The 275,140-nt window shown below is 43.2% G+C and overlaps 1 protein-coding gene across 2 annotated transcripts; it reads left to right on the forward strand.

Moving 5' to 3' along the window:
• Window positions 1-71,889: 71,889 nt before the first annotated feature.
• On the forward strand, window positions 71,890-240,539 carry OLFM3 (olfactomedin 3). 2 transcript variants are annotated; one of them, XM_053391598.1, is made up of 6 exons: window positions 71,890-72,487; window positions 196,167-196,313; window positions 206,225-206,380; window positions 220,683-220,902; window positions 235,724-235,830; window positions 239,127-240,539. In XM_053391598.1, the coding sequence occupies exons 1-6, from the start codon at window positions 72,419-72,421 to the stop codon at window positions 239,802-239,804; spliced, it is 1,377 nt and encodes a 458-aa protein (XP_053247573.1). In that variant the 5' UTR covers window positions 71,890-72,418; the 3' UTR covers window positions 239,805-240,539. The 2 variants fall into 2 exon arrangements, with proteins under 2 accessions (XP_053247573.1, XP_053247572.1); XM_053391597.1 differs by lacking the exon at window positions 71,890-72,487 and adding an exon at window positions 179,577-179,881.
• The last annotated feature ends 34,601 nt before the right edge of the window (window positions 240,540-275,140 follow it).

Below are 275,140 nucleotides of genomic sequence, written 5' to 3' on the forward strand. Positions count from 1 at the left end.
GAGCTTGAAGTCTTACTAATGAGCTCTTGACCTATGAGCTACATTCCCATTTGAGAAGACCTATCCCACATGTTGATTTTATATGTAATGCCTTAGTTACAACGGATGACCCAAACTTTTTTTAATATATATTGGGAGTTGTAGCCAAATAAATTAAAGGGACCTACTGAAATGAATGGACCTAAGTTAGTCATAGGGACACGAGTGGTGCTGTGGTCTAAACCGCAGAGCCTAGGGCTTGCCGATCAGAAGGTCACAGTTCAAATCCCCGCAACGGGGTGAGCTCCCATTGTTTGGTCCCAGCTCCTGCCCACCTAGCAGTTCAACAGCACGTCAAGTGCAAGTAGATAAATAGGTACCACTCCGGCAGGAAAATAAACAGCATTTCCGTTCACTGCTCTGGTTCACCAGAGGCGGCTTAGTCATGCTGGCCACGTGACCCGGAAGCTGTCTGTGGACAAACGCCAGCTCCCTCGGCCACTAAAGCAAGATGAGCGCCGCAACCCCAGAGTTGTCCGCGACTGGACCTAACAGTCAGGGGTACCTTTACCAAGTTAGTCATGTTGGTTAATCTGAGAGAGTGTATTTTGGTTAAAACTAACACTGGATGCATACAGCCCTACTTTTATACCCCACCTTTCTTCCAAGGAGCTCAAGGTGGCATGCATGGTTCTACCCCTCTCCATTATATACACACAACAACCCTGTGAGGTAGGTTAGGCTGAGAGAGAGAGCATGCTGGCCCAAAGTCACCCATCAAGCTTCAAAGCTGATTGGGGATTTCAACCCCGGTTTCCCAGGACCTGGTCCAACACTTTAACCTCTACACCACTGTGGCTTCCATGTTTGTGAACCCCTTTCTGTTAGATGGAGCCATCTTACTCAGATTGTGTACCTCATCAGGTGTGCTTGCTGCCTGTCCAGCATTCCATGAAGGTATTGTTTTATGGAAAGGCATTTTTGCATGGTTGATGCTCCCAGTTAATACACACCAGGGTCCTCCTCAAAATGCCAGCTAAACACCTGGTTGGTTGGTTTGTTCATTCTTTATTGGCTGCATTTTTGCACCACATCATGAGAAAAGTTCACCCATATCTAATGTGGAGCGGGTGGTGCTCTAAGCCACTGAGCCTTTGGGGCTTGCTGATCAGAAGGTCAGCAGTTTGAATCCCTGTGATGGAGTGAGCTCCCGTTGCTCTATCCCAGCTCCTGCCATCCTAGCAGTTCAAAAGCACACCAGTGCAAGTAGATAAATAGGTACTGCTGCAGCGGGAAGGTAAATGGTGTTTTCGTGCACTCTGGCTTTATCATGGTGTCCTGTTGCACCAGAAGTGGTTTAGTCATGCTGGCACCTGTTCACACCTGGAAAGCTGTCTGTGGACAAACGCCGGCTCCCTCAGTCTGAAAGCGAGATGAGTGCCGCAACCCCATAGTCACCTTTGACTAGACTTAACTGTCCAGGGGTCCTTTACCTTTTTTTTCTTTTCTTTTTTAACCTTACTCACTCATGAGATTGGCCAGGAGCGGGGGAAATGTTGCATGTCATGACCTCACAATATGACATTCATTATTTAGGACACTGTAAACCCATTTGAGGTATAATGTCTAGTTTGATAGACACAGCTATTGAGAAATATAAAAACATTGTTACATTGAAACGAGAGTTTGGCTGGGGGTCCTGAGAGATCAACATTCAGAAACTTCCTCAGGCAAAAATTGGGTATCCCTGTGAAAATTGCTGTTGGCAAAGTGCAGCCTTATCTCACAGGATGGTTGTTGCACACACAATGTAAAGCGCCCTGTGGTCTTGTAGGTACGGAAGGGGCTGGTTTTGAATCTGAGGGAAAATAAAGAATATGTGATGGGCACCGCAACATAACAGAACCCATCAAATAGTGCGCTGTATGGCTCTTCTGATTATGTGTTTCCATAAAAACTATAACAGCAACAAAAGTTTGAGGTGTTGAATCACCGAAGCCAATACATATTATCTGGGATTGTGTGACAAGATTAAATATTTCTGGGAAGAGAAAACTGAAGGAATCCACTTAGTGCTAGGATTTACTCCTCTTCATGACCCGGCACCATTTATCCAAGCAAGTCACTCTCAACACAAAGCTATCTGAACACGGATGATGAAAGATGGATGATGAGATGTTACTGAGGTGGCCAAGAAGCTAATTTTACACAAATGAAAATCCTTGCAGCCATAAAACAGACATAAAACATAAGTGTGTTGGCTTCTGTGGGAAGCTTCTCTCTTCACCTAAATGATTATCATAGGGATACGTGGTTTGCTTTCATGGGCATCCCTGATTAACAATTTCTAGTCTCAAAAACATACGCTTGGGCAGTATGTTTCCTTCAGGAGTGGGAAGCCCTTTTCAGCCGAAGGGCAACATTTCTTCATGGGGAACCTTCCAGGGGCCACAAACCAGTGGCCATTGGGGGCCCAGGCAAATATGGTCAGCCAAAATCAATGTGACTCTTGCCTCAGTACATAAGGCAACATCACATCCACACAAAGGCAGGAATTCAACACTGTGATCCTTGCTGTTGTGGCCTGACTGGATGCTGAGGAGGGGTGGGAGGCACTGGGGAAGAAGGGAAGAAGGCTCACAGGCTGCAGACTGGTGGTTGAATGATGATGAGTGGTCAGCAAAAGAAGACTGGGCGGAGGAGGTGTTATAAGCTGAAGAGGCAACCGGGTTTAGTGAGCAGGAAGAGTCTGTGGCAGAGAGCAGTTCAGAATCTGAGGCAGAAGTGGAGGCTGGAGAGGGGCCAAGAAACAGTGATGAGGTAGGCTGCTGAGGAAGCCAGGGTGTCTCCCCATCCTGCTGTGACCAGCTCCCCTGATATCTCAGAACCAGAAGACGAATGAAGAGAGAAGAGCAAAGACAGGCATGGTGCCGAAGTCTCAGATTGCTTGGGAAGGACCATGGGGAGGAGGAGACTTATACAACCTTGGAAAGGCTGGGGACCTTCAGTCCCCACAACTGCTTCACATGGGCAAGATCTACTGGGACCAGTTGCTGTGCTCACCAGGCCTGGCCTCCTGAGTTGGCCTTGTTTCCTTGAAGAAAGAGTTAACTTCACTGACCCCATGTGAGTCTTTGCTGACCTGTACCTGACACCTTCTCCTGACATTGTTCTGTCATTGCAAGCGTTTCTGCTTGCCAGATGGAACAACCTCCTTCTCCTCCCTTGTGTACTTTTGTGGCGGTCTACCATGTGCTCCCTGCAAGATATTGTGCTTTTTTAAAAGCAAAACTTTCAAAACCTATTTTCAAATGTATCTCCATAAGCATGGGAACTAGAAATATTCTTTTTTTAAAAAAACCTCCCACTAACAACACAATTCTGTGCATGTCTACTCAGAAGTAAGGCCCACTGAGTTACAGGAGACTTGCTGCCAAGCAGCCTGAAGCTCTCAAGAGCTGCATTCTTTAAATGCCTTTAGAACCGACATGGATCTCTGAGCCGGCGAACAAAACATTAAAATCAAATACTTATTAACGTGAAGCATAAACCGCAAAAGTGCAAACAACCGAGAAATCAATTAAACAGCTGAAAAAAAGAAATTGTCAGAGAACAAATAGTCAGCATCCAAGAAAGAAGCAGAACCAATTAAGGGGCTCTCCGTCGCCCTCTGAAACAGCAAAGCCTTTGGCCAACACCAAAGGGTGATTTGGGGGATGGAGGGGATGGAGAACTGATTCTCTGACGAGTTTCAAACATTTGGAGCCATCTTCTTCTTAGGCTCCAGCATGAACAATGTGCTATTCCACATGCAGTGCTGTGTACAGAGAGCCTTGCTGCATCTCCATTTCCCACACATCGGTGTCATTTTTGAGCTTTGCAGAATTCTCTTGGCTTCATTATTCCCCACATGATTGACTAGATAATAAGATGTCATGCATTCTCCTCTAGAGTGACACAAGCAAAAATGAACCTTCATTAAAAGAAAGAGAGAGGGAGAAAGGGAGTTAGAGAGTTCACGCTATGTTTCATGTGGGTATAATACTCTCTTATTTACAAATTATTAACTTTCTTTTCTTTCTTTTTTAGTTACACATCAGCCCCTGACTCATGAACCATGCGTTCGTTCCATTAGCACAACAATGGGATTTTTTAAAAGGCTGTCACTCTGAAAAACCTCCATTGTACCCGGTGGTTACTGACAACAGTAATTGTGTCATATTTAGGTTGACATGAGTCAGCAATTTGAAAGTCAATTCATGCAGAGGTTGTTGAAGGGAAAGAAAATGGGATTTTGCTATTATACCTCTACAAAGCGATGGTGATGATATAGGAAGCTAAGTTATACCAAATCATGCCATTGTTGGCACATCCCCATGGAGGATAAGGCTTTCAGGGGCAACTAGTCATTACGGTTATATATTGCCTTCAGTGTAAAAGGCAGTGTGCCTACTGTGCTCCTGTCCTACTTATGGACAACCCATAGCCCAGGGGCAGATTCACTATGAAACTAATGATACTTAAGCTTCAGGGCCTGTAATCCTGGAGGGTTATGTGCTGCTTGGAGAAGTGCTTTCTTTTGTCTATCCTCTCTCTCTCTCTCTCTCTCTCTCTCTGTGTGTGTGTGTGTGTGTGTGTGTGTGTGTGTGCAATGCATAATTTTATAAACATGTATCTCAAACCCTTAGCCACAGTGATCCATGCGACTGTCACTTCCAGGCTTGACTACTGTAATCCGCTCTACTCGGGGCTGCCCTTGAAGCTGTCCCAAAAACTCCAGTGGGTGCAGAATGCAGCAGTGAGGCTCCTCACGGGGTCTCTGCCATGGGAGCATATTCACCCAGTGCTTTTCAAGCTGCACTGGCTCCCGGTAGAGTACAGGGTCAGATTTAAGGTGCTGCTTTTGACCTTTAAAGCCCTTCACGGCCTAGGACCCTCGCACCTACGGGGCCGCCTCTCCCGGTGTGCCCCATGGAGAGCCTCAAGGTCCATAAATAGCAACACCCTAGTGGTCCCGGGCCCTAAGGAAGTTAGATTAGCTTCAACCAGAGCCAGAACCTTTTCAACACTGGTGGAACGCTCTGCCTCATGAGACCAGGGCCCTGCAGGATCTGATTTCTTTCCGCAGGGCCTGTAAGACAGAGTTGTTCCGCCTGGCCTTTGGCTTGAAGCCAATTTGATTCCCTCCCCTCATTCTTTTTTCTTTTTTCTTTTTCCTTTCTCCTCCTGTGATGAGGCTGCATTTTAATATTCTAATGTTTCAATATTTTAATTGTTGTATTTTAATCTTGTTTCTAAGTTGTATTCATTTAACGTGTTTTTATTATTGCTTGTTAGCTGCCCTGAGCCCGGCCTTGGCTGGGGAGGGCGGGGTATAAATTATTATTATTATTATTATTATTATTATTATTATTATTATTATTACTATTACAGAAGATGAAGGACTAGGCCGAAGACCTTCATTGAACATCCTGTTTCTTTATTTGCCACATTTATATTCCACCTTTCTACCCAGTGGTGCTCAATGCACCTAACATCCATGTAAAAGCCCTCTTTAGTTGTCCAAGTGTGTAGGAGGCATGGGTCAAGGCATGCTGGTAAGTTGTGAATGGGGCTTGTAGGTTGGAAAACAGTTTGTCTCGTGTGCTTATGAGCCTCCCTATGATCAAGAACCCAGCATGATTGGAGAAATTCAGTGAAATTGTCCCGTCCTCCCCACCATTTTATCTGCCCACAACTAGGGCTGGGCCATATATCAATATAGCATCCAAAACAGGTTTGAAGTCCACATTGTGATATCAGTTTCATAGCTTTTGACCTGGGAATATATCAGAAATCATGATGTGTGTTAGGGCTGGGTGGTATATCGTCCAAAACTGGTTTCAAGTCCAAATCATGACTTTGGCTTCATAATTTTTGACCTTGCAATATACGTGGTGTTTTTGTTTGTGTGCGCGCTGTGCAAAAATCACAATGCAGGGGAAAACCATGAAGCCAGCCAATGCTTTTGCATAGCTCCATCCTTATTTCAGACATTGTGACAAGTTGAATGATACCACCTTGAAACTGCATGTAAACAAAGGCTCTGGGTTGCCTAAGGCCACCTGGTGACCTTCATGGCTCAGCAGGGATTTGAACCTTGAGCTTATTTGCCACACAAGTTCTACTCCTATAAAATTCACCCATATTTTAATGGATACAAAGCACTATAAGAAATTGATGCTGAAGCCCTTTGGTGCATTATTTCCAGATAGTGCATCTAAACCCTAGTTGATGGTTATATTTTCAGGGCAATGCAAAAACTGTACAGTTCCAGGAGGAACGCTCAAGAGTGTGACAAGGACAAAGCAGACAATGCGGCAGTCACCGAGGTCAAACTGCCAAGTGCATATCGTAAGGCATACATCATCTGTAGCGAACGAAAGCACACAGAATATTGGAAAAGTTCACCAAGAGCATTGACCTTCTAAACATGCCCCTTCTTTCATAATAAGTAATGAAATGCAGCCACTTTTCTGTCATATGGATCATTTTTAAGGCTGGTAATTTCCCCCCCTGTACCCAAGGTAATTAAATAAAACATCATTGCCACCATAAAAAGCATAACCCACATATTTAAAGACACTACAGGTAGACACTAATGTGAGGTCTAAAGCCAAAATGCATTCAGCATGGGCACACACACAAGTCACACATTATTATACAGGCCAATTGCATAGCTCGGGCACATCTAGAGATGCCTGCCTCGGTGTGATTAAATTCAGGCCAAATACAGCAGAGGGAATCCCTGCTCAGGATTTGGCCAGGCATTTCCAGAATTGACCAGACGAGATTTTCATTTGCCCCAGGCTAATGGACCCTCGTACCTACGGGACCGCCTCTCCCGGTATGCCCCACGGAGAGCCTCAAGGTCCATAAATAGCAACACCCTAGTGGTCCCGGGCCCTAAGGAAGTTAGATTAGCTTCAACCAGAGCCAGGGCCTTTTCAACACTGGCTCCGGCCTGGTGGAACGCTCTGTCTCATGAGACCAGGACCCTGCAGGATCTGATTTCTTTCTGCAGGGCCTGTAAGGCAGAGTTGTTCCGCCTGGCCTTTGGCTTGGAGCCAATTTGATTCCCTCCCCCTCTTTCTTTTTTCTTTTTTCTTTTTCCTTTCTCCTCCTGTGATGAGGCTGCATTTTAATATTTTAATGTTTCAATATTTTAATTGTTGTATTTGAATCTTGTTTTTAAGTTGTATTCATTCAATGTTTTTTTATTATTGCTTGTTAGCTGCCCTGAGCCCGGCCTTGGCTGGGGAGGGCGGGGTATAAATAAAAATTATTATTATTATTATTATTAATCTGGAAACTTTCTAGTCTCCCCAGAAAACACATGTCCAAAGAATGTTAATATTGCTCTGTTTTGTTTGGGAAGTAGAAATTAGGGGCATATCTTCTCACTGACATTGACAGTCATGGTGGGATCTCTGGACCCACCCTATATATAGTAAGCCTACAACCTACACAGGGGTTACATTCCAGGGATCACACTAAAGCCAAAATCATGTATAGTCAAAACATATTGTGTTCAATTGTGCATGGAATTGCCAGCATCTCTTTTTCTCTGACACCCCCTTTCCGCCCTAATTTTAATTTTTAAAAAATGTTTTGCCAAGCACATAAAACTGAATGCACACAAGTTAAATGTGCACAAGTTGCTGGCTTACTGTATACATTGGGTTGGTCAAATCTGTCATTTCTTTCTTTTTTAAATTTTAATTAGTTCTTACATTATTACAATACTTCACTCAAAAGAAAAAACATATATTAACGTTTTGCAAAGCTTTCTATATACATGTATCATATCATTGTTCATTTTCACCCTTTTGTGTCCCTGTGACCTCCCTCCACCCGTGTTTGGCATCATTAAATTATTTACATTATCCTTTACTCTGTGATTAATCAATATTCTTTGCATGTTAACCAAAAAACAAAAAAATATTGAGCCTCTTTTACTGTAACTTTTTGGATTTCAGTCTAAACATATCAATAAATTACTTTCGGAAGCTTGTTTTACCATATATTCATCTACGAATTCCCATTAAAAATCAAATCTGTCACTTTCAGTTTCTCTCAGTTTCTCATTTTTCCAATCTGAACTTCTTCTTCACATTTACACACCAGTTATTCTTTTAAGTCCTCATGAAAACTTGTCAGCGTTTTAGTGCTAATTTCTCTGAATGTTCGTGTGCAATTTTTCCTACAATGAACATTTTTGCCTCTATATGCACAATTAACCCTAGCACGTGCATTTTTGTATACAGTGGTACCTCGAGTTATACGCTTCAGGTTATAGACACTTCGGGTTACAGACTTCACTAACCCAGAAATAATACCTCGGGTTAAGAACTTTGCTTCAGGATGAGAACAGAAATTGTGCTCTGGCGGCGCGGCGGCAGTGGGAGGCCCCATTAGCTAAAGTGGTGCTTCAAGTTAAGAACAGTTTCAGGTTAAGAACAGACTTCTGGAATGAATTAAGTACTTAACCCGAGGTACCACTGTACATTACATTACATTGCAAAATTCAGAGTAGTGCAAATATGAAAGGATGGCTGTGTTTCAGTTCTCAAATTGTATCAAAACAGGTGAATTAAGTAGGTTCACCTTTAAAGATGATCTGGCTCTCATTTCTTCCCCATCTCTAACGTACTTGGAGGCACTCCAATTGTTTAGACTGGTTTTCATTTGGAAGCTTTACAATCCAACCCCCCCCCCCATTTTTGCTTTGGGGACCTCTGCACTCCATTCCTGATGTAGCTTACTAACTTCAGCATGCAATCTACCTCTACGACTTCAAGGATCGTAATCCAAAAAGGGGGCTTCAAAAAGTCCAGCAGTGAATGGCTCAGTATGGCACAAGCAAGAACTTCTTGTAGCCTGCCCTAAGATTTACCCCATTGATCAAGATGCAAACCTATTCCAAGATTACTTAGACGGTGACATTGATTTGTAGTTCACTGGCTTCACAAAATTGCTGACCGCTTAAGTACCTGTGCCCGCACCTATAAAATTGGAAACCGCCATTCAAAATATGGTCCTCTCCTACATCTTCTTCTGTCTTCGCAATTCATGGCATGGCATGTGTATGAGACACAACTGATGGGATCTGTCATAATCCTATCTTAATAAGTAGGAATAAGTTCAAAACAGAACAGCTGATGTATGGCATAGTCACTGCCAGTTCTCTAAGGGGCATTTGATCTTTCCCCCTTGATATTAAATATATGCCAAAGGTTTGCGATTTTGAGAATAATATATGTGATGCATAATCATGGATATAAGGAATGAACTTCTCCAGTAGCATATTTGAGTACAAAATGGCCATAAATCAAGATTTCTGTTTTCCTGTTTGTCATAATTTTGCTGATATATGCCTGTTAGAATTACAGCCTCCTGCATTTTCAATGCAAAGTAGAGAACAGTCAAGAGAGCTTGAAAATCTGCAATGGCCTCAGCTTCCGTTGAAGACCTAGAATTTTGAGATCCCCAGCACTTATAATCAGCTATGCAAGCTGTCCATTTTGAACCACATTTGCTCATTTAAATCTTATGCCTTTGTCTCATGTTCAGTCTGGCTACTGCAATTGAACTCAAGTAGTCTTCTGGCTTAAGTCATTTCAGTCTTGTGGACTGGGGATTTGTCATAAAATTTGACTACAGGGGAGATTTCCTGCCCCACTCTTGTTGACATACAGTAGGTCAGTGGAGTTCAAGGGGACAGCCAATCACAGTAGTAGCAGATTAAGGCATTGTAGAACGGAGAGGTTTGCAAGTGAGATTGTTTGTATGGAAAAACCTCACCTCAAAAAGTAAATTGCAGAGCTTGAAGATGCTTCAGAAAAGGGTAGCTAAAACGATCAGCCCACAGACTGTCTTGCCAGAGTGGTGCATGCTCTAGTTATCTCCTGCTTGGACTACTGCAATGTGCTCTATGTGGGGCTACTTTTGAAGGTGACCCGGAAACTACAACTAATCCAGAATGTGGCAGCTAGACTGGTGACCGGGATTGGCCACCGAGACCATATAACACTAGTCCTGAAAGACCTACATTGGCTTCTGGGACATTTCCAAGCACAATTCAAAGTATTGGTGCTGACCTTTAAAGCCCTAAACGGCCTCAGCCCAGTATACCTGAAGGAGCATCTCCACCCCCATTGTTTAGCCCGGACACTGAGGTCCAGCTCCGAGGGCCTTCTGGTGGTTTCCTCCCTGCGAGAAGTGAGGTTACAGGGAACTGGGCAGAGGGCCTTCTCAGTAGTGGCGCCCGCCCTGTGGAATGCCCTCACATCAGATGTCAAGGAAATAAACAACTATCTGACTTTTAGAAGACATCTGAAGGCAACCCTGTTTAGGGTTTTTTAAAAAAATTCTTAATGTTTTACCATTTTTAATGTGCTGTAAGCCACCCAGCCAGATGGGCAGGGTATAAATAATAAAATAATAATAATTGTTGTTATTGTTGTTGTTGTTTTATCAAGGAACTAGAATAAATCCCTTATGGGGTAAAGTCGCAACGTTTTGCGCTTCTTAGTTTAGCAGTAAATGAATGTAAGGGGGGGACATGATAGAAGCAGAGGTCCGATGGCCAACTGTCATGGATGCTTTAGCTGAAATTCTTGCATTGAACTAAATGAACCTTGGGTCCCTTCCAACTCTAAGATTCTATGATTTTATGATTATGTATGGTGTGGAGAACGTGGATGTCTTTTCCCCCCATCTCTCATAATACTAGAACATGAAGTCATCCAGTGGAGCAGAACAACCGAAGAGTCAAGAAAGACAAAAGGGAGTAATTCTTCACACAGTGCATGTTAGAGACAAGCTGGATGAGGAGGAGCCGCGAGCCCATGAGCCCCCCAGAGAGGGCTCGGAAGATGACAACTTAGAGTCTGGATCCTGGTAGTGGGACACTGAGAAGCAGTCAGCAGAAGAGATGAGCTTGAAGCTGATAGAAACAGGAGACTGGAGTGATCAAGGGGATGTTCAGGAGACAGAGGGCGTTCCAGGACAGAATTAGAAGCTGAGAGTCACAGCATGTGCACAGACAGTATCAGTCCTGCTGACTCTCCTCCCCCTCTGACTCTGATCCTGCACATTGCTGAGCAATGGACCAGACATGCCCAGAGAAGGAGACCACCCACCCCCACCCTAATGCAACCTTTGTCTGCTTGGGAAGGATCCAGAGTGAGAGGTTAGAAGGGGAAGGGCATGCCCAGAGCTCAGTTTCTGCAATGCCTTCGTTGAGTTAAGATGGACCAGTGGCATTGCTATATTGTTGTTTTTCTGCTTATAAAAAGCTAATTGCCTTCTGTGTGTGTGCCTGCCCTGTGGATGACCTGGCTCATTGACAGCTCCTTGGCAGTACACCGTTAAATTATGGAACACACTCCGATAGGGGGCTGTGATGGGTATCAATCAGCCTGGATGGCTTTGAAATGGGATTAGCCAAATTCATGGAGGAGAAGGCTATCAATGACTACTAGCCTCTGAATACCAATTGATGGGGATCACAAGTGGCTTGAATACTGCTCCACTCAGGTCCTACGTATGGGCTTCCAATACACATTTGGCTGACCACTGTGGGAACAGAATGCTGAACTAGTTGGGCTTTGGCTTGATCTAGCAAGGCTCTTTTTGTGTTCTTATGAAAGGAGTACATTTGGATGACTTTTTTTATCATCTCTGACATATTCAGGATATAACGATTGTTGAAGAGGCTGAAGCTATCACTTCACTACTATGAGAACTGCAGGTGAAAAGTTCAAGCTTCTGATGAACGCTCCAGTCAATTGGTCATTGTTCAGGTTCCCTGAAAAGGAAAGGAAGAGAGTTCAACCCTAAATGGACTTTGGACTGATGCCAGGGCCAGAAGCTCTTCGGCAACAGGCCTATCGAACCCCTGCCACTTTCTACAGAGGTTCTAGGCTGTTCTGAGATAGGATCGAATGGTGCCCAGGCTGTCCCTCAGCCACAACATACTCATTCCCTATACCCAGATGTCTCTGGCCCAGTGAGAACGTGATGTTAACTCTTCCATTTTCTGGTGCTTTGTCATATGCTTCCATTTCTCAACAACAGTAACAAAATGAAAACGGAGCTAAATAAATTATTTTTACTCCGTTCTGAAGCACCTTTTATTAAAGCCAGCCAAGTTAAAAAACGTTGGTGACATTTCCACACTTGTGCAAACACAGTAAAACTATACAGTTTCCTGCTATTTGTTTGTTTTTCTGACTTTTCCTTCTGAGTCAGAAAAGGGTCTGTAGCTCAATGATAGAGCCCATGTTCTGCAAGAAGAATGTCCAGATTTTCAATCTCCAGATTTTCCAGGTAGGGCTATGAATATCCCCTGGGGAGCTTCTGCTGGTCAGTGTCTACAGTTCTGAATGAGATAGACCCATGGTCTGCCTTGATAAAAGGCAGTTTCCTATATTTCTTTTAAAAAACCAGCTTCACCTTCTGTCACTTCGGATTCAAATTAAAATAAGACCACATACAAGGGATAAATTGGAAGACCTGGGAATTATGCCAACCCCAATCAATTTTACCAAAGAGTTTCTGCATCAGTAATAACTTTCACAGCCTCCAGAGTACCCTCCCTTCATCCCAGGCTTCAAAGTGCTTTACCAGGCAATCCTAAACTTTAATTACATCGGGTGGGGGAAGGGGTAAGCAGAGCTATGCCACCACTGCAACACAGAAACAGCTGCTGAGGTGCTCATCTGAGAGGAAAGGGGTAAGCACACTACTTATGGGGGGGGGATCCAAAAATGATGCAACAATGGCAGCTACACCCTCACTTCCATGGAAACACAGGCAAAACCCACCAATCAGGGCTTGGCCAGCAATGAAACCCATGTGCTGCCTGCATATGGAGGAAGCCAATGAAATGAAGTCAAATGGGGATATCCCTCCACAGTCCATCTCCCTGCCATCAACACACAAGCAACAGACAAAATGAAAATGTCAATGTACCTCCTGCTCAATGAGCTACAGTGGCAAAGCCAGCAACAGCTCCACCACCTCCGGTCCTCAGGGATCCCTGCAGAGAAGGGTTCAAATTTCCACATGCAGCCCTCAAGTACTATTTTTGATCACAGAATGGAAAGGGAAGGAAGAAGGGCCCTGACAGGGGACAGAAAACAGGTACAAATGAAATGATCTTCCAAACCATGATTTGGAGAACTGGGGACAAGCTATGGGCTATATATATACCCTAACTTTTTTTTTTAACTATCCAACTTAAAACTAAATCAATTTGCCACATGCTGTATTTGAAGATCTCTTCTCCTTTAGTTCTTGTTCAGCTTCGTTAGTAGGCATATTAGGGAGCAAGACAACTATATAACTTTCCTAGTGCCGAGCAGAGGATAAACAGCAGTGGCAAGACTATTTTATATAAGCTGGTGCTCACAACAATTTCTAGGAACAGCAATTAACTGACCTTCACTTTTTTAAAAGCTGCAATCCACAGTTCATTTACTCTGTAGAGAAGTCCCATTAAAATCAGTGGTACAGCTTCGATTAGGTGGATTTTGAATTAGAGCCAAAGACATTTCCCATGTACATCTCTGTAGCTAACATTTTTTAAAATAATTGCCATCATAAAAACACAAAATTGGTACAAAGACCCCGTGGTTTTCAACAGTTTCTTTCAGAACAGCACTTTGAGGAGTTGTGTAACAGAACTGATGTTTGAAAACAAAGGTTCCTGAATAGTATTTGTATATCTTAAATCTTTGATGGGTCAAGGTTCGTTTTCAGCTGCCTGAAAACATGTTAGTTTTCTTCATTACCTGTTTTGTTAAAATCTAATTTTCTGTATTCACCAGATTTGTATCTCACTGTATGTATAAGCCCTAAAATGCATTTTAACTGAGGAATAATATAAAAGCGATCTAAAGAAATAATGTTAGCAATGTAGAAAGGCTGCAGGGTGAGTCCAAGGCTGAATCCATAGTTAGTTGGGAGCGGCGTAAGGAAATTTCATGTGGGTTCTTCTCATGGGCCCAGGGGCACTCTGGGAAAAGAAGATGGCAGGCATGAACCTTGAAAGCTTTACTCCACAGTAGTGTGCGCACTCTGTAAACAGGCAAACAGTTTAAGAAGAAAGATATGGCAACAGCTTTGAAGACCACCTGGTAACTGGAGGGAGAAGACTGAAGACCAAAGACTGACCTGTCAGAGCAAAGAGTTTTCTTTCATCAAAATATTTAACAGAGGTTAGGGGAAAGGGAATAAACAGAACCCTTTTCCCTTCCCCTGCCTGGTAACACAGGGGGAGGGGAGCAAGTGATGAGGCTGAGTGGCTGTAATGGCAGGTTCCTTCAAATCTGGCAGTGCTACTGTTGTTGTCCTAAATTTTTTGCAGTATCTGGCAGGCAGTATGAACAATATTTGAGGGGTTTTCGTGTGTGTGTGTCTGTGTGTTTTGAGCCTCCATTCCACATGGAGTCCATAATAGATCACATGACTCATGGACCACATTCAGCTTGGCAGATTACAAGTTGTACATGGCTATTCCAGATGTTGCACCACTGTCTTCTGTCCTGTTCACCTTTCGCCTCATTATGCAGCAGATAACAATAAGGTCCCGAGAAGCTTTTAACTATAAAGTTAAGAGCCAATTCAAATATGGAGTTTTGGGGGTGGTACTGTCCTTCCATGTGACTGCACCATTTCTGATGTTACAGAATATCAATATAGTACAGGGGTCAGCAAACTTTTTCAGCAGGGGGCCGGTCCACTGTGCCTCAGTGTAAACTATATGCTGATCTCCACCAGCAATTTGTAGATCAACTCTGTACCCCAAATGGAAACCAGAGTCAGAGGTCATATATTTTCTATTACTGGGGTATGATCAGGAGCTCACCAAGTTAGTGGCTAAATATTTCTATTTGGTTTTTTGTCGTCAAAATACACTGCAGACGTCTGGTCTCCCTGGAGACCAAGAGATGTGATGATAGAATGCTCTGCCTCCTTTCTTTTAGCAAATGTTTTTTATGCCACGGGGGAAGTGGTAATTCTGTATTGATTTGTTTTGGATGTTGTGTGTGATGCCAATAAAAGGTTTACTACTACTACTACTACTACTACTACTACTACTACTGTCCCTCAGACCTTGTGGGGGGCTGGACTATATTTTTGGGGGGGGGATGAACAAATTCCTATGTCCCACAAATAACCCAGAAATGCATTTTAAATAAAAGGGCACATTCTACTCATATAAAAACACTCTGATTCCCAGACGGTCCACGGGCCAGATTTAGAAGGCAATTGGGCCGGATCCGGCCCCCAGGCCTTAGTTTGCCTACCCATGAAATAGTAGTCAAAAAGAGAAGAAACAGCAAAGTGGTAAATAGTGGGAGGGACATTCTGATAGTGATAGCAAAGGACATTTTCATTTAACTTTTTGTGATTTCCAGCTATAGGCTAAAATTAAAAAAAAATCTGACTTTTTTAAAAAAGTCTTCAGATTTTGCAGTTCACTGCCCTGATAAATGGAAGAAGTCCCTTTGAAGCAGTATTAAAAGGGAGGCCTGGTGCAGTGTGATCACTGCTAAAAGAAATCAAAACTGTGATATTGTCAGTAGAAATATTGGAACTGCAGGAGATGGACTAATTTGAAGTTGTTTCATTAGCCATAAAGCCTAAGGTTATAGTGTTACATCTCTGCAACAGAAGAATGCCATTTTAGTTGTTTCTGAATGAGTTCAAAGGGGTACTGAATATCCAGAGCCTATGGCAGCAATTTGTGCATCTTTGATAGGCTATTATGTGCCACTCACTTTGCAGAAGATGTGGCATGAAACCGCTGTAACTGATATGTGCTCAGGTTGAATATCTGGCCACTATGACGGAACTCTGCATTACAAGGAACATGGGGCCTGACACTAAAATTAACACCCCTGTGTCAAGTTCTCCCCTTCTAGTAAAGCTTGTCCTGTGTCTTCGTGTTGTCATCACGTCAGTGATTTCTCCACCCTTGCCAATCCTTGCTACAATTTCAGGGTCTCCCTACCATTAGGCAGAACAGAGGGCAGTCATCCCAGGCAGTAGATGCTGCGAAGATGAGGGTAGTAGTGAGATGTTGGTTGGCAGGTAAATTTAAATGAGGATTAGACACATTCATGCATACCCTCCAACATTTCTCCGATGAAAATGGGGACGTTCTATTCCATCCCCTCCAACATTTCTCCCATGAAAATAGGGACGTCCTGTTCCATTCCCTCCAACATTTCCCCCATTAAAATAGGGATGTCCTCTTTATGGAAGACGGCTGCTAACACCAATGGCTATGTTCTAACTCCACCATTGGAGGCAATGTACTTCTGAATACCAGTGGCTGTAAACTGCAGGAAGTGGGAGTGCTGTTGTGCCCATTTCCTGCATATGGACTTCCCACAGGCATCCACTTGGCCACTGCAAGAGCAGGATGCTGGCCTGGGTGAGCCAGGGGCCTGGTGCAGCAGGCTTTTCTTATGTTCTGACATAGGCCTGTGTCCACTACACATCTGTAAGCCTACCTGCTGCTCTTGGGTGTGGGGGAAAGCATTGCCCTGTTGCTTGTGATAAAGCAAGATTGAATTGCGTGTTTAGACACCGCAACCATCCCTTCGTTGGAAAATAAAACACACTCGGACATAGATATTAGGTTAATTGTTATTGGGCAAATTTTGGCCACAACTTTATTGATTACAGAATGTGAGCGGTATTGGCTTAGGCATTGAATGGACCTGACTATATCTGACTCCTGCCCATTGAGCAGGGAGTCCGGTAAGGGTAAACCACCAGAAGGGGGAGCCCCGTTGATGCAGACCAACTCAAGCTCCCCCAGAGGAAGCCCTCCGGCTCGCGCCACAGATTTAAATGTTCCTGGCCATGCTCCCCACCAGCCAGCAGATTGGCTAGCTGGTGGCTGATGCAGCCAGGATCCCCCAGGCAACGCAGGACTTTGTCCCCGCCCCTGGAGGGATGTGGGTGGCCACGCGGTCCACTGCAACGCCTCCCCATGGTGAAGTGGAGCGGATTTGCAAGCCCAGTCAGCTTTGAATGTGAAATGTGGACTGAGGGGGGCACCATCTTATCTTTCCCCACAGGCAGCAAAATGACTTGGGCTGGCTGTGTGCACTTTGAATTTAAAACAGATTACCACACTGTGGGGGTTTTTGTGTGTGGTGTTTTTTTAAAAAGCAAATATTGTTCCTATTAGTGTTCCAACCATATTGAATGTTCTACTTATGAAGTCTCTTAAATTCAATAAATAATGCCCAGAATGTAAATGCTAGAGAGCAAGAGAGGAGGTTTTAGCTGCAATGTATGTGTAGCAGTCCTGCTATTATCAAAGATTCTTCTTTTTTTCTTTCTGGTAGCCTCGCTCCCTATGAATTTTAATCAGAATGCATCCCCTCTAGAGCATGTCGTCCTGGAGGGTTCCCGCCTCCCCCCACAAACAGTGTTAACTATGAATTATACTTAAAGTTTACTTTCTGAATCCAATATTTGGTTTCTAGGCCAAAGCAATCTTTAATAGACATAACTGTTTGATTATTTCATTAATAAACGGGAGTGTTGCCAGTTCGTAAAGGCACAGGCCTCCCAAGACCAATCCATCTCGTAGTCATACTTACAAGTGCTTATTCACGTGAAACCTGTCTAAAGTCAATTAAATGGCACCAGATTTGTAATACCCTTTGTAGAGATATATTTAGAGTCAGAGTTACAACTCTGTCTGCAAGGCAGTAGAATATATATATATATATACCCTATGTGCGTTTGTGTGTGTGTGTAGACTCATAGGGCTAAATTCCTCCTGTGAAATATGCTACAATTTGGAATTCTTAGTAAGTTTTCAACTTTATGTGAGAATATCATAATATCCCTATATTTATAAATAAAACAATTTTTTTTTTAAAGTTACTGCCCTCCTAACACCGATAATATCCCGCTCCTCGGGATTCTGAATGAAGCTACACAAATTTGCATTTTGCGTTTAATTTCCATTTCCATTCAGTTCTGTTGTCTTCTTCATTCTTTATGCTGGTATGTTATTGAAGTACATGTTCTTGCTTAAATAAATAAGAAATATTTCAGAATTGTTTAAAAGGATTAGTGACTGCTTAACCGTCAATGCTATGAAAGGGAAAAGGTGGTCAGTTTTCCAAGTTCCTTTACACAGAAAGTTGCCCGCAGAAATAACATTTTAAGATGTTAATGACTATTTTGATCTTCTCACCTCTAGTTGTAGACTAACTCAGGTTTCCCTACGCTAGAGGGCAAGACGGCAAACGATGTTTCTGCACAGCAAAATTCAGCCAAACACCAGCAGGAAGTCCCCTCACAATCTGTATTCTCTCTGCACTGGGCCACAGCTTTGCATTTCATACATTATTCACCACCCACTGCAGTCATTCAGCAAGGTCACTACATATATATGCCTAACAGATACGAGAGAGAGAGAGAGAGAGAGAGAGAGAGAGAGAGAGAGAGAGGTGGAATAAAGCAACACAACATCCATTACTTCCCCATTTGGCTTGCGGCACTCCAAAATCTGGTTGTCCCACAGCCTCTTCTCTTATACACTGTGAATGTCATGTGTGTAGAATTATCATTTGTATGCCTTCCTAGATCCAGGCAGTTCACTAATAAGAGTGTTACGGTGGGAGCCACGATTCAGCTTTAAAGTCATTATCTTCATCAAAAGCAATAACATATGGGAGCATGTTAGGTTACTTTAAGGCACAATTTGTCTTAATATGATTCTCTGGTTTCCATTCACTCGTTTTGTTCACCTAAGTGCCATAAATTTCTTCCAAAGGAAGAGTTTGCACTTTATACCATCTATGTGACCGTTGTAGCTGAGGGCTGATTATGAGGATAGGTAGGCAACTGCTAAAATTCCCTACAAGGAAATTTGCTCCTTCTTGAGCAGCCCGACGTGCAGAAAATAAACATTGGGCCCTTTATTTAGATTCTAGGAAACCGTTCACTGTTTAAGATTCTGTTTGGCAGCCACTGTTAAAAGCACAGGGAAAAGGCCAGAAAAAAAATGTGGCAAACTTGTTGTGTTATTGTCAGGGAACTGCGATCGGAACTAGAGGAGGAGGCGAGGCTCCACAGCGATGCTGGAGAGGGGCCAAGCAGGGAGAGAGGCAGGTCTCCGGCTGGGGAAGAAAATCAGCGCAACACCAGGGATAGAGGGGGCCGATGGGGGAAGCAGAGAGGAGGCTCCAGGACTCTTCGCAGGAGACCAGCGAGGAGAGCACAGGTCCTCCGCTGCCCACACCCACCCTGCGCAGAAGACTTCCGCACAGGGAAAGTAGGCGGCGACTTGGCGTCAAAGAACTTCTTTGCTGGAAGAGGTTCAAGAAACGCCCACTGACGGATTCTGCTAGCGACTGAACAGCCACGGAGTGGATGGCTGTCCAGACAGAAACGGTTTAACCAGGCAACCTAGCCCAGAGCGGTGGTAACTTACGCACAAGCCATTACAGTTATTATCATGGGCCTTACATTATCTCTTATGTCATGCAAGTTGCCAAATGCAGATGAAAGAAGCGTTGTGTGGCAGGAAGTATTGCAGGTATTGATATTGTGCAGTTTGAAGTGACTAGATGCATGAGAACTGACTCCTTTTGGAAGAAAACATTGTCCAGACCTATAAAAATATTATTCAAAGTTTACTTGCAGAACTTTCTCTGCAACAAAACAGAAACATCAAATGATACATCCCAAACATCTATACAATGTCTTGAGATGTCCAGCACAGGCTCCACATCTTAGAAATAAAAGATAACTCCAAAATTCAAGGCTTCTTGGAGAGCCATCACCACATCCTTTTGTTCTCTGTGGCATCCAGAGAAAGACTTACAGCCACCACCCTTTCAAGATGGCGAATTTGCAACTCAATAGCCTCATCACATGATCAAAGGTTACATTCCATTTAGAGTAACAGAAAACAATCAACAATTAACCAACTTAGGAGCTTAGAGACCCTTGGAAAACTACTGTGGGGAAAAACCCATGTTAGGAATACATATTTAGCCATTTTTTCCCCATTTTAAATTTTTTTTTTTTAAGAATATTTATTAAATTTTCCAATTTTTTAAACAAACAAACAAACAAACAAAACAAACAGAAACATTAAACATTAAACACAGACATAAAATTCATAAACCATACTTTTAAATAACAAATTTCTCAGACCTCCTCATACTTCTCCTTCTTGTATCCCAATTAAGATTATTTGTTCAGCAAATCCTTCATTTAAAGCATTACAGCTTATAACATTACCTTATTTTTCAAACCCTTTCTTTTCCCCATCTATGTTCTTATATATTATTGCAGCTAGAAACCTCTCAGTTTCAATCCAACACCATCTAACTTTCTTAAATTTTACAATGTTTCTGTAAATAGTCCTTAAATTTTTTCCAATCTTCTTCAGCCGACTCTTCTCCCTGGTCACGGATTCTGCTCGTCAATTCTGCCAGTCCCATACAGTCGATCATTTTCATCTGCCATTCTTCCAGAGTGGGTAGATCTTGCGTCTTCCAATACTTTGCGATGAGTATCATCGATACTCATCCCATTTTAAACCTTCATTCATATGCAGGCATTTTCCCATTTCTGGATGAATCAAACTAACTATACTTAACAGGAAATCTAGCTGGTGTTAGCTTTCACCAAGACAGATAGATGATGGACCATAGCTCACTGAATGAGCATCTGATCTGCATATGTATGAGAAACCTTTGAAAGCCACCGACAGTACCAAGTTAGATGGACCAATGGCCTGACTCAATATTGTTAAGTATAATTGATTTAATTCACACAGAAATGAAAAATGTATATGTATTATGAAGGTTTAAAATGTAAAGTGGCTAAATGCTAACATTGGGGTTTTTACGTAGTCGTTTTCTAAGAGTCTCTGAGCTCTTACTGAGTTAATGATTATCTCTTTGTTGCTCTCTGGTAGCTAACATGTGAGTGTTGTAACCAGTGATATTTTTCTGGGGGGAAAGGTGCTGTAACTCACCATGAGCGCCTCCCTTGTTCTGTTATAATGGCAATGGCGCCCACCTGAGGAGTTCCAGCTGAAAAAGAGCCCTGGTTGTAATCTTAGATCTTGTGATGAAGGTATTGAGTTGCAAACCTCCATTTTGAAATGGAGCTGCCTTTAGTCTTTTGTTTCCCAAACTCCATGAAGTAAAGATGTAAATGAAGCTCTCCTCAAGGGAGACTAAACAGCCTAAGGCCAATGGAAAAAAGACTGTGGAAAGAGACAGACCTCTGCTTCTAAGTCTCTTTGGATTATTTCATATTTTGTAAGATGCTGAGCCTGTGCTGGACAGCACAAGACATTATAAGGATATTTTTGAATGTACAGTGGTACCTCAGGTTACATATGCTTCAAGTTATATATGCTTCAGGTTACAGACTCCGCTAACCCAGAAATATTACCTCGGGTTAAGAACTTTGCTTCAGGATAAGAACAGAAATCGTGCTCCTGCAGCGCAGCAGCAGGAGGAGGCCCCATTAGGTAAAGTGGTGCTTCAGGTTAAGAACAGTTTCAGGTTAAGAACAGACCTCCAGAACAAATTAAGTTCTTAACCCGAGGTACCACTGTATCATTTGATGTTTCTGTTTTATTTTGAAGCATTCTGTCAGTTAAACTTTGAATAATACTTTTATGGGCCCGGACAATTCTTCCAAAAGGAGTCTGTTCCTATGCTTCCAGTTGCTTCAAACTGCACAGTATTAATATCTGCAACAAATATAAGGCAGATTTCTCCACTCCTATGGCTGTGTGTCTGCATGTTCATATTTTAAAACAAACACATACACACAGTTGCTGACTCAATTTCTCTTCATCAGCCTTTTCTACCTTCGCCTGAAACTTCCACTGCAACTGCAGTGTCTCCTTGCTGCGACCACCCAGCCCTGTGAAACGGCTAGCTTCAGAGGCTTCTTAACTCATTTTCCTGTGTGAAAAATTATTTTGAAGTATTTTTAATATAAAGGACGCTGGTAGTACCTCATTAATTTTAATGTCGGTTGCAAAGTTGCGATCAACATTTTTTTAAAAAAATGGTTTTTGTCTTTGTGATTCAGTTCTCTGTGGATTTTAATCCTCATTGTTATCCAAACTCCTACACATACAGGTCTTGAAATAACTTTTATAAAAGAGTACTGTACAGCCCTTCAGAGATGTAGTTTGCTGCACATTTTGACCATTTTAAATTTAGACTTAGCTGAATGTGAATTGCCTGAGGGTATATATGGACACACACGCATATATATATACATATTTGTATGTGGCGTGTGTATGCACGCGTGCATGCACCCAGGAGGGTGTAGAGAGAGGGAGGGAGAGAGAGAAAGAGGCACACACATACACAAACACACACATATTGTACATATGGAACAAAGAATTACCGTATTTTTTGCTCTATAAGACTTACTTTTTCCCTCCTAAAAATGTGTGTGCGTCTTATGGAGCGAATGCAGGCTGCACAGTTATCCCAGAAGCCAGAACAGCAAGAGGGATTGCTGCTTTCACAGCGCAGCGATCCCTCTTGCTGTTCTGGCTTCTAAGATTCAGAATATTTTTTTTCTTGTTTTCCTCCTCCAAAAACTAGGTGCGTCTTGTGGTCTGGTGCGTCTTATAGAGCGAAAAATACGGTACTTAATGCCACAAAGACTAGTGACACACACACAATGTGTGTGTTTGGTGTATGCGGCCAGTCCTTGAGACATTATGTAATTCTTCCATTTGCTCAGAGTCTCTTCTGAGGTACATCATTTTTACATTGTGGGTAAAGTGACTGAGTGGAATACCATTCACAGTGGACTTACATCTGTGCAAATAAGAACAGAAGGCCCGTCCCCCTTTGATACCTGCATGTTGCTCCTGGATGATGAATGCAAGATTCCGATTTAATGATACCTCTGAACTTTGATTAATGAAGCTTTTATTACCTAATTCTCTTGCATATTTACCAAGTGACAGCAATTTGGCAAGGCCTGGTAGATAATGTTGCTATTAATGTTTCCACTTTCCCCCACTCTCCGGAGAGGAATAAAGCAATTTTCTTGAGGCGACGATTGTTCATTACCTGTGTCTTGCTTTTGTATACTAGAGCATCTGGTGCTGTGCATTATGATGCTACAGCTTTGCAGATTTTGCACCAGGAGATAAAAGACCCCATTTGGAACGAGGCAGGCTGAGTAGAAACTGTTCTCCTGCTTTTCCAGACTGATCCTTCCCAAATATTCACCAACCAGTCTCGGTTGCTTCTACTTGCAAGTATAATGATCAGGTCCCTGTGAACATTCATGCTTTAACTGCAACAAAATCTGGGCTGGAAGACTTATGCATATTTATTTAGTTCCCAGGGCCAAGGAAACATGAACAGGATTGATCTATAAATCTGTTGAAACTTGTTTATTTAACTCTACTTGCCATCAGTACAAAAACAAAATGTGTGCTTCAGTATGATGGTCTTTAGTTGTATCAATCCTGTGTGTGTGTGTGTGTGTGTGTGTGTGTGTGTGTGTGTGTGTGTGTGAGTATACTTTTGAGTGACAAACTCTGTACAGTGGAACCTCTAGTTACGAACTTAATTTGTTCTGGAGGTCTGTTCTTAACCTGAAACTGTTCTTAACTAAAAAGGTAAAGGGTAAAGGGACCCCTGACCATTAGGTCCAGGCGTGGCTCATCTCGCTTTACTGGCTGAGGGAGCCGGTGTACGGCTTCCGGGTCATGTGGCCAGCATGACTGACTAAGCTGCTTCTGGCGAACCAGAGCAGCGCACGGAAATGCCATTTACCTTCTTGCCAGAGCGGTACCTATTTATCTACTCGAACTTTGACGTGCTTTTGAACTGCTAGGTTGGCAGGAGCAGGGACCAAGCAACAGGAGCTCACCCCATTGCGGGGATTCGAACTGCCGACCTTCTGATCAGCAAGTCCTAGGCTCTGTGGTTTAACCCACAGGGCCCCCCACGTCCCTTGTTCTTAACTAGAGGCATGCTTTTGCTAATGGAGCCTCTTGCTGCCGCTATACCGCCGGCACATGATTTCCGTTCTCATCCTGAGGCAAAGTTCTCAACTCAAGGTAACTCTTCCAGGTTAGCGGAGTTTGTAACCTGAAGTGTTTGTAACCTGAGGCGTTTGTAACTCGATGTACCACTATATTAGCAGAAAAGAAGACTGGGAGCCAAAGGACTGGGAGCTGTAATTGTAGAGTGAACAGCTATGATCTCAGTCAGGCTTGTCATTTCCCCACATGTTGGCCACTGTGAGAACAGGATGCTGGACTAGATAGGCCATTGGCCTCATCCAGCAGGCTCTTATTATGTTCTTAAGTCCAGTACCTATCACAGCAGTTTTATATTAAACTTTTTAAAAAAAGTTTACAAGCTCATTGAGGTTCCTCCAGCTAAGGAGCAATCTTGGCCCTCTGATGCAAACACATACATACCTAAAGGGTTAAACACTGGGTTTGATGCAGAATTAGACATGTAGATCCATTGAAATTATTTGGACTTAAGTTCGTTGTCTCACACACACACACACATACACATTTGTGTGCGGGTGGCTCTGTCGGCAGAGGGGCTATTAGGCGATTGTCCTAAAAAAGCTCAACAACTTTTTGTGTCTGGATTTTACCTCTTGAAATATGGCAGCCCTACTTTAAACCATCATGGTTTTCCCCAAATGAATCCTGGGAAACTGCTGGGGGGGTTTTAAGGATGTTGAGAACTCTTAAAAGACCTCTTTTTTCCTCACAGAGCTACAGTTCTCAGCGCATCCAACCTATCGTTTACATAATGTAGTCAACCATGCAGTGGCGTAGCATGGGGGGTGCAAGGGGGCCGGCCGCACCGGGCGCAACATCTGGGGGTTAGGGTTAGGGGGCGCAAATCCACGGGTTAGGGGGCGCAAATTACTTGCCTTGCCCCGGGTGCTGACAACCCACGCTACGCCACTGCAACCATGTTAAAATAACAGTACAGTATGCATCAATGTGCTTCCTATAAAAGCTTCCCTTCTAATGCAAGGCCATTTAATCCTGTGACAACATTCTCTTCTAATTATTTGATCCCTGCTAGACAAAGTTGGGGGTGTGAGTCTAACAGACGTTTAGGGGCAGGAAAATGACAGCTCCTCACAGTTCCATTTTGTGCTCTGAGTAGCCTGGAGAACGCAGAGTCCTATTATGTGATTCAGGCTTTGAAGATGTCTATTCAAATACAGCTTTCAGAAGTCACTTGCATGTCTCCCCTGCCCCCCCATCTTTGTCTGAATACTATTTTAATACGACATCACTGAACAGTGAAAAATGATCCACTACTTGATAGCTTGTGTGGTCTAGACCGAACTAAAATATGCAGTACAATCTATAGTGTGGTACCTGTGCTTTAATTTGTGTTTTAATTTGTTGGAAGCTGTCCAGAGTGGCTGGGGGAACCCAGTCAGATGGGTGGCATATAAATATATTATTATTATTATTATTATTATTATTATTATTATTATTATTATTATTATTATTTCCATCTGACTGAGTTGCCCCAGCCACTCTGGGCAGCTTCCAACATATATAAAAATATAATAAAACATTAAACATTAAAAAACTTCCCTATACACAGCTACCTTCAGATGTCTTCTAAAGATTATATAATTACTTATCTCCTTGGCTTGGGGGTCGCAAAAGTCCATACCCTCCAACATTTCTCCAGTGAAAATAGGGATGTCCTGAGGAAAAGTTGGGCATTCTGGGATCAAATCAGAAACCAGGACAGCTTCTGTAATCCTGAATTGTCCCAGAAAATAGGGACACTTGGAGGGTCTGGCAGTGTAAGGAGTATTCACTAGCCTAGAGGTTGAGAAGATGCCTATTCAAAGTGTCAAAAAGGAGATTTGTGGTGAAATCCAAGCACACAGTGTTCATAGCACATGAACACTGGGATGATCTGTCCCTTCAGCCTGAAGAAATGGGCATTCCTGTCTCAGAGGGAGAATATACTTTTAACATGCAGATGCATATTTACTTTTTCATTTCCTATTGCACCCTGTAGCAACATGGCCGCCTCCAAATGTTTTGGACAACAACTTCCATCACCCTGTCTAACACAGCATTGACTGATGGGAGTTGTAGTAAAGAATATCTGGAGGGCAATGGCTGTTCTATTATGTTAACAAAAGAACCTTAAATTAAGTTATCACTCAAGCAATGGAAATGGGACTCTGCTGATTAATTGACTCAAGATTTAGTTAACCTACCAATTAAAACTCACATCCCTGTCATGCAGTTCGGGACAGGTAGCTTAAATATGTTCCTCAAATAAAGGTAATATCTGCTACTGATGAACAATGTGGTGTGATTTCTCCCCCTCTTAATTGCTAATGCAATAGATATATGCAGTAAACACACTACAGTAAACACACTACAGTAGTGTCCATTAATTAAACCGCATTTGTCAGATTACCCATAGTATACCCCATACAGCCCTTTAATTCTATGGAAACTGCCCTTTAGTTCATCAGGGCTTGGGATTGTTCTGCCAATTTCAATCTCTTCCCTAAATGAAGCCGTTACTGTAATATGCATACTTTTCAGAGAGCCTGGAATTCGATCTAGGTTTTGCTCAATTAAGCAGGGAAAGCTCCATTCTGAATAATGGAACTATGACTCTTGCCCAGAATATGCCGCCCGTAAATGTCAGTTGGGTTCCAGAGAACTTCTAAAGGCCTTCTTGCAAACAGCAGGTCCATGATACACTATATGCCTTTTGAACTTCTCAACCTCAAGGCTTGGATTCAAAGAAATCAATTTCTTAGGGGCCCATGCATCCTGCAAGTGCAAGGAGAGGGATCATGTGGCCCTCGCAATGTTGTTAGACTGCAGTTCCCATCAGCCCTAGTCAGCACAGCCAGGGAGTTGCAGGGATGACAGGAATTGTAGTCCAACCACATCTTGACTGCCACAGGTTACCATCCTGTGTTTTAATTTGTTGGAAGCTGCCCAGAGTAGCTGGGGAAAACCAGTCAGATGGGTGGCATATAAATATATTATTCTTATTCTTATCCCAGCTGTAGTGGATCAGCATATTTGTTGATGAGTCAGCATCAGTAGTCCTGGCTCAGTGAATAGGCCACACACAGAGCTTTTAATATATGTGCAGGTATGTGTGCATAGACCATAGTAGCCCTCTCCAGTTTGATCCCTTCCACATGTTTTGGACCACAACCAGGGTTTGCTTTGGTTTTCTGCCAGAATTCGCCAGAACTCAGTTACAGAACCTCTCAGGTGGCCTTCACAAGGCAGATGTTATTGGTGAGTTCCAGCATCTATTTTTCTAGGAAAATAGCACTGACTACAACCAACAGCCCACAGCCAGCGTGGGCAATGCTCATGAATGATTTCAAGACTCACATCTGGGCTGAGTACCAAATTAGCTAACCCTGGATCAGTGTGTTATTTAACAGCTTAACATTTTAATAATATTGGTGTGTTATTTTTAAGAAAGCTTTTTGTCAGGAAATTATTTCTGGCAAGGCATTTGAGGCACTGTCACGCACCATGCCTAATAAGATCTATCTGTTTACCTACTGGGTTTTAGTGGTGTTTTTGTTGTATTATGCAAGAAGTGATGCATGATAAAAGCTAGTCCTGTAAATTAGCCACTTTAATTGCATACATTCAAATGATGCAAAGTGTGGGATCCTGGTTATGATAGTCTGTGTTGTACTGAATTATATTTTATGAGGCACTTCACTTTCCGCAAGTAACGTTTCTTCTAGCTGCTACAGGATAGGAGACAACCAATGGCTTGTTACTCTTGAACAAGCTGGTCAGGGCCAGCCCTGTATTGAGGCATGGTGCAAAACATGCCTCAGGTGGTGGATCACAAGTGGTGGCGGCTGGCCACAGGTCTATCTGCCACTGTAGCCAGCAGCTAGCCCATCATCCACCCACCCACTGCAGCTGCTGTTATTATGGCTGCTGGGATGGCAGCTTCCACCACAGGCCATGGATTGCTTCTCTGACTGCTGAAGGAAAGAAACTGCAGTCCAAGAGAGTTGTTCAGGCCACCACTGCTCACTCTGAAGTAGGGGTTCTCCCTCAGTGCAAGGCATTGTGTTTGAGGTGACCACAAAGGGTTCCTTGCACCACTACCACTTTGCTGCAGTCGTGGCAAAAACCCTTGACAGTGTAACAATCTGTAACTCATTCATTTTCAAAATCTACATTTGCTACCCAGACCATCTTGTGAGATGATGATAACAAACATTTAGTTCAGCTCAGAGGACATCACACGTTAGTTTGGTTGTTTCCTTAATTTCAACCTATCTGCGGGGGGGGACCCACACCATTTCCTAGCCAGGTATATAGTACAGTGCTTCAATTTTCAGGGAAAAGATAGGTAACCCTTAAAGAAATGTGCAATCCCCATCCTCTGACTTCCTCCAATTTTAACCAACCCCCCCCCATAGATTTATAAAAGCAGAAGCTAAGAAGGCTGTCACAAAAAGTCAGGATTCTAGATCCATTCTCTCTCTCTCTCTCTTCCTCTGCTGCAATAATTTGAGTTCTGCTGATGTGTAGTACAACCTCTTCAGGATGGAATGCACTAATAATTAAACCAAGGTAAAATCTAAACATAAACTCACCAGAGAGCAATACATTAAAATAAAATTAATATCAGTAATAAGCATAAAATGGGCAATAAATATAAATAGTCCAGTTAGGGGAAGCTTGGGAGATGTCAGAAACTAACTAGAAGTGCCAAGAAAACTGGGGGAGATAAAAACCAAGGCGATGTATGATGCCTAAGACTGGGAGCATTATAAAATTTTCAAACTAAGCCCTCATGCAATTTGATGCTCGTTTCACAGTCTGTTATTTAGGGGTGTGCAGTGGCCCTGTCTGTCAGGTAATGAGATAAATTGGGATGATTTGAGGTGCTCTCCTCAGAAAGGAAAGCACTCCAAACCATCCCACTTTGTCTCATAATTTCGCCAATACATAAAGCTGCTGTACATCCCCAGCAAATACTAGTAATGAAAATGAGGCAAAGTGCCTTGTCAACTCCCCAAATCAGATCAAGGCCTCCACAATGCCTTGTGTTGCTCTCTTGCTTCTGTGCCTTAAAGCTAAATGTGTTGCTTATACAGGGGCATCTGTCCCGTTCCACCCCGTTCCATCCCTGCCCCACCCCTTTTTGGCTCTGAAAACAGTGTGCATTTCAGTGGCCGCATGTGTGCTGATCAGACAGTAGTGGGGAGCCGCCAGTATTTTTTTGCTTCTCTAGGTCCATGGGTTCTACAAAAACAGGGGCTGCCTAAAATATTGTCTATAGAACATTGAAGAGTGTTGGGTTTTTTTTTGTTAATGCACAGTGGCGGAGAAATGCTTTTCTTTCTTAAGCTTCATTTTTTTCAAAGTTCAGATTAATACTTTTGTATTGTCCAATATGAAGCTGCAAAGTTTTGCAAAGAAAGAAAGTCCAGTGTGAAGCTGCAAAATTTTTTAAAAATGTATAAGCAAAAACCGTGTCATGTACAACAACATCTGGAATGACCTGTGTGCAATTTGGATGGCTTAATTCACTCTGCATGGGCTCCCGTGCCTGCAAATTTCATCCACTTTGGCCAAAGGTTATAGCCATTTTTAGATTCCTCATTATAGTAAATGGGGAGCGCAGAGATTCATTTCGTACAGAGTGGCTTGAAACTCAAATCATGGACTGATGTAGAGAGAGCACCGTGTGACTCAGAAACAGATCAAACTTTTAAAAATGTACAGATACAAAGTGAATATTGAGGCCAGTATGCACCATGAGTGGTTGTTAAAACTTCATAAGGAATACTCTTGGGTTTGGGCATACCTAGTGACATGTGTTTCTCTCTTTTTCTTTGAGCAGGAGACTCGTGTCAAAAGAACAACAGCTTTTGAAAGTCTTCTTAGTTTCAAATGTAGGTTACTGTTCGGCATGGAGGAGGTGTTCAAAGAGTTTGAGTCCGAAGCTCTCTTGGAATTAATCTAATTGTGCAGGCTTTTTTGGATTTCTGCCACAGCCCTGCCACAGTAAAGATGAACTCCCTAAATGTGTGCTGGGCTTAATTGGAGCCAGAATCCATGGAGATTTGGTCCAATAACCTATTTTGACTGTGCCCCAATCTACAAACCCAGCTGAACAAGTTGTAGAATCCTTAAATGCTACCGTGGGCAGTACTAGTTTGGATGGCAGGTGAGGCACACTCACCTGCCATGTGTGCAACTCATTGTATATCTTTAGTCTGAGACAGCATCATCTATTCTTCCCCATCCCAGAATTTAATCACGATTTCTAACTCACTCTGCTGCACATGTAAATCCAACCTGTAACTACTTAGCTGCAGCATATGTAAATTTCAAATACTGTAAGCAGTGACAAAGGTAATGCCACAAATAATCTTTATCATTTGACCATTACCGCCAGGGCCCACAGGAGGGGGGTGCAGGGGATACATTGCACAGGGTCAAAAGGGGGGCCTGGGAGCCAGAAATTTTGTGGGAGCTCAGAAAACATTTGCATATATTGTGTGAAGACTAGCATTTACATCTTGTGCAAGCCTACTTAAAATGCCATGGCAGAATGTTTAGGGAAGCTTTTAATGTTTGATGCATTACTGTATTTTAATATTTTGTTGGAAGCCACCCAGAGTGACTGGGGAAGCCCAGCCAGATGGGCGGGGTATAAATAATAAATTATTATTATTATTATTATTATTATTATTATTATTATTATTATGACAAGAAGGAGCCCCAAAGAAGCTTTGTAGTCCCTGATAAAATTCATCTCGGAGGCCCTGATTCCAGAGAGCTACATATCCAAAGTTAGGAGCAGAGTCTTCATATCCAAGGCTGTGGGTCTCAGTTGCATTTTAACCCCCACCCCCCTCAAACATTTCTTTGAAAACTTACCACAGGGAATTCATCACATTAGAGGAGTTAAAATAACAAGAACGCCTTACAAAATGTCCCTGATGCGCATGGCAGTTTGGATGGGGAGGAATAAATTGCCACAAAACTTCTGCCTCAGCCAAGATTACATTGAAGGCAAAACCATTTCATCTCTTTCTATATGGATCTCACCGCATGGAGACCACAGAAATGCCCCGTGTGAATAGTTTTCTCTATCTCCACTTTTTTAGCTGGAGAATTTTACGGGGTAATTACTTCACAACTTCTTGTTCAGGAAATTGCTACTTGTCTTTAAGACAGACAATACCTGTCAGGAGAAAGCTTGGCTTCAGAATTCCGAGGATAAAAGGGCCAGAATAATACAGAACCGGCCATTTCCAATTCAGCATTATACTGTTGTCTTCACAAAGAAAAAGAAGGGGGACAAATGGACCCTGGCTCATCGGAGCTGAACTATGCAAATCATGTCATTTATGGACCCCACTTCTTATTTAAACAGAGCATTGGTAATGAAGAATGAAAGATTTATATTAAATTAGTGAGGGAAGTCCATGGAATGGAAGAAGGCAGAAGGGGGTTATTGCCTAGATAATAGTATGTTAATTAATTGTAAAAGGTTAAGCCTGTAGGGTAATCTCAGCTCCCCTACAAGAATTTGCTTTCTTATGGAATTGCTAATAAATGTCTCCTGTCTTTTTAAAAAAGAGAGAGAGATAGGAGCTCTGAAATGGGAGCTCCCTTTGTACTTTCTTCAGAGGATACTTCAAACACATTTCAATTTGCTTGCAGTGGAAGGTTGTGGTGATACAACTACATCCTGAAGGAGTGGCCTCAGGATTGCTGCAATGGGGGAGGGAAAACTGTAAACTTCCAGTGCAGGATCTTTGCCGTTGTTGACACAATCCAATGGTAAGTTTGAACCTTATATAGCCAATCACTGTTAACAAATTTTAGAAGCCAATTCCATACAGTTAGGTGGAACCACAACCAAACCACCTTGGTCCCCAAGACAGAAGGAGAATGAGATATAAATGTAACACAATAAACAAGTCTCCCTAGAATTGACATGTAAACAGCAGCAGACCTTGAAATAACTACCTCTGCAATGGCCGTCAGTGATGCCAACCTCTGACACCAGCCCTGAGCCGTTGTTACACTGACATAAGAAGAAGAGGAGTTTGGATTTGATATTCCACTTTCTCACTACCCTAAGGAGTCTCAAAGCGGCTAACAATCTCCTTTCCCTTCCTCCCCCACAACAAACACTCTGTGAGGTGTGTGGGGCTGAGAGACTTTAGAGAAGTGTGACTAGCCCAAGGTCACCCAGCAGCTGCATGTGGAGGAGCGGAGAAGCGAACCCGGTTCACCAGATTACGAGTCTACCACTCTTAACCACTACACCACACTGGCTCTCAATGAACACATAATGTTCATTCATCTAAGGTAGTGCTGGGAGCCAAGCCAGTATCACAGCCATGTTTTGTGGAGTGAGTGGGGGTTATTGGGTTGTTTTTGTTTTTGTTTTTATTATGCAATTTGTGTTTTTATGTTGTGGTTTTATGTTGTGAACTGCCCTGAGACCTGCTGGGGTCTAGGGCAGTATACAAATTTAATAAATAATAAAAATAATAATGTTTTCTGATATTCCAGCCATTTTGTTTTCTGCTGCTTTATGGCGAACAGCTACTGTATTCTGAAAAGCTCTGATAAAGTGAACAGAGGTCTGGAGGACAGAATCATAACATCACAACATATGCAAGTATAAAACTAATTAGAGTGTTCTCAAACCAGAGAGCCACTGTAGCTGCATTGTGTGTTTCCTTCATAAATACAATTCCATTTGGAGCAATTTGGGTCTGCTCATTTTTTATTTTAACCATCAAATATTAGAGCATGCAATATTTCTCTTTTATATTTCTGTTACTTCTCTTAAATGGCTATTCCCCAATCCCATTGCATTTAAACAGCTTTGCGTTGAGCTGGAAAAGCTTTAAATTGCCTGGAATCAACGTTTACCAGTACCTTTGTTGCTATTTATTTTTCTTTGAATTTCCAGGCCACACCATTCCAAACATTTGTGCAGTATTCAGTTCAGGTTTATTGGCTTCAAACCACAGGCTGTCGCAAATTTTACAGTACAATTTAGCCAGTGCCTATAGCTCAAAGAGCGATTCTCAACCGCAACAAGTACACACACTGGAGCTTCATTTCGATACACAAAATGCAAGACTTATACAATGCTACTCACCAAGCCCCCATCCATGATGAGGAGCCCTTGTCTTAGTAGGGTCCCCTAATGAGGAGAATGTTTCTCAGCATCTTCAATCAAATGCACCTAAAGCTCTCTAACAGGCCTTCACACTAATTGTGCAAATGTCAAAAGGGCAACTTGGCATATATGTGGATGCAGGACTCGTGGTTGCACTCCTGCCCCCACCCCCAATCTACAATACAGTACAGTGGTACCTTGGTTCTCAAATGCCTTGGTACTCAAACAACTTGGAACCCAAACACTGCAAGCCCGGAAATCAGTGTTCTGGTTTGCAAACTTTTTTTGGAAGCCTAACGTGCTCCATTTTGAGTGTTATGCTGAGGTCTGTCTGTTTTTGCTATTTCTTTTGCGTTTTTGTGGCTCTTTTTGTTTTGTTTTTGTGACAGTGTGCAACCCAGTTCAGCTACTGATTGATTGATTGATTGATTGTGTGACTGCAGTACATTGTTTATTGCTTTCATTTTATGAATCAATGGTCTTGTTGGATAGTAAAATTCATGTTAAATTGCTGTTTTAGGGGTTGTTTTTAAAAGTCTGGAATGGATTGATCCATTTTGCATTACTTTCTAAGGGAAAGCATGCCTTGGTTTTGGAACGCTTTGGTTTTGGAACGGACTTCCGGAGCAGATTAAGTATGAGAACCACTGTACAACTCAAAATGGTAACCGAAATCAAAATGTCATTTCCAGTGTGCTCCTAGCAGAATTGCCAACTTTCCCACTGAATTATCCAAAGTACACAAGGCCAAAAAAAATTGCAGGGCGTACTTGCTGACCTCTATTTACTTTAATCAGCAGGTGGGACTCTTGCCAGTTTTCCATAATAGTATGCAAATGCCTTCAGCCTTGCCTGGCCTTCAAACTTAATGAAGCCATCCAAGGCACACCCTGATTTGACCTGATTAGAGTCCTTTCAGGGGCACCAGTAAATGCAACATGGGTACTTGAATTGCATCCATCTGGTTGAGGAATCTCCACCCAAATTGTGCACATGGGGCCCCTCTTTCACCCCACAGTTTTTGCACTCAGCTGCTTAGTACTTTAGGCCCTTCCGCTCCTTTTTCTCTATCCACCCCCACTTTTGTCTCCTTCAGGGAACCAAAGCTAAAAGAATCGTTGAATCCAATTCTCAGCTTTGAGAAGTGCTAAGGACAGCCGCTCGATTTCAGTTCAAAACATCATAGTTTTCCAGGGCTTTTTTTCCAGCCAGAACTCACTGGAACTCAATTCCAGCACCTCTCTGGTGGGCGCCATTGCCATTGTAAGAGAATGAAGGAGGTGTTTGTGGTGAGTTCCGGCACCTCTTTTTCTAGAAAAATAGCACTGGTTTTTGAATTGTGCTTGTAGAACTCAGAAGGGAGGAGGAGGAGAAGGACAACAAAAATAGAGTTATTTGACTCTGCCAATCCTTGCTCTACCTACTGTCTGCCATACCAGGCAGCACAGTGGCAGAAAAGTGAAAAAGGTATTGGTGGTGGATATCTGCAGTAAAGCTCAATAGACGGCTCTTTAGATGTATGTACGGTTGTTAGTAAACCTGTGCATTTCAAATGCATTGATTATGCCTTCCTTCTTAAGCCTCACAATAAAGGAATGACTTCTTTGGAATAACAGTGAATGGCAGGGATGGATTTAGGGCTGTGTGAGTGGTATGGAGACACTCAGTGAAGAGCCATGGGGACGCCATCTCAAATCCCAGTAGGCAAAGTGCTGGGTTTAGGGAAGGAGGCGGGAGGCTGTGACAGAGTCCTAGAGTCCTCCTGCCTCGTTCCCAAAGCCTGGTTAGTGCCTTCCCAGCTTTGGGAAGGAGGTGGGAGCCCTGTTCAGGGAAGTTTTTAATGTGTGACATTTTAATGTATTTTTAATCTTTGTTGGAAGCCGCCCAGAATGGCTGGGGAAACCCAGCCAGATGGGCGGGGTACACCTCCTTCCCAAAGCCTGGCGCCTTGCACCTCCTTCCCACCTTTGCGAAGGCAGTGTGAGATAGGGCTGGGAATAGCCCCTATTTGAAACCGGTCAGTGGGGGCCATACTGAGCTACTGAAACCAGCGTTCGAATTCAGTCTAGGGAGGCAGCTACCTATGTTCCCATTGCCAGAAGAAAAACCCAAATGCTTCGGTATGAGCTGACATAGGGAAGGCAGCTCACCTTCCTCTCCCAAAACAGCACTCCTGGTGCATGCTGGGTAGAACTGATGAGCCAGCTCAGGTGTCTCCTGATAGGCTTACAGACCCTCCAAGTGTCCCTATTTTCCAGGGACAGTCCCGGATTTACAGAAGCCATCCCAGTTTCTGATTTGATCCTGGAATGTCCCACTTTTCCTTAGGACTCCCTAAGGATTTTCATGGGAGAAATGTTGGCGGGTTTGGAGTTATCTGACTCTCAAACCATCTGAAGGCAGTCCTGTATACGGAAGTTTTAAAATGTTTAATGTTTTATTATGTTTTTATATGTGTTGGAGGCCACCCAGAGTGGCTGGGGCAACCCAGTAAAATTATTATTATGGAAAAGGAAAAGGACATCCCAATTTTCATCGGAGAAATGTTGGAGGGCATGGGACTATAGTGGGAGGAAAGGAATAAGCCATGCTTAGCATAGAAAATACCTTTAGCAAATACAACTCATGTAGGCTAACTACTGCCAAAAAAGTTGCAGGGATGGGGAGAGAGAGCACTGTGAGATTATCATACTATTTTTAGAGGTGAAAAAATGTATAGCATATGACATGCTGGTGTTGGCATTACTAGCACTGCGGAGGACCATTTTCAGTAACATTTGCCCCCCTTTGGCGATGACGAGTTCAGCAAAAGTTAACAAAATGGTCACTTTGTATTTTATTTTTAAAAATAACACCACAACCGGACAAGTGAAAATTATTTTTTTAAGTGTGGGGGGGGAGGGATAAAGATATTTCAAGCAACTTGACACGTTTCCATGTGGAGAAAGACCACCTTTGTATGCAACGATTGCCTAAGGACATAATAACCGAGCTGAATGCTCCAGAGGTCCCAACGGAAGACCTGAAATTACTCCGCTGGCCAGATTCCAGAGGATGCGATGCAAGCTGCAAAATGAGCCTTCTTCACAGAAGATGCTGCCACTGGGTTAGGCACAATTATGCGCTCGGTCAGCTTCAGAGTGAGACTTGCACCACTTGAACAAATAAAAATATTTTTGGAAACAGATAAAATAAAGGTAGTTGTGTTGACCCATAACTGGGGGTGGGGAACCAAAATCCACATTAGGGAAATATTTTCGCTGCATCATCATCATCAAAAATATCACAAAACCTACGGCTGCCATAGTCTGAAGAGCAAAAAAAGAGGACACATTTGCAGACTTCTACTTCTAACTACGCCTGCTTCTTGGGAGAAAAGCAATGACAAACCTAGACAGTATCTTAAAAAGCAGAGACATCAACTTGCCAACAAAGGTCCGTATAGTTAAAGCTATGGTTTTCCCAGTAGTGATGTATGGAAGTGAGAGCTGGACCGTAAAGAAGGCTGATCGCCGAAGAATTGATGCTTTTGAATTATGGTGCTGGAGGAGACTCTTGAGAGTCCCATGGACTGCAAGAAGATCAAACCTCTCCATTCTTAAGGAAATCAGCCCTGAGTGCTCACTGGAAGGACAGATCCTGAAGCTGAGACTCAAATACTTTGGCCACTTCATGAGAAGAGAAGACTCCCTGGAAAAGACCCTGATGTTGGGAAAGATTGGGGGCACAAGGAGAAGGGGACGACAGAGGACGAGATGGTTGGACAAAGCTTCCAGCATGAGTTTGACCAAACTGTGGGAGGCAGTGGAAGACAGGAGTGCCTGGCGTGCTCTGGTCCATGGGGTCACGAAGAGTCGGACACGACTAAACGACTAAACAACAAGAACTTCTAACTACGGATCGCTATGATGACTCTCAGTTTAAATATCCCTACTATATGTAGACTATAGAAGCTGTGATATATTGCTAGGAGCAATTTTCTTAACTTTCAACAACAAAAGAATAATACATATTGCTCCCTCGCTTGCCAAATGAAAGTATTTGAGCTCATGTTCACAATTTCGTGAACCTAAGTGTGCACAGAACAGTTTATTAAACTTTATAAATTTACAAAAGGTTTAAATCAATTAAACCTTAAGGTCAGGGGGATGTTAACTCTTGCCCTTCCAGACTCCTTCTCCAAGATCTTGTAGCTGACCAGCGTTCTTTTAATTCTGTCACAAGAAAACTATAATTCCCATCATCCCTGACCATTGATTATACCAGATGGGGCTGATGGGAGCTAGAGTTCAGCCACATCTGGAGGGCATACAGGTTCTCCACCCTTGGCCTCCATCATCTAGATTTTATTCTTTGTTAATAATAATAATAATAATAATAATAATAATAATAATAATAATAATTTATTATTTGTATGCCGCCCACTCTGGGCGGCTTCCACAGAGACCAAAAATACACTAAAATGTCACACATTAAAAACTTCCCTGAACAGGGCTGCCGTAAGATGTCTTCTGAATGTCAGGTAGTTGTTTATAGCTTTGACATCTGATGGGAGGGCGTTCCACAGGGCGGGTGCCACTACCGAGAAGGCCCTCTGCCTGGTTCCCTGTAGCTTTGCTTCTCGCAATGAAGGAACCGCCAGAAGGCCCTCAGCACTGGACCTCAGCGTCTGGGCAGAATGATGGGGGTGGAGACGCTCCTTCAGGTATACTGAATGCCACCAGGCTGAAGCATCTGCCACAGCTGAAGTCTGGACAGATTGGAAAAGTAGACATCAAAGGTCAGTGATACATTGCCAGTTTATCCCACTTCAATGTAGTGTGTTCCAGACTTGCCATGAGTCAAAACCAGACCAAAAAACCACAACCCTATACTAACGGAAAATAAAAGCAGCTTCTAAAGAAATAGACACTCACACTAGATATATCCCCCCCACACACACACACACTTTTAAGATCCTTTAAAAGGACACTTTTCTCAGACAAGTGCATTCATATTGTCTCACTGTGGAGCAGATGTAATATTTACTGTTATTGCATCCAGCACTTGCAAAAATTTTCATAGCATCTAATAACACAGGAGTCCACGGCTTCCCATGCAATCCCATAAAGTCTAACAAGGAAGCTGGGGTAGTTTCTGTCTTCTTTTATGAGCGCACAAATACATGATTTACCAGCCATTGGTGGTGCTTGTGAAAAGAACTTTATTAGTTGACCTTTCCAGTACAGCACATGAAAGGTAAATTTCCTGCCACGTCCGCACTCAGGTAATTATTCCAAAGGTAGGTTTCAGCCCAGTGCAGTTCAGTGGGGCTTACTCTCAGGTTAGTGTGTGTAGGGTTGAAACTCAAGCAAATCTATTTAAACAGTGTGATCTTTTACTAATACAATATTCCTAATAAAATACTAATAAAATATTTTTCTTCCGAGCAGACTTGCCATGACTTTGCCGACACTGGGTCTTTCCCCTCTTACAAAAAACTGTTTTCCTTCGTTTGTGGGCTTGTGGCGGGGGGATGATTCAAAATTGAGCACATTTCTCAGGAAAGAAAAAGACTAATGAGACAGTTTATTGCAGCCCCTAGCACAACACGACTCTTCTGCTAGATAGGGAATAACTCTTTTATATTGTTAATGTGTGAAACGTGAGTTATTACTCGCTTATTTACTTGTGACTTTAAGTACACCTTCCCATGGGTAAGAAAATAAGAAAGTAACATGCTGCCTGGTCCTTCTGGATTTATCAGCTGAACGCCACAGATTACTGAAATATCAGCTGCTTCACACTGGGATCTAGATAAAGGCCAGAATAACCTTAGCATTAATTGTGTGAAAGCAATTGATGCTCGTGTTTTGGTTTTGGGCTTTTTGATAACATAAATCATCACCATAGGAGGGGTGTGCACATTCAGTATTTAGTTGATGGAGAGAAGTTAACCCTTTCCTTAGCACACACCATGATCTCAATGAAATCCCACCCCCAGCTTCAATAACCCTTTTCTGGTTAAGAGGAGGTGAGGATGGGAGCAGGAGATAATTTTCATTGGGATCGTGGTGTGGAGGGGAAATGGTTAACCTCCCTCCCTGCCCCCTGTAGTCTTTATCCTGCTTCCTCCATCTTCCATTTCCCCTTCAATCCCATCCACTGCATTGTGCCATTGCCAAACGAAACATCAGCCACACCTTTGCAAACAAGCCCTCAGTAGCTATATTAATAAATGCTCCCTTCGAAATGTCTACGCCCTCAAAACTGGCACACACACATACCTACCTGGAACAAGAAAGAGGGCAGGCAGTTCCCTCTCCCTCTTCTTTTTTCTTTTCTCGTTTATTTATTTATAATTTTCAAGTTTATACATTTCAATAGTTTTATACATTTCACTAATTTTACATTCATTTTGACATTTCAAAACTTGACTTCCACCCCCCTCTTCCTGTGGTTCCTTAAATTTGTTTTTAATATCTTCTGCATATCCAAATTAACTTAATTTGCTCATTTATTCATCTTCTTTAAATATATACTCTTATGAAAATGCACGTTGTTACAATAATCCTGACAATGTTTTTACCTGTTTATAATTTATCTATAAATATTCAATAAATCATTTCCATTCTTTTATTTTGAGAAATGGTAATCTTGATTTCTTATTCTTCTGGGAATTTTCGCCATTTCTTCATATTCCATAAGTTTTTGTATCCATTCTTCCTTTACTGGGACTTCTGTTTCTTTCCATTTTGGGGCAAGTAACATTCTTGCCGCTGTAGTAGCATACATAAATAAATTTCCGTACATTTTATGTAGTTCTGTCCCTATAATTCCCAAAAGTAAAGCTTCTGGTTTGTTTGTTTGTTTTTTACAAATGTTAATTTAAACAACCTTTTCATTTCATTATATATCATTGCCCACTTCCCTCTCCCTCTTTTGGTGCAAGGCTCCCTATAATTTATAAGTCAAGGTTTTGAGAGTTCCAAAGTTTGTTCCCAGCTGTTTATGCAACATTGGGCCCTGTGGTTGGTAGCCTGTATGAAGCCTCTGGATTTGTTAGGTCTGGCTTAAAATTTAAAAGCTCTGAATATCGGCCCTTTGAGTTACTGGAATAGATCCAGGCTCTAGCTTTGACCCTACCCTCAAGTGCCAGCAATGAACCTCAGGGCCCCAGAGTTGGACAGTACAGACTTCTAGTCTTCATAGCCTCAGGCTGGTTCTGAGAAGAACCAACAAAATCTTCAGTCGCGTGGCTTGTCTTGAAACCTCAACTTGGCTGACCACTTTTTAGGTAAAGGTAAAGGTAAAGGGATCCCTGACCATTAGGTCCAGTTGTGGACGACTTTGGGGTTGCGGCGCTCATCTCGCTTTATTGGCCGAGGGAGCTGGCATGCAGCTTCTGGGCCATCTGGCCAGCATGACTAAGCCGCTTCTGGCAAACCAGAGCAGCGCATGGAAATGCCGTTTACCTTCCCGCTGGAGTGGTACCTATTTATCTACTTGCACTTCGACAGGCTTTCGAACTGCTAGGTTGGCAGGAGCAGGGACCGAGCAATGTGAGTTCACTCCGTCTCGGGGATTCGAACCGCCGACCTTCTGATCGGCAAGTCCCAGGCTCTGTGGTTCAACCCACAGTGCCACCCGCATCCCCGTACACTTTTTAATCAAGTATAAAACAGGCAGGAAGGAGCTGCTTGCAGAGCTTGTCTCTGAAAGTATACGAACGGTGTTGTTGACATGTAATTGCTTTGCCACATGTTCAAGGGCCACTTTGCATACATCAATTCCCATCACTTAGTAGGTGGATATGAGATGTGCAAACTGACTCACTTGAAAAGGGACTGTGTTGGAGGTCAGGTGGTGTTTGATCCATGATGGCTTATTCACACATGCAAACCATTGCTCAAGGTGACTGGCATCGTAATGAACATGCCCTTGTAAGCCAACCCTACATCCAAATTCTGACGCCAGCTAATTTTTTTGTCCTTTTACTAGCAACAAGAGTTGGCCAATAGTCACAGCAAAGAAGCAGTCCACATTGACAGACCCACCAAGTGCCCCTATTTTCCAGTGACAGTCTCAAAATCCATTCTGGTTTCTGATTTGATCCCGGAATGTCCCTTTCCCTTAGGACATCCCTTTTATCATCAGAGAAATGTTGGAGGGTATGGAGTTATGCAACTCCCAAGCCAAGGATATATGTAACTACACAACCTTTAGAAGACATCTGAAAGCAGCCCTGTATAGGGAAGCTTTTTAATGTTAAATGTTTTATTATGCTTTTATATATGATGGCAGCCGCCCAAAGTGGCTGGGGCAACCCAGTCAGATGGGTGGGGTATAAGTAAACTATTATTATTATTATTATTATTATTATTATTATTATTATTATTATTGAATAGGACGTCCCAGTTTTCATCGGAGAAATTCTGGAGGATTTAAGAGCACAGTGAAGTTACATTATCCCAAACATGCCACATTTATTCATCGTTATTCCTCCATATTTCAGCCCACTTGCAGAGCTGTATGAATCAGCAATTAATCTGCTCAAAATAAGCTGTGACTTCTCCCTGTAACGGCATACGCCAAAAGTGTTTTTCCTTTCCGGGAGAGCCAGCTAGTATAGTGGTTGTGAGATCTAAATCTCTGAAACAGGCACAGGCTATGGCAAGCGGTGACTTGAAATATCTTGTATATCATCAGGCAAAGGGAAAAGCCACAAATTATATTGTCACGGTGATAGCTGCCACCTGATTGGCAAGCTGGAGAGAGAAGAGGGGCAGCTGTATCTCACAGCACCAGTTTGAGCTAAACAGCCAACTAGGCTCCCCAGCTTGCTGTAGCCAGCCAATTTGTATGCTACGGACAAGACACAAAGAGGACACTTAGCATCCCAACCTCATATTGGATTGCACTACATTTGACACAGTGCTAAAAGCAATGTGTAATTTTCAGACTAAAAGATATAAAGCTTAATTTCCTCCCCCCCCCCCAGGAAGGAAACACAAAGGCTGCCTCAATCCAATTCAAAATGGCTTTCAATCACAGGCTCTTGTGGCAAAGCAGTAGGACGCCATTTTAAAATGGCAAAATTGAAATACGCAGCATTGACACTTCCCAGATTGCCTTGGAAATAGCTCAGCCACCCATGGAGCTACTCCATGGAGGGAAGCCTACAAAGCAAAAGTGACTGGATGTTAGAAGCTCCTTTATGCCAGGTCAGAAAATTTGTCCACCCAGTCCATTATCGTAGACTCTCATGTGTAGTGGATAGCCGTGTCCTAGGCAGATAGTTTTTCACATCACCTGCTACCTGATACAGTGGTACCTTGGTTCTCAAACTTAATCTGTTCTGGAAGTCCGTTCCAAAACCAAAGCGTTTCAAAACCAAGGCACACTTTCTCATAGAAAGTAATGCAAAATGCATCAATCCGTTCCAGACTTTTAAAACAACCCCTTAAACAGCAATTTAACATGAATTTTACTATCTAACGAGACCATTGTTCCATAAAATGAAAGGAATAATCAATGTACTGTACTATGAAATAAATAAGACAGTATTGTAGATGATAAAAATTAAAATTATTGTTTACAGTGGTACCTCAGGTTAAGTACTTAATTCATTCCGGAGGTCCGCTCTTAACCTGAAACTGTTCTTAACCTGAAGCACCGCTTTAGCTAATGGGGCCTGCTGCTGCTGCTGTGCCGCTGGAGCAAGATTTCTGTTCTCACCCTGAAGCAAAGTTCTTAACCCGAGGTACTATTTCTGCGTTAGCGGAGTCTGTAACCTGAAGCGTATGTAACCTGAAGCGTATGTAACCTGAGGTACCACTGTATTTTCTTACCTACACTGATGATAGTCATTGTTTGGAAGGGGGGCTTTTATCCATTTCTGCAGTCACACAATCAATCAATAGCTGAACTGGGTTCCACACAGTCACAAAAACAAATTAATCGAAAATGCCTCAGAAACAAAAACGCAAAATAAATAGCAAAAACAAAAGCATCAAAGTTAATCCATTCAGGAAGTCCGTTTGACTTCTGAAATGTTCAAACACCAAGGCACAGATTCTGATTGGTGCAGGAGCCCTGGAAACAACAGCCAACAGCCACTTCGGACATTCAGCTTCCAAAAAACGTTCAATAACTGGAACACTTCCTTCTGGGTTTTCGGTGTTTGGGAACCAAGGCGTTTGAGAACCGAGGCATTTGAGAATCATGGTACCACTGTACTTAAAAAAAACCACACCTGGATCTACCAGGGATTGAATCAAAGACCTTCTGTATGAAAAACATATGCTATATTACTGTGCCATGGACCCTCCTTTAGTTATTTCCAGGACATTCTCAGGCTGCAACATTACACATGTCACAGGCATGCTGCCAAAATGTCATCTCATCCCCCCCCCACTGCATGACATCATCCTATGATAAGCTTCCCCTGCTACTGAGCCACATGTCAGGCTGTCATGGGTGAAAAACCTCACACCTTTATTACATCACAGTCCGTTTTCAGGGACATTTCCATGTCGCATGCTCTGTGTGACTTTCACCTCTCTGAAGTTGGATTGCTTGTTCCCATCAAGTCTATTTTTTCAGTTTTACAGTGTAATTTAATTACATTTTCAGTGATTCCATTCACTTGGAAGCAAAAAAAACCCAAATTGTCTTATTCCTCCCAGATATTCCTCTTACTCCTCTGAGATCGCTACAATTACTCTCTAAGACAGTGGATTACAAATGTCTTTAATCAAATGAGGAAAATGCTTAGCCTTCCTATATTACCAACCCGCCATAGTTTCCACTTCTCACTTGAGTGTGATAGAATTCCTTTTTTCTGCTAAATGGAGGGGCAAGGATAGCCTGTGACAATGAAGTGAAAAGTGTATTTCTGCACATCCTTTCAGGGTCATCAAAGGGTAGCAGGGGCACATGAACCAGATCCTTGTAAGGAATAAGGAATAAGGATTTGATTTGATTTATTTTAACATTTACAGTATATCTCACCTTTCTTCCAAGTAACCAGAGCAACAGTACTCCAACCACCACTTTATCTTCACAAGAACCCTGTAAAGTAGGTTTGACTGAGAGATAGAGATTGACCCAAGGATGGACGAGGGTTTGAACTTGGGTCTCTCTAGGACTTGTCTGACACCCAATCCATCACACCACACAGGTAATAAAGTTTCCTACGCAATATTTTTAGGCAACAATTTCTCCTTTAACCTTCACTGGTGTTTCTGCAAAGCCTTTGAAGCAATCTTCTCAAAAAAAACATTAAAATTTCAACTTTGTGCCCTGAAGTCTCACATCTTAGAAATTAAGTACTGACTATAACCACTAGTGGGATGCAGGTGGTGCTGTGGTCTAAACCACAGAGCCTAGGGCTTGCCGATCAGAAGGTCGGCGGTTCGAATCCCCGCCACGGGGTGAGCTCCCGTTGCTCGGTTCCTGCTCCTGCCAACCTAGCAGTTTGAAAGCACGTCAAAGTGCAAGTAGATAAATAGGTACCGCTCCAGCAGGAAGGTAAACGGCGTTTCCGTGTGCTGCTCTGGTTCGCCAGAAGCAGCTTAGTCATGCTGGCCACATGACCCGGAAGCTGTATGCCAGCTCCCTCAGCCAGTAAAGTGAATGAGCGCCGCAACCCCAGAGTTGTCTGCGACTGGACCTAACAGTCAGGGGTCCCTTTACCTTTATAAACCACTAGCATCCAATGCATACAACCTCACCATGTGCATTCAGAGAAACAAACACATCTGGTTGACCACTGTGAGAACACAATGCTGGACTAGATGGGTGATTGCCTGATCAACTGGGTTCTTCTTAGGTTCTTAAGAAAGTCCCATGGACTTCAGAAGGACTTGCTCCCAAACAGCTGAGCATAGAACATGGGTAACCAGCTTGATGCCTTCCAGAAATTGTGAGACTACAACTCCCATCATCGTAAGTCAGCCAAGGATGATGGGAATTGTAGTCCAGCAACATTTTTAAAGCACCATGTTGGCTACCCGGTTGTAGAACAGAGATACTGCCTTATACCAAATCAGATCATTTTTTCATTCCAGCTCCAAATTGTTGACATGGAATAGCAGTGACTCCTCAGGGTTTCTGTCCAACTGAAGATGCCAGGGGTTGCACCTGGGAGATTTTGCATATTAGGAAGAGGCTCTCAAACAGAGCCATGTACTCAAAACTGGGGTTTTGAAAGAGTAAAACAGTTAAAATCATGAAAATGCGAGAGAAAGAAAGCAAGGCTCTAGCCAACTAATTCCTACTCAGAGTAGGCTGATTGAGAGCCATGGATTTTAGTTAGTCATTAGTAACCCATTGATTTCAATGAGTCTACTCGGAGTATGGGTACCTTTTCCCTAGCCTTTAACATTTGGACATATATTTTTACAACCCACCCTATTCTCTTGACAGTAATTTGTTTTGAAGAGCTTTTTTTAAAAAAAAAAACTATTTAAATTGCTGTAAACCATCCTGGGATCTTTTGGTGTAGGATGAGTAAGAAATTGAAATAATAGTAGCAGCAGCAGCTTAGTGGGATGCAATGCACAGCAACAGCAAATTTCAAGATATTATGTATTGATTTCGAGATAAACAAATGTTGAAATGTTTCTTTCCCTCTTAAAACACACGTTGAAATGCGCATTTTGATACATTTAAACTGTGTCACAACATTTGGATCAGCACAAAATTGAGTGGGTAGGTAAGTTTTGATCTGCACGTGACTCCGGGAGGTCATTTTTGTACAGGGATTCTCTAAGATCAAATTCCTCAAGCATCCCTACTGGGTGGCTGCCAGGAAATTCATCAGCACCGACCGAATGCACACACCAGACGTCCCCCAAACCTGGCTTACTTATCTTAAGCTTGCATAGATCTTCTACATGATTAAAGCTATTCCTTGAAGTCATTAATTGCAAGCACTGAGGGTTCCTCGGCATCTGTCACAACTGTCAAGTCCACCATGCAATTTAAACAGAACCACTCGGAGAGCCAATATTCAAAGAGACATGAGCATATATCTTGGACAAAGTTGATTTGGCTTGGTACCTGACGTTTAAATTGTCCCTGTTTTGACTCGTACCGCAACCTGTCCCGAGGACTCAGAACAAGAAATAGTATAATGTGACTGTCAAATGCAGTTTTTTTGGCCCTAAATGAACCATGTGGTACACTTTGTGAATGAGTCATTCTGCATACCACCTCGATTCCAGGGTTCCCTGTAAATTTGTGAGAGTCATATTTTCTTTTAACCATGTGCAGAACCCCCAAGTGACCCCATTTTCCAGGGACAGTCCGCGATTTAGAGAAACTATCCCTGTTTCTGGTTTGATCCCAGAACGTCCCACTTTTCCTTAAAGGTAAAGGGTAAAGGGACCCCTGACCATTAGGTCCAGTCATGACTGACTCTGGGGTTGCGGCGCTCATCTCGCTTTATTGGCCGAGGCCAGCCGGCATACAGCTGTGGCCAGCATGACTAAGCCGCTTCTGGCGAACCAGAGCAGCACACAGAAACGCCGTTTACCTTCCCGCCGGAGTGGTATCTATTTATCTACTTGCACTTTGAGGTGCTTTCGAACTGCTAGGTTGGCAGGAGCTGGGACTGAGTAACGGGAGCTCACCCCGTTGTGGGGATTTGAACCGCCGACCTTCTGATCGGCAAGTCCTAGGCTCTGTGGTTTAACTCACAGCGCCACCCGTGTCCCTTTCACTTTTCCTTAGGATGTCCTTATTTTCATCAAATATTGGAGCGTGTGGTAGGATGTCCCTATTTTTATCGGAGAAATGTTGGAGGGCACGGAGTTATCCAACACCTGGTCCATCTGAAGGCAGCCCTGTATAAGGAAGGGTTTTTTTTAATGTTTAATGTTTTATTATGTTTTTATATATGTTGGAAGCTGCCCAGATTGGCTGGGGCAACCCAGTCAGATGGGTGGGGTATAAATTGTAAACTATTCTTATGGAATGGGAAATCTCTATTTTCATCAGAGAAATGTTGGAAGGTATGCATGTCTACCTTGCACTGTGACCTACAGTCATTTGTGACTGTATAGTCCCCTAGTCTGTAAGAGATGGGGGAGGGATGCGTATGATTCTCAGGCCCTATAAGAAATACTGGGGGGAGGGGTACATGAAGCATGCAAGTGAGCACTTACTATTTTATGGCATATGAAATTACTCTAATCCAAGGAAGGATTGTACAAATAAATATAAGTGAACTCATCCATACAGGATACAAATCTGGGATGGGGTTTTTTTAATATTTATATTTTATTAAGGTTTTTTCAGTTAAAAGAAATAAAGTGATAACAGAAAAAAGAAGGAAAAGTGAGAGGGTGAAAAACAACAACAAAGATACATATAAAAACAAAAATATACAAAAGAAAAGTGATATACAGTATTTCCATACATTCATGTATAAATTGGTATAGTGTTATTGTCCTAGTGCTTATGTAAATGCTAATGACCTACCAAATTTTCTATAAACTCATTCCAAATGTTATCATCTCTTTCCATGCAGAATCTGTGCCTGTAAGTAGTCAATTTATAAATTGTCAATGATGTCATATCATCAGAAGGGTACCATATCTTTATTTTTTCAATAAAATCTTTATTTTTCCAACCTGGGGTATGTGTTATATGTCAGGGTGTGGCTCTGGAACCTGTGAAATGAAAGACACATTTCAATTTGGCTGTGTGTGTGATGAATTCACCCCCAAACCAAGTAACCGTGGCATGGAAATGCATGTAAACCCATCCAGGTTTAGGGAGATAGAGCTTCCAGGTGAAGGGAATGTTATCTCTAGAAGGCCTAAGTCTTTTATTCTTTTAAATAGAATAGTGTTTCCCAAACTTGGGTCTCCAACTGATTTTGGACTACAACTCCCATCATCCCTAGCTAGCAGGACCAGTGGGCAGGGATCGTGGGAACTGTAGTCCAAAAACAACTGGAGACTCAAATTTGGGAAAGACTGCTCTTGATCAGGGATGGTGGCCCTCCAGATGTAGCTGTAACACAACTTCCATCCTTCCTGATTTAGCTATGCTGGCTAGAGCTGATGGGAGTTGTAGTCCAACACTCCTGCAAGCCCTCAGGTTCCCCATTCCTGCTCTAGTTAAGTTTTTATTTCTGAACCAGCAGTAAGCGAAAAATGTCCATTCCTTGTGTATGGCGATGATGGTGATCTAATTAAACCCAGCGCCTGTTTCCAGGTCTGTTTCTGATTAAGGTGAGGTTCAATACCTTTGCTCATTATAACCTTTGCATTTTTCATATAGGATAGTATTACAAAAGTTTAATCTCTCTTCAGTAATGAGTTGTGTGCTGGATGCAAATCCATTCATTTGGGGACAAGATTAATAAGATTTTCAAAATAATGCTTCTTGTGATCCAATCTCATTCCCCGAGCTTTTCACAAAGAACAATATTTGGTAGAGGGTAACGGGAGAGAGACGAGTTTTGTTGCATTATAGTTTGGTGAACACTATTGTTATGTGTGATTTTGAACAGGACAAGGGATGTGACCAAAACCCAATAACTAATGAAATAACAAAAATTAAGGTTATAAATTATATATATATATATATATATATATATATATATATATTAAATGTTCATAACTGCATATATAAACCACATGTCTGAAACCCCACAGAAAAAGTCCTGAAACCATTTTGTCCGTCCCAAATTGACCTCAAATATTTCTCTGCAAGGTAGAAGGAAAATGGAAAAGCCTCCCCATTGTCTTTTCGTTCACAAATCCTGTCTTAAGGGTATGTCTGTGTATGAATAGGGTGGGCCTGTAACCTGGCTCAGGAACTAAGTATTTGTCATTACAAAAGACTGGCCAGGCTCCCCAGGGTATCCAATCAAGTGACCATTAACAGGTAAACTGCCAGACAGGAGATAAACAACGCACTCAGATTTCTGTTGTAGACCACCTTTTCTGTGATGTAGGTATGATGTATCTGGGGGATGGCCTTGAGCTACACCCCTTCTGTGATGTATGTATACTGTTTCTGGGGGTGGTCTTGGACTCCAGGGCGGGCAATTTAAAATGTCTATATAAGGGTGGTCACACCTTTGTTCGGGGTCCTCCTCCTTTCCTGCATGTGAGGGGGGCACCCTGTTGCAACAGTTCAATAAAAATCAGGCTTACGAGCTGCTTTGCTTCTCAATATTCTCTGGTTGGCCTCTGTTATTTTCTCCGACCGATGGAGAACCTACAAAGGACTCTATAAGGGCTCTTGTGTTCCCCATAAGGGAATAAGGGCAGATTTTTGTTTATTACACTAAATCACAGTATTATTATTCCTTTAGAAAAGGAAGTTTTGGAGTCTAGTCCCAACTGGCCTTCCACACCTCATGTCAATGGCTGGTGTTGAGGATGGTGCACAGATTAAAGAATCGTAAAATCAGATAATCGCAGAGTTGGAAGGGACCTTGAGGGTCATCTAGTCCAACCACCTGCAATGCAGGAATCTCAACTAAAGCATCCATGACACAAGGCCATCCAATCTCTGCTTTTAAACCCCCCCCCCCTTGGAGGCAGGAGAAGAGGGGGGGAGTTGTGGACTGAGTATGCCTGCAGGAGAGAGCGAAGAGAGCTAAAATACCGCCGCTCTGACTCTGGAAACGGGCTGCTAGCAGGACTGACGTCTTTTGGAATGTTCATTGACAGTGTTTAGAACGTTCATTGACAGCTAGCTAATAAGAGAAATACATTGTTTCTACTGTCTCCGGCTGCTTTTAAAAAGGAGTAAAAAAGTAACTGAAAACTGAAACTAACTTTGGATTGTTTGAACTGTGTTTAGAAGAGGACATTACTGACTAATATAAATAGAAACTGTTTCCCCCTAGTGGAAGCCTTTGAAACTGGTTGCTTTACAAGAGCTGGGCTAGGGGAATTTCCAGCTGCAAGATAAAAAACTGTGAGACTCTGGGACTGACCTTGAATCTTTTAAGTGCTATGACAAATGGAAAGGAAAAAACAGACCAGTCAACTGCTGAAAAAACATTAAGGTCTGGGAGGACTTGGCAGCAATCCAGGAGAGGCTCAACATCAGGCCTCCCTGCTTCTTCTGCTGCTGCTTCTGCACCAGTACACTCAAAACCAAGAGGAATGTCGACAGAAGAGGCTTTAGCGGTTGCATTAAATAAGATAAATGATTCACTGGAACAGCTTAACAAGAAAGCAGACGCGACAAATGCGAAAGTCGATGCTGCAACTATTAAAATTGATTTAAATACAGAAAGTATAAAAAATCTGGGACAAAAGGTGAATACCAATACAGAAACCATCCAGAAATTGATACAGGAATCTACTTTGATACGGCAGACTGCGGAGGAAGCTAGGGAGAAAGCTGTTGCTGCGGAATGTAAAGTAACACAACTGGAGAGAGAGAGAGTCCCAGCCTTACAGAGGCAACTTGAGGACCATAAGTTGACACTTTCTATGATTGAACTTAAAGAAAAACAGACGAATCTGAGGATCAGAGCCCTACCTGAATTGGAGAAGGAAAGCTTGATAGATTTTCTCATACAGGAACTTGCTGACTTTTGGGACTTGGACTTGGGTCAAGAAGAGTTTAGAATTGTGAGGGCCTTCAGACTTGGAAGAGGAGGGAAAAAAGAGAAGAATAGAATAAGAGACTGCTTGATCACCCTTCGAACTAAAGAAGAGAGAGACAGAATATTGGGTTGGCACTATCAGAAGAACCTAGAAGTACAACAGTCAAGAGTGGAAATTTTTAAAGACATCCCAAAATATCTTTTGGATCTTAGGCCTAACTACAGAGATTTGGTTGCCCAGCTGAGAAGGAATAAAATCATCTTTAGGTGGGAGTTTCCCCAAGGTCTATCCTTCAGTTTCAAAGGAAGGAAAATAAAAATAAGATCAGTAGAAGATAAAGTAAAGTTTTTGTACAAATACGAAGAAGATCTGCAGAAGGGACTTGGAAAAGAGCCAAGAGCATCAGATAGAAGATCACCAGATAGAGGACTAGAGCAAAGAGCATCGGATAGAAGATCACCAAACAGGGGAATATTGGATATATCAGCATTATCCTTTGGATTGGATCTCCCAGTGAACGTTTCACCACCACCACCAACAGAAGAAGAGCAAGCATTGGGTGCTGTTGGAGGAACATCAGCGTAATTACACAATGGCATTGCAGGTTTCGAGCTGGAATGTTAATGGACTAAATTCTCCAGAAAAAAAGCGGAGAGTCTTTCATTTATTGAAAAAAGAACATTTGGACTTGATTTGTTTGCAAGAAACACATGTGATAAGGCTACACAGGAAGATATTGAGTAATAAAAGACTGGGCCAAGAATTTATCTCATCAGATAAAGTTAAAAAAAGAGGAGTGGTCCTTTATTCAAAGGAGAGCCTATCACCGAAATTCATATTCAAAGATGACCAAGGAAGATTTGTTGCAATTGAAATTCAATCACAAGGAGAGAAATTCTTGATTGTAGGTATTTATGCACCAAATGAAGGAAAATCGGAGTTTTTCAAGAAGCTACACGAGACTCTGATGGATTACATGCACTATAATATGATCTTGATGGGAGATATGAACGGAGTGGTGTCTACAAATATGGACAAGGCACAGAGACAGGTAGTCACCAAAGATGGTAGACTACCAAAAACCTTTTTTGACATGACTGAAAATATGGACTTAGTTGACATTTGGAGAATGAAGAACCCTCTGGGAAGAGCGGGAACTTTCTTCTCTGAGGCTAAAATGACATGGACAAGAATTGATCAAATCTGGGTAACCAGGGGATTGGCTCCGAAGATCAGCAAAGTGGAGATTTGCCCCAAAACTTGTTCTGACCATAATGCTGTGAAGATGGAAATGAAATTGATGCCAATTGGCTCCTTTAGATGGAGGATGAACGATACTTTGTTCAGAGGTGACCAGGAAGGCCCAAAAAACTCTAAGAGACTATTTTGAGATAAATATGAATACTACAGTGGAAAAAAGAGTAATTTGGGATGCAAGTAAAGTGGTTATGAGAGGATTCTTAATACAACAGAATGCAATTAAGAAGAGAACTCAGAATGAAAAGAAGGATAAAATCCTGGGGAAAATAAAGGAAGGAGAGAAGAAACTGAGAGCAAAACCAAAGTCACAGGAGATCCTGAAAGAGATAAAGTTATACCAAGTACAATATACGAAGCTGATGAATCAGGAAATAGAATGGAAGATTAAACAGATGAGGCAAAAGTCATTTGAATTGGAAAATAAGTGTGGAAAATTGTTGGCCTGGCAAATGAAAAAAAGACAGAAACTCAATAATATTACGAATTTGGAAGTGGAAGGAAAGAATATACAGAACCCAGTGGAGATTAGGAAGTGTTTTCAGAGGTATTTTAAACAACTTTATACACAGGAGAAGCAGAAAGAAATGGACATTGATCGATTTTTGAAAATAAATGGACTACACAAAATCTCTCAGGAAAAACAGCTAATGTTGAATTATAAAATAATGGATCAGGAGGTGGAAGGGGCCATCCAGAGTATGCAATTAGGTAAATCTCCAGGACCAGATGGTTTGACTTCAAGATATTACAGATCTTTGAAAGAATGGATAATACAACCATTGAAGGAAGTCTGTAATGAAATATTGGAAGGGAGAAGGGCACCAGAGTCGTGGAAGGAAGCTTACATTACACTTATACCAAAAACAGAGACTGAAAAGACACAGCTCAAAAATTACCGCCCCATATCGCTGCTTAATATGGATTACAAAATTTTTGCAGATATTTTGGCTAAAAGATTAAAAAAGGTGTTAGCAGAAGAAATTCATAAAGACCAAGCGGGCTTTCTCCCGGGCAGACATTTGTCTGACAACATGAGGAATATAATTAATATTCTAGAAAAACTACAAGTGAATATCAATACTAAGGCAGTTTTGATATTTGTGGATGCAGAGAAAGCCTTTGACAACATTTCTTGGAGTTTTATGAAGAAGAATCTACAGGGGATGGGGGTAGGTCAGGGTTTTGAAAATGGTATAGGTGCAATTTATTCAGAACAGAAGGCAAAATTAATTGTGAACAATGTAGTGACAGAAGAGTTTAAGATTGAGAAAGGGACACGACAAGGCTGCCCAATTTCTCCATTGCTCTTTATATCGGTCCTTGAGGTTTTGTTAAATATGATTAGAAAGGACCAAGAGGTTAAAGGTATACAAGTGGGAGCTAAACAGTACAAACTGAAAGCATTTGCTGATGACTTAGTATTGACTTTACAGGAGCCAGAATTTAGTACTAAAAGGGTATTGGAATTGATTCAAGAATTCGGACAGGTAGCAGGTTTTAAGTTGAACAAGATGAAAACTAAAGTTTTAGAGAAAAACTTAACTGTGAATGAGAGAGAGAAGTTTCAGGAGGAGACAGGACTAACATTGGTTAAGAAAGTGAAATATTTAGGGGTTAACATGACTGCCAAAAATGTGAATCTATTTAAGGATAATTATGAAAAATGTTGGATCGAAGTGAAAAAGGATTTAGAAATATGGACAAATTTGAAGTTATCATTGTTAGGCCGAATTGCTGTGATAAAAATGAATGTGTTGCCAAGGATGTTGTTTTTGTTTCAAACATTGCAAATTTTGGATAAGATGGACTGTTTCAAGAAGTGGCAGAAAGATATTTCCAGATTTGTTTGGCAGGGCAAGAAGCCTCAAATAAAATTTAAGATATTAACTGATGCTAAAGAAAGAGGTGGATTTGCCCTACCAGACCTTAAACTTTATTATGAATCAGCTGCTTTTTGCTGGCTGAGAGAATGGTTGCTTCTTGAAAACACTGATGTGTTAGATTTAGAAGGTTTCAATAATGCATTTGGATGGCACGCATATCTGTGGTATGATAAGGTAAAAGCACATAAAGCGTTCAAAAATCATATTGTTAGAAAAGCATTGTTTAATGTTTGGATAAGATATAAGGATTCGTTAGAAAAGAAAACCCCAAGATGGTTGTCACCAATGGAAGCGAAGGCACAGAAAAAACTCAATATGGAGGCCAAATATTGGGAAATTCTGGAACAAGATAGAGACAGAATAAAACTGCAGAGCTTTGAAAAATTGAAAAATAAAGTGCGAGATTGGCTCCATTATTACCAAATAATGGAGGCATACAATTTGGACAAAAAAGTTGGCTTCCAGGTGGAAAAATCAAAATTGGAAACAGAATTGTTAGATTCAAAAATCAAGAATTTGTCAAGAATGTATAACTTGGTGTTGAAATGGAACACTCAGGATGAAATGGAAAAATCAGCTATGATTAAATGGGCACAAGACGTTGGACATAACATAATGATGGCTGACTGGGAACAGTTATGGACCACAGGTATGAAATTCACGGCATGCAATGCCCTAAGAGAAAATTTAATGAAAATGATTTATAGGTGGTACATGACACCAGTCAAGCTTGCAAAAATTTACCATTTGCCCAATAATAAATGTTGGAAATGTAATGAGACTGAAGGTACATTCTTTCACCTTTGGTGGACATACCCAAGGATTAAGACATTCTGGGAGATGATTTATAACGAAATGAAAAATGTATTCAAATATACCTTCCTGAAGAAACCAGAGGCCTTTCTCCTGGGCATGGTCGGCCAATTGGTGCCAAAGAAGGATAGAATTTTTTTTATGTATGCAACAACAGCAGCAAGAATACTTATTGTGAAGTATTGGAAGACACAAGATTTACCCACCCAGGAAGAATGGCAGATGAAGTTGATGGACTATATGGAACTGGCGGAAATGACTGGCAGAATCCGAGACCAGGGAGAAGAGGCGGTGGAAGAAGACTGGAAAAAGTTTAAAGACTATTTACAGAAATACTGTAAAATTAATGAATGTTAGAAAAATGTGGGAATGAAGTTATATGCCTTTAGTAGAAATGTTATAAGGAATTAAGTATAAATAGATTATTAGAGTATTAAAGGAAAAATAAGGTTAGAATATGTTAAGATAATTATAGGATAGAAAACAGAGGAAGATGGAAAGGAATTGCTGAAACAATTAACAGAAGTGGAATACAAAAAGGGAGGTGTGAAGAGGTCGTTGAAATAAGGGAATGAAAAAGAACTTGTTGAATTAACAATTTGAATTGGAATATAAGAAGGGGAGGTGTGGGGAAGTCAGGGAAATATGTTATTGAAAATAAGGATTGTAAACCTTATGTGTTTTTAACTTTTTTGTTTTTCTTTTTGAATTTTTAATGTATAAAGGTGGAAAAACTCAATAAATATCTTTAAAAAAAGAAATAAGGGAATGAAAGATAAGATATTGAAATTGTTTGATGTGTTTTAAACTGTTTTTATTTTGTTTTTTAGTTTAATGTGTTAGTTTTATGTAGTGTCTTTGTATTGTATTGTATTGTTCAGTTTGTTTTGTAGTGTTTAAATTGTTGGAAAAGTAATAAATATTATTTTTTTAAAAACAACAAAACAATCTCTGCTTTAAAACCTTCAAGGAAGGAGAGTCCACCACCTCCTGAGGGAGTCTGTTCCACTGCAGATCGATCAGCTCTTATGGTCAGAAGGTTCTTTAAAAAAAAAAAATATTTATTAAGGTTTTGAAAGATTACAAAATTAAAGAAAAGAAAAAAAAGAACAAAAACACAGAGAAATAAAAACAATTAAGAAGAAAAAAAACAAAAAACAAATCAATCCTTCCATAACTTATCTTTCATTTGCTTGTTTCCTTGACCTCCTCACACCTCCCTTTTTTGTGTTCTAGTTCAATTAGCTATTTCAGCAAATCCTTTCCATCTTTGTTTTTATCCTAATAATTTATCTTAATATAATATAACTTTACATTCTCACCAATTAACAATCTATTTTTTCTTAATCTTTTATAACATTTCTGCTAAAACCACGTAACTTCATTCCAACATCCTTCTAACATTCCTTAATTTTACAATGTTTCTGTAAATAAACTTTAAAAATGTATCTCTCTTACTGAGCTAGCTGTCAGAGGGTGATCTATTCACAAACAGTGCGCATTTCAAAGTACGGCAATCTTATTGTCTATTGGCAGCCCGTTCCCAGGTTTTGAATGGTGGATTTTAGCTTCCTTCCCTCTCTCTTGCAGGTACATATAGTCCAAGGCTTCCCCCCCTCTTCTCCTGCATCCAAGGGGGAGATTCACTTATTTTTTGTGTTGGAAATTTAGTCCTTTCCGATCGGCTTTCCAAGACTTTAGCTTGCAGCCTCTTTGCTTTGATCTGTTTACAAAAGCGGAAGGCGGACTTCCTGTTTGAGCCTCCCCGCTTCGGTGCCAAATTAAATCTTTTTTTCTCCTTTTTTCTGATTTATCCTACTCACGGGTAGTTGCTTTTGAAGTCGAATTGTCACAGGAAAAAGTCAGCGCTCTCCAGTAATGGCTGTGTGGCTTCGCTCCGTGGGGGAAGCAGTCGATTCACAGCACCACGCCACTCACCCCGCTTCGCTCCAGAGCCTGTAGTTGGGTTTCCCCGCAAATTGGGGGGACGCAAAGGGTGCCCGTCGAATCCCACACTCACAGGATTCACCCGCCTGTGATTTTTGAAGGGTCTCCGCCTTCGCCGTGGTGGTCAGACCTGGTTCCCACAGAGCAGATCCCTCCTAGTCAGAGGAATTCCGCCGTTACCAATGGCGCTAACCCGGAAGTCCCCTATGGTCAGAAGGTTCTTCCTGATGTTTACTCAGAATATTTTTTTCTTGTAACCTGAAGCCATTGGTTCAGGGCCTACCCTCCAGAGCAGCAGAAAACAAGCTTGCTCCATCTTCCATGTGACAGCCCTTTACATATCAGAAGATGGCTCTTGTATCTCCTCTCAGCCTCCTCTTCTCAGCCTAAACATAAAAGTAAAGGTAAAGGGGCCCCTGACTATTAGGTCCAATCGTGACTGACTCTGAGGTTGCGGCGCTCATCTCGCTTTATTGGCCGAGGGAGCCGGCGTACAGCTTCCAGGTCATGTTGCCAGCATGACTAAGCCGCTTCTGGCGAACCAGAGCAGCGCACGGAAACGCCGTTTACCTTCCCGCCGGAGCGGTACCTATTTATCTACTTGCACTTGGACGTGCTTTCGAACTGCTAGGTTGGCAGGAGCTGAGACCGAGCAACGGGAGCTCACCCTGTGGCGGGGATTCGAACCGCCGACCTTCTGATCGGCAAGTCCTAGGCTCTGTGGTTTAACCCACAGCGCCACCCGCGTCCCGACTAAACATACCCAGCTCCTTTAACCATGGCTGGATCTAGACACATCAAAGAAGCGTTTCAGTATAAAAGCACTGTAAATTTAAACAGGGAAAACAGGTAGAGGAAAAACGGGACTCCATGTCGCCATCTGGTGGCACAATGCTATATCACACATACAACGCATATACAGTCGGACCTTGGTTCTCGAACGGAATCCATTCTGGAAGTCCATTCAACTTCCGAAAACGTTCGAAAACCAAGGCGCAGCTTCTGATTGGCTGCAGGAGCTTCCTGCACTCAGTTGGAAGCCAAGGAAGCCGGGTCAGACGTTCGGCTTCCAAAAAAAAGTCCGCAAACTGGAACACTTACTTCTGGGTTTGTGGCGTTCGGGAGCCAAAATGTTCGAGTCACAAGGCATTCGAGAACTAAGGTGCGACTGTAAATCGCTTTTTCTTTACCAGTCTAGCTGAGTCCCATTCCTCCTGAAGCTTGGTTTCCAGGCCCACGATCACCTTGATCACCCTTCTTTGCACACGTTCCAGTTTGTCAATATCCTTCTTCAATTGTGGCACCCAGAGCTGGGCGCAGTATTCCAGGTGTGGTCTGACCAAGGCCAGGTGGGGATGGAGTGCTTTTCCCTAGCTTGTGGCGGGGACTTGTGCGCCAGGCAGGGACAGCACACGAAGGGTGTTCCTGATTGTCCACCCTCACCAAGCCCCCGCCATCAGAGCCAGGCAGGGCGTGGGGATCTCTGTGGGGGCAGTTCTCTTTTATATACAGTGGTACCTCAGGTTAAGCACTTAATTCGTTCCGGAGATCCGTTCTTAACCTGAAACTGTTCTTAACCTGAAGCACCACTTTAGCTAATGGCGCCTCCTGCTGCCGCCGCACCGCCAGAGCACGATTTCTATTCTCATCCTGAAGCAAAGTTCTTAACCTGAGGTAATATTTCTGGGTTAGCGGAGTCTGTAACCTGAAGTGTATGTAACCTGAAGCGTATGTAACCTGAGGTACCACTCTGTGTGTGTGTGTGTGTGTGTGTGTGTGTGTGCGTGCGTGTGTGTGTGTGTGCGTGAGTGCATATATATATATATATATATATATATATATATATATATATATTGATTTTTTGATTTACCAAAATAAAAACAACAACAATACAAAAACAAAATAAAACAAATTGACTTCCCTCTAATCCCTTCCTTGGTTCTATTATTTACCAACATACTGCATGTTTATTGTTAAATTTTTAACGTATTTAAATCCCTACTATCCATTCATAACAAAATTACAAGTAATCTTAAAAACCCTGCTACTGTATTAACCTGTGTACATGGCTTCGGTATGTATGCAATAAACATCTGCCATTCTTCTTTAAAAAGTCATGTTCGGTTCTCAGAGGTGGGTGCATAGGGGCCTTACGATGTTACCAATTTTAAATCACCATAACTGGAATTAAAATCAAACAGATCTGTGCTCAACGTTCCTCAGAGCTCTTACTGTAACCTCTCTGCACCAGGAAGGAAATTTTTCTGAAAATAATTGAACATGCCTAATTAAATAGTGGGCAAGATAAACCTTTTTTTGAAAATAAATGAGCAGATTAGTCAATTATCTCGTGGCATTTGTGTGCTCAAGGCTGTTGGCCCATAATCATTTTTCTGGGAGTAAGTCCCAGTGAACTCATTTGGGCTTACTTCTAAGTGTATACATATAGGAATGCACTGTTAGTCAACCCTTACACTTCATCACGGTGGTATGCAGTAATTTAGTATTTTATGTGACAGTACTCCATTTTGTTGATTTCTCACACCATTCTCATCATGTGTCAAATATGAAATGCCGTATGGGATTTTAAAAATAAAGTAATGAATGGTTGAATCAATAATGATGTGAACAAATATTGAATTGCCAATTAAGAAACAGCCAGCAACATCGAGGAAGCTTATTGCTTTTTCAGCTTGGATGAAGGATTCATTCTGAATCTGGCTGCTTAAATATATATGACTACTTTATACAAATGGAAATGTGCCTCAGAATATTTGTCTGCCTGTAGTAATTTCTGCAGCACTTTTTTTTTAAGGACACAGAGGAAGAACATCATGAATTTATGAAGAAAAGAGAGCAATGTATTCAGAAGGAAAGGGAAGCAGTGGTTTATTCATTACTTGGTTCAAAATACAACATGGCTACTCTGTCCATTATTAACTTTCAAAATGAACTGAAATATTTATTCCAGGAGCAGCAGAAAATATGTTGACCATTGCGAAAAACAGAGATGGGGACCCTTTTCCAGCTAGCTAGAAAGACAAATTCTGGACAGCCTTTTGGGGGCCACAGGCAAATAGTGAGTGGAGTCAGAAACAGAAGTGAGAAGAGCAATGGATGTTAATTTTACCTTTGTACAACAAGCCTGTTTCTACACACACACACACAATCCTGTTTCCTCTCCCCAGGTAAGCAAGAGGCATTATCAGAGTTCAAAGACACATTCCAGTCAGGCACAAACACTCAAGATACAAAACAGGACCAGGGAGGGCTGTGGCCTAGGGAAGGCCAGATAGAGGGGCGTTGTCAGGGACTGGGCAAAGGAGGAATGGTGGAGACCGCCTCCCCATCCTGACCCTTCCAGGAAGATGGAAAAGGAAGACAGTATAGATTTACAACAGGGGTTTGAGGGAGGTAGCAGCTCAGAGGCAGATGAGGGGGGAAGCTGGGAAATCATGGGAGAGCCAGAGCAACACCCGGCCAACACGTCATTAGAAAGCATTCCAGGCCCTCCATTTCCCAGAACCTGGCGAGCCTTAAAAGTAGGAGAGCAAAGGGCTCAAAGACAGAGGGCAGAACCTGTAGAGGAGACAATGAGAATGATGAATGAGATGGGGAGGTGGAGATTCACTCGGGACAACACCATTATCCAAGAGGCTGTGTTCTACAGCCTTTCTCTGTAAAGCTTGAAATGAAAAAGGATGATAAGAAACTTTTCCTTGTCTTTATACTTTCCTGGGCAACCAGCCAGGAGCTGTTAACAGCATCCTGACAGGCACTGAGGGCTGCATTTGGCCCCCAGACCTGAGGTTCCCCACCACTGATTGGCCGCTGTGAGAACAGGATGGTGGATGAGTCTTTTTCCTGAACCAGCAGGTCTCGCCTTATGCTCTCACATTGTGTTCTTACATTATGCTCTGGCCATTTGTGCTCATTCTCACTTTACACAAGGAGATTTAAACCACACTGGCAAGTAAGTAAGTTTGTTTAATTTTGTATTCCATCCTATACCCATAGATCTCAGGGTGGTTCAACAGCACTAAATCACATTAGAAAAAAAACAGGATACACAACAAAAACAAAGACAACACAACAATCCCTCCTTCCACAGCAACCAAAGGCCTGGTTGAAGAGGATTGTTTTTGCCGGGCGCTTAAAGGTGTATAATGAAGGCGCCAGGTGGACCTCCCAGGAGTGGATATTCCACAAATTGGGAGCCTCCACAGAAAAGGCCCGTTCTTGTGTTGCTACCCTCCAGACTTTTCATGGAGGAGGCACATGAAGAAGGGCCTCTGAAGATGATTGCTGGGTCCGGGTAGGTTCACATGGAAAGAGGCAGTCCCTGAGATACTGCAGTCTCAATTAAGGAGTGATCTGCTGGGCTTTCACAAACAAGCCAAATGATTAATAAAACAATTGCAGAAACAAAGGTTCTTAAACAGTTTTTGTTTAAAGATAGGGTTACTTGCTGAAACCTTACAGGAGTAAGACAATTGAAACTACTGTAGAAAAATGGCACCCTCAGTGTTTGATGGGTTCAATTGGCAGATTCAGCAAGTGAGATTAAAATATTGGGGTCTACCAGCAGATTTCCCTGGGTGTGAGAAGAAGCCTGTTGGTATGTAAATGTGCTCAGAATTTGAGGGATCTTCTAGTGCACAGTAACTTAAGAAAAACTAAGGTTGTAACAACCCATTTGGCTGTGCTCAAGAAAGCCAAAGGTAATTTTCCGTGTAATCAATGTAATGTGTGTATGAATTGCGCGAAGCTTAAGGACTTAGTCAGTCAGGTTGGTAAAAAGGAAGTATGTCCTGGAAAATGTTTATAACAGCAATACCAAAGGAGGAATATACGTGGCACATTGCCCAAGTAATCTCATGCGTGTTGGCATGACTACTAGAAAAATTAAAGAACAGAATATGCAAACATAAAAAGAAACAAGAGACTTCCTGCCCCTGTAGTGAAACACTGTGAATTCTGGGCATACATAAAAGGATTTAAAATTGTGGGGTGTTGAGGAAATAATGGGATCTGGAAAACAACCGGAAGCAAAGTTGAGAAGAGGACTCTTCTAGATCCCCTCCCCCCCCCGAAGACTTTGGTGCCTCGTGGACTAAATGAGGAATTAAATTAGACTTCTGGATTATACAGGGGAAGGCAGATCCAGAAAGGAAATTCCCCCCCCCCTCCAGTGGGAGAGACCCTTTACAGAATTTGCACTGCCCTCGCAGGGGGCGGCAGTGGATCATTTCACCTCAGGTGCTGAAGTGCCTCAGGTCACCCTTGCTATGTGGGGCTGCCCTTGAAGATGACTTGAAAATGTCAATGGATCCAAAATGAAACTGGGTTTCCATTGAGATGTCATATAACACTTATTTCTGTGATTGCACGTTGTTTTTAATATTGTGTTTTAATTGTATAACCCACCCTGGGACATTGGGATGAACGGTGGGTAATTATTAATTATAATACTCAAGTCTTTTTAAAATTATTATTTTTTGTGATGATATAATCTAGAATGAGAAGTTCAGAGTTCTGTAAGAGATTGGGGCATGTAAAGGAAGGTACAGTGGTACCTCGGGTGACAGACGCTTCAGGTTACAGACTCCACTAACCCAGAAATAGTACCTCAGGTTAATAACTTTGCTTCAGGATGAGAACAGAAATCGAGTGGTGACGGCGTGGTGGCAACAGGAGGCCCTATTAGCTAAAGTGGTGCTTCAGGTTAAGAACAGTTACAGGATAAGAACGGACCTCCAGAACGATTTAAGTTCTTAATCCGAGGTACCACTGTAAATCCTTGCACACATTTCCTGAAAAAGTTCTACATTTCTATTTTTGCTTTTTTGTGTTTTGTGGAGGATTCAAACAAATATCCTGTTCATTGACAAAGTTCCTCCTCATTCTAGAAATAAAGCTTCTTCTTCTTTCTTTCTTTTTTAAAAAATCAGAGCCTCGGGGTGTAGGGATATCGCGGAGTGGACAGTGGGGTCCGGAAGGAGCACACTTTCCACCAGCAGGCAGTCACAGCCTGCCTGCACACGTGACCCTGGGGTGCAGGAAAAACTCCCCCTCAGACAAGTCATAGCTGTCTGGAACATTGTCCCCTATGTCTGACCTTTTGCGGTCTCAGCAGTCAGCGGTGTCCTGTCTGTAACCTTTTCCCCTGAGACCTTTTGTCTCCTTCGTCATACACTGTGCAAGGGGAAAATGACGCTGTGGAACAGGTGCCAAAATAGCTTTGTACCACCCCACGATCTTGGGACGGAAGATGTGTAAAGGTCACAGCACAAAATGTATCTGCCTAGCTTGCATATCTGTCTCAATAAAAGGAGGCTCCACAGGAATGGCAGCAGCTCGCTTCAGACCACCTGTGCGCAGCTCACATGATGATCAACACCTGTCCTGGGCCTTCACTTCATCGGGGTGAGTGGCAAAATAATAACTTAACCACAATATAGCTATGTATACTTTTGATACACTAACATAATGATATGAGTTTATTTTAATTATTTTTCAGTATTATCTGGTCATAATTGTGTTTGTTTGAACTCCTATGGATCTTTGGAATGAAGCCTCTAAGTTGGTGGTTTTTAAAATGACTCTATGCTTCATTTTGTCAGCCTTCTTGGTTTTGCCACTATTACAGTTATTTTTTGCCTTACTATAATAGAGCATGTGCTGTTTGAAAAAACTGCCTACTGCTTCTGCCCCTGTCTTAGACTATATTTATTTCAGTTGCCTTAATAGCACACCGTCATGTTTATTTTAAAGCTGATGGGAATATTTAGATTTCAGGCACATTCAAAATTTCTTAAATTATAATCTCTCTCTCTCTCTCTCTCTCTCTCTCTCTCTCTCTCTCTCTCATGTTTAAACAGGAAGAAAAGTGTTAAGTTGTGGGTGAACATATCAGACAATGCAGCGATTCTTCAAACAGCTCTTGTTTATTCACAGGCCAGAACAGAACTGAACTGAAGGGTTCAGTCAGCCTGCTTATATAGAGCTCCAGTACAACGTAACTGTAACAATTTTCTAAAACTATCCAATCACTGAACGTCACTTTTGATCCCTTATTTGCATAACTATCTACAGTATCCCCCTGCTGGCCCAGGGTGAGAACTTCAGTACATAACAAAAAGTATAATCCAGGGGTCAGCAAACTTTTTCAGGCATGGGCCAGTCCACCGTCCCTCAGACCATGTGGTGGGCTGGACTATACTTTTTTTTGGGGGGGGGGAATGAACAAATTCCTGTGCCCCACAGATAACCCAGAGATGCATTTTAAATAAAAGCACACATTCTACTCTTGTAAAACCACCAGGCAGGCCCCACAAATAACCCAGAGATGCAATTTAAATAAAAGCACACATTCTACTCATGTAAAAACATGCTGATTCCCAGACTGTCCATGGGCTGGATTGAGAAGGCGATTGGACGCATCCAGCCCCCGGGCCTTAGGTTGCCTAGCCCGGTATAATCCCTCCTTCCTGTCATTTGTGCAGACTTCATTAAATAGGATGCAGCAGGATGTCAACTTTTTCACCTCTCCTTTGCTCATCTGTTTCTAACAGGAGCTTGATCTTCAGACATTAGGAGATGATGTTTACCTCTATGCTGTGCAAAGTCTCACAGAGAGAAGCTGCTACTCTGTAGCAAAGCATAGGCTTTAAATATTGATATCAGGTTCGGTCCCTGACATTTCTGCCTAAAAGGGTCACAAGGAGACATGCTGGGAAAATCTCCCTGCCTGAACCCTTGGACAGTCACTGTCAGTCATAGTGGGAAGGAAATCTTGTGCCTCATAGACCAGTGATCTGACTTAATGTAACATTGCTTCATATACCGCAGATTCCTGCCAATCAAGCTGTGGTTAAAAAGCACCAAAAGAGGATGACCCTGATTTTTTTTCTGGTCAATTGGCAGAGCTAGAATAAAGCCACACGTTACTGCATTGTTTCCTCAATTAAATGAGTCTGGTGTGAAACACAAATCACAGAGAAATCCACTTTCCCAGTCAATGTATCCTCGTTTTCTTTTTATGATGTCATAGTAAAAGGCAATGCCTAACATCCATAAACATGCATCGATTACCCCTGCTCAACAATGTATTGGCAATTTGAGCAAGATGTGTTGTCTCAGATGATGAATATTCCATTTATTGTGTTTCCTTTTTGGCATTATTGAAGAACTTTTCTCTTTGTCTGCCGACCAGCTTACAAGAAGCTGCAGTGTGGCAGCAGCCCTGGGATTTGACATGCAGCTGGATCTTATGCCTGGGAAATGGACCCATTTCACAGAATCATAGAATTGGAAGGGGCGCCAGGGGTCATCTACTCCAAGCCCCTGCAATGCAGGAATCTCAGCTGAAGCATTTGTGACAGATGGCCTTCGGCAGAATCACTGATCTGGATCTTGTGTAGAAATAAAAGAGTTTCATACCAGAAGAATGAGTTTCAAAGCTTTACTGCAGAACAGTCTTAAATGCTGGTTAGAAAAAATAAACGTTACGAAGAAACAAAGTAACACATTGCGCTCAAGTAGCAGGCAATGCAGTTCAGTCCTTAAAATGCACTATGCAGTTGAACAAACTTTCTTCTTTCTGGTCCCAGAAAGAGATCCTAAGCTTGTTCATCATGGTAGAGCTTAGCTTCATCTGCTGCTGCTGCTGCTACTACTAGCCAATTGCTGACTTCTCAAGTTTCCTCTCCTGGATTGGAGCCCATAGCTTCTTTTTCTTCAAAATAATGGTCTACACTGTTTAAGTGCAGGGTGGTTTTTTTAAAAAAAACACACAGCTTGCTAATTGTGACATGTAATTTGACCTTTGGTGTTTCTCAGCAATCTGGCGCACAACTTCACAGGCTGTCACATGCTAGCCAATCTTTAATGGCTGGTTCACACAACTCCCCAATCCTACTCTGCCAGCAGCTGGCTTTAGTCAGGCTGGTGTGCTTCAGATTTACTGATCAAAACTTGATTCTTTCCCACCTCATCCCACCGCCATATCTTTATTCTCACCAGTTGGCGAAAATAGCACCTACTGTCCTGTCTTCTTCACTTCTGCAATGAGAGAGCAAAGGGGTTAGTTCAGTTGGTTAGATAACTTCAAGGTTGCAGGTTCGATGCCCATAAGGGAGAGCTGCATATTCCTGCATTGTGGGGGGGGGGGTGGACTAGTTAATCCTAAGGGTCCCTTCCAACTCTTTGATTCTATGATTTGAGAGTAATTCTTTTTTTTAAGCAGTATTGTGATTTAAGTAATCCAAACACTTGATACAGATCCTTCCTTAGGGCACAAGTTCCACACTGGTAGGGTTTTGCAGAATGATTCCATCTGCAATCTGTCCGTTCATGGTGGCAGAAGGTTTCAGGGTGATTGGGCCCAATCCCTGCACTAGCCTGGATTGGGCCTGATGCTGCCACCCAATGGCAACAAGTTTGGCTGAAGATCCAGCAGATCCCAGGCCAGCTCAGCCCTACCTAACCCTTGGAAGGCTGCATTTTGGAGCTTTCTGCTGACCTCCGCAGAAAGCTCCAAATGTTCAGCAGCTGGTCAGTAGAGCTGAGCAGAGGGACACTGTTGCTCAATCCAAACACTCTAACTATGCAATAAACACACACACACCACCCTTCATCCATAGATCTCAAGTCGATTTACAAGATAAAAACACAAAATACATAGGAGTGGAAACTCTTTGTAGAATACTTAAAGAGGGAGTAGAATCTGATCTGTGAGCAGCAGTCATTAACAATTAGGAAAGTGAAAGGCAATGACAAACCTAGACAGCATCTTAAAAAGCAGAGAAATCACCTTGCCAACAAAGGTCCGTATAGTTAAAGCTATGGTTTTCCCAGTGGTGATGTATGGAAGTGAAAGCTGGACCATAAAGAAGGCTGATCGCCAAATAATTTATGCTTGTGAATTATGGTGCTGGAGGAGACTCTTGAGAGTCCCATGGATTGCAAGAAGATCAAACCTATCCATTCTGAAGGAAATCAGCCCTGAGTGCTCACTGGAAGGACAGATCCTGAAGCTGAGGCTCCAATACTTTGGCCACCTCATGAGAAGAGAAGACTCCCTGGAAAAGACCCTGATGTTGGGAAAGATGGAGGGCACGAGGAGAAGGGGACAACAGAGGACAAGATGGTTGGACAGTGTTCTCAAAGCTACCAGCATGAGTTTGACCAAACTGCGGGAGGCAGTGGAAGGCAGGAGTGCCTGGCATGCTCTGGTCCATGGGGTCACAAAGAGTCGGACACGACTAAACGACTAAACAACAAATAGAGTGAAAGTGAGTGGTTTAAGAGGATACGCAGCACAACAAGGAAGAAACGGGAAGCCATGGAGGGATGGAATGGGAAGTCTAGAGGCATTAGACTAAGGTTACCAGATATATTTTTTTTCAATGAATCCGGGGACACACTTCAATTGATTTTGTATGTGGACTTATTTGTCAATCCGGGGACTGTCCCCGGGAAATGGGGACGTCTAGTAACCTTACATTAGACAGACAAAGGTATTTAAATTTGTATGCATTAAAATTTTGGAAAGTTCTTAAATAAAAATAAATGCATAATACACAATATACAATAAAACAAGAACAAAACAATAACCCTCTCCCGCCACCCCCTCTGATGGCTTTCATTAATGAGCAAGGGGATTGTGACTTCCTTGTAGATTAGGGTAGCAGTGATCCTCTGACAAAGGAAAACAGAAGCATATATGAAAGCTATCACTTTTAAAGCTGCTTGCCAGGATATGGGAGGGGTGTGTGTTCAGCATCCAATCAAAAGGAAAGGATGTGTGAAAATTTGCAGGTATGCTGAAGCCCCGGGGGATGGTCTCTAATTGCTTCACCTCTATAGGACATTTACTGGACCAAGTCCTACATGCTTTTTCCCTTCTCTTTGATGGAGATGGGAGGGTGTTTGAGGAGGGATGCCTTCAGAGCAGGTGTGGACAACCTCTGGCCCTCCAAATGTTGCTGAACACCCATGAGCCCCAGCAAAGGGAGTTGTAATTCAGCAGCTTCTGGGGGGCCACAGATTTCTCACACCTGCTGAAAGGGATAGGAGAGGGGGAAAGCTGCCCCCTACCCATTACTGCAAGCATGGAGAACTCAGGTGTTTGGCTCCAGCTTCAACCAACATGAGATGATTGGACTTGTCACTAGAAGCAGCTGCAGAGACATGAGGTTCTCCATGCAGGATTTTACTTGTGGAACGCTTACTACAGCTAATATGTCCATTAGGTTGAGTTATCTGCTGGTGTTCTCCAGAAATGGTTCCCTGCTTACAGAACAAAGGTTCCTTCTCATGTCCCCTTGCTTACATTGATTTTAGAAAGTATACTTTCATATGAGCCTTGACAGCTGTAATCTCACATCATCATTCAGAATTCCACACAATGCACCCATCTATCAAGGGGGCAAAAGAATAAGCATCTGCCATGCCAATTTTTTCTCTCCAGATTAGCTATTTACTGACACGGAAATGCTAATAATGTCTCAGATACATTATCATCACAATAGTTTAGTTTATCTCTAGGAGTATATACTCCAGCTGTAAAATATCAACCATTATGGCTTAAACAGCGTGCTTTATGCAATGCTAACCAATTTGAGAACTGAAAGAATTGATTTATGTGCTGTTTCAAAGGAGTTATTCCCGTTTACTAGGGTTGCCATCTCCTGGCCTGTAGGGAAGTTTGCTTTCTTCCCTCTTCTTAATAACTGCAGCTCAACTATCAAATGAAGCTTTGCCCATCACAGCACTGCATTGTTGTGGGGAAAATAACCACTCCTGCGTATGATTGTAATAATTGTGCAGAATCTAATAGGTGCCTCTGCACTCATGAAAGGGCTTCTGAGCTGACAGAAGAGGAGTGGAGTGGAGTTTTGCCTATTCCTCCTTTCTACTGCATACCCCCAGGCCACCTTCCACCCTTTTCTGGATTATTTCCCAAACTCTCATGAGCTGAGTTTTGGAGGGCACTGGTTGCCGCAGGGAGGAATAGAAAATCAGCGAAAGTTGCTTCCCCACTCTTCCATTACCAGAGGAATCTGCTGGATCAAATGTCATTCTGCAGTCACTAAGTGGATTCCATGCATGGTGCGACTGAGTAAAGATTTGGGTTCGTTTAGTTCAGCTTTGTACTTCCAGCAGTGGCAAATCACATGCCTCTGAGTCAGGTGCAGTCAGGGTGGTGACCTCAAGATGTTCTTGGACTCTTGTCTTGACCCCATCTGTATAAACCCATCCAGGTAATCTGCAGTGATGTCAGGAGAACAGCTCCACAGCTCCATCCTGCTACATGGGCTGCTAGTGGTATTTTTTCCTGCAAGAAAATATGGCTACCTCTCTGGAAAGTCTTCCTTTTGTGCCCCTTGCCCATTATTTCCCCATTCCTTCAGAAGAACTTCTTTGTTCACAGCCTATCTTGTTGGGAATAGCAGTTACTCTCCACTTTAAGATTCCAAAGGCACACTGGATCTCCCACTTCTATTTTATAATACATCTTGACCCCTGTTCCTTTGTCAGTTTTATTATTTTTCCAGGGATTGATCATTATGGCCCTATTTGACTAGGAAGGTAAAAACGTGAGTTCATGAAACAAATCACAAGATTTTGCTGCCTAAATAATATTCTCATTTTAAAGAATCATTTCATATTTAATAATAATAAACAATGTTTGTATTATTTATATGTTGTCCATCGGACTTGGTTTCCCCAGCCACTCTGGGCTGCTCCCAGCAAAATAATAAATGCATAATAAAACCTCAAACATTAAAAAAAACTTCCCTGTATTTAACTCACTGTATTTCTTTTACTTAATATGCCCATGCAATTTAAACAAGTTGGTTTCTTCAATGGTAGATATTTGGGCACATATCCCAAACACTAACAGAGTTTTGAAGCTTTAAAATCAAATTTTGAAAACTAGCCATGAGTTGATAATTTGTTTTCTGTGTTCAGTCTGATGCCCAGGGCTAAACATTTTACTTGTCCTGCTGACAGCACCTTAAAATTGGCCAGGAGATGTTGTCATCTCCAATTTTTTTGAAAAGTGCCATTTCTGAACAATAGAACAAAACCAATATTCCAACTAGATCAATTTTTTTCACATTTGTTGGGCGGCAGTGGGGGGGAAAGGTCCTCAATGAAATTATTGGGGATTGAGAGGACACACAGTGACAGACTAGCATTCAAGAGAAACAGTTTTTCCACACCAATTGAATAGCCCCAAAAAGGCAGAGAGTCAGCAAATAGTTGTGTGCGCTTAGGAAACAACAGTGAGTTTTGGACCATTGGCCATGGAGATGATAGCAGTTGTAGTCCAAAACATCTGGAGGGCAGCAGGTTGGGCAAGAGAACTGAGTGTTGTGCCCTAAAACACTGCCCAGAATCCTTTGCAACTTGCTGGCAAGCAGAGGCTCATCAGTCAGCAACCCCATGTGAAAATCCACCCAGGACAGCACTTTGTAGGGCACAGTGCTTTTGCTGAAATCACAAGTGGGAAGAGATTTTTTTCTTCATACAGCAATAATACACATGATTCTTCTGCATGGTGCAACCTCACCAGGAGGGTCAACACTAGGATGGATCCCAAAAAAACTTTTGTACCCATTGAAATTTCACCACTTGGCAGAATGTTATGGATAACCATTTTATCTAAGCAATTCTTTGCATGGCAAATTGTGGACACCAGTGATCTCTCTCTTGTGGCTCCATCTTACATTCAATGAATTCATTTCAGGACACAGAAGACAACATAAATAACCTTACCCCACACTTCTCACTGATAATATACCTTCGTTCCATCTCTTCCTTTTCACCAGGTTCAGCTTGTACCTAAGGGCCTAGTTCTCACTGAGGTGGAAGATATGTTTCTTGACTGTACAATTTCAGAGCATAGCTGAATGACTGAATGCTCCTCAAGAAAGAATGAATCTTCCCACAAAGAAAATGTGGGTGCCTCACCCCAAACCTTCCAGATATTTGTTTGGAGATATTTGTTTCCTCTCCCTGTGGAACTGCATTCAGCCAAGAAAGCACATGTGGTCTGAAATGTTACACCTGAGACTAAAGTTGACCACCTCAGGGCCAAACAAGGCTAGATAGTACATAGCAATGTAGCATGAATACCTCAGATTTTGTTCTTGTTACAGTTGTGGAGTGAGAAATCCATATGGAAAACATAGTGCATGAGGAAACTTTTCTCTCAGGGGGCAGCACTTTGTGAGGCCCAGCACTTTTGCTGAAATCACAAGTCTGATTGAAACTGACCCCTCTCCCTGCACATGATGAGCAGATCCTACACGTGTCCCCATTTTCCAGGGACCGTCCCAGATCTACAGAAGCCGTCCAGTTTTCTGACTTGATCCTGAAATGACCCACTTTTCCTTAGAATGTCCCTATTTTCATCAGAGAAATGTTGGAGGGTATAGCAGGATGTCCCTGTGTTCATTGGAGAAATAGTGGGGGGTATGGAGTTATGTGACCCCTCAGCCAAGGAGAGAGGTAACTATACAAACTTTACAATACATTTGAAGGCAGCCCTGTATAGGGAATTTTTTTCCCAATGTTTAATGCTTTGTTGTGTTTTTATATATGTTGGAAGCTGCCTGGAGTGGCTGGGGCAACCCAGTCGAATGGGTGGGGTAAGAATAAAACAGCAGCAGCAGCAGCATAGGACGTCCCTATTTTCATGGGAGAAATCTTGGAGGATATGGAATAGGACATCCCTATTTTCGTGGGAGAAATGTTGGAGGGTATGGAATAGAACGTCCCTATTTTCATGGGATAAATATTGGAGGGAATGGAATGGAACGTCCCTATTTTCATCCGGGAGATGTTGGAGGGTATGGACCCTCCAAGTGTCCCTATTTTCTAGGGAGTTCTGGATCCGCAGCAGCCATCCCGTTTTCTGACTTGATCCCAGAACGTCCCACTTTTCCTTAGGACATCCCTATTTGCATGGGAGAAATGTTGGGAGGCACCTCGAGGTCTCCAGAGGGGTTGTGGGTGGGCTAAGAAGTCAGGGCTGACCCCTCACCGCCCACCCCACACCGTCCCTCTGCGCCCCCCCCCCCACTAACCACGGCCTCTGGCGCTGACCGGCTGCCTCCCTGACCCCCACCCCCGCCCCCAGGGCTCGGTGATGTCACATCCGCCGGTCAGCCCTGCGCAGCGCCCGCCAGGCTCCGCGCTCTTCGGAGTCAGGAGGGGACCGGCAAACTTTTCTTCTCCCGCCTTTCCCCCCCTGGCAGGGTGGGCTGGCTGCTGTGACGGCGGAGGGAGGAGGCGGCGGAGAGGCGGCTGTGGCGGGGCGTGCGCGACGCGGCCCGCCCGCTTCCCCCTGCCCTCTCGCCGGCTGGCTCTCTCCATCTCTCTCCCTCCGCCTGGACTGGGCGCCCCCTCCCGCCGCCGCGCTCCCTCCTCGCTCCGAGAAGGATGCCTGCGGAATGAATGAGCGTCCCCCGGGCTGCTGCTGCTGCTGCTGCCGCCGCCTCCCGCTGCCGCCTTCTCCTGGCTGTGGCAGGCGGGCGTGCAGAAAGTGGCACTGACGAGAGGGGTCCCTGCAGTGACTGATGAAGGAGAGGCTGAGCAGGGAGGAGGAGGAGAAGAAGAAGAAGAGGAAGAAGAGGAAGAGCAGCAGCAGCAGCCCAGCAGCCCCGGGAGCAGCATGCAGCCCTCCGCCAGCATCCTCAACCTCTTGCTCGTGGCTCTCTTGGCCGGCTTGGACCCTTCCAAGGTAGGAGATGCAGGAGGAAGGACCCTCCGCAAACATTGCCCGTTCTCTTTCTCGCCTCTGGAACTACTAGTTGACCCCCTTCCTGCGATATTTCCTTAAGTTCTTAAAATCATAATCACCATACCCCACTGTTTTAATGGGGCAGGCAATGAGGGATTTGGGGGAGGAAGGGGATTGTATATACTGTATATATTCCTGCTTCTTTGCTTCGCAGCGCATCCTTTTTGTCTTCCTAGCCATGGGTGCGCTGTAGTTTTTGCCAGAAGGGGAGGGGAATGGATGGAGTGGGGCTTTCCGCAAACAGCCTGGGCTGCTTTTCCCCGTCTTGTTTGAAAAGGCAGTGTGTGTGTGTGTGTGTGTACGCGCGCGTTCACCTTGCAATGTTGGAAAGTGGTCAATAAGGCAAACAGCAGAGGGGCACTGCAGGCTGCCTTCCCCCAAACAGTTGAAAGGATGAGGATGCGCTCTCTCTCTCTCTCTCTCTCTCTCTCACATACACACACAGACAAACATCCTATCCAGTCTAATAACAAAGCAGACACTGGGTTGTACCCAGCTAAATCCTGCTCAGAGGAGACCCCTTGAAGTAAGCCCCTTGAATTCAGGGGGTCTCCTGCGAATACGGCCAATGTTGGCTTGCACCCTTTCTTCCTGGATGACTTGCTCTGCTTGTGTTGTTGGGTATCCCTCCCTCTCCCTCCCCCTCCCCCAAATCTTACTATACAAGTTTTGTTGACGATCACCCACATGGAAAGGAGACGGGTGATGGATATAGGTTAGAACACCAGGAATGCTGCGATTGGCTTTGCCCATGGACAGTGTCTTATCTGTTGAACTCTGGAAGCTGTCCCAGCCTTAGCTGGAAATGACACCAGAACAGCCTAGCCGTGGACAAGGGATGGATTTATTCATAGAGATCAGGGGGTGCATAAAATCTGTAGCCCTTTGGAATCACGGGGAGAAGCATCCCTCCAGAGGAAGAATAAAGGCACGTGCCTTTATATTGCAGAAGAGGAAGGGGGAGGAAGGTTGGGCTTCTCCCTTCCACTAGTCATGTGCAATTGCAATTGCCCTCAGGTTGCAGAGAAGCAGCAGCATCACCATTATTTTCCCCCAGTTACATTTCTGAGAGCAAATAAGCTTTGCTCTGCAGCTGAATGACAGCCCCTTAAAAACACACACAAAAACGATGCTGCCTGGCTTGGGCTGGGAATTTGAAAAACCATTCCATCAGACCTTGAAAATGAGACTTGTCGAAAGCCATTAGTAAGAGATGAGTGAAGTCCAGTAGGCCGGGCGACTGTATGTGCTGTTCAGCACAAACCTGAAGCCTTGGAGTGGAAGATTTGCATTGTGTGCCACCTCTGGATGACTTGATGTCTATCTGCTGGTATAAAATACCCATTGTGGGCCCCTCCGTGGTGTGTGTGGTCTCCACACTGCATGCCGGTGAATGCTTTACGGAGGCACTGAAGTGCCAAACAAGGAGTGTGGACTATTTTCGGGGCTTGTAAACAGCATTTTGTGTTTTGATGGATGTCAGAATTGCTCACATCAAAAGCATGTAATCTAGGGTGTTCAGCTTAAATATAGAAACAATCTTCAAACTGGCGATTGAGCTGAAACTTCAGATTGGTTTACTGGAGGAAGCACAATTTAGGTATGGGGGCATGGGAAAAGCCATGAATTGTAAATACTGCACAAACATTTCTTGTAGAAAATGTGTGTTTGCAGTAGTGCTGATTTTATGAAAGCATGGAGTCCTTTTGCAGACCAGCAATTTGTAGAAACAGTTTTGATAAAAGTGACTATTGATGCATTCTATGTTTAAGGTTAAAAAGGAGAGCAACTCAGGATTGTCTTGATCGTACTCTCTCTAGTTGTACTTTTAGGATCTCTTCATGTGTGTTGAGTCTTGGTATATGGAAAAAGAGTTTAGAGATTTCAGCCTGGTGAGCATTTTATCAATAGCCTTAGCCGCTGGGTGAATGGACAGAAATTGTGCTATTGTGCTCACAGCTTCTCAGATGCCTGTGTTGAGTTACATCTCTGTAAGATATATATATATATATATATATGGAAGAAAGCCATCCTATTTTCCTTCCAATCAATGTGTTCCTTTAAAAGAAGAGTTAGAGGCAAAACTGGACTGGAAACACACACACCCCTTTTAGACGATTAGTCGTTGGGCCACAAACATAAACTTCCTTTCTTTGGAGAAGTTCCACAGTGAGCTGCTGTGTTTGTCTTGTCTTGTTTTTAAAGTTATCTTTAGGTTTTTTTTCCTGAAGTGTTTGAAAAACTTTTTTTATTTTTGCTGTTGATAGCGACATACATAAAAGGTGAAATGCTAATGATCCCAATGATGATATTAATAATGTCAAGTGTGTTTCTGATCAGGGGCCCCTCCCGCTCAAAAAAAAGGAAAGGAAAGGAGGGGAAGAGCTTAAATGCCCAGTACAACTGGTTGTCCTCACTTTCCTCACCTGTAAAATGCATAGCTGTCAACTTTTCCCTTTTTAAAAGGGAAATTCCCTTATTCCGAATAGGATTCCTCGCAAGAAAAGGGAAAAGTTGACAGCTATGGTAAAATGGCACTTAATGTTCTCTATTTCACACAGTTCTTCAGGCGGCAAATCAATATTTTCTAAAAGTGTTGTGAATAAGAATAACAACTAAGTACAGGATTGCTCCAGAATAAGAGGTTTGAGAGCTAGGGTAGAACCAAATGTTCCAAAGTTACCTCTAGAAACTGTGCTAAGTCTGTTTTAGTAAACAACAACAAAACTCCAACCTAAAGAATTCTGTGGCACCTTGAAATTGATACAGTTATTTTAGCATGAGCTTTCAGGAGCTGCAGCCCATTTCATCAAACAAATTAAGTGGCCAGAAAGTCTTTTGCTTCCCGTTCCCCACCCCCAAAATATGGGAGAGGAGAGGGAGGGAGAGGAGGCCGAAAAACAAAGGAACTGCAACAAGTTAGGAACAGGCGTGACCTGATCTGTGCAGAACACCAGTGGATTCAAGATGCAGTCAGGTCAGGTTTGTTTGTTTGTTTCAGCAAAACTCAAGTTCAGTATCGACATGCATGGAACAGTCTCCTAATGTTTCATTTCTAACTGAAAACCAGTTACTATTGCAGGTTTCAAGCTTATGCAGAGGAATGGTGGAGGGAGAGACTGCTTCACTGCGTGTTTTTTTTGGGGGGGTTTACTAAAAATTGCCTCCTCTCTGCTACTTTTGCACCCACAGGGGAAAAGAGACTGGAATGCAGCTCTGCCCCCTCCCCACAAGTGAAAAACCAGCTTTTGCCATTTTGAGCAGAAAAGCCGGAGGATAAGTGCTAGATCCTTTCCACCTGCCACATCTGCATCCCAAGGGCAGCCTCCTGCAGCTGCGTGTATTTGTTTATTTAACATTTCTCTTACAATGTCTAGTGTGGCCATTGGCAAAAAGTCTCCACGCCTATGTTAGTAAGCCACCTGTTTCAATGAGCCAAAATGAGACTGGAAGTGGGAGGTCAGGACAAACTTTTCAGACTGTTTCAAACCTTTGTGGTAGCGTTTTCTTGCTACCCAGAGGTGATGGCAGTGACTTTCCATTCTGTTCCCCCGGGGCTTTAAGGGGGTATCCAAAGAAGAAGAAGAAGAAGAAGAAGAAGAAGAAGAAGAAGAAGAAGACGACGACGACTTAGGTGAAAACTATTTTTACATGGCAGCAGGGGAATACCAGTCTGAACATCGTGCCTTGAGGATCCTTCTGGATGCAAATGGTGAAATGGAATTCTAATACAAAAATAAGATTCTCTAAGACTAAAGTTTTCACTTTAACATAGCTCTCCTGGAAAATACATAGAATCATAGAAGTGTAGATTGGAAGGGACCCTGAGGATCATCTAGTCCACCCCCTGCAATGCAGGAAACCTAGATATATATGTAATTTGCAAGCTTCTTGAAGCAAAATGCCTTTCTCAAGTTTCTTACTGAATTCATGAATGCAAGTTTTCCAGTGAGTTTCCAAGAGAGACATCTCAGACGTCAAATGGATAGAGTTGAGAAAGAGTTTGCTTTTCTTCTTTCTTTCTTTCTTTCTTTCTTTCTTTAAGTCAGCAACGCTTATCAAATCACTTTCTTTTCCTGGGTGCAAATCTTCTCCCTTTAGAATTATTATACTGTTGCATGCCGCCCCAATCTCTGAGCAGTGCGAGATTGCAGGTGCTAAACCAGAGTTTGTATTTCCTTTTGCAATGAGACACAGCGGAGACTGTGGTGTCCTTATGATACATGGTTTATTTACACATATGTACAATGGGATTCAAACAGAAATCAAACCGGCCTCAGATGTTGCTCTGACTCTCTCACATCACTGCGAACTCTCAACTCTCAACTCAGACTTTGTCCTTCTAACTCTCTCTGAGTTGAGGGAGGGGCCACACCCATTTCCCATCTCGCACAGAGCCCCCTTTGCTTTGTTCTCTTAATTGCCCTTCATTTCAGCATAGGGGTATAGCCTGGCTTCAGTGCAACCAAGTGAAGATACCTGGGAGCCAGAATGGCCCCTGACATCTCCACCATTTCAAGGTGCATGCCTGGAGATTGTTGGATCTGGACCGTTTTTGTACACTAACACCCCATCCTGTGTAATTCTATCAATTGTATTTTATCTGGAAAACTGGAATGGATTTCTGGAACCAAAATGCTTTCTTTCTGTGCAGTCTGAGCAGGAAAAGTCACCATTAAGAAAAAGAGGTTGGAATGGGCCAATATTCCAACTACCCCTGGATCAAGAGACTTTTCTCCTTTAAGTCCTCAAAGCTCTCAACCTAGCTCAAGGTTGTAATCTGAACTAACCATATGTTGAACTGAGAATCAATCACAGTCAGCCCATCATTTGAAAAATAAGACTTTAGAGCCATTTTGTCTCAAAATGGCAGCTAGACATTCCATTTTGGTGACTGTAACCTGGGTTTAAGGAGCCCTTTGGCTCCTTAAATTATATATCTGAGTTTCTAACACTGTCTGGTTTACATTTTGACACTTAAGGTTAGAAGGATCTCACATACAGCTTCTCTCAAGCCCCCCCCCACCTCCTATATTCATAACAATACTTTACAGCACCGTGGGAGATAAGGGAAAGTAGTGACAGTGATACACAAATCCCCCAAAGACAGTGTCAGATCATCAGATAAACTTGCACTTATCTGCAAATAGTATCTATGCCTAACTCACTGCCTGACATAATCCACTTGCAGCCTTACCCAGATGCGTGTCACATCAGAGAATGTTGGATGGCATTGCTCTTTGAAGGTGCATCAAGAAGGTATGCAGAATCATCACTCTGAATCCATCGTTGTTCTTCATCAAGAGCCATCGGCTGGATTCTTAGAATCCTGCAATAATTTCCAAGAAGTCAGCAGAATAAGGTGTCTAAATGCTTCAGTGCTGGCAAAGTTTTAGGTCCTTTAAGGTTAAACAGTAGGAAAGTGTTTGTGTATCGCCACCTCATGGTGATCTATGTTACTGGGGTGGGGGTGGGGGTGGGGACCCTAATTAAGGTCTTTGCACACTGGCTCCATTTTTATTGAGTTAACTTATTTTCTAGAGAGGTGTGATTTCAGGGCTAGGTTAAATCACCTATTTCAGCACAGCAAACTATTGACTGCACTTAGACATTAATGAAAAAGAAGCACTAATTAATTCTGCAGGTTTTTTTAATGCTGATGAATGCGCACCAGTTTTATTTCGATACTCCGGCTGAAATGCAGTGTGTATTAATTAGCCACTGATTAGAATTTCCATTTTTAGAATAATATATATGGAAGTATATATATATTTCTCATTTGATGATGCACTTCAGGGACTCTTTCCCCTCCTCTACATGCTGTTGAGATACTGGAAGGGGTGGGATACTGAGATTGGAGGTGCGGATGCTAGTCTTTTACACAATGATTTGATATATATTGAAGGAAGGAAATGTTCAAGATCTGGAAATTCCTAAGTGTCACTGCTAGATGGCATCTCTGTGCTATTTTTTGGAAAGCAGAATGCTGCTTCTGACCTTGGTAGGCTTGAGCTACGGAGATCACTCAAGGCAAGCCATCATTCAATCATAACCAATTCGTCACTCTGGGCAAACAGAAGGAAACGTTTCTAAGTTGAGTAGCACCAAGCTGCGAAGGGAAATATTGCCATGTAGAAGGGTTATTACAGTCTTCCCAGCCCTTGCAAGTGAGGTGTTTTCCAGTGCTTACATGGAATTCTTCTGCCTGCAAGAGGTTTTCCATGCATTTCAGTCGAAGGGTTGTTGCATGTACACAAGTGGATGTGTGTGTACAGAGACACTGCTTCCTTTGAAGCGAATAAACAAGGCCTGCACCTCTTCAGTATGCAACGCTGTAACACCACCAAAGTTCCTGGACTAGGTGGTAGCCTTCTTTGCAAAATATTAATCTGGGCACTAATAGCTAGGGACTTCTGAGGCACATGGCAAAACTCTGTCCTGGAAACCGGACCAGCTCCAGGTTTTAGAGGGAGCCCTGCAAGAGAGCCTTAGTGGGCAGGCACCTCTCCCCATCTTTACAGTCACTCTCATTTTTCTCTGGGTTCAGTCCACACCTTTTCTCAGAGAGAAGGGGGAAACAAATGAGCGTGCAGCGGCCCCTTCCATTCCATAGTGGTATTTGCATGGGCATGTGAAATCTACTCCATGTCTTCAGTTTTTATGAGTAGTGCCACTTCAAGTTTTATTTATGGCTCAATGAATGTACAGGTAGACCCACCTGGTATCATGGGCCTCAACCAAGAGAAGAAGAATAGGAGGAGGAGGAGTTTGGACTTGATATCTCACCTTTCACTCTTCTTAAGGAGTCTCAAAGCTGCTAACAATCTCCCTTCCCTTCCTCCCCCACAACAAACACTCTGTGAGGTGAGTGAGGCTGAGAGACTTCAGAGAAGTGTGACTGGCCCAAGGTCACCCAGCAGCTGCATGTGGAGGAGCGGGGAAGCGAACCCGGTTCGTCAGATTATGAGTCCACCGCTCTTAACCACTACACCACGTTGGCTCCACTTGGAAACCCTTTGGAGGTGGAGCCCCCAAAGCTACTGCTTTCCAAGGAAAAGTTCAACTCACTCTCCAGTCTTTCCTGAATAGGGAAGCTCACCCTAGATTCTACACCCTGCCCACTGAATCTCAGGGAAGTACTGCTACCCCTCAGACTCTTAAGGAACATGCTTTAGACTTCTCCAAGGAATGGGAAAACCCTGAGGAACGTTCCTTAATAAAGTCACCACAACTCCAAACTTTACCCTTTTTCTAAAATGTTACTGGCCCCATAAGATGGGCAGATGCAGAACTTGAATTAATGGAGTTTTGAGACTGACTCTCCAGGCCAGACTATAAACCCTGGCAGTTGCTCCAGGCCAGTGTTGACATATCTTGTATGTATTCCCGCATTAACTGCTAGGTGCAGTTAAGAACCCAAGTGCATAGTATCTGGATTAGCATGGCCCAATGTCCTAAATCAGAGCTAGCCACCAGCTTTGCCTCTTTCAATCTCACCTGACCCATCAGCTTCCCATGTTGGTGGAATGCATGAGAAAGACTCACAGTTGAAGACCCTGAAAGGTTTAATTGTACATTTCTGTTTTTATCACAGCTGGCTTTCTAAATCTGCTTTGATTGCCTACATCCTCCTCAGCTCATCAATATTGAGTGAGGAGAGGCCAGGACCCTCAGCAAGTTTCAAAACAGTCGAGATTACATTGCAAAAAGCCTTTGAGTGACTTGGATATGGTCTTAGATATGGACAGGATTGCATTAGGAAGAGCTTTGGATCACCTTGGATCCAGACTAAGTCAGTTGAACTGGGATCCCACTAAAAGTCAATGGGATATGAGTCATACCAAGCATGTCCCAATGGAACCTAAATTTAATTGACCTAGTCTGAAACCAACCCCATGCATTTAAGATACTTTGCTGTGGTTGTTTGTAGGCTTCATAAGGATCTGATGTTAGGTTCTTCTGAGGAATAATCACACTATGGTCTGAAACACAGTGAATGGGAACTTACCTCTCTCTTCTCCCTAAATGGTGCCACTATGGGACTTCCCTTACTTACATTAGTAAGACTGGCAACCATTTGTACACACAGAAATAAATAGGAGCTATGCAAGAGTTCTACTAGTTATCTGAGTTAACTGAACTTGCATAAGCCTCAATAGGCTTGTTTAACATGAGCAAGTCAACTCAGAAAACTAGAAGATCTCGAATAGCTCCTATTTATTTCAGTGTGCAAACTTCTTGCTTAAATCTTTGACCACATCTAGTACTGTTCCTTTAAAACAAGGGTGGGAAACTTTGACTCCCCAGATGTTATTGGGCTGCATCTTCCATCATCCCTGACCATCGGCCATGTTCTTTCAGACTAATGGAAGTTGTAGTCCAACAACAACAACAACAACAACAACAACAACATGCAAATAGAATGTTTCAGGGGTATGTGCATCATTAGCTTCTTTGAGTAAGGGAAAATGAGGAGCAGCCTTGTGCTGAGTCAGACTATTGGTCTATCTAGCTCAGTATTGTCTACGCTGACTGGCAGAGGCTCTCCAGAGCTTCAAACCAAGAGTTTTAATCCTAGCTGGACATGCCAGGTGTCAGGGACCGTGGTGAGGAGGGCTGCACTGAGGAGGAATAGTGGGAGACACCCACTCCCCCTGATCCTGAATCTTCCCAGGAACAGGAAGACAGTGTAGATTTGGGACAGTGGTTTGCAGAGGGGCATAGTTCAGAAGGCAGAAGCTGGGGTATACCGGATGGGGAACAGCTAGAAGAAACAACACTGGGAGAGAGAGGGTTAACAGATTCACAGTCATTGGACAGCATTCCTCAACCGCTCTCCCCAAGGTTGAGAAGAGCTCAGAAAGTCTCAGAACAAAGCGCAGACGGTACAAGCTCAGATGACAAGACGTAGGAGTGACAAAGTTTAATGGGGGGGTAAGTCTTAATTGGGACGTGGGTGGCACTGTGTAGCCTAGGACTTGTCGATCAGAAGGTCAGTGGTTTGAATCCCCGTGACACGGTGAGCTTCCGTTGCTCGGTCCCTGCTGCTGCCAACCTAGCTGCTCTGGTTTGCCAGAAGTGGCTTAGTCATGCTGGCCACGTGACCCGGAAGCTGTACACCGGCTCCCTTAGCCAATAAAGCAAGATGTGCACCGCATCCTCAGAGTGGGCCACAACTGGACCTAATGGTCATGGGTCCCTTTACCTTTACCTTTAAGCCTTAATTGGGAGCACCATCATTCTGTGTAGATGCTTTCTTTTGTCTCTCGCTGTGTTTATTAAAGAAACTAACTGATAAGACTTTCCTTTTGTTTGATCTGTTTATCTACTGCCATGGGGGGGGGGGAGAGAAGCTGATTCCCCGAAGCCTGACACCAGAGATTGTACCTGGGACCCTCTGAACTACAGCTTTTCCCTTAGCAGTGTACAAGAACACTAAATCAATAAAAGGCTTTTGGACAGCATTTGGCCTGGTGAGTCATAAAGTGTACAGGTCTGGAATAAACCATGACATGCAGGGCAATCCTGTGCACTTTTATGCAGACCTACTCTGCACAGTGAATCATTCTCTCAGTTGCCCATTTACCTGGAATAAAACCCACTGCATTTCATAGAACTTGCTTCTGAGTACAGGACTGCACTGTGTATAGGACTGCACTGTTAGTGTACTAAGTACAATCAAATATAGCAGATCTATGAGCAAACTGATATAAAATGTGTGACAATGTGATTTGGGGGTTTTAAGGCCAGAAAATAACAAAGTAAGATTTGTCTTTGGGGAAATAAAAGTCTCATTTCCCCTAAACCAAGCAATGATGGTGTGTGACACTAGATTGTTCCAGCTTCCTATTGTAGTGATTAAGTGAGGCTGTTATCTTGCAGTTTGTTTGTAGGGATGAATATTAATGCTGAGGAATGGTGCACATGCTTTTTTTTCTTTACTCAGAACTACTTAGCAGGCTCCCTGCTCAGATCTTGAGTAGCAGAACTTGAATGTTGGGACCTATAGGTAAACATGTGGGTAGATGCTTGACAAAGCCTGTGCCCATTTAACACCATGGAGTGGGCTTCAACATTGCGTAATAATAATAATAATAATAATAATAATAATAATAATAATAATTTATTATTTATACCCCGCCCATCTGGCTGAGTTTCCCCAGCCCCTCTGGGCGGCTTCCAATCGAGTGTTAAAAACAATACAACATTAAATATTAAAAACTTCCCTAAACAGGGCTGACTTCAGATGTCTTTAAAAATAGGATAGCTGCTTATTTCCTTGACATCTGATGGGAGGGCGTTCCACAGGGCAGGCGCCACTACCGAGAAGGCCCTCTGCCTGGTTTCCTGTAACTTGGCTTCTCGAAGTGAGGAAACTGCCAGAAGGCCCTCAGTGCTGGACCTCAGTGTCCGGGCTGAACGATGGTGGTGGAGATGCTCCTTCAGGTATACAGGACTGAGGCTGTTTAGGGCTTTAACAGTCAGTACCAACACTTTGAATTGTGCTCGGAAACAAACACGGAGCGGTGTTATGTGGTCCCGGTGGCCACTCCCAGTCACCAGTCTAGCTGCCGCATTCTGGATTAATTGCAGTTTCCGGGTCACCTTCAAAGGTAGCCCCACGTAGAGCACATTTCAGTAGTCCAAGCAGGAGATAACTAGAGCAAACAGTAACCCAAAATATCCAAAACAGTCAAACATCCATAATAAAAAATTCCCTATATAGGGCTGCCAGTATTAAAGCTCATACAGGTACTTAAAGGTATGAAGTCACACCAGTGTCATCAACTACTCTAAATGGCAGGCTTGTGTCCTAGTCTCATGCAAGAACCTTTCATTCATTCATTTTAATTGTATGCCGCTTCCCCTCCCCCCCCCCCGGCAAAAAAAAAAAATCCTGCTCAAAACGGCTTACAACAAAGAAACAGGGATGTGTTTGAAACAAACACGACAAAAGCAATTCCATAATAGCATGGCAACACAGTAACCTAGTGACAATTTCATAATAACTTGGCAAAACGATAGTCACTTAGTAACAGTGTCAGTATAACTTAGCAAAACAATAGTAACGTAGTAGACAATTTCATAGCAGCGTGGCAAAACAGTAAAATTGTAACATTTCATGATAACATGGCAAAACAAAACTATAATAACATACCAAAAAACCCCCCCACACACTTCAATATTATAAATATACAGTAACTAGTTTAAACATGTAAAGGTAAAGGTAAAGGGACCCTTGACCATTAGGTCCAGTCGTGGCCGACTCTGGGGTTGTGGCGCTCATCTCGCTTTATTGGCCGAGGGAGCCGGCGTACAGCTTCCGGGTCATGTGGCCAGCACGACTAAGCCGCTTCTTGTGAACCAGAGCAGCGCACGGAAACGCCGTTTACCTTCCCGCTGGAGCGGTACCTATTTATCTACTTGCACTTTGAGGTGCTTTCGAATTGCTAGGTTGGCAGGAGCAGGGACTGAGCAACGGGAGCTCACCCCATGGCGGGGATTCGAACTGCCAACCTTCTGATCAGCAAGTCCTAGGCTCTGTGGCTTAACCCACAGCGCCACCCGCGTCCCTAGTTTAAACATGTAGCAATAGCAAAAATAACAAGAGAGCTTCACAGTTTCACCCTAGTCTTAGAAACAGCCTTTCCCTGTTGCTGAGCTTTCCCATCCTTCCGTCTAGGGATTGTAGCACGGAGACCTGAGACTTTCTGCTTTCAAAGCACATACTCTAAAACCATTTCAGCTTTGTGCCTCAGCTTGAACCTAGTATAAGAAAAGTGATGGGGTGCCAGAGATTACTAATGCCTTTTTCCTTTTCTTGGGCCAGATGTTTTGTTTAACTTGCATCCAGCCCTCCCCTATGATGGCTGTGAAACAATTACCTTTGTTAAGCAAAGTTGAACTGAAAACTGATGTGGTGTCTAAGAGCCTGAACTATTGACTGGGAAGTTGCTGATTTGAATCTGCCATCAGCAGGTACTTCTCTCTCAGCCTCAGCCCTTCCACCTGCAGAATGGGCAACAATGATGGCAACTTTGCTTACCAGGTTGTTGCTAGGGATTATTTGTTTTATTTTATTGATTAAACTTCACCTGAAGATCTCAGGGTAGTTAACAGCATATAAATACAAAATAAAAATACACAATAAGAACAATAACAGAAACAAAACACCCATAACCCCTCACTTTTACATCTCTTGAAACCCCTCATTTTTACATCTCTTAAAAATGCACGTGAAGCTCTTTGAACACTTGGAAAATGCTGCATAAAGCATTACTACTGGTATTATTAGAAACATGGCCGCCACACACCCAAATTGGCACTTGGGTTATTTTTACCTACCATATTTTTCTCTCTATAAGACGCACCAGACCACAAGATGCACCTAGCTTTTGGAGGAGGAAAACAAGAAAATAAATATTCTGAATCTCAGAAGCCAGAACAGCAAGAGAATCTCCGAAGCCAGAACTGCGCAGTGAAAGCAGCAATCCCTCTTGCTGTTCTGGCTCCTGGGATAGCTGCGCAGCCTGCATTCGCTCCATAAGACGCACACACATTTCCCCTTACTTTTTAGGAGGGAAAAAGTGAGTCTTATAAAGCAAAAAACACAGTATTTCTCACTGCTTACATGGAGGCATTGAGTCTAGATGCCTAAAAGTAGTAAGACTGGAGGATGTATTTTAATTTGGCTCACTTGCCTTACATTCCCAATGGGGTGCGAGGGAGGCCACAGCGCTGCTAGCTACTGAACATTTTGTGCAGTGCTGCAGGAGCGTGTGTGTTGAGCGATATGAGATAATGTCTGGTCAGGTTGTCAATGCATAACGTATGAGACCATTCTATTTGAGAGTCAGGTGGCTCCTTGCTAAGATAGGCTTACAGAGTTGCACTGGACGGTTTTTCAAAATAGGTGTCTTCAATTCATCTTGTCAGAATATTGTGCCCCCATCAGCCACTGAATAACTTAACTATGACAAACAGACACAACAGTACAAGCATCTTTTAATACAGGAGCCCAAGAAACATCTCCTCCACCCCAATAAGTTTGAAATGTTACCTTTTTATTCTTTTTTAAAAAAATGGATGTCGCCTATGCAGTGGATGTGTGTGGCTATGTTTATCATCCAGCATTTGCAACTGTCACACATTACCTTGATGATTAAAAAAAACTCATAATTCAGCTATTACAACATATGCTTGGGGGTAATTCTGTAATTGCAATGCAAACAATAGATAAATCTACCAGTTGCATTAATTCTCCTTCCCTGCCCCCACCCTGTGCCTTCTTCCTAAGAGTAGCAGTTGAAGACAATTGGGGATCACATTGTGTGTGTGTGTGTGTGTGTGTGTGTGTGTGTGTGTGTGTGTGTGATAAATTCAGGATACCATGTAACCAATCAGATCTGGCTATAGTGACCACAATGTAATGCCAGTTCAGAGTGAGGGCAACGCTTTTTGCAACATGGTGCCCTTACTATGAGTGAAAGTCAGGCTGTTTGAACATTACCAACAACAACAACAACAACAACAACAACAACAACAATTTATTTATACCCCACCCATCTGGCTGGGTTTCCCCAGCCACTCTGGGCCGCTTCCAACAGAACACTAAAATACAATAACCTATTAAACATTAAAAGCTTCCCTAAACAGGGCTGCCTTCAGATGTCTTCTAAAAGTCTGGTAGTTGTTCTCTTTGACATCTGGTGGGAGGGCATTCCACAGGGTGGGTGCCACTACCGAGAAGGCCCTCTGCCTAGTTCCCTGTAACTTGGCTTCTCGCAGCGAGGGAACTGCCAGAAGGCTCTCGGCGCTGAACCTCAGTGTCCGGGCAGAATGATGGGGATGGAGATACTCCTTCAGGTATACTGGGCCGAGGCTGTTTAGGGCTTTAAAGGTCAGCACCAACACTTTGAATTGTGCTCGGAAACGTACTGTGAGCCAGTGTAAGTCTTTCAAGACCGGTGTTATATGGTCCCAGTCACCAGTCTAGCTGCCGCATTCTGGATTAGTTGTAGTTTCCGAGTCACCTTCAAAGGTAGCCCCACACAGAGTGCATTGCAGTAGTCCAAGTAAGAGATAACTAGAGCATGCACCAATTTAGCGAGACAGTCTGCAGGCAGGTAGGGTCTCAGACTGTGTACCAGGTGGAGCTGGTAGACAGCTGCCTTGGACACAGAATTGACCTGTGCCTCCATGGACAGCTGTGAGTCCAGAATGACTTCCAGGCTGCCCACCTGGTTCTTCAGGGGCACAGTTACCCCATTCAGGAAAAGCGAGTCCTCCACACCCGCCCACCTCCTGTCCCCCAAAAACAGTACTTCTGTCTTGTCAGGATTTAACCTCAATCTGTTAGCCGCCATCCATCCTCCAACCACCTCTCCATGCCCCATCTGTGTTTCAGATTGTATATGTGGCCGTGTTTCCAAACAGCCTGCTTTCCACACTAGTGGGTGGAAAGGGTGTGTGCATGTCTTCATATGGTTTTATGTTTTCAAATCAGATTGGGGGAAAGCACCTCAAAACACAGCATTTCTCAATGTGGATTAAGACTAAAGTTGTGTGTACACAGCACCACAAACCAGTTCCGGGAGCAGCTTGGGTGCAAAGGAAACAGGAGTGTGTACACCACCTTAGCGTAGAGGGGAGTGTGGCTTACTGCTGCACTATGGACAAATTTTGTCCCCTTTCAAGTCCCCCATCACTAGCAAGGTGTGGTTTTCACAGCCAAAGGGCCCTAAGGAAGTCAGATTAGCCTTAACCAGAGCCAGGGCTTTTTCAACACTGGCTCCAGCCTGGTGGAACGCTCTGTCTCATGAGACCAGGGCCGTGCAGGATCTGATTTCTTTCTGCAGGGCCTGTAAGACAGAGTTGTTCCGCCTGGCCTTTGGCTTGGAATCAACTTGATCCCCTCCCCCTCCCCCTCTTTCCTTTTTCCTTTTTCCTTTCTCCTTCTGTGATGGAACTCCTATTTGGGACTTCCCTGGCTTTTTCTGGCCCACGTAGGACCAGTCTGGATAGTTGGCCTTGGTGAAGATTTGACATTTTCATCCCCAAAAAGTTTTTGATTTGAGTTTCTACTGAAATGAGGCTGCATTTTAATGTTGTATTTTAAACTTGTTTTTAAGTTGTATTTTAATCAATTGTTTTTATACCTGGTGTTAGCTGCCCTGAGCCCGGTCTTGGCTGGGGAGGGCAGAGTATAAATAAAATGTATTATTATTAGAGTGGTACCTCGGGTTACATACACTTCAGGTTATATACGCTTCAGGTTACAGACTCCACATGACCTGGAAGCTGTACGCCGGCGAGATGAGCGCCACAACCCCAGAGTCGGCCATGACTGGACCTAATGGTTAGGGGTCCCTTTACCTTTACCTTAAGTAAGTAAAGATCTTATGCCATGACCAAAGAGGAAAGCAGTGCTTACTCTGAGCCCCTGAGGGACAGTCTCTAGCAGTGCAGCTGAACAAGAAGACGGGGGGGGGCTGTGAAGTTAAGGAATTCAAGGACAGAGCACATGTTTGTCATGCAGGAAGGGTCCCAGGTTCAGTCCCTGAAATCTACAGGGGAAAGGATCTCAGGTAGCACAACTGCCTGTCAGAAAATACTATTCTGGGATAAATATAGGGATGGGTGGATCAGCCTAATTCCGTTCTATTGCTGTGTTGTTGTTTTCAGCACATATTCAATCACAGGTCTGTTCCATCCCAATCTCTGTTAATTTTTCCTTCCCCTAAAATATGCATGTTTCTTGGTTTTTCATTGCATTCCCCCCCCAAAAAAAACATCCCTTTAAAATATGCATTTTTGTGTGCATTTTTAGAACTGGAGCTTCAAAATTTGGAGATGTGTGTAATCTGATTTATAACTGTGTTCTGATCCATGTATAAGTCCAGGATCCATAAAATAGGCCAGTTTCCTCTAAAATGCAGACTGAATAAATTTATCCTCCATCGCTATCTAGATGAAGTCGTTCTAAGGCTGCTGTGTATGCTTGTGGTTGTCTCACGCAGATATGGAGGGCCATGAAAAGTTTAACACAGAGAAGCGCTAGCTGACAGGCAGTGGCATGGAACCAGGTTACCATTATTTAAAACATTGGCTAGGCTTCAGTCTGCTTTGCTGAAGGAACCCTGGGCATCAGAGCAGTTGCTTCATTGGTGACTATTTACTTATATGTCACCCATCTGACTGGGTTGCCCCAGCCACTCTGGGCAGTATCCATGCCCAAAGCTGTAAAATGTTTTAAAGGTTAAGACCAGCTCTTTGAATTGTGTGCTGAGATGAACAAGAAAGAAGTGAAGCTGTTTCAAAACTAACGACATGTCCTCCCACAGAAACCTGTAGCATCCTTTGACTTAAGGTGTTCTGTTTAAGCTGTATCTCTACCTTAGATTTAGTTCCATGACAGCTCCGGAGTCACAGGATGTGAATTCTCATGATCTTTCCTGTTAACTATGCACTGCTGTGCTTCTGTTAGAGAAGCCAGGCTGATCTGTTGTTGTTGTTTAGTCATTTAGTCGTGTCCGACTCTTCGTGACCCCATGGACCAAAGCACGCCAGGCACTTCTGTCTTCCACTGCCTCCCGCAGTTTGGTCAAACTCATGCTGGTAGCTTCGAGAACACTGCCCAACCATCTCGTCCTCTGTCGTCCCCTTCTCCTTGTGCCCTCCATCTTTCCCAACATCAGGGTCTTTTCCAGGGAGTCTTCTCTTCTTATGAGGTGGCCAAAGTATTGGAGCCTCAGCTTCAGGATCTGTCCTTCCAGTGAGCACTCAGGGCTGATTTCCTTAAGAATGGAGAGGTTTGATCTTCTTGCAGTCCATGGGACTCTCAAGAGTCTCCTCCAGCACCATAATTCAAAAGCATCAATTCTTCGGCGATCAGCCTTCTTTATGGTTCAGCTCTCACTTCCATACATCACTACTGGGAAAACCAGATCAGTAGCTGATCTGTAGAAGGACTAAATAGGAATGGGCCAAAGCTCAGTAGTGGAGTGTATGGAGTGGCAGAAGGCTGTTGCTAGTTGACTTGGCATAGGGAAGTGTCCCTAATACTGATGTAACAAGCAGCCACGTCATTGGCCACACACACACACACACACACACACACACACACACACTTAAAATTCATCCATTACTAGATGGTGGTAGGCAAATACCATAAAATGACTATCACCAATGTGTTGCAACACATGAGAGTTATACGTGAGAGTGTTTTATTCATGGGTAAGCAAACTAAGGCCCAGGGGCCGGATCCGGCCCAATCGCCTTCTAAATCCGGCCCACAGACAGTCCAGGAATCAGCGTGTTTTTACATGAGTAGAATGTGTCCTTTTATTTAAAATGCATCTCTGGGTTATTTGTGGGACATAGGAATTGGTTCATTTTTCTTCTTCTTCAAAATATAGTCCAACCCCCCCCCCCCACAAGGGACAGTGGACTGGCCCCCTGCTGAAAAAAGTTTGCTGACCCCTGGTTTTAGAAGAAGAAGAGAAGAAGAGTTTGGATTTGATATCCCGCCTTTCACTCCCCTTCAGGAGTCTCAAAGCGGCTAACAATCTCCTTTCCCTTCCTCCCCCACAACAAACACTCTGTGAGGTGAGTGGGGCTGAGAGACTTCACAGAAGTGTGACTGGCCCAAGGTCACCCAGCAGCTGCATGTGGAGGAGCGGAGACGCGAACCCGGTTCCCCAGATTACGTGACTACCGCTCTTAACCACTACACCACACTGGCGTAGTGTGTGTACTTCATGCACAGTAGTAAAATAGTGAGAGAAAGTGTATTCTAGGCTTCTCCATATCACATGGCTGACTTTGAGAGGTCACTGGAAGACATGAGAAAATAATTCACTGTCTGTGTCTATTCAGTCTCTGCCAGGACAGCCAACCAAGGTGTCAGAAAAGATGACAGATTTTGTGACACTGATGCATGTCTGGAGATGCATCTACGCTCATTTCATGAAAAGGGGGTTTTGAGCACCATGTGATTCCTTCCTGTCACTGGCAAAACAAGGATCAGACTATAGACTTCTGAACTTATTATGCACTTGTTGGTGTTGACTTTCTTTTGAATTGTTTCCATAAGTTCCAAAAGAGCTAACGCAGAGCACATCTCATGAATTATACTTGGTTTCATATAGTGGTACCTCAGGTTAAGTACTTAACTCGTTCCGGAGGTCCGTACTTAACCTGAAACTGTTCTTAACCTGAAGCACCACTTTAGCTAATGGGGCCTCCTGCTGTTGCTGCGCCGCCAGAGCATGATTTCTGTTCTCATCCTGAAGCCCAAAGTGGCTGGGACAACCCTGTCAGATGGGTGGGGTATAAATAAACAAATACAGTGGTACCTCGGGTTAAGTACTTAATTCGTTCTGGAGGTCCGTTCTTAACCTGAAACTGTTCTTAACCTGAAGCACCACTTTAGCTAATGGGGCCTCCTGCTGCCACCGCGCCGCCGGAGCCCAATTTCTGTTCTTATCCTGAAGCAAAGTTCTTAACCTGAAGCACTATTTCTGGGTTAGCGGAGTCTGTAACCTGAAGCGTATGTAACCTGAACCGTATGTAACCTGAGGTACCACTGTATTTGGATAGGTACAGTTTTCAAGCAGGAATGAAGTATCTTGTTCTATGTTCATTTTAATTTTGCCATATTTCTAACTGGCACCATCCTGAAGGTTTGGGGAGAGTGACAGCACTAAAACGACATTTATATGTTCAGTGAGGAGAAACAGAAACTGAATTCACATGACAGGATGGATGGTCAGCAGATCTGGCCATTTGAGGATACAGTGGTACCTCGGGTTACAGATGCTTCAGGTTACGGACGCTTCAGGTTACAGACTCTACTAACCCAGAAATAGTACATCGGGTTAAGAACTTTGCTTCAGGATGAGAACAGAAATCGCGCAGCGGTGGCGGCAGTGGGAGGCCCCATTAGCTAAAGTGGTACCTCAGGATAAGAACAGTTTCAGGTTAAGAACTGGCCTCCGGAACAAATTAAGTTCTTAACCAGAGGTACCACTGTAGTGGGGTTGCTTGTTTGGAATGGGATCGCATTGTCCTTGAAGGATAAATTTGCACCTTGGGCGTGTACTTTTTGTACAGAAATCCTTGCTGATCTACTTCAAATAACCCAGAGGTTTGTCAATAGGAAGCTGCCTTATATTGAGTCAGACCTTTAGTCCATCCAGCACCATATTGTCTACAGTGACCATCAGCAGCCCTCCAGAGTTTCAGACAGAAATCCCAAGCTAACTTCTGCTCACCCTTGCCTTAGATCTTTGGTATCTTCTGCTGCCTGTGGGACTGATGTGGTGAAGAAGGTCAGAAACCTGGAGCTGCAATATTTTCTGAGCAGAAAATCTGTGCAAATCCTGGCAGCAAGGTTGCCCCAGGAGTTCCTTGCTGAGATGGCTCACATCCACACTATGTATCAAGCTCTCCTAGCCTCCTCCCAAAGAATCCTGGGAATTGTAGTTCATTAAGGTTGCTGGGAATTATAGATCTGTGAGGGGTCAGTTCCCATGATTATTTGAGGGACGCTGTGGCTGTTAAAGTGGTGTAAGAGTGTTTTCAATGTATGGTGTGGAAGTGAGTGTCTTGCAGCCTCATTACTCCAGGACTCTAAAGGTAAAGGGACCCCTGACTATTAGGTCCAGTCGTGGCCGACTCTGGGGTTGCGGCGCTCATCTCGCTTTATTGCCCGAGGGATCCAGCGTACAGCTTCCAGGTCATGTGGCCAGCATGACTAAGCCGCTTCTGGCGAACCAGAGCAGCGCACGGAAACGCCGTTTACCTTCCCACCAGAGCGGTACCTATTTATCTACTTGCACTTGATGTGCTTTCGAACTGCTAGGAGCTGGGACCAAGCAACAGGAGCTCACCCCATTGTGGGGCTTTGAACTGCCAACCTTCTGATCGGCAAGCCCTAGGCTCTGTGGTTTAACCCACAGCGCCACCCGCGTCTCCTACTCCGGGACTTTACTGATGTATAAATGTCCAGATCTGGGGCCATGATGGTAGAAAAATGACTAATACATTTTGCAGATAAATAAAAGCATCTCCACATAAAAATTCATGAGGATGCTTTTTAAAAGCACTTGAAAGGGAGGCCCTTTGCATTTAGGTCCACAGCAATCGAGGACAGCTCTTCAGATATATACTTGCTCTTGGCATCTCTTCAAGTGCTGTCCTTGGTAATGACTTTTTCTTGAATCATGGCTGGCTAGGCTCATTCAGGGGCATTTAGCGTCGTAATTTTACAACCAATGTTTTAATTTCAAAAGGCTTTTATGGTGCATTTGGGAATTCTTTTTAATAAAAAAAGTGTCCCCCCCCCTTGGCATAAATAATAAAAAAGATTTAATAGCAAATTATTATTTAATATTGCATCAACGGCTGTGGGGCATTTGTTTTAGTTTCTGTCAACTCTCTGGAAACAGTTCTTTATAGTTTGCTCATATTACAGTTACTTACACCAATGCTTGCTCATTCATGTAGTATCATGTGATTCTCTTAAGGAGAATTCCTCTGTATCTTCAGACTACTATATGACACTTTTTCATGTGTGATGATTTACTAGCCAGGTGTCCATCAAATGGCAGGGATGTGTATGGAAATGTGGCCGTAGCAATGATTGAAGCTAACTGGCTGACTCTCTCAGCTTTCCTGTTTTGCTCCTCCCCTCTTCCCAAATTACAGTGGTACCTCTGGTTGCGGACATGATCTGTTCCGGAGGTCCGGTCAGATCCCGAGGTTTCCACAACCTGAGGACCGCTTCTGTGCATGCGGAGGTTCGACTGTGTATCCATTCATGAGATATGAGCAAAAGTCTGTAATAAGATGCAAGTTGGTTTAATAAGATGTAAGGTATCAGCAATTCTGTTCAAAATAGTGGTTTTAATTAATTTATTTATGGGGGGGGTGCTCTGTGATTTTCTGGATGCAAAGTTAACCATGCAACCAGTTCCCCATGCCAATGACATCTTAGAAGTTGTGTTGTTTTGAACAGCAGCCTTTCCATGCTTCAGAACAATCTACGTTTGAAACTTTGGGGCATTTCAGAAGCAAGGAGTGATGTAGCTTAAGGGAGAGAAAGATGCTATGGGCTGGCGTGTGCTTGTCAGAATTTGGCTTGAGCTTGCCAGGAACGACACTAACACAGAGTCAACATACTTTTTTTTCCTCACTCAGAAATGTATTGAAGCTTTTGTTTCAGTATCAATAACAATACATAATAATATTAGAAATGAAGGAACTCTCACTATTCAAATTAGGATAATTATTTCACTTGATTATTTGAACTATTTCTAGACAGCCTTATGGGCAATGTCCTCTCTGCGTGGCTTACAAAAGTAGAAACACAGCTAAAAACCTACAGATTTTGCAACCAAACAGCATTAACCACAAATTGAAACAATATGTAAACCAGCATAAAATCTAAAACCAGTGGATTGAAACTAATTTTCTAAAACAGCAGTGACTTGAACATCATCTTGACTAAAAGCCAGCTAGAACATGTGGAGTTTCAAGGTTTATTTATTTATTTTAAAAGGCTGCTGTAATTCATATATCCCTAGTGAAAGAGTTCCATATTGTTAAGAGCCAACACTGAGAAGATCCCATCCCTTGTGCTCACCAAGCTAGCTGACCTTCATAGCAAGCAACACGCAGGGCCTTCAGAGAGCCAGTGTGGTGTAGTGGTTAAGAGCGGTGGACTCGTAATCTGGGGAACCAGGCTTGTGTCTCCACTCCTCCACATGCAGCTGCTGGGTGACCTTGGGCTAGTCACACTTCTTTGAAGTCTTTCAGCCCCACTTACCTCACAGAGTGTTTGTTGTGGGGGAGGGAGAGAAAGGAGAATGTTAGCCACTTTGAGACTCCTTCGGGTAGTGATAAAGCGGGATATCAAATCCAAACAAGTCTGTATGGGTGAAGGAAATCCTTTAAATAATGTGACCAGATATGATGTTTCACTCACTGGGAATGTAGTCCAACTATGCCCTTTCAGATAAGCTGGAGCAATTTTTAAAAAAAGGATTAGAATGCCATTGGTGGAAGCCAATGTGAAAATTAAAAAACAACAACTGAATGTTATCTAGCACATGTCATGGTTTGTTCTAACGTCCTACTATTCTCTGCATATTTGCCTTTATGTTGTCCTATAATACACAGGTTCTGCTCCTATCCTTGACATATCACTAATGGACATGGAGACAGATACACACACACACAGTATGTGTGTATGTGTGTAATTAACATCTACTTAAGAATAAGGTGGACGTGGGTGGCGCTGTGGGTTAAACCACAGAGCCTAAGACTTGCTGATCAGAAGGTCGGCAGTTCGAATCCCCGCCATGGAGTGAGCTCTCGTTGCTCGGTCACTGCTCCTGCCACCCTAGCAGTTCGAAAGCAACTCAAAGTGCAAGTAGATAAATAGGTACCGCTCTGGTGGGAAGGTAAACGGCGTTTCCGTGCGCTGCTCTGGTTTTCCAGAAGCGGCTTAGTCATGCTGGCCACATGACCTGGAAGCTGTACACCGGCCCCCTCGGCCAATAAAGCGAGATGAGCGCCGCAACCCCAGAGTCGGCCACAACTGGACCTAATAATCAGGGGTCCCTTTACCTTTACCTTTAAGAATAAGGTATATGCTTCTAAAGAGATTTTGCTTGGTGTGCTGCAACCACTAATGGATTAATACCAACATCCTCCATCTCAGATGATTGAGAGATTGAGATAAATGGCTCTTACTCTTCAGAAAGCAACCATAAAATGACAATCTTTGAAAAAAGATCAAATGCTGCTTCTGATACCATAAACCTTTTGAAAACTCATGAGACATGCACACAAAAGCTCTTGGGGGGAGGATGTGAAAATATTGATTATCACTATTGAAATGCACCAAAGATGGTGAGAAGTATATTTGCTTTGAAACAAGAAATTTATTTTGGGTTTCGGGTTGACCGTACCACATGTCCTCTATAACTTCCTCATATTAATGGGCTCTGCCTGGATTTAATTGGCTGATCACAAATGAGCATTAGCAGCACAATCCACAGCCCAGTTAAGATGGAGTACTTTGATTCATGATTTATTTTTGCTCAACAACCTTCATCTTTTAAAAAGCCCAAACCAAAGCACTTCATTTCAACTGTTATTTACTAAGCTGAGTGTCATCAAACATTATAATCAGCCAGCTATTCAATCAAACTTCAGACAGTGATGCTGTTTCATAATGTGGAAAGTTGCCTTTCTACCGTGGTAGCAGACCCTTAATTATTTTGCTGCAGCAGTTGCTAGCTCATTGAAAATCTCTCTGAATCCTTTACTGCTTTTGCAGGAGCCCACTAGCAGCAGCCAGGGCTCTGTCCATGGTACTGAATGTAGACTACAGACAACATCACACCTGAACACTGTATATTTTTATTTTGACACATGTTAATGTTTTTTAAAGGGGATTTTTAATTTCTCTACTACTACTACTACTACTAATAATAATAATAATTTATTTGTACTCCGCCCATCTGGCTGGGCTTCCCCAGCCACTCTGGGCAGCTTCCAACAAAGATTAAAAAATACATTAAAATGTCACACATTAAAAAACTTCCTTAAACAGGGCTGCCTTCAGATGTCTTCTAAATGTCAGGTAGTTGTTTATCTCTTTGACATCTGATGGGAGGGCACTCCACAGGGTGGGCGCCACTACCAAAAAGGCCCTCTGCCTGGTTCCCTGTAGACATCCAACACAGCCAAGATTAGGCTGGGCTAGAATCTTTCCTCCTAATGTGTTTCTGTTGTTTCATCTAATTTACAGGGAGTCGTTTCAGAACGTGGAACATTTAAAAACGCCATCCTTCTAATGGTGGTGCAATCCCTTCCACTATATTAGGGTCATATTACTTCAGTCTGCCACATGTGCAGTAAATTGATTATAATGAGTTCCCAACCTTTTCTGTGTCCCAGCAACACATTTGGAAACCTAAGAAACCATAGTGGGCATCACAATGTACCCATTTCATGGGTGGGGGCGGCTGATGGTGCTCTCCCACACACACATACATACATACACCACAAACCAGCAAAACATTCATGCTCCCCAAATGCAAAAGCTCAGGAAATGCTTACCACCGAAAGAGACAACCACAAACCAAAAATCATTTTCAAAAGCCAATTGCAACTTCAATTAATAATAATAATAATAAAACACTAAACAGGGCAGGGGGTATCAAGGAGGTGCCTGGGGGTGATATGGTCCCATGGATGCCATGCTGGAAAATAAAGGTTAAAAAAAAAGGTAAAGGACCCCTGGACGGTTAAGTCCAGTCAAAGGCAACTATGCAAATTAAAAATTAAAAAAATTAAAAAAAAGCTGAGTGGCACTCAGCTTGTTTCAGGCCAAGAAAGCTGACGTTTGTCCACAGACAGCTTTCTGGGTCATGTGGTCAGCATGACTAAACTGCTTCTGGTGCAACAGGGCACCATGATGGAAGCCAGAGTGCACAGAAACACTGTTTACCTTCCCTCTGCAGCCGTAACTATTTATCTACTTGCACTGGTGTGCTTTCGAACTGCTAGGTTGGCAGGAGCTGGGACAGAGCATCCGGAACTCACCCCATTGCGGGGATTCGAACCGCTGACCTTCTGATCAGCAAGTCCAAGAGGCTCAGTGGTTTAGAGCACAGCACCACCTGCTCCTAATCCCAGCATTAGGGCCTTTGACTGAGGCCTTGGAATAGGCACTAAAAGGACATTTATGACAAAAGAGGATATATTAACATTAGACTCTCACTAGTAACTAACACAATTTTTGCTGGGTTTGGAAATACTTTCAACTTTGTTCTCATAATTCCTTCAGATATGCCTTAAACATTCAGAAATAATAGGCAATTGACTTCTCTGTGAAGAAATATTATGAAGTTTTCGGTATGGAAATATAAGCACTTAAAAGTCATTTTCTGAATTTTCTACATGTCAGCGCAGTGCCACGCTGTTGTGAATAACAGCAGACAGCTGAGACTTGGGAGACATAATCTTATTATTTGTTTCATTATCAGAGTCTTGAAGTGCTCCTATTGATTTTTCTACTTTAGAAACTCTTATCCTATAGCCATTAGGAGATTAATTTGTATTTCCCAATTTGCTCTGCACTATTGAGAGTGCTAATCACAAGATATTATCATGAGATTGAGCATTTGGGATGATTAAGGGTTATGCCACAATACTAGATACCTTTACTGGGAGCAAGGTTCCATTGGAAACAATGGAATTCATTCATTCATTCCAGTATTTCTAGGCCGCCTTTCAGAGTTAACTCTTGCAAGGTGGCTCACAAATATTTAAAAGCATTGCATTCATTCTTAACGTATTTCAGACCATAAAACTACAATGTATGAAGCACTCAAAACATCTTTAAAAGATTATGACAACAGCCATTAAACAACATCCATGAAACAAAATGGTATAAAGATTAAAACAAACAACAAAGAATAAAAAATTGTAAAGACAGTACCCGTTAAATACAGAGCATTAAAGATAAGTCTAAAAGATCACTTGAAAAATGTATTGAGGGCTTTTAAACTTTGCACTGCCAGTGTACAGTACTAGTAATTGAGGGTACTGATTGAAAGAATGGAAGTATAGTCTTCTTGGATCAGACCAAACTAATAGCTAGTCCAACAGGTCTCTTTTCAAAAGTTGCCTACCAGATGCATCTGATGCTCACAACATCCCTGTTGTGTGTTCCCACATCTAAAAAGTGCACAACACTTCTGACAGTTTTGATCCAATGGGCAAATTTAGTTAATACCAGCTGAGATAGTTATCAGTGCTCCAATCTCTCTCTCTTTATAGCAGGGCATGATGCAGCTAAGCAGGTTTGGGTCTCGTCAGTGCTTGGTTGTGGAGATTGTCTAGGAACCATATCTACACCAGCTTTTATTTCCATGATGGATGAAAGGCAGGAAAAAAATCTTGTTTCTATTTTTGCTTCTTTTTGCTGTTATGGCGGTCTAAATTACTTTATTGCTGCCTTGCGCCTGCATTGCAGAGAAAGGCGGGATAGACATTTTATTATAAATAAATAATGGATCCACAAAATGAATAGTATTTTCTGATGGATACTGAAAGCCATCCTTCCGTATTTCCTGCATGCATTCTGGGTCCACATTTATGTGCCTAAGGCACAATTCTTTGCTGATGTATTTCCCCTCACCAGACTTATTTTCCTATTAGGCCATGCACATATTCCATTACATGTACAGATAGCGCATTTGAAGATACATATCTATATAGCTATTAATGGGGAAAAATGCAACGGGATAGATTCCAATTACCAGGCTTATATCCCACTATGGCACCCCAGTGGCCTCTCAAGAATTGCTACCCCCCTCCTTCTTCAAAGGATTATAGATACCACTAAATTTTTCAGAGTTCTCTTTTGAGGTTTTCTTCAGCTTTTAAACAGCTTCCCATGGTTCATGAGCCACACACATTCAAGTCACCAGTGCCAACTAATATTTGAGCAAACATATTTTCTGTGTACATTTTTCTGTTGGATGCAACCTTCAAGAAATGGCAGCCACAAAGTACATCAGGTCCCCTCAAGCTGCATGTGGCTTGGACAGATTCCCACACGTGTGGCTTGCCCAATTCTGCAGAGAGTGGCTAGGAAGGGAAGCCAGGCTGGAGGAGGTTGTTCCATCCACACGATTGATGCTAGAGTAAAGGCATATGGTTGAAGCCAACACTGTGTGCACAGAGCTCCACTTGTGCAGTGGGGCTTCCCTTCCTCTCCCAACATGTCCCCAAACTCTGCTCTGAAGGGTCCCTCCAACCCCCTGGAACAGATTTTGAGGGTGTGCGTGAGGGGGGTTACAGGAGAGATGATAGGGAAGCTCCATTGCTCAAATGGAAGTCTGTTCTGCGCAAGCAGAACAACAACACCATTGGGTATAACCCACAGTCAGCAACTGAGTATGAATATGAATTTTGCTATCAGAAATAATACCTGTCAGGAGTAAGCATGGACCAGTAGTACCAAATAGTATGGGAAATAGCCCTACTAGAAAAATTAACCAATAAACTGAAACTGGCACGTGGACAAATAGAAGAAGACACCTTCACCCTGGTATGGCTCCCCTTTATCACATACACAGCCCAATAAGACAATGACAAAAATACAAATCAATATGGCTAACCTGATCCAAAACACCCACGCACCTCACTCACACATGAAAAGAAAGACCATCGCAGCCAACCACAAATGAACAACCACACCCTAGGCCAACCCCAGCCTCTCTCACCACCAACGGAACACAAATGAACAGCAGAGAACCTGCACAAGCAATGCTGACACAAAACCCCACATATAGTAAGTAAAATAGAAACATTGCCACCCGACTCTACCCCTATCCATCTTCCCCCCACTCTACCTCTTTCCTCCTTTTCTTCCTAATGTCTCAACAAGTGAAACTGATTTGTAAAAATGTTACATGGGGGGGGGGGAAATACGAGAGAGAGACATTGCACACACTTTTGTAAATTAAGAAAATCTTTAATAATAATAGAAAAGAAAGAATGGTCCTAATTCAGCTAAAATGAGTCTTGCTCAAGCCCCACTGAAATCATTGAAATAAGGGAAGTTGCTTTATACTGAGTCAGACCGTTGGTCCATCTAACTCAATACCAGCAGCAGCTCTTCAGGGCAGGGGTCTCTCCCAACCATTTCCGCAGATGCCAGGTATTGAACCTGGAACCTGCATAAAAAGCTGATGCTCTACCAGTGAGCTGTGGTCCTTCCCAATGGTTGGTTGTGCCTAATTTGTCCCAGAGGTTTCTCTAGAACTGAAGTTCTAATTGAACCAAAGCTTGCATCATGGAAACCCAACCTATTTCAGGTTACCTACATATCGCTGTTCAGCCCAGAGAATGGATGTTGGCACAAAAGCATCAGCCCATCAGACAAATGCAATGGCAGATGGCTGAACTGCTCTTAAATCCAGTAGCTCAATAGCTTCACCTATCTGCCATCCCGGTTCCAAGAGAGGCAAATCCATGACAATGAGGATTCTCTCCATGCTGACTACTTCCAGTATGGTACTTAAGGAGCATGTTTAGATTGACAGATGGTCCCCAAGCAGTGTTATGCTTCCCCCAAATGCTCTCCATTCACCATAACTTCATCCCTTTTGTGATTTGTTTCCCTGCACATCTTCCAGAGGGAGTAGCAATGAAATGGCAAGAAACCACACACATACAGACAGAGAACAGTGGGTTTACTCTGAAGATACCACCCATTTTTATGGTGGCATAGGATGAACTCATACCACTGCAGTATTAATAATAACAATAACAACAACAACAACAACAAAACAACAACAACAACAACAACAACAACAACAACAACAACAACAACAACAATTTATTTGTACCCCGGGCGGAGCCAGGCTCAGGGGGGCTAACATCATAAAACTAACACAGCATACGGAGAACATAAGAACATAAAAACAGGCAATCAATTAATTGAAATACATCTTAAAATTAGTTCAGAGCAAATTAAAATCTGGACAGATGGCAGTCCACGGGTAAAATTCAGAGTGGTTAATACATACAAAGATGATTTCTTCATCTTTCCAGCAATCATTAACAACTGGGGTTTCTCCACTTTGATTTCCCTTTATTGCTGATAAATCCTGCATATTTAAAGTCTGCATTAACAAAAACGTAGATTGAATTCTCCCTGTTCCGCCACTCCTCTATTTTTTCTGCATTTTCAAGTAAGGCTTTTCCTCCCCATCCCTAACATAATTTCTGCCAAATAGATGGGGACTTCAGTTATGTTCAGTGGCTCACTGCTGGTAAAATGTTAGTAACTCATGACTTTCCTTTTTTAAAAAAACAACAACAACCCCAAACCCACCCTTATTCATTCTGAATTTTTCTTATGTGCAAATCTCGCCTCCCCACTGCATTGCAAAGTAGGCTTAATTACAAGCATAGATGAAAAATATCTGACTGCAGCCATCTAATTCTCCTTGCCAAGAAAGAGAGTGTACATCAATGTGTTTTCAATGGACCACATGGATAATTTTCTGGACTTTGTTGTTCTTGAACAGCTTCCTGATGAATACTAAGTGACCAGCCATTTTAGTTCATAGAAACGTTTTGCTGTCCCCCCCCTTCTCCCCAACTCTCCAACATACGCACACACACAGAGAGAGAGAGGATTGGCAGTCAAGAAGCTATCAGCAAATCTTTTCTCTCTACCTTCCCTTAGCTATGATATGTGTGCTATTGGAACCTGGTGATTTGTCAGTTTTAATGGTCTGTAACGTTTAAAGAACCCAAAGATGTTATCCATTCACTTCCTAATTACCCAGCTACATTCCCTTGAGACTGCAGCTTATTCAAATGCCATTTTCCCATTTTTTAAAGGCAGATATGGGCAAATCCAATTTCTTTAAACTCCAGCCCTGCAAAGTTTGAAAGTATTCATATTTGTGCTTCTGTAATCCCAACTTTTCTGGTTTAGGTGTTATTTGATTTATTTGTCTTTTTTTTAAATGACCATGCCAATTTAATTTAGCACCAAATTCTTCATTATTTTGGTCCCCCTCAATATTTTGTTGCTTTACAGAGACTCTTCTTTCTTTAACAGGGTTTTCTTGCTTTAGGGTCATAGCTTCCTCTTCTTCAGAAGGGCTTTCAAACTTAGCTATGGCTGGAATTAGGGTGGGTACTTATGCAATGCCCAAAAAAGAGAAGAAAGAAGGATATAGAGTTGCATGCAATTGTGTGTGATAATATGTGCAGAACCTTTGACTCTCCAGATGTTGCTGAACTACAACTCCCATCAGCCACAACAAGCATGGTCAATGGCAAGGGATGATGGGAGTTGTAGTTCAGCAATAACTGGAGGGCCAAAGGTTCCTCCACATCAGAGACAGACAAACAGACAGAGACACAGAGATTATTCATATATAATAATAATTTAAACAGAAATGCAGTAGATTTCACTACATTGAGGAAGACTGACCAGTTGAACTGCATGGGTCTCTCTCCCTTATTAGAGTTATTGTATCTTTAAACAGGACTTGGACCACCCCTTGAAATATAGGGCTTTCTTCTGCAAAGTTACAGGGAACCAGGCAGAGGGCCTTCTCGGTAGTGGCGCCTTCCCTGTGGAATGCCCTCCCACCAGACGTCAAAGAGAACAACAACTACCAGACTTTTAGAAGACATCTGAAGGCAGCCCTGTTTAGGGAAGCTTTTAATGTTTGATGTATTAAGGCATTTTAATATTTTGTTGGAAGCCACCCAGAGTGGCTGGGGAAGCCCAGCCAGATGGGTGGGGTATAAATAATAATAATAATAATAATAATAATAATAATAATTATTATTATTATTATTATTATTATTATTATTATTATTATTATTATAATAGTACGGCAAATGGTCACCCGGAGTTAGGGTTTGCCCTCGGGCTACCACCCGTTTTCATGATGGTATAGGGTGAAGGCATGGAGAAATGACTCCCATATCACTGAAGTCACATTTTGAATGGGAGCTACTTCACCATGGTGAAATTCCCTGTTACCCTACAGGTGTGGGTGTGTGTGCATGCAGTAGGCAAGCTTTATATATGGTTTTCAACATCGCAAGGTATCACCAGCCAAACATTGCGATATACCGATATATCACAATGTCTGAAATAACGATGGAGCTATATAGAGACATTGCTGTCTCCACAGTTTTTCCTGCATGAGGCAGGGGAGAGCTGAGCCGGCAGAGTTAACAGGGATTGAGAGAAACATTGTCTGGTTTAACATTTTTTTCCACATTGTGATTTTTTGCGAAGCCCACACACGTACACATCATGGTTCGCTATATATTGCCAGGACAAAAGTTATGAAACTGATATCATGATATGGACTTCAAACTGGTTTTGGTTGCTATATCAACATATTACCCAATCCTAGCACATCCAAACATGACTGCATGACTGATTCCTAATGGGTGACCTGCATGGCCCAGCTGCAGAAATTAAACAAAAGGGGGGGGGGGGAGAATGCTGTGTAAAAATTGCATAGAATTTATTTGCTCTCCGTCGCCATCTGGTGTTGCATGTTGATAACTCATTCAAAACATTGTTTTTAGACTAATGTAGCTGAGTCCTATAACTAGTGTAGGGCTCTTGGCCCCCAAATGCAGACACAAGGCTTCTTTCCCCCTCAGTCCCTCCCGAGGCACCGGTTGAGCAGGTCAGGGATGCTTGCCACTTTATACGCATCATTCATATTCCGGTCATTGGTCTCCTCTAAGAAGCGAGCCCAATCAGTCTCCCTTTGGGCACACATAGGAGGTGGCAAGGGACGCGGGTGGCGCTGTGGGTTAAACCACGGAGCCTAGGGCTTGCCGATCGGAAGGTCAGCGGTTTGAATCCCCTCGACGGGGTGAGCTCCCGTTGCTCGGTCCCTGCTCCTGCCATCCTAGCAGTTCGAAGACACGTAAAAGTGCAAGTAGATAAATAGGTACCGCTCCGGCGGGAAGGTAAATGGCGTTTCCGTGTGCTGCTCTGGTTCGCCAGAAGCGGCTTAGTCATGCTGGCCACATGACCCGGAAGCTGTACGCCGGCTCCCTCGGCCAATAAAGCGAGATGAGCGCCGCAACCCCAGAGTTGGCCACGACTGGACCTAATGGCCAGGAGTCCCTTTATCTTTACCTAGGAGGTGGCAAGTGAAGGGAGGTAATCGGCCAGTGGACCTTTTGCCCAAGAGTTTCACAGCAGATTTCAGGGGCCGGGAGTGGAGGAAGAGGCAAAGAGACTGTGACAAATTTGCTTTTGCGACGTGTACCTGAGAAGCATGTCAGCGGGTAAAATAAGCCATTGTGCTACTTTGCTTAATTTGGAAGTATAACTATTTGAAAGCTGCAGGGCTCCCCACAGGGCTGCCATTCACTCTACATTTTTTTTGCAGCTAAGAATTAACAAAATAAGCTACTTCTGCTGCTTACACTGTAGGATGCCTGCCTGCTGTGCACAGTTGCTGTTTACATGCTGCACATCCCATTCTTCCTTCAAGCAGCTCAGTACGGTACTGCTCAGTGTTTGTCTAACTTTAAAAATGGACCTAGAGGTGCCATGAGAAACTGGTCAGGCCCAAAGGACTGTTTCAACATACCTGAAGGCTACACACACACACACACACACACACACTTGGGGTGTAAGTGGGAAAGTTGCCTGGTGCTCAAGAACACCAACCACCAGCATTTCAGGCATGGACCTAGATATATCAAGGTCTGGATTGCTAGCAACTCACAGGGTCCTTCTGTACAACCACTCCACTCTATTGTGAGAGAAGCTTGGAGGGTTCGTATGCATCCTACTTTTCATAGGACAGTCTTCTATTTGTCCAGTTTAAAAGAAAAGCATCCCAAGAAGGGGAAGCGGAGGGGCCTTGAGGTTGACCCCCAGTAGGTAGCAGCACTTGGGCAGCAGACTGAGAAGGCACATAGGTTGTCAGCTCACACCCAATATACTGAGCATCTTATGCAATGAGTCTTCCATCTGAAATGTACACTGTAGGTCTTACCCTGGATACCCTCACTGAGATCATCTGGGTGACAGCAGCACTATTTGTGGTTCCCTATGGGTCAGAAGCACAACTCATGCCAATGAGCAGTTGTGCCTTCAGCATTGTGGGGCCCACAAGAAATTAGACAGGCACTGTGCCAGCTGAGAGGCTTGGCCAAAGGTATTTTATTTCAGGAGGTCCTTGCATCCTGGATGCTTTTCTGATGTTCTACTTTTCCTTTTTGAGACTTTCAATTTTTGAGACGTAATGGATGCACTTTGAGAAGGGTGCTGCAAGTGGTCATGATGCCATGATTGCAGAGCTGCAACCCGCAGCCAATCCCTTTTCACAGGGAACTCTGGGAGTTGTAGCTCTGTGAGGGGAATAGGGGTCTACTAACAATTCTTGGCACCCTTAACAAACTACAGCTCCCATAAATCTTTGGGGGAAGAAGCAATGGTGGTTTAAAGTGGTATCATGGCGCTTTAAAAGGAACGTGTGAATGTGGCCTCAGTCCTTGCTCATAAGCAGTGACACTGCTCACAGGTGGAATCCTGATGACTTTTTTGTGTGTTTGTGTGCTTTTAGTCCTCATGGGGGTAATGATAAAGTTGAGAGCATGGTGCCCCCCACAAAAACGTGCTCAGAGTCAAAGGAGCAAGTTTAAAGAAGTCTCTTTGTTCCTCAGATTTCTCATGGGCTGATTTGAGGGTGGCATTTTCAGGAGACTGTGAGATAAGCGCAGCATACCTGCCGGCTGTCACTTCCCTGCTGAGAGACCTCAGGCCTGACACTGATAACATGGCAGGATCAAGCCGCTTGATGGTTGACATCAGAAGGAGTCGAGAAGTTGTGAAATGAATAAGAGCAGCAATGATGTACCGAATTGGCAGGAGGGCATTTGGAAACTAGAAGGAAGCAGAAGTTCAGGAGTGTGTTCCCTTGAATGCTAAATGGCCTCTGAATTAGCCTGGCTGGATTGCCTGTTAAGAAGAAGATGATTAATATCCTTCCTGAATGCTGCCTGCCCCCTCACAGGCTTTGCTGAAATTGCCTTTCACGGCACTGCAGAAGCGAGAGTAAATAAATGAAAACAATCATCTATGTATGAAAGCCAGTCGCTGGCCGTCTATGTCACCCTCCTGACATTCTGGCACAATGCAGAGTGACCACGAAACATAACGCAAGATGGAGCTGTGCAGATAGGAGCCATTTTCGATACAGTGGTACCTCAGGTTACAGACGCTTCAGGTTACAGACTCCACTAACCCAGAAATAGTGCCTCGGGTTAAGAACTTTGCTTCAGGATGAGAACAGAAATTGGCCACCGCCGGCGTGGTAGCAGCGGGAGGCCCCATTAGCTAAAGTGGTACCTCAGGTTAAGAACAGTTTCAGGTTAAGAACAGACCTCCAGAACGAATTAAGTTCTTAACCCGAGGTACCACTGTATTAATGGTTGGGCTGCCAGGAGCAGAGAGCACATGGAAGCCATTGCTCCCATGATGCTCTCTAAGCACACTGCTGCACCTTCTCCCATATAAGTGAAAGGCTGGAATTCACATCTGTGGAGAAAATCAATGTGCTCCACTTGTGGGGAAAGGTGCGCCTTTCACCCAGGTACTAAGAGAAAAATATCTTTGGGCACACAGGGCCAAACTAGACATGATGTCAATTGGATGGTTGCAATCAACATATCTCAATTTTTAAAAATTTTTTAAGGGTGGTCATGACTGTGGTGTGTGGCTATGGTACCTCTGTGCCATGGGCCTGAGGATAATTGTCCCTGACTTAAACTACTAATCACCCTAAGGTAGAAGCTTCCATTGGCACCAACAGAAGCTTCCCATCCTGGGTGGGGTAATGCCAAGGTGGGGAGGGGGTGGTATTACTGGAGGAAAGAATTAACCCTCTCCCTGTGTGCCACAGTCCAAGTTTTATTCAGCCTCCCCTTGCGCCTGCTATTTAATTAACCAAAAACCTAGTCACATAACTGCAATCAAATAATTAATTTCATGTCTTGCTTAGCTTGCAGAGAGGCACTGCCACATCCATCCTGCTCAGTATTATTGCAATATACAGAACCTTCCTTCCATATAGATGCATGTGTACCAGCCATTGTGGTGGTGATGAGCATTCAACTAAAGCTTTGAAGAAACCTTTGCAAACACTCTTGACCTTCTGCAGAAAGGAACGTCCCTGTGCCGTCTCCTGCTCCAATTATTTTTTCTTTCAATAAATACAGCTCACTGATGACTACGGAAACAGATTCCCTGCCACAGAAGCAATAAAAACTCAGCAATCGTCATCACACGCATACCCTTTAAGGTCACGACCCATCTCTTTGACTTGGGGCAAAGGGGCCGTTTTCTTCAGCACTATTGTGTGATGAAGGCAAATTAAACAATTACACAGTCTAAAAATCTCTCTTGTCTTTTCTTAGCTCAACACAGTTATCGCTCAGTTGTTTTCAGCACAGCAGCACAGGCAGAGCAAGGCAGGAGGAGAGTCTTAGTAGGATGATCAGCCTCTATCACAAATGAATGTGTTCTTAAAAGAGCAATCAGCCCGGGGGGAGTGAGAGCCTCAGCTATTTTGCCCCTTTTATTTATTCATGCTGCCAAGTAACAAGGCCATATTCATTTTCTGTCTGAAAAATCTGCATTGAACTCCCAAAAAGCTCCCAGAGAGAATACAGCAATTTATATTAAATGCATACATTTGAAAGCATTTTCCTTTTCATGAAAACAAAACAAAACCCCACCTGTCAAAATTGGCTTGGTGGCGGGGAGGTAAGGATCCAGCCCTCTCAACCAGAACCAGTTCCCCAATCCCTGATGGAGCTACAAACCAAGTACTAATCTCCTAATCTTGATACGAGCTACCATAGTTTCATTTTTTTTATTAAACAAATATGCCTGTAAATGCCACCCAAGATCTTTCTTTCATTGCCCCATCTATCACAACACTGCTGTACAAAGAGATCAGGCGGTATTCTGATGCCATTGGTGTACAGGATTGCAAACCAACTGGAGAGTCAAGAGGAACCCCCCCCCAAAAAAAATAGCACATTGGGAAAGGAGGAGAGGGGAGATTGTTCCAATTTGCAAACAATAATGCTTGCACTGATAAAACAGTTATAACAGCACACGGTTGAATTGCACTCATAGCGTTTTGTGGGGTTTTCTTGTTTTGGGGCCTGTGGCTAGCAGAGCAAAGGGCAAATATATCTGACTCCTCTCACTTTTTAAAAAGCTGTACACTTTCTTCTTCTTCTTTCTTCTTTGGCAATCACTTGTAGCCATATAAGATTGTCTTCCATAAACAGGGTTTTAAAAGTGAGTCCGTAAGTGACTGCGGAGGCCAGTTCTGGTTCCACAGTGGGGACATTGGTTTCCGGGCGGGAGTTGATCACGGTGAGGGTTTGCCAAACGTGCCTTCCTGTTAGCATTTTTCTCCCTTTCATCCTGAGTTTGAGTGTCTTCAAAGCCCATGACACCTTTGGTAAAGGCTGTTCTCCAATTGGAGCGCTCACACGCCAGTGTTTCCTAGTTGTCGGTGTTTATACTACAGTTTTCTAAGATTGGCCTTGAGAGAGTCTTTAAACCTCTTTTGTTGACCACCGGCATGACGCTTTCCATTTTTAAGTTCGGAATAGAGTAGTTGCTTTGGAAGATGATCATCAGGCATCCACACAACATGACCATTCCAACAAGTTGATGTTGAAGAATCATCACTTTGACACTGGTGATCTTTGCTTCTTCCAGTACACTGGCATTAGTGTAGATGATGTGTAGAATTTTTCAGAGACACCATTGATGGAATCTTTCAAGGAGCTGGTGTTTATAAGTGGTTCATGTTTCACAAGCATACAGTAAGGTTGGTAGTGCAATACAGTGGTACCTCAGGTTAAGTACTTAATTCGTTCCAGAGGTCTGTTCTTAACCTGAAACTGTTCTTAACCTGAAGCACCACTTTAGCTAATGGGGCCTCCTGCTGCTGCCGCGCTACTGGAGCATGATTTCTGTTCTCATCCTGAAGCAAAGTTCTTAACCTGAAGCACTATTTCTGGGTTAGCAGAGTCTGTAACCTGAAGCGTATGTAACCTGAGGTACCACTGTACATCAGGGGTGGCTAACCTATAGCCCTCTAGGTGTTGCTGGACTCCAACTCTCATGAGCCCACACCAAGTGTGAGAGATGGCAGGAGGTGCCAGGAGGTCGCAGGATCCCAACGCCTGCATTTAGATGGATAACTTTTATGCTGGGTCCAGTTCCTACACTTGCTCCAAACTGCTGTGCTCCCAGAGAGTTCTGCCCCAAATCCTGATACTGAAGAGCTGCCCAGGTGAGCCGCCAACAGGAAGATCAAGGGAGATCACGTCTCTTTTCTGCCTGAGAGATCTTTAAGAAAGGCGACCGTGTTGCTGTTTATACCCCATTCATCATCAGTTAAATAAAAACGCCACATAAATATTTCATTACAGCAGGCCCTTCATACTGGAATAAAATCAACATACTCTGACAAACACTTGTCCATTATTATGATTTGCTCTGAGGTGACCAAGCTTGTAAAATGTTTTCCTTTCCCTGAAACAATAAACAGAGCTGTTATAATTCAGCAAGGATAAATTGCCACCATGAGGTTATATTTTATCAATTTACAGCGCAACCCTGACGGCATGTACTCAGAAGTCAGCCCTGTTGAATTCAGTGGGGCTTGCTTCCAGGCAAGGCGTGGATCAGATTGCAGCCTTCGTGACCTGCTCAGCAAGCTGAAGATACCCAAGTGACTGTCACTGTGTACCCACGTGGCCTTTGAAATGTGGAAGAGTTGCCTTTTCACAGTGTGCAGTTGTTTGCAATTGTACACACCTTAGCAATACTGTCATCTAATGTGGCAGCTATGACACACACAGGTGAGCATGTTTTCAAACAAGTGCCCAATGGTTTCCTCTGTTACTCGCTTCTCAATTCATGTTTCCACAGACCCCAACATTGGCTCCCAAAGGTACTGTACAGTCATACATCAGAAGCCATACGGAATCCGTTCTGGAAGTCCATTCAACTTCCAAAATGTTTGGAAACCAAAGTGCGGCTTCCAATTGGCCGCAGGAAGCTCCTGCAGCCATTCAGAAGCTGCGGATGCCCCGTCGGACGTTCGGGTCCCTAAGAATGTTAGCAAACTGGAATAATCACTTCCGGGTTTGTGGCATTCAGGAGCCAAAATGTTCGACTCGCAAGGTGTTTGACTTCCGAGTTACAACTGTACATGAGGCCATGACCTTGCTGAAGGGACTTATTCCTGCATGGGCAACTTTCCAGGGGATGCATACCAGTGATTTTATGGGGCCAGAGTGAATATAGTTAGGCCAAAAAGTGGGCACTCAAAGAGTTTCCAGGCCACTGATTTATTTAGAAATAATGATAATGATAATAAAGAAGCCGTAATGACCAGCATCCCCACCTTCTGAGAGAAGCCCAGCTGAGGATGTCATGAAGATTTCAGGATATGTGGGCACCCAGGAGGAGTGCATATTGCATATTGCCAGAGAGATGATTCGTTGAATGAAAGAAAGGACATCCACAAACATCTCTTGGTCCCCTCAAAAGTAAGCTAAGCGCAACAAAAACCATGCACCCCAACCATGAATTTCTCCGAAACTCTTCTCTTCATTTTTTTTAAAAAAACGCAATCTCATTTCTCATTAATTGACAGTGAATGTTTTCACAGGGGAAATGCAGGAGCAATTTTCAGCCCTGCACTAACATGAGCAGGGCTCAACATGTGTGAAGCTTTCAGAGTCCTCATCAGACAGAGAAGGGAATAGGGCTGTGCTACACCAGTCCCTATTATTGGCAAGCAATATGAATCTCGTGGGTTGGCTGGTTGACATTATAAATGGCAGGGCGGTTGTTGTTGTTGTTTAGTCGTTTAGTCACGTCTGACTCTTTGTGACCCCATGGACCAGAGCACCCCAGGCACTCCTGTCTTCCACTGCCTCCCGCAGTTTGGTCAAACTCATGCTGGTAACTTCGAGAACACTGTCCAACCATCTCGTCCTCTGTTGTCCCCTTCTCCTTGGGCCCTCCATCTTTCCCAACATCAGGGTCTTTTCCAGGGAGTCTTCTCTTCTCATGAGGTGGCCAAAGTATTGGAGCCTCAGCTTCACGATCTGTCCTTCCAGTGAGCACTCAGGGCTGATTTCCTTAAGAATGGATAGGTTTGATCTTCTTGCAGTCCATGGGACTCAAGAGTCTCCTCCAGCACCAGAATTCAAAAGCATCGATTCTTCGGCGATCAGCCTTCTTTATGGTCCAGCTCTCACTTCCATAAATCACTACTGGGAAAACCATAGCTTTAACTATACAAACCTTTGTCAGCAAGGTGATGTCTCTGCTTTTTAAGATGCTGTCTAGGTTTGTCATCGCTTTTCTCCCAAGAAGCAGGCATCTTTTAATTTCATGACTGCTGTCACCATCTGCAGTGATCATGGAGCCCAAGAAATTAAAATCTCCCACTGCCTCCATTTCTTCCCCTTCTATTTGCCAGGAGGTGATGGAACCAGTGGCCATGATCTTAGGTTTTTTTATGTTGAGCTTCAGACCATATTTTGCACTCTCCTCTTTCACTCTCATTAAAAGGTTCTTTCATTCCTCCTCATTTTCTGCGTAGGGCAGTGCCTTCTCTTTAATGCATTCTGACCCCCTACCTGACTGTAAAGACCATAAGCTAGAGAGCACGCACCACAGTTTTGGATTTTATTACACTGACTCCTGGCCCGTTCTTAACAGGAATCCTTATATTATACCCAGGAAGGTACGTGCATATGAAGTTTTCATTTCTTGTTCAGCATTTGTGGTGTTAAACTTCAGCAGCCCAAACTGTTGCTAGAAATGTATCTCAATTTTTAAAACATTGGGAATGCTAGATGCCCCCTCTTTTCTTGTTACTTGGCACTTGCATGCAATATATTTCATTTCAGTATGTCAAGCTATTTCTCAAGACCTTTTGGAAGTCTGATTTAGCCTGCCCTGAACTCTGCGCAGAATATTTTAGAAGTGATTTTTTGTTGAAACTGCAGCGCTTCAGTGTGTTATTTCTAATTCATGTGAATTACCTCAATCTCAGAGCTCCATTAACTTTCACTTTACTGTACGCTGCATGGCAATGTTCCAGTTTGTCACATCTTTGTAGTCGCAGGAGAGAAGGGAAAGAAGCAGGTGTGTGGTGGTGGGGCAAGTCAAATCAAGTATTGGACTCATTAACTAGCCTGCGCTATAAAGGGGAATATGAACTTCCATTTACATTTTAGGGAGAAGAAGCCTTCTATAAGAGAGTCCTTAACCAGAGGGCTGAATTTCAACAGAGCTTTAGCATGCTCATCACAAAGCCTGCATGCAGCTGTTGTGCTCAGACTGCCCCATTCATTTCAGTAGAGGCTGCAGGTATGTGTGCATGGACTTTTACCTCAATAAGACAAATGCAAGCCACATACAGAGCAAGGGCCACTGGGGGCTCAGTACACCTGCCTCTGCTAGCTACCTGGGATTGCAAAAGGGACATGCATATCAATTCCAAAATAGGTACTACTGAATTCAGCGTGTTACGTACTCTGAGGCTGCAAGCCTGGACGAATTTGTAATTGCGTGCGGTTTCCTTCTGAGTAAACATTCTGTACAGCCCATTGGTTTCAATGGGACTAAGCCACTCCAATGTCTTTATTTGTTTACTGCTCTGTGTGTAGACATCTATAAAAATCAATGAGATGTTTGAAATGCACTTCAACAGACTGCAGAGTGCACTCTTAACTTGAAGAGTGCATTAAGGCTAAAACCCACAGCCGAGTATGCCAACCTTTGTTCGAAAGTACTCCAGGGCTACTCAAGGTTAATGAGTCATCTGTTGCAGCCTTTCTCCAACCTGACTCCATTCAGTTGTTTTGGGCTGCAACTCGCATCGTCCCTGACCTTTGGGCCATGCTGGCTGGAGCTTATGGGAGTCCAAAGGCTCTGGAGGGCACCAGCTTGGGAAAGACATACTCTCAAAACAAAATTGGGGGGGGGGTCCCTGCTAGATGGGTGTGACATCTGTGAGACATGTGTACCCACAGGCAATGCCTTGTTGACCCATAAGCATACATTTCCCTTCTTCAGTGCAGTTCAACCTCTATAACGAAAACGCAATGTTTGGCAGTGCCTAGAGCAGTTCCCAGATGTTTTCAAATGCTTGAGGCCAGCTGTTGCTTAAACTCCAACTCAGCACAGTGACCTGCAGTCAACTTCTAATGGAGGAAGAAGGCCGTGGTTGTTGTTTTTCCTGCACTGTGTCATTAATATGCAATCTAGTTATATGCTTATATTGTAACACCACATCAATGCCAGTTGGAAGCTCTCTACTACACGTTTAAGTGTAAAAATATGAAAATGGCACCAGGTACATTATAAATTGCACTGTGAATGCCAGTTCCCACAGGTAATGTTTTAGGCATAAATACAATATGCTTTGCATTTAGAAGGACAAGCTGTAATTGAGGACAGATTGTTTTGGACTCCAAACTAAATGTAAATTAAATCTGATTCCTGTGTGGGGAAGGTTTGAATTCAAGAAGATGGAACACTTTCAAAATGGAGTGTGGGTGTGTGGGTGTTCAGGATTGTCTACACTGGCTCCCCTTTGTCTTGAACTTCGTATGCCACTGATCAATCTCTACTGCACAGAGCCTATTCATGTAGAAGCTGAATACTTGGTGGTCCCCTATGCATGATCTCTGTGCATTGACATGTGGAAAATTTGTAGACATGTAAGCTTTATGCAGGGACGCGGGTGGCGCTGTGGGTTAAACCACAGAGCCTAGGACTTGCCGATCAGAAGGTCGGCGGTTCGAATCCCCGCGGCGGGCTGAGCTCCTGTTGCTCGATCCCTGCTCCTGCCCACCTAGCAGTTTGAAAGCACCTCAAAGTGCAAGTAGATCAATAGGTACCGCTCCAGCGGGAAGGTAAACAGCATTTCCATGCGCTGCTCTGGTTTGCCAGAAGCGGCCACATGACCCGGACGCTCCCTCGCCCAATAAAGCAAGATGAGCGCCGCAACCCCAGAGTCGGCCACGACTGGACCTAATGGTCAGGGGTCCCTTTACCTAAGCAGATATGCAGAAAAGCTGAAACTATCAGTGAGATGTAGAACCCTGATGTTTTTTCAAAGAGGGCCAGATTTGATGGTGTGAACATGTGTGAGGACCATAGAACCCATAGAACGATTTCAGAACAATGTACAGTTAAGGCAGCCAGAAGAGAGAGAAACCGAGGAGGTCATTTTGTTTTGTCTTGAGCTTGATAATCTTTGTTTCTTTTGACTTCCAAAAGAAACTTTTGCCACGGCCAGTGTAATATCACTAGACCTGTCATCCCCCAAAAATGATTGAGATACAAAAATACAATCTCAATAATGAAGTTATAAAATAATAATAAAGTTACAAAATAATATAGTTATAAAATAATAATAACAATAACAATAACAATAACAATAAGGAAGTGATGCGCGGGTGGAGGGAAGACACAGGGCGAGAAATAAGAAATGGATAAATGTTGGTACATAATGAAATGTGAAAATGTGAATTTACGAATATAATGTATATGTATCATTATGTAAAGATTTCATATATGTATTGCGACATAAATAAATAAATAAGTAAATAAATAAATAAATAAATAAATAAATAAATATAAGATATTTAATATGGGAGGCTTCAGATTTTCCTGGCAGATTTGCCAGTAGGGGTTTGATCAGTTGAGCTTTTTTTAGGATTGAAGTTGCTGAGCTTTTTTTAAGGATTTTACCCCAGGACATGTACTGCCACAGGGGGCAGGTTAAATCGACCGGTGAGCTGGATTAGGCCCCCAAAATGGACTTTGGACATGCCTGATGTAGGACCTCTTAAGAACATAAGAATAAGCCTGATGAATAAAGGTCCCTGGTGAAGTGAAGACCCAACACAGATGTAGCTGTGTGTGTGTGTGTGTGTGTGTGTGTGTGTGTGTGTGTGTGTAGGGCAGGTAGAGATGTCTGCAGAAAGCAGAACTGAGCTCCCCACACATGACTGGGGACTTCAATCCTGCTGGGTGTGGCCATGCCAGCCAGTTCCCGCTGGTCCCAAAGTTAGGGGAGATAAAGATCTTGCCCACAGGACCAAAAAGGTCCTCCACCCCTGCCTTAGAGGTACAGATAGCACATACTCATTTTCTGTTCATTTCAGCGCCAAGGGATATCGTGCTTGTTTTCCCATGCATTAGGAGGAGATGAGCTTTAGTTACTTATTCCTGGAGGTTGTAGTCTACTCTGTAATTTGATGATGTGTATATTATGGGTTGTTCATTTTAGTCATATTTGTCTTACTTGCTCTTGTTAATAATCAAGATTTTTAACTTCCCTTAGAAAAAGATTGAATGGGTTTTAATTGTATTTCACTCTACCCTGAGGTTGCTGATGAGGAAGGAATGGTTAGAAATATTCTAAATAATTGTATTCATTCATACATACTTCACTGAAATACCTGAAAGGTTGGTATTCTTTGAGGGTTATTCCTACACTTTGAACACCCTCTGCTTTGTGTGTGTTTTTTTATCATTGATATAGGCCAGCCTTTGCCTGTGTTATTCTTGGTACAGGCATTGGTAGAAGGTGTCTGGCACAAAGATATTGATTGAATCCATAGACTCAGCTGTAAAGATCAGACAGCACCAAAGATAAAATAATATCAAAGAGAGTATCATTGGGCATGTAGCTGTGATACAGATTCCATGGAGGTCAAGAAAAAGTCACCAAACTTATTTTCTTTGTTGTGAAGACAGTGTTTGGTTCTTCAAAAGCCATACTTCACTGAAGAATATCATATTTCTGATTCTCACTGCACAAACTTTCCACCACTAATATGCAAACTGGAATTTGAAAACACTATTTCCAGATGTTTGTTTGTGTATTTTGCAACTCATTCTTCATTTTAACTAATATGACAGTCCCCTCCTCCATGTCTTTTCTATTTGGAAAGTTAACAAAGAAAATAAAAGAGAGAAGAGGGGGGAAATGAAGCCAATAAAATTCAATAAAGGGAGGGGGGAGTACATAAATAGTCCCGATAGTAACAAAAAAAGCCATTATCCGTTTGCAATGTGAATGCAATAACCATTTTCACATACATCTTAAGGTAGACCTATCATTTAATAGAAGCCCTCCAGATATCCAACAAAATTATCAGAGGTGCAATGGCCATCTGTCATGGATGCTTTAGTTGAGATTCCTGCATTGCAAGTGATTGGACTAGATCAGTGTTTCCCAACCAGGGGCCATATGTCCCCTGCCCACCTCAGGATATTCCAATGGGGCCACACGTGAAAAATGCATAAATGGGGGCCATAACATGAGGATAGGGGGGCACAAAGGGAAGTGAAAGTGAGGGGAAAAAATCTTTTAAAAAAATAAATAAATCCTGATTGGCTTGCTATCCATTTGGCCGATCACAAGCGGGTAAGGGGGCGGCCCACTAGGGCCTAGTGCTCGTTTTTGCCACGTGCATTTTCTTGGAGCAGTCCTGGTTTGTTTTCAGTGGTACAGGGTGATCGCTGAGGCTCCTGTTTTGACCAGTAGAACCTGCGATCCAGAACCCCCAGGTCAGTTAAGTGTAGTGGTGGGTGGCAATGAGTAAGGCTGGGTGAGCTGGAGCTGCTTGTTGCTGCTGCCAGTGCTGGGCCCAGTGGCAGCCTGGGCCTGACTCTGCAAAGCACAAGGCGCAATCCACCCCAGCACCTAGTGGATCAGATGCTGACTTGCATCTATCAAAAAATTGGAGTGTTTACTCAGAAGTAAGCAGAGACATCACCCTGCCAACAAAGGTCCGAATAGTTAAAGCCATGGTTTTCCCAGTAGTGATGTATGGAAGTGAGAGCTGGACCATAAAGAAGGCTGATTGCCGAAGAATTGATGCTTTTGAATTCTGGTGCTGGAGGAGACTCTTGAGAGTCCCATGGACTGCAAGAAGATCAAACGTCTCCATTCTGAAGGAAATCAGCCCTGAGTGCTCACTGGAAGGACAGATCCTGAAGCTGAGGCTCCAATACTTTGGCCACCTCATGAGAAGAGAAGACTCCCTGGAAAAGACCCTGATGTTGGGAAAGATGGAGGGCCCAAGGAGAAGGGGACGACAGAGAATGAGATGGTTGGACAGTGTTCTCGAAGCTACAAACATGAGTTTGACCAAACTGCGGTAGGCAGTGGAAGACAGGAGTGCCTGGTGTGCTCTGGTTCGTGGGGTCACGAAGAGTCGGACATGACTAAACAACTAAACAACAACAATAAAGCTGCACTGAGTTCAGTGGGCCTTACTCCCAGGTAAGGGGGAGGGAGGCTATAGTGTTTTATCTAGGCAGCCAGAGCTCTTCCAAATGACAAGATTTTTTTGCACCAGGTCAATGAAGACCACTTGCTCATTAGAATTGTACAGGGGCTCCAGCTCGATGCCTAAAGATTCAATCTTTTTTTCGAGGTACTGATACCATCTTGATTTGTAGGAGTCTTTGAGCAAATCAGCGAGCAGACTTGATGGAGGGCAGCGAAAATGGCAGCGTAACCAGTACTTTATTGAGGTGGACCAGGCCCAATATTCCATTGTGTGTATGCCTATTTCTGCACACATTGTTTCATATTTGATCACAGCTGGGAGTCCAAGAATACGTCTCAGAAAGCTGGAGTGAATCTTTTTTAGATCACTATTATATGCTTGGACCCATAGCGGGATTCCATAGAGTATCTGGGATTGCACTTTTGTTTGGAATATCTGATTGGCCGCAGGAATAAATTGATTGCCTTTCTGATAATAAAAACGGGCAACAGCTGATGAGGTGCACTTTGCCTGTTTTATGGCATTTGTGCAATGATTTGCCCACCCTAAATTGCTCTGGAATAAGATTCCCAGATACCTATAGATTTTCACTTGTTGAATTTCCTGCCCTCTTATTTTCCATTTCTCTAATTTCCAACCATTCGAGAAGACCAAAATTTTTGTCTTCTCGTAATTTATAGAGAGCTTGTTACATTCGCAGTAAAGGATCAGAGAAGATATAAGGCGTTTCAGACCCAAGCTCGTTAATGATAGTAGAACAGCATCGTCTGCGTATAATAATAGAGAAACTGGTTTCTGATTAAGTTTAGGGGCATGTGATTCTATTTTTTGAAGGTGATCTGGCAAATCTGATAAAAATAAATTAAATAGGAAGGGGGCAAGAATACACCCTTGTTTTACCCCTTTCGAGTTTGGGATGTCTGATGAAAGGTGACCTTTGGTGTTAAGTTTGACTTGACAGATATTGGAAGAGTATAAATTTTTTATTAGGATCAATAAGCGCTGATCAATTTTTAATTCTGCGAGTTTCCTCCACAGCTTTGGGCGGTCAATTGAGTCAAATGCACCACGAAAATCTACAAAAGCAGCATATATCTTAGATTGCCTTTGAGATCTGTATTTTTCAACCAAATGCATAAGTATAAGGCAATGGTCTAATGTAGAGCAACCTTTGGAGAAACCTATTTGTTCTTTCCCTGGTAAATTTAGATTTTTCATCCAGGTAAGGAGTTTAGATAAAAGGTGCTTAGCGTAGATTTTCCCTATCACTGATAATAGGCTTATCGGTCTATAATTCCTTGGTTCTTTTGGGTCGCCATTTTTAAAGATTGGGATAATTATTGATCTTAACCATATCTCAGGTATGATCCCATATTTATCTATGAGAGTAAACAATTGAGCTAAGGGTTCTGCCCACCAATCTATATAGGTCTTAAATAATTCTATTGGTAGACCGTCTGGCCCAGGAGATTTCCCCGATTTGAAATTTTTAACTATCTCTCTAATTTCCTCTTCTTCTACCCTTGGCCACTCCTGGAGTTTATTGATTTTATTTTTAGTGGTTTCATTTCCTTTAAGTTCACTGTGTAGATTGTTAAATACCGATGTAAAATATTGGGACCATTTGGATTCTGCAATTGGTGGTAGAGTTAGTTGATTTTCGGGTTTCAATCCTCCGTACACTAGGTTCCAGAACGCTTTGTTATTTTTACTCTGAATTGAGTCGAGTAATTGTAGCCATTTTTGGGTTGCATATTTCTGTTTCTTTTCGGCCAGAATGTAATGATATTTTCTTTTTTCATCAAGATAAGAGGGCTCTAGTTTAGTGCGATTATTTTTAAATGTTTGGCGCAGTTTTCTTTTTAGCTGGAAACATTCATCGTCAAACCAAGGGCTAGCGCTATGTTTAAGTACCCAAACTTTAGGTGGAGTACTAAGTTCTACGAACATTTGGAAGATCTCATTATAAATTTTCGGAATATCGCTGTAGGAATTAGTGGTCTTTAAGTTGGATAATACTTGTTTTCTCAGGTTGGCTGTAAGTTTTTGCCCCACTACTGCACTCATTTCCTGGGACCATTTTAATTGGGTCATTTGTTTGTATTGAGAGGGTTCTATAATATTGTGCTTAGTTATCTTGGTTTCATCCTTTAAGTTAATAGACAACAATAATGGCTGATGGTCGCTTTCAGTACGCGTTCCAATTTTGAGGTCCATGATCGAATTTATAATATTATAAGGGACAAGAATATAGTCGATGACACTGCATCCTCGGGGGGAGAAGTATGTAAACTCCCCGCTTCTATCGCCTTTTGTTGAACCGTTCACAATCTGCAAATTAAAGTTGTTACATAATTCAAGTAGGCGTAAGCCTTCGTTGTTTACAACCCTATCTCTGGAGAATCGTCCTATTTTCAAGGCATGTGCGATATCATTATCAGTATTCCAATTTAGTTTGCTACATAGTTGTTCATTGTTGGTTCCCACTCTGGCATTAAAATCACCTGCTATTATCAATGAGGCATTTGGGTATTTATCGGTCAAATTTTCTATATAAAAGGTTAGTTGTGACCAATTTTCACTGTTGCTGTTGTTTTTGGATGGGGGGATATAGACATTTACAAGTAGCAAAGTATCGTCTTTTTGGGTTAAAAGTAGGGCTTGTGCAAGTGGCAAGCATTTTTCTAACTGCTTGATTTCAAACCCTAAGTTGTCTTTGATCATACAACAGAACCCTGCTTTCGGCCGGCCCTTCGTGTTTATTTTCAATGCGGGTTTCGTATAGGAGGAGAATCCATTGATTTTAATATCTCTAGTTGACCATGTTTCTTGTAGAAGTATTAATTCAAAATCTTTAAAGAAGTTCATTAGGTCTGGGTCTCCGTCTTTGTTTCCCCACCCTGCAATATTCCAGGACAGCAAGCGTAGGATCCGTTTTTGAGTTGGTGGCTGGTTGACAGCATTTAGTCATTCTAATTCTGTTATTGAGTCCAGCGAGGGATTTTGTCTTGTGCCGATACAGCCATTTGTCGCTACTTTCGGTGGGGAACATAATGGTGGATCTTTTAGATTCTTTTTTAAAGTGCGGGAAATTAGAATTTCCTCCCTTTCTTGATTTTCTTCCTTAGCTGTTCCTTGTTCCTGAGAGATTTCTGTGGTTGGTGGGCTATTATGGACAGTAGGATTGTTTTCGGTCTCTACTTCCATTTCTTGAGCAATACATTTTCCATAATATCCTAACTAGACTAAAGGATGTCGAGAGGCAAAATATTATGGCAGCTGTAAACAAAATTTGTTCGCCCATATTCTATGATTTAAATATCTTAGATAGCAGAGCCAATTACGTCACCAAATTAATAATTCCAGCCCAACGTAGGGCTTTTATGCTGGCCCGTTTGAATGTTTTTCCCTCAGCATTTGTCAGGGGAAGATATCAAAACATCCCTAGAAATAAGAGATTCTGCAGATGTTCTATGAATGTCCCGGACACGGTAGAGCACATTCTCTTTCAGTGCCCATTGTACAGTACGCTCCGTCAACGCGTGCTGTCCCCTCTTCTGGGTGGTCTGGAGCCCCAACAAGGTGAATGTGTGGGATTCTGCCTATCCGACGTTGACCAAAGGGTAACGGCGGGGGTAGCCGAGTTTTTGGTAGCAGTCCTCCAAGGAGCAGGTTAACAAGGAAAACCACTGATTTTATATGTATATATATATATATGTATGTAGCCAACTGCTGCCTTTCTGTTTATATCTCAAGGCTTTTATATGTTTCTTTCTCTTTTATCGTTTTATTTGTATAATGCCTAATAAAGGTTTGAATAAGTAGAAGACCACTTGCTTTTTAAAACTCTCTCATGTATACAGAACTATCTGTGCACCTTTGGGACTGTATCTGCAGGTTTCTCCCTCTGTGTCAAATAACTGGGGTCAAATAAGTGTCATTTACTTTTTATAATACATGGACATTCCTTCCTTGGAGGTTTCTAAGCAGAGGTTGGGTGGCCACCTGTCATTGATACTTTTCCTACATTTCCTACCACAAAATGACCATTGGGGTCCCTTCCAGCTCTGTGATCCTATGTTTTTCTGCTTCAACAATATTTCATTATGTTCCTATCATTTTATGTAATTGTATTTTGTATAAATTATAAAAAAGCATGTTGTATTTACAAAAAACAATACATTTACCTTTCTACCGGTAGGATGGGGGGAGGCATAGGCGTAGCCAGGATTTTTGTTAGGGGGGCAGGCTTTTGTTAGGGGGGCAGAATCTCATATTTGTATTGATTTTTACTTATTTGGGAGGCAGCTGCCCCCCTGCCCCCTCCCCTGGCCATGCCTATGGGGGGCCCACAGGCAGGAAACAAGGTTGGAAGGGGCCGTGGTTGGGAAAAGGTTGGGAAACACTGGGCCCTTGGTGTCCCTTCCAATTCTACGATTCTATGTGGAGTCAGACCACTGATCTATCTAACTCAATGTTGTCTTCACTGAAGGGTGGCCATTCCCCATGGTTTCAATCAGAGCTCTTTCCCAGGCATACCTCGAAAGACTGGGGACTGAATACATGACATAGTATATTCTCTGTCTCCTACCATCATCTTATCTACCTTACTCTCTGTCAGGTGTGTGTGCAGGAGCCAGGCTCTGTGACCAGTAGGGTTACGCAGGACTGGGGCCTTCCTAAGTTTGTTCTGGAGAGGCAAGGCATGGCCGCACAGGTGAGGCCACTTGGTAACTCACTGCTCCTGGTGGCAAGAGCTGGGAAGGGATATAAGGTCAGCATTTCCCTTCGGCTCTTTACCACAGCAACTCGTTTCCTGCCTTGCTGCGTTTGGCTTCTTGCTTCCTGTTCCTTGGACCTTGACTTCGTGACTCCTTGCTTCTTGACCTCGGACCCTTGACTTCGTGACTCCTTGCTTCCTGACCCTCGGACCCCTGATTTCTGGACTCTCGTTCCTGCTCCCACCCCGCCATCTTGTCCCCGGTCCCGACGTCCTCAGCTGGGACTTCGATCACCCGTAGACCAGACCATGGCACTTTCACCCAGTAGAAAGCACACAGGATGCAATCATCTTGGTGCACTATGTGTACATTTTAATCACTAGCCTTAAAACTAACCACTGCCAAACATTAAGCATGTAGATCTGAGAACCAGTGTGGTGAAATGGATGAAGCATCCGACAAAGGTTCAAATCTCCCCTGTACCCTGAAACCATATGGTGGCCTTGGGCAAATCAGTATCTCTTGACCTACCGGTAATCTACATGCAGGCTTGTGGGATAAAATGAGGGGTAGTTCCTATGCTTGTCACATTGGTCCTCATTTCTATTCTCACCAGAACGGCAAGAGAAAAAGAAAGTTTGACAAACTCTGACCTGGTACTCGAGACGCACTGATGGAATCGAAAGGGCTGAGCGTATGAAATGTTGCAGCGCTAGCAGAGAAAGGTGAAAAGGCATCTCTATAAATCTGATAGCGAAACTTGAAAGAGTAGCTGGTGGAGAGTAGCCAATCCTTCTTTTTTATCTGCCCTTGTCAAAATACTGAGCACATCACAGCACATAAACTTAAAGGCGTCCCAGGAGTAAAGAAACATGACAGCTTTAAAGGGTATCGTGGAATGCCAAGAACAAACTGATGCCCTTATGATTAATTTTTTGGGGGGAAATAATTTAGTGTGATTTAGGGATCCATTTTAAAAAGGGCCATTGCTCATTCATTCACATACATTAATGTTACTGCAAGCTGAAGTCTATATCAAGCTATTTGTGGGTCTTCCCCTGTAATATGAAACATGGCTTAATTAACAGTGTGCTTGAGCCTTCTGCATTCATTTCTTATTTCCTGTCTCCCAGGCATCATTGAAATAATGCACCTTTCAGTCTTGTGAATCTTGTGAATCAAGCTTATGGCTCAGTTTAATGGCTCTAATATGAAGCAATCTGTTCAGAGGTGGAGGAAACTGCCTTGGGACCCAGGAGGCGACTATATAAGTGCTCTTGAGACCCCAGGCAGGAAGTAGAGAAACTGGCTTGCTTAGGTCACTTCCCACAGTGATTGTGGCTCTTTTTCCCCAGGGCATCTATTTACTAGAGCATGACCAGCAGGCTCTTCCTGAGATGTAATTATTATTGTAAGGAATATATGTGCTTGCTACCTAGGGATCTGCCGGTAGGAACGAAGAAAGAATTGATCTGGTCTCCTTTTCACAGCAGACCAACCAGGCCTGACGCTTTTGAACTTGCTTATGGATCAGAACAGAGGGCTCCATTTCCTTGGATTTTGCACTGTGGTTTTGATGCAAAAAGGCGGTGCACAAAAATACTTATTTTACACAGATAGGCATGCAAAATACTTTCTGAGGAAAATATTTGGAAAAGCATTGGAGGGAAAAGTGTGCTTTTCCTTAAAAAAATAATATGAAAAATGTGTTGCGCAGCATTGGAAAATGTGTGATTTACATTAAAATGTATATTTTAGGAATAGCATGAAAGGCATTGGAAAAAAGCATGTAAAAATGTGTACAGTTTAAAAGAACATGAAGGCATTGCTCACCTCACATCCTCAAAAGTTCATCTTTTCCTGGCTAGTTCACTTGCATTACTTACTGATGGCATCAGACAGGTGAATGATCAGTCTCCCTATAGTCTTAAAGGCTTGTTTGTTTTTGTTGCTGTTGTTTAGTCGTGTCAGACTCTTCGTGACCCCATGGACCAGAGCATGCCAAGTACTTCTGTCTTCCACTGCTTCCCTCAGTTTAGTCAAACTCATGCTGGTAGCTTCGAGAACACTGTCCAACCATCTCATCCTCTGTTGTCCCCTTCTCCTTGGGCCCTCCATCTTTCCCAACATCAGGGTCTTTTCCAGGGAGTCTTCTCTTCTCATGAGGTGGCCAAAGTATTGGAGCCTCAGCTTCAGGATCTGTCCTTCCAGTGAGCACTCAGGGCTGATTTCCTTCAGAATGGAGAGGTTTGATCTTCTTGCAGTCCATGGGACTCTCAAGAGTCTCCTCCAGCACCATAATTCAAAAGCATCAATTCTTCAGCGATCAGCCTTCTTGATGGTCCAGCTCTCACGTCCATACATCACTATTGAGAAAACCATAGCTTTAACTATACGGACCTTTGTTGGCAAGGTGATGTCTCTGCTTTTTAAGATGCTGTTGTTTTTACTAACTGAAAATCAGTCATGGGGGAGGTGACTGTTTGAGTGGAGGACTGGGGTGAAAGAGGCTACTTAGCCCATTTTCCTCTGTAACGTAGAACACGTGGACACCCATATCATACGGTTTTGGTTTCATGGCACTGAGGTGTTTTTCTTGTCATCTGATTTGGCCCTTGAAGGTGGGTCAGTGACCCAAGACTTACACATCCCTATCCCTTTAGCTATAATTAAGAACAACTAACTAATTAAAAGATTGTTCAGATATAACTGTATTATGCCAAAAGATTAGCAATCAGGGCAGAGCGGAAGGAGCTGAGATGGGAATAATAAGAACAGTATGATTGTATTGAATATTCTTAATGGTCTTCGATTCGCAGGCATTGCCAAGCTGAAATGAGATATGGAGGAGAATCATATCTTTATGTTCAAAAGCATCCCTTCCTTTCTTACTTCGATTCATGCCTTCGACTTCTAGCAGCCATGAATGAGACAATAGGGTGCTCTTGCCTGACTTCTTTCCCCCACCCACTGGCTGTCACATTGGGGTGACAGTAGACACAATACCTTTCCACACAAAGCCACAAAGAAGCCACTCCATTATTGAGACAAGATCAGAAGATACTTTCCTAGCACAATAGGGAGACAACACTGCCTTGTATGCTTCGAGAGGTTGGCAAATCTCCATTCAGCTTAAACTTCCTTCCTTTCTTTTTTTAATCAAGCATTTTCTTTTCTTTCCTTTGTTTTCTCTGAAGATGCTCCAAAAAGATTCGTAAAACAATGCACTCCCTCGCCACCTCTCTGCTTGGGGTAAGGCCTCAGGGAGAGTTGGGTGAATGTGAAATAAGAAGGCCTAATTAATTTCCCCAGATAACTCAGCAGTGCAGCTATAACAAACAGATTCTTTTCTATGCCACTTTCAGCCAGCTGAGATCTCCTTCAAAACAACAGCAATGCCTTGCTGGATCAATCCATCAATGGTCCAGGGATCCTCTCAGTTTTGGGCCAAAAGTTAGCCTTCCAACAGTGGCCTAGCCAGATGTTTCTGAATTTCCCCTTCCAAACCCACCTCACCCCAAAAGCTTTTATATGTTCCCGTGAACTCAACCCATTTTGCTGCCTGATGTGAAGAATCTTGCCCTCCACACTTCAGTTCCACAGTCTGGCAGGTGAATTCAACACTGGCAATGCCATTGCATCCCCATCTGCTTCTGAGGACATCAGATTTAAAACAGTGCAAACAGTACAGTCTTTTACATGTCTTCTCAGAAGTCCTGTCACATTCAGTTCACAGGTAAATGGGTTTCTATAGGATGGTGGTCCAAGTACCCCATCTTCAAAATGTAATGAGGATGTCATAGGCCATGCTGTCTCCACATTCACACCATACTTTTAAAGCACTAAAATACCACTTTAAAGAACCCCTGGCTCCCCCCCTAAAAAAATTCTGGGAGCTGAGAGTCGTTAGGAGACCCCTCTTCCCATCCTAGATTTACAATTCTATGGGAACTGTAGCTTTGGGAGGGGAATAGTGGGTCTCCTAATAGTGGGTCTCTCTGCACCCTTAGCAAACTATAGCTCCCAGAATTCTCTGGGGGAAGCCATGACTGTTTGATATTACATTAAATGTATTGTGTGAACATGGCCTGTGAATGGTAAATACAGTGGTACCTCGGGTTAAGTACTTAATTCGTTCCGGATGTCTGTTCTTAACCTGAAACTGTTCTTAACCTGAAGCACCACTTTAGCTAATGGGGCCTCCTGCTGCTGCTGTGCCGCCAGAGCACGATTTCTGTTCTCATCCTGAAGCAAAGTTCTTAACCTGAAGCACTGTTTCTGGGTTAGCGGAGTCTGTAACCTGAAGCGTATGTAACCTGAAGCGTATGTAACCTGAGGTACCACTGTAAAACTATCCTTCTGTCTTTACTTGATGCATATTAACTCTGATTTGTGATTTGACACTTTAAAAAAATTGTTTGGCTTGCATATTGTTTTTAAATGTTTGTTGTGAGCCACCTCGGTATCCCATGGGGAACTGAAAGGCAGAAAAGAAATATTTCAAGTACTGCAGCTCAGTTATAAGAATCTCTTAACTATCCAAGCTAGTGTTTAGAAGAAGAAAAAGTCAGCTCTACAAGAGCATATAATGTCTGGTAGGCTTTGAGGGCTTGATCAATACTTTTTTTTGACCAACTGAGAATGGAAATGTACAGGAGAGGAAATAATTTTAGTTGATAGCATTGCTGAAAGGTGGAAGAAAAGCAGAAATAGCTCTTAATTGATTGTCAATACCACTCAGGAAAAATCAAATTGCTTTAATAGCTAAGAGAAGGACAGCTTCTGAATGAGTCATATTTCCCAGATAAGTGTGTTTATTTTTTTTTTTAAGAAAAAGAAAAATCCATCCACACATTTAATGGAAATTGACATTAGTCTTTCAACCCACCATGCTTAGGCTTCAGTGATCTTCAGGATATGTAGTTTTGATTTATGTAGGTGACAAACATTTGATTTGTTTTGAAAGTGTGAGGGCTACAAAGGAACAGACAGCTATCTGTAGTCCAGCTTGTAAGCAAATGATTCAAAAATGCCCACAGCGAAGGAAATCACACCAAATCAGCCAAGATTGCAGCGATGTTCCCCAGAAACCCAGTGGGAGCAAACAAATTCTACCCCGATTCTTAGGTATATAGCACCTCCAGCCAGCAGATGGCATCATTCTGTTCTTTTACTGCTTAGACAGAAGGATACTAATAGAAGCAATGAGTGAATACATTGGATTACCATTGCATATGAGGCTCTGTTGAATACTAAGGCCTTGCATGGTTGATTCACTGAGATCCACGGTTTTCAGGAGGGACACGTTCACTATAACTTGGTGTACTATGATGGCATTCTGCTAACAGCCACCAGTGAATAATAATAAATAAATAAAAATTTATTTATATCCCTCCCTCCCCAGCCGAAGCTGGGCTCAGAGTGGCTAACAACAGTAAAAATAACACAGTTTACATAAAATCACAATCAATTAATTGAAATACATTCTAAAATCAATTCTCAAATCAATTCAGAGTCAAATTAATGGCAACGATTGGGCTAGAGTTCCATGAGGATTACAGAAGGAGGGGGTCAGACTGTGCCTTGGCCAAAGGCCTGGTGGAACAGCTCTGTCTTGCAAGAAAAATATCAAGTCCCGCAGGGCCCTAGTTTCTTGTGACAGAGCATTCCACCAGATCGGGGCCATGGCCAAAAAAGCCCTGGCTCTGGTTGAGGCACATTGTTTGTGCATATGGGACAGGGATAGCTCCTGCTTCCAAGGAGTCTATAGTCTACATTTTGGCAGTGGATAAGGCAACACTGAGAAGAGAGAGGGGGAAGACACAAAAGAGGAATTCACAAGTGCCCTTCACCTCTCCATTGCGTGTCCCAAGGGTGTGGGGGGTAACAGTACCCCACATGCCCACGAGTTCTTCTTCCACATGATCAGGAAAGCTACATGTTTGGGGCTCCCAGTTTGCATAGTGGAAACTAGAGCTTCTATGAGTACCGGCTTGCTGTCCAGACCTTGGGCCAAACACTCAGAAGGCATTCAGTTTTGCTAGCATGCTCCCCTTCCACATGTTTGTAAAATGAGTTCAGGCATTTCTGAATGGCCCTAAGGTGGGATAACCAAATACTTTGGTTATTGTTTGTGTATATAGGTTAAGGGCTGAGCCAAAAGCTTCACAGAGTAGACATGTTTACAGAGAGTTAGTGCACTGTTCTGGGCAGATATGCTTACTGGTGGAAACTGTTATGTACTGAAGTTCTCACTCTGGGCCAGCAGGGGGATACTGTAGATAGTTCGGGTCCACATATGCAAATAAGGGATCGAAAGTGACGTTCAGTGATTGGATAGTTACAGAAAGTTGTTACAGTTACGTTGTACTGGAGCTCTATATAAGCAGGCTGGCTAAACCCTTCAGTTCAGTTCCGTTCTGCCCTGTGAATAAACAAGAGCTGTTTGGAGAATCGCAGTGTCATCTGATATGTTCACCCACAACTTAACAGAAACAACCTCTAGCCGTCTCTCACACAGACATTCAGCGAAAGAGAGGCATACCAAACCTCTTGTCTGCCTTTCTTTACTACTTTCTGAAATAGAGATCTGTAAAACTACGGCGAGCTGCAATTACTTTATATTGGCTGATTGCTTCCAGAGTCAAATACAGCAGCTACTCTAATGTGCTAAGTCAATCTGTTTTAGCTGCTAGGAAGTCCAAAAGCAATCCATTATGGCTATTGATGCTTATTTTGACTTCCCCTGTTTTTATTTGCATCCTGATGTGTTTGTGTGAGGAAGTTCCAGCCTTCCTATTATACAGAACAGCCTTGAGCAAGGTAATCTTGAATTTGTCACCTGCTCATCAGCGTCTTGACGTGCCACTTTCCCCCACAGGGGTATTTGCTGTTTTCCGAGATAGTATCCTTCTCATTCACTGCCAGAGGCCAGTTTCATCCCATCTAATTTCCTTCTGAGCCATTTGTAATGCCTTGTAAAATAAACGTCAGGCTGGACCAGTGAACACGCATGGAACTCCTTCTTATCAAGTCAGGCCTTCTCAAGGGGGAAGTCAGGGAGAGGAGAAAAATGGCGGACATTTCAACTGCAGCCCCTGATCGCGTTTGACAATCTCCTCCTCTGGGTGCCTCTGTAACTTCATCCCACTCAATGAGAGATGAGGAAAAGTTCCTTCAAGCCTACAGCCTGCTCATTCACATGATCAATTCCTCACATCTTGGGAATCAGGAGCATCACAAGGACTTTCATATGCTTTCTCATTTGTGGAACATGGTGTGCAACCAGATGCAAAAACTCTTACATTGCTACACGGGAACACCCCACCAACATGATCAATACATCCACTGAGGTGTGTGTGGCTACCTATGTACACATACACCACACATAGTGCCCCCAAGCTAATTTGTTATCTCCTCACCACTCCTCAAATGGCTGTTTTAATGAGCTCGGGTGGGGAATGATTTGCATCAGGTCTAAACCTTTCTGGCCACCCAACACCCATCTACATTATTATTTATTTTCCTTTTGTCCACAGTCACCAAAAATTGGTGGGATTTTGGAGGAGCAGGAAAATTTGCACATGGGGCTGGATGTTAATAGGGAGATCTTTCGTTTCCTTGTCACATTGAGTTATTTATTGGGGGGCCTATGTTTGGGAAATATCCTGAAGCAACATGAAACAATGTGCTGATCTTCACAAGGCTGGGGGGGGGGGGGAGTCAGGTATTTGACAATAGCCATGGTGACCAAGCAAGAGATCAGAATACAGTGGTACCTCGGGTTAAGTACTTAATTTGTTCCGGAGGTCCGTTCTTAACCTGAAGCACCACTTTAGCTAATGGGGCCTGTTCTCATCCTGAAGCAAAGTTCTTAACCCGAGGTACTATTTCTGTGTTAGCGGAATCGTAACCTGAAGCGTATGTAACCCGAGGTACCACTGTATACTAGATAATGTTATTCTAGGCTGTATCAACGGAAGTAATAGCAATACTGCTGCTGTATTCTGCCTTGGTCAAACCACACCTGGAATATTGTGTCTAGTTCTGGCACCACAGTTTAGGAAGGGCATTGACAAGCTGGAACGTGTGCAGAGGAAGGTGGCCAAGCTTATCAAGGATCTGGACACCAAGCCTTATGAGGAACTGTTGAAGGACTTGGATATGTTTAGCCTGGAAAACAGGAGACTGAGCGGAGATATGGTTTTTGTTGTTGTTGTCGCTTAGTAGTTTAGTCGTGTCTGACTCTTCGTGACCCCATGGACCAGAGCACGCCAGGCACTCCTGTCTTCCACTGCCTCCCGCAGTTTGGTCAAACTCATGCTGGTAGCTTCAAGAACACTGTCCAACCATCTCATCCTCTGTTGTCCCCTTCTCCTTGTGCCCTCAATCTTTCCCAACATCAGGCTCTTTTCCAGAGACCCAGCTTCAAATATCTAAAGGGCTGTCACATGGGAAATAGGTCTAGCTTGTTTTCTTCTGTTCTGGGGAGCTGGAACTGAACCAATGGCTTCAAGTTACAAGAAAGGAGATTCTGGCAGAACATCAGGAAGAAATTTCTGACACTAAGAGCCGTTTGACCGTGGAACAGACTTCCACGAGAGGTGGTGGACTCTCCTTCCTTGGAGGTTTTTAAGCAGAGGTTGGATGGCCATCTGTCATGAATGCTTTAGCTGAGATTCCTGCACCACAGGGTGTTGGACTAGATGACCCTCGGGGTCCCTTCCAACTCTACAGTTCTATGATTCTATGATCTAATAAAATTGCTTCTCATTTCCCCATTTGACCGCAGCTTTTATAGCCTGGACACTTGAGATCCTAAATCAGTTTGCTATCGATTCCTGTCTGTTCTCAAAGCCTGGAAGCATCCAAGACTCAGCACATTGGTTAGCAATTAGCTAAGCTTGTTCCAAGTCATTAAAAAGTTCACCGCAAACAATTAAAATGTCTGGACAAACAGGTTTTTATCCTAAAACCTATGAATGGAAAATCAGCTTTGCATCCCCAAAGATCCATTCTGATTACTGTCACGCTCTGACTTGCAGCCCTTCTGAACATCAAACTGCAATGATTGCCTCTTCAAAGTGTGTATTAACAATGAAAAGGTAGCTTTTTGGAAACATATTTTTTCTATATTAAATCTGCCTTAAACAATATATTTAGCAATAGTCTTCAGTGAAAAGAAATACTCATTCCTCTTCTGTGTGATCAGAATCCACTCTCAGAACATGCTCTGGCAATATGCTATTTTATCTTGGCTAGATTCAGTCAAAATCATAGCTGGTGCTTGTCCTCTCATTGGAAGATTATTTAGCTAGTTAATGCAATGCTTTGTCCACTTCCACATCTGTATCTCTGACATTTGCAAGATGTACATTTACGACACTTTTATTTTAATTGGATTTTCCTTCTGCAATACAAATCCCCCATATAAAATGGTGCTGGTATCTGTGTCTCCTTTGAAAAGTAGTACGTCTATTCCCAGTCCTCACCCTTGATTGTAAGAAGGGCTTATTAAAACATAGTTTGCATATCCTTGGAAGTTAAGCCTGTGAAATAGTCCTTCTAAAGTTTCATTTTCATATCTCCGTTGTTAATTTGGAATGCAATTCCACTTCAAATGCTATGTAGAATGGTCAATTACAGAGACTCGATTTGAATGAGGATTCCCCCTTTTATATTGCCACCAAATTGGCTGGCCTATATTTCTCCTGGTAGCTGCAAAGTGACTCCTGAGATGGTTTAATTCATCTGAAGTCATTATTTATATTTCCTATTTACGTGTAATCGTAATTAATATATTAATTAATACATACACATTTTGAATTGACATTATTACACCTGCTGAAGACACACCTCTTTACCCGGCCTTTGAAACCTGAGATCATAGAATCATAGAATTGTAGAGTCGAAAATGACCCTTTTTCAGCAGGGGGCCAGTCCACTGTCCCTCAGACCTTGTGGGGGGCCAGACTATATTTTTTTTGGGGGGGAATGAACAAATTCCTGTGCCCCACAAATAACCCAGAGATGCATCTTAAATAAAAGCACACATTCTACTCATGTAAAAACACACTGATTCCCACTTTGGGATTCATTTGAATGGAAATGAATTGCAGGGGTTGGACTAGATGACCCTTGGGTCCCATCCAACTCGACAATTCTGTGATCCTAGGAAAAGTGGCATAGAACTATAATAAATCAAATCAAATCTTTTTAAAAAAAATTTTCCTTCCAGTAGCACCTTAAAGACCAACTAAGTTAGTTCTTGGTATGAGCTTTCGTGTGCATGCACGTATCTGAATCTGAAGTGTGTATCTGAAGAAGTGTGCATGCACACGAAAGCTCATACCAAGAACTAACTTAGTTGGTCTTTAAGGTGCTACTGGAAGGGAAAAAAAATTTTGTTTTGACTATGGCAGACCAACACGGCTACCTATCTGTAACTGGAATTTTTAAAAATTGTTTTAGATTCCATGTAAAATTTATTTATCTATCTGATCAGTTTACATCAGTTTGTAATAGTCAACTTTTTGATCCCAATTACTTTTCTTTATCACATCTGCAGATGGTCGGGATTTATTTCCTTCTTTGTTGTTGTTCCGCCTAAGCCACTGAGCATTACAAAACGCCATAGCAGTGCGCGACACCACTAAAATTCCGACAAGTAACATCAGATAAAAAAAACCAAAACAGTTCTCCAAAGAGAAATCTGATACTGCTTACTGCGTTACTGCTGGTTTGTGTTTATGGCTTTTTATTTTACAATATGTCACTCTTGTTTTATCTCAGGCTGTCTCTGAGTACACTTTGGGTAGGCAGGCAGGGCAGAAATTGCCTAAAATAAATATATTAATACATGACCGTTCCTCAAACATCAAACAAGGTTATGTATTTTTAATGCAAATCAGCATCTAATGTGGGGGGAAAGCCCTGAATGGCTTCAGGCCATGAAATTGGGAGGACCACCTCTTCCTACAAGATGCTGCCTGTCAGGTGTGGTTACTCGGGCTCTGCACCAAATTCAGCTGAAGCATGGATACCAAACTGAATCGGGTCAATTTGGTGGAGGGGAGGATGTGGGCTATGCCCAAGTTGGATCAAGACAATCCCAGACAGCCCTGAGTCAGGTCCAGACACCCAGGGGTAAATCACTGGGCAGGAAGGAGAGGCAAGAGACCCATTTTGGAAGGGGGGGTTCAGTCCTAGGTGTTACTTGGGTTGTAGGACAAGGCCTTTTCAAGAGTCCCAACTGTGGAACTCCCTGCCTCTTCGGTGTCCTGTAGAAAAGCAGTTAGACATTTTTGTTCCCCTGCACTTTTTAATGCTCTTTCATTTTACCTCATTATGGTTTTTATTTATCTGTTTTTGGCTTTGAAAACTCTTTTTAATTGCTTTGATATTTGATTCTTATTTGACATTTGAAATTATATCGGGAACTCTTTTTGGAACCAAAAGGCAGCGTGGAAATAGTTTATGATTAAAAGAGAGAAGTCAGCTTAAAAAGAAAAAACCCTCCCAAACTAACAGTCACATTGAACAACTGATGGTGTTGTTTGACAAAGCCATTCCAGGCACTAGAGCAGATATCTGCAACATTTGGGAAGCCTGGGATACGTTTGGAAGTCTGTCATTAACACTACAAAATGCCCATTTCACGGAAGAAAAACTGGTGAGGCCCCGTCAATCAGGCAATCACCTACCCCCCCCCCAGAAATAAAACAGAGACAAAAAACCAATCCCCTGTCAAAGAAGGGGAAAAAACAGTCAACCCTCCCAACCAAAAATCAACAAAATACACAACTAAAGAAAATGGGGAAAGGGCTACAATTTATTTGTTTGTTTCATAAAATGTGTACACTGTTTGATTGTTAAGAAGAAAAGCCTCAAAGCGGTTTACGGGGGGGGGAACCTATAAAATTATCAATAGTACGATACAATATGATAATCTTTATTGTCATTGTCCCATACAGAACAACAAAATTCAAAAAAAATCTACATAAGACATTCAAAACCAACAAGCCTGCTATCCCAGCTATCCCAACCTGGTTAGCCCCCTAAAAACTCTGATACCCCATTTTAAAAATACAATATATTCCCATAGAGACTCCTTACACTGTGTTTAAAACCAAAATCGCATTTGGATAGAAACTGTTTCTCAGGCAGCTAGTCCTAGTCTTTATAACCCTGTACCTTCTTCCAGAAGGCAGAAACTGAAAGAGATCATTTCCGGGGTGTGCACTCTCCTGCGCTATCTCTGCAGCTTTTTTATGGCACCTGGAAGCGTAGATTTGATTCAAGGTGGGAAGAGTGCACCCAATTATTGTCTCCGCAGTCTTTACAACCCTGGACAGCATTGGTTTTTTCCCTGACCGTGCAGCTCCCAAACCACACACACAGACCATAAGTTAATACACTCTCAACAGTACAATGGTAAAATGCCATCAACAGGTCCTTTGAGAGATTGTTTTTCCGGAGGATTCTCAGAAAATATAACCTCTGCTGTGCTCTCTTCATCAGGTCTTTGCTGTTTTCACCCCAGGTTAGGTCTCAACTCCATTCCCAGAAATTGAAACTAAAAACAGATTAAAACTTGCATCAACTTTCTAAACATCTGGATAGTCTTGTCTCAGCAAACATGCTTTTAGGATGCCTGCCTCATATCAGTAGGCAGGGAGTTTCAAAGTGAAGGTAAGGTAAAGGTAAAGGGACCCCTGACCATTAGGTCCAGTCGTGACCGACTCTGGGGTTGCGGCGCTCATCTCGCTTTATTGGCCGAGGGAGCCGGCGTTTGTCCGCAGACAGCTTCTGGGTCATGTGGACAGCATGACTAAGCCGCTTGTGGCAAACCAGAGCTGCGCACGGAAACGCCGTTTACCTTCCCGCCGGAGCGGTACCTATTTATCTACTTGCACTTTGATGTGCTTTTGAACTGCTAGGTTGGCAGGAGCAGGGACTGAGCAACGGGAGCTCACCTTGTCGCGGGGATTCAAACTGCTGACCTTCTGATCGGCAAGCCCAAGGCTCAGTGGTTTAACCCACAGCGCCACCCGCATCCCACACTAAAAGCTTGAGTTCTATGTGGCACCGGATACAGTGCCAGTACATGGAGGGGGTTGTTTGAGGGATCTCTCGTGCTCACAGTCACTCGACTGAGGACTCCAGAACTCGAGTCTTTGTAGTAAAACCCTTAACTTTACCTTGCCTATGTTACATTGCAGGGTGACATCAATCATAAGGCAGGGTGCTTAATGCGTGGGAGGGGCAATTTACCACGTGATGCCAATTGTTTATTTATGCATGTTTAAAATTGTTGCCCACTTCAAACCTTCAGCATCCTACAAATTTGCTTAAATGGCAGCGTGTTCTGCATGTGAATGCCAATTAGATATGAATGAAGGTTTCTGTGGTCCACAGCGAATGTTCTCTTCTCTCTCTTTTCTTTTTGCTCATCAGCGGAGGGAGGGGAAGCAGAGTCGTTCAGCTGACACAACCGAAAATCTGCTAATTTCTCCTTTGACGCAAGTCTCTGCTTGCATACCAATGGAATCTGATTATTTAAATATAAATAACCACGTTTCCCCCGGACTCAGTTCTGTTGAAGTTAACGGGCGACTCTGAAGGGATTTGCATCGCCGACGAATTTGGCCCATTAACTTAACATTCAGGCAACATCTTTCCGAAAAGAAATAAGTGCTGCACAGATGTGACGGCTTGAGCTTTGTCGAAGCCTTCTGCAGCAAGAGAAACACCATATGCAGGAGAGGGGGGTGGAAATAGGCTTGTGTGGGTGGAGGAGCAAAAGGGTCTCCCAGTGGGAGAAATTTGAGAACAACACAATGAACAGTCCTTCTTGGGAAAGGGGGGGGGGAGTTAGCTTGTATTACAACTTGCCTTCTTTAACTTGGCGGCTCGATTGTTACTCTGCCAATTTCCCATTAGTTTCCCACTTGTCAAGTTTGAAAATCTTCAAGGCTTATGAAAAATCCATAGCCATGGGAAAAAGGCAAGGCACCGATAATGTATGCAATCTAATTTAACGTTCTTGCAGAATATTGAGGAGCAGTGCTTTGCTCATATTTCAGAAGTGCAGAATGTGTGTGAGAGAGAGAGAGTGAGAGAGAGAGGGAGAGAGAGAGAGAGAGAGAGAGAGAGAGAGAGATTCCCTTTGAATAGAACTCATCTCTTCAGCACAAATAGTGGGTGGCATTCCATTTTACACAGAGTAGGCCCACTGAAATTAGGGGTCATGGCTAAGTTAGGCCCATTAATTTCAGCATTTAATGTGCCAGGGATGTCTTGTTTAATGAAAATTGGATTGGGTGTGTGTGTGTGTGTGTGTGTGTGTGTGTGTGTGAATTTAACCCTTTCCTCCTCTATGCCTGCTGTGATCAACATCATTATCGGTGGTGGTGCGATGGTGGGGCAGCAAGGGAGAAACAGGTTGTTGTGTTTGGGGGAAATGGGGGCCTTTGGATGACTGCGGTTGGTGGAGCTGAATGCAGAAAAGTCACAAGGGGAAATGGGATGGGATATAGGAGTGAAGCGGTAAGGGGGATCAAGACTATGGAAAGTTCCGAAGTTAAACATGAGAAACAACCAGGAATGGACAGGAGGGTACTTCAGGAGTATACAGTGGTACCTCTGGTTAAGAACTTAATTGGTTCTGGTGATCCGTTCTTAACCTGAAACCATTCTTAACCTGAGGTACCACTTTAGCTAATGGGGCCTCCCACTACCACTGCACGATTTCTGTTCTCAGCCTGAGGTAAAGTTCTTAACCCTAGGTACTACGTCCAGGTTAGCAGAGTCTGTAACCTGAAGTGTTTGTAACCTGAGGTGTTTGTAACCCAAGGTACCACTGTAATATAATACAATCCTACTCAAGTGGAATTCTGCTCATGCAATGGGACTTCCCCTTCCCTTCCTCTCCTTCTCCTGTGGGCCCCACACAGCTGCTCTGGAGGGTTTCCCAGCCTTCTGGAGCAGATTACCTCTGTAGAATTCCTTCCTTCCTTCCTTCTCAAAGCACACATTTTCCAACACCCAATTGCAAGTAAGTCAATGTACATGTAACTGAAATGATCACACATTCTCTCTTGGGATGGGCTGTGGCTCAGTGCTAAGACCTTTTCATGAGCTTTTCGTGTAGAAGATCCCAGGTTCAACCTTTGGGATCTCCAGGCAGGAAAATAATGATAATAATACTGGGCTAAATGAGAAAGCGACCTTACTGAAGAATTGATCAAATCAAAAACGAAATAGAGAAAAGTTAGCTCGTAGTTTTAAAGTATAGAATATCAAAACTGTCCATGAAAATGTATTTATTGAATGCACTCCCAGCAAAATGCGGCTTTCATTCCTTTTGGTACATAGTAGTCAAGCTCTGTCCAGCTTCCTGACTCAAGCATTGTATTTCTCAACAGTGAAGCAAGTCACAATTATGTTTTCCTGTCAGCAGCAGCAGAGAAAAGCAGGAGAATAAATTTCTCTGAAAATATTTTCATTTTTGAACTCTGCATTATTTTCTTGAGTTCTTAGTATTTCAGACCACCTGGACTTCTGCAGCTTTACACCAAAACATCTCCATATCTTCATATCTCAATCTGATCTCCATCCTTGATGAGGTGACAATGATAATTATTGTTTTATATGATGGGAAACACCCAACCAGCCCCTTCAGTGGAAGCCCTGCTCAATAACTTCTGCTTGCACAATGGGGCTTTCCTCACCTCCCTCATGCCCCCACCACCACTCCAAAATTGGTCCAGAAGGGCAGGAGAACCCCAAGAACAGCGCATGGCATTAGGAGAGTAAGGATCTTCCATCTGGCAATGTTTGCACAGATTGAATGATTGGAGGGTTGTTAAATTTCACCCTGTGATTTTTTAATGGCCCTAACAATCTTCAGCTCATAGATCAGGTGGCTATATATTTTTTCGACTTCCTGATGAAAGCAATTACAAGGGATGAGTGCATCTGTTCTGCACCCCCATCGTACCAGGGTGAATTTGTGGGTGCCAGAATTGCTTTTGTAGTTCAACTTGGGTTCATGCACATGCCCTGTTTGCATATCACCTGTTTGCACATGACCACTCCATAAGTCCACCTGGCATGCTCCAGCCTCTGGTGCAGCCAATGGTAGTGGACACACCCTCTTCTCATTTTATTGTATGCAGCTGGATCATGCAAGGTGACATCCTATGGAATCGAAGGGCATCTCAAAGGTAATATTGGAGGCTGTCTCGTAAGCCCTGAGCATCATAGTCCCTGGATGATGTGATCATCTTGTCCCACTTTGTGAAATGGCTTCCAGGTCTTCTTGGGATGTCATGCCTGGTGACATGTGTCACATGTGTCAAGCTTCCAGTGTAGTGAATGGACAGTGTTATTCCAACCCACTGGCTGCAGTGGATGTTATCAGGGAACATGAGGCAGCCTTCCAGAGTATCCCTGGGATGTGCTGGGAAGCTGTAGGAGCTAGCCAAATTAACGGCTGGCATTGACTGCTCACAGTGCTTGATATCCCAGGCATTTTCAGAAGGGGTCAGAATCCATGTATGTGTGTAAGGAGATGGGTCCTGTTCTCACTGCAAAATCTAAGCACCACATGGCATTTCATTTTGGGTTCTACCTGATGTGAAATTCAAGGGCACTCCTGGCGTTTCCTAACTTTCCTAACTTACATTGCTCTGGACTTGCTGGCACCAGTTTGACACAAGATGGACAGCAGTGATTTAGGTAGAATTGCCACCTCTTAACCTGCCCAATTGTCAATGCTTCGGCCATTGCCCATGACAGTAGGGCAAAACAAGGAGGGCCATGGTATAACTGCAGTTGCCCCCAAATTTCAACTTTACTTTTGGAAGTAAAGTTTCAAAGCAAATGCAGAGATTTAAAAAAGAGTTTGAAAGAAACTTTGGAGAAGGAGGTGCAGTCTGTTCATTCCTACATGTTTCTCAAAGAAAACATCAATGTGCATTAGTAATCAAAATAGACGGAGGGTGTCTTTTGCTAGATGATGGTTATAGCACATTATTTTTTTATTTTTTCCTGCCCTTCACCCTAAGCCCCCAGGTGCTCCCCTATGCATGGATTACAAATGGATTACTCATGAGGAATTCAGTTTATGTGACAGGTGTACTCATATGCACAAAGAAATTAGATAGCCCTCTTCTATTATCTCAGCAGAAATAAATTATCTCTCGGCTTGTGTCAGTAACTCATCTGAAGCAAGCAGTGAGTTTCCACTCCTTTCAAAGCACAGCATGATTTTTGACAGCAGGAACCCCTCACCCTGCCTTTTAGATACCGAGTTTAGATCCTTTCAGGAGATTTCTGCCTAACATTTATATCTAAAATGGCATCTGACAGTCCTCAGAGTCATTCTCTTTTCTGTGCCACTGGATTAGTTGAGAAACCAAAATAAGCCACACAGGATTTGTAGAATTTTAGAGGGATAAATTTCCTTCTCCATTTTCTAATGGTGCCATAGCAAATTGTTATTGTAAAACCTGAACTCATGCAGGAAAGCCTGGCAAAAAGATCCTTTGCTCTAGTAAACGGCTTCAGGGCTTATCATATAACAATAACGGCTTTAACATTAAGTCTGGAAGAGCACATTACAAATTGACTATAGGAAGCTGTGAATTCCATTATTTGCAATCAAATCAGGTTTCAATCCATTTAAAGTCCCACTGCCTTTTGTAGTTAAGTCTGGAAATTTAGGTTGCCTGTGTAGAAGTGGGCTAAGCTACATATTACACACAAACCTAGGCCCTGTGGGCCATATGATGTGTAGTTTGGTGCCACTTACATTTTTAGACTGTCTGCGTTTCCTAATAACCCTTTTTTAAAAAACACGAAAAGCTGCTTTGTAATGGAGAGATTAGGAACTGAGCTGCTAAACCCTTGGAATTTTGGACACTTGAAAAATACATTTCTGTTTAAGCAAGTTATACATTGCCTATTTACTGAACTTACTTTGTGGCAGCTGTTTGCCTTAAAGATAGCATTATTTTGGTTTATGAACTCTTTTTCTTGATGGTTGTGTAAACTTCTTTCTGACTATCCCTGGAGCATAGCTGTCTATCCATATTGGAAATAGATAAATAATAAATAAGTATTGCAGTCCTTCATCTATTTGAGAACTTGCTTAAAGGACATAATAATGTTACAATCTGTACATATCGTTGGACCTTCAGCCTTCAAAAGATTAGTGAAGGACTATAGGTCAGTCTGCTGCAAGTCTGCATTGGATTATAAGCTTTTTCTAGGCTTACCAAAGTCTTCCAAAAGCAGCCCTCTCTGTAAGAAGAAAATAGCTTTTTTCCTTCCCTTGGTTATAAGATGTTACTTCGGATGAATACTTCTAATATGACATAATGTGCACCAAGGTTTCTAGACTCGTTTGCATTTGAAAGCTGTGAGCCCTTTTGCAGAGAGGGGGGAGAATGATCCATCAGTTTGATGTCAGAACTGTTTACTGTGATATAAAAGGCTTGCTCTGCTCCATTACAATAGCTTAAAATATTGGAGACCTAGCCAAGGCTCTGCTGACCAACACAAAGCCTAATCACATCATTTCTGTGTGCCTGTACAACTTCTGCAGTAGCCTGGATTCTGGTAATCATTGAAGAATCACTTATTATCCATTGGAGGTCCAAGGTCTTACGCTGGAAGGATATTGTCTCGTTATTGTCTGGGAGATGTATAAAGGGGCGATAATGCATTTATGCAGTTGGGGAATCACAGTTGTTGGTAATGATTAACATCTCTGGGGAATGCTTGTTATTCTTAATGAAGAGCTGTCTCAATAGTGGTTGTGCTTTGCTTTGGACAAAGCAAGTCTCCCAACATGACAATTTTTGAAATTCAGGATCAAAAAAGAATGGTTGCATTTCCACCTCACCTTGCTTCATCCAGGAATACTGTTTCATTGGGAGCTGACTTTGCAGTCAGTCATAGATTTATGCCATTAGGTGTGGATCCAGAGAAAACTTGGCAAAGCTGCAATGTTTAACCGATTAATCAAATGAAATTGTTCATTAAAGATCTTCCAAACAATTAAAAATGCTGTTCCTCCCCTCAGTTAATTGAGTGCCATTTTAGAGGAGCATCTCATCTTCTTCACTTTCGGTTGGGTCTCCTATTATCTCCCCTTACTCTTCCCCAACACATTTGGGTGAAAAGGAAAGTAAGATTGATGAAGGCACAGAAGGTCAGAGTTCTCTCACATGCCTGTTCTGTGACCAGTCCTTACCACAACTCTTACAGAAGTTAATTTAGCAAGGGGAAATTAAGTTTATCCCCCCATGGCCACAAAGCCAAGATTTTGCACAGGGGCAGGGTATTTCCAAACAGAGTGTGAGGCTCCGCTCTTTAACAGTTTTATTTGGGGTTAGGCCCCCTTGAAATCAGTAGGATTTCCATCACAGAACCATGATGCAGAAATGATATTTCCCCCAGGCCAATTCAGAACTGCTGGTTGTCAATATATGTTGAGATAAGCAGATTTAACATGAACCAACCAATCGGCCAACTAAAACTCACACAATTAATCAGCTCAGATTTCTTCAGCTGGGTGACAGATCTATAATAAAGATACCATGTCTTCCCCAAGCAAGGGTATTTCATATGAAACAATCCTTTGTGAATAAACATGGCATGTGTTTTTTTTGGTTCATACTATTTGGAATGCAGGACACATTAAAATGTTTCCTTCATTCAAACTAAATATCATGGTTCAGAACGAAGCTCAATCCAATGGAACAATGGAAAAAATTCAGGTAGGTCATGGGAGCATCATTCTCCCCATTGCCTATCCCAATATCTGGTATTTAGAGGTATTTTCATCTTAAGATGAAAGTTCCATTTAGCCATCCTGTCTAATAGTCATTTATAGAGCCATTCAAATTCACTGCTATCACCACAACATGAGTCCTGTCTGGCTAGTTCTTATGAAATACCATTACTTATTCAAGAGATAGCTTGGACTTGACTTCTTCTATCAGTAAACTCTACACTTGAGTAAATATTTATATATGTTAGATGAACTGTTAATTATTGATAATTACTATTTTTAGTGCTATGCTGCACTGATATCATACATCTTATTATGTCTAGATTTTGATTTTTCTGTGAACTGTTTTGAGCACCAATTTACTTGTGGGAAATGTGGTATGTTGTTGTTGCTGTTATATTTATACCCTACCCATCTGGCTGGGTTGTCCCATAATAAAATGACAATGGCAATATGATAAATTTGTAATGTTAGTTCTTCTGTGTGCAGTAAGATAACTGTGAAATTACATTTATGCTGTTGAAGTGGAGTGGAGAACATATGCCCCACCATCCCAATGTTGCTGGATTACAATTCCCATCATTCTTGACCAGTGGTAATGCTGATTGAGGCTGATGGGAGCTGAAGTCAAACAACATCTGGAGGGCCCTTTTGAACAAGTCTAGTTTAAAGCAAAAGGAACCCTATGAAGTGAGAGCAGGGGTCCTTCTGCAGTGGCCCCTCTGCATTTGACACCTGGGCAACAGACCAAGCAGGCACACACACCACCTGGTCATAGTCGGGGGATCAGTGGGTGCATTTCCTCCCTGTTTTGACAATGCATAAATTGCCACCCTTATGGAAAAACATGTCTCGTACACCCTGGTTCTGTGACTGCTGAATTCACATGCCATGCATTATTAGTTTTGAATGATGCAGTGAACCTTCAAGCAATCCATGATCCGGTGCTTGTTCATGACAATAAACAGGGTTTGTTGTGAAACAGCAGGTCACGCCCAGTTACGAGTCAGCCTGGTTAAAAGAATTCACCGGCTATATTGGACTAGGTGGAAATGACCGAGTGCACCCCTTTTATATTCCAGTCCGCATTCTATGTAGTATAGCAGAAAAACCAACTGGGAGCACCTCGCTCCAAGGCAACCTTTTGGCAAACCTGACAAGTTTGCATTGACTTGGCTGAAGGTTTTTTTTTATAGCGTAAGCTTTAAAAAGCTCGTAAATGACACCCAGCTTTTATAAGGCACGCATCTTGCTTCAGTGAAATAACATTATTAAGACAGGTTGAGCTGACTGTAAATTTTGTCAAGGAAAGACAGCTTTGGTGGTAGAAATAGGATACGTCTGCTAAATGGAATTTCTCCAATTAGGAGGATTAGTAGGTCATTTTGCGCGTTGATTTAAACGGACCTGCTAGAAGAGGAAATAGAGTTGGGGAGTTCATTGAGACTCTGATGTAGCATGTAATGAGAAAGGGAAGCTACAGGACCTAATGGAAAACAAAAGCTTTTTCCTTTGGCTCGTTGCAGCTCCGGTTCCCCTTTGAATTATGTTTCCATTAGCTTCAAGCAGTTCCTGGAGTAGAGAAGCCCTCGCTTCCAATTCATTCATAAGCTGATCCATTGTGGGCCTAATGGCCACAGAGGATGCTCTGTGCAAGATTTGCTGCAGCAGCCTTTTTATTTTATTTATTTTATTTTATAGATATAATTTTTATTAGTTTTTTAACATACCATTTTCAACAGTAATTAAACATACTTATACATCTTATTCAAATTTTTGACTTCCATCAACCCTGTCTGAAAATTTTCCAATCTAATCTCTCAGTATGCATTTCATATCTTCCCTATTACATTTCAAACTCATAACCCATATCTCTATCTTTTTCTACTTTGTAACACTTCGTATATTTCTACTTACAAAACTTCTTGTAGTCCTACTAGCGTAATTTGTTGATTACAGTTGCTCTTCAAATAATTCATATACTTCTTCCAATCTTCTGTAAATCTCTGGTCCCGCAGGTTTCGAATCCTTCCTGCCATTTTGTCCTATTCTGCATAGTCCTTTAATTTCGTCTGCCATTCTTCTTTCGTCGGAATTTCTTCTTGTTTCCATTTCTGGGCTAACAATACTTTATCTTTAATTTTTTTTAAAAAAATGATTCCACGGGAGACCAAAATGTGGAGCAAACAAACTCTGCTTAACATTGTGCGGCTTGGGCTGTGGCTGTTGACGTCAGTATGGCTACTGCCACATTAGGTTTCACATCTCCCTTGGGAAGGTTCTCAGAACTGCTTCCATCCATACACCTACTCAATTAACATTTCACTTCCTGCTATCATGGCCTTCTTTATTAAAAAGGTGTTGAAACCTTTTGAGTTTCAACAAAAAGGCTGGGATGCAAGTAGCCTATACATGCACACTGGGCTGTACCCAGTGTTACTACTTAAAAGGAGGAGACGAGTTAGTCACACCCATCAATTCTAATGGGTCAGCTTAGAGTTTTGCATTAGTAGTACCATTTTGCTACAGAAACATTGATCAGAAATAGAATGATTTGTGCCAACGATTCCAGAAGGGTGCGGCACATCACTCCGGTGTGGCAGGAGAGGGTGGCAAGTGGGGCGGGAAGATTCAAGGACAATCGAAGAAACATTTAAACATTATATATACACACACACACAACCAGATACACCATCCCTGCCTCTTTTCAAGAGCATTGGCCATTCTTCTACAGTTCTCCATGACATAGTGTTGTGAATAGGGATTTCCAACTCTGACAAATATGAAAGATAAAAAAAGAGAAGGGCTTCTTTGCATTGATGAGGAGATGAGAGTTTGTCTCAGATTAGATCTACTTACAATAGCTTACCCAGTTATTGTGCCCACACCTCTTATTAAGTTTGTATACATGCTTAAGGTACATATGTAAGAGGCTCATTTATAAATATATTTTGGGAAAGATTCATGTTCTTATGTAGCTGCATTTTTTATACTTCCTGGATGGTCTCACGATCATATTATAAAGTAGTCATGTTCTATGTTGTAAATCAAGCCAGGAGTAGTTTCTTTTTGTTTTCCGATGTATTTCTTATTGATAAAAAAATTGGTGTGGCACAAGCAAATTTTTATTCTGAAAGTGTGGCCCAGAGAAAAAAGTTTGAGAACCACTGATTTATGCCTTTTTTTTGCTATGACTTTATCGTAAAAGAAGTTTTACAAATGATTGTTATTTACCCTGAATCTAAAGATTTTGCAAGTGTATGACCTACCTAGATAATCACTTACAAACCATTGACTTGGTTAAAAATTGACGCAGTCAGTTTGTTGATAGACATGCCCTTTTCTCCCATCAATTTCATTGAGGCTTCTGTCTTTCAACACAGGAGAAAATCACTTGCATATAAAGTCTTGTTGAAATCCTTAATAACATTGTGTCTTCCTCCCCTAGCCCCTAGCTCAAATTCGATTCTTAGTTCTATCTCAAGGGAACGGGAAGCAAAACATTAAAATAATACGGGAGAGGTGAGCAATCACTCCCTTTCCCCTGTCCAATTCCTCATTATGCACGACCTAGATTATTTTACAAGGGATAGCAAGCCAGGAAGAGACGTCAGATTGCTTCTGTTCTAATCAGTTCACCAAGTCGCTTTCTTACACATCACTTACTTGTGGGCTGCAGAAGAAGGCAGCCAGCATGCCTACATTGGCTGGCATGGCCTCCTTCCATGTACACAATTAAAGGTATTTGGCAGCCCAGCAAAATGCTGAAAAGACATACCTTCTGGTGGTTTTCAGAGCCAGCATAAATCAGGGAGGGTAACCTATCGTTTTACTATGCAAAAGTTAAGTTACAAAGCATTATTAGGAGCATAGTAATCTGCTTTATAGGGATGCACGTGGCGCTGTGGGTTAAACCACAGAGCCTAGGACTTGCCGATCAGAAGGTCGGCGGTTCGAATCCCCGCAACAGGGTGAGCTCCCGTTGTTCAGTCCCAGCTCCTGCCCACCTAGCAGTTCAAAAGCACCTCAAACTGCAAGTAGATAAATAGGTACCGCTCCAGTGGGAAGGTAAACGCCGTTTCCGTGCCCTGCTCTGGTTTCACCAGAAGTGGCTTAGTCATGCTGGCCACATGACCCAGAAGCTGCACGCCGGCTCCCTTGGCCAGTAAAGCGAGATGAGCGCCGCAACCCCAGAGTCGGCCACGACTGGACCTAATGGTCAGGGGTCCCTTTACCTTTACCTTAAGCTGCTTTATACTGAGTAAGATCCTTGGGTCTATCTAGCTGTCTACACTGACCGCCAGGATTTCAGGCATAGAGTCTCTCCCCAGCTCTACCTGGAGATGCTGGGGATTAAACCTAGGACCTTCTGCCACTGAGCTACAGCTCTAAGGAAACAGTTTACATACCTTCTCTGAGAACAGGGCTACCAGCTTGCACTGACCTGCCATGCAGCTTTGAGTCTGGGACTCACTCTACAGGTCCATCACGTGGAAGAGGTGGTAATTCTCTCTCCCAACTAGACACAAAGATATGCAGCAGGCATATATTTCTGCAATAGAAAATGCGAGTGGGACGTGCAAGAAAATGTTGCAGTACATCCTCAGTTTCTAAAAGGAGTGTTCCTGTTCAGGTGCCTGCCTGCCTGCCAGCAAGCCATTTCAGCTGTTGCTGGCTTTTCCATCAGCCACGCCGCCCAGCAGTCAGCATTCTGAGGCAACTGAGCATGCTCAGTCCTCAGTGGGCTCTTTTGGTGTCCTCCAGAATATGATAAACCGGGAGGGAATCAAGCAGGCCATTCCATTCCCCAACTAACTTGTGCTTGAGTTCTCCCTGTGTGTTTTTCCTTTCCAGTGGATAGTCAACATTGCACTGCCACCAAGCACACAACTGGACACAGGAGAATTAGAAAAGGTCCAGAAATGGGCAACAAAGGTTACAAAATTAGAGCCTTTTTTATTTTAGAGCAAAGGTAAGAGACAAAATGATAGAAGAATATAAAATTAGGCCTGGTATGGAGAAAGTGAGCTATTTTGAGGGGACAGTTGCTCCCTTAAGTTTTTGGTTTTTTTAAAAAAATGTTTTGTTGTATTTCTATAACCTTGGGATTCTCCCAGCATGCTGACAGGAGTAGAGGAAGCTGTCTTATACAGAGTCAGACCCTTGGGCTATCTGTCTCAGTATTGTCTACCCTGACTGACAGGAGCTGTCCAAGATTTCAGGCAGGGTTCTCTCCCTAACCCTACCTGGAGATACCAACAGACTGAACCTGGGACCTTTTGCATGCAAGGCAGATAATCTAAAAGGTAAAGGACCCCTGGACAGTTAAGTCCAGTCAAAGGCGACTATTGGGTTGCAGTGCTCATCTCGCTTTCAGGCCGAGGGAGCTGGCATTTGTCCACAGACTGGTTATGCTGGCCACATGACCCGGAAAGCTAACTGCTTCTGGCACAACGGGACACAATGACAGAAACCAGAGTGCACGGAAACGCCATTTACCTTCCCGCCACAGCGGTACCTATTTATCTGCTTGCACGGTGTGCTTTCGATCTGCTAGGTTGGCAGGAGCTGGGACAGAGCAATGGGAGCTCACCCCGTCGCAGGGATTCGAACCGCCAACCTTCTGATCAGCAAGCCCAAGAGGCTCAGTGGTTTTGACCACAGCGCCACCTACGTCCCTGCAGATAATCTACCTAAAGCAAATAAGATGTTAAAATGGTTCCTGAACAGTATCACTGGAGGCTGCAGGTCGAAGTCTTAATTGCTGAATGCTTCCCCATTTGGGAGGTGGGGGAGCATTACATGTACATACAAAGCTGGCATATCGGGGAGAAAGCAATACTATGTTTATTCTCATTGGCACCCAGTTTTCTATGTGCAAGGAGGTATGCATTATGCACTGAGCTATGAGATTCTCACCTGCAGCCTACAGTTATACAGCTGAAGATCAGCTGACAATGACCAGGGAGGCGTTAACATTTCAGAGCTACGGAAAGTATAACTTAAAATGGACTGGCCTGCTAGATGCTTGAGTAGCACTCAGTCCAGTTAGGTGATCAATCCCTGACCAGGTCCTCCCCTTTCAACAGGTTAGTTTGAGCGACCTAAGATTAAAGAATGGTCCGTGGGGGTTTTAAAGCTCCTTTAAAGCTTGGCAAGTGCATCTTTGACCTGCTGTTTCAGCCCCATAAAAAAAGCTTTAAATAATTGACCCAATCTTTTAAAATAGACTGGAAAGATGGATGGAGGTAGATTGTGAAGGAGATAAATGGCCATGGTAGAACATTCATTTTTTATAACACTGATATGTTCGTGCTCTGAAAGATTTATCCATGTCTAGGATGATTTGAAGCTAGATATCATCGATTACTCTTAACCACAGATTTAGTTTTCAAAGAAACCTACATACCAAGATAGACAATTTGTAAGGCTGCCAACCAAATAAAGAAACTTGGGGTGGTTAAGCATCCTTCTAACTGATTGATTCTATTTAAATAAATTTGCATAGCTTCAACTCCTCAATACAAGTCTCTTGCTGAGAAGTAAAACTGCCACACATGGTTGGAAAGGAAGATTATCTATTACAGTGACATCGGGAGAGCCATAGTAGCCCCAAAAAAATTCACAACTGTGCCGTTCTATTTCAGTCTTAACAATTAATCAAAGTGTCAGTTATGGAATGAATTAGTTAAAGCCCTAGGAATTTGGAATGGTTGACAGTAAAAATGCCATGTTTAGAATCAGTGCTATTTTTCTAGAAAAAAAGGTGCCGGAACTGAGTTTGAGTGAACACCAGGGAGGAATCTGTGGTCCTCCAGATGTCGCTGGAGTGAGGCTCATTTGTGACCGAGCCAGCACAGTCCAGTGGTCAGAATAGTGGGAGTTAGTAGGCTAACATTTTCTGGAGAACCAATGGTTGGGCATCCCTTTTACATCACATTCTAAAAGGAGCAGCACTATTTGATAAATGTAAGTAGTTTAGAAGTGGGTATCTTTCTTCAAGTCTGGGGAAATGATGCAGTAGCATCTACATATAGTAGGAACTTAAAATACTTCTTGTTGAACTTAATATGCTGGACGTCTGCATCAGAGTTTCAGCCGATGTGCTGGGCTATGCCAAATATTCTCCAGTTTCGATTTTGGGGTAGAAACTGTTGGGAAACTGTACATGCAGCTACTCACACAGAGTCAATTAAGGTTTGGCAGACAGCCAGAAGGCAATCTGAAGGAGTAAGTCTGCCTGGAGATAACAGAGACATGGAGACTGCTCCCTGATTGGTCAAGCTCTCTCAAGGGAGTGATAATGGCCTACTAACTGTTGGTTCAGTGTTCAGAGTTCAGAGGTTCAGAGTTCTGTGTCAGTGTAGGAGTTGTGAGTCGTGTCAGAGAGAGCTAGCAAAAGATCTGTGTTCTGTTCCTGTAAATAGTCCATTGTATATAATAAACACCTAACTACAAGTTCCTGGTTCCTGGTTCGTCTATCCTGTCTGCAGCCAAGTCGCCAATTGCTTCCGTGGATTCTGCGTGTACTCTGCTAGGTCTGGCTGAGTCAGAAAGTTGCGAAACACCAATAGGTTTTGCCAATAGAAACTTGCACTATTTAGTGAGTGGGCATTTTTTTTGCCCCCCAAAAGACTCTCCGAAGGAACTACCCACACACTTAAACTGTGCAATTATTCATTCCTTAACCGGTAAGGTGCTAGTTTTCCTTTGGCTGCTGCATCCATCCAGTCTGATTAAGCCACATGATGACAGCACTGTAGGCAAGTGAGGACATTTGAGAGAGAGGCCAAATGATGGCAATGGAAGGGGACCTCCAAGCTGAAGGATTGGCTACGAATCTGACAATACAATAATAAAAGAAGAAAAGGAAAACGTAACTCAAAGTGCTGAAAACTACCCAAAAGTGAATTAATATCTGGCTGTGCTAAAATGTTTCTAAATTAACAGTGAGTTGCTTTTGATATTTTTATTTTCCTGGGGAAGATTGAGGAGATGGAAGAGAAGAGAGACTGTTTGAACTTAAGCTGTTAGAGAATCTTCATACACCACCCTCCTATTTAGACCTTTCTTTGAAATAAATTCAACGGAACAATTCTCTGCTGTGTTGGATTCTGATAGATTTGGTTTCTGCCTGTGTGAAATGTAGTCATTTATGCAAATGCCTTATAGAGTGGTTGATGAATTGTGCTTGAAACCAAGCTAAATCATTTTGCTATGCAAATAAAATCAATTTTGCAGTACTTACCCAAATTACGGCAATGAATTTGGTTTTGCTGGTGTAATTCTGAAAGCTGGCAAAGGGATAGGATTCTGCTAATTCGTCGGTGTACTGTTTACATGCAAATGGGCAGGTTAAGAAGCCAGCGCTTAAATTTAGGGCTGTTGCAGTTGGACTTAAAAATTATTATTTTCCCCTCTAGTCAGCACCATTCATTTGGCCATCCATCATGGCTGAATGTTTGGAGGAGCAGGTGGGAACTGGAGGGCCAGAGAAGGGGGCAAAGCCATAAAATAAGGTGCAGGCAATCCTGATTTGGCAGGGACAATCCATAGCTCTGGATGCTGGCAGAGTTGTTCCAGGTCATTCTGCTGGCCAACGCAAAGCAGCAAATGGTTCTCATCCCCTGAGTCAGAGGATAGTCTTCAGTAGGCACCTAAAAGACAACAGTGACGATGCCTGTCTAATATTTAATGGGAAGGAACTCCAAAGGGTTCCACAAGATTAAACCCCCGATTGACATTTGCATACTTGCAACATGAAATGGTAGCTTCATTTGCGTAGACTCCATGTGTCCATTTCAGTGACCAGACAAATCTGGGACCACTTGGCCGCTGACTGCCATCAAGCTCCAATGTATTCTTTTATTTGTACTTACTAAATTTAAATCCTGGCCTTCATCTCAAAGGAATCCCAGGGTGTCAAAGGCGTAAAGAACAACAAAAAATGTCTTTAAAACAATTCCCAATCAAGTACAGACTTGGGAAGATCTCTGCTTAAAAGGCTTGTTGGAAGAGGAAGATTTTCAGTAAGTGCCGAAAAGACAACAGAGACAGCCCCTATCTTATATTTAACAGGAGGGAATTCCAAAGTGTAGGTGCCATGACACGAAAGGGCTGATTCCTTTATTCTGTGGAATGCACTTGCTTATAAGGTTGGTATCTACAAGAGGCCCTCACTTGCAGAACACAGTGATCAACTGGATATATAGGGGTTGAGATGATCTTCCAGGTATCCTGGTCCCAAGCTGTATTAAGAATATAGCAGCACCCCACCTGCTAACTCTCGAAAGCTTAACGTGGTAGATAGAACATAACAAAACATTGCAGTGTGCAGCATTCCATTCAGCCAGTTATACCTTCTGCCAGGTTCTTCTATGCCAGTGGTGGCCAAACTTGGCCTTCCAGCTGTTTGTGGACTACAACTCCCATCATCCCTAGCTAACAGGACCAGTGGTCAGGGATGATAGGAACTGTTGTCCCAAAACAGCTGGAGGGCCAGGTTTGGCCACCACTGCTCTATGCCGTTCCTCCACCCTGAAAGTTTTCCACTCTTCCTGCCATACTCACGGCCAGTCAGCATTCTGTGGTTCAATCATCATAGTGTTCCCCCTCCTGCTATTCTGCAAACCTTTGGGTTCCCTGATGTGCACGGAGGCCGCCGTTTTGGCTATATAAGAACTCACACTTTTCTCTGAGCTTTGGGAAGAGGGGCAATGACGATATTGTTACGCTACTCGGAGCAGGATGTAGAGCAAAATGGCTCTGTCTAGCCCTGTTTGCTGATGGGATCTTGAACCTGAAGTGGATCTGAATATGGGATTTCTTCCATACCTCTTCCATTAGACTGAGATGAATATAAGATCGTAAGAAGAATTGTGCTGGATCAGAATAAAGGCTCATCTATTCCAGCATTCCATTTTCACCATTGTCAATCAGATGTCTCTAGGAAGCCCACTAACAGCACATGAGCATAATAGCACTCTTCCACTCATGATCACCAGAAACTGATATTCAGAGGTATGCTGCATCTGATATTGGCAGTAAAGGTAAAGGACCCTGGATGGTTAAGTCCCGTCAACAGCGACTATGGGGTGCAGCACTCATCTCGCTTTTCAGGCCAAGGGAGCCGGTGTTTGTCCAGAAACAGCTTTCCGGGTCATGTGGCCAGCATGACTAAACCGCTTCTGGTGCAACAGGACACCATGACGAGTGCCAGAGAGCACAGAAACACCGTTTACCTTCCCTCTGCAGCAATACCTATTTATCTACTTGCACCTGCATGCTTTCGAACTGTTAGGTTTGCAGGAGCCGGGACAGAGCAACAGAGGCTGACCCGTTGCATGGATTTGAACCACCGACCTTCTGATCAGCAAGTCCAAGAGGCTCAGTGGTTTAGACCACAGCACCACCTGTTCCCTTATTGGCAGTAAATGTGTCACCAAGTAATCATTGAAAGCTAATCCTCCAAAAATTTACCTAAAATGAAATCCTGAGGAACTTGGCTTTCCTTTTCAAATTCATGGATATATGTTTGGTGAAAGACCATAGCTCAGTGAGAATATGCTTCGTATGACAGGATTCAATCCTTGTTCAGTTCTTGTTCAGTCATAATGCAGCTGCAACCACACTTGGAATACTGTGGGAATTGTAGCTCGGTGCACAGAATTGGAGATCTAACTGTTTGAAATGAAACAATATTGCTTTAAATGTGGCTTTAAATGCAAAGTGTATATGAGACCCGGTAATATTCAAAAAGCCAAAGAAATTGGTTTGGTTGTCTGCTGTTTTTTTAAGCAATTTTGAGTATTTAAAAATACTTTCACAAGCAACTTTGATGTGGATGTGAGAGAGAAAATAAATTCCAATCCTCATGACATTATGTTTATAGTCAAGCTTTCGATTTCAATGAGATATAATCAGAAGCTGAAGTGGGCTATTAGGGGCATGAAACATTTATTATTTTTGACACTTTCAGAGAGAACAAAAGAAAAATAAATTTAAAATGTTTCTTTTCCCTGGTTTATTCAGACTGCTGCTCGTTTCAGCCAATGAAGGTTGGCAGCTTTGAAGTAAACTTATAGGCACGCTGTATATTTGCAGAGAAATGTCATATCCATCAGCTTTTGCCGATTCAAATGTCAAATGGTGTTCTTTTGCAAAAGAAAAGCCAGGGCAAAAGCTACCTTGTTTTCAACAATTGAAAGTTGAAAATGCTGTTTCCCCCGTCAGGGTCCTGGGATTCTACTGATTCTTGCTGCAAAGAAGGGGAAGGTAGGCTAGGGCTCCTTACCACAACTGCCACTTGAACAGGTGAGCAGGTTTCAGGAGCTAACTTAAAGAGCCCAGATGCTAAATAGGACAGGGCTCCTCTTCTGTGTAGCTCTTAAAGATGCAGGATTTGGAGAAAAGCAAATACATTTCCTTTTCCTGAACTTGAATTGATGCATGTGTTACTTTAAACCACATGAGGGCACTATTTGTCTAGCAATCTAGACACCACTTGTTTATAATCTTTGCTTTTCTAAGGTAACTCCACCCCTAAAAGCTGAGTCATTTTGTTTATTGTTCTCTCCCAACTTGTTGAGACACAATGTTCTTTCTCTCATAACCACTCATCCTGTAAATAATTCCTGCATGAATAAAGCCTTTGAACTCCAGAAAATGTAAGTGATTTTTTTCACTCTAATTCACACAAGCTGCAATGTCTGCTAGCACAGAAGTGCTATCCTCTTCTGCATGTGGCCAGTTTTTTGTCACTGTTGCCTCTCTTTTGCTCACAGAAAAGCAACCAAGTGGGAATGGTAGTGCTAAGGAGAAGGAGCTGCCACCAGAAGCTGTCATCTGAATGTGTTCAGAAGCTAGAAAGCAGGAGTCCCTTCTGCAAGGATCAGCACAGTGCAATGGAGGGATGGGGGTGGAGAGGATCCTCCCCAGGGACCCAAACCAGAAAGAGAGCAGGCAGGTGGCAGCGGAAGTGGCTGATCTCTTAACTTCAGCAGTTCAGTGGTAGGCTGCTCCAAGACATGATGCCTGATTCCAGACCTGTTCGTGACATAGCTTTGACTTGTCTTCAGGAAGCTGAAGCCCAATTAATGTCTGGCCAGTTAAATGCCATATTTAGTCTTCCTTGATCTCCTAGCTACAATTCCCAGTTCACTGGAAGATGGATTGATCATTAAATCCTCTGAAAATTGTAGCTTTGGGGGGGACGACAGAGATTTCCTAACAACTTTCAGCACCCTTAACAACCACAGTTCCCAGGATTCTTTGCAATGAGAAGCCATGACTGCTTAAAGTGGTATGATCGTGCTTTAAAGGGACTTATTGGTTTGAACTTCCAGTAGGCGGTTTTCCAATCAGGGAGCTAGCAGGACCAAATTCCAGGCTGAGATGGAAATCCTTTCTGTCATCTCGTTTGGTGGCTTCCGGCACTTCTAAAGAATTTCATTCATTCATTCATTCATTCATTCATTCTTAAGATTTCGGAAGGGCTTAACGAATGATGTGAATGGTGCCAGGGTTTGTAAAAAAAAAAAACTAAGGGTATTATGGTACATAATAAAAAAAATCCTTCCAGTAGCACCTTAGAGACCAACTAAGTTTGTTACTGGTATGAGCTTTCTTGTGCATACACACTTTTTCAGATACCCGGCTACCTACCTGTAACTAGAACTATGGTGCATAAGTAAGCAGTGCTTGCAAGCTTATTGTATATTCAGCTTTCTACAGTCTTATATTGTTTTACCCTGTCTTGTATTACTTGGTTAATGTTTTGTTGTATATACCTATATATATATCTCTACCTTTCCAGATCATTACCAGGACAAATTACCATACTAGAAAACACACCATAAAATAACGAATACACAGAAGCAATAGGTGGAAAGGGGCAATAGTACTTACATCCCAGCACCAGTATTGCTGCAGCTTACCAGAAGGAAGAGGGAGAAGGGGGCAAGGAGGTCAGTATGGTGCAGAGGCCCCACTGGAGCCTATCTGTTGCTCTCGCCAATGCATCCATGCTGTGCCAAGCTCCCAGCCACCTCACCTCTCCCTCCCCATAAGCCATAGGGTCACTGCTGCCAGGTGGTGGCCAGATGAGTGTCACCACCCTGCCCCTCCAGCTGTCCCTGCTAATCCATAAAAATAAGTTTTAGAAACAGCATGTCAATAAAAGCAGCACAGAAATAATATCAACAATCATCGGAAGAAAACATATCAATCAAAGACTGAAAACCTAGGGAAATGCTTATAGCATCTCTCACCAGCTTCTGTGTGTTCTAAGCTTCAGCTTTCCTGACACTGTCTGAGCTTCTCAACTCTACTTGTCCATAGGGACCTGACCTGCCTTCCATTTCTTTTATACACCCTTAAAAAAAACAAATCAGCTCCTTTCCAAGAGTTCCCTGAGGCAAGGGCTTGGTAGTTAAACCAGCTAGGCACTGCAGCTCTGTGCGGGAAATAGAGGTCTCCTAAGTGGCGCTGTGGGTTAAACTACAGAGCCTAGGACTTGCCGATCAGAAGGTCAGCGGTTCGAATCCCTGTGACGGGGTGAGTCCCCGTTGCTCGGTCCCAGCTTCTGCTAACCTAGCAGTTCGAAAGCACGTCAAAGTGCAAGTAGATAAATAGGTACCGCTCCGGCGGGAAGGTAAACGGCATTTCTGTGCGCTGCTCTGGTTCGCCAGAAGCAGCTTAGTCATGCTGGCCACATGACCCGGAAGCTGTACGCCGGCTCCCTCGGCCAAGAAAGCGAGATGAGTGCCGCAACCCCAGAGTCGGTCACGACTGGATCTAATGGTCAGGGGTCCCTTTACCTTTAACAACACTCAGTACCCTTAACAAACTACAACTCCCAGAATTCTTTGAGGATGACCTGGGAGGCCAAGGTTCAAATCCCCCTGAAGCCATGATGCTCACTGGGTTACCTTGGACATGGGTTACCTCACAGCCTCTCAGCCCAAGAGGGTTGTTGTGAGGACAAAACAGGAAGGAAGGGGATTGTGTAAGCCCCCTTGAAGTTTTTGGAGGAAAGATGAGATACAAATGCCATAAGAAAAATGAACCAGAAAGCTTCACAAATAGTGAGATGACTCAGAACTGAACCAAGGGTGGGGGTGGGGGTTCAGCTATTTCTATAACAAAGCATTGCTTGAAAAAGAAGTCACAGTTTTGTTTTCCTTTCCTTTTTGAAAAGTCAATTCTATTTGAAGTTAGATTGATGGTAACAGAACACACACAAAGCAATAACTTTTGAGGCGGGTTACATGCTTCTAAAAAAAAAAACCCGAGAAGCATCTGGTAACCACAAGCAGTAGTTATTGCAAGTCTCGCACAACCTAATAGGAGATGGGAAGAAATAAGAAAAAAATCAGTTTATTGTCTCGGGAGGCTTGTCAAATTGCTTCACTGCCCCTTTCTCTGAAATTTCCAGGTGCATCACTTTGGGACTACCTTGGTTCAGTAAAATAATTGTTTGTAGACAGGTTTAAAAGACTCACTATATTCATTTCTTTCTTTCTCTCCCAGAACAGTGGGTTCTACTTTGTAGGGATCGAAGAATATATATATATATATTTCTTTTCTTTTTTCACCTTCACAAACCTAACCCTCCCATCACCCTAGAAGCCAGCATACAGAAACCTCAACATCTCGTTAAAACGTTTTACAGCTTCTCTCTTGTACATAATGTCATGGTTCGACTCGCTAATTGAAATAGACTTGGCATCATGTCAGACAAATGGTAATGCAACACAGAGAGGGTCACATTTCAAAGAAAGAGGACCCTCTCGTCAGTCTGCATCACAACAACAGCAACAACTGCCTTGTGTATAGCATGTCAGCAGGGTTGTTTTCCTCAGAGAATCCCCTACCCAGACACATACTCCAGATTCTAAGTAATCTGATCCCTAGCACAATGGATTTGTATTCTGTAGAACATGAGTGGCTAATCTTTGGGAGGCAAGGATCACATTAGTCAACACTTGGGAGGGGGTGCATATGAAAATAGGTGTGGCAGAAGGAGAGAGATTTTGGGAGAGCGGGGTTGTTCAGCCTTGTAGCTGACCTTCCACTAGTTAAGCAAAAGGTGATATGTTTGAACATATGGAAGCTGCATATGGACTACCTAATCACTATAATGGCCCAGCATGCTGGGTGCCTGTGTAATGGGGAGAGAGAGAAAACAGGGCCCTCTTTGGATATATGGTCTGCACTAGGGCTGGGAGATACAGTGGTACCTCGGGTTACAGACGCTTCAGGTTACAGACTCCGCTAACCCAGAAATAGTGCTTCAGGTTAAGAACTTTGCTTCAGGTTGAGAACAGAAATCGGGCTCCGGCGGCGCAGCAGCAGCGGGAGGCCCCATTAGCTAAAGAACCGTTTCAGGTTAAGAACGGACCTCCAGAACGAATTAAGTTCTTAACCCAAGGTACTACTGTATATCAATATATCGGCCAAAACCGGTTTGCGGTTCCTATTGTGGTATCAGTTTCATAATTTTTGACCTGGCAATATATCATGAATCATGGTGTGTGTGTGTGTGTGTGTGTGTGTGTGTGTGTGTGCATGTGCTATGCAAAAATCTAAATGTGGGGAAAACCATAAAGCCAGCCAATGCTTCTCTTGATTCCTGCAGCCCCTGTTAACTCTGCTAGCTCAGCTCTTCCCCCTGCCCCCTGCAAGGGGCAGTGAATCACGAACAGACACCAGCAAAAATCACAATGCGGGGAAAACCATGAAGCCAGCCAGTTGCCTCTACACAGCCCCATCCTTATTTCAGACATCGTGATATACTGGTATATCGTGATATTTAGCTGGTGATATGTCATGATGTTGAAAACAAGATGTCGCCCATCCCTATGTTGGGCACAATACTACTACCTGGATGGGTTGTGTCCTGTAAGAATACTGTAGCTCTGATATTATTTTAACTGTCCTGGCTCACTCCAACAATACTAAAAAATGTAATTTTGTGCTGTGTGTTCACTGGTAAAGATCCCTCGCACACTCAAGCTACAGTTCCCAGGAATTCCTAGTGATAGTGCAGAATATTTTATTGACTAACTATGCACCCCTATACTTAGAAATCAGCCCCACTGATTACAATGGGGATTTAGTCTTAAGAGAATGTGTATGGAGTTGCACAATCTTATTAGAATCATAGAATCATAGAATCATAGAGTTGGAAGAGACCACAAGGGCCATCGAGTCCAACCCCCTGCCAAGCAGGAAACGCCATCAGAGCACTCCTGACATATGGTTGTCAAGCCTCTGCTTAAAGACCTCCAAAGAAGGAGACTCCACCACACTCCTTGGCAGCAAATTCCACTGTCGAACAGCTCTTACTGTCAGGAAGTTCTTCCTAATGTTTAGGTGGAATCTTCTTTCTTGTAGTTTGGATCCATTGCTCCGTGTCCGCTTCTCTGGAGCAGCAGAAAACAACCTTTCTCCCTCCTCTATGTGACATCCTTTTATATATTTGAACATGGCTATCATATCACCCCTTAACCTCCTCTTCTCCAGGCTAAACATGCCCAGCTCCCTTAGCCGTTCCTCATAAGGCATCATTTCCAGGCCTTTGACCATTTTGGTTGCCCTCCTCTGGACACGTTCCAGTTTGTCAGTGTCCTTCTTGAACTGTGGTGCCCAGAACTGGACACAGTACTCCACGTGAGGTCTGACCAAAGCAGAATACAGTGGCACTATTACTTCCCTTGATCTAGATGCTATACTCCTATTGATGCAGCCCAGAATTGCATTGGCTTTTTTAGCTGCCTCGTCACACTGTTGGCTCATGTCAAGTTTGTGGTCAACCAAGACTCCTAGATCCTTTTCACATGTACTGCTCTCAAGCCAGGTGTCACCCATCTTGTACTTGTGCCTCTCATTTTTTTTGCCCAAGTGCAATACTTTACATTTCTCCCTGTTAAAATTCATCTTGTTTGTTTTGGCCCAGTTCTCTAACCTGTCAAGGTCGTTTTGAAGTGTGATCCTGTCCTCTGGGGTGTTAGCCACCCCTCCCAGTTTGGTGTCAGATATTCTCTAGCTCAGAACCATCCCCACTGACCTCTTATCTTATTGAGATTCCTGAAATTACTTGTAAATGTATGAGGGATAATTCAGTACTGGAGTCCCATTAGTCAAGCAGGAACCTTGCAGCAGTTAGAGATGCACTCAGTAGCAGCCCCTTGGGTGATTCCTTCAGTGAGCAGGGGAGGGGGGGACCTGGGCTGCTAATGCAAATGTACCAGTTCTCTCATTGTTTCTGGACATCCATTCAGTCACACAGCAATGTGTTCTCTACCAACATTCAGTGGGAGAGTTGGGGGCGGGGGTTGTCGTTTGCTCAACCCTGAGAAAAGTCCACAGAGAAGGAAATGTATAGGTCCATAATTGAAGCCAGATTCTAATTTCCATGCATATTGTTTCTGTTGAAGTGCTCTCTGGTGGTGGAATATTAATATGTCTACATAATGAATGAATGCATTAAAGGAAGTTCATTACGCAAGTGTGGCACGGTCTACGTAAGAGCAGTTCACAAGGACTGCTCATTTTGCAAAGGAAGGCACAAATTATCATTTGCCCATTGAATTATTTAAATGGTAATATAGATCTGAAATTTATGTAACCCAGATAAATTTCCTAGCAGACTGAAGTGAAGAACAAATTGAATGTAGTGTTTGCAGAATGAATTATGTACTTTATTTAAATGCCTGAAAGTACAGTTTCTTGCCAGTGACCCCAACACAGTGTAAACACAAGATCTGGAAATAATAGCTTAGCTATCCAGCTGAAGTTTTCAAAACCAGCAGAACGAAAAGGCTAGTAGTTGGAGAGTTCAAAAAGACATTTAGGCTGCAATCCTAGACCCACTTATCTGGTAGTAGGCCTCATTGAAATCAATGGGACTTATATCCCAGTAGGCAAGTACAGGATTGCACTGTGAAAATACAATTTCTAAAACATTCAGGTGATGTCACAGAAGGGAGCACAGAAAAGAGGCTTGGTTCATGATTAGCTGCCATAAGTAATAAGGTGACATATTTCTAACGTGTCCAAATCAGTTCACATGCATTATTTTGGCTGTTATTCTGTCTTGATGGCATCAATTGACAACTGGGTACGTGCAATGTGAAATGGTAGCCTCTGTTGCATGGTAGCTTCAATTCCGTAGACTCCGTATATCCATTTGATTTGACCGTACAAATCTGGGACCACTCTGCCACCTGTGGCCATCAAACTCCAATAAATTATTGTATTATTTATTAATTTTATATCCTGCCCTTCCTTCCAAAGGAGCCCAGGGTGGCAAATGCACAACCAAGAAACAGCCAAAAATATCATAAAAGCCATTTCAATGCAGGTGCAGACTGGGGAAATCTGTCCCTAAAAGGCTTGTTAGAAGAGGAAAGTAAGTTCCAGTAAGGCAAAAGAGTCTAATATATAGCTGGGCACTACAGGCCCTATTCTGTGGTACAGACCTCCTGATAAAATGGTGTCTGCAGGAGGCCTTCACCTGCCAAGTGCAGGTATCTTGTTCCCAGAATGTGTAGGGCTTTTACACAACAAAAACAGCAGCTTGAAGTTAAGGCTGGTAACTAATTGGCAGCCTGTGGAAAAACTGGAACTACCCACAGGATAGGATTCTACACTATATCAACATTGCCGAAATAACACATGTGTTAAGGGTTTGACCCCTAACAGTAATTTCCCAGTATTTTGGAGCCTGAGTGCACATGAAAATCCCTTGATGCAACATGTTATAATGAAAGGTTTTTTCATTAATGCAATTTGATTACTTTTGGAGACGGCTATGCTTTCAATTGAAAGTGAGAAACTCAACAGAAGAAGAAAGGAAGATATATCATTAATAAGAAACCATGTACCATTTAGAAGGGCAAGAATTCAAATAAGAATTATCTTAACCTTATTAAGTGGCTAATTTATTAAGTGAAATGAGTCTAGAAATAAGGGCTCCCATTCCACCCCCCACCAGACTCCTGTGTCTTTAAAAGGGTTGCCATATTTTACTAGCTTTCTGCTTCTCTGCCTATAACCATTGGTTCTTTTGGCAATCACAGCAGGGGAGGGGGCCACGTTGGTTCCCATGCTTGACAATTGCCCTGACTTAGTTTTGCACACTGCATGATTTTGAAAGGCACAAAAAAGGCCCAACAGGGGCTTTTCAGGTCAACTGGCAAGTCCAGCCATTAAAGGTTGCAACAGAAAACAAGGGAAATTGGGGGATGCAACACGTAGAACCACACAGTTGCCCCCTAAATATCTCCGATTTTCTGAAGGCTTTTCTGTACCTTCAGAAGTTACCCATGAGAAATCCAGCCAATGTCCCCCCAGCACAAGAAGTTTGTACTGGCCAAGGAACACCTTTATGAAATCCCATTGGCCACAAAAATGTACCGTAGTTTACTGTAGGCAGCAGAGGTTTAGGATCAAGAGTTCTCCTTCTCCTAGATGGGCGACCTTCCCAGGTTGATGAATCCTGTCTGCTCCTCACTTGCCTCTACAGCACATGCAGAAACCGCCTTCTTGATTGTTGGACCCACTACTGGTCTCACCTACTCAATCCGCCAGAGCCTCTCTTTTCATGCAGGGAAAGTCCCTATTGAGACACACTGTCTACCCTCACCTGGTTTAGCTGTTCCCACTGTTACAGCTTCTTGGAGCCACAGGTGAGAGCTAAGTGCAGGTGGGGATCAAAGGTGGACAAACTACCCCAGAAAGAGCATGACATGCCCCCCACCAGAGGTACTACCCCTCCCCTAACACCCCATACACCCCACATGGCCAAATAATATGCCCCTGAATGCATACACTAGGATAATGTGTGTCTAAGGATGCATACATTGGCAAAAATAACATACAGAAATGCATTATACTAGGAGCAATGACCACTGCAATCAGCACAAGATAATATCACCACGGCAACGATCTGTAAACAAACAATAAACATCCATAAAAATGAACTCTTTATTTACTGTGTTCACTATTGTTTAAGATAAAAACTCTCCTTCATGGATCACTGTATGGAAGTGAAAGCTGGACTATAAAGAAGGCTGATCGCCAAAGAATTGATGCTTTTGAATTCTGGTGCTGGAGGAGACTCTTGAGAGTCCCACGGACTGCAATAAGATCAAAGCTATCCATTCTGAAGGAAATCAGCCCTGAGTGCTCACTGGAAGGACAGATCCTGAAGCTGAGGCTCTAATACTTTGGCCACCTCATGAGAAGAGAAGACTCCCTGGAAAAGACCCTGATGTTGGGAAAGATTGGGGGCACAAGGAGAAGGGGACGACAGAGGACGAGATGGTTGGACAGTGTTCTCGAAGCTACCAGCATGAGTTTGACCAAACTGCGGGAGGCAGTGGAAGACAGGTGCCTGGCATGCTCTGGTCCATGGGGTCACGAAGAGTCGGACTGAACAACAACAACAAGGAGCAATTGTTAAGATTAGGATCAATCGGCACAAAATGCTTGTGATTTTCATCAGGAACCAAAAGTACCCGACTCAACAGATTTCCCCCATTCCTAGTTACAGGTATGCTTGGCAAGAAGGCTTCCATTTCCCAGGGCTCTAGATCAAAGCTACCACCCCCCATCCCATTACATAGACATTGCATATAATACCGGAATGTGAATAAGAGCTGCTGTATATAATTTGAAAAACGAGACCCAGTTTAAATCTCAAACTAGGCAGGTATACAAAGCTTCCTGATCATGACACCTAAATTTGGTTGCCATGTCTACTTGTTTAATAGCAGCATGCTAGGGACAGGGTACACGTGGGCCACAGATACGTGGTGTGCAAATGCCGCACATCTCGGTGCCAGCAACTTGGGTTAGACGTGACAGTGTCCATATGGAACCCCTGTATGGGTAATGATTTATTTTTAAATGCCAGGCATCACATTTAAATTGGACCTGCGATGCTTTTGAAGCCAGCAGAGCTCTATGTAAAAATGAGGACTGCAGCCAAAAGGGTCTGGAAGAAAGGTGGGGGAACAAATTAACCCAAAGTAATTAAGGGAAGGGACGCAGGTGGTGCAAGGGATGCGGGTGGTGCTGTGGGTTAAACCACAGAGCCTAGGACTTGCCGATCAGAAGGTCAGCGGTTCGAATCCCCGCGACGGGCTGAGCTCCCGTTGCTCGGTCCCTGCTCCTGCCAACCTAGCAGTTCGAAAGCACGTCAAAGTGCAAGTAGATAAATAGGTACCGCTCTGGCGGGAAGGTAAACGGCGTTTCCGTGCGCTGCTCTGGTTCGCCAGAAGCGGCTTAGTCATGCTGGCCACATGACCCGGAAGCTGTACGCTGGCTCCCTTGGCCAATAAAGCGAGATGAGCGCCGCAACCCCAGAGTCGTCCACAACTGGACCTAATGGTCAGTGGTCCCTTTACCTTTTCCTTTACCTTTAATTAAGGGAAGGACTGTGGCTCAGTGGTAGAGTGTCTGCCTTTTCAAGTAAAAGGTCTGAAGTTCAATCCCCTGCATCTCCCTACTTAAATTGCTTGACAGCTGCTGCAGTCAGTGCAGACCATATTGAGCAAGATGGACCAAAGGTCTGACTCAGTATAAGACAGCTTTGTGTGTTCCTGTGCAATGAGTAGTTCTGGCTGAACTGGTAATACTGTAAACTACTGAAGTAACGACTGGCTAAGGTAAGATTAAAAACACACAGAGTAAGATATTGGATCGGAAATTGGATATTAAATAGAGCATGGGAGAGAAACCATTATTCTATACGTGGCTGCGTTCGCACAGCATCTTATTCCTTTTCCTCAGCGCTCCCTGGACGGTTAATTTCTGCATTATATTTCAGCTTTCATGTGACGTAAAAGCCAGTTGATGAAAACTAATGGAACATAGCACATGTTCAGTGTTCATTCCCATTCTATTTTATTCCAAGGGGAAAAATCTGTTTGCAGACCACATGACCCTGAAAATTGTGGGAGTAAAAGTGATTAAATTTGGGGCGGCATACCGGCAAAGAGTTTTTTCCTGCTGTTTTTGTGGGGGAATTGTGGGGGTACAAAAGCACGCATGTGTGAAATGGTGGGTGGGAGGGGATAGCAACATTGTTCAATATCATTCTTTCTTTTTCCTTTTTCCTTTTTCCTTTTTCCATTCTCCTCCTGTGATGAGGCTGCATTTTAATATTTTAATGTTGTATTTTAATCTTGTTTTTAAGTTGTATTCATTCAACTTGTTTTTATTATTGCTTGTTAGCCACCCTGAGCCCGGCCTTGGCTGGGGAGGGCAGGGTATAAATAAAAATTATTATTATTATTATCCTTGTTGGGTCCCACCATGCTCACTGGTATGAAAGAAAGTTAGCATGAGCTGCCGGTCGTAAAGCCACAGTTCTATAATGCCCCAGTGTGAAAGGAATATTAGAAAACAGAACAGAAGTGCTAGCAGGAAGCCCAATGCGATATTCCCCATGCCTGAATGCACCATGTGTTTGAACTCTTAGCAATTACACCTTGCTGAGTACCAGACAGTCCTAGGTAAGTTTAGTTGAAAGGGGGCAGGTGGAGAGACATCATCCCCAAAGCGCTGTCAGAATCAGGCTTGGGTTGGCAACTGGAGGAGGCGGCAGAAACAGAGTTGGCAGGAACTGGAGTTGGGGAGGGAGGTTCTCCTCATTGTCCCTCACGCTGCTTTTGAAAGGGGAGCAAGAACCCTACCCCCTTCCCCCAGCTCAGACATAGGAGGGCACCTGCTTTGCATGAAGGAGGTCCAGGACTCAAAATTTCCTGAGATGGATCTGTGCCAGAGAGTTCTTGCCAATCAAAGCAGGCAGGACTCTGGGCTAGATGAACCAATGGTCTGGTTCACTTTACGATAGCTTCGTATGTTCTTCTCTATGATTACTCTTCACCGTAGGCAAACTAAGGCCCAGGGGCCGGATTCGGACCAATCGCCTTCCAAATCTGGCCAGTGGACAGTCCAGGAATCAGTGTGTTTTTACATGAGTAGAATGTGCCCTTTTATTTAAAATGCATCTCTGGGTTATTTGTGGGGCCTGCCTGGTGTTTTTACATGAGAAGAATGTGTCCTTTTATTTAAAATGCATCTCTGGGTTATTTGTGGACCCTCCTGGTGTTTTGACATGAGTAGATTGTGTCCTTTTATTTAAAATGCATCTCTGGGTTATTTGTGGGGCATAGGAATTCATTCATCCCCCCCCCAAAGGTCTGAGGACCGGCCCCCTGCTGAAAAGGTTTGCTGACCCCTGCTCTTCACAATCCCAGCAATGGCCACATGTAGTCTGGAGCTGATCTCATAGAGACCACAGTATGCATGAACTTGCCCTTTATTTGTTTCCTATTTCTTTTGCGGGGGACTTACGGTTAACAATTCTGCCTTTTTCATTTCAAGCGTCAACAAATTTATATAGTAGTAAATCCCATTGATTTCAGCCTGAGCCTCAGAAACACAGAGCTAGCCTCCAAATATGTTTTCCAGGTATTGAAATAATAATAAAAAAAGCAGCTCAAGTTGGGAATGAATTGGGGAAAGTCTTACTGGCTGATTGATGGAATGCTCTTAAAGTTTGTGGTTTTGCTGTTTTATGTTGGTAACTTATTGTCCAGTTTGCTTTTCACTTCGTGCCCAATAAAGCTGTAGTAAGTGCTATCTTACTCATTGTTATTTGGTTCAACTGGACCTTTTTCTAAATGATCCGTCCTTTGTTAATTTTAGATAGTTTTTAGATTGTCTGTGTGTATTTATGGTTCAGTGTGCCGTTTTGGGTAGGCTATGTCCCAGATGGGACACGGGTGGCGCTGTGGGTTAAACCACAGAGCCTAGGGCTTGCCGATCAGAAGGTTGGCGGTTCGAATCCCCACGACGGGGTGAGCTCCCATTGCTTGGTCCCTGCTCCTGCCAACCTAGCAGTTCGAAAGCACATCAAAGTGCAAGTAGATAAATAGGTACCGCTCCGGCGGGAAGGTAAACGGTGTTTTCGTGCGCTGCTCTGGTTCGCCAGAAGCGGCTTAGTCATGCTGGCCACATGACCCGGAAGCTGTACGTCGGCTCCCTCAGTCAATAAAGCGAGATGAGCGCCGCAACCCCAGAGTCAGTCACGACTTGACCTAATGATCAGGGGTCCCTTTACCTTTACCTATGTCCCAGATACATAAGTAATAACTGCAAATCTTATAGTCTATCTGGCCCTTGAGACTCTCCAGAGGCCACACTCTCTCCCCCAGGCCAAATCCCTTACCAGCCATACCTCACACCTTCCTGCAGTGCTTTCTGCCGGGCTGGAATTTGCCCTTGAACTCTTCCTTACCTAGTCAAGTGCAGAGTAAACCGTATCACTATCACACATAAATTCACATTTTGTAAATATGGTACTTGACAAGGGCACTAAAAATGGCCTTTGTTGGGTTTGTTCAAAACCTACCCCCTTGGAAAGGACTTCTCTTCGATCGTTTTACATTTATTTATCAAGGGGGAATTGGCTCACTATGTTTTTGAGCAGGGAGATGAGTCAAAAACCCAAGCCCTGACTTAAAACACATGTTGCTGCAGTCCTCCTCCAAGTTCTGATGTGAGATAAGCCATAGCGTGGCTTAGTGTGCTGTCTGAATCTGGAGTTTGTCTCCACTAGACAAACTATGCAGTGTAAATTAAAGACCAACATGGATCACAGCTTGTGGTTTGTCTGGAGTGAGACAAACCATGGGCCTGGGTTTGGCCAGCATTCTAGGCCAAACCATGGTGTGACTCATAGCAGCAGCAGGAGGATCAGGAGAGGATCACAGTGCCCACAATCTCCTCTTCGATACCCTGCCTGCTCATTCATTTGCACTAAGCCATACTTGGGCTTACTGTTGCATGCAAGCCAGTTTTTGGTCTCTATCAACTGATAAACCAATCGAAAATAAAAATGGCAATGGAATCTTTCCTCTCAGTGCAAATACCAGCTGTGAGGACCCAACAGAGATCAGATCTGCTGAGGGGGCAAAGGGTTAAATTATCCACTGCCACCATGGCTTTTAAAAATCCATTCATGCAGTCACTTAATTGCATGGTTAATGTCACGTCTTGCTGAGCACTCCATCAAGGCTCCTCCAAACATTTGAAGCAGATGTGGTTGTTAGAGCACTCTGCACACTGACCTTCCACTTGCACACTGTTTTCACAACTCCAGCCTGTGCCAATTACTGAAGGCTGCAACATGTTGTTCCATCTGATTCTGAACTCCTCAGTCACCACAAATGTTTGCAAGTGGCACTGCAGGGGAGAAGCATCCCTTTGCTTAATGGGCAGAGCAGATCAAGAAGCTTTTCACCAAGGCTGCTTCATTCCAGCTGCTGAAATGGGAGTTAATCCTGACAAGCCTTCTCAGAGCAGAGTCGCACTGTTGGGCTGCTTGTACACTTAAGAAGCTCTCCCTCCTTTCCTGAAACAAGCCTCTATGTATGTAGGAGTCTTTCTCACTTTAATTATATTTCTAAAAATGAAGAAAAACTGAATTGGCCAGGATCCATGAAAAGACTCAGATTCACATGAAAGACATGAGCTAGCTAGCCCAATGGAATGACTGGCTTTGTTTTCTTCTTGGAGCACCTTGCGGCCACCTCCAGGTTTGGGGGGACCCAGACAAGGAATGAGCTCCCACTCCAGTGCCAACCCTCACCCTTTCTTTTCCTCCTCTACGCCAGTGTGGTGTAGTGGTTAAGAGCGGTAGACTCGTAATCTGGTGAACCGGGTTCGCATCTCCGCTCCTCCACATGCAGCTGCTGGATGACCTTGGGCTAATCACACTTCTCTGAAGTCTCTCAGCTCCACTCACCTCACAGAGTGTTTGTTGTGGGGGAGGAAGAGAAAGGAGAATGTTAGCCGCTTTGAGACTCCTTCTGTTAGTGATAAAGCGGGATATCAAATCCAAACTCTTCTTCTTCTTCTCCTTGCCATGGAGTAGCAGCAGCACTGGTGGAGTTTCCAGTCAGCAGCAGTGGGACTATCTGAGGCTACCCAGGTTTGCTAACCCTGAAGCACTGGTCCTGCCAATGGTTTGCTTGGTCCTGCCAATGGTTTTCCCACAAACATTTGGTTGGCAGCTGTGATAACAGAATGCTGGACTAGATGGACCATTGAGCTGATCCAGCAGGACACTTCTTATGTTCTTAAGGCTACTGTTCAAAGAAAACAAATCTAAAACTGCCTTGTGCTTACAGAACCACATCCATGGTTCTCTCAATCCTCCCCTCCCCAATCCTGGCCATTATCTCTATACCTTCATCGTTTTAAGAGCACAATCAGTGTTACCATCCCACACTTTATTTCTTCTTCTGCCAAGTTTAGAATGGCCCTGCTTTGCAATAAGGCATGCAAAGCTTTCTAGCGGCGTAGCCTACATCTTTATTACATCAAAAGATACAGATTGTGGAAGGTGCTCAAAATAGCTTTGCAAAACCCAGTTACTTCTTTAAGCATCACCCTGTAAGATTATTAGTTCTGGGAATCTAGAGGCCCAAGTCTCCTCCACAGTTTATATGTTGCCCACAAACCATAGCAATATCCAATAGCGATGAGAACTCAATACTTTCTCCTCCCATTACAGCTTTGTTATAACTTGTCCAGATTCAGGGTTCATATATGCAATAAGGCTGCAGTTCTCTGCACACTTGCCTGGGAGTCAACCTCAATACAGTGGTACCTCAGGTTAAGTACTTAATTGGTTCTGGAGGTCTGTTCTTAACCTGAAACTGTTCTTAACCTGAAGCACCACTTTAGCTAATGGGGGCCTCCTGCTGCCGCCATGCCGCCGGAGCACGATTTCTGTTCTTATCCTGAAGCAAAGTTCTTAACCTGAAGCACGATTTCTGGGTTAGCGGAGTCTGTAACCTGAAGCGTATGTAACCTGAAGCGTATGTAACCGGAGGTACCACTGTAAACATAGATGGTCCAGTTTTTTAGTAGATATGCATAGGATTGCTCTGCAGCTGAGTGAGCAAATCTGTCCATTTCTGTTTCTTATTTGTTCCAACCCAAAGTTCCATTTGCCACTTTCTGCATCAGTTGGCAAACTTTTTTTTTTTTAGTTCTCATGTAAATTTGTCAGCATTTATGTGCACAGTTCTTCTAACATGAACATTTTTGTATGTGATTTTTTCCTACTACACACATTTTTTGCAAGAAATTCTCCCTGACACAATGCCTTTTTTTAATGCTACTTTCGCTAATGAATGCATTTTGTATGCATGGCTGTCACAAAATTCAGAGAAGTGTGAATTTCATAGAATAACTGTATTTCGGTTTGCATATTGTCTCTGGAAGTGCCTGTCAGGTAGGTTTGCAGCAAAATGTGTTCCAAGAAACATTTCCCCACCCACCCACTGTAACACTCTCCTTTTGCTGGCATGTCTTTCATAGAACAATCTTTTATAAAGTTTTATAATTAGTTTTGTGCACGTGCTTTTGCAACTGGTCTCCTGGATAATTAGTGGTGTGTGTTCGTGCAGAATACTCTAGGGGATACTGTATAGCTCCTCTAGCCCATTTGCATAGCACTGAAGTCTTCAGCTCTGTCTTAGCAAAGTCCAAAGATTGTCTGTCTGAGGCTTCTTAGTTTCCAATTAACCTGGGAAGCACCTTCCTTTGCTTTAGCTAGTGAACTAAGCATTTTAATTGTTAAGCCCCTTCCTTCCTTCTTCCTTCTTTCCCTTCCTTCCTTCCTTCTTTTCCTTCCTTCTCTTCATGACACAATGCAAGTAGACACACCAATGTAAACCAAAAAGCAAAAGCAAAATAATATTCAAACCATGTAAACCAAAGAACCTTTGCACTTGAGCCTTGAACCCCAGGTTTATATCTGGTGTGAGGTTAGGTGAGTGTTTTATGCTTACTTGTTCCTCCACCGCCCCAGATAACAGTCAGTGGAAGTCAGATTTGTCTGCAAAGCTCACCTAAAGCAACATGGAAAGCTAATCTAGGCAAAACAGAGAATGTCAATGTGCTTGTGTCACTAACTTCCAGCAGCCAACTCAACAATCTTTTACCATGCATCTCTACCTTTGGCTGCAGCGGGGTACATCTGAACATGACGCCATTCGGGAGCATCCATAGGCTGTAAGTTGAGCTCCAAGTGCAGTAAGGGGAGAATGCCTTGGAAGGTGAGGAGTGAGGAGCAGATCCTTGACTGTGTCATTGGAGTGGAGGGAGGGATACAAAGAGGGTCAAGTGGGACTCAAATTGAGGAGGAGACCACGTATGAGTCAAGCAGCATCTCCATATATTGAGACTGGAGACCTTTCAGAGGTAGACGCTCCCCTTTTAGACACTCCAAAATACATCTGCTGGTGGATCCTTCACTCAGGGCAGCAACCTGAAGGAACCACCTCAAGGGCACAGAGAGAGTTAGCTGAGAGAGGTGAGGCCAGAAGGTTGCTGGAATGGGATATTTTGCCCAGTCTGGTGCCTCAACTAGGTCTGACTGCATAATATATCATGAGATGCTCAAGGCTTCAGTCATGTCTTATCTCATGAACGTGGGGATGGGTCCACTCACACTTTCTGCTACAATAGTGGCTTAAGTAGAGGTCCCAGACTGGCCCAGATGATGTGGAACTTGTTTGCCTTTTGTCTGAACAAAAGAGCCGGGTGATTTTTGCCTGTCGCTCGCATGGATATGATTTGCTTATGCTCTCGCATGGTTCTGCAGCACATCCTTTGGTTATTGTCCCTGGTGGTTTAGGAAACTGTTGTTTTTCTCAAGAAAGCAAAACCCCAGTTGCCTGCTTTGTCTGCAGGAGAATCAATCCACCAGGCCTAGGCGAACTCTCTTTATTCTGCAGCACATCAGACTCTGCCTGTGTGGAAATTTCCATCTGTAACACTGAGCAGACACACTGACAGGTTAGAAAAGAAAAGGTGGATGCATGTCAGCAACAGTAGCGAGTTATTAAAGCTCACTTTGTGTATTGCACCAACGGCTCCCGGTTATTTATTTTGCTTCGGCTGCGAATGAGATATATATATAAATGTAATATAGTTTTACATGTTGAGGCATTTTTTCTCATTTTACTGCTGCCAGCTTCTCCATTTCCCCTCAGAGCAAGACTCTGGCTCACCATAAATCCTTTGTCAGAGGGAGTGAGCAGAGACACCGATCTTTTTTTTCTCTTTTAAAATAAGTTACAGCAACTTTTTAAACCTCTCCAACTCAAACAAATGCCTGACAAAAGAGGCCCAGATTCTAATTTGGCTTCATACCACTCATATAGCCCCAGGTTAGTACAGATATATGGCTCTTTTCATCTTCAATAGTCTTTACAAACACTGACTAATTAATCCTCCCGGCATTCAGACTGAGTTGGATGTGCTGCTTCTACCACGTTTTATAAGGTTAGCTCTCCTACAGAGATCACTGAGGGAGTCAGTGGCAGGGCAGAATTTAAAGCGTTCCATCTCCCAGTAATGTCGAAATAGCTGCTTGCTCCTGGGGGCTACCAGAACACACCCTTGGGTAATATATCTCGAGCTAATCACCACAGAGGCTTCCAGGCCAAATCACACCATTTGCCCATGGCTTTTTAGATTTCAAATTACGTTCCAACGCCTTTTTTTGTACTTCCTCCACCTCAGATTTTTTGTGTGTGTGCCGTTGTTGTTTTTCCCCAGCCATTTCCAGAATATGCAGCCTGGTTGTTAAATGGGGCTATGTCCAGCCAGGAAATGTTCTTCCAGTATCTAAAGAATTACAGTTGGTCCCCAGTTCATTTCTTTTCTTTTTTAAAATTATTTTTATTCAATTTCCAATATAAAATTTAAACATACATTTTCAATATTATCACAAATACAAATTTTGACTTCCTTCGACTCGTTACCAAATCTTCTATCCGCAATTCTAAATTTAACATTGCCTTTTGTTTTAAATAAACTTACTCCCTTGTTCCCCTTTTTACAGTGTTTCTAATATTATTTCTTCACAAAGCTTCCTGTAAACCCACAAACGTTGTTTGCTCATCACATATGCTGAGTCCCCAGTTTATTTCTTAGTAGACTTCAAGATGCTGTCTACTAGGATCTAGGAAGCTATAAGTTACTTGAGGCTGTGGTGTCTGAAGGAAGACTGCCTACTGCCACGGGTTTCCCTACCCACCACCATTTTAGGGATAGGGCTGTTCTGATGGCATTTTTCTGCTTGCGTGTCGAGGTCCCCAGGGCCACCCCAAATAACTCACACATCACACAGAAATTTTCTTTAAGGTTTTTGGCATAATTTTGGCGACAACTTTATTAAAATACAAAAATGTGAGTGGTTGCTCAGGCATTGGTTGCGACTATCTGCCCCCCAGTGGGGAACAGACTGACATTCCGCACGCCTGCGAAAGTCAGAAAAGGGGAATACACTTGGGGGTTACGCGGAGCAGGGAAGCTGCCCTCAGCCCTCCCCAAATGCAACCAGGGGCTCTTGCGTGGCCCGAGCCCCTTGACAGGGTTGGACAAAAGCAATAGTGAGCCCCTATATTCCTTTAATGGAATCCCTTGCAGCAGCAGCAGCATTAGAGGGGCAGGCACAGCCAATCCATGCCCCCCAACCAACCAAACCATAAACCAATGCCTAACCCAACCTTACAAGTTGTGATGATTTGCTACGCAGTAGGCAAAAACCATATGGCCCCAGCCAATCAGCCAGATGGACAAATTTCCTACTGAGCCCCTGCCCCAAGAACAGACGACCCCATGACAGGCATAGCAAGGTCAAAGCGAACAACCCTAAATATAGGGGGGGGAGGGCAATCCGATGCACGGGGTGAAAAGAGGAAGCTCTATGCCTCGTGCAGGGAGTTTTAGCATTTCTGGCTGTCAATCAACAAATGGCAACATTAACTTCTTCCCAACAACAAGGGAAGCCCAATCACAACAGTGGCCAATGATCAATTAGCCCACCCCACAACTTTGGAGTGTCCTGTCGCCCCCACCGCAATACATGCTCTCTATGAAGGAGAACACGCTTTGTGGCAATACCCTCCTTGAGAGAGAGATTTCCTCTCATCTTCTCAGCACTGAGTTGATGGCCTCATGCCTCTGAATACCAGTTGCTGAGAGCTGCAGGCTCTCAGCACTCATATTCTGCTTGTGGATTTTCCATGGGTACTTGGTAGGCTGTGAGAAAAGTGTGAAGGAAAACATGCTTTACCCTTTGTTATTGCTCCCCAACTTACCTTAAAAGCCCCTAGGATAGTGTACACATGAAACACAAGCAATGAAAAGTATTGGATTGACCTTGCTCAGGACAAAGTCTGAGGATGTTTGCTTTTTTTCTTTTGCTCTTATGCTGATGCACTGATGGGTAAAGAGTTGTTGATTCAGTTCCCTGTATACTGCAGATACAATGTGATGGGCAAATGGTAGTGAACGAGCTAATAAGGTGGTGAATAGGCCTAGCAATAAAAGTCATTAGGGGATGCTGATATTTCAGGTACAATGTACGAACATATATTCTTGTTGCTTGAAATACTTTCATTCATACAGTGCTATTTTTCTAGAAAAAGAGGTACTGAAACTCACCTTTGTTCTCTTAGAATGGCAATGGCACCTACCTGAGAGGTGTCAGAACTGAGTTCTGTTGAGTTCCAGCAAAAAAAAAAGCTCTGCATTGATATTTAATAAGTATTAGTTAGCTTGAACCTGATTATAGAAGAGGTATAGAGGCCTTCACTAATTTTATACTATGCATATTAGAGGCAAGGAAGCTAAAGGTTCTGTATGTTTAAGTTTAAAGATTAACCTTTGTGCTTTTGTTTGTTGTTACTGTTACTATTGTTAATTTATTGTACTGGGATGACTTGTAATGTTGTTGGCTGACATGGAATGAACAATGTGAAAGTAGTTATGTAATTAGCCTGATGTATGCTGTTTGTAGGGACCACAGAACCTAGGACTTGCCCATCAGAAGGTCAGCGGTTCGAATTCCCGCGACAGGGTGAGCTCCCATTGCTCAGTCCCTGCTCCTGCCAACCTAGCAGTTCGAAAGCACGTCAAAGTGCAAGTAGATAAATAGGTACCACTCCAGCGGGAAGGTAAACGGCATTTCCGTGTGCTGCTCTGGTTCACCAGAAGCGGCTTAGTCATGCTGGCCAGATGACCCGGAGGCCAGTAAAGCGAGATGAGCGCCGCAACCCCAGAGTCGTCCGTGACTGGACCTAATAGTCAGGGGTCCCTTTACCTTTTATGCTGTTTGTAAAAGGTACATAAACTGTGTGGATCCTGTGATCGTTGCAGTACCCATCACTTACGGGACTGTCCTTTACTGCAGTGAAGTTAGTTAAAGGGTATTGTCTTTCTGGAATCTTGTTTGCGTTTCTTATTCTATTCCCTGCCTGAGAGGAACCTGAGGGATGGTTTTGGCCACTTCCTTGACTACGGGAGGCTGAACTAGAGGGGTCATTGTCCTGATCCAGAAAGCTCTTCTTAGGTTCTTAAGTGGTTTGAGGACAACACTGGAGGAGGAGTTTAGTTATATCTCAAAGCATCACAGTATTTCTTTACCTGTACCTTTGTGTGGCTTGAGATTATCGGATGAAATGAAGCACAGAAACACAGGTAAGGCTAAACGAGAGCTTCTGAAAAGACAGAGCAGTTTCAATTAAGGCAGATTGTGGCCATTGGATGTAGCACGCAGCATCCACCAAAACTTGTCTTTACTTTTAAAGAAACAAATTTCTAACTCCTCTAGCTTGAAAAGAAGTGGACCATTTTCTGGTGACATCTCCAGAGCTTAGAGGCTCACTGGCAGAGCTAATCTGGTGCTCCTGCCACAGTATCTTCACCAGGTCATCCTCCCTGCGACTTTGCTTCTCCATTCTGGCAAGAGGCAGTGACTCAACTCCCTGGAGGCCGGGTGAGCCTTGCTGCCCCCACCGTGCCACCTGCAGCCAGTACCAAGTTATCACTTCAATAATAGCCACCTGTGTTCATCCACATAGCTGGATGGCTGGAAAATTGGTTTCAGGGTTTCCTCCAGTCTGCGAGGCCCTGAGCACAGTGTCCACCTGCTGATGGGGTCCTTCCTTTGGTGGGCTTCCTGGAAGCAGTGCAGGAAGGAGCAGGCAGTAGCAGGTGGCTGGGTATCACCACAATGTCCAGGAAGGATGCCACTCCAGGGGCATTGTCTGAAATCAGAATGGCAGCTAGACTCAGCCACCTGGTGTGGCTTGGAATGCTGGGCCAGAAGGGGCGGGAATCAAGGAGGAGCCAAAACAGGTGCTGGTTCTGGTTTAGGGGACCTGAAGAACTGTTTTCTCACACTTCTGCACCAGCAATTATTATTATTATTATTAGTAGTAGTAGTAGTAGTAGTAGTAGTAAAATCTTATTTATATCCCACCCTCCCCAGCCAAAGCCGGGCTCAGAGCAGCTAACAACAGTAAAAATAGCACAATTTACATAAAATCACAATCAATTAATTGAAATACATTCTAAAATCAGTTCAGAATCAAATTAATGGCAACCATTGGGCTAGAGTTCTATGAAGATTACAGAAGGAGAGAGGGGGTCAGACTGTGCCTTGGCCAAAGGCCTGGTGGAACAGCTCTGTCTTGCAGGCCCTGCAGAAAGATGTCAAGTCCCGCAGGGCCCTAGTCTCTTGTGACAGAGCATTCCACCAGATTGGGGCCACGGCCAAAAAAGCCCTGGCTCTGGTTGAGGCCAGCCTAACCTCCCTGTGGCCCGGGATCTCCAAGATGCTTTTATTTGAAGACTTTTAAGTCCTCAGTGGGACATACCAGGAGAGGTGGTCCCTTAGGTACAAGGGTCCTACTCAACCCCTGGCAAGATGATACAGAAAGCCAGCTTATCAAGCCATTCCATGCTCACCACAGTAAGTCCGAAGAGAAACTTCAGCAATGGAAATCAGAGGACAGATATGGGAAGAGCACCTTACTCCACATTTTAATTAGACCTCTGCATCTGATGAGAGGTAAAATTCTCCTTCAGGAGGGCTGAAGAAGACTCATTTACACAAAGCACAGATGAGGCAGTGAAATTGTGCCTGGACTGGAGCGTTTCAGACAGCACTTGTGGGGCTTATGTGATTGATGTTCTCCTCCATGTTATAAATAAACTATATTAAAATTCCTGCTGCACATACAAAAGTTACCTGTCAATGAGAAGGCTAGCCTTGTATATTTGTAGATTTGAGGAGAAATTGTTAAACGTGGAAATGCAAAATCTTGGGTGGGGAACCTGTGGCTCGGCACCTGTTGTTGAACTCCAATTCCCATCATCCCTGACTATTGGCCATGCTGGATGGGGATGATGGGAGTTGCAGTACAGCAACACCGAGGGCCAACGATTCCACGTCCTTGTATTCAATAATGTGATTTGCCCCACTTGCAGTCTGAAGTGATGCAGTCCAGGAACAGTCTAGCTATGTCTTCTTCTGCTGCTTTGAACTAAACCAGGAATATATCTTAGAAAGAGGCCACATGCACCCTGTGATAAATTACTATTTGATAATGAATATCTGCATCCACCTATAATCAATTGGAAATGCACTGATTCCATATATTGACTACAGCAATTTTTACTGTGTGGCAGTGCCAGCCTTTCCAGTGCCATTCTTCATGTAGTAAGGTAGCTACGAGGCATATTCTAGTTCATATATTTTATATTAACTGCTAGCTGGTGATTTTCCATGGAGCAGAGAGCTACAAATTTCAAATGGAATTTTGGTTTCCCTCATTTGCCTGTGGACTAAAACTTAGCCAATTTTCAAGGGCATACTTCACAAGAATACTTTCTGCAAAATCATATTCCGTCAAACTCAGTATTTCCAAGAAAGAATTCAATATTTAGAAGTGAGGGATCTCTTTTGTATATATGTGGCCAAGCCTCCAAGTCCCTCATAAAATTATACAGCAGATCACACTGTGTTTTGAAATAGGCATTGATTGATTTTTCTGTACATCTTGGCTAAATCAAAGAGATAGGCTGAAATAATTTGAAATGCATAAGGGGAAAGAGGAGCTTTGGTTTGCATTTGGAGCACAGATTCAGGGGGATGCGTAGGAAGGTTGTGCCAAATATTCTCTCATTTTTATATTCACTTTGAAAGTAGCATATTTGATGCACACACACAGACCATCTTACTTTGTCAACTCTTCCCATTTATTTAGCATTCTGTGATATCCAATCTCCTCCCTTCAGACCTTATTGCTCTCAGTAACAAATGTCCCTCTCACAACAAATGATAGAGGCTAGTCCATGAGGGCAAATGGGGCACTTCCCTACCAACCTTAGTCTATCTTCAGCCAATCCTGCCTGCCTGTCCCCCCACAACCAGCCAGGGGGTGTCTCTGCCTGCCATTGGCACTGGCTCAACATATTGTTGGTCTTCCTGCCTCCTGCCCTACCAGTTCCAGTGGGCTCTACTTGCCAGCAAGAAAGATCTGCATACATAAGCAGCCATGTGATGCTTGTAAATGGCCTTCCACACTCATTGGATGCTTCAGATGTTCATCACATGGACATCCCTGCCCAAGTCGTAGTAATGTTCACCTGAGCCTTGGTGAACAGGTTGGATGATGGCTGCAGCGAATTGGAGCCAGAAGCAAGCTTTTTGTGTTTTATCTTTTACTTTCTCTAAAGCAAATAGAGCATATGGAAAAGTTACTTGAATTTCATACAAAGTTTCACAGAAGCAACTTACATCCAATCCGTTATTAAAATGGAACTCTTTGCCAATTAAGGGCGTTTAAGATCCAATACCATACATACTGCTGGTTACTAAGGCATTTCATGTGGTGATAATATTCTGGGATACCAAAGAGATAGAGAAGGTCATAGGCAGCTGCTTTATTTTTATTTGTTCCTCACGCCATTGCATGGTTCCCTGGGCAATGTCCAATTAATAGCTTAACACGCTTTATAAAAGGCAGAGATACACTAAAAAAAATAACATCATAAAATCCAAAAACAGCACAGATAAACAAGCTAACTGCAACCCCCCTCAAATTCATGCGGTCACGTGGGCAGCTGAAAAAATCTCATAGGAGCTGGAAACCTATTAGCAAAGAGCAGCACAGCCAAAATAAAAGCAGAGACAAAATACCAAGTCAAACCATTGGTCTTCCTTGCTTAGCTCTCTCTCAGCACTGAATGGCAGAAGTTCTCCAGGGTTTCAGACAGGAGGCTTACCTGGAGACACATGGGGTTGAACCCAAGGCCTTTGGAACATGCTTTGCTACTGAGCTCAATGGAAGTTTCAGCTGTAGATATTTCAAAACCTTTACCTGCCAACAGCATCTTTTTATAGGGTTGTTCTAGCCCAGGTGGCCTCAGGTGAGCCTTCATTCTAAGACTGAGGAAAAGTGAGTCCTGACTTTCTCAGGAAAGACTTTCTCATGCGCAGGGACCAACCTATTACACCCTTAGGAAATAAGAAATCTATAATATTGTTCTTAGGTAACTTCTTTATTTGTACAATAGTTTCCTTAGATAAATTGCGATATCATGAGTCACAACAGAAAATTGTGGAAATCATGGGAAACTGTGGTTGATTATGGGGTTGTTGTTGCCAATGATGATGTCTTTTATTTGTACGTTGCCATTGGATATACAATATTTTACAGACAAATGTAACTAAATAGCATCTCTGCCCCAGGGAGATAACAATCTAAACCATCTAAATATCAATAGAAGAGGCAAGGAAAGAATATTGGGAAAGCAGTTACATATACCTAGACTTCATTGCTATCTGTGAGGACTAAAGATACAAGTTATTTATGACTGTCCTAGATAGCAATGAAGTTACAACACTTATTCTGCCACATCACAAACAGAAGTTTTGGTAGCCGGTTTTACAGTAATCCCTTTGTCCTCATTTGAAATTATGTACATTATTTCCCACCCTGTATTTAAAACCAGCATAAAGAGTCCAACTTGCCCAATGTCAACTGCCAACAATGTTGCAGTTGTGTGATTCATTGCACCCTAGGTCTACAGCTCTTCCTCCTTCCATCCCTTCACTCCATCATGGGTTTGTATATGCACATCATTCATTTGTGCACATATGAAATCTGCCATCATTGGCAGAGCCAAATATGCAGCCTGACCCTATTCTTGTTTATTTGGAAATCAGACCCACAGAACCCAGCACCCTTAAATGATTACACAGGCAAGCATTCGGGACCACTTTCGACCATAAGTTCACAGTTTCTCCAGTGGTTATATGCCCACCCAAATAATTGTCTGTGAATCAGAAGAGGCTTTCTTGCATATCCATTAAGCTAGCTGTATCGGGCTATTTTTCTGGTGCCTGTCCTGAGCGCGGCAGCTTTATTAGCCACCGTTAGTCATCTCCCACTGGTTGAGCTAACTAGATTTTAACAGATTCCTTAGAACCTTCCACTCTCATCCCCCACTCCCTCTCCCTTTCCTTCGCTCCACAGGGAAGCTGTAATAATTACAGGCATATAAAAAGGATTGTGTGTCTGTGGCCAGCCTGCTTTAGTGTGTGGTGATATAAGAAAGGAGACTAGGAGCTGCACTGGAGGGGGGAAGAGAGAGAGGGAGAGGGAGAGGCTGCCTGGATGTGTGTTTTAGTGGATGATTAAATCTGGGGAGGCTGATCCCCTTTCATGCTGAGGATGTTGTGAGCTGCAGGAACGCCTCTCCCTGCCAGCCTGCACTAGGATGATAATCAGTCACTATGAAAACTCATTAGCCTCCACAGCAATGAGTCCTCCACTGCTCAAGCTTGGTGCTGTCCTTAGTACCATGGCAATGATTTCTAACTGGATGTCCCAAACGCTCCCATCACTGGTAGGACTAAACACCACCAGGCTGTCCACTTCTAATACTCTAGTAAGTAACTGCAATCTCTTGAAAGGCTTCATTTGGAGAAGGGCTAGGGAGGGGGGAGAGACATTCAGCAATTTCTTTTTCTTTTTTAAGAGACTGGGAAGTCCTTCTTCGTAAAGTTTTTCATCTCCTTTTTAAATCTGTTTTAAGTAGGAAACCTCCCCAGACTCTTAATTGATGTATGTTGCCAGCTGGACCCTAGAACCTCAGAACACCTGGAAAGGATCTTTGCAGGAGAAGGTTTTGAAGTGGGCTTGTTGAATACTTGTTTAAAACCCTGGGTATTGTATGCAATATGCAAGATGTTTCTAGATGCTGAGTTTTGGATTGTTTTCATATGCAGGATTATTATTATTCCCAAAACAAACAAAAAAATCTTGTCGTGGTTATGTGGAGTAAAATAGATTAGACTGTCAGAGTTGTTTATTTTTATGTTTATTTTATTGTAAAAACTATCATATGCAGCAGAGCAGAATAATTTCTCCCTTCTCACCCCCTTCCTGCTTCTGCCAGGTTTCAATGCAGCATGAAAATATCACAAAATAATATTTTAAAAGTAGGAGTTTTACCGGTTGGCCAGAAAACAAACACGTACTTGCAAGCAATTCGGTGAGGAAAGAATGCCAATTCTTATTCCCAGTTTACCAGCTATTGATGTTCTGCTACTTTTCCTTATGGATTTAATCTCCCGTTTATGACTACTTGCAGTTCATATATGATGCATGCCAGGAAATTTTGTTCCAGCATAAGAGCAGCCAGTTCAAAATTGCTTTTATCTGTCTCGTTCTGTGGTCTTAATATTGCCTTAATAGCTTGGTGGAAGGGGTGAACCCTGGGTTCTTTGCCATCTCATTTGATGAGAGAGGAGCTAATGAAAGTTTGAAGAGAGGGCACTTAAACTAAATATCTGTGAGGAATCATTCCTCCATACCTGTGCTAACATGCAGTGTAATTGCAATCAAATATCAGGGCAAGAACAGCTTGGGGCTAAATTTCACTTAAAAACTAAAAGATGTGATTAATTTACTGATCAATGTTGAATTTGCCAAAAGCCTGTGAACAGAGGAAGATAATTATAGTAGTTAGCTTCCAGTGCTGTTCATTTAGACTCCTTGTTTTGCTATTTTTAAAGACCTTCTAATGTAGCCCTATTGATTTCAGGGAGACTGTGGGTAGAAGGGAGACAATTCTGATTATTTTCAAGAAATACAACTGAATTCTTGCCCAACTTTGTACGTACTGGGGCTCTGGGAAGATGTGAGTTTATCTGAACCGTGCACCCAGTTTGACTTACTAAACTTGATGGATCAGCTCTTCACCTAAGGTAAACTAGTGTATGTAGCTCTTTAGACCTCAAATGAGCTGTATCAAGTTAAGGATTGAGGCTATACATTGTGTGTGTGTGTGTGTGTGTGTGTGTGTGTGTGTCCTTATGTTTGACTGCAGTAAGATGAAAAAGACTAATTGCGTTTAGTTAGGGTATCTGAGTTCAAATTCTTTCTTAGCCACAAAAGTAACTGGCTGGCCTTGAACCAATCTCAGCCCAACCAGCCTTGCAAGGTTGATGTGATATGCGTTGTCCAAACATGTTTGAGGATGGGTGTTAGATAGATTAATAGATCCAGATGATTTATCAGGGTTCCCCCCCCCCCAAAAAAAAGAAACTGGGAGACATATGAAGCCAGGAAGAGGGTAGAACCTACAATAAATTAGCTTTAATATATGATTTGTCTTCATTTCAAAATTTACAATTTTTGGAATTTGATCCAAGGGCAGGCCTTCAAGTATAACTGCCTTGTTCCCAGACCCTAAAAGCAGTGGTAGCATCAGGAAAGTAGTTGGGGGCAGAAATTCAACAGAATGAGCACAGAGGGCCACAGAGCACAGCAGGTTGGCTTTTGAAGTAAGTCTAGCAAAACTCCTTCCTCTTTAAAGAGAGGGTGGCTGTGTGAGATCATGTAAGGGAAGCAAAGTGATATACCTTGCCATCTAAAGGGACCATTAAGTTGAGTCTAAAATGTCCTACTGTGTACCACCGTGTGAGAGGACTCCTGTGATGAATCTAAGAGACAAATGTAGAGACAGAAGTCAGGACAACCTGATCAGAACCTGGGCCAATATACTTTAGAGTAGGCTGGTGAGTTTCCATTCCCCAGATAGAAACAAAGTTTGGATCCCACCCCTTAGTCACTCTTTTCTCACTCTCTTCTCTTTTTTTTCTTTCCTTCTTTCTTCAGCAGCTTGTATTTGATTGTGTGTCTGTGTAGGGTGTCCGGCACACAATATCTCCAGATATCACACATCCTGCGAATTATTTGTACCGCTCTGTCCTAAACCTTATGACCCAAGAAATAATCTGTGCTCACAGCTAGCATTTGTTTGGCATATTCCAACACACTTCGCCTCCATCCTTTCAGCAATCTCTGCAGAAGCAGCCCCTACAACAGTAATGTAATCCTCATACTTCAGGCGAATGATAAGGAAATAATAGCATGTCTGTCTTACTGTGGACCAGTTAGCAATATGTTCTCTGTATGTAGAAGGCACTGGGTGGTGATTATGAATCTGCTATAGATAAACTCGAAGTAAACTATCAAATGTGAAGCGGAGAGTTGTCTTTTTATGAAGCTTGGTACCTTTTCAGATATTTTGCTGCACATACTGTATCATAAAGGAAGAGCAGTAAATCCACTTTCCTTTATTATTTCCCCAACTGGGCTGGAGAAATATTCTCTTTTTCCCTTTTTTCAGTTGCTGCTTTTATTGAACTTGATGGAATTTGATGCCCATCCCCACCCCCAAAAAACCTGGCCAGTATATATTGAGTAGCCAGTCTTCTATTGAAACAAATGAGGCTGTTTCAACAGAAATTTTGCATTCATTGTTGTCATCCCTCCTGCTTTCAATTCAGTGGAATCTGTGCAGGAAATTTTTCCACTTAGAGATCTGAACTCCAGCAATTGCAACTAAAAACATGTTACCGTGTTATCATCAGACAATGAGAAACATAAACAGCTTGGCTGGAGTACAGCTATTCCGCAACTATGTATTTATATCTACACACACACATACACACACACACACACACACACACACACACACACACACTCTCAATACACGTACATTGGCATCTATATTACGAACATGCAACATATAGAATGTACTCACACATTCACTATTTGAATAGATCAACGTATAACCCTTCACCATTACATCTATGAATCATAACTTGTGAAATGCTCTCCCCAGGGAAGTTTGCCTGGCGCCTTCATTATACACACACAGCTTTATTACGGTCCATAGGCCCATTATAAATCTTTAGGCACCAGGCAAAAATGTTCCTCTTTAACCAGGCCTTGGGTTGACTGACATTCAATGCCCTTTTTAAAATGTGTTGCAGGGGGTTATTGGGTTGTTCTTGTTTTTATTTTGATTGTGTGTTTTGTGTTTTTATATTGCGATTTTATCCTGTGAGTATAGGGCAGTATACAAATTTTAATTAAATAACCATGACAACAACTTGATATATAATTAGCAGCAAGATTGCTTTACATGCATTCTGAATCGTACTCGTGTTTCAGATAAATAATAAAGCTCTCAAATTGTTCTCGGCTTCTTGTCCTTCTCACTTATATTTCAGTGAGTTTTGATACTGCATTCTGCTTTATTAATCCATTGTACCAGCAACCCCAAACCCCTTCAAACAAAGGCAAAATAACTTCATTCACCCCCATTCATCTCATGTTGCCCTCGTCTCAACTCTCTTCCCCTCCGTCTGCTAGTTTGTTTCCCTTGTCTCTCTTCCCCCACTTCCCTCTGAAGTTTATCTTTCATGCCCCACTTCTCAGTCTTCCTTTAGTTCCTGGCAAAGCATCAAGGGCATGGACAGCACTGCAGAGATAAACATAACAGTCATCACCATAATATCCACATATACATGGCAGTCTTTCTGTCTTCTTTCAGATCTTTCTTCAAAACCTGCCTGTTTTGGTGTAACCCCTTCATTTTATGTCAGTTCTAAAGATAATGTCACAGTTTGTCATATCTGGGACCTGCAGTTTCATAAATATCATCTCAAAAGAGAAGTGAGATTGCAAGGCTGAAATCTAAGCCTGAGAAGAATACCCAGCCCTGATCTCCATCCTCCTCCACCTTATCCTGATAACCAAAACACTCTTCCCCCATCCTCCCTTAAAGGCATAGTGGTTGGCAGCAGCATAGCATCACATGAAGAAAGGAGGGAAAGGGAGACAAGTTCCTCCATCCTTTCCCTGATGTCCTGGCACTTTCCCTGATGTCCACAACTCCCACAACTAGCTGTTAATATAAGGGGAAGGAATAAGTTGTTTGGAAGGTCTCAGCTAGCAGGGAGGGCCTTTCTGGAGATTTGAGAGGGAATGGTATTCTGCTTTTCGAAATGTTGGATTTGCTCAGGAAATCAGCCTAGTTCAGAAATAATTTGGCTCTGTTGGTAATCCAACATGAACTTGCATGGAGAGGAAGCTCACCCATTTGTTCTCATTCATCACTTACTACCTTTAGCAGTTCTTACTCTACCTCTGTAGTTTTTCCAGCTGCTAATTTTTAGAATGTAATCTATTTGGGGGCAGGGACCTACTTGTTCATAACTCTGTTTCCTGCAGTGTGTCCAGCCCTAAAGATTTGCAGGCATCCTTTTTCCTTTGCATGAAGAGAGATTTCCCCCAGCTTCCTTGATTTTTCTCAGACCAGCAAGCAGCAAACCTGCATTTGCAGGAGACACACCTGTGGCTTTTGTTAGTTTTTGTTAGGTGTGGTGATGAGGGCAGCTAGCTCAGTATTGTCTACCCAGACTGGCAGAAGTTCTGCAGGGTTTCAGGCAGTCCCACCTGGACATGCCAGGTATTCAACCTGAATATATTCTGCATGCAAACAAGATGCTCTGCCAATGAGCCATGGCTCTTTGATGCAAAACAAGTGCATCAATGCTTTTCGAAAATGAAAATCCAGCTTTACCTGCTTGTTGCTGTGCCATTTCTCCTAGGAACGACAGCCCTTCTAAAATCACAAAAGATGCCGGAAATAATAAAGGAAAAACAGAAGGCACAAGAGCACTGTGGCCTAAATATAGCCTAATATCATCAATCATTTAAGCCTGGGTAGCCAATCACAATGCCCTTCCACTGTGCCTAAGGAATTTTCTTTGTGCTAAATATGCATCAGATGAACAGGAAGTTATTTTAAAAAATGTCTTGTAGTGATTACTTTTAGAATAGCACTAGTTCAGCATGCAACATGCTGAGGACTCTTCCAGCACATCATATCTCATACATAATATGCTTGATGCCCTTCGGGTTTAGGGAAGGTTTTGAGAATCCATCCTTCTTCTCGTCCTATTTATTGTCTCCCTCACTGTCTAAATGTAGATTGTCATACCTTCAGGGAAAGGAACTTTCCCATTCTGCTTATGCTATCCTGTTCAGCATTACTACGACTACTACTACTACTACTACTACTACTACTATTATGTCACCCTTCTGACTGTTGCCCCAGCCACTCTGGGCAGCTTCCAACAAATTAACACACAGCAAGATATCAAAATATTGAAAACTTCCTTCTACAGGGCTGTCTTCAGATGTCTTCTAAAAGTTGTTTATTTCCTTAACATATGATAGGAGGGTGTTCCACAGGGCAGACACAGGTGCTGAGAAGGCCCTCTTCCTGGTTCCCTGTCACCTCACTTTTTGCAGTGAGGAAACTGCCAGAAGGCCCCCAGAGCTGGATCTCAGTATCTGGGCTGAATGATGGGGGTTCACTCCATTAGCTACATAGATTACCCTGTATAAATTAATAAGAAAGCTGCAATCCTTTACACGCTTAGGAGGCAATCCAAACCCAAGGTTCTCTGAGGAATAAGTGAGTTAGGATGTAGTGAATCTCTGGTTCAGTGTAAGACTGACCCCCCCCCAACCCTGGCTCATCTGAAGCTAGCTCAGCTGAGGCTTGTATTAGTCTTCCCCCCCCCAAAAAAAGAGGCATTCTGCAGTGTGACAGGCGTCAAACTGGGGGCAGGGATACACTTATGCTGGATCCTAATTCCTAGCTCAATCGCATGACCTGATAATCCAGCAAAATGGGTGGCATAAGTCAAATTCTATTTTAGTTTTCCCTCTGCTGGGCTTACACCAGCTCAGTTAGCAATAGCCTCATATCTGAATGGAGTTTGGATCTGGTGTACTTCATGCTGTTGTATCTTAAGCAACTTTAAATCACGCCAGCTTCCCAGAGTTCGGATTGCTCCATAAACTGGGAATAAGTCTCTCTGACCTCAGTGGAACTTACTTCTGAATAGACTTGTATAGGATTGTGATATTAGTTTTGGAGCGAATAAACATCATCACAGTATGTTCTTTGATTTGTATGTGATATGTAGCTGTCCTAGCTCTTAGCCTCATCTGTACAATAATGGTGACCCAATTTCCAAATGTGGAACTGAGGCCAAAAGATGCCCAACTGAGTCTAATGCTGAGCAAGAATTTTTACCCATAGTTCCTGGGTCCAAAGCTGTTGCTTAGCAAGAATAAGTCTAGCTTAGACCTGTGAGAATTCTTTCCCCCCTCGTTAGCTTTTCAGTAACTTTACATCTGCAGTTGAGTTTGTTACTCGCCCTCAAACTGTTTGCTTATTCGTTCTGTGCGGGAACCAGCACCACAGCTCCCCATCCCGTGCCTCAGATGTGCCAATGCCACAGCAAGCTTGTGATCCATTACTGAGTCATTATTATAAAATATAAACTGCCTTAAGTGCTTTGGCAGCAAGGTGGTAGATAAGTGTCATAAATAAATAAGCAACCCACATTTTAATAGCTTGGAGAATGGCGCAAATGTGAATGAGACATGGATACAACATGAGCATATGTTGGGACTGGTCACAAATTCGTGTTTATCACCTGATTGATCATCCCTTGATTACTCAGCAGCAGAGCTGGGGAGGAGGCAGAGCCCAGTTGCAGAACACAAGCTCTGCCTGAAGAAGGTCCACATATCAATATCTGGCACCTCCAGTTTATGTTTTTATTATTATTATTATTATTATTATTATTATTATTATTATTATTATTATACCCTGCCCATCTGGCTGGGTTTCCCCAGCCACTCTGGGTGGCTTGAGGCAGCTGAGTGGCACAGCCCCCCCTTTCAGCTGCTGCTAGTCAGAGTACAGGGGTCTTGCAGCCGATTCCTTTCTCTCCGGTGATATTTCATACATGACATGGCAGCAAACCCAGGGTTGCCACCAAACATGTACTCAACAGGGACCTGCAGCCAAACAAGGCTCCCTGATTGACGCACCTGCATGTTGCAAACAGTTTTTTTATTGCATTCACACATTACTTTTGTGGGTGTACATATCAAACAACAATGTCTTCCGTGCACCTTTTGAAAATGTCACACGTGAGGTGGCCTTAAGGGTAGGGTAGAGGCTCTTCTTACCTGCTTAACTGCTGTGTATGAGCATGCTTCCAAAACAGCGCTTGCTCAGAATTTGTTTTCTTGCTGATGTAAAGTACAGACAAGGTTCCTGGCAGAATTTCAGAGGCTAGGAGGGTGCTGAGCAGGAAACCCAGCTTCTAGTGGCCAGGGGTGGCAACCTGTGTGTTCCTTCTCTCTGTGGCTAGCAGAACCATAATCAGTCCTGCAAAATAGTATTCATCACCACCATTATTTACACCACTGCATCGGGACTTTTGGATGACTTATATTTATATTTATAACACCGCTGAAAACAGAATGGAGGCAGGCCCCGAATATTGTATCACAGGCTTCCCATGGCACCATTTGGCTACTAACTTATATATTTGTGTAACCTGAACCATTTGCAATTCCCAAATGTGAACACAGTCACTGTACATTTATAACAGCCTTCCACCAGCTTGAGAAAGTTCCTGCCTTTACTGCTTGCCTATAGTTAAAGCTATGGTTTTCCCAGTAGTGATGTATGGAAGTGATAGCTGGACCATAAAGAAGGCTGATCGCCGAAGAATTGATGCTTTTGAATTATGGTGCTGGAGGAGACTCTTGAGAGTCCCACGGACTGCAAGAAGATCAAACCTATCCATTCTGAAGGAAATCAGCCCTGAGTGCTCACTGGAAGGACAGACCCTGAAGCTGAGGCTCCAATACTTTGGCCACTTCATGAGAAGAGAAGATTCCCTGGAAAAGACCCTGATGCTGGGAAAGATTGAGGGCACAAGGAGAAGGGGACGACAGAGGACGAGATAGTTGGACAGTGTTCTTGAAGCTACCAACATGAGTTTGACCAAATTGTGGGAGGCAGTGGAAGACAGGAGTGCCTGGCGTGCTCTGGTCCATGGGGTCATGAAGAGTCAGACATGACTAAATGACTAAACAACAACAACAACAGCAAAGGACTACAAAACCCTAGCTGGGAGGAGGAGCTGTGGGATTGTCAAGTATTTGATAGGCAGTAGCAGCCCAAGGTGTTTTACTACCCTAGGCAAAGATGTTGCCTCTCTTCCATTCCATGTGCAAAAGCCAACCATACTGGCAGCTGAGTCCTTTCAATGCTGTAAATGGGGAAACATATTCCCCTGCACCTGAAGGCACCAAGCTAGCTTAGTGGGAAAGCTGCATAGCTCATACACCTCTGTAGTACAACCTGTGCTCTGCAGCTCTGTACACCTCTGCATCTTCCACCTGAGGCAGCTACCTCATTCTGCCTAATGATAGGGCCGGTTGCCCAGCCACCATAGATGACCACTGGGCTGCATTTGACTTGGTAGGTTGTCCAGACCTGCAACAGTGTCTTCTTACTGCAAGACGTCAGCTTTAATATACCAGGAGGTAACAGAATGGAGATGTCACTGGCCCACATTTTATTTATGTTACAAACAGTTGTAGCTTTGATAAGCTGGGCTTATTCCAGCTTCCAATGCTTCTAGCTATTCAAAACCCATCAAAATTGGTCCCTTTGGCTCTGTTTTGTTTTGCTTTTATTGTTCTTGTTATACCACATGCCCTCCACCATAACAATAATAAACACAATGGATAAAAGAGCATTGCGGACTTCATATAATTCAGCACTAAACCTTTTTTCCAGAAAGCCCTAAGGCAAGTCTTTCCACGGACCTTTCCAAATAATAAATACACCTTTCTTATTCCTTTTTTATGGAGGATCCAGACATCTTTCTTTGAGGCCGCACTTTTCTGTGGTGGGAGTGTTGCACTTGCCCAGCCTTTGTGCTGAAGTATTTTGTTACTGGGAAACTGCAGCTTTTCTTTTTTTTTTTAATAAATTTTTTATTAATTTTTCAACACATATTAAAAGACAATACAAAACAATACATAAACAAACAAACATATAAACACGTATAATTTCTTAACCTTCTTTTCCTTAAGCCTTCTTTCAGCGACTTCCCCATACCTCCTTTTTCTGCATCCCTGTTTTAAATCTTTCCAGAAACCCCTAATTTTAATTACTTATAACACTTCCTTTAAATCCTTTTTCTCATGTCCAGTTGTTTATCGCTGCCATTCTATTTTGCATTACTCAAAACATTTTAACACTCATTAATTTTACAACAGTTCTTAAGATAAACTTTAAATTTCTTCCAATCTTCTTCCACCGTCTCTTTCCCTTGGTCGCGGATTCTGCCGGTCATCTCAGCCAGTCCCATGTAGTCAATCACCTTCGTCTGCCATTCTTCCAGTGTGGGTAGTTCTTGTGTCTTCCAGTACTTTGCTAAAAGTACTCTTGCTGCTGTTGTCGCATACATAAAAAACGTCCTATCTTTCTTTGACACCAATTGGCCTACCATGCCCAGGAGGAAGGCTTCTGGTTTCTTCACAAAAGTGCATTTAAGCACCTTTTTCATTTCATTATAAATCCTTTCCCAGAAAGCCTTAATCTTTGGGCACGTCCACCAAAGGTGATAAAAGGTACCTTCAGTTTCTTTACATTTCCAGCATTTGTTATTGGGCAAATGATAAATTTTTGCAAGCTTGACTGGGGTCATGTACCACCTATAAATCATTTTCATAATATTCTCTCTTAAGGCATTACATGCCGTGAACTTTATACTGGTGGTCCATAACTGTTCCCAGTCAGCAAACATAATGTCATGTCCAATGTCTTGTGCCCATTTAATCATAGCTGATTTAACCATCTCGTCCTGTGTGTTCCATTTCAACAGCAAGTTATACATTCTTGACAAATTCTTAGTACTGGGTTCCAAAAGCTCTGTTTCTAATTTCGACCTCTCCACCTGAAAGCCAATTTTCCTGTCCTGTTTAAAAACTTCATTTATCTGGTAATAATGAAGCCAGTCTCTTACTTTAGACTTCAATTTCTCATAACTCTGCAATTTAACTTTTCCCTCCTCATACTCCATAATTTCCCAATATTTCGGCCATTTGGATTCCATATTTAATTTTTTCACTTCCTTAGCTTGGGAAACTGCAGCTTTTCTTGCTCCAGAAAATGCATTTTGAGTTAACGTGATTGTCGTGCGTGCTATGGTTTGAATCCCCCTTTGCAATGTGTATTTTTTTTAAAAAAATGTGACAAAATAGATTGTATTTGTTACCTTTTCAGCATTTGAATTATTTTAGAAAATTATAAGTCAATCTTATTTTTTAATGTCTTAGGTAAAGCCCTGAAACAAATGTTGTTTCTGTTCCGGGTTCTAGGCACTTCAATCCAGTCTGCCTCAAAGGAGTTGGGTGGGGTAGACACGTTAGTACTCAGTCATTACTACTACAGATTTAATAAGGCAGCGTTATCCATTCTGACCTGTATTTGTCACAATTAGCACCCTTTCCATTCCACTGCAGTTCGGTTTCTACCAAACCTATGTTATAGGTCTCAATGTCTGCTATTCAATGTAAGTTACATAACTATTTACATTACTTATGTGACATACATTCATTTCAATGTAAAAGAAGTGTCAGGACACTGTAAAAAAAAAAGTTACTAATTATGCACTATTGTCAGACTTGAAAGAACAGTGTGAATGAATACCCATTGTATTCACTTGACTGATTTCTATTCCTGACTATTGCTGTAAGTTGCAGCCATTTCTGCTTCCTTTCCCATTTTTGGCAGAATTTTCCGACATCTGTAATAATTAAATTAAAATCTTTGATTTCTCCATTGATTTTCTCTTTGGCAGGTCTCACTTCCCTTCCCTGGGGACCTATAAAAATAGCTTTACATTGTGACCAGGAAATGACCAATTCAGACAATGAGATTGTTCTCTCCACCTTTAAATATCTATGTTTCTTCCTCTGTCCTCCTTTTCTAAACAGCCCATTCCATTTCCCTTCCACATAGTTTTCTGTTTTTCCTCTCTCAGCAGTATGGCAGAATTCCATGGACAGTGAGGGTGCTTGATCCTCATGGGGCTGTTTTGGGGGATCCCCAATCCCAAGGGTAGTTTTTTTTCTTAAAAAGAAAAAAGTACTTCTGCAAACAAGGTTAACCCAAGTCTGCTGATACCTCCCTTCTGTGTATGGCTCTTGCCATTTTGGCTACATAAGCAATAGCTTAAGGACGGAATGACAATAAATGAAAATTATGCTGTGTATAAGCTGTTCTTTCAATTGGAAGGTCGGCAGTTTGAATCCACGCGACGCAGTGAGCTCTGGTTCCTCTGTCCCAGCTCCTGCCAACCTAGCAGTTCGAAAGCATGCCAGTGCAAGTAGATAAATAGGTACCGCTGTGGCAGGAAAGTAAACAGAGTTTCCGTGAGCTCTGGTTTCCGTCACGGTGTTCCGTTGCGCCAGAAGCAGTTTAGTCATGCTGGCCACATGACTTGGAAAGCTGTCTGTGGACAAACGCTGGCTCCCTCGGCCTGAAAGTGACATGAGCACCGCACCCTTTGACTGGACTTAACCATACAGGGGTCCTTTACCTTTACCTTTACCTTACTTTCAGTTATTCTAATGTTTTAAGTTAGTAGTGTAGATGGTTACTTCAACGGGCCTATAATTATGTGTATGTATAGGATTGTTCTGAAAGGATGCTGATATATTCATTTTATTAATTTCCCAGCTTTCTTCCAAGAAGTCCATAGTCCTACACCCCTCTTCCACTTTTAGGTCACACAGTGGGCTTCAGGGCTGAATGGGAAGAGCACTCTGTGCAGGTCTGTGCTGTGGAAGCACCAGTTCATTCATTCATTCATTCATTATATATTGCCTTTCTGCCAAGGCAGTTTAGAATTTTAAAGAACTTAGACAAATGCTTTAACTTGTAAAGCTGGCCAGGTGGGGAGGGTACAGTCCATCTGGATAAGGTCCTGATGTCTTCAGCTGCCTTCCTCACTCTCTTCATCCTCCTCACAGGGCAGATGGTGTTGGTTGGCCCTCAAATATATTTGTTGTCAGTTTGACCATTCTCTTTAATATGTACCTGGTACAATGCACAGGAAATGCTGAAGTGTGTGTGTGTGTGTGTGTGTGTGTGTGTGTGTGTGTGTGTAGTTTAGTAGGCCCATCCCCGCCATATACCTGAATCAGGGAATGGGTAGACTAACATGGCACATTGCAAGCTGTTGTGTTTGTGTTCAGGAGGGAGCAATTCATAACCAGGACTTCAAAATCCTTCCTTTATTGTAACTGAAAGCTACAAGCAGAAGAGAAGTACAATGGTACCTTGGGTTACATACACTTCAGGTTACAGACTCTGCTAACCCAGAAATATTACCTCGGGTTAAGAACTTTGCTTCAGGATGAGAACAGAAATCGTGCAGCAGGAGGCCCCATTAGTTAAAGTGGTGCTTCAGGTTAAGAACAGTTTCAGGTTAAGAACAGACCTCCAGAACAAATTAAGTTCTTAACCCGAGGTACCACTGTACAGGAACCCAGTTAGGTTTTATACATATAGATAGATAGATAGATAGATAGATGATAGATAGATAGATAGATAGATAGAGATATATATATATAGATATATATAGATATAGATATATATGCACTAACATAACCCATGGGTTCATACAAACCTGTTCTTGAAGTAAGCAAAGGTCCCTAATTTGTGGAATTCATTCTCCACAGAGATGTATATGGCACCTTCATTAGATGTATGCTGAAGATGCACCTTTTAACATTGGCTGTTGACACCTGGGATATGTATTTTAGGAGCCACCCTATTTCCTTGGTTGTAATTGTCAGTATGTATATTCTCGATTTGTGTCATATGTCCAGTACCCATGGATGTTCGCAAAGCACTGAATGCCTGAGTAGGGCTTGAAAGTGTTGTCTGCTCCTCTTACTCCCCTCCACCTATAAAGTAAGGACAGAGCACATCCTTAGAGGACCTACTGGCTTTGCATATGGGTAGGAATTGGGTGGTAAAGCCCAACGGTAGTGTAATGGGCTGTGGCATTTCAGACTGGAGGTAAAGGATGCCGGTTTTGCATGTTCCCTCATGTAAAAGCTCCCTGCAAGTAGATAACTAGCACATCAGGAAGGAGGAACTTGTCTCTCCCTCCAACTACGGTGCTAGTTTTCTGTTTGCAGTGAGAGAGTTTGGTTTTAATTGTAGAGGAACATTAAAAGATGTTGTTATCACCACAGTCCAGAGTCGTTCCATCTGTTCCACTGCCACTAGGATTCTACCCTCACTTTCTGCTGCTTCTGTATATCCAGTCTAGGTGAGACATTTTAATTTGAACTGACTTTTTCAAAACCAGCGTGCTTCCCAGATCTATTTTCAGCTCTGTTAATGACTAGTCTGCTTTGCAATATCTACTCTCTACCTCACAAAGTCCTCTGAGGCTTGAAAGGTTTTGGAGGTAGAAAAATGCCTTGCAGTCTTGTTTCTTCATATTTCTGCGATGATTTTTTAAAAATTATTAACTCTCCTGCATCTCGTTCAAAGCCTTTGCTGCCTTGTGTCTGGGAAGGGCTGTGTGAGATTAACCCTAGAGAAAAGCCAAGCAGTGTGCAATCCAATAATTGTAGACATGTAAATCTTTCTTCTTCGTTTTTTAAAACAAAAGATGTCAATGCTATCTTTTCCCTAAAACAATTAAAACATAACTGCATATCTGTGCTAGAAATACTGTACTGTGTCACTTAAAAGCTAACTTCTAGCCCAATGCATGCTTTCTCTGTTGTGTCTTGGGTGTGTTGAATGGTTTTGTCTAATGCTTTTTTAGGCAATTTGTTTTGGGTCTGGGTTGTGCTGTCACTTTTGTGTCTGTGGACAGTTGGTAGTTGTGAAGGCTACAACTTAGTCTGCATTTCTTATATGTCCAGTAGTGATGCCAAAGTTACCAAAGTATAATTATCCATCAGTAGTTAACGTGGTAACATCACAGAAGAAGACACTTGTGAGGTTGTGGTTCCTCTTTTGCAGTTAGAAAAACATCACACCTTGCATCTTGTGTGGGCATGAGTGTCAATCACAGGTCAAAGTCAGGATCAGCTTTGCATGACATGCATGGCCTGCCATTTATTTTATTATATTCTTTATTCTTTGTCAGCTTTGCACTCCACCTTTCAGCAAACAAGCTCCTTTGGCCAAGTTGAAGTAAAGTGCTGATCCAGCCATCATTCCACTTGCGGTAAATTGTGCTCTGCAAACGTATGCAGCAAAACAGAGGTTTAGTGTCCAAATCCTTGCACAGATATTCACATACTGGAACTTGCAACCCATCCAATGAAAAACTGCCCTGTTCACCATGGCTTCATCCCCAGGGTCAAAATCAGGGTGAAGCATGGTTACTAACACAATTAAAATAAGGTCTGCTTTGGCCCTTAGTGAGCAGTGAGAGGAGAAACAGTAGCCTGGAGCAGGACCTCTGCCCTTTTGGAAAAGAAATTTAAAAGGCACAAAGCGTGTATTGTTTCATTTTCTTTTTATAGCTGTTGGAGTGTAGAGATTTAGAGATTTCCGTTCCATATGAAAGCTTCATAGCTCTGCTCTTCTAGGTCATCTATGGTCATCTGGTTTCTCTGATGGAAGTAAGGAGACACCACAGCTTGGTGGGAGAATAAATGCTTTGCAAACACAAGGTCCCAGCTTCAGCCCTGCCAGCCACAGCACTAATGAGGCACAAGAAGCACAACTGGTGCCTCTTTGCCATGCCTCTGACATCAGAACATCCTCTCGGTCTTCAGCTGAATGTAGCAAAGTACCCACTAAGTCAGGGCTGTCCAACAGGTTGATACAACTTTGAGTCTTCCTCCCCCCCAAAAAGCTCAACAACTTTGGTCAATCTAATGGGTAGATCACTACCAGTTTTTTTATAGTGGGAGTAGATCGCAGTCTCTTGGGAGCTGGACATGCCTGCTCTAAGTGAATGTAGCTGAACAGCCAATGGGTGTACTAACATAAGCCTGAGGCATCATCTGTTCCCTCCATACATATTCACCGACCACATGGAGGGATTGATCTGAAAAGGGACATAGAGATGGCACCAACTGCAACTGTAGTATATCATCGGCACACATCTTTCCTAGCGTAAATTGCCATTTCTGGAAAAGATGAGATTAGGCTATACTTTGCTGTACGTTTTTCAATGCTTGCTGGAAACCTTTTTGTTCAAGCAAGCCTACCCTGCTGTGTTAAAGCTGGCGTGTATTTTGATATAATTTATAATGTATATATTTTAAACCGCTGGCTTTACTTTTTTGAAATTTTTAGGTCAACCTGTTTTTAAACTGCTGATTTTTGTCTATAATTTTATGCAAACTACTTAAGAGATTTTGTGCAATGGAACACTGTACAGATTCGATTTAATAAATAAATACCATATTTTTCGCTCTATAAGACGCACTTTTTCCCTCCTAAAAAGTAAGGGGAAATGTGTGTGTGTCTTATGGAGCGAATGCAGACTGCGCAGCTATCCCAGAAGCCAGAACAGCGAGAGGGATCGCTGAGCTCCCTCTCACTGTTCTAGCTTCTGGCTTAGCCAGGCTCTGTCCCTTCCCCTACCTCCCGCAAAAGCCAGCAAGAGCCGCTCTCCCTTTAAAGAGCCACGCGAACGGGCTGCCCTTCTCCCTCCTCGGGGAAAAGCCTACAAGCGCCGCACGCACACTCCACGCGGCTCATGAAAGGGAAGACTGAGCAAAGCCTGGGATGCATACAGGCTCTGCTCAGCGCTCCCTTTAAAGAATATTTTTTTTCTTGCATTCCCCCTCTAAAAACTAGGTGCGTCTTATGGTCAGGTGCATCCTATGGAGCAAAAAATACAGTAAATGGTCATCTGCAAATGAAACCCCATTTCTCTTTCTCTCCGTTCTGTGCTTGTTTATTATAGTGTCCCATTGTTTCTTGTTCACAGACTCAAATCAGCCCCAAAGAAGGCTGGCAAGTCTATAGTTCCGCCCAAGACCCAGATGGAAGATGTATTTGCACTGTGGTTGCTCCAGAACAAAACCTTTGCTCCAGAGATGCCAAAAGCAAGCAGCTTAGACAACTACTGGAAAAGGTGAGTATGGTCACCAGATAACCTTCATTTTGCCTATTAAGATGCTCATGGAAATATGTTCTTTCCCTCGCTTTTAAATAATATTTTTATTTTCCATTTTAAAAGTTATCGACATCCACTTTCTCTTCTTAATGTTAAACAACACAGGGCAATGAGCACCTGACACAGAGGGTGACAGTACGTAGCAAACGTACTACAGACAAAGTCTGCCCATAATTTCTGCAAAAGCAGCATTTGTGTTTCCCCACGAATTGCAATTAGTGCTGCTGACAATGTCCCAAATAAGTGTTTTGTGAAAAAGAGCTTCTGTGGGCAACAAAAAAAGAACTTTTTAATAATCACCGTAATCTCTTTTGTAGATTTGCAATTTATATTGTAATTTTGTGTGCCATGCTGAAAACAGAAATTGTTGCGCTAGATAATAAAGAGTTCTAAAGATAATCAGGCATTAGTGGCCAGTTTTCCAATTTTAGCTTTTAATAATCTAAAGACAAATGGTGATACTCAGTGCTACATAATTGCCACAGCCAACTTAGTAATTCCCAAACTGAGTGCCATGAAAGAACTGCTGTGAGAAATGAATTTATAATGAAGCACCCATTCAACTTCATAGTAACATCTTGCCTGCCATATCTTTGACTGATTCATTAGACCTTGTTTGCTTCCAGTCAACCACATCTCTGCCTATGGTGGTGTTTGGGGTCATCCAATCCTTACTGGTGTGGAAAGAACTCAACCCCGGACACCACTGTTGTTTGGCTCAGATGCCTGTCTTATTACTGATGACAGGGAGCTGTCCAGCTGCAGTCAGAATTGTCCACAATTTGCCACGTGAAAAGGTAGCAACCCTATGACCTTTCTGTAATACCTCTTTAGAAGTCAAAAGTCCTTGTTTTGGTGGCTAGTGTCTACACTCAGGAAATGAGAAACCCTTGTCAATTCAGCTTAAAGATATGCTCTTGAAATAGCCTACACGCGGGTGGCACTGTGGGTTAAACCACAGAGCCTAGGACTTGCTGATCAGAAGGTGGGCGGTTTGAATCCCCACGACAGAGTGAGCTCCCGTTGCTCGGTCCCAGCTCCTGCCAACCTAGCAGTTCGAAAGCACATCCAAGTGCAAGTAGATAAATAGGTACCCCTCTGGCGGGAAGGTAAACGGCGTTTCCGTGCGCTGCTCTGATTCACCAGAAGTGGCTTAGTCATGCTGGCCACATGACCTGGAAGCTGTACGCCGGCTCCCTCGGCCCATAGAGCGAGATGAGCGCCGCAACCCCAGAGTCGGTCACGACTGGACCTAATGGTCAGGGGTACCTTTACCTTTACTTAACGTGGTAGGCTATCCCTGTTGAAGATCTGGAATCTGATATTATTGAACTGTTTCTGCAGGTTTTTTAAGGTTTCCCTTTCATACACCAAATTAATAAGATTATGGGTAGGAGTGGCAGTAAATTTATGCAGAATAAAGAGAGTGGCCTACTACCAACAAACAAACGATCGAATGAATGAATGAATGCAGTGTTTGTTTTCATGTGATACATCAAAGCATGGAATCCTTCTCTCCACAGTAGAGTTTCTCCACAGAGAAACCCACAACTGGCTCCAGAGATAAGGTGTGATTCAAGGCTAGTCATCAATTGTGCAGTAATCAAGTGCAGAAAAGTAGGCAAGGGATCCATATGTGTGGACCAGTTCTAAGAAATCACAACATGAGGGCAAACCAGGAGAAAGGCAATATTCCACATCAATAGGCACACATAGCCATAAGGCTTTTAAAAACAGCTGGGTTGTCGTGCTGCTGTTCCTCGAAGTTTCAGATGTTACATTGGCTCAGGCATTGTGAAATAAAAGCAAACTGTCTTCCAGAATAAAAGAATTCATGAGCACGGTGGTGGAGGGTGAGGTTATAGACTTCAGTTTTAAAATAATAAGGGAATATTTGTGTAGCTACTCCTGTTCCGGGTTTGTTTGTTAACAGACAAAGGGACCATGCCATTTACACTCTTGCACTAAAATGCTCTCAAGGCTTTCCAGCAATTTCGCAGCACTGATGTTTTCCATATATGTAGCTATCAACCGCATCCATCATAGACAACCTATTGAACTAAAGTAGATCACTTCCAGAATAACAAAAGCATAATATAGGGCCTTCTGAATCTACCTCACCCAGTATTTCCTGTTGGTAGAGTAGCCAGTCAGACATCTCTAGACTGCTTCTCTGGAAAGGCAGAAAGGCAACAGTGCTTCACCATTATTTGTCTCCCAGAAACTAGTTTTCAGAGCTGTTCAGCCTCTGGCCATGTAGTTTTTCTTGGCTCTGCCCTCCAGTTCAATAAGACTCTTCTTGGTGAGTGACTTCATCTTTGTGAAATCGGAAAGACACTGCAATTTGTATATGGAGCCCAAAGAGCCTGGGCCTCCACCCCCTTTATTAAGAACTCAACAAGAAGATCCACTGAAACTGTGATATCTTTTTGCGTAATCGTCAATTCTATTTATGTTACATATAAGGTAGCTAAATTCCTTGCCTCTTTAAGACAAATGTGGAAGCAGATGGTAAAGTGAGAAATTCTTTTTTTGGTTCTTCAGTAAATTCATCCATATCTTTTTAATGCATATTATTCGAGTGTGACAAATTATATTGGTCTGTGACTGTAATAAATACAGTTTTAAAGGATTAACTGCCCATTAGTTAAAACTAACCTTTTCTCCATGAATTTGTCCAGTCCAGACATTAAATCAAATTATAGTGTGTTTTGTGATTTTTACCATAAGCCCCACCCTTGCCACAGGTCTTGCTTAGAAAACCCAAAATATTCTGCACAAACTCAGACTGCTCCTGTATTTTTATGAACGTTTACAGCAGTGGCAAAAAAAACCCAACCCTCCCCTTTTCAACGGTATAATTTGGCACTCCTCACAATAAACATACTCACTTGCTCTTGCTCTTCATTGACTTTTCTTGCTCTCAGTGACAACATAATGTAGGCAAATCTGATTGGTTACTTAGCCATGTGACATTATCCTATTCACTGTGTGATCCCAGATTGTGAGGAATCAATCGTGTGACTAATCTAGGAAGTAGGCAGAAGGAACGGCATGGGAAACCAAATGGCACCAAAGTAGTGGCAGCAATGATGGGAAACAGTGGGTTGTATTCAACTAAATTTTACTCAAAGTAGGCCCATTGGAATTAATGCTCCTTAAGCTCAGGGGGGTAGAATAATGACTACTACTCAGTTTTTCTGAACAATATTCAGAAAAATACTATTCACACAATCAGTGTTTCTGGAACTATTTCTTCCCCATAGTATTTTCAGCCACAAAAGCAAATCTGAATGATATTGAGTACAGCCCTAATAAAATTATTTTAATTTAATCACATTGAGTATGCAAGGAATTTCCCTTTTATGTCGCATTGAATCTTCTTACAGATTCAGATTAACAACAACTCTAGCAAAACAAACAGCCCTAGTTTTGTCACAGTTCTAAGGGGTGTTTTATTTGCTTGACTTGCATAGCGACAAGGATAATAAAAGTTGTGGATTTGCTATTATCACTGGCAGTTTCTCAAAAAGCGCTAAGAGCTAGATAAGTAGCAAATCTGCATTTTGATGAAATACCAGCTTTGCAGTCTTTTTCAACTAGGAGCAGAGTTACAGAAGATTAAGTAATCACAAATCCGTAGCATTGTTTTCTCTGCATCTGTGGGAACTTCTGACCCAACCTATCCCTCAGGGCTGAGTTGGTTTACAAATTTAAAAGTTTAAAGTACGCCTTGCTGCATCAGGTCAGAGGTCCACCTACTCTAGGCTGGTCATTTAAGCAGCACCAAAAATGAGGAAATGCATTACCAAAGAAGAAGGCACCCACCTGCATACAATTTGCACATGGATTCATTGCTATAACTTAAACAGAAATAACATATACCTTACCCCAATGGAGAAGACTGTGACTGGGTGAGCTGTGTGCTTGCTCAGTCCTGCTGTCCTATAGGGCATGGGTGGTGCTGTGGTCTAAACCACTGAACCTCTTGGGCCTGCTGATCAGAAGGTCGGTGGTTCGTATCCCCGTAATGGGGTGAGCTCCTGTCGCTCTGATCCCAGCTCCTGCCAACCTCGCAGATCGAAAGCATGCCGGTGCAAGTAGATAAATAGGTACCGCTGCAGCGGGAACATAAACAGCGTTTCCGTGCACTCTGGTTTCTGCCACAGTGTTCCGTTGCACCAGAAGCGGTTAAGTCATGCTGGCCACATGACTCAGAACTGTCTGTGGACAAACATCGGCTCTCTCAGCCTGAAAGCGTGATGAGCACCACAACCCGATAGTCACCTTTGACTGGACTTAACCGTCCAGGGGTCCTTTTGTGAGATGTAATCCACTGGGAGCAGTCAAGTACAACTTTACCTGTTTTGCTAGAGTGGTCATGCAGGGAATGTTAGTCCAGCCAGTCGAAACTTCCTGTTCCTCCTGACCTGGAGCATCCTTCCTTGCATGTGACTAGTAGGTGGGTGTGACCTTTCCAGACCTTGGGAAAGGCCAAGTCACTCAGCCACCTCCCTCTCTTCGGTCTTCTTTTTCATCCTGCCAAATTCCTGATTCACCTGGACTGGACTGCTGCAAGCCAGCAGTCCCCCAGGTTATCTCCCATATGGGGTAAACCTGTTTGTACAGCCTAAAGTTTGCCTTCAGGGATCACACTATGTTCTGCCTGATCATGAGTAAAACTACTTTTTGTTACTTATGAATAAGACTGTTACGTCTTTATTCTTTTAGGAGGGATCAAAGGGGTCTTACCAGGAATAATAAAACATATCTCAATCTGGGCAAGTCAGATTGAATTGTTTGTTGTCTTAAAAGTCTCACACAAGTCTACAACCGGTTTTCTGTTGCAAAGGGGGGGGGGAGTGAAGAAACTTCCTAGCGCAAGTTAGGAAGCATATTAATAATCAATATATCCTCTCTTGCCACCCTCAACATTCCCACACCTTTACCTTTCTTTACCTTTACCTTTACCTGCTGTCCAGCTTTTAATTGCTGGTGGCCATCTGCATCTTGTTCTAGCACTGAAAGATGCCACTGGAAGCTCACAATCAGACTATGAAAGTATTCCAAGGTATAATGCTTTTCAATATGGAGCTTCCTCCATTTGTGAAGATGAAGCCAGGGAGTCAGTTGGCAAAGGTTGGAACTAAAGCACCATGGACAGACTTCCATGTGGGCACCATGGCTCTCCACTCTGCAGTTTATACCACAACAATTCACTCTTGAATACGATACAGTACAATACGATAATCTTTATTGTCATTGTCCCATACAGAACAACGAAATTGAAAAAATCTACATCGGACATTCAAAAACCAACAAGCCTACTATCCCAGCTATCCCAGCCTGGTTAACCCCCTAAAAACTCTGATACCCCGTAATTAAATACAATATACTCCCATAGAGACTACCTTACACTGCGTTTAAAACCAAAATTGCATTTGGATCGAAACTGTTTCTCAGGCGGCTAGTCCTAGTCTTTATAACCCTGTACCGTCTTCCAGAAGGCAGAAGCTGAAAGAGATCATTTCCGGGGTGCGCACTATCCTGCACTATCTCTGCAGCTTTCTTATGGCACCTGGAAGCATAGATTTGATCCAAGGTGCGAAGAGTGCACCCAGTCTCAAGGGGGCTGGAGGAAGCTGCTTCCAGTACGGTGTGAGGAAGGCTGATTACAAAAGGAAATTTCAAGGCATTTGTGGGTATATGTCTGGACACCAGGGCTTTCTTCTTCTTCTTCTTCTTCTTCTTCTTCTTCTTCTTCTTCTTCTTCTTCTTTTAGTTTCTCCTTTTATTTCAGTGAGAAGGAGATCCAATGTGCAGGTTGCACTTCCAAGTACTTGCAGAAGAAAACACTAGCATAGTTCAGGGAAGGTGGGGGATGAGACGCTTTGTACTTGAACAAATATCGCTGTCTCGCATCTTCCAAAGCAGAGACACATCAAAAAGGAAAGTATCAGGAAAGTATAGAATTCGGGGGCTTTGAAAGGAAAATAAATATATGCACTCCAATGTATCAAGAGTCAGGGCTGAACTAAAACCATGACCCCACATCAAAGACCCTGATCCCAGTGTTTCAACAAATCTGGCAGAGTGGGAGTGGGGAAGTATGTGATGTGGTGATGTCACACCAGCACTAAGATTGCCCAGAATTTATAGGGTAGGTAGAGATGAACTTGACATGGAATAGCCATTTATGTCAGCAGTTCTGCTCCTCAGCTCAGAAGGTGGTTCTTTAGTGGTTCTAAGGCCACTGAGAAGCCACATAATATGGTTCACAGCACCTGAAACATTAGCAGAAGCATGCTATATTTTATCTGTGTGGCAGCTCCCCCCCCCCAAAAAAAACCACACACCATATTTCTGGTCTTTTCAGCCTCCCTACCTCATTTTATTTTTTCCCCTTTTGAAAATCCCATCTAAACATTTCTTTTGCATAGTATTTTGGGATTATGAATTGAGGAGTAATGAAATCAAATTTGCTAATTTCTGAGCTAGAATACTTAACATTTTTGTGTTATCTGATATGTTATATACTCTCTTTTAAAACAGTGGCAGCTGAATAGGGAAGCCTGTTTCTGTTCCATGTCATTTTCTCTCAATCATAGGTCCCTTCCATCCCATTATTTTGGATTTTTTAATGCACAAAAAATGTGCTATTATTATTATTATTATTAGAATTTATTTTGCGCATCTTATGCGTTTTGGTACACATTCCAGCCTTAAAATGCATGTTTTGTGTTTCAATCCATTTCCCTTTAAACTATTCATTTTGTGTGCACATTTCCCCCATAAAACAGGGCATTTTTGTTTGAACTAAAACTGCATCACAGAATTTGAAGTGTACAATCCAATTGATTCCCTAGGCTAAAGAGTTCTTGGATGAGCAAAGGCCCAATGTCCTAATGCAATCAAGAAAGCACACTGAAAGTGATGAATTGGTCGCTGAGAGCCCTGAGTTCTTGAGTGACTTCAAATTAGCATGAGAAAACATCCATCCAAAGTCAAGTGTTGTACTCAGAAAAGCAGTCGCTCTCCTCTTTGGTGCACCTGAAAATTCCCCATCCAGATGCCACCCTGTTTTATTTTGTTTTTGTATTTCTGAGGCTGTATCTGGTCCTAGACCCCTGAACTCTTTGGTCTTCATTCCTCAGTTAACCACTATAGGTAAAGGGACCCCTGACCATTAGGTTCAGTTGCGGACGACTCTGGGGTTGTGGCGCTCATCTCGCTTTATTGGCCGAGGCAGCCGGCGTACAGCTTCCAGGTCATGTGGCCAGCATGACTAAGCCACTTCTGGCGAACCAGAGCAGTGCATGAAAACACCGTTTACCTTCCCGCCGGAGCGGTACCTATTTATCTACTTGCACTTTGACGTGCTTTCGAACTGCTAGGTTGGCAGGAGCAGGGACGAGCAATGGGAGCTCACCCCGTTGCGGGGATTCGAACTGCCAACCTTCTGATCGGCAAGTCCTAGGCTCTGTGGTTTAACCCACAGCGCCACCCGTGTCCCTTCTTAACCACTATAGATAGCACCCAAAGGCTGCCCAACAAGCTCTGTGAGAACAGCAGGGGCTCTCCCTTTCCCCTCCATCCTTCTGAAACCAGTCTCCTGCATTCCTCAACAACCTACATGTATCTGAAGCTCAGGGAAAGGGGAACTTTTAGCAGTTTTACAGTGGGGAAGAGGCAGGAACTAAAATATGAAAAGCTTGAGGCACACCCAGAAGATGTGTATGACAGCAGTGGCACTCACCTGACCACTTCCGCTTATTGGGAAGGGGGGGTTGACAGGGTGCAAACACAGTGGCAGAGGCAAGGCAATGCTCCTGCAGGTGCGTTTGCACTGTGGCAACCACTGTACCGCCTGGTATGCAGCATTGCAACCAACTGGAGGTCAGGAGAGTGGCATAGCCATACCACTGATGACAGCAAACAAGGTTTGCCAGGTGCATATTTAACCAGGAGCAGAGTTGGATGGTTCAGTCTATAGTGGTACCTCAGGTTACATACGCTTCAGGTTACATACGCTTCAGGTTACAGATTCCGCTAACCCAGAAATCGTGCTTCAGGTTAAGAACAGTTTCAGGTTAAGTACGGACCTCTAGAACGAATTAAGTACTTAACCTGAGGTACCACTGTATTTTTGATCTGCGTTGCTTTCACATCTGTTCTTAAACCCATTCCATTTTTTTTCTGTATCAACCTGGGAACTTTTAAAAAGTGCATTATTTAAAAATGCATTATATGCATTACTTTGGTGTTTTACACTAAAGTATGGCTTTTATATGCATTTCGGTATGACGTTTAAGTATCAATACCAAAGGTAACTGCATTTGGATATCCCTATCAGTCTGGGAAATGTGAGTCCAGTCATTTCATTTAAAAATACAGACTGCATGTAATCCTCAAGCATCCCTAAGCAGGAGCTTAAGCCAATGTTAGAGAGAGAGAGAGAAACACAAACACACACACATACCGTATTTTTCGCTCTATAGGACGCACTTTTTCCCCTCCAAAAATTAAGGGGAAATGTGTGTGCATCCTATGGAGCAAATGCAGGCTCCTTGGCTTCAGCGATAGCAACGCGAAGCCTCCGAAGCGCAGAGGGAGCGCTCCCTCCGCGCTCCCCAAGCTTCGTGTTGCTTTCACTGAAGCCAAGAGAGCAAGGGGGTCGGTGCACACCAACCCCTCTCGCTCTCCAGGCTTCAGGGATAGCCCCCTGAAGCCTTTGGAGCGCAGCGGGACCTCGCACTGCACTCCAGAGGCTTCGGGTTCCTTTTGCAGAAGCCAGGAGAGCAAGACTCCCTCCGCGCTCCCTCTGCGCTCCCCAAGCTTCGTGTTGCTTTCACTGAAGCCAAGAGAGCAAGGGGGTCGGTGCACACCAACCCCTCTCGCTCTCCAGGCTTCAGGGATAGCCCCCTGAAGCCTTTGGAGCGCAGCGGGACCTCGCACTGCACTCCAGAGGCTTCGGGTTCCTTTTGCAGAAGCCAGGAGAGCAAGACTCTCCTGGCTTCAGCAGACAGGGAGAGCTGCGCAGAGCCCCTTCAGCGAAGCAGGAGGAGAAATGGAAGGGGCTCCATTTCTCCTGCCGCTTTGCTGAAGGGGTACTGAGTAGAGAGTGGGAGAATTTTTTTTCCTTGTTCTCCCCCTCTAAAACAAGGTGTGTCCTGTGGTCGGATGCGTCCTATAGTGCATTCTATAGAGCGAAAAATACGGTATATATTTGTGGGTGGGTGGGTGTGGTGGGTGGGTGGGTGTCTGTCTCTGTGTGTGTGTGTGTGCTCGCGCGCACATGTGTGTGTTCACAGCATTTACATCTTTTAGCCATACACTCACACCCACTTAGGTGTACACTTTAAACTATGTAATGTATGAAGCAGCCATAAGAGACTGCTTCCATATCAGCCTGTGGTTGTTACTGATCCCCAGCACTGTCCTGAACTGACCTAAGAGCAACACACACACCTTGCTCCAGGCTACTACAGTATTTAATATATATATTTGTGCAAAAATATGCAGCTCTGCCTCAGCATCGATGTTCCTCTTTTGCTGAGTTGCCACAATATGTTCTTTTTTGCAGGCATTGTTTGATGGGGTAAAGGGACAGGTTCAAATTCTGTACCTCCACAGTCTCATTAATTTTAGAAGGGGTCGTACCTGTACAAAACGAGACTGTGTTTCCAATTCGCTGTTCTTCTGAATTTCAGAGCTCAGCAAAATGCCTAGCAAATCTGAATGCTGACACATGCCAGCGTATCATTCAGCGTTTGATATAACAGCATTTTTATGCGTGAGAAAGGAAACTTAAGTATATAGATAGATAGACAGTATATTCTGAGAGCATAATTGATGTTCTTCCTTAACAGGTTCAGAATATGTCCCAGTCCATTGAAGTTTTAAACCTACGGACTCAAAGAGATTTCCAGTACGTTTTAAGGATGGAAACACAAATGAAAGGGCTGAAGGCCAAGTTCCGGCAAATTGAAGATGACCGGAAGACACTAATGACAAAGCATTTTCAAGTATGTTTGACTTTTCTCTTCTTTTAATGATCATTTGAATGACTGCCAGAAGTGATGCGCTTGTGAGGAACAATGTGTGGCCGGCAAAGCTGTCGACTTGAAATGCTTGTCCGTAAGCGCATAATGAAGCCCCTTGTTTCTGCCGCGATCATCCCTCTCGCTGCAGCGTTTCGCTGTGATGGGAAGTGACCATTAATTACTGACACAATAGTGGGGGGGAAATGTCACCACTGCAGAACAGAATCCTATTTTCACGGCATCCATGACGGGGTTCCCACCGGGAGATTTAGATGCAAAACAGCCTCTGTTTGTGATAAATGAAGCACACCCGGCAGAATTATTAAGAAAACAGCAAGGAGCGACAGTGTCCCTTTAAACTCTGACATTCTGTACTTTCCAGGGTGGGAAAGTTTATAAGGAGAGAAGTTCATGTTGCTTTAATCCAGGCATAGGCAAACTCCGGTCCTCCAGATGTTTGGGACTACAATTCCCATCATCCCTAGCTAACAGGACCAGTGGTCAGGGATGATGGGAATTGTAGTCCCAAACATCTGGAGGACCGGAGTTTGCCTATGCCTGCTTTAATTGGTAGCACTGTGGGTTTTTCAGTTGTTGTGTCTGAGTTTGTTGTTGTTTTAAAAAAAGGCATGATAGGTTGTTGGCTCTCTTTTATAAAAAATCATGATTTTTATTGAGTTTTCCATGTTTCATTTCATTTTATAATACATATACCAAGCTTACATTACTACTCCAAGCGAGCAATGACTTCCTTCCATCACTCTTTCTGACTTTCCTATTATTTTAACATATTTGTCACATTTCTATAATCACTTCTTTACCATATATAATCATTTAATAATCACCCTTTCATTTCTAAATTAGCTCCCTCATTCCACATTACAAAACATTTCACGTTAATGCTACAAACTTTTTCAGGTGTTTACAACTTTCTTTCAAATAATTTATAAATTTGCTCCAGTCCCTTTGAAATCTTTCGTCGGGTCGATTCCTAATTTTCTCTGTCAACTTCGCCAGTTCCACATACTCTACCATCTTTATCTGCCAGTCGTCTAGGGTGGGGAGCTCTTGCTGTTTCCATAGGTTGTTGGCTCTTGTTAAACATGAAGTAATGTTCTTCGTTTTATTTCATTTTTGTTAATATTTTTAAGTTTTACAATGTATCAGCTACAAAAGTTCCAAATAATAACATTACAACAGGTTGAAAACTGCATAAGGCTGCATGTCGCCCCCGTGCTTGTTATTCCAAGCATCTAGAAGAACACCTATTTCTCCATCAATTTATTGGGTTGATTTATTTGTAACTGCCTTTAGTAAGTTAGTTTAATCATTGTCACAATAGACCAGATCTTTTCAATCCATTCAAAAACAAGAATTGAGCGCCTCTTTTTCTATTTTTTCACAGTCACTACCTTTGCAGCAGCAACATAATTGGGATGGTTCCTTACATAATTATCCTCGTCTGATTTTTTTTAATCCAATTTTTTCCTGGAAGTGGAACCAACTGCCCTTTTTTCCTCCCTCCCCCTTCCTTAATCAGAATTTTATTTTGAGACAAAGTTAAAAATACAAGCAAAGAAAGGAACTTGCAGTGGAACAAGATTAGTAAAGAAAAAAAACAAACTTACTGATAATCATCAATCCTTTGATTATTATGCATGTTGAACAACTAGCTCACTGACTTTGCTATATGTATAATGTACATTGTAGCCAGGCACTTGTATCTGGCTGGAATTTGATCACACTCTTGAATGGCTTCCACATAGGAAATAAATGAACACCCCCATGCCACAATACATAATGAGGGTTCCTTGCTTGCTGCACTTGCGGACAGTGGCGTAGCGTGGGGGGTGCAGGGGGGCCGGCCACACCGGGCGCAACATCTAGGGGATAGGGTTAGGGGGCGCAAATCCACGGGTTAGGGGGTGCAAATTACTTGCCTTGCCCCGGGTGCTGACAACCCACGCTACGCCACTGCTTGCGGATTATGTACATAATTGTACAGCTGGGGCTTTAGGGGAGCCTCCAGAGCAGGTTTTGGGGCTCATAGACAGAGGAAATTGGAGTCCTGTTACACCAGCAAAGCCGCTCTAGTACAACACTGGATACAAACAGGGCCGTCTTTACCAGAGGGTGCAAGGGGTGTGGGGCACCCAGGTGCCGAATTCTGGGGGGTGCCAGGCGCAAGCTGCCGAAACTCTTAACAATCTACCTGTTATGAAATAATAAATAATTTCGACCAAGCTAGAAAAACAAAATACATATATACCTAGGTATTACCAAAATGTATTACCTACTGTTTCACTAAAGGACTTTCAACTTTGTGCGCTCATTTACCAAAGACGCGCCGCACCAGCGGCAGCACTTGTCATTCACAATGGCGGCGTTTGTCATTCACAACTGTGCCATGCACACAAAATTAACTCTTACATCAAAATATTATGTTACGTATTGTGTTGAGCTGCTATGCGGCAGTAGGGTCAATGGCACCTTTGACACGACTGATGTTTCTCCTAAGTAGGTGCCTAAACAATACTTACAAGTTTAAGTGTGGTGGTGTTGTGTATAAATAAATGAGCAAATAAAAAAGTTTGTTTCTTTTTCCTCCCTTCTTTTGTAAACAAGAGATAAGGCATAAGCATGGTGTCTGACATAAGCATATTAAAAGTTAATTTGGGGGCACTGGGCGGATCTTTGCACCCTGGCAGCACATATACTAAAGACAGCGCTGAATACAAACCATTATGATTGCTTTGGAGACTTCCAATTACATACTACACACAACTTTGTCACTATATACAATTGCTGAAGAAGATAATTCTGCAGAATGAAAGATCTTTACATTTCAAATCCATTTTTTCCCCTGACATTTGTACGGAGTGCTGCTATCTGTATCTGTCTTCTCTCTATCCCTTGTCTAGTTTACATGCATGTGCACAGTGGAAAAGACACCACAATCCTCTGCAAAAAAGTGTTTTGATATGCTTGTAATTTGTGATTGCACCTTTTGATTCTTTTTGTGTGGTGTTCTAATGTAGAGGAACGAAAGCGAGCAATAAGTAACAATCCAAGCTGGCTTCTGATTTCTTTTTGGAAGAGTTAAAACAAACAAACAGCAGTGCAATTGTGCACTTTGCCAAGGCAGGGGAGTCAGAGAAGCTACAAATGAACCAAAGAAATGGAAAACTAGGACAAACTGCACATGCTCCAGTTCGGAAATCTAGACTGGAACCAATTTTAGAGATTATACAGGTTTCACCAGAACAGAGTGAGGTTATAGGTCACTAGAGGAGACAACTAACTCATCCCTAACCAGGGCCATTAGACCCCAGCTCCTTTCTCACTGCACCAATATGGTAACTTGGCAGAAGAGGGATCTTCTGGCCTACTCTCTGCAATGCATTGTGCCAGTACTGCAGAGGGCCAGAAAAGAGATCAAATGACACAATGGAGCCAATAGCATTTTACATGACTCTACAATGAGTCTGGCTCCTGCTCAGTCAGAGCAACTTGACTTTCCAACAAAAGCCAAGTTGCCGTTCTCCCAGCTTCTCTCTTAGCTGCCCTGCTCAACAGTGTGTTGCATTACCAGTTTGTCGGCTCCCCATTCTGTCAACAAGTCAACTCACCTTTCTTCTAGACTCCTCTGGCTGCCTTGCTTCACCTCCTCTCACCCGCCTGCTCTGACAGGTAGCTTTCAGAAATGCTCCCCACTATCTAACCTAAGGACGAGAGCAATTCAAAAACAAAACCAGGTTGTCTCGGTTGGAGAAACGCTCCCTTTAAGATGCTCTTTTCCTGCCCAAGAAAGGTTCAGAATGGTGTAACTACAGGATATGTCCATAGCTGTACAAGACTCAACGACAATTCCTATCATCATTGGCAATAATGGGAAGCTTGTATTGTGCCATTCAAGTATTTTGTATTGTCATTACACTTTTCGTGGCCCTAGCGTTAAGGTCAGCATCCAGCAGTTCCAATGAGAGCTGTCAAGGGCAACATCATGTTCTGAACACTGTAACCTTTTAAAAGACCCGATATTTGGATTGGCTGGACCTTCAGCTTTGAATGGGTCCTTTGACTGGCATTTTAAAAGGAGTGCAAAGCAATCATATTACTCAGTAATTTTAAAAGGTCAGAATAACAGGCCGTGCTTCTTTCTTTTGGAAGAGCAATCTGTGAGATTGCTCAGTGCACTTCATGCTTAAACTGGGGACTGAGCACAATGGTACAGAGCAGGCTTTGTATGCACAATGACCAAAGTGCAATTTATATGCTTCCTAGTTGTGTTAGAATGCAATGAACACATTTCTTATCTGTAACCAATATGGCCCACTTTTGAAAACTTGTAAAATAGAGGTTCAGTTTTCCTTTTACTGGCATATGCTTGATCAGACATCTTAAGCAACTGAATTAGCTCAAACAAATTTCAATCAAGAGGTGGGTTGTTTTTTTATAAAAAGCCTATTTCACTTGTGGAGAAAAAGAAGCAATCTGTCGCCCTGTGGATATCATAGTCACATTACGGTGTTTTTATCTCGTTCACATTCTGAAAAGGCTGATCTGCCTCTTAGAGTGTGTGCAGGAAATGGGAGGATCTTTTAGAAAATGCATTTCTACCCATTGATTATTACAGACAATCTGAGCACTCATGTGTTCCCTACTTATGAAGCTTTCCCTGCTTAAGTGATGTCAGCTTTGCCATTGAGTCTGTGCATCCAACTGAGAATTGCAGTTCCTGAACTAGTGCTTGGAGAGCAGAATCGAGTACACTGGGTAGACATTCCTCATCTGTAGGGATGCCCACAAAAGTTAAAGGTAAAGGGACCCCTGACCATTAGGTCCAGTCATGACCGACTCTGGGGTTGCGGCGCTCATCTTGCTTTATTGGCCGAGGGAGCGGGCGTACAGTTTCCGGGTCATGTGGCCAGCATGACTGAGCCACTTCTGGAGAACCAGAGCAGCACACGGAAACGCCGTTTACCTTCCCGCCAGAGCGGTACCTATTTATCTACTTGCACTTTGATGTACTTTTGAACTACTAGGTTGGCGGGAGCAGGGACCAAGCAACAGGAGCTCACCCCGTCACTAGGATTTGAACCGGCGACCTTCCGATCAACAAGTCCTAGGCTCTGTGGTTTAACCCACAGCACCACCCACGTCCACGAAAGTTATTAGCGCCACGAAAGTTATTAGCTGCAAAAAAAAAAAACAACCCAACACCAACCTGCTGTGAGCTGACAGCAGAGGGATGAAGAGTGCTGCCCCTTCTTCAGTAGCCTGCTGATATTTTCATTTCTTCTGGCAGCCTACATGGTTCTGTTTGGGGCACAAAGGAGGGAGAGATTGCTCCATTCCTCCTTTGCCAGCCCACTCACTCAACTGCACAGGATCCCATTCGCTTGCCTTTGGCTACCAGGATTAAATACAAGGCTGCATTTGGATCATTTTGGATCCTTTGTAAAAAAAATTCTCTGGCATAAAAGTGTACCAGTCCATTTGGTTTCTTTTCTTTTCTTTAAAAAATGCAATCTTCAGATCTTAAACCACAGCCTTCATGCTCATCTAACTGCAGGCAATAAATACCACTTTGGCCCAGGTGCCAAATCATGGCTTGGTGCAAAGAAGCAAACATGCAGGTTCCCAGAGCAAAATTCACAGCCACAGCACTCCTCCCGAGTCTGGTTGCTGCCACACTACATTGTAAAAGACCACGGACCAGAGTACCCATCTGCATGTACACAAATGTTTAAAGATGTGTGTTCATGCATATGTTAAGAGGACTATAAGTTGAGCAGTTAGTGTGCATATCAACCAGCCATTGTGAACATTCACTGGACCTCATGGAGAATCCTTCCAAGACATGGGTAGGCATCCTAAGGCCCGGGGGCCGTATCCTGCCCAATCACCTTCTAAATCCAGCCTGCAGACGGTCCGGGAATCAGCGTGTTTTTACATGAGTAGAATGTGTCCTTTTATTTAAAACGGGCCTCTGGGTTATTTGTGGAGCTTGCCTGATGTTTTTACATGAGCAGAATGTGTGGTTTTATTTGTGGGGCATAGGAATTCGTGGGGTTATTTGTGGGGCATAGGAATTCATTCATTATTTTTTTTCAAAATATAGTTTGGCACCCCACAAGGTCTGAGGGACAGTGGACCGGTCCCCTGCTGAAAAAGTTTGCTGACCCCTGTTCCAAGAGGCCAGGTGAATTGTGCACAATGGCTGGTTGTTATGCACATGAACTGCCCGTCTTATGTCTCCCTTGACATATATATTGTTCAAGTTTGTTAAAGGAAGAACAACCGTGAACAAATTAAGCACATTTGCCCCATAGAGTAACAGACTTCTGTAAGTTGCTTCAGGAAATGGAGGCTGAGGTCTATAGTTCTTTCCTTTTACCCATATCGAAACCACTATTGAAACGAAGCCCAACGGTGTACATAGTCATGTCACTGCGTTCATAAATTAAGATCTCTGGAACAGAAAGAGGATTTAATGTCCCATTTGTGAAGGTCTGTGTGAGTTTATGGTTCTGTGTCTAACAAAACGCTCCCTCGATTCATCCTTTCCAAGCGGATATCATTTCAAGATTTCTGGGCATCAACAAAAAGTGGAATCTTTCTCATGAGTATAACATTATATAAGAGAACTGCAAAGGGGGCTCTAGTTACTCTAATGTATTTATGGTAATAACATTTCCGCATGTAATTTAAAAATGCAATTTACATCTATTTAAATTAGCTATATGTAAAACATACCTTTTGACATTGCCTGTGGATTTTTACCCCACCTCATCACCGGAATTAATATTTCCCAGGTGATATTCCCCCCCCATTAAAAAATTCATTAAATTGAAATGGTTGATACAATTAATTTAAATGTACTTTTGTCGAAACACTGGAACCACTATCATCATTATTATGCAGCATGGTACAGTGAAACAAAAACACCTCAAGGGATAAACCCATTCACTGAGCTGAAGACTGATTTTACAATATCAGCTCATTTCTCTCAACATCATGAGGGCATTTCTCAACCATCATAGGCAAAGCTTTCTTCTTAGAACCACTTTAGTAATGTATCATGAAATGTAGCGATTCTCTTTATTCCAAATGAGCAAATGCCAAAACCCAATGCAGGCAGGCAGGCAATGATTTCTGCTGGAGTCAGTGGAACCAAATCATGTCCTATCCAGATTATCCTTTTTTGTGTGTGCGCTTCCTCAGTGGTTGCCGCCAACCAAGTTTCACTTCGAGTAAAATCATTGAAATTAATAGACCTAAGGCAAAGGGTAAAGGGACCCCTGACCATTAGGTCCAGTCATGGACGACTCTGGGGTTGCGGCGTTCATCTCACTTTATTGGTCAAGGGAGCCAGCGTACAGTTTCCGGGTCATGTGGCCAGCATGACTAAGACGCTTCTGGCGAACCAGAGCAACACACGGAAATGCCGTTTACCTTCCCACCAGAGTGGTACCTATTTATCTTCTTGCACTTTGATGTGCTTTCAAACTGCTAGGTTGGCAGGAGCAAGGACCAAGCAACAGGAGCTCACCCCGTCTATGGGATTTGAACTACCGACCTTCTGATCAGCAAGCCCTAGGCTCTATGGTTTAACCCACAGCGCCACCCGCATCCCTAGACCTAAGTTAGTTGTGTTCATTAATTTCAATGGGTCTCATCTGAGAAGGACTGGCATTGGATACAACCCCAATATTATTGTTCGCTTAGGACCCACCTACCATTTTTATACTTCCGTGTTATCTTTCCATTCGTCTGCATTTGCCTCCTACGCAGATGAACTGGCCAGTCCATTTTTGCTGTTGCGGATTTAGAAGCTGAGATCTTTTCTTAATGGATTGGAGAAGGGGTGTATGTGTTTCCAAATCACCTTTCAAAACCAGGTGATAGGCAAAATGATTGATGGAACTCATTTAACGCAAGGTTAAAGTATTGACCAAAGTAGTACAGTGTGCTAAGGAAACTGTTTCGGAATCAGTTTGGGGTCTGGGGAGGCCTGTACTTAACAGAAATCTAGAAGAAACAAACTATCTGTGGGTGAAGAATCCAAATGTTTTAGCATAAAGGTCAAACCACACACTTGGGTGTAATCAAAAGCCTTTCCTCTGGGAAACTGCTTTGTGAGGAATTTTAGAGGAATAATCATTTTATTGATACTTGTCTTGATTGGCCAAATGGCAGGTAAAACCAGTTTTGTACATGGTTAAAATATTGGCAAAAGAGTCAGTCAGGTAGGAGGGGTTGTTTATCAACACACCAGCCTAGATTCAGGGGTCTTCATGTGGACAAGGATCTCCTTTAGAGCTGACACCTTTGACAGTGTGGAACACTTATTGAAGTGCCCAGGATGCTCTTAGTGGATGAGGCAGTTCTGTACAGATCAACCAATCGCCTCTTCTAAATAGAAAAATCAAATAAATTCACTGTTGTATTGACTTCTGTATTGTTTTTAACACTCGATTGGAAGCTGCCCAGAGTGGCTGAGGAAACTCAGCCAGATGGGCAGGGTATAAATTGTTAGGATATTTCCGTTCCACCTTAAAAGGGAGCAGGATGTTTGTATAACAGCCTGCGTAAGTTCCTGTCTCACAGGATGTTTATGTTGTAAGTTCGTTTCGTTTTTGGCTGTTTTGCCTGAGCAGTCGGAGCAGACGGTCATGCCTTCTTTGTTCTGACCAACGCCAAATAAACTGTAAATATGCATGTTCTGCTCTCATGCTGTGCAACTTCTTGCTGTGTGAATTCTGCTGTCAGAGTGTGCACTAAGCCTGAGGCTTAGTGTCGCTGAATTGCTGATATTGCCTGACTACGGGAGGTCGATGGATCGTCCAGCACCGAGCTTGGGGGCTCAGATGGATTCTATCTCCCTGGCAGTATCCCAACACAAGGTTTCGGGCCCAGATTCACGGCACTTGCAGGAGAGTAAGACTGCGACAGACTGCTGAGGTATGTGTGGGAAAAGCGAAAGCAAAGCAAAGGCTTTTCGTTGCCGCGGCAAGAGTTTTTGATGTCCGGCTGGCCTAATTGGCCTGGGAGCCGAGCCAAGCAGGCTTCGTGATTTATGGGTGCCAAGATAAGGAGTCTCTGAAGTGAAGAAGACTCACGGCTGACGTTAAGAGCTGGAATGGAGTTTTTCCAAGCCTCTGAAGCTGCTGAGTGCCCAAAATTAAATCGGGACAATTATGAGACCTGGGCAAAATGGTGTGAGAGTTTGCTGCGTCAGTTTGGAGTCTGGCATACTGTCTGTGAAGCCCCTCCAGTTCCTCTGACAGGGAGATGGGAGGCTCAGAATTCGAGAGCCATAGACGTAATAGTCTTGTCCGTCTCTCTGGAGGAAATAAAGACGCTTGCTGGAAATCTCACGGCATGTGACATGTGGGATGCTTTGAAAAAGGCCCACCAGCCAATAATCCCAGCCCAGTGTTTGAATGCATCGGAGGTCCTGGCTGTTTCCCAGAATGCTAGTGAATGCAGGGATGCTGAGGGCACCGGTTGCAAGCTGCAGGGGGAGAAGACTGCCACGTCATCCCAGGCAGCATTCCAGCCTCCAGGGGGAGCCAAGGAGTCGGCAGCTGAGAGCTCTGTTTCCCGTGAGAACCAAGGTCAGAGCCTTTGCAGAGGCCGGAAGACCAGATGTAAACAGAGCAAGATGCTTGCAGGTGGCCAGGAGCGGGGGGGCAAGTTGCAAAAGCCCACGCCAGTGGAAAACAAGGCTATGTTTGCTGGCACAGCTCCACCAAAGGCTAAAGGCACGTCTGATGGCCAGGAGCGGGGGGGCAAGTTGCAAAAGCCCACGCCAGTGGAAAACAAGGCTATGTTTGCTGGCACAGCTCCACCAAAGGCTAAAGGCACGTCTGATGGCCAGGAGCAGGTGGGCACGTTGCAAAAGCCCACGCCAGTGGAAAACAAGGCTTTGTTTGCTGGCACAGCTTCACCAAAGGCTAAAGGCAAGTCTGATGGCCAGGAGCAGGGGGGCAAGCAGCAAAAGCCCACGCCAGTGGAAAACAAGGTTTTGTTTGCTGGCACTGCTTCACCAAAGGCAAAAGCCAAAGCCAGGTTTATTGTGGATTCAGGCTGCACGCGTCATATCACCAAAGACCGCCATCTGTTCATCTCCTTCACACCTCAAGATGGAGAGATCCACCTGGCTGATGGAAGGACTTTGCAAGCTGCAGGAGTTGGGACTGTGAAACTTGCAAGTCTGCATACTACCATCAGAGATGTACTTTTTGTTCCAGGAGCTGCGGACAATTTGCTTAGTGTCCCACAGCTCAATGGGCGTGGTTTTGAGGTTTCCTTCAAGAGGACTGTCTGTGTCATCAGAAAAGGCAAAGAGGACATTTTGCATGCAAAGTTGATGGATGGTTTGTTCTGTCTAACTTATGATGACAATGCTGTTATATCTAATGCTGATACTTGTTGTGTTGCACAAACTAACAAGGTTCTTCATGCAGGATGCATTCACGATGCACATAGAAGGTTTTGTCACCTCTCTTGGCAAGCGCTAGCCAAGATGCCTGAGTTGGTTGAAGGTTTGGACATCAAACCTTGTAAATTTCACATGAAATGTGTATCTTGTGCAGAGAACAAGGTGAAGGTTGCTCCAAAAGGCAAGGAGTCTAGCAGGCAGGCTTCCAAACCCTACCAGCTAGTTCACGCAGACCTGGTTGGTCCACTAGCGCCCTCTTTAGGAGGAGCAAGGTACTTCATGGTTCTAATTGATTCTTTTTCCAGGTACATTCATGTGTTTATGCTCGAGCAGAAATCGCAAGCATTTCCTAAGTTCAAGGCATTCTGTGCTTGGTTGGAGAATGCTCACGGTAAACGTATTGGCTGTCTGTTTACTGATCGGGGCGGGGAGTTCACTTCTCAGCAGTTTGAAGCTTTCCTGACTGAGAAGGGAATCCAGCATGACTTGTCAACGCCTAGATCGCCATGGATGAATGGGCTTGCGGAGAGAGCAAATCAAACGTTGCTGCAAGGAATAAAAACCTTGTTGCATGATGCCAACCTCCCTGAGAAGTTTTGGGGGGAGGCTTTGGCGAATTTTGTTTATTCTTTTAACAGGAGACTGTCATCACCTATTGGCTGCACTCCCTATGAGAAGATGTATGGGAGGAAACCTAACACCAAACACTTGAAAATCTTTGGTTCTGACATGTGGGTACACACCCCACAAAGCAACAAGCTTGGGAAGCGTGGGGCACATGGTTTGTTCATGGGGTACGAAAAAGGTGCATACAGGGTATGGATGACTAACTCTAAATCCATAAAGTTCACAAGGAGTGTTGAGTACAATCCTAAGTGGGGGGAAAATGTGGGAATTTTCCAGAGTTACCCAGAGGAGGATGAAGGTGATGTGAAGAAAGCAGATCATGCTGAGAAAGCTGAGGAAACTGAGGATGATGATGATGATGATGATGATCAGAGTTCGGATTCCAGTTCAGTGGGCGGCGCTGCTGCTGCTGTCAGTGACAGTGATGACACAGCAGACTACAAGAGCGCAAAGGCCTCAGTCAGACCATCTGATGAGTCTGACAATGAACTGGAAGAACCACTGTTCACCATTGGTCGTTTTTCTCCTAAGAAGGAGGAGATGAGTCCAGAAGACTTGCGTCTGGTTCGCAGGTCTGAAAGGGCGACCAAAGGCAAACCTCCAAAGAGATTTGCTGATGAGTTTGCTAAGATGGCAACTGCTGTTCTTAGTAGCTCAGAGAAGGTGTGGGAACCTTCAAGCTTCAAAGAGGTCCAGGAGTTAACCTCTAAAGATGCTGAGCCTTGGCTTAATGCCATGAAGGCTGAAGTTGATTCCTTAAACAGGAACCAGACTTGGGAACTGGTACCGGTAGTCCCAGGAATGAGACTGGTTGGCAGCAAATGGGTCTTCAAGGCCAAGACAGACCAGAATGGCAAGGTTGTCAGACACAAAGCCAGATTGGTTGCCAGAGGTTTTTCACAGGTACCAGGGCAGGATTACCACGAGACCTACTCACCCACGGTCAAATATGAGAGCATTCAGCTGATGCTCAAGGTCGCTGCGGAGGAGAAACTGCATGTTTCCCATCATGACATTAATACAGCTTTTTTGTACGGGATTTTGGGGGAGGAGCTGTACATGCTTCCACCTGACGGGATGCAGATACAGAAGGGAATGGTCTGTAAACTGCGGAAATCCTTATATGGTCTCAAGCAGAGTGCCAGGTGTTGGAACACAAAACTCACTGAAACGTTGCTTTCTCTAGGTTTTCACCAGGGCAAAGCTGATCCGTGTGTGTTTGTCAAGGAGGAGGGGCAAAACAAACTGTATTGTTTATGTTTTGTTGATGATCTTCTGATGTTTTGGAAGAATCAGGCTTTTTACCAAAGCACCCTAGCTCAGCTGAAGGAGCACTTTGACATGAAGGATCTTGGTGAGGTATCCAACTATCTTTCTCTGCAGGTGGAGAGGGACCAAGCAGGTAATTTTCTGGTACACCAAACACAGAAAATTGCTGATGTATTAACCAGGTTGAATTTGGTTGATGCAAACCCAGCAGACACACCGATGGTGACAGGTTACCAGGTAGACAGTACTGCTGAAGCGTTTTCTGACACAACGCTGTACAGATGCATTCTAGGCAAGTTGAATTTCATTGCTAGATGTTCAAGACCTGACATTGCTGTAAGCACTAACCTGCTGAGCAGACATGCTAACAATCCTACTGTTCAGGATTGGAAAGCTCTGAAGCGCATAGCCCGGTATTTGAAAGGGACTATGCACTACAGGCTGAGGTTCACCAGTCAGAAGACTGGAGGTCTTGAAATCTTTGCAGATGCAAGTTTTGGAAGTGACACCACGGATGGTACAAGCACTTCTGGAGTATGCTACATGTACAACCACTGCCTGTTTGACTGGTTGTGCAAAAAGCAGACAACAGTTAGCCTAAGTTCCTGTGAAGCAGAACTCAATGCTCTGTCATTTTCACTCATGGATTGTGAATGGTTGATGCAACTGTTTAAGGACATTGGGGTTTCTGTGAAATGTCCTATACAAGTGTATCAAGACAATAGATCTTGTTTGGCTTTGCTGAACTCGGAGAGTTGCAAGCAAAGGACCAAGTACTTGCAGATTAAACTACATCGTGCAAGAGAGTGTATTCAGAAAGGACTTATTCAGGTGTCCTACATGCCAGGAAATGAAATTCCTGCTGATCTGTTGTCTAAGGTTGTTAACAGAGAACAACTGAAGGTTTACGCACAAAGGTTGCAATTGGGTTGAACCACAGGTACTACAGGTTACACGGAAAGGGGGAGGATGTTAGGATATTTCCGTTCCACCTTAAAAGGGAGCAGGATGTTTGTATAACAGCCTGCGTAAGTTCCTGTCTCACAGGATGTTTATGTTGTAAGTTCGTTTCGTTTTTGGCTGTTTTGCCTGAGCAGTCGGAGCAGACGGTCATGCCTTCTTTGTTCTGACCAACGCCAAATAAACTGTAAATATGCATGTTCTGCTCTCATGCTGTGCAACTTCTTGCTGTGTGAATTCTGCTGTCAGAGTGTGCACTAAGCCTGAGGCTTAGTGTCGCTGAATTGCTGATATTGCCTGACTACGGGAGGTCGATGGATCGTCCGGCACCGAGCTTGGGGGCTCAGATGGATTCTATCTCCCTGGCAGTATCCCAACATAAATAATAAATTATTATTATTATTATTGTTATTGTTGTTGTTGTTGTTGTTGTTGTTATTATTATTATTATTATTATTATTATTATTATTATTATTTAGCTTTCTCACAGACCACAATGATAATAGTGGAATGCATGTATATAGCTAAGCGTTCTGTCATTATTTGGACTAAATGGATGTATGTTTCTGATCAAACTAGCTTTAAAAATAATATTCCTGTTCTCCTTAGTTCTATGTCAGGAGTGCTCTGATGGTGTTTCCTGCTTGGCAGGGGGTTGGACTCGATGGCCCTTGTGGTCTCTTCCAACTCTATGATTCTATGATTCTATTCTATGATTCTATGCTGGGAAAGGTTTGATTTAAAAGAAAACGACTTCTCTTTAAGAACATTATTTAAGAACATACAATTTATCCAAAGCTTTAAAGCCATCCATCTCGGGGCTTCTAAACCTCTCGTGGGACACTAATTTTGATACTACGATCAATAGGAATTTCAGGCATAGATTTGATAAGAAGCATAAAAGAATTTTATTAAAGAACTTAGAGGACGTAACATTTTTAGACTTCCCTAATGCACACTTCACTGCTTTTTCCGCAGGAGCTGAAAGAGAAGATGGATGAGCTCCTGCCGCTGATACCAGTCCTGGAACAGTACAAAACTGATGCTAAGTTAATCACCCAGTTCAAAGAGGAAATTAGAAATCTGTCTTCAGTCCTCACCGGGATCCAGGAGGAAATTGGCGCCTATGATTATGAGGAACTCCACCAGCGAGTGCTCAGTTTGGAAACCAGGCTTCGAGACTGCATGAAAAAGCTTAGTAAGTTCACAATTTCATGGCCCATTTCGTCCCGCTGCATGTGGGTTTGAATGGGGTTTCAAGCCATCTGGAATTGCAGAGTTGTAATCCGACACATCGGGGAAGGGGCGCAGGTTGGCATCCTGCTGCACACCACTGTGGCAATAGATGAACATGTCCTCTGATCACAGTGCTTTCCCACAGGCTAGGAGTGGGACTGGCACGGAGCTCAGCTCGGGAAAAGCAATAGTCTTACTTGCCCAATTTCCTTTGCTTTGCAGCTTATCTTTGGCATTTTTATTTTTCGTTTACTTTCCAAGAGTGAATCAGATGCTAAAATGTACTTTGACTCAGTAGACCCCCTTGCAAAATCTAAGGGTCTTGGCTCTTCCTCTTTCAGCGAAAGACAATTTTTCATATAAATATACATACAGTGGTACCTCGGGTTAAGTACTTAATTCGTTGCGGAGGTCCGTACTTAACCTGAAACTGTTCTTAACCTGAAGCACCACTTTAGCCAATGGGGCCTCCTGCTGGTGCCGCGCCGCCGGAGCACAATTTCTGTTCTCATCCTGAAGCAAAGTTCTTAACCTGAAGCACTATTTCTGGGTTAGCGGAGTCTGTAACCTGAAGCGTATGTAACCCGAAGCATATGTAACCCAAGGTACCACTGTACTCGGAACACCACCTGCTTGGTGGGTAAGCACAATTTCAAAGAGTAATGGCCCATCTATACACCTCTGTTTTATTGCATGTGCGTGCAGCAAAATCCCACGGACACATTAATCATGCATTTGAAATACTTTATTGTCACTTGTACAACTTGTATACAGTGAGATTACACAAGCACCCTCCACTCAGCTCTCTTAGTCTTAATTCCCCTTGTTTACACCCACCAAACCCGAAAGTCACTTGCCCTGTTGTTATCTTTTCATTCAGCAGCCTAACAGCCCACGGATAGAAGCTGTTCTTTACCCTGTTGGTGCGACTAATATGCTTCTATATCTTCTGCCTGAGGGCAGGAGATCAAGAAAGTGCCGGCCAGGGTGTGGATCATCCCTGAGAATTTTCCTCACTCTCCTGAGGCAACGTTCTTCCGCTATTTCATCCAGTGGATTCACGGGACAGCCCATAATATCTTGTGCTGTATTCACCACCCTCTGTAGGCACTTCCTATCCGTTGATGTCAAACCAGCGTACCACACCATGATGCAGTATGAAAGGACACTATCTGTGGACCAGTAGAAGGAGATAATCAAATGTTGATTGACATTGTTCTTTCGCAATACTCTGAGGAGATGGAGTAGAATTGTAGAGTTGAATTGAATTGTAGAGTTGGGAGGGACCACGAGGGTCATCTAGTCCAACCCCTGGCAATGCTGGAATCTTTTGCCCAACATGGGGCTCAAACCCATAACCCTGAGATTAAGAGTCTCATGCTCTACTGTTATGCTATGCTCCCTTTTGAAGTGGGAATATACAGGACTGCTCACATATCAGTCCACTCTTTCAGCTGTTCCTCAATACTTTCCCTTTGTTCCCATCAGCTCCAGTCCCATATTTTATTTCCCAAGTGCAAATTATTTGCTCTCTGATGCCAAGACTTCATACATTTTTACATTTTAAGTTTTTGTGTCCAGATTGCTGTAGGAAACCATTGCTCATTTACACACACACACACACACACACACATACACACACACAAATGCACTGGAAAAGGTAGTTCATCCATCTTCAGTTCCAACACAGTAAGACTTCTGTGCCCATTAAATGATTCAGCTTCTTAGGAGGTGAAAGCTGAATGCTGAAGTGTGGGACACAGCAGTTCCACTTATAGGTGCATCTTCTAATGCCTGAAGCTTCCTCAAAATGGCTTAAATCCAGGTATTTCTATATTCTGATTTGTGGCTTAGTTTCTGTTTCCTTTACTTTCGTTTACAGTGGTACCTTGGTTTACAACCATAATCCGTTCCGGAGGTCCATTCGTAAACCAAAACAGGTTGTAACCCAAGGCTCGCTTTCGCCAATGGGGCCTCCCAAAAAAAATTGTTCGTAATAAAAAAAAATGGGTTGTAATCCAAAAAAAGTTCACAAACCAGGACATGCACTTCCGGGTTTGACGTGTTTGTAATCCAAAACGTATGCAAACCAGACTGTTTGCAAACCAAGGTACCACTGTATTTAAGGAATCAATATGCCAAATTTCCACAATATAAAACTACGACACCCTTATGTACTAGGGTAGTTCTGTTAAATTCAACAGGATTGCTCCTGCAAATAGGCTGCAAGTTATGGCTCTAACCCCAAACACTTTTTTCTTGTAAGTCTCACTGATTCCTGTGGAACTTAATTACAAGTAAGCATCATTTTGGGACTGCTGCCTGAGCAGTCTCCATGTTCGCCACTTCTCTTATGTAAAGGCTCACCCCTTATTTCAGCCTGGCTGGGGCTGGTGGGAGTTATAGCCCCAAACATCTGGGCGATATCAGGTTGGTGAAGTCTGCCTTGTTTCCTAAAAGGGTGCCTCTCTCACATTCATGCAAGCACTCCATTGCATCATATTGATCAGTCCTATCCAAGATAAAAGGCAGCATGAATTTTAAAGTTCGGTGAACTTAGTAAGTTAATGAAAGGGGGGAAGGAAGATCACTTGTACTAACTTCACAAGAACTGCAAGTGCATAAGAATTAACTTACAAAGTTTCTGAAGAAGAACATTCACCCTTCATTTCTGTCAACCGTGCATCTATAGAAAGAGCCCAATTATCCACATCACTGTCTTCTAGATTGTGTCACTCTCCTACCAAGTAGGATCTGCTGCAGTAAACTGCATAGTAACTGAAAAACTGTATAGATATTTCTCAGTATCATGAATCCTAGTGGATCCTGGAGGCAAATGAACTGAGTCAGAGGTAAAAGATGATCTCTAGATTGAGTTATCCTTTCAATAATTCATTCTCAGAGTCTCCCTTTGACACTAGAAATAACACAGTGAAAGAGAGAAAGCAAAAAAAAGCACATGAACAGAAAGGAATTGTCTAGTGGAAATCTAACCAGCATGCAAGTGATTAGAGTGCTAGACTAAGGACTCATCAAATCCTGACTCAATTAGGAAGTTCACTGGCTAACCATGGGCCAGTCAACGCCTCTCAAGGAGGTGAGAGGAGAGGTTGTTGTTTTCTTGTTTCTGTTTTATCTTGTATTTTCATCTTGTGAACCGGCCTGAGATCTTTTCATGAAGGGTGGTATATAAATCTTATAGATGAAGATGATGATGATGATAACCACCTACCTCACAGAGCTGTGAGGATAAAATGAGGAAAGGGATGACCTGGAAGAAAAGTGAGGTATAAATGTACAGTGGTACCTCTATTTACGTTCACCTCTGGTTACGTATCCTTAGGGATACGTGCGCGATAAACCCAGAAGTATTTTTCCAGGTTTCGCCCTTGCACGCATGCGCAGAAGTGCTCTATGTGCTGTGCACATGCACAGAAGCGGCACTGCCAGATATGCAAACCTTGGGATCCGACCGGAGCTCTGGAATGGATCCTGTGCACAACCGGAGGTACCACTGTAATCATAAGTAATATCTCTTCAGGGCTTCTGCTCCATTTTGGTGTTTGCCTGAATGCATGAAGTGGGAAGAGGACAGGGGTGAATAGGCAAGCCTCACTTCCAACACCGAATACGCCAGCTCCACTTCAGACTTGTCTGCATCAACAGGGAAGGCCTGAAGCAGAGTTGGTCGATTGTATTTGAGTAAGGTAAAGGGACCCCTGACCATTAGGTCCAGTCGTGGCCGACTCTGGGGTTGCGGCGCTCATCTCGCTTTATTGGCCGAGGGAGCTGGCGTACAGCTTCTGGGCCATGTGGCCAGCATGACTAAGCCGCTTCTGGCGAACCAGAGCAGCACACGGAAACGCCGCTTACCTTCCCGCCTTGCCGCTTACCTTATCTACTTGCACTTTGACGTGCTTTCGAACTGCTAGGTTGGCAGAAGCAGGGACCGAGCAACAGGAGCTCACCCCGTCACGGGGATTCGAACCGCCAACCTTCTGATCAGCAAGTCCTAAGCTCTGTGGATTAACCCACAGCGCCACCTGCGTGTAAATGCACATAAAAACCTCATCATGAATGGGGACTCCATCAGAACAGGAAGATATGAAGTGTAGCTAGTCCTTGAATGCTTGCTTCTGCCCCATTTTTAAATTCAGCACCAAATGCAATCCCCCCTGGTATCAGCTGCATTTAGGATTTCCCAGTCAGAGCTAGCATGTTCTTACAGCGTTCTCGAGCACCATCCATCCCTGGCGCAAGGGGGTATTGCTTTCGGCACTGAATTCAGCATCAAAAGCAAGCTCCGCTTTTGCCAAGGAAAGCGGCACAACCATACAGCTGCTTTTTCCTTTGAAGTGTGATCACCTGACATCATATTACGTCAGATGAGCCCCACCCCACCTGTCAAATATGCCCACAGAGGGTGGGCCAGCGTTTTCACTGCTGCAAGATGTGGGGCTCAGCTCTTGTTTCCAATTAAAGTCTGACCATCTCTGCTCTTGTAGAAAATGTACTGGGCAGATGGCTTTTACAGCCCACACTGCTCTCCCTCAAAACTATAGCTGCACATCCCGAATTATGCCCCTAATAGACACAGGCAGCAAAGGCATTTGTCTTCCTGACAGTCCTTTGCTACCAAAACATTGGTATGAGTCGCATATTAGTGATGTTAAAGGAGTCCCTTTCAGCTAGCAGGAGAGTCAGAAGAAAGCCGACCTGTTCCTAATGCATTCAGAATTGCTAATATTTGCCGTTCATTTCAGAGATGACAGAAGGGCATAGCAGGGGATGATTCCTTCATTTCCTCTGCTGCCTTCACCCCTGCTAGCATGGCAGCCTTGTGCAGCTTTTAAAAATGATCTCTTTCTATCTGTTTTCCAGAGGAATTGTGTTAGCAACAGCAAGAGTAGTATTACTTTACCAACTAAATATCTCTCGAGAGGTACCTCAGCAACATTCTCTCTGGTGGGACCCTTCCTCTTTCAGTGAGACTTGGGCTTACCTGCCTGTGGTGGCCATCCTTGAAATTCCCCGCAAAGCCCTAAAATGAGGCTCAGTCAGGGATATTGTGGGAAACGGCTAGATCCAGCCCCCAGGTGCTGCTCAAGAGTTTGAAGCTTGGGGGGAAGTTAAGAGGGCCTAGGGCAGGTACAGTGGTACCTTGGTTCTCAAACTCCTTGGTACTCAAAGAACTTAGAACCCAAACACTACAAACCTGGAAGTAAGTGTTCCGGCTTGCAAACTTTTTTCGGAAGCCGAACGTGCTCCGTTTCGAGTGTTACACTTCCGTTTTGAGTGTTACGCTGAGGTCTGTCTGTTTTTTTGCTATTTATTTGGTGGTTTTGTTTTTTGCGGCTCTTTTTGTTTTGTTTTTGTGACTGTGTGGAACCCAGTTCAGCTACTGATTGGTTGTTTGTGTGACTGCAGTACATTGTTTACTGTTTTCGTTTTATGGATCAGTGGTCTCGTTAGATAGTAAAATTCATGTTTAATTGCTGTTTTAGGAGTTGTTTTTAAAAGTCTGGCACGGATTCTCCATTTTGCGTTACTTTCTATGGGAAATCACACCTTGGTTTTAGAATGCTTTGGTTTTGGAACGGACTTCCAGAATGGATTAAGTTTGAGAACCAAGGTGCCACTGCATTAAATATCTTCAAATATCCCAAGGGCTGTTGCAAGAGGGTACAAGCTTGTTTTCGCCTGCTCTGGACGGTTGGACTTGAACCAGTGTTACAAGAAAGGAGATTCCGACTAAATATGAGAAAAAAACTTTCTGACAGTAGCAGCTGTTTGACAGTGGAACAGTCTCCCTCAGGAGGTTGTAGTCTCTCCTTCCTTGTGGGTTTTTAAACAGAGGTTGGGTGGCCATCTGTCATGGATGCTTTAGTCGAGATTCCTGCATTACATGGGTGGGACTAGATGACCCCTGGGGTCCCTTCCAACTCTTATTAGTAGTGGGACCCACGACAGTGCTGGTGCCCTGGCATCTGCCCACGTATGCCAGATGCCAATGGGTTCATGGCTGAGGTGCAATTTCAAGCCCCAATAATTCACAGCTCATGTTTGACCACTCTGGTATAATGCCTTTCAGAAAGGTTCCACACACAGAACAGTTTGAAGACTGGGTTCCTTTTCCACAGAGGAATCATTTGCACTGTGCGGCTTGTTTTTAAGTACGTCTCGTTCTAAAAAGCCATTTTAGAACTGGCACTTGTGGAGAAATTAATGAAACAGCTAAAGGCAACAGAGAACAACACAGGTTCCAAGGATTTTGTTGAACGACAACACTAATTGGTTCAGTTTATTTGAAACGGTGAAAGAATCAAGGTCCTACCAGTACAACATGGGCAATTATGAGTGGCTTGGCTAAGATAACTATAGGATCAGTCATGTTACACTTTGTGAACATCCATACAAACACACTTGTACTTGTTGTTGTTGTTTAGTCATTTAGTCGTGTCCGACTCTTCGTGACCCCATGGACCAGAGCACACCAGGCACTCCTGTCTTCTACTGCCTCCTGCAGTTTGGTCAAACTCATGCTCGTAGCTTTGAGAACACTGTCCAACCATCTCGTCCTATGTCGTCCCCTTCTCCTTGTGCCCTCCATCTTTCCCAACATCAGGGAAACAAAGTATTGGAGTCTCAGCTTCAGGATCTGTCCTTCCAGTGAGCACTCAGGGCTGATTTCCTTAAGAATGGAGAGGTTTGATCTTCATGGGACTCTCAAGAGTCTCCTCCAGCACCATAATTCAAAAGCATAAATTCTTCGGCGATCAGCCTTCTTTATGGTCCAGCTCTCACTTCCATACATCACTACTGGGAACACCATAGCTTTAACTATACGGACCTTTAATTTGTACTTACCTTGGTGCAAATAGTAAGAGATCTAGACAGTCAGGGACAGGGGAAGAATTGTGTGCACATTATTACTGTTATAAACTGGAGAGGGGGGTTACTAGGGTTTCTCTGTAAGAAGTGATTGACTTAGTTTTAATTTCCCCTTAAGTCACGTTGATCAGCTTCTTGGTGAATGGAATAGTGAGCGAAGAAGACATTTGACGTGGAATACTGGGTGGGTTGATTATATTCTCTGCAGCCAAAGATGGAGAAGCTCTATACAGTCAGCAAAAACAAGACCTGGAGCTGACTGTGGCTCAGATCATCAGCTTCTTATAGCAAAATTCAAGCTTAAACTGAAGAAAGTAGGAAAAACCACTGGGCCAGTAAGATACAATCTAAATCAAATCCCTTATGAATACACAGTGGAAGTGAGGAACAGGTTTAAGGATTTAGATTTGGTGGACAGAGTGCCTGAAGAACTATGGATGGAGGCTCGCAACATTATACAGAAGGCAGCAACGAAAACCATCCCAATGAAAAGGAAATGCAAGAAAGCAAAGTGGCTGTCCAATGAGGCCTTGCAAATAGCGGGGGAAAGAAGGCAAGCAAAATGCGAGGAAGATAGAGAAAGATACAGGAAATTGAATGCAGATTTCCAAAAAATAGCAAGGAGAGACAAGAAGGCCTTCTTAAACGAGCAATGCAAAGAAATAGAGGAAAACAACAGAATGAGAAGAACCAGAGATCTGTTCAAGAAAATTGGAGATATGAAAGGAACATTTCGTTCAAAGATTACTATAATAAAGGACAAAAGTGGTAAGGACCTAACAGAAGCAGAAGACATCAAGAAGAGGTGACAAGAATACACAGAGGAATTATACCAGAAAGATATGGATGTCTCGTACACCCCAGGTAGTGTGGTTGCTGACCTTGAGCCAGACATCCTGGAGAGTGAAGTCAAATGGGCCTTAGAAAGCTCTGCAAATAACAAGGCCAGTGGAAGTGATGGTATTCCAGCTGAACTATTTAAAATTTTAAAAGATGATGCTGTTAAGGTGCTACACTCAATATGCCAGCAAGTTTGGAAAACTCAGCAGTGGCCAGAGGACTGGAGAAGATCAGTCTACATCCCAATCCCAAAGAAGGGCAGTGCTAAAGAATGCTCCAACTACCGCACAATTGCACTCATTTCACATGCTAGCAAGGTTATGCTTAAAATTCTACAAGGAAGGCTCAAGCAGTATGTGGACCGAGAACTCCCAGAAGTGCAAGCTGGATTTCGAAGAGGCAGAGGAACCAGAGACCAAATTGCAAACATGCGCTGGATTATGGAGAAAGCTAGAGAGTTCCAGAAAGACATCTACTTCTGCTTCATTGACTATGCAAAAGCCTTTGACTGTGTCGACCACAGCAAACTATGGCAAGTTCTTAAAGAAATGGGAGTGCCTGATCACCTCATCTGTCTCCTGAGAAATCTCTATGTGGGACAAGAAGCTACAGTTAGAACTGGATATGGAACAACGGATTGGTTCAAAATTGGGAAAGGCGTACGACAAGGCTGTATTTTGTCTCCCTGTTTATTTAACTCATATGCAGAATTCAGCATGCGAAAGGCTGGGCTGGATGAATCCCAAGCCGGAATTAAGATCGCCGGAAGAAATATCAACAACCTCAGATATGCAGATGACACAACCTTGATGGCAGAAAGTGAGGAGGAATTAAAGAACCTTTTATTGACGGTGAAAGAGGAGAGTGCAAAATATGGTCTGAAGCTCAACATCAAAAAAACGAAGATCATGGCCACTGGTCCCATCACCTCCTGGCAAATAGAAGGGGAAGAAATGGAGGCAGTGAGAGATTTTACTTTCTTGGGCTCCATGATCACTGCAGGTGGTGACAGCAGCCACGAAATTAAGAAACGTCTGCTTCTTGGGAGGAAAGCAATGACAAACCTAGACAGCATCTTAAAAAGCAGAGACATCACCTTGCCAACAAAGGTCCGTATAGTAGAAGCTATGGTTTTCCCAGTAGTGATGTATGGAAGTGAGAGCTGGACCATAAAGAAGGCTGATCGCCGAAGAATTGATGCTTTTGAATTATGGTGCTGGAGGAGACTCTTGAGAGTCCCATGGACTGCAAGAAGATCAAACCTATCCATTCTTAAGGAAATCAGCCCTGAGTGCTCACTGGAAGGACAGATCGTGAAGCTGAGGCTCCAATACTTTGGCCACCTCATGAGAAGAGAAGACTCCATGGAAAAGACCCTGATGTTGGGAAAGATGGAGGGCACAAGGAGAAGGGGACGACAGAGGACGAGATGGTTGGATAGTGTCTTCGAAGCTACAAACATGAGTCTGACCAAACTGCGGGAGGCAGTGGAAGACAGGAGTGCCTGGCGTGCTCTGGTCCATGGGGTCACTAAGAATCGGACACGACTAAACCACTAAACAACAACAACAACTGGGTGGGTAGACTCTGAGGAAGGAGTCAATCATTGGGGAGGATTTCAGCAAGAATCAAATGGGACCCTGCATTTCCTCTGTTGCTTTCCTGCCCTGAACTTACAGTTCCTGCCTGATTCATCCATCAGTGCTGATCCATCCCTTGATATGTTCCCAAGGTCAAGTATTTCATGGGTCAATCACTGGGTGTTCTTCTCCAAGTCATTTTCTCTCCCAGCAGTTTCCAGTGTAGGCCTTAAGTGGCTCAAAATAGTACAGGCTGATCCATCATTCTCACCACTCACACGAAGACGTGCTTCAGGGCCTACCTTGTCATCCTGAGCCGTTCCCTGCATGCAAATGCAGGGTCCGCAGCTGCCGAAACTCAGAGTGCTGTGAAGGCTCATTAATCAAGCTCACTTTCTTTTCTGTGATTCCCCCCCCCCTTGATTATCAACCCAAGCAGTTTGGAAGAATTGGCTCCTGACAAAGTTTTTTTTTTTTTTTTAAAGAGTTGGTTCTTTTCAAAGCCTTTGTTGTGGGAGAAGCATCATAGCCACTTCAGAAGATGGCTTTGCAGGGGTTTTGGTGCTTGTATCTGTGTGTAACTGGAAGTGCAGTGTATTTAAATTAAATACAGTGGTACCTCAGGTTAAGTACTTAATTCGTTCCGGAGGTCTGTACTTAACCTAAAACTGTGCTTAACCTGAAGCACCACTTTAGCTAATGGGGCCTCCTGCTGCTGCTGCGCCACCGGAGCACGATTTCTGTTCTCATTCTGAAGCAAAGTACTTAACCTGAAGCACTATTTCTGGGTTAGCAGAGTCTGTAACCCGAAGCGTATGTAACCTGAAGCGTATGTAACCTGAGGTACCACTGTAAATAAAATTTGAAACCATTTCATGCAGGCCATCAGGAGCCGTTTATAACAAAGTAGTAATGTCCACCCACAAACACACTGGCGCCAGCACCAGGAGGTCCTAGGGGCCTGGGCACCCACCAAAAAATTGTGGTGGGTGCTCAGCCCCTGCACCATGGGGCCTTGGACGTGACTTCTAGGGCTCCCAGGCACCACTACAGCATGCGCAATGTGTTTCAGCAAATGCCCGCTTGACTACCTACCCTCCTACTTGCAACAAGTCCAGGGGGTGGCGCGGCCTGTCACCTTCCTCCTTCGTTCTTCTTCTTTTTTTCTATTTTTCGAGTTTGACAAAGAGTGTTTTATTTTATTTTTTCAAACCACCACATTTATCTTAAACTGCATGTTTTGCAAATGCAAGCTGACATTTGTATGAGGACATTGGTTTGAGGATATTGAAGATAAGGAAAACAGGATTTCCAGACCTATAGTCCTCCTGCTTTATTCTCTCCCCCCCCCTTTTTTTTAAATTGGTTTTCACATATTACTTTACAATACATATATACCGAAGCCAACACTATTTCCTCCCCACCCACCCATACATTTACATTTCTATTTCCTCAATCCATCATATTAGTCTTTTCTCCTTCTTCCCACTTCCCTCCGCCTCCACTCGATTTCCTGCACATTATACAATTTACAATAATCTTTGCATTCTACAACCTTCTCAAATCATCTATATATTCTTATTATCTTTCCTTACTAAGAAGCTTCCTCCTTCTTACTAAGAAGCTTTCTCCTGTAAAACTCAGACAGGAGGAGGAAGGAGATAGAATTAGAATGAGTTGGTCCTGCCTCTCATTGCCTCTGGCTCCACCTAATGTTGGCCTCCCTGCCTTCCACCCTACCGTTGGCAAGATCAAAGCTGCAATTAAAATAATATATGTGGTTGAATATTATCTTGCTATTTCATATTCTACTGATTTATTTTTTTAAAAAAAAACTTCACTTTTCAATGAACTATTATTCCAAACAGCCTTCTTTAAATCTCACATAGTACGCCAATTTTGGTTAGAAACGCTACAGTCAAAATTTGCTCAGTCCAGGAGGATATTAAAGAAGTTCTTGTCGCTGCCATCACTTATGTATTGCTACTTTAAGTAAACTGTTCACCTTTTATAAGTCGCCCTGCAAGATGCGATCCTTCAGATAACCCCAAAGCAATATCTCAGGATTTAACATACCGGTAATACCATGTCTGTTCGTCTTTTTTATTACTTCCATAACTTCTTTCCAAAATGGTTTGACAGGAGGGCAGAACCCAAAATATATGTATTAAAGCTCCCCATTGGGTTTAACACCTCCAGTACTTTTCCTTCTGTAATCCCCACCCCCCAGAGAGAGAGAGAAGAGGTACCCTCAAAATCTCATTTTATGAGAGATTTAAGAGTGGCGGATACAGTCTTTTCGCTATGTTCTGATACATCAAAGTCCTCTCTGTTGTAGAGATTGTGATGCTGAAATCAATTCCCTATTTACATTGAAAGTTACATTTCTCCCCGTATTTTGTGCACCTGTTGAGTCTCGAAGAGACCTTTATTTCTGCGCAAGCCTACCTACTTGCTCTGAAATGGAGGAAAACAGGACTATTTGATTTAATTTTACAAACAGCTTCCGATTAAGTAAAATGTTGTTATTATGCCATATATATATTTTAACCCGACCTAATCCAAGAAAATAGTCATAAAGAAACATCTCCCAAAAGATGGATTGAGGGGAACATCTAGATAACAAGAACTCCACAAATGGAGTGTTGTGACTGAGAACTCCCTCTCCTCTCTTTACTGGCCTAGCTTCAGATGGGAAGGAGATAAAATCCAGCTACATCTGGAGTGCCACAGATTCCCCACCCCTATACTAGATGTTTCCAGGGAGAAGGGAGAGGCACACACACACAGGACGGATGCTCCTGCAACATCTACTTTCATCCAATGTAGTTGATTGACTTGAGTGCCTATTCACTTTGTACATATTTCCATTATATCCATTTAGCCCAGCAATGGATTCAGGGCCTCAAGGCAGCTTATCAAAGCACTTGCCCCATTATAACAGAATGAGAATAGGCTCGGATGATATAGCGCATTCATTTCCAGTAACTTAAGTGTAGGAAATGAAGTCATAACTTGGCCGGTGCAGTCAGAACACACAGCCTGTTCTGCTCATCTCCAATCTGACCTACTTAGTTATATGCAGATTGAACAAAGCATTCCTAAAACTAACTTCCATTTAAGCATTTTCATTCACGTGGAAGGGCAACTTGTCGTCTTGTCGTCTACAAATCACTCAGCCTTGTTCAAATTCGCCCAACGGAATCCTAGCCACTTTGATAAAAATAAGGTGCATTTTTTACATACTCCCCCCCCCCACACACAAAAATATCATGAATGCTAGGGCTGTAGATGGCTCCCTGATCCAAGGCCTGATCTAGCATGTTGGAGCAAAACCCCTATGTGATAGCATCTTGCAGTGTGGTGTAGTGGTTAAGAGCTACAGACTCGTAATCTGGAGAACCGGGTTCACGTCTCCGCTCCTCCACATGCAGCTGTTGGGCTAGTCACACTTCTCTGAAGTCTCTCAGCCTCACTCACCTCACAGGGTGTTTGTTGTGGGGGAGGAAGGGAAAGGAGAATGTTAGCCGCTTTGAGACTCCTTTGGGTAGTGATAAAGCGGGATATCAAATCCAAACTCTTCTTCTTGCAGTGCCCTCAGAGGAGGACCGCACTTGTTTCTTTCCATTTAATAAATAAATACAAAACAATAAAAATAAAATCTCACCCAGGACGATCTAGAGTCAGCCTTCATCTGGCCCCTGAGAAAGAGGCCTTGCATTGTTTCTTAATTAGGATGTAAAACTGTAATTAGGATTTAGGCATGTAATTGGGGTATAAACATGTGATCAGGAGGCAGGGGGAAGAAGGAGATGCATGCTATTCTCCAGCCAATGGTCGAAAGGCCAGAACCTTATTTCTGGGTGGAAGCAGAGTCTCTTACAAGTAGAAAAACCCAATGATAGCTGTACAGGCTTCCTGGGTATGGGCCCATGTGTTCAGGCATGATACCACATACAAATATATACACACATACAGTCATACCTCATGTTATGTTTGCTTCATGCTACGTTTTTTCAGGTTGCGTCCTACGACGACCCGGAAGTACCGGAAAGGGTTACTTCCGGGTTTCGCCACTCACGCATGCGCAGATGCACAAAAGACATCACGCGCATGCACAGAGGCGGCGAATCGCAACCTATGCATCCGCAGAGTGCCGCTGTGGGTTGTGTTCCTTTCATGTTGCGAACAGGCAACGGATCCCGTTCGCAACCAGAGGTACCACTGTATGTACGTGTATATCAGATATTTGTATCCTTTCTTTTGAGCCATATAGATCACTAGCGGTAAGGTAAAACCTCAATACGTAATAAAATACCAATCAAATAAGACAATGCATTAAAAAGTCGCAACACAACAACAGTGAAGAACCAGAAACATTGTATGCTACTTTTTAAAGGTAAAGGTAACGGGACGTGGGTGGCGCTGTGGGTTAAACCACAGAGCCTAGGACTTGCCGATCAGAAGGTCGGCGGTTCGAATCCCCACAACGGGATGAGCTCTCGTTGCTCGGTCCCTGCTCCTGCCAACCTAGCAGTTCGAAAGCACATCAAAGTGCAAGTAGATAAATAGGTACTGCTCCAGCAGGAAGGTAAATGGCGTTTCTGTGTGATGCTCTGGTTCGCCAGAAGTCACCTAGTCATGCTGACCACATGACCCGGAAACTGTATGCCAGCTCCCTCAGCCAATAAAGTGAGATGAGCGCCGCAACCCCACAGTTGGTCACGACTGGACCTAATGGTCAGGTGTCCCTTTACCTTTAAAGGACCCCTGACAGTTAAATCCAGTCGCAGAAGGATCCAGGGTTGCAGTGCTCATCTCACTTTACTGGCTGAGGGAGCTGACATTTGTCCGCAGACAGATTTTCCAGGTCATGTGGCCAGCATGACTAAGCCACTTCTGGCGAAACCAGAGCAGCACACGGAAACGCCGTTTACCTTCCTGCTGGAGTGGTACCTATTTATCTACTTGCACTTTTTTGTGTGCTTTTGACCTGCTAGGTTGGCTGGTGCAGGGACCGAGCAACAGGAGCTCACCCCAGCCTTCTGATCAGCAAGCCCAAGAGGCTCAGTGGTTTAGCCCACAGCACCACCTGCATCCCATATGCTACTTTTTAATCAACCTAAATGTTCCCTGAAAAAGCAGTGTTTCATGTGTTGGTTTTATTACATGCATTCTACATAAAACAATAAGAAAGAATGATATACCACTGAAGTGCTATTTATTTCAAATCCTTACACCATGTCTTGCTTGCATCCTTCAAATAACCTAACTCTTCATTTAAAGAACTTGAACAAAGTATCCTTTTTTGGACAGCACCAAAAGCACTTGGGCATCACCAGCGTTTGTTTGTTTTTATTTCTTACTCGGTCTCCTTTCACAGCACTTATATCTGGAAGAAGAGCACAGTCAGCCAACCTTGTGGTTTGGAAGGGCTTTTCATAGAGTCATTTTGGTTTCTTATCATTTCAGCATGCGGCAAATTGATGAAGATCACTGGCCCTATTACAGTCAAGACATCGGGAACCCGGTTTGGCGCTTGGATGACGGATCCATTAGCACCCGAGAAAAATAACAGAGTACGTAACTTTTATTATTTCTTGCTGGGAGCCAGGCAGCAATTCTACCAGTTGGTCAATGAAAGATGTAAAGCTGCCTTATACTTGGGTCACGGCGTAGGTCCATTCAGCCCAGTTATCAGCTTTCTCCAAGGCCTCAGGAGAAGTCTTTCTGAGCACCTACTACCTGAGAATGTTTTGGCTGGAGATGTTGGGGACTAAACTTAGGGTCTTCTAAATGCAATACATCTGCTCTACAACTCGGCCCAGTATACTTGAAGGAGCGTCTCCACCCCCATCATTCTGCCCATACACTGAGGTTCAGTGCCGAGGGCCTTCTGGCAGTTCCCTCATTGCGAGAAGCTAAGCTACAGGGAACCAGGCAGAGGGCCTTCTCGGTAGTGGCGCCCACACTGTGGAACGCCCTCCCATCAAATGTCAAAGAGATAAACAACTACCTGACATTTAGAAAACATCTGAAGGTAGCCCTGTACAGGGAAGTTTTTAATGTGTGACATTTTGATGTGTTTTTAATCTTTGTTGGAAGCCGCCCAGAGTGGCTGGGGAAACCCAGCCAGATGGGCGGGGTACAAATAATATATTATTATTATTATTATTATTATTATTATTATTATTATTATCTGCTTACAAGTGGAAGGACTGGATCCTGCAGGGTGCTGCTGCCCCATGGGAAGGAGTAGCAACCAGCATAATGCAGAATCGAATCTTTTGCTTAGGATTCAATCCTGAGCGGTGCTGCTTCAGGAGGCAGGAAGGAGAGATGAGGCCAGAACGGCATCCACTCACACCCACCCCTATCTTCTGCCGCAAAGGTGCAGCCAGCTGTTCGGTCCCACCTTTCTACGGTTTTGCCTTCCCACCTATGCCTGCCTCTGCTTCCCATGCCCTGCCCCATGACAGCCCTGGATCTCTCTGGCCTGCCCAGCCCTATCCAGGGCTGTCTCAACCTGACTCAGCTATGTCCAGATTGCCCCCCAAATCAGCCCAGTTTAGTTTGGGGTCTATCTGAATGCAGTGCACAATTCTTCCCTTTTAATAAACATGAAATCAGGGCAAACCACATGGGGTGGATCAACATGGAGACATGACAGCCATGTCAGTGAAGGGTCTAATATTGCCATGACCTACACATCATTCTCCTTATTGTCCAAAGCAGTGGTTCTCAATCTTTTTGCTTGCGGTGGAACACTTTAAAGAAAACTTCAGCAGAACACTTATGGTAGAATATATTTAAATGAATTAAAAGGGGGCAGAGTTGATTATGAGGAGAGCTCACAACAGAGGAGCAACTTTTAAAAGCGGCAAGTTTGAGACCAGGGTGGATTTGATATAAATCAAATAAATCATGATTTAAATCACTAGTCAGTAAGACTTGATTTAAATCACTAGTCAGTAAGACTTGATTTAAATCACTAGTCAGTAAGACTTGATTTAAATCATTTTTTTTTACAGAAAGACTCATTCTTTCTGGTATGATCTTAATATTTACAACCAGATGAAGGTTTCATTTTTGGAATAATAAATTTTCAGAGTAGTTTTTAGTTATATCATAAATTACTGCTTTGGTTATACTATTAGAAATACAAAGACAGGTAATTATGAAATTATTGTTTATATTTGGACAAGTTTTCTGCTGTACTTTATTGGAAGGAGAAAAATAATCATTCCTTAATAACAATTTAAACAATTTATTTAACTAAAACAATAACATTATAGCACATGTATCCATGTTTGTTAACTGATGTGGTTAAACGGGGTGTGTGGGTGGGTGTATAAACTTAGACTGAGTTTTAGCCCACATGATAAATTTAAAACAAATTCTTATTTCCTGATGAATAGCCTTTGGACTATAATGTTAACTTAAATAGAAAACTATCTTGAGACTTTAAAAATCTTTGCTGTCGATCTCCTGTACTCCTCTGCCAGGAGAATCCTTAAGCCTTCTGCTCCGATCAGTTAGAGCTCTTATCTCCTCGCCAGCATTAAGAGCTCTTTCTAGAAGGGCTAGAAGGGGACAACGGATTCCCACATCAAGTGCTTGAACAGTACATAACACACTAACAGGGCAGGACAGGCAGAGCAGTGTTGCTCGCCTGGCTTCTCAACACTTAAGAGGAGAAGATGGGTGAGGCAGTGGAGGTGCTGGGAGTGTCAGATTGACTCTGCTGCTGAGCCTGCACCGCACCAAGCTCCACACTGCCTCGCCCCTCTCCCACTTGGCAACTGGCAGCAAGGCACAGCACTGGGGAGGCAGGCAAGCAATGCCACCTTGCCAGAGGAGCCAGCTAGCAAAGGCGATGGGGGGTGCCAACATCGCAGTGTGATGTCAAGATGTTGGGAGGAGCTGGGGCGGAGCCAAACATGGCGCCAATCAGCTCAGTGGCCGGTGGCTCATCTTCCGCCTCCTCTTGACACCACCGCTGGTGCTTCAACCCTCCTTCCCCTCTATAGCAGGAGGAGGAGGAGGAGCCAGCTGCTGATAGCACACTCTTCTGAGCTCCACTCTTTGGCTCCGAAATTTTGGGGGATGGTGGGGGCCGGCCCTACTCCAAAAATATAGCGGGGACTCAACAGGACTCAGCCCCTAGAAGCCGGCACCCCTGTACATTAGCCAGTGTGGTGTAGTGGTAAAGAGCGGTGGACTCGTAATCTGGTGAACCAGGTTCGCGTCCCCGCTCCTCCACATGCAGCTGCTGGGTGACCTTGGGCTAGTCACACTTCTCTGAAGTCTCTCAGCCTCACTCACTCTCAGAGTGTTTGTTGTGGGGGAGGAAGGGAAAGGAGATTGTTAGCCGCTTTGAGACTCCCTAGGGTAGTGATAAAGCGGGATATCAAATCCAAACTCTTCTACTGACTTAAACCTTGGAGAACCCAGCAAGGGAAGGGAGGAAAGGGAATGAAATCCCAGGGAAATTGCTTGAATGGTGCATTTAATTCCCATGGCGACAGCTCAACAGAAATCACACATTGTGTGTGCTTGTCTGCCAATACAGTTCTTTTCTCAGAGGAACCTCAGGGTTCTGTGGAACATAGTCTGAGAAATGGTAGTCTGAGAAATTCAGAGCCCTGCTATGTGCAGATGGGCCGCTCCCCTTTTTCTAAACCCAGCAATCAACAAAACCCGATCAGATCTGATTTTCCTTTGCTCGATTTGCGTGGCAAATGGAAAGACTCCAGTGAAAGAGTAAATAGCAAATGTATTTAAAATGATAGGCCGACTTGCAAATTATGCTTCTGTCCAAAGTTCACAGCTTATCCTTCCTTCCTTCCTTCCTTCCTTCCTTCCTTCCTTTCAGGTCTGGTATATGGACAGTTACACCAACAACAAAATAGTCCGTGAATACAAATCGATAGCAGACTTTGTCAGCGGAGCCGAGTCGAGGACATACAACCTCCCTTTCAAGTGGGCAGGAACCAACCACGTTGTCTACAACGGCTCCCTCTTCTTCAACAAATACCAGAGCAACATCATCATCAAGTACAGCTTTGATACGGGCCGCGTGCTGGCTCAGCGTAGCCTGGAGTACGCCGGCTTCCACAACGTCTACCCATACACTTGGGGCGGCTTCTCGGATATCGACCTGATGGCAGACGAAATTGGCTTGTGGGCCGTCTACGCAACCAATCAGAACGCGGGCAACATCGTCATCAGCCAGCTGAACCAGGACACATTGGAAGTGATGAAAAGCTGGAGCACGGGCTACCCAAAGAGAAGTGCTGGCGAATCCTTCATGATCTGTGGCACCTTGTACGTCACCAATTCTCACTTAACTGGAGCCAAGGTGTACTACTCCTATTCCACGAAAACCTCCACGTACGAATACACGGATATCCCCTTTCATAATCAATATTTTCATATATCCATGCTTGACTACAATGCCAGAGATCGAGCTCTGTATGCCTGGAATAATGGGCACCAAGTCCTGTTCAATGTCACTCTTTTCCACATAATTAAGACTGAGGATGACACATAAACTCAACCTTGATATTCCGGCCACCTGAAAGCAGTGTCATTTGTGCTGAACTCAAAAGCATTCTGCTGGGTTTCTCTTAAGTTCTCTTTTTTCCAGTAAGAATTAAGAAAAGGAAATGGGGGGGGGGAGCTTTTTCTACAGTATAATGTATTCCAAATATGGCGGAGCCTTTATTTAAAATGATCTGGATGGGATTAGAGGTAACTTTCTTAACTCTACACCAGGCCTGCCATGACTTTGTCATGGAAAGCACTAAAGTTTATTTCAGTGGCTAAAGACATTGTTTTAAAAAATAAAATAAAAAAGATTAATGATCTGCCTTATATTAGAGTCAGAGACTAATGGTGGCTTAACTGCATGAATGTCTTTTTCTACCATATATCATTTTTTTAAACAAAAGCAATCTGTCTAATTGCTCAACATCAAAATATATTTGGACAGTAATCTGAAATAGAATGTGCATCAATATTATTTGGGTTTCTCTTTAAAACAACAACAACCACACTCTCTTCTAAAGTCAAATACTTAAGAATCAGATTTCTTTAGAGGTGAAAAGAAGTAAAATTCTATTGGCTGTTACACAATTTCAGATGCGGTGCTGTACAGTCTGTTTTTAAACTTCTTGCAAGCAATTTCTCAGTGATATGTATTTATACCATTGTGTCCACCATTGTGCAATTGTATCTCTTCACTTCTGTGAAAGTCAACTATTTTTTATAAAATATATTGAAGTTTGATGGTCTGATGGGTCCATTTTGGAATGGTGTGGATATGAAAATTGTGCAGTCATCAAGGTCCTCAATTCCAAACTACATACATGAATTTATTTGTTTGCCCGTTTAAAAAATGTAAATACTGCTTAACTGGCAAAACCATGGTCTACATAAAACATAAAATATACATCAGAATTGCCCATTGAAGTTAGAAGGTAAAAACAAGATCTAAGAAAAAATTCAAAGTACACATAAAACCAGTAGTTAAAAATATGCATCATTTGAAAACAAGAAAATTACCGTATTTTTCACTCCATAAGATGCACTTTTCCCCTCCTAAAAAGTAAGGTGCGTCTTATGGAGCGAATGCAGGCGGGAGGCTCTGCTCAGCGCTCCCTTTAAAGAGCTGCCCTTCTCCCTCCTTGGGAAAAGCCCCCAAGACACACACTCCGCACGCTCTTTAAAGGGAGCACGGCTCTTGGGGGAGCCTTAGCCGTGCACAGCCTCTCCCGGGCAGGGGATGAAGGCTCCCCTTGCCCGGGAGAGGCTGCGCACGGCTATCCCATAGGCCAGGACAGCCAGCGGGATCACTGCACTTCCTGGCTTCTTGCTTAGCTGCGCGCAGCCTCTCCTGGGCAAGGGGAGAGGCTGCACGCGGCTATCCCATAAGCCAGGACAGCCAGTGGGATCACTGTGCTGCGATCCTGCTGGCTGTCCTGGCTTCTGGGATTCAGAATATTTCTTTTCTTTTCCGCTTCCAAAAACTAGGTGTGTCTTATGGTCTGGTGCGTTTTATAGAGCAAAAAATACGGTACTTAATAGAATGCACGTCAACCATACATTGTTGAGTAGGCTTGCCTACTCAACAAAAACGTTTTCAGCAGGCACATTACAGCTAGACAGAACTCAAGGAGACCACCTAAATTACATAGCTCAGACTCCTGCTGCTGCTTGGAAACCCATATAGACATGGCAGTGGGCACACCTGCTCATATCTGAAGCTGGATGATGGGCAGCGCTGCCCTGGGCTGGTCTTACACTGGATTCTCAAGGACAGTGTCTTCCTCCCTCAGGTTTATGCAGTTGTCTTACACTGGGGAGGGCAAAGTGTTTATTAATCACACCCACCTGGGTTGTACGTTATTGGCCCTAACAACATGCACTATTAAAAAGGGGGTTAACCAAGCTGTGGCTTTCCCATGGACATGTCCAACACGACTGGTCGATCGCGGGGGTGTCTCAGGCCGATTGCGGTATTAAGTAAGTGATTGCCTTTGTGTTCCACCCCCCACTTTGGTCAATCGTCCCCTAGCAATGACAATGGGTAGATCACAGTCTTTTTATACTGTGAGTAGATCGCAGTCTCTTGGGAGTTGGACGTGCCTGGTCTATACCTCCCTTACGCTTTCAAGTATGGGAAAAGAAATGCTAACGCAAACAGAAAGCTGCTGCATTCCCTAGTCGGAGGGTATGAGACCCTGTCTTGGCTTATCTGTAACAGATCACAAGCCTTTGATCCTTTTTAGAGCCTGAAGCATTTCTACTGAAGGAATGCTGAGTACAAAGAAATCATATTAACTCTCATCGTGTTGATGAGAGGTACGGGTAGCAGGCCGTGATAAATGCAGACCTGGTAAGCCAGGGGCGTTAGAAGGGGGAAACTGCTGGACATCAGTCTAACTCCTCGTCGTGCAATTCTCTTCTGTGTATTCCAATACAGCTGTATTGGACTGCAGCTCCCATCATCCCTGGTTGGCCAAACTGACTTGGGATGATGGGAGTTGTAGCTCAACAACCTTTGGAGAGCACCATGTTTGCAGTCCTTGGAAAATACAGTAGATTTGAAATACAGCGACTCCCATCTATGGTTCCCAGACCCTCCAAGTGTCCTTATTTTCCAGGGACAGTCCCAGATTTACAGAAGCTATCCTGGGTTATGATTTGACCCTGGAATGTCCCACTTTTCCTTAGGACATCCCTATTTTCATCGGAGAAATGTTGGAGGGCATGGAATAGGACATACCTATTTTCATTGGAGAAACGCTGAAGGATATGAAATAGGACCTCCCTATTTTCATTGGAGAAATGTTGGGAAGTATGAAATAAGACATCCCTATTTTCATCAGAGGAAAGTTGGAGGGAATTAACGGTTCTGTGTTGCACTCATGAATATTGGTGGAAGCAGTCATCTGCATTCCTAGTCAATGAATGGGAGTCAGGGCACACATTTAGTCGCCAGTCTGCAAGTGTACATAACCCAAAAGTAAAGATATCAAGTGATAAGCCAGCCCTAAGGCACATCTGTGCACACTTCACCTGTCTCTGACGTTACAGTTATAAAGATGCTCTATTGCACCTTTGAAGTCAAAATGTGTCTATTGCATATAATGAGCATAAAGGAAATCTCAGTAATAATGTCCCAGATGATTGTCTATAAACATATGAGTGCTGGGGAGAGCTGCTTCCATCTCCTGAACTGTTTCATCAAAACAGCAAAATGGTGATGACACAAGAAAAGTAAATGGGGAAGGCAAATTGGGGCACTGCCCCACCAACCTTAGTCTGCTCTCAATAACCCCACACCTGAACCTGCTTTCTGACAGCCAGTCCAGAGGGTGGCAGGGCCTTCTCCTTAGTCTCAGGGCTGTCCCTTGTATAATTCAGCTGGGAGCAGGATGGACACAAAAATAGATTTTTTTGGTTCTGCCTGTCATTGACTCTGGCTCCACAGCCCTACAATTTCCTCTTGGCATCCATTGGTGGGAAGGGACTCTGTTTGGCGAATCTGCTATTTTGCTTGGGAGGGAGGCTTTCAAATGCTATTTCCCTCTAGACCAGCCTTTCTCAACCTGTGGGTCCTCAGATGTTGTTGAACTACAACTCCTATCCACCCCTAGCTAGCAAGGCCAGAGCTCAGGGATTATGGGAGTTGTAGTCCAACAGCATCTGGGGACCCACAGGTTGAGAACTGCTGCTCTAGACCCAGCAGGACTCTGTAAATACAGAAAGAAGGGCTTCTGTGACATCGGCAGCCAGAAGACCAAACATCTGCCTATTTGCCTGTTTGGAACTCTAAAGCTCTAAATGACCATCTTCTGAAACATTCTCAGCATTTGGGGGGGGGGGTATTCTCAATAATGGGATACTAATGTGTCATGGTCTTTCTATCTTATTTATTTTCAAAGGGTCAGAGAATATTGCCAAGAACACAGAGACAAGAGCAGGGGGAGAGGGCGGGAAAGAGAGAGAGGTGGGGTCTTTTACCATTGACTTCAGCAAAGAATGGCCAGATATCCGTCCTCTATTACTTCTTTTTCCAGTTAGGAAAACATCCAAAGCCTTGCATTATTCACAATCCTTGAACCAAAGAATCCATGGTTAGTCTGAGATGATGGGAGGTGTAGTCCACAATATCTCGAGAGCACCACAATGGTGTACTAGGGATGGCTGATTATATTGATTTTATTTTCTCCCTGCTTCTTGTTTTTCCAATCTGAAATTCAAATGTCCACATCTCCATCCACATCAATATGTGATTTAAAAAAGAGAGAGAGAGACCACGTGAAAATTCATCAGCATCTTAGCCTGAACTTCTCCTTATATACACCGCTGTAAACAATTTTGCCTATACATTTTTGCAAAACTTTTTTTAAAAAAACAACACATTTGTGTATATAACCATGCATTTATATGCACACTTTACCCTAATACACACATTTTTAACCCATTACTTGACCAGAGAACTGCATTACAAAATTCAGGTAAGTGCAGATTGCAAAGGAGGGTTTGCGTCTCAGTTCATATCTTGACTCAGAAAGTGTTGATTAGGTAAGTACACCTTGAAACGTGAACTGAATCAAATATCGCCTCCATCTCTTCAACTGTAGCATGGAAAGGGTGTGTGTGTGCTTGTGTGCACATGGACACATGCATGAGTGCACATGCATGCACATCTATACACATAAGGAAGCTTCCCAACAGGATTCCTAATAATATAAACAGATCTCCAGCTGTTTGTGGTAATCCAAAGCCACATAACCATATCAGGGATCACGATGTCTGCAGATTCTGTTTGTGAACTCAAAATGCTTTCTTCTCCCCCCATCCGTTTAGCATAACTCCTTTTTGGCAGTTCTTGCTTGAGACACTTAAGATTATGATTGTTGCTCCACAGATGTCATCTGTCACAGCATGCCAAGCCAACCATGGGAAGAGCAGCTTGCTTGAGTGTCTTCTTGGCACTGAAGTGACTCCAAGCTGAAGACAATAATCAATTCCCCCAAGAGATGAGTGTGGCAGGATAATGCAGCAGCTTAATCCCCGAGTCGCTTCACTGTCTCCCGGATAATATTTATTTCCAGGCCAGCCTGGTGGTGCTAAATGCTTTTCAGCTCACTAGGCCAGATCCACTAAGTTCATGCGGCAATCACTAGCTAAAACAGAACACTGGATAACAGATGCTCACAAGTCCAAAGAAGAATTGGAGGAAAGAGATGCAGATGAATGGTTCATAGAAGGTTTTTAGTTCACATGATGTTGCCTTTGCCATCTTATAGCTGTAAACCCATTCAGTCCAGCCGTGGAAGAGCTGCAGGTGGAAGCAGTCGTCCACATGCACAACAAACACAGGATGGATGTGTCAGGACTGGTCGTTGTCCTCTTCAGATCACCACACAAACGCTTCTTGTTCTTTTATAACTTTTTATTGCATATTAACAAACTTATAAATGGTTCTTATCTTTAACTACTATTCCTCAGAGTCACTTATTTCAGATACCTTCTGAGCTCTGCTTCTCTGTGACCAGCCACTCTCAAAATGGCGAACGTGCCCTTCCTTTCGCTTTCCCACTCTTTTTTCTAACCTCCTCACTAGAGCTGGCTTGTATCTCCCCTCCTCCGAATCTGAGCTAGAACTTAACCCTTGCCTTTCCTGGGAACATCCTGTCCCTCCCTGTTGTTCCTGTTGCTCTCTTCTATTAGATTCACTGCTCTCCTCCCCCCCCCCTTGGGGAAAGCTTTCTCCCTCTGAGAAACTGGAAACTTCTAACCTGACAGGATGCATTCATTTGTTGATGCTGATGAGGAAGCACACCACAAACCTGGAACCACCAGGTCCCACAAACACATTGCCTGTAACTAGAGATAGAGGAAGGCTTTTTCTAATCAATTTAATGCCAATGACAGGCAGAGCCAATTAATTATCGTTTTGTCTCCATCTTGCTCTCTGCTGAATCCTACAAGAGGCTATTCAGATACTATGGAGGAAAAGCCTAAGGAGACTATGTCATTGGCTCTGGTTCAACCCATACCCTCTGACATTCCTCAGGTGAAAATAGGGACTTAGAATAGCTCCCTCCCCTACCCAACTGACCCTCCTCAATCCCCCCTTTTTGGTCGTCGTCCCCCCCATAGAGCATTTCCAATCAGAAGAAGGGCGAGGGCCACCAGCACTTCACCAATGGGACACAGCACACACAACATCCACCACCCTGAGAAAACCCCTTAATCCGATTTTTATTTTAATATTTGGTAGATTTGCAGAAAGAAAAACACACACCGATAAATAAATTTTAGAAAGGGGCGAGATTAGATGTGGACACACATTCTCCTCCCCGAGCTCAGTTGTGGTGGTGCTGATGGGGGAAATAAGGACATGGCAGGCTCAAATCAGAAGCTGGGGTAGCTTTTGAAATTCCAGGAGTGTCCCTGGAAAACAGGGACACTTGGCAGGTATGTCAACCTACCGTTAGTCTCATTGACTTTGCTCTACCAATCACCAATGGGTACCAAGCACCACTGTCCACAAACTCAACGAAATGTCAAGAACTAAATGGGAACCCCCAGCAAGAGGGAAAAGGCTGGTATTTTGATAGCTAGCAAATTGCAATAAGTAATCATATCATCTTCAAGCTGCACTTAATTGCATCACTTTCTTGGGAACACCTTTTGTATTTTATCTGCAATTTATGAATGACTGTTGAGTCCCGACTTAAGCAACATGATACACAGTTCTGGGTTCCATAAAGATAGGCACAAACTCCAACAAATAATTCTCCAACAAATAGCTATAATTCAATTTAATGATTTATTAGCATCTTAAATTAAGGAATTGAATTGCTTTCGATTGAATTAAACTGCTTTGAACCAATGAATTGAATCACTTCATCATAAACAGTCCCAATTAATGTTTGATTAGGTGTTCCTCTGCAAGAAATGTAGCTTCGCTAATGAATATGATAGGATCTTTTATTTACTCGAGCTACTCAATTCATTTATATAATCACTGGGGAGGAATTGTTGGCACTAATTCAGTCATCACAGATTTAGGATTGTTCCTTTTTGGTACTGAATTGTTCGTATACTTGTGCAGAGGAGGGTGACCAAGATGATCAAGGGTCTGGAATGGGGGGGGGGCTTATGCACTCTCTGCCAATGTGCACTGGGAGCAGGAATGAGACCCCCATGCAAAATGGTTTCCACCTGTCATGTTTGTGCTGTGTTACACACACACACACACACACAAATGTTTATTTGGTTTTCAAATCAGAGTTTTACAATCACATATCCAATATATAACATAAAAACAAGATTCCAAGGAATCTCCTGGACTTCCCTTCTCCCCTTTGTGGGTCCTATTGTTAATCATTTCCTCCTGCATCTTTTATAATAATCCAATCTTTTACATCACCTTTATGTCTCCAAAATTCACCATTAAACTGTAAGTGTTATTCCAGTCCAGCTAACAGTTTTAACTGTTTACAATGGTTTTTAAGATAAATTATAAATTTTCCCCTTCCTTATTAAAGTTTGATCTTCCTGGTTTCTGATTCTTCCAATTGTTTTTGACATTTCGGCATAGTCCATCAACTGCCATTCTAGGATTTAAATAAACATTCACATTATTAGCATCAGAAAATGTTTGGAAGATAGTGAAATAAGATGATGTATTTAATTTTATTTTTATATTTTTAAGGTTCGATGTTATGTTATTAATAACTTTTTCTGTTGAGAGACAGCAAAGCGGGTGAAAATAGAAACAAACCAGAAACGCAAGTTGGGGGAAGTCTTGGGGGGGAGGGAGGGAGGAATATATAGCAAATGTTAAGAATTTGAGATGTATGTAATGAACGAAAATGAAAAATAAATATATATATATATATATTTAAAAAAACTTAAACTAGCATTCTTCTCTGGTAGGGACTTAATCTTCTTCCCATCTCTGGGCTAGTAGTATCCGTGCGGCCATGGTCACGTACATAAATAGTATTTTCTGCTCCGTTGGGATTTTAGCACCTAGAATTCCTAAAAGAAAGGCTGTGGGGTTTTAAAGAAAAAGTTATTTTATACTTTTTTCAGTTCATTGTATATCATTTACCAAAATTCTTTTGCTACCTTACATGTCCACCACATACGATAAAAGGTGCCTTCTTTTCCCACATATATTTGACCCTGTTTTATACATTTTTGCTAATTTACTGGTATGTGCTGCGTCACTTCTTGGTAGCCTTCTCTCTGGTTAATAAGTTTGCCTCCCTGTCTGCTGCCCTAACCCTCTAACCCTTGAGATGGTACACCTTCTGCATGTTTATCTCCTTGACCCTAATCCTAAGAAAGGGTGTGGCTGCTAACCCCCATTTTAGTTTAAGGACCCAAAGAGCCTAAACATTGTTTTAGAGTTGGGTTGTGCCTGCTCTACTTGATCATTTTGTCACCCTCAATCATACAAAGGGGTTTTTGAGTCCTCCTCCCCCAAGGTCTATGTGGTTCCTAAATCCTAGTGTTGGTCCACTGAACATAAGTTTATTTCAGGGCATCATGTGCAAAAAGCTCAATGCCTTCCGTGCCTAGGAAGTTCACTTTTGGAATGCTTTCAATTGTTTTTATATTAAATTAGTGTTGCCAGCCCCTCCCCCTGTCGGAATTCAAGCTAGCAGAGCCAGTCCCAGCTCTTAGGAATTTGGCCACCCTCCAGGTGCCCGGCTTGAATCCTTATGACCTCCCCTGCCAGCGACCCCCGGCAGGATCAAGGGAGGTCTCCAATCGGCGATTCTCCTCAACGTGAAGAAGAACACACCACTCCTCCCCCAGGGAGGGGGAAAGAGACAGACAGAAGTATATCTACATGTCTTTATTTCTGTCTTTCAGCAGTACAGAGAAACACGTCTGTACACTCTGATTCCAACTGCAGAGAGAGAATAAACTCCACCCATGTACTTCCAGTACAGGGTCATGTGCTGCTCTGAGGTAACATCCGGCTCTCAGAGCACTGTACAGACTGTCCCTGGTTCCCACGGTACAATCCAATAACATCCACATCCTGTTTACCATTCCAGCCACCTGGTGCTTGCTTCTGCATTGCTCCTTTTTCGTAACACCCCCATCCCTGCTGAGCTACTCAGGGATCTTTTTAAAATAATAAGAATAATTTTTTATTTGGTTTTCAAAAACATAAACATACAACAGAACCAATTCCAAATCTAATTATCGAGATTACTCTGAATCTCCTGACTCCTCCCCTCCACACACACAAACACATCCCTTCCATGGGTCTTATAAATCCTATTTTCAACTGCATATCAATACTTCCCCAATTTTTAATCTTCCTAGGTAATCTATACATCTATACATTCCAGGGGTCTTGGCCCTCAACTAGGGTCCGTGTTCCTTTGGAGAATTGAAGAGATAGCAGAGGCTGTCATAGCTTTAAGAAATGTGATTTATTCACATACTTATGCCTGATTTAGATGGAGGGAGTCCAGATCTTACAGCTTGGTCATCACAAGAGGGTCTTGTTCTTCATAGCAGTGCAGTGCTGGAGTCCAAGGCATCTCTCCCTACCTGCCTTCAGCCACTCTGCCCAAGATGGATCTCCCTTCCTCTTTCCAGAACACCTTGCTAAATACACTCTTTCTTGTCACCTCACACCCAGCTCCCCTGGCAACCTTCCAAATCCCTTCCCTCTGTTCACCCCCAAAGGCAGGGGAAAGGACCATTCTCTTGCACTGCCAATGGCTCTCAATGGCCTTGTATTGTTCCTTCAAGGCCCTAGCTTGGCCAAGTCATTCTGCATAGACTAGCCCAGGAATTCCTCTGCAGCTTGCATTTCTCCCTTCTCATTCCGAATAATCAAAATCCTACCAATTATTAATTTATAGGGATTATACACCCAAAACACCACGTTCATTTCATATTAAAGTAATTATATATTTTCCTCCCCACAGAACTGCAATTCCCGGGATAAATAGCAGAACTGGCCTGAGTCGTTTGGGTGCCTGAAATGAAACACAAGATGGGGCCTTTCTCCTTTCCATGTACAAAAGTTGACCAGATTGGCAGCTGAGTCTTACATAAACACTGCCAACAGGACAGCACCCTCTATTTCACCTGAGTATCTCAGGCTAGCCTAGGGGGCAAAAGTGGTGCAGGTTGTGGTGCAGGACTCCCACTGCTCTGTCTTGGTTGCGTCCCTCTGCATCTGCCACCTGAGGCACTTGTTTACATTTCCAACATTTTCGGTCTCTTTTTCTATACATTTTAGCTAACTTTACTGGCGTTGGGTCCCTCCGCATCTAACGCCTCAGGCACCCGCCTCACTCTGCCTAATGGTAGGGCAGTTCCAGGTGAGAGAAGAGGGAACAACTGCTGAGACCATTTCAAGCCCGTAGTGCGGATCTGACCTTCAACGTTTTTCCCAAAGAAGTGTGTGCTTAAGTGACCTGGAACCAAAACGCGCCCTGCTGTACCATCAGCACTTTTTCGTAACTCCTTCCAATTCACTTAACTCTTTGAATAAATCATGGCCCTCTTTCTCCCACATTGCGTCTCCTGCAAAGAGGCACCAATACTTCCTTCTGATTTTCATTAGTTTTTGCTTTTCTTCCTTTCTTCCCGTGTTAATCTTCCTGATCACCGCTTACACCTGCTCTTGCCTGGCTTATCTTGCCAAATGAATTTTAACGCGGGGCTTCTCTGGGTAGAATTAGAAACCACAAAGGAGATTTATAACACAAGGGAGCGTGGCTCAGAGGAGGACTTAATTTATTTTCCCAGTTATGTAAAATTTAGCTCTCGCATGCCTGTAAAACTGCCTGGAAGCAACAATGGAGGTATTTCACTGCCTGCTCCATAAGAATGATTTAAGGCAGGTTTGAGAGGGCTCCCCCCACCCCACTCTCTTGTATTTAATTTTTTTTAAGGAAATATTTTGTTCCACTGGCAGCACAAAATTAGATTAGGATCATCTTTCACTGGAGCTGGGGTGGCTGCCATTAATTTCTCACTTCTGGAATCGTGCCACCCACCCAGCAATGTCACAGAATGGTCTACAGCAGCTCCTTGTCGGTGACAACGGCAAGTGGAAATCCCAGTCTAGCAAAGGCTGTTTGGGATTGAAATTCAGGAGTCTACTGCTGCAATCGAGTTGGTGGGTAACCTTCCTTTAGCCCAAAGGCCACATTATTTTTCTGAGCAACCGTCTGGGGTGTTAAATATAATTGATTTAATTCACTCAGAAGTGCCTGTGTGTATTAATGAAAGTTTAACATGGAAAATTGCTAAATGTGTATTGCTAACACTGGGGGTTTTCCACAGTAGTTTTCTGAGTGCTCCCTGGGCTCTTGCTGAGTTGATAATTAACTAATTGTTACATGTGAGTCTTGTAACCTTAGATCAGGTGAAGAAGATATTGAGTTGCAAATTCACCAGCTTGAAAGGGTGGTGGCTGTTAGTTTTTCTTAGATGGCCACAGGGAACAAACTCGTGTAAAAGTCTCTCTGGAAGGGAGGGAAACAGCTTCAGGGGAAACCGATGCTGTGGGAAGAGACAGACCTCCGCTTCTAGATCTGTTGGGATTATTTTGTATTTTGTAAGCTGCTGAATCTATGCTTTTGCATAGATTTTGGATCTTTTGCATCTTTTGGGTGTATTGTTACCGTTTCTGTTTTGTTTTTGAAGAGTTCTGCAAGTAAAACTTTGATTAATATTTTTATGGGTCTGGACAATGCTTTATTTCCAAAAGTAGCAGTCTTTTATGCATCCAGTTGCTTCAAACTGTACAATATTAATATCTGCAATATCTCATGCAAGTGGAAAGCAAGGCCAAAGATAAAAGTGAAGGTGAATTTTGCCCTTCTGCAATAGGCTAGTTTCTATACATACATTTACTCCCCCCCCTTCCTCCAGGCAAGCAAATGGCATCCTCAGGGTTTAACAACATGATCCAGCCAGCCAAAAGCACTCAAGGGGGGTGTAGATGAGGCAGGGGCCTGCTGTGGGGAGAGACTCAAGGGTCAAGTAGAGAGCCTTGAGGGCTGCATTCAGCCACCCATGTCTGAGGTTTCCCAGCCCTGCTGTACCCACTTACCTGGAAATAAGCCCCACTGAACTCAATGGGACTTACATCTGAGCAGTCATTTATAGGATTGCACTGCTTGGGCGTAAACATGCACAGCACCAGGTTGCTTGTGCATTGCAAGAGGTTGCTGCATTGCGGGGGACTGAAGCATTTGGCCCTAGGGGGTCCCTTCCAACTCTACAATTCTAATATTCCGAAAGCAGTTATTCCTAGCAAAAGGTAAGCTCCATACTAGAACCATTGCATTTTTTATTGTTTATTAGCTCACAAAGTCCACTGCTTCACACAAAGTCAAAGTAATATTTGCATAATTATCAGACAATGTGCATGATATGGAAATTGGGCTGCCCAGATTTGATATCCCAGCATGGGACCTGATTAGTGCGGTTCACTGAAATTAGAAGCGCAATGCTACAAAATGCAGTTCTTAAATGTGTGAAATTGACATCCTAGTATTGTGATGGAATTCTGCCATGATCTCATCTGTCCTTCAAGGCATTCAAAGTGGCATACATAGTGGGTGGGTGGCCTCCCCCCCGTGCCCTCCCCCCCCCATTTTATCCTCACAACAATTCTGTGAAGTAGATTTGACTGAGACATGGTGACTGGCTCACAGTCGTGCACTGAGCCTTGTGACCAAGAGAGGCTTTGGGTGTGGATGTCTACACTTAGTCTAACACTTAGAGTGGCTGGGGAAACACAGCCAGATGGGTGGAGTATTATTATTATTATTATTATTATTATTATTATTATTATACCACAGTTCTAAATTATTTCATTCAGAACTTATTGAGCATTCCGTTAGCATTAGTGCATTGATATTCCTTCAGTTCCAGCCGATGAACTATTGGGCAAACCAGGAAAAAAGCTGATCATTATTATTGCCGCAACAAGAGTAGGTTTAAATGTTTTAACTGCACATGTGATATATTGTTTGGATGATTAATTCTGATATATTTTATGGCTCTTTGCGCTATATTTATGGCATACGTGCCTTGTTAGAAATATGACTCTATTGCAATCCATATGATTGCTCCACAAATAAACTCCATCTGTCATTCACTTGTCACAATGAACTTTACTGGACTGCAGCCTGGGTGTCCTGTCAAGAGTCTTTCTCTCTAGTTAAGTCACCGCTGTGTGTCAGGCCACGCAGACAAGCCAATTATTCAGGCGTGCCTCATCCAAGCAAGCGGGACTTATCGTAACCTTGAAGAACATTATTGATTAGCAGTCGCTTGGAAGCATCACTGTTGCACAGCCCCACTTGAAAGGCCAGGAAACATTTCGGAGGAAACAAGTGTTAATTCATTCTGTGATGCTAAAAGGAAGATGGAGAGAAAACAACAACAGCAGTACAGACTCCTGGGCAGAGTCTGCCACCTAAGGGCATCAAATTGTTTTTGCAAACCCTGTTGAACCAAGTCTTTGGGGAAGCTGGCACTGTCATTTTCATTGGGTGCTTCTGTGCAAGAGCTTAAAAGCGTTCCGAGGTTCTTCATGGTTAATGCTTTTATACATACTAGGTAAAGGTAAGCTAAAGGACTCCTGGATGGTTAAGTCCAGTCAAAGAAGACTAAGAGTGCGGTGCTCATCTTGCTTCAGGCCGAGGGAGCTGGCATTTGTCCACAGACAGCTTTCTGGGTCATGTGGCCGGCATGACTAAACTGCTTCTGGCGCAACAGGACACTGTGACGGAAACCAGAGTGCACAGAAACGCAATTTACCTTCCCGCCACATTGGTACCTATTTATCTACTTGCACTGGTGTGCTTTCGAACTGCTAGGTTGGCAGGAGCTGGGGCAGAGCAATGGTGAGCTCACCCCGTCACAGGGATTTGAACTGCTGACCTACTGATTGGCAGGCCCAAGAGGCTCAGTGGTTTAGACCACAGCGCCACCCACATCCCGGGTGTATACATACTACAATAAACCAGAGGTAAGCCACAGCATTCATGCAGTAAATGGCTGAAATTCATGGTCTCACCACATGAAGGCACATGTATTCACTAAGTAACAATGGACAAATTACAATATTTTATTTTTGCTTTGTCTGGGTTTTAATAAAATTGTGTGTTTTAAAATCCAGGAAAAGTAAGCTATGGCTCCTTTCCAACAAGCTCGTTAGAAAACTCAGTCAATTTATTCATTTATATTTTTATCTATTTGGACTTCTTGTTTACCACTTTTTGACTTCAAACCAGTGCACCTAAACATAACGATAAGATTTATAGGAAACGATAAACTACAAATTAAAGCCAAGAGTAAAACACTAATGACATACTAATCTAAACATTACCTTCTAAACATGGCCTCCAAAGGCACTGGGGAATCAGGTGAGACTTCCCCATATGCCAGAAATCTTTCAGTGTCAGAGCCATCCTCCAGGCCTTCAAGGAGAGAGGGTTCTACAGGTGGGGGAGCCACCACAAAGAAAGCCCTGCTCCAGTTTCCCACATGATGGGTCACACCTGTCAGGTGGGACAAAGAGAACCCCCTGCCCTGCAGGTACCGGTAATCTTTTGTTAGGAAGGATTTTGTCTCCTGACAGGGGGAGGGATAATATTCACTGCCTTTTTTTAGAAAGTGGGTTGCTGTGCAGTGGAACTGGGCAACAGAAAGAACGACATGGCTGGGTTTAATGACATAAAATTGACGCAAAGCTAATTTTCACCTTTTTGTGCCAGGCTACACATAGCAAAGTAAAAACAAAGAACAAAAAACATATGGTAATGAAAAACTGTATGGAGAATCCATCAATTGCTAAGGAAGCACATTTAGGTTTGGAAAATTCCTGGTTGTTGTTTTTAACACAATGGTTTTTCTTCCTTTCTCCTGAGGAACAAATAATGAGGGAGGCTTGGTTTGGAGTGTTTTGCCCTGCCCCTATGCTAGAAGGAACTTGGAGCTGATCCACAGGTCTATTATTATTATTATTCCATATAATTATATTCTATTATTATGGCATGCAACTACCTACCTACCTGCACAAAATTATATACAATTATGTTCTTGTGAACTTAAGCAATAAACAAAAAAGAAAAGCAGAATAATTGCTGAGGGAATTACTGCCTCTCACCTCAAATGAACAGGAGTCTGAATATTCCCAAACTATCTTCAGTCACAAAACCTTCCACTGGTAATAGTTTCCCTAATGCAGCACTCAATAAATGTGCCAATATTACGCATAACATGATATAAGGGAAATGTCCCAGCATGTAACTGAAACATCTCACTTAAGAATGGTTCTGTCAGAAAAGACCAAAGGCCTTTTTGGCCTATCCTCTTTCACACAGTGGTCAGCCAGATGTTTCTAGAAAGCCTCCTCTGTCCTCAAGTAGGAGATGCTGCAATATATACCTTCAACTATGTTTTACAAATGTCAGTTTGCACAGTTATATGTAGCAAGGGATTTTGGGTTGTATTACTCTGATTCTGGTCTGGAGCCACAAAAATGTCTTGCAAAAAAAAATCTTGGTCCAGTAATGTTCCCTGCTTTCTCTCCACAGGAGGCTGGAAAAGGCGTGCCTATCTTTTTCCTTTCCTTTCATTCCCTTTCCTTTTTCATGTCTTCTTGTTGCTGAACTGTTTGGTCCTTCACAACAGTTGGTAAGTCACACATTTGTAACATCCTGCTTAAGCATTTTGTTACCACCATCCTTCTCCCTGAAGTTTCTAGTTGAAAGGATCTCAAGCATCAGAGTCGAGGAAAGCCTTTGTCTGAGACCCCATCTGCAACCTTCATTTAAAGCAGTATCTTACCACTTTAAACAGTTATGGCTGTATATTGTTCAGGGTGTTGAGAGTTGTACACTGATGTAAAAAAAGGTAAAGGGACCCTTGACCATTAGGTCCAGTCATGGCTGACTCTGGGGTTGCGGCGCTCATCTCGCTTCATTGGCTGAGGGAGCCGGCGTACAGTTTCCGGAGGTCATGTGGCCAGCATGACTAAGCCGCTTCTGGCGAACCAGAGCAGCGCACGGAAACGCCGTTTACCTTCCCTCCAGAGCGGTACCTATTTATCTACTTGCACTTTGACGTGCTTTCGAACTCCTAGGTTGGCAGGAGCTGGGACCGAGCAATGGGAGCTCACCCCGTCACGGGGATTCAAACCACCGACCTTCCAATCGGCAAGTCCTAGGCTCTGTGGTTTAACCTATAGCGCCACCCGCGTCCCATACTGAGGTAGATAGACCAATAAATAGGCTAAGGCGGTATTGCAGCTTCCTGTCATTCTAGAGTGTCAGTTTGTCCATTGCTCTTCTATTAAGGCAACTTCATAGGTTCTCATCATTATTAGAGATTATTTCTAGAGCACTTAAAACCATAAAGCTATAATATAGCAATAATTAACTCAGAAGTGTCTAATCCAGGCCAGGACTTTTTTTTCAGCTGGAACTTACCGGAAGTTCCAGCACCTCTCGGGTGGCAGACCCTTCAAGTGTCCCTATTTTCCAGGGACGTTCCTGATTTAGAGAAGCAGTCCCAGTTTCTGATTTGATCCCAGAATGTTCCACTTTTTCTTAGGATGTCCCTATTTTCATTGGAGAAATGTTGAAGGGTATGGTAGGATGTCCCTGTTTTCATTGGAAGGTATGGAGTTATCCGACCCCCCAAGCCGTCTGAAGGCAATCCTTTTTAGGGAAGTATTTTTGTAATGTTTAATGTTTTCTTATGATTTATATATGTTGGAAGCTGCCCAGAGTAGCTGGGCAACCCAGTAAGATGTGTGGGGTATAAATAGTAAAATTATAATTATGGAATGGGACGTCCCTATTTTCATTGGAGAAATGTTGGAGGGTATGAGGTGGGCACCTTGCCATTATAGGAGAACAAGGGAGGCATTCATGAGTTCTGGCATCTCTTTTTCTAGAAAAATAGCACTGATCCAGGCAGACATAAAACTGGACAGCAAAGTAAAGCTTTGCTCCAATTTACCACTTTAAAAAAACAACAATACCTTGTCCTCCCTCCAGGATGTGTAATTTCTGAAAATCGGAGAGGGGGGGTGCAATTGTTCTGCTTTCTCAAATTCCATTACCACTGCTGAATTTTTTCAACAAAGATGTCCTACTCTTCTCTCACCATTAGTTAACTCAGACTTTTAATGAATTTTGGCTTTCCAGATGATGGTATGTGGCAGGGATGACCAACTTCCAAGAGACTGTGCTCTATGCACAGAATTAAAAACTGGCAGTGACTTACCCCCATTTTTTAGGGGTTCAGGTTGTTGAGTTGTTGAGCATTTTTTAGGGAGGGGGAAAGCCCTGTTTTAAGGGGCTTCGGAAAGCATAAGTAGCTTAGCTTTGTGAGGGGGGGCACAAAGTTTTTACATTATTTGGGGGTCAAAGAGGAACAGCAACTCACCGAAGGATTGCTGGGGGGGGGGGAAACAGCCTTGGTTTGTCAACTCCGCCTTCCGTTCTCCAACAATGGAGGGTGGGGTGGGGTGAGGAGGTAGGGCCAGAAGGGAGCCAGTGATCAACCACGATTAACCAAAACCTTGCAGGGATCAACCAGTAGATCGCGATCGACCTGTTGGACCTCCCTGGTATATGGGGTTTTTAACAGCAGGCAGTTTTTGAGCAGCTGACCCAGCTCAAACAAAGAGTACAAAATATCATCATTGTTTTATTTGTATGGCGCCTTTCCATAGTTAAAACAATGCTCAAGGCAGCTTACAACGTGACAAGATTTATGGTACATAATTAGCAACGTAACAAAAGTCATAAGCAATAAATAAAAAAACACACAACCAAATGGAAAACAATTTCCACATAAATCATAAAATCTAAAACTAAGAATACAGCATTAATATCAATTTCAATTTAAAATGACATAGATAAATCACAAAAGCAATTTTAAAAAAAAAAACCAGAGCCCTCACTGCCCAGATAGAAGGAGGCAGGCAAGGCCCTTCAGGCCCTCAGCAGCAGGCGGGTCCCTCGCTGGGCAGCAGCAAAGAGCCACAGTCCTTATAGAGCCCTCCATATTGCGCATATTGACTCAGAAGTATGTCTACAGTGTTCAGTGGGCTTTACTTCCCAGTGAGCATGTTTAAGAGGGCAGCCTAAGTGGTGTGTCAGGAATTACTTAGCGATCTAGCCATGAAAAAATTATGAATGTCACTTCCTGCATTTGAAACAGGAAGGGGAATCATAAGAAGCCTTTTTTTAAAAAAAAAAAGATTGCCAGCATCATATTTTTAGGGAACATTTTACAAAATAGCCAGATGTGTTTCAGCCCATTAAGTATGCCTGAACCGGCTATGGATTTCTCCCTGCTCATTAAAGACTTGCTACACAGTCCCCATTAATTGGTGCTCTGAAAATACAGAAGGATGGGGGAACGGCAAGCCGTCATCTCACGCACTGCAGTCATGCGCCACTAACAGACTTTATAAACAAGGAGCTGTATCATTGTCCTCCTCTCCAATTCAATCAAGAAACATCATGCTCTTCCCACCCCCAGCCGCCCTAGCACTTTCCACTTTGCCTGCGGTTTTCCTTCTCTTCCTTCACATTTCAGCAATTGGCGCTGCATACTGAGCAGGTGTGGGAGACTCCCAACACCTTTCTCTCATCATTTGTGCCTTGTGCCAATTTGGTTTGAGGAAGAATGGTGTTGCATGGCAAAACACAGTTGCTTAATAAGCAGGTGGTATCTGGCCATGATTCACATGTCAGGCTCTCATCTGTGATGCCAGGAACACAGAGCCAGTTCATTGGCTATTGGAGAAGGCACACTGTGCCCTCGGGGCCCTCCTCAATAACTCACAAGGTGCCTGTGAAGTTTTTATTATTATTATTCAAAGAAACAAAACAGCTCAGGCCTAGTGAGCACAGCAACTTTTCGTGGTAGGTCTTACCCCAATGAGGCAGTTGCAATGTCTGAAGGTCTCTGTCAGTTTGCATTTCTTAGTACAGTGGTACCTCGGGTTAAGAACTTAATTCGTTCTGGAGGTCCGTTCTTAACCTGAAACTGTTCTTAACCTCAGGTACCACTTTAGCTAATGGGACCTCCCACTGCCGCCGCACAATTTCTGTTCTCATCCTGAAGCAAAGTTCTTAACCCAAGGTACTATTTCTGGGTTAGCGGAGTCTGTAACCTGAAGCATCTGTAACCCGAGGTACCACTGTACAGAAAGTATTGATCTGATGTTTAGAGATCTTTTCTATTCTACTTAAGAGAGTTCTGGAAGCTTCTCTGTGTGAAAGAAGCTTTATGATGTTTGGGTTATTCCTTCTGAGAAGCTGAGTAGAGCTGGTTTAAACTGGTTCTGTTATCTCTTTCTGTCAAGATCATGCTGACTATAATAGTGAGGTCAAAAGGAGCCTGGGTCTCACTCTCTCTTTCTGTCTCTCTTTCTTTCTGGTGTGGTGTTCTGTATGTAGTGTTAAGGTTTAGTCTTATTATAAGTTGTAAGTTTAAGTTAAGCCTGCTGGAACTGGATTTTTATGGACAGTGCCAATCCTGTATTAGATTTGTCGTATCTGAAGATGCGTGCATGCACACGAAAACTCATACCAATAACAAACTTATTTGGTCTCTAAGGTGCTACTTGAAGGGGGAAAAATTTTATATTGTATTGGATTTGTGACCATTATGCTCATTTGCCTTCAGTAGCAATAAAACTCTGCTGGATGAAATGCCTCTGGTCTGTTTTTTGGGAATCCTGCAATGTGTTTAAGTTACCGTATTTTCCGCTCTATAAGACGCACCAGACCATAAGAAGCACCTAGTTTTTGGAGGAGGAAAACAAGAAAAAAAATATTCTGAATCTCAGAAGCCAGAACAACAAGAGGGATCGCTGCGCAGCAAAAGCAGTGATCCCTCTTGCTGTTCTGGCTCCTGGGATAGCTGCGCAGCCTGCATTCGCTCCATAAGACGCACACACATTTCCCCTTACTTTTTAGGAGGGAAAAAGTGGGTCTTATAGAGCAAAAAATATGGCATTACTCTGCTAACTATACATTGAAATCTACTCTGGATCAATACTGAGTAGAATTTCAATGACAGTCTCTGCCTTCCCACAACTCTCTAAGTCTCCTCTTCCCCTAGGTCCTTCCTGAGCAACCTGAGATTCCTTCAGCTTGTCTGTCTTTGCTCCACTCTCTTCATACCTCTCTGAGTTCTGGTAGACCAGTGGGGAGGGGAGCTGATCACAGCAGGAGGGGGAGACTCCCTGGCTTCTCCAGCCTCCACTTCTGCCTCTGATTCTGAACTGCTCTCTGCCACAGATTCTTCCCGCTCACGAAAACCTGTTGCCTCTTCAGCTTCTGATGCTTCTTCCCCACAGTCTGCCCCCTCTTCTCCCTCATCCCACCACCACTCCCCGGGCTCTGAGCCTTCTTCTCTTGTGGGTTTCCCAGCCTCCCACCACGCCTCTGCATCCAGGAAGTCCAGGACACCAGGCCAAGCTAAGGATCACCATCTGGCCCCTCTGCAGCCCGGCCTTTTGGGAGGCAGCAGGGCAGACAAGCAACAGTGCTCGGCCTAGTAATGAGAAGAGAACACTGGGCAAAGCAGCTGCTGCCACTTTCACTACTCTCATTACCTTGGAGGTGGACAGAGAAGGCATTGCATAGTAAAGGGGATGGTGGAGACTGCATCTCTTCTCTGCTGGAAAAAGAAACAAAAATGGGATGGCAGTATCAGCCCCATGCTCATGGGCTCTGACATTTGCCCCACCATGTCAGGTGCTGACACCAAACCTAGGTACTGGTAGCTCATTGTTGCCACTTCCTGAAAACTGAATCATAGAGTGAATGGTGCAAGAAACGTTCACATCGCCAGCTGTCTAGCAATACGGTATAGACATGGGAACTTTGCCGGTGACCTAGGCATGGATTATTCAGTTAGCCAAGCATTGGCAGGAAGGATCCATAACTGGTTAAGGAACAGGAAGCAGAGAGCAAGAATAAATCGGTGGTGGGGAACCTCTGGTTCGTGGGCCTAATTAAGCCCACCAGGCTTCAGAGGTGAGTCAGCCAGAACGTGATGCCAATCCATGCCCACCTTTCCTTGTCCTGACAATACATAATATATTGGACACAGGAAAGTTTGGGCTACAGATTGAAATTTCAAGCTGCAGCTAAAAGGAGGAAGAGGGGGAAGCACAATCAAAGTGCAGTTCTGTTCTGAGCTGAGCCAAACAGTTAACAGAAAAAGGTGCCAACTGCAGGCGCCAACTTTTGGCAGCAAAGGAAATACCTGGAGCACACTTAGAATGCAATCCTGATTCCTCCTTTGCATCCCTGACTTGATTTCAAGCCAAGGATGCAAAAGAACACACAAACACACACACACACACACACCTGCATTGTGGCTTGAATTCAATCTGGGAGACTCATTGTTTTTCTTTCTTTTTTTCTGAAGTGTTTTTTCTTGACGGTGTGTGAATAACCTGATTGCTACTATAGTCAGCTTATAGGCACCAATCCTAATTGTGTCTACTCAGTTCACTGGGGCTGTAATAGTAGACATAATGCACTTCCTACTGTGAATTTTAAAAACCAGTGGAACACATTGTTTATTATTGTTCTTTTCACATGGAATGTCTTCATCTGCGCTCCTCACTTGAAGGTCTGAGGAATTCAAGCTGTCAAACATGATAACACGTTTACTACAAATGTTTAAAAACATACATTAGATTGAACGTGATGTTTCAGCAAATGCACATGCATAACCATTCTCTGTATAAAATATGCATTTGGGAAATAAAACACTGCATTACAAAAATGCCTTTTATGAGTGGCATTAGGCTGCCTATAAAATGTTTAATATGACCACAGGAATTCGTAGACCACAGGACACAAAGAGCAAAATATAGAGAGAGTGTTAAGCCGTCCTTCCCTGATGCCTAAGTGAGAGAAATGAGACAGGATGGATGACAAGTTCATACTGAACTGCAAAATCAAACCGGTGAGATTGACTGCCATCCTCACTCCACTTACTTGGGTAAAAAAAGGTAAAGGGACCCCTGACCATTAGGTCCAGTCGTTACCGACTCTGGGGTTGCGGCGCTCATCTCGCTTTATTGGCCAAGGGAGCCTGCATACAGCTTCCGGGTCATGTGGCCAGCATGACTAAGCCGCTTCTGGCGAACCAGAGCAGCGCACGGAACGCCGTTCACCTTCCTGCCTGAGCGGTACCTATTTATCTACTTGCACTTTGACATGCTTTTGAACTGCTAGGTTGTCAGGAGCAGGAACCGAGCAACGGGAGCAAACCCCGTCGCGGGGATTCAAACCGCCGACCTTCTGATCAGCAAGTCCTAGGCTCTGTGGTTTAACCCACAGCGCCACCCGCATCCCCCACTTACTTGGGAGTACGCCCAATTGAATTTAACAAAACTAACCCCTGAATGGACATGGTCAGTATGACAGCCATATATAGCTTTAGCTTTGTGATGGACCATTAGTCATTTCATTAACTTTGTCTTCAAGCTGTGTATCCACAGCACTGACCAGAGGAGAAATGACCACTGGGAGGAAGGCAGAGAGAAGAAGAAATGCCATGGTGCATCTGCATCTGCACAACTGGATGCCTTCATCTGTCCCAGCTGCAACAAAACATGTCTCTCCCGCATTGGTCTCTACAGCCACAGCAAGTGCTGCAACCTTCTAACTGCTTGACCTCACCCCCAAAGGCACACTCCTCCGTTGTCTCTGGACACAGATGGATGCCAGCAAGGTACCACAAGCTGTGTTGGTTTTACTACAAAAGAATAATAGGGCTACCCTTCTAGAAATACACTAACTTAGGGAAGGCAATTGATTTGTTCATATATGTTGGTGGCTGAGATATGCATGCCTATCACATGCTACCATGTACATAAAGATACATATGTTTCCATATTAGCAGACCAAAAAACAGAAGACTGATTCGGGGAAAATAAGCCAACTGCAGTGAAAAGGAAAATAGCAGATGAAAGGGCCAATGAATGTTGACAGATTTTGAGACATGACCGTACATCCCTGCCAGCAAGTCTCTTCTTATGTGATCCAGCCACAAGAAACCAGCAATTGAGTGACAGGCATGTACTGCATTAATTGACCAGTTAGCAGTGCCCAGGAAAAGGGTCCTCCACAGAACACGTGTTGAAGCGCTCAAGGCGCTAATCTTTCTTCAAATTAGGATTCCGAGATGTTCTTATTCCTGATCAACACTTTCAGAAAAATTACATGGTGCAGTGACTGTGCCACTTCAAGTGCAAGTAAGGTCATTACATATTTGAATACCTAAAAAAAACAACCACCATAAACACCCACATTCTCACATCACAAGTATAAAGCTTAGGAACTCGACTGGAACAGCTCCCTACAGTATGTTAGCTTGTCACAGAGAGGTAATTGAGTTGTGTTTTGTTTTGTTTTTACATAGAGGAGCATTCAAATGTGCAATCACCCGCTTGCACTCTCGAGTGATGCCATTCAAGAGGAGCTGAACAATATGCTTCTTGTCTCCTGTCGGAGATCCGCATTAAGATAAGCCATCAACCTTTCAGATAAGAATGCGGCTGCCCACTGCTTTTGTAAAGGAAAGGGTAGTAGCTCAGTGACAAGTCATCTGCTTTGCATTTAAAAAGTCCTGGGTTCATTTACCCAGCCTAGTTAAGGAATTTCGTGCTGTACATTTTTTTGAAATGTATGACTTCTCATTGATTTCGTTTGCTATATTTTATCTCGTTAAGTCATTTTGAGGCTGTCTTTGAGTAAGGCATCTAACAAATGTAAATAATGCTAATATAAATACTAATAATAATAGGTAGGGACACAAGTGGCGCTGTGGTCTAAACCACCGAGCCTCTTGGGCTTCCCAATTGGAAGGTCAGTGGTTTGAATCCCCATGACGGGGTGAGCTCCTGTTGCTCTGTCCCAGCTCCTACCAACCTAGCAGTTCAAAAGCACACCAGTGCAAGTAGATAAATAGGTACCAGATAAATAGGTACCACTGAAGTGGGAAGGTAAATGTGTTTCTGTGTGCTCTGGTTTCTGTCACGGTGTCCCATTGCACCAGAAGCAGTTTAGTCATGCCAGCCACATGACCCAAAAAGCTGTCTGTGGACAAACGCCGGCTCCCTCGGCTTAAAAGCATAGTTGACTTTGATTGTACAGAAGGAGGAGGAGGAGGAGGAGGAGGAGGAGAAGGAGAAGGAGTTTAGATTTGATATCCTGCTTTATCACTACCCTAAGGAGTCTCAAAGTGGCTAACAATCTCCTTTCCCTTCCTGCCCCACAACAAACACTCTGTGAGGTGAGTGGGGCTGAGAGACTTCAAAGAAGTGTGACTAGCCCAAGGTCACCCAGCAGCTGCATGTGGAGGAGCGGGGACACGAACCTGGTTCACCAGATTACGAGTTCACTGCTCTTAACCACTACATCACACTGACTCTCCGTCAAGGGGTCCTTTACCTTTTTACCTTTAATAATAGCAGCAAGAGCAATCCTGGAATCTCCAGGTAGGGCTGAGAATGTGCCTTATCTGAAACCCTGGAGAATTACTGCCCGTCATATAGACCAATAGTCTGACTTGGTATAAGGAACTTCCCATGTTTCTAAACCCTACGTCCTATTTTCAGAAAAATTGTGGGAAATTATTTCCAAATTTTGTTCGATATAGACAACTGCTCGCTGAACTCTCATGGATTGCGCCAATATCAGGACTCTTGTCTACATTATTTCAAGGTCCTTCTTAGCCTCAGGATTTGCAACTATACCCAATGAGACTGTACTGGAGTAAGTGGTAAAAAGCCTGCTCACCTGAATGATACAGCCGTATGTATAGAATCCACCGATTTGGTTTCTGCACGAGCAATTCATTTTGCAGCAGAGAACACCATTTTGCAGGGAAGAACACTGCAGCTGCACTCAGAGTGAAGGGCTTTACAAAAATCAATGCATAACACCTGCCATTTCAGTGCCGTCGATGCAGCCCCAGGGAAATCGATATCTAGAGGAGTTTGGTGGGGTGGGGAAAACGATCGGATCGATAACAGACTTAAAATTGAAAGCACTGTGGGATCTATGAATGATCCTATTGATAGTCTCTGGTAGGTTCCAATTACCACTGTACTCTAAGAAAACGAGTCATGCCAATTAGGACAGTTAATACATCACCAACATTTTAAATAGGGGAATCTATATTCGCCTCTCTGTTGGCATTCACCTGAACACCCATCTGCAGGAGATCGTGGAAAAACACGGAGGTTTCTTGAAATCTGTATCGACCATAACATTTGTGGGTGAGGAAGGAGTACGGCTCAGGGGCTGTATACATGCCTTGAATACAGAAGCCACAGGTTAGATTCCCAGCATATCCACTGCTTTTATTCTAGAAAAAAAGGTACCAGTACTGCATACCCTTGAGCACCCCCAGAAAATGTGGCTGATATTTATTTAAATGTGGCTGATATTGTTATGTTTGTGGGGTGCCTAGAATCCCCTTCTAATTTATGGACCTCCCCCTTCTAATTTCTGGATGCCAGATGCTAAATTTAGCAGTGTCAAAATACTGGCCGAACCAGTTTGCTGGAGCCTAGGAGACCGTCTGGGAGAAGAACCATCATGTAGAAGAAAGGGAAAGTAACAGGTGATTAACAAAACAGTTCCTCTGCGCCAGACAGCAGAGTGGTGTGAGCCCCTCCTTCCACTAGGAGAGACAAAAGCAGAGCAGAGTTTTTGGCTTTCACTTGGAGATGATGCAAGCCAAAGAAAAAGGTGTCAGTCAGTTAAATGCGGCAAACTGGAGAAAAGGGATCATAGCATGATGTGAGCTGGGAAAATATCATTTCCATCTGTAAGTGGCAAGTAGGAGGGAGAGACTCAGAGCCATGGCTGAGGTTGCTTTAGATCCAAGGCTGCAGCTACAAGAGAAGCAAGAATCGTCTGGAGTGTAATGTTGTGGACTCTTCCATTGTAGGCTCAGGTTGTATATATGTGTAAATAAACCATATATCCTAAAGACAGTCTCCGCTGTGCTTCATTTCCAAAGGAATAGTGAATCCCAGGTAGGCCCCTGGAACTTCTGGAATTCCACACCACTTGGAGATTAAAGATATCTCTCTGTCTAAGATTCAGGAAAGTTGCTGCTGGTCAAATACTGACTTAGAAGGGCAAATAATCTGGCCTTGTATGAGTAAGCTTCCTAAAAAGCAAAACACTCTGCCCTTGATACTTTACCCATTGGCTCATTAGGGCAATAGTGTTGTTCCCATGGGACTTTCTGCTTTTAATTATAAAGAGAATTGTGATTGCCTGCTGGGGGACAGCAAAGCTGTTGTTTGAAGCTGTGGCAAAACTTTCTTTTTTAAAAAACTACACCCCCTGAAAACAAACAAACAAACAAAAACCCTCTCACATCTAGGCTTCATACAGACAGCACTTCTATTTCTCCAATGCTACCTTACCTTATAATTTCTGTGTTTTATGTGATATTTCACACAATGTAAAAGCCACTTCTGGGACTCTAGTGTAATCTAGCAGGAGTTTAGTGTTCATTCCATGTCAATTGCTTGCAGGCAGGCAGGCAGGAAGGAAGGAAGGAAGATGACGCCATGTGGAGGGTGGTGACATGCCCAATGACATCTCCTGTTGTGTCACACCACGCCCATTGGTGTGAATGCAATTTAGCACAACATGGTGGTGTGTTGATGGGGGAGAAACACTTTTCCATAACACTACAGGTAATTAGAAACCAGGACAGAAGCATTAGCCTTCCAACCACCCAAAAGTATCTAGATTTTGCTCACCCATGAATATTAATGTTCAAGGGGCGGTTTTCTCTCTCCCCATCCCACCAAAAGTAACAAAGTCCAGGTTAAAGTATTTAGCCCCTTAGGAAAATTAAGTGGCTTTGTAAGGGGCAGGATGTAGCCCACAAGGAAGCTATTGACATGCCAGTTTGATAGCCCTCACAGGTCATAGAACTGGGAAATGGCCAAGAAAATTCATAGATGGATTAAAAAACTAGATCTGGCATGCACCCACTCCCAATTTCTTACCACATTTGGAAAGCATGGTCAGTTTTCAGGGGTGAGGCAAACATTTGTGAGGGGGCTAAATACAGCAGTTTTCATTCTTCCAATATGCCCCCCCATTCCTTTTTATAAACTGTAAACAACACTAAAAACGGGGGAGGGGGAGAAATACAGTTTAAAAAATGATTTTTTAAAATTTTTTTTTTCAAACCACTTGAAATTTTTGCCCACACCCCATATCCAAAATAGGCCCCTTCCAGTTTCAGGATCTCAAAATCAACCCCTGGAAGAATTTTAGGCCTAACATTTTAATAACTCCACTTTGTTCTGGCACTACACTCTAATTTGGTTCAGTCTGGCAAAGCTGTTGCTGCTACAGCACTGATACAGCTTTATTAATGTGCTTCTATATATACATTTACCTGGGGTTTGGGAGGAAATGGAGGCTTGTTATATTACTGAATAAGAGGAGTCCATTTGGAACTATTAACATGGCTTTATGGTTAACTTAATTCCTCCCTCTCAATATTATGTTAAATAAATCTTCACTTGTTAGCTCTTTATGAACCCCACATTACTTATTACCGAGTGCATGATATGCAGAATGGGGAATCTTAGAAGGATCTGAAGAAAAGGAAGAAAAAAGAGGAACACAGAAAAACATGCAAAGAGCTGAGCTAATCAATGCCGTTGAACACGGGATGAAACGTAAATGCTGGCCAAGGGACAGCCAAAAAAGAAGGTTTGAAATCATCTTTTTCAGCACTGCAAGGCTGCATTTGCAATAGTTTGCAGCCCTCAGGAAAAGAAGAGCAAATTTTTAAATATAGCAAAGGAAAAGTTCGAAGAATACCGTATTCCAAAAATAAGGGAGAGTGCTGAAGGTATATCTATGGTGGTATGTGGTGAAATTTTTCATGGGGGAACACTTAGGGCTAGAGATGCCAGCTTGTGAAGGCAATGTGCTTGTGAGCATCATGCCCTGCCTCCCTAAGCTTGGTAGAAGCTTCCTGGACTTTGGGAAGCTGGTGGGAAAACTCTTAGACCCACCAGAGTATCACAGCTCCCTCCCTAAGCCAGGCAGAAGCTTCCTGGGCTTTGGGCACCAAGGGAATATTGGGGGACTAGCCTAGTACCCTTGTGGGACACAGGTGGCGCTGTGGTCTGAACCACAGAGCCTAGGCCTTAACGATCAGAAGGTCGGTGGATCGAATCCCCGTGACGGGGTGAACTCCCGTTGCTTGGTCCCTGATCCTGCCAACCTAGCAGTTCGAAAGCATGTCAAAGTGCAAGTAGATAAATACCTCCAACGGGAAGGTAAACAGAGTTTCCGTGCGCTGCTCTGGTTCACCAGAAGTGGCTTGGTCATGCTGGCCACATGACCCGGAAGCTGTACGCCGGCTCCCTCGGCCAATAAAGCGAGATGAGCGCCGCAACCCCAGAGTCGTCCGCGACTGGACTTAACGGTCAGGGGTCCCTTTACGTTTACCTTTAGCCTAGTCCCCCTAGCCTACTGACTGCACATCACTGTATCATTTTCACATGAGAAAATGGAAAAAGAGATAAAGCTGGCAGCTGTAGACATTATGGGGAGGGGGGAACAGAAGAGGCAGGAGGGTCAATTCACTATTTATTGTAGGAAAGACTGGGTCTGTAAGGTTGTATTTATATCTTTGTAAAATAAAATAAATAGTGCATTAAAAACTTCCCAGTTGCTGCGACAAAAGAGATCTTTAAAGATGTGGCAGAAGCCAGATTCTTTTCAACTTTTGATGCCTGTTCAGAGTCCTGGGAAGTTAACTCAGAGCAGAATAGTATAAAGGGATGCACCTTCAACACATATCATTGGGAAGGCAATACTCCCAAAGGCTTCCCTTTGGTTTGCAGAATGCATTTGAAGTCTTTCACAGGAAAGTTCAACAAATATGTGACTGCATGTTTCCATGGGCTACGGCATACATCGATGATAAACTGGCCTGAGGAAAGACCATTGAAGAACATGATCAGAAATGGAGAGGGGGAGCACCAGGAAGAGACAGAATAAAAGGGAGAAAACTGAACAGGCAAAAGGGTAAGCTCAGAACGAGAGAAATAATTCAGGTGAAAATATCGGGGAAAGTGGTGCAGATCAATCCTGATATGGTCAAAACTATAATCACCCTAAAGCAGAGACATCACCTTGCCAACAAAGGTCCGTATAGTAAAAGCCATGGTTTTCCCAGTAGTGATGTATGGAAGTGAGAGCTGGACCATAAAGAAGGCTGATCGCCGAAGAATTGATGCTTTTGAATTATGGTGCTGGAGGAGACTCTTGAGAGTCCCATGGACTGCAAGAAGATCAAACCTATCCATTCTGAAGGAAATCAGCCCTGAGTGCTCACTGGAAGGACAGATCCTGAAGCTGAGGCTCCAATACTTTGGCCACCTCATGAGAAGAGAAGACTCCCTGGAAAAGACCCTGATGTTGGGAAAGATGGAGGGCACAAGGAGAAGGGGACGACAGAGGACGAGATGGTTGGACAGTGTTCTCGAAGCTACTAGCATGAGTTTGACCAAACTGCGGGAGGCAGTGGAAGACAGGAGTGCCTGGTGTGCTCTGGTCCATGGGGTCACGAAGAGTTGGACACGACTAAATGACTAAACAACAACATAATCACCCTAGAAACAAAAAGGGTGCAAAAATCCTGAGTCGATTCTTCAAGGCTTATAGCAAGGCTTATAGCAAAAACTGGCAGATGTGTTAGAATACTTAAAAAAAAACACAAGGCAAACAAGGTAACAGACCCATAATATTCAGGAAAGTTTTTAATATGTAACGCTGTACTGTTTTTAACACTTGATTGGGAGCCACCCAGAGTGGCTGGGGTAACTCAGCCAGATGAGCGGGGTATAAATAATAAATTATTATTATTATTATTATTATTATTATTATTATTATTATTATTATTCTGAATTTACAGAGGGCCTTCTCGGTAGTTGTGCCTGCTCTATGGAACGCCCTCCCATCTGATGTCAAGGAAATAAAAAACTATCTGACTTTTAGAAGATGTCTGAAGGCAGCCCTGTATAGGGAAGTTTTTAATGTTTGGTGTCGTATTGTGTTTTAATTTGTTGGAAGCTTCCCAGAGTGGCCAAGGCAATTCAGTCAGATGGGTGGGGTACTACTACTACTACTACTACTACTACTACTACTATTATCCACCCCTAAAGGTAAAGGTAAAGGACCTCTGGACAGTTAAGTCTAGTCAAAGGAAACTATGGGGTTGGGGTGCTCATCTCGCTTTCAGGCCGAGGGGGCTGGCGTTTGTCCACAGACAGCTTTCCAGGTCATGTGGCCAGCAGGACTAAACTGCTTCTGGTACAACGGGACACCATGACAGAAACCAGAGTGCACAGGAACACCATTTACCTTCCCGCTGCAGCAGTACCTATTTATCTACTCACACTGGTGTGCTTTTGAACTGCTAGGTTGGCAGGAGCTGGGACACAGCAAAGGGAGCTCACCCCATTGCGGGGATTCGAACCGCCAACCTTCTGATCAGCAAGCCCAAGAGGCTCAGTGGTTTAGACCACAGCATCACCTGCATCCCTTATCCATCCCTACTCGCAGCTAGTAACCTCAGTTCTCTTCTGTATCAGCTCCTGCTCAGGTGAACCACCACACATACCAAAGATTCAGTTCATTTCTCTATTGGAATGCTCTAGTGTAGTTGTCCTCCTGCCTAAGACCGCAAATGCTTGTCATAAGGCATATCAGCAGATTAGGAGGATGAGGAGCAAGACAACTGATCCCAATAACAAGTGAGATAAACAAGCAAGTGGCCATGGCAAGCCTACTTGGGGGGGGAAGCAGGCAGTTGTGTAATTTTATCCAAGTTTGTATTCATGGGAGTCATTGCTCATTTACTGCTAAACCGGTTTTCCTGTGGCCTGCCAAGCCACTCTTTTCAAATTAGGATATGTTGACATACATTGACACACAAATTGGTCACACTGGCAGGCTGGCATAGGATCTTCTCCAACTCCAGTGAGCAGCAGAGGCAGCTCGCTTTGGTCTTCCTTGACACCAGAGCATGGCAAATATCCAAGGCTAATGAATCAAAAGGCTTAAGCACTCCAATTCTCTAGGCTGAATTCACTAGACTTAACCATCCAAATTCTCATTCCTGAACAACTGTTTTAGGAAGGGTTAATTATTCCCACTAAATGAAGTTCCCATAATTCTTTGAGGGAAGCTATGACTGTTTACAGTAGCATGGTACTGCTTTAAATGTATAGTGAAGATGGACCTACAAAAATTATGAACTATATCAAGCATCTGTAGCTCTGTAAGCCTTGGTTAGCAGATTCTCTCCTGAGAGAATTTGCTGCATTTTTATCAATATTGGGGTAGAATCATAGAGTTGTCAAGCTAGAAGGTGCCCTGGGGGTCATCCAGTCCAATCTCCTGAAAGGCATGAATAGGTGAGAGTGCAATATTTTGAGAAAAGTCCCTTTGCACCACATTCCTGATCAAGATGGGGCAAAGGACCTTGCAGCAGCTGTCTTTAGTTTTAGAACCAGCCAGATTGTGATTGTAATTAAATGTAATTAAATTAAATACAGTGATGCATTGAATATGATGTACAGTTTGGTCCCGAAATCCATTCATCTTAAGCCCCTGTTTGCATTCTAGAGCCAAATGTGATCATACATATTTTTTTAGCAGAGAAGAACAGAAAAGACTTCAGGGAGTCTTTGGATGGTGGTACAATCTTCGTTTTTTTGATATTGTGAATTGTGGTACAATTCACAATATCAAAAAAATGAAGATCATGGCCACTGGTCCCATCACCTCCTGGCAAATAGAAGGGGATGAAATGGAGGCAGTGAGAGATTTTACTTTCTTGGGCTCCATGATCACTGCAGATGGTGACAGCAGCCACGAAATTAAAAGACGCCTGCTTCTTGGGAGAAAAGCAATGACAAACCTAGACAGCATCTTAAAAAGCAGAGACATCACCTTGCCAACAAAGGTCCGTATAGTTGAAGCTATGGTTTTCCCAGTAGTGATGTATGGAAGTGAGAGCTGGACCATAAAGAAGGCTGATCGCCGAAGAATTGATGCTTTTGAATTATGGTGCTGATGGAGACTCTTGAGTGTGCCATGGACTGCAAGAAAATCCAACCTATCCATTCTGAAGGAAATCAGCCCTGAGTGCTCACTGGAAGGACAGATCCTGAAGCTGAGGCTCCAATACTTTGGCCACCTCATGAGAAGAGAAGACTCCCTGGAAAAGACCCTGATGTTGGGAAAGATGGAGGGCACAAGGAGAAGGGGACGACAGAGGACGAGATGGTTGGACAGTGCTCTTGAAGCTACCAGCATGAGTTTGACCAAGCTGCGGGAGGCAGTGGAAGATAGGAGTGCCTGGCGTGCTCTGGTCCATGGGCTCACGAAGAGTCGGACACGACTAAATGACTAAACAACAACAGCAATTGTGAATAGGACTGCTGGATTTGGGGATGAAGAAAAAAATACTGGCAGGGCTCTGCCCCATCTCGCCCTAGTTTGATAAACTCCCATGAGAGGGGTCTTGGAGGGGAGAGACAAAAACGTTGCTTGGGAGGCCTGCTCTGGCCTGCAGACTGGGGATTAGCCATTCCTGATGTAAACCGAATCTTCAGTTTTATTCCTGACAGAAGAGAGCTGTGTTCCAACTTTCAGAAGTTGTGAGAACTTCAGTCCTTAGATCTTGCCTCCCCATTTCCCACTATTATTCCACGCAGCCTTTAAAGGAGAAAAAGAAGAGCTCCAAAGATTAAAAACAAAATTAATATGGACCCTTCTCTAATTACAGGATAGTCATACTACTGTTCAAAGTTGATCAGGCCTTGTTTGTGGGACCTTTGCTAAAGAAATATTCATCACTTAGCATTATTCAAAAGTCAGGTGCTCCTGATTCAAAGCAAATGGTTATTTTATGGTCTGTCTTTTTGATTATGAGGGTAGGATTTCAATAGCTAATCACTTCCTCACCATTTGGCCTTTCCACACAAGCCACTGGCGATTAAGCTTTTGAAATTTCTCAGCCAAATAACCTACTTGGGATAATTAAAAGCAGAGCCGCCTCCTGTCAGTAACTCTTGTTTACAAGCGAGGCATGAATCACGATTACAAACACTTAGGGCGGCAAACAAGCCATTCGTCTTTTAAGCAGAAAGATACATTATGTTCTGGTTAGTAGCTAGGCATGGGAAAGCTGTAAAGTGTGAAGCTTTGGGGAAAATGTATGATTTGTGGAGTTCTGTTTAGTGACTTCCCCAGCGATTCCAAAATGAAGGTCTCTCTACCTGGAGCTGCCAGCTGTCTAATTGTTCCTGTGTCTTTAACTGCAGCTTGACGTACAGATGTGGAGCAAGGGAAACTTTTCACGGGCATAAAGTGACAAGGAAGAAACACAAAAGGGCTGACACCCATTTTTACAAGATGCATACATTGCCATATGTTAATGGATCTCAGGTGCATTCTAGCAGCAAGAGGATTTTTGTCAACTCCAAATAATATTTCTGGGGATGCTACTACACTAGTTGTTTAGTCTGGAATTGACATCCTTGTTCACTTACTTTTGATAGAGAATTCAGACGATGTCCTTGCATTCCAGCACTTACCTGTTTTGCTCTCCTTACTTTTTGTTTTGTTGTGATTTATTCATTTTTTTAATGTAAAACACAGTAGCAGTTCCAACTTGTCTGCTGAAGACTCATAAGGAGCGCTGAGGCTTTCTAGGGCTACTGTGTCTTTAATTAAAGCCACTTTCACCAACATGTGCACATCTATGGACACAGTACCTCAGTATACACAGTTTTCATACACATTATTTGGTGGGAGAACTGCATTGCAAAATTCAGAGAAGCGGAAATTCTGTGTTTTGCTATATATATTGTTTCAGAAAGCGTGAATTAGTTAGCTTTGCCTTTAAATAAGATGAGACTCTGTTTCCTCCTCCTGTCTCTTGTATTTCTCTTTGTCATAAAGTTGTGCAGGGGCCCTTCGAGAAAAATTGGGCGACCCTATTATGCATCAGTGCCTCTCATTGTTATCCTTGTCACCAGATTTTTAAAAGAGAAAGGCGGAGAATTCAAGTTTGCGGCATTCCACCTTTCTCGTGGCAGAAAAACCGAAAGCAGGTTTGGTTTCTCCTGACTGTGAAATTCTGGCATGCCCCCCGATTTACCTCCTCACTTCAAAGCATTCATTTAGAGGAAAGCAGATGGAGCGTGGCTAGGAAATCACCTTCTAAATGAAGTCAATGTACCCACCGTTGAACAGAAAATGTAGACTGTAAAGACTTGAAGAAGACTGGTCCTTGGTGGTTTCCGAACGTCTTACACCTGACAGACGTTCTATCCTTCTTGACAGCTGACCTAAGCAGTGGTTAATTGTGCTCTGCTTTGCCAGGTCCTTCAAGCGTAAATTCACAGAACATATTTTTGAAAAGTCGATATGGGGTGGGGGAGAATAGAAGAACTTCAAAGGCCACGGGCACCTCAGTGCATGCATATGCTCACTCTGAATTCAGAACATGAACTTTTACAAAGGTATACATAACAATTAATTTGTGGCATAGATTTCTGGGTTTCGTCTACTCAGCCTGGAGCCAGGCCTCACTTTATTTTTCTATATGCCAGAGATTTCAAGTGTAAATGCTTGCTGGAAATGTCTTTCAGAAAGAAATTCCCCCTAGAATTCTTGCATTAAGTTCAAGCCTTTTATTGAAAGTGTCACTAAATCCTGTTAAATCCTATTTTCACTCAGTCATCAGTAGCTCTGTGCATATATAGACAGAAATAATGCTATAAGGGATTATGCTGGGGGAAAGGAGCCTAAGCTATCCTCGTCACTTCATCCATTACCAGCAAAAGAACTTGCTGATTCTTTGAAAAGTTCGCTTTAAGCTTCCTGAGTCAAGAGGATATTGACAAAGCAGCTTTTTCAAAAAAAGTTCGTGCTAATGCCTTACAGAAGAATTTTAGCAGGATCAAACTGTGTTTAAAAAGTTGGATGGGCTACTGCTTAAATGTGCAAACTGGAAGCCCAGTCCTATGCATATTTATTCCAAATCAAGCAACAGGAAGCTCAACTAAATGCAGGGAAGTACCGTATTTTTCGCTCTATAAGATGCAGCAGACCATAAGACGCACCTAGTTTTTGGAGGAGGAAAACAAGAAAAAAAAATACTCTGAATCCCACAGCGATCCCTTTTGCTGTTCTGGCTTCAGTGAAAGCAATGCAAAGCCTCTTCAGGGCA

Source organism: Podarcis raffonei, chromosome 6 (genome assembly GCF_027172205.1).
Source record: "Podarcis raffonei isolate rPodRaf1 chromosome 6, rPodRaf1.pri, whole genome shotgun sequence".
Lineage (NCBI taxonomy): Eukaryota > Metazoa > Chordata > Lepidosauria > Squamata > Lacertidae > Podarcis > Podarcis raffonei.

Coding starts and splice junctions, on each gene's coding strand:
- OLFM3 (XM_053391597.1), top strand. CDS start 179,711: ATGATAATCAGTCACTATGAAAACTCATTAGCCTCCACAGCAATGAGT. Junction 179,882..196,166: donor TGTCCACTTCTAATACTCTA/GTAAGTAACTGC, acceptor TCTTGTTCACAG/ACTCAAATCAGCCCCAAAGA. Junction 220,903..235,723: donor AGACTGCATGAAAAAGCTTA/GTAAGTTCACAA, acceptor TTATCATTTCAG/CATGCGGCAAATTGATGAAG.